Source organism: Chelon labrosus (assembly GCF_963514085.1).
Source record: "Chelon labrosus genome assembly, contig: SCAFFOLD_31, whole genome shotgun sequence".
Classification (NCBI taxonomy): Eukaryota; Metazoa; Chordata; class Actinopteri; order Mugiliformes; family Mugilidae; genus Chelon; species Chelon labrosus.
In genome coordinates, this window is record NW_028181545.1 from 13900 (window position 1) to 269034 (window position 255135).

At 42.5% G+C, this 255135-nt stretch overlaps 4 protein-coding genes across 6 annotated transcripts; 3 read left to right on the forward strand and 1 right to left on the reverse strand.

Annotated features, from left to right (window-relative positions):
- Positions 1 to 13823: 13823 nt before the first annotated feature.
- On the reverse strand, positions 13824 to 105334 carry LOC311509903 (protein NLRC3-like; the record flags this gene model as incomplete). The annotated part of the gene is made up of 10 exons (XM_084575343.1): positions 13824 to 17054; positions 17864 to 18037; positions 21142 to 21315; positions 22259 to 22432; positions 74312 to 74485; positions 76143 to 77958; positions 78128 to 78356; positions 78502 to 78580; positions 80135 to 80251; positions 105165 to 105334. The coding sequence occupies 10 exons, from the start codon at positions 105332 to 105334 to the stop codon at positions 17045 to 17047; spliced, it is 3117 nt and encodes a 1038-aa protein (XP_084431469.1). The 3' UTR covers positions 13824 to 17044.
- LOC311509909 (uncharacterized protein) lies at positions 41798 to 49461 on the forward strand. Its single transcript, XM_084575349.1, has 2 exons — positions 41798 to 47936; positions 48044 to 49461. Exon 1 carries the CDS (start codon positions 41937 to 41939, stop codon positions 47586 to 47588), a length of 5652 nt encoding a protein of 1883 aa, XP_084431475.1. The 5' UTR covers positions 41798 to 41936; the 3' UTR covers positions 47589 to 47936; positions 48044 to 49461.
- Positions 105335 to 109394: 4060 nt separating the features above from the next.
- LOC311509904 (CBY1-interacting BAR domain-containing protein 2-like) lies at positions 109395 to 112689 on the forward strand (the record flags this gene model as incomplete). The annotated part of the gene is made up of 7 exons (XM_084575344.1): positions 109395 to 109414; positions 109474 to 109699; positions 109771 to 109839; positions 110565 to 110670; positions 110864 to 110869; positions 110952 to 111061; positions 111148 to 112689. 7 exons carry the CDS (start codon positions 109395 to 109397, stop codon positions 111283 to 111285), a joined length of 675 nt encoding a protein of 224 aa, XP_084431470.1. The 3' UTR covers positions 111286 to 112689.
- Positions 112690 to 113520: 831 nt separating this feature from the next.
- LOC311509911 (uncharacterized protein) lies at positions 113521 to 179831 on the forward strand. Of its 3 annotated transcripts, XM_084575350.1 has the most exons (17): positions 113521 to 113546; positions 117996 to 118100; positions 118863 to 118982; positions 119819 to 119938; positions 120775 to 120894; positions 121985 to 122178; positions 123730 to 125524; positions 125659 to 125832; positions 135312 to 135485; positions 152497 to 152670; positions 152944 to 153117; positions 153409 to 153582; positions 170295 to 170468; positions 174224 to 174397; positions 174857 to 175030; positions 175313 to 175486; positions 176269 to 179831. In XM_084575350.1, the coding sequence occupies exons 2-17, from the start codon at positions 118015 to 118017 to the stop codon at positions 176285 to 176287; spliced, it is 4020 nt and encodes a 1339-aa protein (XP_084431476.1). In that variant the 5' UTR covers positions 113521 to 113546; positions 117996 to 118014; the 3' UTR covers positions 176288 to 179831. The 3 variants fall into 3 exon arrangements, 1 of the variants encoding a protein (XP_084431476.1); XR_014699875.1 differs by lacking the exons at positions 175313 to 175486; positions 176269 to 179831 and having other exon boundaries at positions 174224 to 174686; positions 174857 to 174976; XR_014699876.1 differs by lacking the exons at positions 170295 to 170468; positions 174224 to 174397; positions 174857 to 175030; positions 175313 to 175486; positions 176269 to 179831 and adding exons at positions 163783 to 163974; positions 164764 to 164997; positions 165616 to 165845.
- Positions 179832 to 255135: the final 75304 nt, after the last annotated feature.

Genomic DNA, 255135 nt, shown 5'->3' on the forward strand with positions numbered 1-255135 from the left:
TCTCACCTCTTCCTGAGTCAGAGGGAAAGTGCAAACCAGGATTTGCCCTTCGAACAAATGCTCATAAATCAAAAACTAGAAGTCCTATCGGGAAAACGAACACATCGTGAGCGTCAGCCGAGGGTTTTCTACAATTTAGTGTTGTTCCCACGCGCCTACTGCGAAAATTGTGGCCGTAGTCGTTTTAGAAAAAAAGTATGCGACGTGAAAAATCGTCGAAAAATCGCTCTCGCTTTCCACATACACACACATGGGGAAAAATTCGAAAACTGGTCGGCGCACTCCTCGCTCGGAGGAGCCTGCAGCCCAAACCGTACGTCCCACACAAATAAAACCCACACCATCTGAAAGCCAACAAAAATCCCTACGTTTTTACGTATTTTTTATCTCTGTACCTCAAAATCTGTGGCCACCACGTGAGATTGAACCTTTTTTTTTCAGAATATCACCGAAACTCTGAAGTTAGAGTGAGGCTCAGAGGGAGGGATTTTTAATTTTTTTCCCCAAATTTCACCAAACGTAAACTGCGACCCTGACCAAACCGTAAAAGGTATCGAAACGCCGTTTTCAGGAAGAGAAAGCTACACTTCCCGTGCCTCGTACAAACTTCCAAGCAAGTTTCTACTACAAAGCATGGCCGAGTAATCACTCGACAAAGCCAAGCTGTAAATTTTGGAATGTTGCCGCTTTTTTCGGGCTTCTCCATTCATTTCAATGGGAAATTTATCGCGTTTTTTTCGCGACGAACGGTATTTGAGTTGAAAAGTTTCGAAAAATCGGGTGTGGAAAAAGTTTAATAATAAGAAGAAAAACGTAGTGAAGAACAATAGTTTGCAGTGCTTCGCACTGCAAACTATTGACTCCCATAGCTTTGCTATGAGGGTCAATAGTTTGCATTGCGTAGCACTGCATCACTAACTAGACAATTCCCCTGCGGGAAATCGCGAGAGTGATGCAGTGGCCGCAGCAGTCTGCGATACCATGCTATATTGCTGTGACAGTACGATGCTACGATGCTATGATGATGCTACTATGCCGAGATGCTACTACAATGCTATGATGCTAAGATACTAAGATGCTATGATACTAAGATGCTACAAAGCTAAGATACTATGTTGCTACGATGCTAAGATGCTACAATGCAATTATACTAAGATGCTATGATGCTAAGATACTACAATGCTAAGATGCTTTAATGATGCTACAATGCTATGATGCTAAGATGCTACAATGCCAATTTGCTACAATGCTATCATGCTACCATGCTATGATGCTAAGATGCTTTAATGATGCTACCATGCTATGATGCTAAGATGCTACAATGCTATGATGCTAAGATGCTTTAATGATGCTACCATGCTATGATGCTTTAATGATGCTACAATGCTATGATGCTAAGATGCTTTAATCCACGTAGTCCTTTCAGTGATCTTTACAGCAGTTGGAGTGGTCAGAAGGACTTGGACTGGGCCATCCCGCCTTGGACTAGACAACGTCTTTGTCTTTAGGACTTTGATCAGCACTCAGTCTCCAGGTTTGACAGCTAGAGCCTCAGGACTCACAGGAGTGTCTGGAACAGAATTGTTGTTGGAGTTGTTGTTGCGGGAGTCTCGTTCAAAACCACAAAAGCACAAACTATGAGAGTGCACAACTGGACCATACACAGCCTTACAAATACTCACAATAACCCCAAAAGTAGAAATCCTGGAAGTATCTTCTGGAAATCCTGAAAAACAAAAGCAGAAAGTCAGAGAGTGCACAACTGGAGTATAAACAACCTTACAAATACTTACAATATACACAAAAGCAGAAATCCTGGGAGTATCTTTGGATATCCTGAAAAACAAAAGCAGAAACTATGAGAGTGCACAACTGGACGATACACAACCTTAGAAATACTTACAATTTCCCCAAAAGCAGAAATTCGGGGAGTACTTTCTGGAAATCCTGAAAAACAAAAGCAGAAAGTCTCAGAGTGCACAACTAGATGATACACAATCTCACAAATACTAAGAATAACCACCTACTTAAAAACTCTTGAGCTGAGCAGCGTAACTGGGATCAAAGACTCCTTTATGACGTCATTACAATGTCAGAAACTTCCCTACATTCTATATGCAAATGAGAGAACCCAGCTGATCTCTACCACGTGACACCAACGACTTTGATTTGGTTATTCTAAATAATTCCAATTATACTATTAATTATGCGTAACGTTTTAATCACTTAGAATGAATTCATGGTAGACATCGTCAATCCTTATTTTGAAGCAAAACGTGTTTCACCCAAACGACAGATTCAACTTTTGTTCTTTGAGTGTCATCTTGAGGGCTGGTGCTGAGACAACAACCTGGTGCTCAAGGCAGACAAAGCCAAGGAGGCAAACACCACCACAATCGTGAAACGGGCCCAGCAGAGAATGTACTTGGTGAGGAAACTAAAGCAGGCTGGAGTCTCCCTGGCTCCTGTTCAATAACTCTTCCAAAGTCAGTGCAGGAACGGAGCACGGAATATAATCAGAGACCCTCCTCATCCTCTCAGTCAACTCTTTCAACTGTTGCCATCAGACAAACGGTACCAGAACATTAAAAGCAGGACTAACAGACTGCTCAACAGTTTTCTCCCACAAGCTGTTAGACTGGTGAACTGCTGATCTGACCCGGGAAGGCCACCATGCACCTGGCACTTTGCACTCTACTTATTTTAGCTTAAGTTGTTAGCATTTTAACTCAGTCTTTTAACTTATTTGAACTGAGACTTTTACTTCTTTTGCAAAGTCTGCACAAAATAAAGCCTGAACTTGAAATTGTCAAGTGAGAAAGGCTTTATAGGTAATAAAATTGAACACATCCAATTATTAATATTTTTTTCATTCCATTTGATTTAAGTTTGCATTAAAGTGCTTCATAGTTTCCTTGATATTTCCATTTTCTTCCCTTCGTCTTCTCATGATGAAGGGAAGGTCTACCTGAAGTAGACTTTCCCTTCGTCACACAGACACTGTACAGAAGAAGGCCCAGCAGAGGTTGTACTTCCTGCGTCAGCTCTGGAAGTTCAGCCTGCCTCAGGTGCTGCTGATCATTTTCTACACTGCAATAATTCAGTCTGTCCTGACCACGTCCATCAAGGTCTGGTTCGGATCTGCCACCAGACATGACAGGGACAGACTGCAGAGAACAATCAGGTCTGCAGAGAAGATTACTGCTACTGACCTTCTCTCCATCCAGGACCTGTACCGGTCCAGGGTCAGGAAGCGGGCTGGTAAGATCTCCAGATGATTCTTCCCCCGGGCTGTTGCTCTGATGAACTCTGAGCAGTCACAGAGTATGAGACCATTCACATGAACAACAACAATAACTCTGCATTAATTGTATATACTCACTTTACAAACTCCTGGATCGTTGTATATATCTGCTCTTATCCTTTATTTTACATGTCGTCGACGTCCATGGGCGGACTGCCTGCAATTTAAAGAGCAAATAAACGTGGTCACAGGATGATTGCAGGGTGACATCACAGGCAAAATAAGTGTAGTCATGATGGCTGTAGGGTGACATCAAAGGCAAAGTAAATGCAGTCATGATGGTTGTAGGTTAACATCAAAGGCAAAGTAAATGCAGTCATGATGGTTGTAGGTTAACATCAAAGGCAAAGTAAATGCAGTCATGAGGGCTGTAGGTTGACATCAAAGGCAAAGTAAATGCAGTCATGATGGTTGTAGGTTGACATCAAAGGCAAAGTAAATGCAGTCATGATGGTTGTAGGTTGACATCAAAGGCAAAGTAAATGCAGTCATGATGGTTGTAGGTTGACATCAAAGGCAAAGTAAATGCAGTCATGATGGCTGTAGGTTAACATCAAAGGTAAAGTAAATGCAGTCATGATGGTTGTAGGTTAACATCAAAGGCAAAGTAAATGCAGTCATGATGGTTGTAGGTTGACATCAAAGGCAAAGTAAATGCAGTCATGATGGTTGTAGGTTAACATCAAAGGCAAAGTAAATGCAGTCATGATGGTTGTAGGTTGACATCAAAGGCAAAGTAAATGCAGTCATGATGGTTGTAGGGTAACATCAAAGACAAAATAAGTGTAGTCTTGATAGTTGTAGGGTGACATCAAAGGCAAAGTAAATGCAGTCATGATGGTTGTAGGTTAACATCAAAGGTAAAGTAAATGCAGTCATGATGGTTGTAGGTTAACATCAAAGGCAAAATAAGTGTAGTCTTGATAGTTGTAGGGTGACATCAAAGGTCAAGTAAATGCAGTCATGATGGTTGTAGGTTAACATCAAAGGCAAAGTAAATGCAGTCATGATGGTTGTAGGTTAACATCAAAGGCAAAGTAAATGCAGTCATGATGGTTGTAAGTTAACATCAAAGGCAAAGTAAATGCAGTCATGATGGCTGTAGGTTAACATCAAAGGCAAAGTAAATGCAGTCATGATGGTTGTAGGTTAACATCAAAGGCAAAGTAAATGCAGTCATGATGGTTGTAAGTTAACATCAAAGGGAACGTAAATGCAGTCATGATGGTTGTAGGTTGACATCAAAGGCAAAATAAATGCAGTCATGATGGTTGTAGGTTAACATCAAAGGCAAAGTAAATGCAGTCATGATGGTTGTAAGTTAACATCAAAGGCAAAGTAAATGCAGTCATGATGGCTGTAGGTTGACATCAAAGGCAAAGTAAATGCAGTCATGATGGCTGTAGGTTAACATCAAAGGCAAAGTAAATGCAGTCATGATGGTTGTAGGTTAACATCAAAGGCAAAGTAAATGCAGTCATGATGGTTGTAAGTTAACATCAAAGGCAAAGTAAATGCAGTCATGATGGCTGTAGGTTAACATCAAAGGCAAAGTAAATGCAGTCATGATGGTTGTAGGTTAACATCAAAGGCAAAGTAAATGCAGTCATGATGGTTGTAAGTTAACATCAAAGGCAACGTAAATGCAGTCATGATGGTTGTAGGTTGACATCAAAGGCAAAGTAAATGCAGTCATGATGGTTGTAGGTTAACATCAAAGGTAAAGTAAATGCAGTCATGATGGTTGTAAGTTAACATCAAAGGCAAAGTAAATGCAGTCATGATGGCTGTAGGTTGATATCAAAGGCAAAGTAAATGCAGTCATGATGGTTGTAGGTTGACATCAAAGGCAAAATAAGTGTAGTCTTGATGGTTGTAGGTTAACATCAAAGGCAAAGTAAATGCAGTCATGATGGTTGTAGGTTGACATCAAAGGCAAAATAAGTGTAGTCTTGATGGTTGTAGGTTAACATCAAAGGCAAAGTAAATGCAGTCATGATGGTTGTAGGTTGACATCAAAGGCAAAATAAGTGTAGTCTTGATGGTTGTAGGTTAACATCAAAGGCAAAGTAAATGCAGTCATGATGGTTGTAGGTTAACATCAAAGGCAACGTAAATGCAGTCATGATGGTTGTAGGTTAACATCAAAGGCAAAGTAAATGCAGTCATGATGGTTGTAGGTTGACATCAAAGGTAAAGTAAATGCAGTCATGATGGTTGTAGGTTGACATCAAAGGTAAAGTAAATGCAGTCATGATGGTTGTAGGTTAACATCAAAGGCAACGTAAATGCAGTCATGATGGTTGTAGGTTAACATCAAAGGCAAAGTAAATGCAGTCATGATGGTTGTAGGTTGACATCAAAGGTAAAGTAAATGCAGTCATGATGGTTGTAGGTTAACATCAAAGGCAAAGTAAATGCAGTCATGATGGTTGTAGGTTGACATCAAAGGTAAAGTAAATGCAGTCATGATGGTTGTAGGTTAACATCAAAGGCAAAGTAAATGCAGCCATGATGGTTGTAGGTTGACATCAAAGGCAAAGTAAATGCAGTCATGATGGTTGTAGGTTAACATCAAAGGCAAAGTAAATGCAGTCATGATGGTTGTAGGTTAACATCAAAGGCAAAGTAAATGCAGTCATGATGGTTGTAGGTTGACATCAAAGGCAAAGTAAATGCAGTCATGATGGTTGTAGGGTGACATCAAAGACAAAATAAGTGTAGTCTTGATAGTTGTAGGGTGACATCAAAGGCAAAGTAAATGCAGTCATGATGGTTGTAGGTTAACATCAAAGGTAAAGTAAATGCAGTCATGATGGTTGTAGGATGACATCAAAGGCAAAATAAGTGTAGTCTTGATAGTTGTAGGGTGACATCAAAGGTCAAGTAAATGCAGTCATGATGGTTGTAGGTTAACATCAAAGGCAAAGTAAATGCAGTCATGATGGTTGTAGGTTAACATCAAAGGCAAAGTAAATGCAGTCATGATGGTTGTAGGTTAACATCAAAGGCAAAGTAAATGCAGTCATGATGGTTGTAGGTTAACATCAAAGGCAAAGTAAATGCAGTCATGATGGTTGTAGGTTGACATCAAAGGCAAAGTAAATGCAGTCATGATGGTTGTAGGGTGACATCAAAGACAAAATAAGTGTAGTCTTGATAGTTGTAGGGTGACATCAAAGGCAAAGTAAATGCAGTCATGATGGTTGTAGGTTAACATCAAAGGTAAAGTAAATGCAGTCATGATGGTTGTAGGTTAACATCAAAGGCAAAATAAGTGTAGTCTTGATAGTTGTAGGGTGACATCAAAGGTCAAGTAAATGCAGTCATGATGGTTGTAGGTTAACATCAAAGGCAAAGTAAATGCAGTCATGATGGTTGTAAGTTAACATCAAAGGCAAAGTAAATGCAGTCATGATGGCTGTAGGTTAACATCAAAGGCAAAGTAAATGCAGTCATGATGGTTGTAGGTTAACATCAAAGGCAAAGTAAATGCAGTCATGATGGTTGTAAGTTAACATCAAAGGCAACGTAAATGCAGTCATGATGGTTGTAGGTTGACATCAAAGGCAAAGTAAATGCAGTCATGATGGTTGTAGGTTAACATCAAAGGCAAAGTAAATGCAGTCATGATGGTTGTAGGTTAACATCAAAGTAGGGATGTAACGATTACCGGTATGACGATAAACCGCGGTAAAATTCCCGACGGTTAGTACTACCGTTTCAAATGTTAATGATCGTGAAAACCGTGATTGATTACCGTAACTGATTACCGAAAAACTCAGTGATACTGCTCATTTCCTGAAACAGCGGCACCTGAACGGCACTCACAGATGCTCAGTTTGCACTGTCTGCAGCATTGCCAACGGCGACTTTCAAATCCTCTTGGCGAATTTTTCTTTTTTTTTTTCTTTTGTCAAAAGCGACTAGCGACAAATCTGGAGACTTCTGGTTCTTGGAGACTCTGATGTGAAAGCACATATCGGTTCAGTTACTGTCCTCAACAAGCAGCGGGTGCTGCCGTGAGCCCCTCCCCCGTGCCAAAGCACTCACAGGCGGTCAGTCTCACAGTAGCCCCGCCCCCGCGCAGCAGCGGTCAGAGCAGAGAGGAGACGCACGGCACTGCAAACGAATGGCGCATGCGCAAAGCTGCCGCTGATCGCGCCCTCGTTTACAGAGCGGGATGTAAATGTTTCTTCACTGTCACACTAAAATAAATAATAAAATAATAATACATTTAGATTGTTAATTTTCTCAAGTTAAAACCGTATACAAAAAATGTTAAAATTTTCTCCCCCGGAGTATAGATCTAGTCTTGAGCAGTGAATGTAAAGAAAAGTATTCTTTTTTTAAATAAAACTTGGTTAAAAGATTTCAGTGTGTGTTCAGTATTTTTTGAACACATCTAACAATACCGTGATAATATTGATAACCGTGATAATTTTGGTCACAATAATCGTGATACCAAATTTTCATATCGTTACATCTCTACATCAAAGGCAAAGTAAATGCAGTCATGATGGCTGTAAGTTAACATCAAAGACAAAATAAGTGTAGTCTTGATGGCTGTAGGGTGACATCAAAGGCAAAGTAAATGTAGTCATGATGGCTGTAGGGTGACATCAAATAACTAGACAATTCCCCTGCGGGAAATCGCGAGAGTGATGCAGTGGCCGCAGCAGTCTGCGATACCATGCTATATTGCTGTGATAGTACGATGCTACGATGCTACGATGATGCTACTATGCCAAGATGCTACTACAATGCTATGATGCTAAGATACTAAGATGCTATGATACTAAGATGCTAAAAAGCTAAGATACTATGTTGCTACGATGCTAAGATGCTACAATGTAATTATACTAAGATGCTATGATGCTTTAATGATCACCTGTTCATATAGTCATAATATAATCCTGGTGGAAATATTTGCGACTTACGTTGCAAATAATTTCATGTTTGACTACAAAAAGTAATGGTCAGGTCAAGACAGGTATGAAAGTATTCGCGACTTACGTCGCGAATGTCTTTACTAAGTAGCATGTCTTTACTACCATGAGCAGCAGCTGTAACAAAAAGCACAACTCAAATAGTCATTTAAGGCCTGGTTCCTTCTGACTGGATGGGTGTGAGTTTGATGTCATGCAGGGTACAACAAACCAAACAGGATGAGGAGGATGCAGTAGGCCTGGCTGAGAGAGAGAGACACTGAGAAGGGTCGTCCTTTATGCTTCGCCTTCTACAAACTGAAGGGCAGGTACAGGCAGCAGACCCCTCCCAGCTCCACCTGAAAGCCAGCATCAAATAAGGAAGAGAGTGGGAGGGATCTCACTAGGATCCCCAGACAAAGAACGAGCAAATCGTAACAATTGATTGTTAATCATAATAATTTTAACAATAAAACTCATTACTCCTACCTGAGCAATAGTTTAACAGTTTACGGCACAGTCTTACAGTTAGAAAAACATCAATATTAAACTTAACACATCCAGGCTGTAACAAGGAATCAGCGATGAAGTGAAGACCTTCAAATTGTCCTGCGAGTCCAGCTCTTTGTCTCATGTTGGACGTCACTGCAGTCTGTCTGGATCAGCTGGAGGAAAACTATAGGCAGACAAATAGACATGTCAAATAATGTTATGTAACATACTTAATATAACTCTTATGAGTGTTCAACAGCTCATTATTTATTTAATTAAAAACATCATATTATATTAAATTACTCCAATTATATATATATATATACTGTCATTAATGTTGTTGCAAGCCATAAATGTTTCCTACTTTATGTGGTGGAATAATATATTTTTCAGTTTGACACAGTTTAATTTAAAAATATCTTCCCTTTAAATTGTAAAACTTCAACATTATTACTGTGATAAGCACCCGCTAGCAACGCGGCGAATTAGCCGGCGTCTAACCCCACTAGCCTCCGCGTTAGCTCACGGCTAACTGCCGCGGCTAATTCGTGGTTAACTCCCGCGGGTCCGCGGTTAAATCCCGGTTAGCTCGCGGTTAGCTCGAGGCTAACTCCGCGGTTGAGTCCGCGGCGGTTAGTTAGCGGCTAGCTTGCTCCGTTAGCTCCGCTAGCTTGCTAACATACATGAGCTATGCTGGAAGGCTAGTCGTCGGCTATATCACCGGGCGGCTAGTAGTTAGCGTCTGTTAGCAGTTGAGCTATTCACTGACCTAATAAGATGAAGGAAACGGGTCAGGGATGTTGTGTCAGGAGTTTCAGCAAAGCAGCCAGATATAATTTGTGTTTAAAATAAAGGAAAAGGTTAAACATGACTGAGAAGTTGTCATTCAGTCAATGAGAAGAGCTATAGCTAAGAGGCCCAGCAGCTGTGTGAAAGCACCATGGGAGACAGTAGTGATGTGTCGGTCGCGAACGAGACGGCTCTAAGAGCCGGCTCTTTGAAGTGAACGACGGGAGCCGGCTCTTCATTGGGAGCCGATTTAGTTTTTTTCTTTCTTTTTTTTTTTTCCTCCGCTTGTTTTGGTGAAAGCCACACGGTGATTGGTCAAGATGTGTGGCGACAACTGCAGTGTCCAAACAAAGAGCAGTAGGGGTGGGGGAAAGGGAGGGTCAGAGAGAGAGGGAGAGAGAGAGAGAGAGAGAGAGAGAGAGGACAAAAGAGCAAGCAAGCGAGAGAGAGAGAGAGAGAACGACGAAGAAACGGTGAGAAAATGAGCGACAGCAGCAGGAAACGTAGTAAAATTTGGACCCATTTCAATGTTATAAGCAGCTCAAATGCGGAGTGTAACTTGTGCAAGGTAAAAATATCATATAGAGCAGGCTCCACAAATAACCTGCACAGGCACATGAGAACTCTTCACCCATCAGTGCAATGGATGGCCCTGGATGGGTCTTTGTTTTTTATAGCATACTTTATAGTTTATTTATTTTTTTATTATTTATATATTTTTTTTATTCTCTGTTAAAATTTTTTATTCTCTGTTCAAGTTTGAGTGTGTTCAGTTGCTAAATAAAACCATATAAATGATAAATATTTGATATAGTGTATGTTTTTTACATTAGTAATTCATTTTACGCATAGTTTTGCATTATTTTTGGTGATAAATATACTTTAAGCAACAGAAAATCTGAGGAGGCACTTGGGAGCTGAAAGAGCCGGCTCTTTTTAGTGAGCCGAGCCAAAAGAACTGGCTCTCCAAAAAGAGCCGGAATTCCCATCACTAGGAGACAGGGATGGTTTGGGGGGTTTTAATGTTTTGGCAGATCATGTTTTCCACTGAGAGCTCTTTTCCCGCCTCTCGTCCCCTGCACCTGCGTGTGTGAACGTGTGTAAGCTGGTTGGGGTCTGGTTGTCATGGCTACCAGGGTCAACTGCTCCTGTTCCAATGTCAGTTGGAAGACGGGGAGAGAGAGAGAAAATGCTGAAATATCGCCTCGAACAGGAAGGACTTGTGGCCAAACCGTATTTCCAATCATTGAACCGACTTAACTTTGGGCATCTTGAGGCTTTCCTGAACGTCTACATATGCAGTTTGTGGGTAAAATGAAGAAATGTGACCTATTTAAAGCGATTCAAAGAAAGGTTACTTCTGCTTTCCTCCAGAAATTTCCCTGCCTTTTTAACATGGCAGTCTATGGAGCTGTGGGTGGGTGTTGCTGGCGCATCTTTGTGTCTGACGCCAAAACTATAAGACTTACAGCTTTAGCAGACGAATTTGAGTGAGAAGACACATTTTCCTACGTTTCTATGTATAAATTATGTCTGTCGTGTGAAATTTGTGGCCACGGGAGCAGTTTGTGTGCAGTTTTTTGACTAACTTTCTTCTCCCCTCCTCACTCTAGCTGATGATGTCATCCACTCTAGCACAAACATTCCGCGCAATACACACCCATTATAAACCCTGAAATTTGAGTAAAAACCTACACAACTCTGAGGCTTCATAGTTTAAAAACGGTAAAAGTTGTCGATAAGTGAAGTGAATTTCTGAAGAGAAGGCAAGAGTCCCTACGTTTTAAAGTTTAAATGAAGTCTCTCGGTTAAAGTATGCCAGAGCAGTTCATTGTTGAAAATGTCTGTTGAATTTTTTTTTTTTTTCGGGCTTCTCCATTCATTTCAATTGGGAAATTTGTCGCAGTTTGGAAGAACTGTATAGAAGCATACCGAGTCCGATCAAGACGCACGTTTTGATGTATTTTGACCTGTGTGCGACGAACGGTATTTGAGTTGAAAAGTTTCGAAAATCGCGTAGGAAAAAGTTTAATAATAAGAAGAAAAACGTAGTGAAGAACAATAGTTTGCAGTGCGAAGCACTGCATCACTAATAAGTGAATGAAAACAACTTTAGGAATTCTGTTGTATTAAAATACTGTGTATGTGCACAGATAGATGGGGAGAAGAAATGAGAGAGATTAATGAGTTTTCATGTAAACTTAAGATCGTTAATTTCCAAAGAAAATAGCTGAAAGTCAACAGTGTGAGATGTTCACAGACACCACAGGGAATAGGGGCACCCTTAGAAAAGTAGGCAGTGAAAACTTAAAGTAGCCTACCCTATTACATGTTCATTTGAACTGCTGGCATTTTTTATTTCCACTGTTAACATAAATGAATGTGATTTAACATGGCTAAATTGGCATTACAGCTATCAATCAGTCAATTTGACTTTATTTAAGAGTCAAGAGAGTCTTTATTGTCATTATGCTGGATAACGAAATATTTGTTGGACCCGTGGCTTACATATAATAATATAATAAATAGAATAAAATAGAGGTACATGTTAAATAAAAAGTATTGCATATCAAGGCACACATTAAATAAAAATTGGACAAAATTATTTACACAGGTATGGATATAGGGTGGCTGGGGATGAGAAAATAAAGTGCAGTGTGTGTGTGTGTGTGTGTGTGTGTGTGTTAAACAACAAAAAATGGGCAGTAATAGAGAGTTTTTTTAAACCTTTTTGGATATGCAGTAATAGAGAGTTTCAAATGTTATTATTTATATTATTTATATTATTTTTCACAGATAAATTATAGCCATAGACTGTGCATCAAATGTCTGAGTAATAAACATATTAACAATCTAGGTAAATGCAAGTTACAACTGTAGAAAAAAAAAAAAAAGAACATTTCCAAAGAATGAGCAGGACAAGGGAATGTATTGGTGTGTGACATGATAACTTGTCTCTGTAGCAGCTGAAAATGTCCTGGAAAAGTCCTGGAAAATAATTTCCATCAACTCATTTTATTTCCTGTTGTCATCTTCAGGGTGAGCATAGCCAAAATAATAAACAAAACAACTGACCAACAGAAATTCTACCTGACTATCCAACGACAAATGAAAGAAAACACAAGAGTTCTTCCCTAACTCCCTAACCAGAAAACAGGAGAAAAGAAAGAAACAAAAACAGCTTCTCAGCCCTACTCGGCCAAACTGCAATAACGAAAACACTCAGATTATGAAGAGATGATCATTTAAGGTGTAGAGTGGTTCAATTCTGGAACGGGCCGCAGGAAAAGAGGAGAGCACCTGGCTTCTCCAACACAGACCTGGTTATCTTCATATCCAGCTATGCTGCCCTGGAGAGCTCAGCCTTCCATACATTAACTAAACCACTGTGGCCCCATAGATCCCTACTGGTTACCAGGAAATACATGATCACTAAGGTACTAATGGAAGGACACAGAACATTGATTTGTGACCAGATGTTGAATTTAATATCAAAAGAAGAAAATGTATTTTGAATAGATTCTTAATTCATTAGTGTATGGTACCAAACCATTGGAGCATGTTGGAGCCCATTTGGATCCAGTTGTCAGTGTCTTAACAGTACTCACAGTTCCTGTGATGCAGAGTGCTGTTAGATATAGTTTGGTAAACCCTCCTTCAGCAGTGTCCCGTCACTGTGGTGTAGAAACACGTCCTCAGGCTCCGTCCACGTTCAGAAGCATCCAGTAGGTTCTCAGCAGCTTGGTGCAGGAAGTGTTTCCCAACAACAAGTCTCTCATACTGTTAGCATGAGGAGCTAACTAGCATCAGTCCTCAGTGTGGTCATGGTTTAGCATCAATTAAGTAGAATTCCAGTTGAGTTACATTGCAAAATGGCACATAAAGAAATGATTTATTTATTTATTTACAGTTCATGTTGTTTTTTATTCCACTTCTAAAAGACTCCAGAGGAAACACTGATCACGCTGCACTGTTGGACGGATCTAAAACAGAAACTAAATCATCAACAACTATTTCAACAAGACATGATGAGTTCACCTTCTGCTTCATCGTACTGGTCTACCTTTGTTGGGAACGTTTGTTGGAATAAATTTGGACTTTTACCACATTAGTTTAGTTGAACCAATAAGATCAAAATGATCCACAGATTTTACACGACTAATATTAATATACAAAGGCTGAAAAGAGACATGGATGTAAACTGGACATTTTGTGGAGATCTCAGGGAAACACTGACTCACTGATCTTGGTCATGTGAGCTTCCAACATTTCTCTGCAGCAGACTGTCACATTACTATAGGGTAGTCTACACCTTTTAATTGTCTCGTTAGGGCACCACCTCCTGTTATCGTAGGAAGAACACGGTTTAAATCAATTTATCAGTCTCAGTTCAATAATTTGCATATCTGAAGGAGTGAATCCTTTACTACAATTTGTACCAGTCATTCTCTGCCGTAAAACAACATCACAAACAACTTCTTAAGTGTGAATAAATATTTATTTAATAAAGTGACAACTATGAATAAATGAGGGACTAATAGAATATAGGAGTGTAATCAAATGAACGAATATAATAAGGTATGAAATAATTTCTGGAGCGATGGTGAGAGATGGAGATGTTTAAGTCCTAAACTAAAGGGAATAGATTTGATATCTACTCTAATCAATCTTCTCTAAAAGATGTTAGTAGGGAGTTTCAAAGTAGTGACACCAACTCTTTGTCTTAAGCGGTAGGAACGATTCAGCCTACTTTTGTAGAGTCTTCTCGGCGTCGGTGATGGCGGAGCGTCGGTGTGACGAGATGATGGCGGAGCGTCGGTGTGACGGTCTGATGCAGGTCTCTCTTGGACCGGTAGACAGGACTTGTTGCTTGGTCTGCAACTCCAACACCCAGCTTTGCTTGAGAGCGCTGTAGGTGTTCAGTCAAAGGCAGATGACACTTGGCAATGTCTTTGTATTTGAAGAAAGAAACTGGATCGTCACGTCTTCTTGATGTCGTTGCTATGGCAACAGCTTCTTGATTTCTTGATCCGTCGAAGAGATTGGGTCTTTCTCTGATATCCCAGCTGACTACGCTGGCTAATTTATAAACGATGTTGGTTAGTACTTCGGTTCGTAGAGTATAAAAATGAATAAAGCTAGAAAAATATTGAAGTCACTATAAAAATCGTACGTTGGGGAAAACATCCGACGAGAAACAAACAGAGCTTGAAAAGGACCGTATTGTCAATATTCAAGTTGTTCTTAAAGTTACTAAGTATAAACGTGACTAAGTACGTAAAGAAGAAGACTAAGTAAAACGTAAACAGAAAGTGGAGAGTTGAAAGTGCGGAGAAAGTGCGGCGAAAAAGAGCGGAGGAAAGAGCGGAGAAATGGGTGCGTCTCTCTGGTTTTATGAGTTAATTATTCAGGGCGTGTTTGGATCGGGTTTCCATAATCTTCGCGCGGAAAGAGAAGGGAACGCCTTCTCCTTTGTTTCGAGATGTCTTATTGCCTGATCTTCTTAACCTATTTTATATTACTAAATTGAATCATTCCATCACTCATCATGACTCGTTAGCAATGTTTTTCGTATGCGACAACACTCAACATTACAACATGACAAGATGACGTATCAGAATGACTACATCAAAATAACTCAAAAGCATCAATAAATTAATAAACTCAAGTTCTCTTTACAGTGACGTTTTGCTAATAATAAAAGGCTGGGGTTTCTAGAATAACAATTCCAACAGCTATGATTTCAACAAATAGCTACTATTAGTATAAGAACATATCTAAGTTTCAACATTCTTTAACTTCAATGATTAAAAGAGAGAAAATACTTTTAAAGATAGCCACTTGATGGCAATGTTGATCCATCCTTACTGTGACAAATTATGTGAATTTGGGCTAGCTTTATCGTACAATGATCAAAATCGTCTCATTGTGATCGTAAGCACTTCCTGAACAATAATATATAACTTACCAGGTTATTACATTTTCAATAGTCATATTATAAAACTTAGGTGCTTTTCAGAGGAAAATGCATATCAGAGTCTGGTTCTGGGAAAGAAAGTTATTTATGACCGGCTTATCAGTGTTTCGCTCTCTTGGTCATTCCAAGAGAGGGGGCAAAACCTGTTAAAATGGTATGTTTGCATTCGTCTCTGAAAAAGAAAATTAGTACATCACAAGTTTAAAACATAATTGAACATCACATTAAGGCTTCTAGACTTTGTCCTTCGAATCCAAAAAGGTGAGTCTTTCATTAAGATCCCCCTTTAATTCCTGGGATCGTATTGATGTCTCCTCAAGTGAAAAGAGGAAGATTAGAAGAAGAAAGAGGGTGTGAAATTCCAGAGAACTGTAAATCTGTCCCCTTGTGGCTCAGATGACGTCCAGAGCATAAGGGAGGTCCGATAGCGCGGGCCTGTACCACGTTCGGACATGGCACATTTACGGCTAAGGTGTAAAAGGTTGATCTGTTAGAAGAGTTCTTCTGCAAAACAACTTCGTAAATTTAAATTCCAGAGAGGGGAAGAATTGAGAGGACGACTGGTTCCCCTACATTACATTATTGATTGGTTATATTCTGGTTTAGTTTTATGTTGGAGAAATGTACTACTTGGATTTATAGACTTTGACAGAAATCTCTCCTCACAATTCTATGTGATCAGTTTGTTTGTTATTTTAACCAAACTTTATATTCATCGATCCAAAGTTTTAAAAAAGAAACCAACAATCCTTGAACTAACAGCAAATGTCAAACTATACAACTCTTCAATATCTGACAGCACTAACCAAAAGGCAACTTATGATTTATTTAAACTTTACAGTATTTACATGGAGTTATTTACTTCTCTACTGCACTCTGTCGTTGTAATACCACATACGTTATCCTCCATTGTGATACTGTTGTACACACAGAACAACTGTCCCACCTCTAATATATATGATCATCTACAGTGATGTATTTGTGGATGTAACTGAAGAAGACTCATTCCAGCTCCAGCATGGATCTGATGGAGTCTCTGGTCTGACTGTGAGCTTTACAGTCGACAGCTTCATGTTTTATCTTCAGCTGCTTTTAAATCATCTTTTAGTCTCTAAACTCACCTGTTCCTACAGTTCACCACCAGTTCTACAAACAGGAAACACTCACCAACCAATAACCAATGACAGATAAAGCAGCTGCTGCTCGCTCCAACACAATAAACATGTGGATGAAACAGGAGTAAAAACATCTGGAATCTACTGTTTCTACAGAGACAAGAGAAGACATGGAACAAACATCTACACAACAACAGGAAGGACTGTTGATGCTGGCAGGTTGACATGTGTCTGAATCATTCATGAGGGACTGGACTTGATTTGTTGGAGCTCTGTGAAGAGTTGAAGTGCAGCTCTGTTGATGGTCTTAAATGGAGACCATGTGGATGAAGCTCTCCTCTCCACCTCCCAGTAACATGGTCCAGTCAGAGTCTGCTTCAACCTCTGGATCATCAGGACACAGCTCATCCTCTCACAACACACACCGTCCTGTTTACTGTTACCTCCACCTGTAGAGAGGAGGAGAAAGAAGAGAGGAGGTAAAGGAGTGTTTCCAGAGTCTCCCTTCATCATCACATCCAGTAGAAAGAGCAGCAGGGACTTCAGTCCTGTTCAGAGCAGCAGTGGAGCAGCTGTGGAGCTCAGCCAGCTTCCTTTCAGCTTCATGTTAACGTGTTGGAGTGAACACACACAGACCTGCAGAGACTTTTAGCATCAAGTCTGTTTCCTCTGCAGATTTGACTAATAAACTGCTGAGAGTCCTGAACGCTTCATTACTGCACCAACACTTTAGTGATGGATTTACTGCTGCTCCATTTAAACAAAGATCAGCTGACTAATAAACATGGAGGCTGTCATTGAAGAGATCTGATCAAACTAATGACACATGTGATGACTCTGCTCATGGTTACTAAATGTAATGCTGGTTCTGTGATGTGCAGGCTTCAGTCAGACTGATCTCAGAGCTGTGATCAGTTGTTGATCAGATCTGATGAATGACCACCACTGTCTCTATACATCTTGGAAGGCTGTCAGCTGGAATCCAGCTTTATTTCCTGGACACATCAACACAACAACAACAGTCGTCTTCACATCAACTCAAACACATGATCACAACAAGCTTCTGGCTCATCTGATTGGCTGACTATTGTCTCTCTCTCTCTGTCTTTCTGTCCAATCCTGAAGCCTGTCTCCATTCTCCTCTCACAGCTTCACTGAGAAGCTGCAGGTTTACAGGAAACACTGGATCTTTGATACTAACTGTGTTTAGGACAATACTGATGAAAGCAGCATGGACTGACTGGAACCCTCTACTCACATCAGAGTCTCCAGTTTATAGTCTGGACTCTTCACAAGATCAAGAAGCTGCTTCACTCCTGAATCCTTCAGGTTGTTTCTACTCAGGTTCAGATGTTTCAGATGGGAGGGGTTGGACTTCAGAGCTGAGACCAGAGAATCACAGCTGATCTCTGACAACCTGCAGCTGAACAATCTGAATAAAGAATAAAAGATGAAATGATTGATGATCAATCAGATGTGTTGAGGTTTTAAATGTCTCCTCATCAATGTGTGTGTTGACCAGGAATGAAGCTCAACATTATACAGTTATTTAAATGAGTTTGTATTTGTCTTCATTTTGAGGAACAATAAAGTTTTACATAAAATACATTAAATTCAGTTGGTGATTAAACATATCAGATAGGGCTGGGCGATATATCACATTAATAAATATATGGATATATGTTTTAATGTGATACGGTATTTAAACTATATCTGGTATATGGATATAGTTCAAATTAGCGCTGTGATCCTTGCTCCATCAAGCTGCTGACCCAGAGCTCTCTGCACTGCTCCCCCCGTCCCTCCTCTTTCATGCACAGAGGAGGAGCAACAACGTCTGCAGAGTGTGTGGAGGAGAAATTGGTTAGTAAAAGAAAAAGCAGTGGCTCAGTAATTTGGAGATGGTTCAGATTCAAAGTATCAGATGAGCAACAAAATGACGTTATATGCAGAGGTTGAGCTAGACTTTTTAGTTGTGCAAAAAACTGCAGTTCATCGAGTGACCGCTTGAGGCTGGAAAAAAAAGGGAGCAGATTTTCTTCAAAATTCGAAAAAAAATGGTTTCAATCTTACCGGGTGGCCACAGTTTTTGAGGTACACTGATATGAAATATATAAAAACGTAGGGATTTTTGTTGGCTTTCAGATGGTGTTGGTTTGATTTGTGTGAGACGTACGGTTTGGACTGTAGCTTCCTCCGAGTGAGGAGTGCGCCGACCAGTTTTCTCACCTTTCCCCATGTAACAACAACCCCCCACCTCCCCTCCCACTATAGCATTACAGACACAGACTGACAAAACATTAGGGACTCTGTGGTTTATTCGTCGGTGATGATGTGAAGATGATGAAGGAAAAGATCTCCGCTGACACCGTCTTCATTGTATATAAAAAGGTTTATTACAAAAGATTACAGCGTCTGATACAAGCATTTGCAACTGCTCGGAGAGCCCCTCTGCCAAATTGAGACTCTCCCGATCTCCGTCCTAAACCCACCTTATATAGGGGACATGTTTTTGACTTCAACTTAATGTATACCAGCTGGAACAGAGTTCACTTTTCACACATAATGCGCACCATACCTACTTCTCCTACATAGCGTGTAACCTTTAACCTTTAGGCCCCTCAATCTTTTTACTCCAGAGTTCAAGTCTGCTGAATCCTGACACTAACATAAACACTTGGCCCTCTGGCTAACCATTTGACTCCACATGAATGTTTTCTTTTAAAATATACCTCAACTCTCAGACCATTACATCGCTACAGTAGGTTGGCAGAACATCATATCTTAGAGTCCTCAGAGTAGACACCCTTTGCTCTGATTACTGCTTTACACACTCTCTTCTCTTCTGCTTGTTGTTTTTCCTTAGTGGTGGTTTTCTAGCAGCTGTTTGACCATAAAGGCCTGATTGGTGCAGTCTCCTCTGAACAGTTGATGTAGAGATGTGTCTGCTACTAGAACTCTGTGTGCCATTGATCTGGGCTCTAATCTGAGGAGATGTTAACTTGTGATTTCTGAGGCTGGTGACTGGATGAACTTATCCTCAGCAGCAGAGGTGACTTGGTCTTCCTTTCTTGGGGCGGTTTTTGTAAAGTTTTTGTAATTTTCTGGACTAACTGACCTTCAGTTCTTAAAGTTCTTAAAGTAAAAAGGAGCAGGAAGAAGAAAACTTATGATAGCGGCCCCTTTGTATAGTTTTAATTACATTTAATTGACTAATTGACATTTAATTGATTACAAAAATAATGGTTTGTTGCAGCCCTACATTAAAAGCAATGAAAATGATCATTAAAACTACCAGAACAATCAACATATACCTTCCAAAGGATGCTATGATGACACTAATACCAAGGCTTGGTGATGAGGGACTTTTAAGACTTTGGCTGGGCTCTACGTCTGCTTTAAGCTAAACAAGATTGTGTCCCACCATCTCTTTTAATAAAACGTGTCCAGCCTTATAACTGTGCAGGTACTGATGTGTCTCAGGGCTTTTTAGATTCTTCATTGCCTCCCTGACGCGGCAGAGTTAAGTAGCTAACTATGCCACTGTATGTTATTTTAGGCCACTTCATGTCATCCTCCCACCCCTCTATATTATTACGCAGCAGGACTGTAATGTCGCCTTGTTTGAGCTGTGACAGCTGGTGTTCCCACATGGTTTACGTCTCGTAGTAGTCGGAGAAAGTGGATTAGCGCTGACAGGTAGCATGTAAAAACGCCGCTTCCGGTTCGTACTGGAAGTCTCATCCATAATTCACACAAGGGCTCATGGAATAAGGTGGATAGCGTAACATTGTTTTAGGACGGTAAAAAGTGCAGGGGACATGTCCCCTGTGTCCCCTGAGGCTCCCCTGTGGCTTCAGTGGTATGGTAACTCTTTTATTTTGCACAATTTGCACCAAAACTCATCAGTCCTATCAACGTGCTTTCATCTGATTCCTCCATTCTGGTAGCCGTTAGCCACATAGACATAGACATATATACATATATATTGTATACATGTCTATGGTTAGCAGAGCTCTGACGTGTGCATCAGTATAATCGGTGTCCCAGGAAATCGTGCCCTGATAAAAGTTCCATGATGTTTGAAATGAAAACTGTGATTAGAGACAAGAGACGATTAATAACGTCACTCGCCACCAAGTGGTCAGGAGTGTGAACTGCAATCTGTCAAAATGACAGATGGCCTTCAGATTTTTCTGTCACAGGTTTAAAAAAACGGTCAATGATGGAAAATATTGGGCTAACGCGACCCCTGGTTATATGTAGATAGTGCCATGAACAAGATACAGCCAAGGGTGGAAGCACTTCAAATCTTTTTCACCACCTAAAACAGTGGCACAAACTGCAGTACGAAGAGAGTGTGAAACTGCACGCTGCAGAAGCCCCAGTCGTAAGCCATCCACAACCTGAAAAAGCTCCATATCAGGATATATATCGTATATCGATATTCAGCCTAAATATATCAGGATATGACTTTTGGTCCATATCACTCAGCCCTAATATCAGATCTACAACAGTAACAGACAGTGAACTCACATCAGTTTCTCCAGTCTACAGTCTGGACTCTCCAGAAAACCACACAGCTGCTTCACTCCTGAATCCTTCAGGTTGTTGTTACCCAGGTCCAGATGTTTCAGATGGGAGGGGTTGGACTTCAGAGCTGAGACCAGAGAATCACAGCTGATCTCTGACAAACTGCAGCTCCACAATCTGAATAAAGAATAAAAGATGAAATGATTGATGATCAATCAGATGTGTTGAGGTTTTAAATGTGTCCTCATCAATGTGTGTGTTGACCAGGAATGATTATCAGCAATGGAATCAGCAGCATTAGATACCGCCATCTATCCAAAACATTATCACAGAGTTTATAACAAAGTATTAGTTTGTATTATTTACATTTATATTTGATTTATAAACTCACTTCAGACCAACTAGTCGGGGGTCTCGGTACTGTCTGCGGTTGAGCACTAACCGCTTTTAGCCTGTACCAAAGACTTATTGGACCAAAGATGTTTAAATGTTTAAAATAATCTTAAATTAAAAATATATATTAATATCTACGTGGTCCTCTGTTGAGTTCAGTGTTGGAACTAAACGAGAAGTGAGTTATATCAGTAAAGATTCATTTTCCCTAAAGGAAAGATATAGCACACTTGGCCCAAAGCCCAGATTTCCCATTTTCCTGGCGACACTTAAAGGCACCATGCATTTGTGGATCTGTGGATCTGAGCAGCGTGAAAATAGTCTCAAAACTCCGTGTGCGTGCGCAGCCTGATCTGTCCGTATCTGCTGATCCGTATGCGTAGGCTTAGACACTCGTAAGACAGGAAGTCTTTTGAAAACGAAAAGGATGAGCTTTGTGAAGTTGAACCATCTGATTTGTGAATTTGCAAAACAATCACACACGTTCAGATAGCTAGGTACATATTAGTGAATGTCATGTTTCACGTGTGGATCATGGAACATGCATTTGTGAGACCATTTTGAGACTAATTTCACTCCATAAATGAAGCTCAACATTATACAGTTATTTAAATGAGTTTGTATTTGTCTTCACTTTGAGGAACAATAAAGTTTTATTTAAAATAAATTAGATTCAGTTGGTGATTAAACATATCAGATCTACAACAGTAACAGACAGTGAACTCACCCCAGAGTCTCCAGTCTACAGTCTGGACTCTCCAGAAAACCACACAGCTGCTTCACTCCTGAATCCTTCAGGTTGTTGTTACTCAGGTCCAGATGTTTCAGATGGGAGGGGTTGGACTTCAGAGCTGAGACCAGAGAATCACAGCTGATCTCTGACAACCTGCAGCTGTTCAATCTGAATAAAGAATAAAAGATGAAATGATTGATGATCAATCAGATGTGTTGAGGTCTGAAATGTGTCCTGATCAATGAGCTGTTCTCTAAAATGAGTAGAGTGACTTTGTCCTTGTGTTATTGTGGATCTTCATCATGTCAGCCTTCTACAGACATCATCCAAACGTCAGCACAACATTCAGACAACTATTCATGTCAACACAGATCAATAAGATGCTGCTGACCTCATTACAGGATCAATATCTCCTCCTCACACATGTTGGACTACAAACTGTTGATTAGTTCTTTGATTCCAGGACCTTCTTCTTCCTGGATTTGGTGTCTCAGGAGGTTTGTGTCATTCAAATGTTAAAGGACAAGTTGACATGTTCAAGTGTGTCTTCCAACAACAGTCACATGTCATATGGACATTACAGAGTTCTTCAGATTCCTGCTGTCCACACTGACTGTGAAGTGGTCTCTTCCTAACACAACTCCACTGTTCAGCTGACACTAATATGAAGCTTCAGCAGTCTGACTGACACTAATCAAAGTTCCTCTTTGAGTTCCTGTCCCTCCACTGCAGCTCAGCAGGAAACACTGTGGAAACACAAAGATACTGACTGGATGTGCTGAAGAACAAGATGAGATGAAGATCAACTTTACAATCATTCATCCACACAACAACACTGTGGATGTTGTCCTCCATCTTGTCTCATTGGAGTCAGACTAGAAGGGGACGTCTCCACAGACAACCCGCCTGAGACGACGTCCGACCGACAACTTGTCCCGGTACCGGCAGTGTTCCAGATAAATCCTCACGGTCCCGTGTAGAAACAGCAAGGCTCAGCCACAGAGTTAGCTGCTTTAGCTACGCAGCGGCTAATGCTCCATTCACTTAGCTAGCGAATGCTAATGACGCGAAGAAGCTAGCGAAACGTGCACAACTCCAAAGAAACTTGGAGCAGAAATGTCTCTAGTTGTCCCCAATCAGGCGTAGCTCAGCTGTCCAGGTCCAGAATGTGGAGCAGACAGTCCTCTAGATACTGAAACTACCACTTTATCTCATTACATTACATTACTGCCAGGTGACTCGTCGGCGCTCGTTCCCATCGTCTCTCGTTCTCGTTCATTCTCTAGTTAGTGATGCAGTGCTACGCAATGCAAACTATTGACCCCCTCATAGCAAAGCTATGGGGGCCAATAGTTTGCAGTGCGAAGCACTGCAAACTATTGTTCTACACTACGTTTTTTCTTTTTATTATTATTAGTGATGCAGTGCTACGCAATGCAAACTATTGACCCTCATAGCAAAGCTATGGGAGTCAATAGTTTGCAGTGCGAAGCACTGCAAACTATTGTTCTTCACTACGTTTTTCTTCTTATTATTAGTGATGCAGTGCTATGCAATGCAAACTATTGACCCTCATAGCAAAGCTATGGGAGTCAATAGTTTGCAGTGCGAAGCACTGCAAACTATTGTTCTTCACTACGTTTTTTCTTCTTATTAGTGAGGCAGTGCTACGCAATGCAAACTATTGACCCTCATAGCAAAGCTATGGGAGTCAATAGTTTGCAGTGCGAAGCACTGCAAACTATTGTTCTTCACTACGTTTTTCTTCTTATTATTATTATTAAACTTTTTCCTACGGCCGATTTTCGAAACCTTTCAACTCAAATACCGTTCGTCGCACACAGACACAAAATACATCAAAACGTGCGTCTCGATCGGACTCGGTGTGCTTCTATACAGTTCTTTCAAACAAGATTTTTTCGCGACGTAGTCGCGAAAAAAACGCGATCAATTTCCCATTGAAATGAATGGAGAAGCCCGAAAAAAGCGGCAACATTCCAAAATGTCCAGCTTGGCTTTGTCCAGCGATTACTCGGCCATGCTTTGTAGTAGAAACTTGCTTGGAAGTTTGTACGAGGCACGGGAAGTGTAGCTTTCTCTTCCTGAAAACGGCGTTTCAATACCTTTTACGGTTTGGTCAGGGTCGCAGTTTACGTTTGGTGAAATCTGGGGAAAAAAATTAAAAATCCCTCCCTCTGACCCCTCACTCTAACTTCAGAGTTTCGGTGATATTCTGAAAAAAAAAGGTTCAATCTCATGTGGTGGCCACAGTTTTTGAGGTAGAGAGATAAAAAATACATAAAAACGTAGGGATTTTTGTTGGCTTTAAGATGGTGTTGGTTTGATTTGTGTGGGACGTACGGTTTGGACTGGAGGCTCCTCTGAGCGAGGAGTGCGGCGACAGCTTTTCGAATTTTTCCCCATGTGTGTGTATGTGGAAATCGAGAGGGATTTCTCGACGATTTTCGTGTCGCATACTTTCTTTCCAAAACGACTACGGCCACAATTTTGGCAGTACGCGCGTGGCAACAACACTAAATTGTAGAAAACCCTTGGCTGACGCTCACGATGTGTTTGTTTTCTCGATAGCACTTGTAGTTTTTGAGATGCAAGCATTTGTTCGGAGGGCAAATCCTTGTCTGCACTTTCCCTCTGACTCAGGCAGAGGTGAGAGGGAGAAGGAGAAGGAACAGCAGTTGACCCTGGTAGCCATGACAACCAGACCCGAGGCAGGAAAACAGTTCTCAGTGGATAACAGTATCTGCCAAAACATTAAAACCCCCCAAACCATTACTGCAGTACTGTAGGGGGCCAGAACCTGACATTATGACCCCCCCACTCCAACCCCCCCACCCCCCTCCCACTATAGCATTACAGACACAGACTGCCAAAACATTATGACCCCTCAACCCATTACAGGACTATAGTAGGGTGGCAGAATCTGACACTATGACCCCCCCACTCCAACCCCCCCACCTCCCCTCCCACTATAGCATTACAGACACAGACTGAAAAAACATTAGGGACTCTCAGACTGTTACAATGGGGAGACAGAACACTCCATGACCCCCCCCCCCCCCCACCCCATCTCTCCCTCCTTCCCTCTCTCTCTCCCTCCCTCCTCTGTTGGTGCTATCACTTTATTAGGTAAGTGAATTTCTAGAATTATTTATATGTTAAGTGTTTGTGCCCAACATAGCTGAACTGTTAATAGAAGTTAACTACTCGCCGCCCAATGTTTTAGCCTTAGGCTAGCCTTCCAACATAGCTCATGTATGTTAGCGAGCTAGCGGAGCTAGCAGCTAGCTAACCGCCGCGGACTAAACCGCGGAGTTAGCCTCGAGCTAACCGCGAGCTAGCCTCGAGCTAACCGCGAGCTAACCGGGATTTAACCACGAGCTAACCGGGACTTAACCGCGAGCTAACCGGGATTTAACCGCGGACCCGCGGGACTTAACCGCGAGTTAGCCGCGGGAGTTAGCTGCGAGCTAACGCGGAGGCTAGTGGGGTTAGCCACTAAAACTGTGTCAAACTGAAAAATATATTATTCCATCACATAAAGTAGGAAACGTTTATGGCTTGTAACAACATTAATGACAGTATATATTTATAATTGGAGTCATTTAATATAATATGATATTTTTAATTAAATAAATAATAAGCTGTTGAACACTCATAAGAGTTATATTCAGTGTTACATAACATTATTTGACATGTCTATTTGTCTGTGTATAGTTTTCCTCCAGCTGATCCAGACAGACTGCAGTGACGTCCAACATGAGACAAAGAGCTGGACTAACAGGACATTTTGAAGGTCTTCACTTCATCGCTGATTCCTTGTTACAGCCTGGATGTGTTAAGTTTAATATTGATGTTTTTCTAACTGTAAGACTGTGCTGTAAACTGTTAAACTAATTGCTCAGGTAGGAGTAATGAGTTTTATTGTTAAAATTATTATGATTAACGATCAATTATTAGAATTTGCTCGTTCTTTGTCTGGGGATCCTAGTGAGGACAGCCCTCTTAAAGGTGGGGGTGTGACGATCCCTCCCACTCTCTTCCTTATTTGATGCTGGCTTTCAGGTGGAGCTGGGAGGGGTCTGCTGCCTGTACCTGCCCTGCAGTTTGTAGAAGGGCGTAAAGGACGACCCTTCTCAGTGTCTCTCTCTCTCAGCCAGGCCTACTGCATCCTCCTCATCCTGTTTGGTTTGTTGTACCCTGCATGACATCAAACTCACACCCATCCAGTCAGTAGGAACCAGGCCTTAAATGACTATTTGAATGCTATGATGCTAAGATGCTACAATGCTATGATGCTAAGATGCTTTAATGATGCTACCATGCTATAATGCTTTAATGATGCTACAATGCTATGATGCATTGTAGTATCTTAGCATCATAGCATCTTAGTATAATTGCATTGTAGCATCTTAGCATCGTAGCAACATAGTATCTTAGCTTTGTAGCATCTTAGTATCATAGCATCTTAGTATCTTAGCATCATAGCATTGTAGTAGCATCTTGGCATAGTAGCATCATCATAGCATCGTAGCATCGTACTGTCGCAGCAATATAGCATGGTATCGCAGACTGCTGCGGCCACTGCATCACTCTCGCGATTTCCCGCAGGGGAATTGTCTAGTTAGTGATGCAGTGCTACGCAATGCAAACTATTGACCCTCATAGCAAAGCTATGGGAGTCAATAGTTTGCAGTGCGAAGCACTGCAAACTATTGTTCTTCACTACGTTTTTCTTCTTATTATTAAACTTTTTCCACACCCGATTTTTCGAAACTTTTCAACTCAAATACCGTTCGTCGCACACAGACACAAAATACATCAAAACGTGCGTCTCGATCGGACTCGGTGTGCTTCTATACAGTTCTTTCAAACAAGATTTTTTCGCGAATTTATTCGCGAAAAACCGCGATAAATCTCCCATTGAAATGAATGGAGAAGCCCGAAAAAAGCGGCAACATTCCAAAATTTACAGCTTGGCTTTGTCGAGTGATTACTCGGCCATGCTTTGTAGTAGAAACTTGCTTGGAAGTTTGTACGAGGCACGGGAAGTGTATCTTTCTCTTCCTGAAAACGGCGTTTCGATACCTTTTACGGTTTGGTCAGGGTCGCAGTTTACGTTTTGGTGAAATTTGGGGAAAAAAATTAAAAATCAGCGTTTATAATGGGGCTCTATGGCCCACTCTAACCGACACTCTAACTTCAGAGTTTCGGTGATATTCTGAAAAAAAAAGGTTCAATCTCACGTGGTGGCCACAGTTTTTGAGGTACAGAGATAAAAAATATGTAAAAACGTAGGGATTTTTGTTGGCTTTCAGATGGTGTGGGTTTTATTTGTGTGGGACGTACGGTTTGGGCTGCAGGCTCCTCCGAGCGAGGAGTGCGCCGACCAGTTTTGGAATTTTTCCCCATGTGTGTGTATGTGGAAAGCGAGAGCGATTTTTCGACGATTTTTCACGTCGCATACTTTTTTTCTAAAACGACTACGGCCACAATTTTCGCAGTAGGCACGTGGGAACAACACTAAATTGTAGAAAACCCTCGGCTGACGCTCACGATGTGTTCGTTTTCCCGATAGGACTTGTAGTTTTTGATTTATGAGCATTTGTTCGGAGGGCAAATCCTAGTTTGCACTTTCCCTCTGACTCAGGCAGAGGTGAGAGGGAGAAGGAGAAGGAGCAGCAGTTGACCCTGGTAGCCATGACAACCAGACCAGAGGCGGGAAAACAGTTCTCAGTGGATAACAGTATCTGCCAAAACATTAAAACCCCCCAAACCATTACTGCAGTACTGTAGGGGGCCAGAACCTGACATTATGACCCCCCCCACTCCAACCCCCCCACCCCCCTCCCACTATAGCATTACAGACACAGACTGCCAAAACATTATGACCCCTCAACCCATTACAGGACTATAGTAGGGAGCCAGAACCTGACACTATGACCCCCCCCACTCCAACCCCCTCACCTCCCCTCCCACTATAGCATTACAGACACAGACTGACAAAACATTAGGGACTCTCAGACTGTTACAATGGGGAGACAGAACACTCCATGACCCCCCCCCCCCCCCCCCCTCCCTCCCTCCTCTGTTGGTGCTATCACTTTATTAGGTAATTGAATTTCTAGAATTATTTATATGTTAAATGTTTGTGCCCAACATAGCTGAACTGTTAATAGAAGTTAACTACTCGCCGCCCAATGTTTTAGCCTTAGGCTAGCCTTCCAGCATAGCTCATGTATGTTAGCGAGCTAGCGGAGCTAGCAGCTAGCTAACCGCCGCGGACTAAACCGCGGAGTTAGCCTCGAGCTAACCGCGAGCTAACCGCTAGCTAGCCTCGAGCTAACCGCAAGCTAACCGGGATTTAACCACGAGCTAACCGGGACTTAACCGCGAGCTAACCGGGATTTAACTGCGGACCAGCGGGACTTAACCGCGAGTTAGCCGCGGGAGTTAGCTGCGAGCTAACGCGGAGGCTAGTGGGGTTAGCCACTAAAACTGTGTCAAACTGAAAAATATATTATTCCATCACATAAAGTAGGAAACGTTTATGGCTTGTAACAACATTAATGACAGTATATATATATAATTGGAGTAATTTAATATAATATGATGTTTTTAATGAAATAAATAATGAGCTGTTGAACACTCATAAGAGTTATATTAAGTATGTTACATAACATTATTTGACATGTCTATTTGTCTGCCTATAGTTTTCCTCCAGCTGATCCAGACAGACTGCAGTGACGTCCAACATGAGACAAAGAGCTGGACTCGCAGGACAATTTGAAGGTCTTCACTTCATCGCTGATTCCTTGTTACAGCCTGGATGTGTTAAGTTTAATATTATTGTTTTTCTAACTGTAAGACTGTGCCGTAAACTGTTCAACTATTGCTCAGGTAGGAGTAATGAGTTTTATTGTTAAAATTATTATGATTAACGATCAATTGTTATGATTTGCTCGTTCTTTGTCTGGGGATCCTAGTGAGATCCCTCCCACTCTCTTCCTTATTTGATGCTGGCTTTCAGGTGGAGCTGGGAGGGCTCTGCTGCCTGTACCTGGCCTTCAGTTTGTAGAAGGGCGTAAAGGACGACCCTTCTCAGTGTCTCTCTCTCTCAGCCAGGCCTACTGCATCCTCCTCATCCTGTTTGGTTTGTTGTACCCTGCATGACATCAAACTCACACCCATCCAGTCAGAAGGAACCAGGCCTTAAATGACTATTTGAGTTGTGCTTTTTGTTATAGCTGCTGCTCATGGTAGTAAAGACATGCTACTTAGTAAAGACATTCGCGACGTAAGTCGCGAATACTTTCATACCTGTCTTGACCTGACCATTACTTTTTGTAGTCAAACATGAAATTATTTGCAACGTAAGTCGCAAATATTTTCACCAGGATTATTCATATATATGAACAGGTGATCATTAAAGCATCATAGCATCTTAGTATAATTGCATTGTAGCATCTTAGCATCGTAGCAACATAGTATCTTAGCTTTGTAGCATCTTAGTATCATAGCATCTTAGTATCTTAGCATCATAGCATTGTAGTAGCATCTCGGCATAGTAGCATCATCATAGCATCGTAGCATCGTACTGTCGCAGCAATATAGCATGGTATCGCAGACTGCTGCGGCCACTGCATCACTCTCGCGATTTCCCGCAGGGGAATTGTCTAGTTATTATTATTAAACTTTTTCCTACGCATTTTCGAAACCTTTCAACTCAAATACCGTTCGTCGCACACAGACACAAAATACATCAAAACGTGCGTCTCGATCGGACTCGGTGTGCTTCTATACAGTTCTTTCAAACAAGATTTTTTCGCGACGTAGTCGCGAAAAAACTGCGACAAATTTCCCAATTGAAATGAATGGAGAAGCCCGAAAAAAAAAAAAATTCAACAGACATTTTCAACAATGAACTGCTCTGGCATACTTTAACCGAGAGACTTCATTTCAACTTTAAAACGTAGGTACTCTTGCCTTCTCTTCAGAGATTCACTTCACTTGTCGACAACTTTTACCGTTTTTAAACTATGAAGCCTCAGAGTTGTGTAGGTTTTTACTCAAATTTCAGGGTTTATAATGGGTGTGTATTGCGCGGAATGTTTGTGCTAGAGTGGATGACATCATCAGCTAGAGTGAGGAGGGGAGAAGAAAGTTAGTCAAAAAACTGCACAGAAACTGCTCCTGTGGCCACAAATTTCACACGACAGACATAATTTATACATAGAAACGTAGGAAAATGTGTCTTCTCACTCAAATTCGTCTGCTAAAGCTGTAAGTCTTATAGTTTTGGCGTCAGACACAAAGATGCGCCAGCAACACCCATCCACAGCTCCATAGACTGCCATGTTAAAAAGGCAGGGAAATTTCTGGAGGAAAGCAGACGTAACCTTTCTTTGAATCGCTTAGAATAGGTCACATTTCTTCATTTTACCCACAAACTGCATATGTAGACGTTCAGGAAAGCCTCAAGATGCCCAAAGTTAAGTCGGTTCAATGATTGGAAATACGGTTTGGCCACAAGTCCTTCCTGTTCGAGGCGATATTTCAGCATTTTCTCTCTCTCTCTCCCCGTCTTCCAACTGACATTCTAACAGGAGCAGTTGACCCTGGTAGCCATGACAACCAGACCCCAACCAGCTTACACACGTTCACACACGCAGCTGCTGGGGACGAGAGGCGGGAAAAGAGCTCTCAGTGGAAAACATGATCTGCCAAAACATTAAAACCCCCCAAACCATTACTGCAGTACTGTAGGGGGCCAGAACCTGACATTATGACCTTTTCCTTTATTTTAAACACAAATTATATCTGGCTGCTTTGCTGAAACTCCTGACACAACATCCCTGACCCGTTTCCTTCATCTTATTAGGTCAGTGAATAGCTAAACTGCTAACAGACGCTAACGACTAGCCGCCCAGTGATTTAGCCGACGACTAGCCTTCCAGCATAGCTCATGTATGTTAGCAAGCTAGCGGAGCTAACGGAGCTAGCTAGCCGCTACCTTAACGCCGCGGACTCAACCGCGGAGTTAGCCTCGAGCTACCCGCTAGCTAACCGGGATTTAACCGCGGACCCGCGGGAGTTAAACACGAATTAGCCGCGGCAGTTCGCCGTGAGCTAACGCGGAGGCTAGTGGGGTTAGCCGCCGGCTAATTCGCCGCCTTGCTAGCGGGTGCTTATCACAGTAATAATGTTGAAGTTTTACAATTTAAAGGGAAGATATTTTTAAATTAAACTGTGTCAAACTGAAAAATATATTATTCCACCACATAAAGTAGGAAACATTTATGGCTTGCAACAACATTAATGACAGTATATATATAATTGGAGTAATTTAATATAATATGATGTTTTTAATGAAATAAATAATGAGCTGTTGAACACTCATAAGAGTTATATTAAGTATGTTACATAACATTATTTGACATGTCTATTTGTCTGCCTATAGTTTTCCTCCAGCTGATCCAGACAGACTGCAGTGACGTCCAACATGAGACAAAGAGCTGGACTCGCAGGACAATTTGAAGGTCTTCACTTCATCGCTGATTCCTTGTTACAGCCTGGATGTGTTAAGTTTAATATTATTGTTTATCTAACTGTAAGACTGTGCCGTAAACTGTTAAACTATTGCTCAGGTAGGAGTAATGAGTTTTATTGTTAAAATTATTATGATTAACGAGCAAATTGTAATAATTGATCATTAATCATAATAATTCACCTGTTCATATAGTCATAATATAATCCTGGTGGGGGTGTGACGATCCCTCCCACTCTCTTCCTTATTTGATGCTGGCTTTCAGGTGGAGCTGGGAGGGGTCTGCTGCCTGTACCTGCCCTTCAGTTTGTAGAAGGCGAAGCATAAAGGACGACCCTTCTCAGTGTCTCTCTCTCTCAGCCAGGCCTGCTGCATCCTCCTCATCCTGTTTGGTTTGTTGTACCCTGCATGACATCAAACTCACACCCATCCAGTCAGAAGGAACCAGGCCTTAAATGACTATTTGAGTTGTGCTTTTTGTTATAGCTGCTGCTCATGGTAGTAAAGACATGCTACTTAGTAAAGACATTCGCGACGTAAATCGCGAATACTTTCATACCTGTCTTGACCTGACCATTACTTTTTGTAGTCAAACATGAAATTATTTGCAACGTAAGTCGCAAATATTTTCACCAGGATTATATTATGACTATATGAACAGGTGATCATTAAAGCATCATAGCATGGTAGCATCATTAAAGCATCTTAGCATCATAGCATTGTAGCATCATTAAAGCATCTTAGCATTGTAGTATCTTAGCATCATAGCATCTTAGTATAAGGAAAACACACACTTTATGACAACTACAGATGTTTAACATGTGTCTGCTTTGTTATTAGCTTGTTGCTTACATTTACTTATAACATTTGAAAGACATTTCAATTTTTTTGCATTGTCTTTGATAGGATTAAAGGGTTCCTGTGCTTCGACAGCTGAGAGTGATCATCGTTGATTCATCGCCCTCATCCATCGCAGAGCAGTATCGCCACCTCACCCACACACATACATTCACCACACCTTCATCTACACAGATTTAATTTAAGTATAACATATTACATTAATTTGTCTTAGATTAGATTATTTTACATTAGGTAGTTAGAGTTTAGGTAAAGGTTAGGGTTTAGGTTAGTTTGATAGGTTTGATAGCCTGTTAAGCTTTGAAAAGTATTTTGTCTTGTTTTTTTTTTCTGTCTATTTTTTGTCAGCAGGATGCCTAGGAAGTCCAGACGTTCCATGGCGGTGAAGCAGCGCTGGAGGAGGCTCGACCTGGAGGAGCTGAGGTCCACCCCTTCCCCCCTGGAGGTATTTACACAGTAGATAAGCTTCTGTGCCACAATGACATCTGTCTGCGTGAAAATGGCTCTAGAAATCTATTGTTTTCTCCTTAACTGCTGAGTTCTGTATGTGTTTGGTCTTAATGTTTCATCAGACGTCCCCCCCGGCCGGAGAGGAGCCTTCCCACCGACCCTGCTCTCAAGCTCGTCCCCCCGTTCGTGCTCGTGAGTATCTCTCAATGATCAATAAATTCATTCATTCATTCAGCATTGTAGCATCTTGGCATAGCAGCATCATCGTAGCATCGTAGCATTGTACTATCACAGCAATATAGCATGGTATCGCAGACTGCTGCGGCCACTGCATCACTCTCGCGATTTCCCGCAGGGGAATTGTCTAGTTAGTGATGCAGTGCTACGCAATGCAAACTATTGACCCTCATAGCAAAGCTATGGGAGTCAATAGTTTGCAGTGCGAAGCACTGCAAACTATTGTTCTTCACTACGTTTTTCTTCTTATTATTATTATTATTATTATTATTATTAAACTTTTTCCTACGCATTTTCGAAACCTTTCAACTCAAATACCGTTCGTCGCACACAGACACAAAATACATCAAAACGTGCGTCTCGATCGGACTCGGTGTGCTTCTATACAGTTCTTTCAAACAAGATTTTTTCGCGACGTAGTCGCGAAAAAACTGCGACAAATTTCCCAATTGAAATGAATGGAGAAGCCCGAAAAAAAAAATAATTCAACAGACATTTTCAACAATGAACTGCTCTGGCATACTTTAACCGAGAGACTTCATTTAAACTTTAAAACGTAGGTACTCTTGCCTTCTCTTCAGAGATTCACTTCACTTAGCGACAACTTTTACCGTTTTTAAACTATGAAGCCTCAGAGTTGTGTAGGTTTTTACTCAAATTTCAGGGTTTATAATGGGTGTGTATTGCGCGGAATGTTTGTGCTAGAGTGGATGACATCATCAGCTAGAGTGAGGAGGGGAGAAGAAAGTTAGTCAAAAAACTGCACAGAAACTGCTCCCGTGGCCACAAATTTCACACGACAGACATAATTTATACATAGAAACGTAGGAAAATGTGTCTTCTCACTCAAATTCGTCTGCTAAAGCTGTAAGTCTTATAGTTTTGGCGTCAGACACAAAGATGCGCCAGCAACACCCATCCACAGCTCCATAGACTGCCATGTTAAAAAGGCAGGGAAATTTCTGGAGGAAAGCAGACGTAACCTTTCTTTGAATCGCTTTGAATAGGTCACATTTCTTCATTTTACCTACAAATTACACATCTAGACGTTCAGGAAAGCCTCAAGATGCCCAAAGTTAAGTCGGTTCAATGATTGGAAATACGGTTTGGCCACAAGTCCTTCCTGTTCGAGGCGATTTTTCAGCATTTTCTCTCTCTTTCCCCGTCTTCCAACTGACATTCTAACAGGAGCAGTTGACCCTGGTAGCCATGACAACCAGACCCCAACCAGCTTACACACGTTCACACACGCAGCTGCTGGGGACGAGAGGCGGGAAAAGAGCTCTCAGTGGAAAACATGATCTGCCAAAACATTAAAACCCCCCTTTCACACAGCTGCTGGGCCTCTTAGCTATAGCTCTTCTCATTGACTGAATGACAACTTCATGTTTGACCTTTTCCTTTATTTTAAACACAAATTATATCTGGCTGCTTTGCTGAAACTCCTGACACAACATCCCTGACCCGTTTCCTTCATCTTATTAGGTCAGTGAATAGCTAAACTGCTAACAGACGCTAACGACTAGCCGCCCAGTGATTTAGCCGACGACTAGCCTTCCAGCATAGCTCATGTATGTTAGCAAGCTAGCGGAGCTAACGGAGCTAGCTAGCCGCTACCTTAACGCCGCGGACTCAACCGCGGAGTTAGCCTCGAGCTAACCGCTAACTAACCGCTAGCTAACCGGGATTTAACCGCGGACCCGCGGGAGTTAAACACGAATTAGCCGTGGGAATTCGCGAGAGTGATGCAGTGGCCACAGCAGTCTGTGATATGATATGATGCTATGATATAACGATTTGATACTGCGATGCTAAGATGATATGATGATATGATGCTACAATAATCCTTTGCTTTAATGATATAATTTTAAAAAAAGGATAGTGTGAGTTAAAATAAATAGTATATATACTTATATATATATATATACACTAAATATGTATATATATATATTTACATGCATACATTTACACACACACACACACACACACATCTATCTATAACAGGATCATAGCGTAGCTCAGGAATCTAACCTGTGTCCATGAGAGAGACAGAGAGATCGTGAACGCGCATATGTGTGTGCGTGTCTGTGAATCTGTGAAGCCCGCGAAAAATTCATCCATCTGATTGGACAGTAGCAATGACGTGTTCACGGGGAGGACTCTGATTGGTCAGGTCCGTTACTACGGAGTTAAATACCCTCGTCTGATTCTGCTCCTCCCCTTTCTTCTCGGCAGAGGTAAGTGTACGTTTCATTCCTCTTTAGATAACAAATATTTTATTAAATTGTTAAAGAAAAGTGATATTATTGAAGCTAGATATTGTTCTGTCGTTATTCTGTAAATGTATTTAATTATTTATGTTCGGTGTGTTTATATTAAAGAATATTAAGCCGCGGTAAAAGCTCGGTAAAAGTGACTGTGCCTTTTCTATATAAAACATTAAACAAAGACAAAAGCAAACAGCTCTAACTGTGGTAATATGTATATATCTTTATCAAAAGAGAGATTATTAAAGCTAAATATTACTTTCTGGTGATTTTACGGTTGGTTTGTTTCAATACAAGAACATTAAACCGAGCTAAAAAGCTAACGGAGCTAACTGGCTATAGACAGAGCTAAGCTAGCGGCCTGTACCGCCGCCATTATGCTAATGAAGGGCTAACGAAGCTCACTGGCTGTAGACGGAGCTCCGGTAAAGGCCCGAAGGGCCGCTATTGTGTTAATGAAAAGCCTACAAAGCTAACTGGCTGTGGCGCGAACGGCAGCCATTATGCTAATGAAAAGCTAACGGGGCTAACTGGCTGTAGATAGAGCTTGGTTAAAATAGCTAGGCTAATATGTTAAACACTTTTACATCATACCTTCATTAAATAGAAAAGCATTTTGATACAAGACTATTTTTTTTTACTTTTGGTAATAAATGTTCATTCAGATGTTGATACAATCCTGTACATTTGCTGAAGTTGATGTTATCTTTGCTTGTGTGGAATATCTATTTGTCATAGTAATTATTTGTTTTTATGAAAAAAAAAAACTTATAATATGATACTGTTTAAAATAAATTAATATAGTAGTATAATTATCATCCATAGTTATTATAATATAGAAATATTGTGCCCAAAAACACACACTTTATGACAACTACAGATGTTTAACATGTGTTTGCTTTGTTATTAGCTTGTTGCTTACACTTACTTATAACAATTGAAAGACATTTCAATTTTTTTGCATTGTCTTTGATAGGATTAAAAGGTTCCTGTGCTTCGACAGCTGAGAGTTGATTCATCGCCCTCAACCATCGCAGAGTAGTATCGCCACCTCACCCACACACATACATTCACCACACCTTCATCTACACAGATTTAATTTAAATATAACATATTACATTAATTTGTCTTAGATTAGATTATTTTACATTAGGTAGTTAGAGTTTAGGTAAAGGCTAGGGTTTAGGTTAGTTTGATAGGTTTGATAGCCTGTTAAACTTTGAAAAGTATTTTGTCTTGTTTTTTTTTTCTGTCTATTTTTTGTCAGCAGGATGCCTAGGAAGTCCAGACGTTCCATGGCGGTGAAGCAGCGCTGGAGGAGGCTCGACCTGGAGGAGCTGAGGTCCACCCCTTCCCCCCTGGAGGTATTTACACAGTAGATAAGCTTCTGTGCCACAATGACATCTGTCTGCGTGAAAATGGCTCTAGAAATGTTACATCTATTGTTTTCTCCTTAACTGCTGAGTTCTGTATGTGTTTGGTCTTAATGTTTCATCAGACGTCCCCCCCGGCCGGAGAGGAGCCTTCCCACCGACCCTGCTCTCAAGCTCGTCCCCCCGTTCGTGCTCGTGAGTATCTCTCAATGATCAATAAATTAATTCAGCATCAGTATTTAACTTTCTAAACTGTTTTTTTCTGTCCTGTTGTACTCATATTAACAAATGATTGTTGACATTTCCTGGTTTGTTTTCAATTCAGTAACACCGTTATCTCGTGATGTGTTTTGTCGTTTACTAAACAGGCCGCGGTACCGGCTACCGCCATCGGGTCCTGCGGTGGCCAACTTCGTCGCTCACTGGACGGAGCCACAAGTTGGTCATCCCACCGGAGTCTCCTGACAAGAAGGTGATATTATTAGCCACTTTATGAAGAAAGTGATTGATGTTTAGAGGGATTAATGATTTTCATGCTAATTACATTTTCTTGGTTGTTACAGTTCATTCTGATTGTCGGGGACTCCCACCTGCGCTCCATCGCCGACGGATTCGCCGTGATGCCAGACACTAAGTATTCGTTCGGTATCATGTCGACCCCTGGGGCCCATGCCGCTCAGTTGCGGACTGAGGTCCTTAATGCTAATGTACCTCTCTCACCTGATGCTGTTTGTGTTCTTGCTCCTAGTAACAACCTGACAGCCAGCAGGACCATCGAGGAGGCGGCCGTCGACTACGCCCGTTTCCTCACTGCGGTGAGGAGCCGTTGGCCAGAGGTAAGTTTAATTTCATGTCTCACTTGTCCTGTATTTGTAGTAGTTTAACAAGACTCGAAGTTCATTGACTCTGCTTAAACGTATGAGATTTAAAAAAAGAGATTTAAAAAAATTAATGTGTATTTATTGTAACGTGTGTGATTTTGAAAGAAAATGTCAATTGGTAGCGAACATGTTTTGTTTTGGAAAATTTTGCTTTATTACAGGTCTTTGTGGTGGACTTCCCCCCCCGCCTGACGGAGGACCAGACGTACCAGGACCTTCTTCGCCAGGAGTACCACCGCGTGTCGGCTCGTATGGGTGTGTACAAATTATCATGTCAATAAAAACAAGGAAAAAGAACTTAAAAGTGTCTGTGATTCATGGTACATGTTGTAATTGCTTGTTGTTTTCTTTTGTGTATTTTCAGGTGTGAGGTTCTTCTCTGCGGCGGAGTACTTCCCCCTGACGCGCCTGGAGCTCTGGAGCAGAGACGGCGTAAGTAGAAAATCAATGTGTGATAGAAAAAGTCAAATTTGTTATAATGTCTTGTGTGTTGATATGAAACATTCAACACGAGCTACTGTTCTATACCTGAACTTTGTATGTGTCTTTGTGGGTTTGTGTTCATGTGTGCAGGTTCACCTGAGCGACCGTGAGGGGATGGCCATCCTGACCAGCCTGCTGTGGTCCGCGACGGAGCGGTACCTGGAGACACCACCTCCCCCCCCGGTGTCTCCTACTCCTCCACAGCCACTTAGGAAGGTTTCTCCTAAGCTGGTTGTGAGGGGAGAGGTACGTGCTCCGCTGGCTTCTGACCCCTTCCGTTGGAAGGTCGTTGGTCAGAGCAGCAAGGTTAGTAAAGTTTTACTGTTGTATCATCATGTGTGTTTACATGTGTTTGTGAACATGTTGGAGATCGGGTTCACAGTCTTAAAAAGCACCTATTTAATCAAATGTGATGTGAACTTTTCCAGGTTCCCTCCCCGGCCAGCGCGACTCAGCAGCAGGAGAAGGAGTCCTTCCTCCCACTGAACCCTGTTTGGTTCAGCAGCACGCTTCTTCGTGCTGTGGAGGAAGTGTCTCCTTCTCAGCTGTCTGGTGTCGTGGACCCCCCGTCTCCTCCAGCGCGGAAGAAGGTAAGTTGTCTGATTCTTCTCAGCTGTAAAGTTTCTCCTTGTTCCCTACAGTTACTGTTGCTATGTTCTATCTGACTGTGCAGGTGGCCTCCCCAGCAGCAGCCAGACGACGCAGGACCCCCCGCCCCCAGACTACAGTGACTAATGTACGTTTTTATCTGCCACAACACACACAATGTGACACAGAACACACAGTGTGTTCACTGAGTGAATTTTAACATGTCTATTCTCATGTGTCAACAGCTGGTTGGATCCCCTCCTACCAGGTTGGCCTGCAGTCTGGGATCTCCGGAGACCCCCACCTGTTCACCGGTGGCCAAGGTACATATTATTCCTATTGAATAAAGTTGATGATGTCATCAAAGTCTTCATTCTACTGAATTCTTGTTATGATTTGTTCTCAGGTGGCCAGGATCCAGACACCTTCCCCGGCTGGACCTTCCCTTTCCCTCACCGCTGTGGCCCGCTCCTCTCCTCGCCCAGCTAAGGTATTTAATCCACAACTGACACACACACAACGTTTACTGTAAATTCAGCTGTAACTACATTAACCTGGTTCATCTTCCTCTGCAGTTCATAAATGCAGAGAAAGTGAGTAATAAAAATACATTTAGAAAACTTTTCTCGTAACAACTTAGTGCTTGTTCTAATACTGGTCTTATGACTTGTCACAGACATTTAGAAAACTTTTCTCGTAACAACTTAGTGCTTGTTCTAATACTGGTCTTATGACTTGTCACAGACCCGGACACCGTTCCCCTCATCAACTTCCTGGCCCTGGATCATCGACGACGGACTGTCCACCTCCTCTGCTAATGAGGTAAGAACATTTACCTTCTGGTTTATCGTGGGCTCAATAAAGTGTTTGTTTGAGGGAGAGTGTAATTTCCTTTAAACTGTAATGTATAAAAAAAACTTGAGGAAATGAAGGAGAGATTTAATTTGTTTTTTGATCATTATTAATATCTTGGTAAACTTACCAAGATATTAATAATGATCAGAATACCAGTAATGTGTTCTAGTCAAGTGTGCTCATGATATGTGTGTAAGATTGTGTCAGCTTTTTATAGATGTTTAGTTGATCTGAAAAACTTGCTGGAATTGATGTTCTACAACAATGTAACTTGATTCATTACTACTTCTGCTATTAATACTAGTAATAATAATAAAGCTAACTATAATAATACTGATACTAATAATGTGTAGTAATTAATAGTATTTTAATACTAATAGACTAATAAAATTAATTATGACTAACCTACTAATAATTAACCATTGAACATCTTTACAGGCAAGCATAAAGGTAGGTACTCAGGTAAGTGGGGGTCAGGCTGTCACTGTTAGGGCTAGTCATAGTCAGAGGGACAGGAGGTACAGTAAGTTCTCTAGGAACAGTCAGTGTACCTGCATGTCCCTGACTTTTCTCGCTTTCGAGAATGAGGGTTGTAGCTTTAACACAGCTACCCTCGATAGAGTGCTGGCTCAGGGAGATTCACTCTACGTAGGAGTGAAACAACAGCTGATCCTGGAGCACAGGTATGAAAATGATCATCTCACCGTCGAGAAAATGCCTAAACAAGTCCTGACAGACACTGCAATGTACGATGTCCACATGTGCGAAGTTAAATGTGGAACCGTCAAAGCCTCCAGCGACGGAAACGGCAACTTAATTTCCCTTGCTGAAGAGCTGCAGTGTCTGTCAGGAGATGTGAGGCATGCGTTTATCATAGTAAATCCAGAATGCATTGCAGTGTTCCGTACCCAAACAGGGACGTATGGTGTGTTTGATTCACACACCAGAGATTCGGCAGGTTTTCCAAAATTCAACGGAACTGCAATCATGAAGACCTTCACTGAAATCAGTGACCTGGCTGAACACCTGCACAACCTCTTTGCTGATCGTGGACCTTCTGCCAGCTATGAGCTTGTGCCTGTGTCATTTGAAGCCGTCGGTTCCAGTGAAGGTCTTCAACAACCGACGGTAGAAGTAGATTTAGAAGTCTCCAGGACAGCTCTCCCTCCAGTCATAAAACTAGGTAAATTAGGTAAACAACGAAGACAAAAAGTTAAAAGGAGGGAAAGTGACAGCCATGTTATCAAATGTGAAAAAAACATTAATGAAAAAAATAGGTATGACAACTGCCCGGAATTTGGAATTAAAAAAATAGAAGCAAACAAAATAAAACATTCCCAAGACAGTAATCATAGGAAACAACGGTTACTGTCTTTCAGAAATTATTATTCAAAAGTTAAAAATACAAAAAAAATAAAACTTAATCAAAAATATAAGGAAGACCCAACATTCCGGAGCAGTAGAAAAAAACATTATACAGACAAATACAGGGCCGATCCTGCTTTCCAGAGCAGGAAGAAAAAATTTTTTACAGAGAAATATAACATGGATCCTGCCTTTCAAACTAGGCAAAAAAAATATATTAAAGAAAAGTATAAGGCAGACCCTGCCTTTCAAACTAGGCAAAAAAAATATATTAAAGAAAAGTATAAGGCAGACCCTGCCTTTCAAACTAGGCAAAAAAAATATATTAAAGAAAAGTATAAGGCAGACCCTGCCTTTCAAACTAGGCAAAAAAAATATATTAAAGAAAAGTATAAGGCAGACCCTGCCTTTCAAACTAGGCAAAAAAAATATATTAAAGAAAAGTATAAGGCAGACCCTGCCTTTCAAACTAGGCAAAAAAATTATATTAAAGAAAAGTATAAGGAGGATCCTGCCTTTCAAACTAGGCAAAAAAAATATATTAAAGAAAAGTATAAGGCAGACCCTGCCTTTCAAACTAGGCAAAAAAAATATATTAAAGAAAAGTATAAGGCAGACCCTGCCTTTCAAACTAGGCAAAAAAATTATATTAAAGAAAAGTATAAGGAGGATCCTGCCTTTCAGAGTAGGCACAAAAATTACATTAAACAGAAATATAGGGCAGATCCTGATTTTTGTACCAAAAAGAAAATGTACATGTTAACTAGGTACAAATCTAATCTTAGACTTAGACAAAAGAAAAAAGAAAGTTTAAATAGAAGGTATCACAATGATCCTGAGTTTAGGTTACGCTGTATCCAACGCAGAGTAACTAAACTCGCAACAAATGCTACTTTTTGCATCTTTAACAAGATGCAAAACGCATTAAGGATCAAACAAAAATATAGAAGGATCGTGCCCTATAACCCCCCCCAACCGCAGCCGTTAATAAATCCTGTGATGGAAGCCGCCATCACAGTGTTTCGTGAAACTATTCGACACGGGCCGACGTATGTCTGCACCGTGTGTAACAGAGCAATGTTTCCTAATCAGGTCAGATTGTGCAAAAGAGAAAAATATAGACAAAAACCTGCAGTGGCAGCATCCTGTTTAACAGGAAACTATGTCCACTTTTGTGACAACGACTGCGCTGCACATTGCTCTGTTACACACGAGCGACTAAAAGAGTGGATCTGTCACACGTGTGACAGCCACTTGAAGAGAGGACGGATGCCACCGGTTGCGACGGCGAACAACTTAGAGTTGTCGCCCATCCCCCCAGAGTTAGCGAGGCTCAACGTGCTCGAGAGGCAGCTAATTGCTAAAATACTGCCTTTTGCTAAGGTTGTCGCTCTGCCGAAAGGACAACAAAAAGCAGTCCATGGAGCTGTTGTCTGTGTTCCATCAGAGGTGGAAGCAACAGTCAACAGTCTCCCAAGACCCAGATCTGAGTCACAACTACTTCAGGTTAAATTAAAGAGGCGCATTAACTACAAGGGCTACCAGCACTTTTATACTGTTAATATGAGAAATGTATTAGCTAGTCTCGCCACACTTAAAAGGATACATTCTGAGTATCAGGATGTATCCATAGACGATAGTGTTGTTTTTGATGAGTCAGTCGACGATGACGACTCACAACTCAATGTTGCTGATGCTGCTCAGTCAGAGCAGCATCAGGGAGACATTGAGGCAGACGTGGACCTCGAGGAGGTCTTTAATAGGAAAAACGACCCAGACCAACCACAAAGGCAGCAGCCAGACCCAGACATGGACAAAGACTTAGAGGAAGTTTTTTCTAGTCAGAACGACCCAGACTCTAGTAGAAGTCAGCAGCCTCAGGGAGCTGACGACGAACAGGAGGAGCTGAGGCCTGGCCTGACTCTGGACACGTGTATGCAGCCGCCTGACATTGCACAGGAGAGTCTTTCGTATGGTGATGGAATATTTAGCATTGCCCCCGCCCAGGGCAACAGACCAGTAGGCTTCTTCACCATACCAAAGCTTGAAGCCATGGCTTTCCCTGTGCAATTCCCGACAGGAGAGAACACACTGGATGAACCCAGAACCTTCTCCCTGTCACCTAGCATGTATTTTAACTGCAGGTTGTTTGCTGTCGATACACGTTTCGCTAGCGACCAAAGCTACCTTTTCTTTGCGCAGTTTGTCACAGAAACCCACCTGGCGACAAACAGCATGTCAATTCAGATGCGCAAAGGAAAGTCCAGAGCTAGAGACGGCCGTCGTATTAACAACCTCATGCTCCTGGACCAAGACGAGGTGCAGCGGCTCATTATGAGCCAAGATGCAACTCGCTTCATGCAGCCTCTCAGAGGCACTCCAGCCTATTGGACCAAGACTCTGAAAGACGTCCACGCCATGGTGCGACAAATAGGCAAACCCACATTTTTTGTCACGTTCTCGGCTGCTGAGATGAGATGGCCTGAGGTCATAGAGGTCATCAAAGCTCAGCAGGGAGAACACGGGGACTTTTCAGAGCTCGACTGGAAATCAAAGTGCGACATTCTGCGGAGCAATCCGGTCACAGTAATGCGCATGTTTGAAAAGAGAGTCGACGCTCTGATGACCAACCTTCTCCTCTCACCAGCGCAGCCCATTGGCGAGGTGGAGGATTATTTTTATAGGGTTGAGTTCCAGGCTAGAGGAAGTCCCCACATCCACATGCTAATTTGGATTAAAAATGCACCTAAATTTGAAGAAGAGTCCGACCAGAAGGTCGCGGCTTTCATAGATAGGTACATAACATGCAAGATGCCTGATCCTGAGACAGACCTGGAGCTCCACAGAATTGTCTCAGAGGTTCAGGTTCACAGCAGGAAACATTCCAAGTCCTGCAAAAAAGGCAACGTTGCCTGTAGGTTTGGCTTCCCGAAGCAGCCCATGGATGATACATTCATCACTAGACCCCCCATTAGTGCTGGCACCTCAAAACCTTTAGATCAAGACCAGAACCAAGATGAGGTCGCCAGAATACTGGAGCAGAAGCGGGCACTCGCTAAGAAGCGAAAGGAAGCCAAAGTCAAACTTCAGCAAGTTAGAGACTTGCTCTTGGATGCAAACGCTTCATTCAGTAGTTTGACAGACTTGCTCGACCAGTGCGGCTTGACGTACACGGAATACCGAGCCCTTGTCCACCGCCTGGCGAGCAGCCATGTCGTGATCCTGAAGCGGCATCCAAACGATTGCTGGGTTAACGCCTATAACCCAGACCTGCTCCGAGCCTGGAACGCCAACATGGACATTCAGTACGTTGTGGACGATTATAGCTGCATAATGTACATGATGTCCTACGTGTCCAAGCCGGAGCACGAGATGACGCAATTCCTTAAGAACGTCATCGGAAATGTTAAACAGTCCAATGTTAACGAGCGTGACGAAATGAAGCAGATCATGCAGGCCTATGCTAAACATAGGGAAGTCAGCGCTCAAGAGGCTGTTGCTCGCACCTGCAGCTTACGGCTGAAGAGGTGCTCCCGGACCGTGGTGTTCCTTCAGACCGACGAGGACGGTCTGAGGATGAGTCACCCTATCGGTAGACTCCAACAGATGGAACCGGGTTCAGAGGAGGTGTGGATGTCCGGCCTGCCAGAAAAATACGTCAACAGACCTCGCGGTGCTGAGTTTGCGCGTATGTGCATGGCCGAGTTTGCGTCAGAGTACAGGGTGCTGTACGGTGAGCAAACTAAAAGTAAAAGCGCCATCCCCCTCCTGAATGAAATGGGCTTTATTCAGAAAAGAACTGCTGGAAAGCCGGCAATTATCAGATTTCCTCGGTTCTCAGAGAAGAAAGCTCCTGAGAAGTTTTATAGACGACTGCTCAAACTTTATCTCCCACACCGATCTGATGACGACCTGAGAGATGAAGCTAACCCCACTTATGAGCAGTTTTATACGTGTGGCGAGATCCCGGGTATGAGTGTTAGAGATCTCGTAACCCGTAACAAAAAACGCTACGAAGGTCAGGGTAAAAGGATCGACGAAGCGTTAGAACAGTATCAGGTGCTGGGCCCTATAGTTAATGAGTGGAACTGTTTTGCGCCTGAAGTAGAAGCTGAACGGTTAGAGTGTCTTGCAGAGCGACAACCTGCCGAGCACGAAGACCCAGGAGAGGTCCCAGAGTTTCAGGTCACTAGAGATAGGGGGAGCTCCATGCCGAGGATAGAAGCGCCGCAGTTGAGTCCAGACTTTGTTAGAAAAATGTATCAAAGTCTGAACGAAACGCAGGCTTCTATCTTCTACAGCATTCGTCAGTGGTGCTTTGAGCTGGTGTGGGGCCGCGATGTAGAGCCGTTTTATTACTTTTTGACAGGGGGAGCTGGCTGTGGTAAATCGCACGTAATCAAGTGCGTTCACCAGGAGGCAACGAGGATTCTGCGTGAGCTCCCCAGATTCAGGGACCAAGCAGACATGACGCAGCCTGCAGTGCTGCTGACTGCCTTCACTGGCACAGCAGCCTTCAACATTTCAGGCGTCACGTTGCACTCACTGCTCAAACTGCCGAGGTCCTTGAAGGCACCGTATCAAGGTCTCGGCAACGCCCTGGATGAGGTCCGAGCGACACTTTCCAACGCGGAGATTCTCATCATCGATGAGGTCTCCATGGTTTCCAAGGAGCTGTTTGCTTACGTCAACTGGCGTTTTCAACAGATCCGAGGAAACAGGAAGCCGTTCGGGGGGATTTCTGTCCTCGCTGTTGGTGACTTTTACCAACTGCCGCCTTTAGGCAGAGCCAAGCCACTGTGTGTGTATGAGGAGACTGAGTTTGATCTCTGGAAGGATCACTTCAAGATGGTCATCCTTACAGAGATCATGCGACAGAAGGACGATCGAGCTTTTGCTGAACTCTTGAACCGCCTCAGAGTGAAGCAAAAGCTGGATCCTTTGAGTGATGAGGACAGAGAGTTGCTCACACAGGCAGTGGCTGACGTCAAAGATTGTCCAGTAGATAGGCTACACATTTTTGCTACCAACAAAGAAGTTGACCGTCACAACTCTGGTACTGTAGCCTCCCTCCACGACGACGCTATCGACATCGCAGCTCGGGATTATAGGAAAATGCCTACGACCGGCTGCATGACGATAGTGTCGAACGTTAACGGCACCAAGCGAGATTTGCCTGACAACATAGTGGCTGCTCCAGGAGTACGCGTTATGTTGACCAGGAATCTCGACGTGGAGGACGGAATTGTTAATGGAACATTCGGAACCATCTCGCACATTGTAATGACGGACAGCGAGCCAAAGTCTGTTAAGTTAATTGGACTCGAGCTGGACAATCCCACAGCAGGACAGAGATTCCGCAAAAAGATCTTGGGTCCCTCAGACAATCTGGCCTACATTGAAAGATCTGAGGAGAGCCTGAGTAACACAAAAGGGGTCATTCGGCGCCAGTTCCCCATGAAGTTGGCTTTTGCGTGTACGGCCCACAAAGTTCAAGGTATGACGATGGCGTCAGCGGTTGTGTGTCTGAAGCGCGTGTTTGAACCGGGCATGGCTTATGTAGCGCTCAGCCGCACAACTTCGCTGGGAGGTCTCACTATCTGTGACTTCGACGAGAAAAAGATATATGCTGACCCCGAAATCAAGACAGCTCTGGAAAGTATGCCTCAAGCCTCTTTCCAGAGCTGTCGACCATTGTTAGCATTTTATAGATTGATGGAACAAACTCCAAAGACCTTGACAATCATCCACCACAATACTCAGGGACTTCCGTCCCACATTTCAGACCTGAAGGCTCATCACGAACTGCAACTAGCAGACGTGCTGTGCCTCACAGAGACACATTTGTCAGGGTCCTCTGTATCCCCAATTTTCGACCTGGAGGGATACACCATGTTCACACGCAGTAGGTTGCTGTCTTACAACAGCTGTGTGGACATGGCTCGAAAAGATGGAGGTGGAGTTGCAGTGTACTGTAGAGGCAACGTGCAAGCAGAGCCTCGCAGGTACATGCACCAGGTCACTGATTTGGAGTTTGTTGTCATCAAAATTGAGGCTCCAGTCAAACTACTTTTAGCGACTGTTTACAAACCACCAAATTTCCGATGGTCTATGTTCTTACAAAACTTGAGAAACCTCTTAGACTCATTGGACGTGATAAATCACCAGCCCATCATTGTTTGTGGCGACTTTAATGAGGATCTCCTCAGTAAAGGCAAAAAAAGTATAAAAGACTTGTTTCAGGCCAGAGGTTACACTCAACTAATTAGTGAATCCACCACTGAGAAGAACACTCTGATTGATCACATTTATATTTCACATCCTGATAAATGTCTTCAATCAGGTGTTCTCCAAACTTATTACAGTTACCACAGTCCAGTCTATTGTATTTTGACTGACTAAGTCTCTCCAGCCAACACATGGTCCATAGAAAAGTAAGTGTGACTTTAATCATGATGTTGTAATGGCATGTGTTGGCTGGAAATAGTTGAATCATGTATTGATGTAGTGTTTTTTTATATTTATTAATGTAACAAAGGGGTCAGCATTATCTTATCAAGCCGTTCTCATCATCTATTGAGATGATGAGAACGGCTTTCAATGTATAATGTTAAATATTTTGTAATTAGCTTAGCTAATGTAATTATTTAAATTACATTAGCTAACCTAAATAATGTAAATCATGTATTGTAAATTAAATCATGTAAGTTACAGGTCGACAATCTACGTGTCAACCAGGTCCATCAAAAGGTGAGTATCTCTCTTTAAAATGATTAATCACATTGAATATTTGAACTAACCTCCCTTCTCTTCTCCTGTCTGTCTGTTCTGTCTTTACTGTCATTCATGTTCAACAGAAGGAGACATCAAGAGGACCACAGCTGATCTCTCTCCAGTAGAGACAGCAAACCAACACCAAAAAAAAGGGAAGTAATATTTCACATTTTTTGATCAAATGTTTTAACTAATGTTTTGAGCCTTTAACTTATGTCTGTTTTTGTTTAAATTGTGTGAACTAGATCTAGGAAGAAGACGCCCAGATGACAGCAACACAACAACAATAAGGGAAGTAATATTTCACATTTTTTGATCAAATGTTTTAACTTAATGTTTTGAACCTTTAACTTATGTCTGTTTTTGTTTAAATTGTGTGAACTAGATCTAGGAAAAAGACGTCCAGATGACAGCAACACAACAACAATAAGGGAAGTAATATTTCACATTTTTTGATCAAATGTTTTAACTTAATGTTTTGAACCTTTAACTTATGTCTGTTTTTGTTTAAATTGTGTGAACTAGATCTAGGAAGAAGACGTCCAGAAGACAGCAACACAACAACAATAAGGGAAGTAATATTTCATTAAGTTTGTGATCAAATGTCTCCATGATGATTTGAAACCTCTAACTTATTGATCTTTTAAATCCAGGATCAAGGACCCAAGATCCAGGAAGAAGACGTCCAGAGGACTTTTTTTTTTCCTTTGTATCTTTAGTTTCGTGATGGGTTCGGTGGCCGTGTTTTTACAACTTTGTTTCTTGTTAGATTAACGTTTTTTACCGACTCATCAGATGTTTTCGTGTTCCTTGATTGTTTTGTTGAAAAATAAACTTAATTTCTGTTGCAAACTGTCTGTTTATGGCTGTTTTATCACTTATCTTATAGTTTCAGCTTAGTTAAAGGTATATTATAGCATTTTAGCATCTTAGCATTAAAGCATCATTTAAACATCTTAGCATTGTAGCATCATAGCATTGTAGCGAATTGGCATTGTAGCATCTTAGCATCATAGCATTTTAGCATCATGAAAGCATGTTAGCATCATAGTATGGTAGCATGATAGCATTGTAGCAAATTGGCATTGTAGCATCATAGCATCATAGCATGGTAGCATCATTAAAGCATCTTAGCATCATAGCATGGTAGCATCATTAAAGCATCTTAGCATCATAGCATTGTAGCATCATTAAAGCATCTTAGCATCATAGCATGGTAGCATGGTAGCATGATAGCATTGTGGCAAATTGGCATTGTAGCATCTTAGCATCATAGCATTGTAGCATCATTAAAGCATCTTAGCATTGTAGTATCTTAGCATCATAGCATCTTAGTATAATTGCATTGTAGCATCTTAGCATCATAGCAACATAGTATCTTAGCTTTGTAGCATCTTAGTATCATAGCATCTTAGCATCTTAGCATCTTGGCATAGTAGCATCATCGTAGCATCGTAGCATCGTACTATCACAGCAATATAGCATGGTATCGCAGACTGCTGCGGCCACTGCATCACTCTCGCGATTTCCCGCAGGGGAATTGTCTAGTTAGTGATGCAGTGCTACGCAATGCAAACTATTGACCCCCCTCATAGCAAAGCTATGGGGGTCAATAGTTTGCAGTGCGAAGCACTGCAAACTATTGTTCTTCACTACGTTTTTCTTCTTATTATTATTATTATTATTATTATTATTAAACTTTTTCCTACGCATTTTCGAAACCTTTCAACTCAAATACCGTTCGCCGCACACAGACACAAAATACATCAAAACGTGCGTCTCGATCGGACTCGGTGTGCTTCTATACAGTTCTTTCAAACAAGATTTTTTCGCGACGTAGTCGCGAAAAAACTGCGACAAATTTCCCTATTGAAATGAATGGAGAAGCCCGAAAAAAAAAAAAATTCAACAGACATTTTCAACAATGAACTGCTCTGGCATACTTTAACCGAGAGACTTCATTTAAACTTTAAAACGTAGGTACTCTTGCCTTCTCTTCAGAGATTCACTTCACTTAGCGACAACTTTTACCGTTTTTAAACTATGAAGCCTCAGAGTTGTGTAGGTTTTTACTCAAATTTCAGGGTTTATAATGGGTGTGTATTGCGCGGAATGTTTGTGCTAGAGTGGATGACATCATCAGCTAGAGTGAGGAGGGGAGAAGAAAGTTAGTCAAAAAACTGCACCGAAACTGCTCCCGTGGCCACAAATTTCACACGACAGACATAATTTATACATAGAAACGTAGGAAAATGTGTCTTCTCACTCAAATTCGTCTGCTAAAGCTGTAAGTCTTATAGTTTTGGCGTCAGACACAAAGATGCGCCAGCAACACCCACCCACAGCTCCATAGACTGCCATGTTAAAAAGGCAGGGAAATTTCTGGAGGAAAGCAGACGTAACCTTTCTTTGAATCGCTTTGAATAGGTCACATTTCTTCATTTTACCTACAAATTACACATCTAGACGTTCAGGAAAGCCTCAAGATGCCCAAAGTTAAGTCGGTTCAATGATTGGAAATACGGTTTGGCCACAAGTCCTTCCTGTTCGAGGCGATTTTTCAGCATTTTCTCTCTCTTTCCCCGTCTTCCAACTGACATTCTAACAGGAGCAGTTGACCCTGGTAGCCATGACAACCAGACCCCCACCAGCTTACACACGTTCACACACGCAGCTGCTGGGGACGAGAGGCGGGAAAAGAGCTCTCAGTGGAAAACATGATCTGCCAAAACATTAAAACCCCCCAAACCATTACTGCAGTACTGTAGGGGGCCAGAACCTGACATTATGACCTTTTTCTTTATTTTAAACACAAATTATATCTGGCTGCTTTGCTGAAACTCCTGACACAACATCCCTGACCCGTTTCCTTCATCTTATTAGGTCAGTGAATAGCTAAACTGCTAACAGACGCTAACGACTAGCCGCCCAGTGATTTAGCCGACGACTGGCCTTCCAGCATAGCTCATGTATGTTAGCAAGCTAGCGGAGCTAACGGAGCTAGCTAGCCGCTAGCTTAACGCCGCGGACTCAACCGCGGAGTTAGCCTCGAGCTAACCGCTAACTAACCGCTAGCTAACCGGGATTTAACCGCGGACCCGCGGGAGTTAAACACGAATTAGCCGCGGCAGTTCGCCGTGAGCTAACGCGGAGGCTAGTGGGGTTAGCCGCCGGCTAATTCGCCGCCTTGCTAGCGGGTGCTTATCACAGTAATAATGTTGAAGTTTTACAATTTAAAGGGAAGATATTTTTAAATTAAACTGTGTCAAACTGAAAAATATATTATTCCACCACATAAAGTAGGAAACATTTATGGCTTGCAACAACATTAATGACAGTATATATATAATTGGAGTAATTTAATATAATATGATGTTTTTAATTAAATAAATAATGAGCTGTTGAACACTCATAAGAGTTATATTAAGTATGTTACATAACATTATTTGACATGTCTGTTTGTCTGCCTATAGTTTTCCTCCAGCTGATCCAGACAGACTGCAGTGACGTCCAACATGAGACAAAGAGCTGGACTCGCAGGACAATTTGAAGGTCTTCACTTCATCGCTGATTCCTTGTTACAGCCTGGATGTGTTAAGTTTAATATTATTGTTTATCTAACTGTAAGACTGTGCCGTAAACTGTTAAACTATTGCTCAGGTAGGAGTAATGAGTTTTATTGTTAAAATTATTATGATTAACGATCAATTGTTACGATTTGCTCGTTCTTTGTCTGGGGATCCTAGTGAGATCCCTCCCACTCTCTTCCTTATTTGATGCTGGCTTTCAGGTGGAGCTGGGAGGGGTCTGCTGCCTGTACCTGCCCTTCAGTTTGTAGAAGGGCGTAAAGGACGACCCTTCTCAGTGTCTCTCTCTCTCAGCCAGGCCTACTGCATCCTCCTCATCCTGTTTGGTTTGTTGTACCCTGCATGACATCAAACTCACACCCATCCAGTCAGAAGGAACCAGGCCTTAAATGACTATTTGAGTTGTGCTTTTTGTTATAGCTGCTGCTCATGGTAGTAAAGACATGCTACTTAGTAAAGACATTCGCGACTTAAGTATACGAATACTTTCATACCTGTCTTGACCTGACCATTACTTTTTGTAGTCAAACATGAAATTATTTGCAACGTAAGTCGCAAATATTTTCACCAGGATTATATTATGACTATATGAATAGGTGATCATTAAAGCATCATAGCATCTTAGTATAATTGCATTGTAACATCTTAGCATCGTAGCAACATAGTATCTTAGCTTTGTAGCATCTTAGTATCATAGCATCTTAGTATCTTAGCATCATAGCATTGTAGTAGCATCTTGGCATAGTAGCATCATCGTAGCATCGTACTATCACAGCAATATAGCATGGTATCGCAGACTGCTGCGGCCACTGCATCACTCTCGCGATTTCCCGCAGGGGAATTGTCTAGTTATTATTATTATTATTATTATTAAACTTTTTCCTACGGCCGATTTTCGAAACCTTTCAACTCAAATACCGTTCGTCGCACACAGACACAAAATACGTCAAAACGTGCGTCTCGATCGGACTCGGTGTGCTTCTATACAGTTCTTTCAAACAAGATTTTTTCGCGACGTAGTCGCGAAAAAACTGCGACAAATTTCCCAATTGAAATGAATGGAGAAGCCCGAAAAAAAAAATATTTCAACAGACATTTTCAACAATGAACTGCTCTGGCATACTTTAACCGAGAGACTTCATTTAAACTTTAAAACGTAGGTACTCTTGCCTTCTCTTCAGAGATTCACTTCACTTGTCGACAACTTTTACCGTTTTTAAACTATGAAGCCTCAGAGTTGTGTAGGTTTTTACTCAAATTTCAGGGTTTATAATGGGTGTGTATTGCGCGGAATGTTTGTGCTAGAGTGGATGACATCATCAGCTAGAGTGAGGAGGGGAGAAGAAAGTTAGTCAAAAAACTGCACAGAAACTGCTCCCGTGGCCACAAATTTCACACGACAGACATAATTTATACATAGAAACGTAGGAAAATGTGTCTTCTCACTCAAATTCGTCTGCTAAAGCTGTAAGTCTTATAGTTTTGGCGTCAGACACAAAGATGCGCCAGCAACACCCACCCACAGCTCCATAGACTGCCATGTTAAAAAGGCAGGGAAATTTCTGGAGGAAAGCAGACGTAACCTTTCTTTGAATCGCTTAGAATAGGTCACATTTCTTCATTTTACCCACAAACTGCATATGTAGACGTTCAGGAAAGCCTCAAGATGCCCAAAGTTAAGTCGGTTCAATGATTGGAAATACGGTTTGGCCACAAGTCCTTCCTGTTCGAGGCGATTTTTCAGCATTTTCTCTCTCTTTCCCCGTCTTCCAACTGACATTCTAACAGGAGCAGTTGACCCTGGTAGCCATGACAACCAGACCCCAACCAGCTTACACACGTTCACACACGCAGCTGCTGGGGACGAGAGGCGGGAAAAGAGCTCTCAGTGGAAAACATGATCTGCCAAAACATTAAAACCCCCCAAACCATTACTGCAGTACTGTAGGGGGCCAGAACCTGACATTACGACCTTTTCCTTTATTTTAAACACAAATTATATTTGGCTGCTTTGCTGAAACTCCTGACACAACATCCCTGACCCGTTTCCTTCATCTTATTAGGTCAGTGAATAGCTAAACTGCTAACAGACGCTAACGACTAGCCGCCCAGTGATTTAGCCGACGACTAGCCTTCCAGCATAGCGCATGTATGTTAGCAAGCTAGCGGAGCTAACGGAGCTAGCTAGCCGCTACCTTAACGCCGCGGACTCAACCGCGGAGTTAGCCTCGAGCTAACCGCTAACTAACCGCTAGCTAACCGGGATTTAACCGCGGACCCGCGGGAGTTAAACACGAATTAGCCGCGGCAGTTCGCCGTGAGCTAACGCGGAGGCTAGTGGGGTTAGCCGCCGGCTAATTCGCCGCCTTGCTAGCGGGTGCTTATCACAGTAATAATGTTGAAGTTTTACAATTTAAAGGGAAGATATTTTTAAATGAAACTGTGTCAAACTGAAAAATATATTATTCCACCACATAAAGTAGGAAACATTTATGGCTTGCAACAACATTAATGACAGTATATATATATAATTGGAGTAATTTAATATAATATGATGTTTTTAATTAAATAAATAATGAGCTGTTGAACACTCATAAGAGTTATATTAAGTATGTTACATAACATTATTTGACATGTCTGTTTGTCTGCCTATAGTTTTCCTCCAGCTGATCCAGACAGACTGCAGTGACGTCCAACATGAGACAAAGAGCTGGACTCGCAGGACAATTTGAAGGTCTTCACTTCATCGCTGATTCCTTGTTACAGCCTGGATGTGTTAAGTTAATATTATTGTTTTTCTAACTGTAAGACTGTGCTGTAAACTGTTAAACTATTGCTCAGGTAGGAGTGATGAGTTTTATTGTTAAAATTATTATGATTAACGATCAATTGTTACGATTTGCTCGTTCTTTGTCTGGGGATCCTAGTGAGATCCCTCCCACTCTCTTCCTTATTTGATGCTGGCTTTCAGGTGGAGCTGGGAGGGGTCTGCTGCCTGTACCTGCCCTTCAGTTTGTAGAAGGGCGTAAAGGACGACCCTTCTCAGTGTCTCTCTCTCTCAGCCAGGCCTACTGCATCCTCCTCATCCTGTTTGGTTTGTTGTACCCTGCATGACATCAAACTCACACCCATCCAGTCAGAAGGAACCAGGCCTTAAATGACTATTTGAGTTGTGCTTTTTGTTATAGCTGCTGCTCATGGTAGTAAAGACATGCTACTTAGTAAAGACATTCGCGACGTAAGTCGCGAATACTTTCATACCTGTCTTGACTTGACCATTACTTTTTGTAGTCAAACATGAAATTATTTGCAACGTTAGTCGCAAATATTTTCACCAGGATTATATTATGACTATATGAACAGGTGATCATTAAAGCATCATAGCATCTTAGTATAATTGCATTGTAGCATCTTAGCATCGTAGCAACATGGTATCTTAGCTTTGTAGCATCTTAGTATCATAGCATCTTAGTATCTTAGCATCATAGGATTGTAGCATCTTGGCATAGTAGCATCATCATAGCATCGTAGCATCGTACTGTCACAGCAATATAGCATGGTATCGCAGACTGCTGCGGCCACTGCATCACTCTCGCGATTTCCCGCAGGGGAATTGTCTAGTTATTATTAAACTTTTTCCTACGCATTTTCGAAACCTTTCAACTCAAATACCGTTCGTCGCACACAGACACAAAATACATCAAAACGTGCGTCTCGATCGGACTCGGTGTGCTTCTATACAGTTCTTTCAAACAAGATTTTTTCGCGACGTAGTCGCGAAAAAACTGCGACAAATTTCCCTATTGAAATGAATGGAGAAGCCCGAAAAAAAAAAAAATTCAACAGACATTTTCAACAATGAACTGCTCTGGCATACTTTAACCGAGAGACTTCATTTAAACTTTAAAACGTAGGTACTCTTGCCTTCTCTTCAGAGATTCACTTCACTTGTCGACAACTTTTACCGTTTTTAAACTATGAAGCCTCAGAGTTGTGTAGGTTTTTACTCAAATTTCAGGGTTTATAATGGGTGTGTATTGCGCGGAATGTTTGTGCTAGAGTGGATGACATCATCAGCTAGAGTGAGGAGGGGAGAAGAAAGTTAGTCAAAAAACTGCACAGAAACTGCTCCCGTGGCCACAAATTTCACACGACAGACATAATTTATACATAGAAACGTAGGAAAATGTGTCTTCTCACTCAAATTCGTCTGCTAAAGCTGTAAGTCTTATAGTTTTGGCGTCAGACACAAAGATGCGCCAGCAACACCCACCCACAGCTCCATAGACTGCCATGTTAAAAAGGCAGGGAAATTTCTGGAGGAAAGCAGACGTAACCTTTCTTTGAATCGCTTTAATAGGTCACATTTCTTCATTTTACCCACAAACTGCATATGTAGACGTTCAGGAAAGCCTCAAGATGCCCAAAGTTAAGTCGGTTCAATGATTGGAAATACGGTTTGGCCACAAGTCCTTCCTGTTCGAGGCGATTTTTCAGCATTTTCTCTCTCTCTCCCCGTCTTCCAACTGACATTCGAACAGGAGCAGTTGACCCTGGTAGCCATGACAACCAGACCCCAACCAGCTTACACACGTTCACACACGCAGCTGCAGGGGACGAGAGGCGGGAAAAGAGCTCTCAGTGGAAAACATGATCTGCCAAAACATTAAAACCCCCCAAACCATCCATGTCTCCCTTGGTGCTTTCACACAGCTGCTGGGCCTCTTAGCTATAGCTCTTCTCATTGACTGAATGACAACTTCTCAGTCATTTTTGACCTTTTCCTTTATTTTAAACACAAATTATATCTGGCTGCTTTGCTGAAACTCCTGACACAACATCCCTGACCCGTTTCCTTCATCTTATTAGGTCAGTGAATAGCTCAACTGGTAACAGACGCTAACTACTAGCCGCCCAGTGATTTAGCCGACGACTAGCCTTCCAGCATAGCGCATGTATGTTAGCAAGCTAGCGGAGCTAACGGAGCTAGCTAGCCGCTACCTTAACGCCGCGGACTCAACCGCGGAGTTAGCCTCGAGCTAACCGCTAACTAACCGCTAGCTAACCGGGATTTAACCGCGGACCCGCGGGAGTTAAACACGAATTAGCCGCGGCAGTTAGCCGTGAGCTAACGCGGAGGCTAGTGGGGTTAGCCGCCGGCTAATTCGCCGCCTTGCTAGCGGGTGCTTATCACAGTAATAATGTTGAAGTTTTACAATTTAAAGGGAAGATATTTTTAAATTAAACTGTGTCAAACTGAAAAATATATTATTCCACCACATAAAGTAGGAAACATGTATGGCTTGCAACAACATTAATGACAGTATATATATAATTGGAGTAATTTAATATAATATGATGTTTTTAATTAAATAAATAATGAGCTGTTGAACACTCATAAGAGTTATATTAAGTATGTTACATAACATTATTTGACATGTCTGTTTGTCTGCCTATAGTTTTCCTCCAGCTGATCCAGACAGACTGCAGTGACGTCCAACATGAGACAAAGAGCTGGACTCGCAGGACAATTTGAAGGTCTTCACTTCATCGCTGATTCCTTGTTACAGCCTGGATGTGTTAAGTTTAATATTATTGTTTATCTAACTGTAAGACTGTGCCGTAAACTGTTAAACTATTGCTCAGGTAGGAGTAATGAGTTTTATTGTTAAAATTATTATGATTAACGATCAATTGTTACGATTTGCTCGTTCTTTGTCTGGGGATCCTAGTGAGATCCCTCCCACTCTCTTCCTTATTTGATGCTGGCTTTCAGGTGGAGCTGGGAGGGGTCTGCTGCCTGTACCTGCCCTTCAGTTTGTAGAAGGGCGTAAAGGACGACCATTTCTCAGTGTCTCTCTCTCTCAGCCAGGCCTACTGCATCCTCCTCATCCTGTTTGGTTTGTTGTACCCTGCATGACATCAAACTCACACCCATCCAGTCAGAAGGAACCAGGCCTTAAATGACTATTTGAGTTGTGCTTTTTGTTGTAGCTGCTGCTCATGGTAGTAAAGACATGCTACTTAGTAAAGACATTCGCGACGTAAGTATACGAATACTTTCATACCTGTCTTGACCTGACCATTACTTTTTGTAGTCAAACATGAAATTATTTGCAACGTAAGTCGCAAATATTTTCACCAGGATTATATTATGACTATATGAATAGGTGATCATTAAAGCCTCATAGCATCTTAGTATAATTGCATTGTAACATCTTAGCATCGTAGCAACATAGTATCTTAGCTTTGTAGCATCTTAGTATCATAGCATCTTAGTATCTTAGCATCATAGCATTGTAGTAGCATCTTGGCATAGTAGCATCATCGTAGCATCGTACTATCACAGCAATATAGCATGGTATCGCAGACTGCTGCGGCCACTGCATCACTCTCGCGATTTCCCGCAGGGGAATTGTCTAGTTATTATTAAACTTTTTCCTACGGCCGATTTTCGAAACCTTTCAACTCAAATACCGTTCGTCGCACACAGACACAAAATACATCAAAACGTGCGTCTCGATCGGACTCGGTGTGCTTCTATACAGTTCTTTCAAACAGGATTTTTTCGCGACGTAGTCGCGAAAAAACTGCGACAAATTTCCCAATTGAAATGAATGGAGAAGCCCGAAAAAAAAAAAAATTCAACAGACATTTTCAACAATGAACTGCTCTGGCATACTTTAACCGAGAGACTTCATTTAAACTTTAAAACGTAGGTACTCTTGCCTTCTCTTCAGAGATTCACTTCACTTGTCGACAACTTTTACCGTTTTTAAACTATGAAGCCTCAGAGTTGTGTAGGTTTTTACTCAAATTTCAGGGTTTATAATGGGTGTGTATTGCGCGGAATGTTTGTGCTAGAGTGGATGACATCATCAGCTAGAGTGAGGAGGGGAGAAGAAAGTTAGTCAAAAAACTGCACAGAAACTGCTCCCGTGGCCACAAATTTCACACGACAGACATAATTTATACATAGAAACGTAGCAAAATGTGTCTTCTCACTCAAATTCGTCTGCTAAAGCTGTAAGTCTTATAGTTTTGGCGTCAGACACAAAGATGCGCCAGCAACACCCACCCACAGCTCCATAGACTGCCATGTTAAAAAGGCAGGGAAATTTCTGGAGGAAAGCAGACGTAACCTTTCTTTGAATCGCTTAGAATAGGTCACATTTCGTCATTTTACCCACAAACTGCATATGTAGACGTTCAGGAAAGCCTCAAGATGCCCAAAGTTAAGTCGGTTCAATGATTGGAAATACGGTTTGGCCACAAGTCCTTCCTGTTCGAGGCGATTTTTCAGCATTTTCTCTCTCTTTCCCCGTCTTCCAACTGACATTCTAACAGGAGCAGTTGACCCTGGTAGCCATGACAACCAGACCCCAACCAGCTTACACACGTTCACACACGCAGCTGCTGGGGACGAGAGGCGGGAAAAGAGCTCTCAGTGGAAAACATGATCTGCCAAAACATTAAAACCCCCCAAACCATCCCTGTCTGCCATGGTGCTTTCACACAGCTGCTGGGCCTCTTAGCTATAGCTCTTCTCATTGACTGAATGACAATTTCTCAGTCATGTTTGACCTTTTCCTTTATTTTAAACACAAATTATATCTGGCTGCTTTGCTGAAACTCCTGACACAACATCCCGGACCCGTTTCCTTCATCTTATTAGGTCAGTGAATAGCTCAACTGCTAACAGACGCTAACGACTAGCCGCCCAGTGATTTAGCCGACGACTAGCCTTCCAGCATAGCGCATGTATGTTAGCAAGCTAGCGGAGCTAACGGAGCTAGCTAGCCGCTACCTTAACGCCGCGGACTCAACCGCGGAGTTAGCCTCGAGCTAACCGCTAGCTAACCGGGATTTAACCGCGGACCCGCGGGAGTTAAACACGAATTAGCCGCGGCAGTTAGCCGTGAGCTAACGCGGAGGCTAGTGGGGTTAGCCGCCGGCTAATTCGCCGCGTTGCAAGCCGTGGGCTTATCACAGTAATAATGTTGAAGTTTTACAATTTAAAGGGAAGATATTTTAAATTAAACTGTGTCAAACTGAGAAATATATTATTCCACCACATAAAGTAGGAAACATTTATGGCTTGCAACAACATTAATGACAGTATATATATAATTGGAGTAATTTAATATAATATGTTTTTAATTAAATAAATAATGAGCTGTTGAACACTCATAAGAGTTATATTAAGTATGTTACATAACATTATTTGACATGTCTATTTGTCTGCCTATAGTTTTCCTCCAGCTGATCCAGACAGACTGCAGTGACGTCCAACATGAGACAAAGAGCTGGACTCGCAGGACAATTTGAAGGTCTTCACTTCATCGCTGATTCCTTGTTACAGCCTGGATGTGTTAAGTTTAATATTATTGTTTATCTAACTGTAAGACTGTGCCGTAAACTGTTCAACTATTGCTCAGGTAGGAGTAATGAGTTTTATTGTTAAAATTATTATGATTAACGATCAATTGTTACGATTTGCTCGTTCTTTGTCTGGGGATCCTAGTGAGATCCCTCCCACTCTCTTCCTTATTTGATGCTGGCTTTCAGGTGGAGCTGGGAGGGCTCTGCTGCCTGTACCTGCCCTTCAGTTTGTAGAAGGCGAAGCATAAAGGACGACCCTTCTCAGTGTCTCTCTCTCTCAGCCAGGCCTACTGCATCCTCCTCATCCTGTTTGGTTTGTTGTACCCTGCATGACATCAAACTCACACCCATCCAGTCAGAAGGAACCAGGCCTTAAATGACTATTTGAGTTGTGCTTTTTGTTATAGCTGCTGCTCATGGTAGTAAAGACATGCTACTTAGTAAAGACATTCGCGACGTAAGTCGCGAATACTTTCATACCTGTCTTGACCTGACCATTACTTTTTGTAGTCAAACATGAAATTATTTGCAACGTTAGTCGCAAATATTTTCACCAGGATTATATTATGACTATATGAACAGGTGATCATTAAAGCATCATAGCATCTTAGTATAATTGCATTGTAGCATCTTAGCATCGTAGCAACATAGTATCTTAGCTTTGTAGCATCTTAGTATCATAGCATCTTAGTATCTTAGCATCATAGCATTGTAGTAGCATCTCGGCATAGTAGCATCATCATAGCATCGTAGCATCGTACTGTCGCAGCAATATAGCATGGTATCGCAGACTGCTGCGGCCACTGCATCACTCTCGCGATTTCCCGCAGGGGAATTGTCTAGTTATTATTATTAAACTTTTTCCTACGCATTTTCGAAACTTTTCAACTCAAATACCGTTCGTCGCACACAGGTCAAAATACATCAAAACGTGCGTCTCGATCGGACTCGGTGTGCTTCTATACAGTTCTTTCAAACAAGATTTTTTCGCGACGTAGTCGCGAAAAAACTGCGACAAATTTCCCAATTGAAATGAATGAAGAAGCCCGAAAAAAAAAAAAATTCAACAGACATTTTCAACAATGAACTGCTCTGGCATACTTTAACCGAGAGACTTCATTTAAACTTTAAAACGTAGGTACTCTTGCCTTCTCTTCAGAGATTCACTTCACTTGTCGACAACTTTTACCGTTTTTAAACTATGAAGCCTCAGAGTTGTGTAGGTTTTTACTCAAATTTCAGGGTTTATAATGGGTGTGTATTGCGCGGAATGTTTGTGCTAGAGTGGATGACATCATCAGCTAGAGTGAGGAGGGGAGAAGAAAGTTAGTCAAAAAACTGCACAGAAACTGCTCCCGTGGCCACAAATTTCACACGACAGACATAATTTATACATAGAAACGTAGGAAAATGTGTCTTCTCACTCAAATTCGTCTGCTAAAGCTGTAAGTCTTATAGTTTTGGCGTCAGACACAAAGATGCGCCAGCAACACCCATCCACAGCTCCATAGACTGCCATGTTAAAAAGGCAGGGAAATTTCTGGAGGAAAGCAGACGTAACCTTTCTTTGAATCGCTTGAAACAGGTCACATTTCTTCATTTTACCCACAAATTACATATCTAGACGTTCAGGAAAGCCTCAAGATGCCCAAAGTTAAGTCGGTTCAATGTTTGGAAATACGGTTTGGCCACAAGTCCTTCCTGTTCGAGGCGATATTTCAGCATTTTCTCTCTCTCTCCCCGTCTTCCAACTGACATTGTAACAGGAGCAGTTGACCCTGGTAGCCATGACAACCAGACCCCAACCAGCTTACACACGTTCACACACGCAGCTGCAGGGGACGAGAGGCGGGAAAAGAGCTCTCAGTGGAAAACATGATCTGCCAAAACATTAAAACCCCCCAAACCATTACTGCAGTACTGTAGGGGGTCAGAACCTGACATTATGACCTTTTCCTTTATTTTAAACACAAATTATATCTGGCTGCTTTGCTGAAACTCCTGACACAACATCCCTGACCCGTTTCCTTCATCTTATTAGGTCAGTGAATAGCTAAACTGCTAACAGACGCTAACGACTAGCCGCCCAGTGATTTAGCCGACGACTAGCCTTCCAGCATAGCTCATGTATGTTAGCAAGCTAGCGGAGCTAACGGAGCTAGCTAGCCGCTAGCTTAACGCCGCGGACTCAACCGCGGAGTTAGCCTCGAGCTAACCGCTAGCTAACCGCTAGCTAACCGGGATTTAACCGCGGACCCGCGGGAGTTAAACACGAATTAGCCGCGGCAGTTAGCCGTGAGCTAACGCGGAGGCTAGTGGGGTTAGCCGCCGGCTAATTCGCCGCCTTGCTAGCGGGTGCTTATCACAGTAATAATGTTGAAGTTTTACAATTTAAAGGGAAGATATTTTTAAATTAAACTGTGTCAAACTGAAAAATATATTATTCCACCACATAAAGTAGGAAACATTTATGGCTTGCAACAACATTAATGACAGTATATATATATAATTGGAGTAATTTAATATAATATGTTTTTAATTAAATAAATAATGAGCTGTTGAACACTCATAAGAGTTATATTAAGTATGTTACATAACATTATTTGACATGTCTATTTGTCTGCCTATAGTTTTCCTCCAGCTGATCCAGACAGACTGCAGTGACGTCCAACATGAGACAAAGAGCTGGACTCGCAGGACAATTTGAAGGTCTTCACTTCATCGCTGATTCCTTGTTACAGCCTGGATGTGTTAAGTTTAATATTATTGTTTTTCTAACTGTAAGACTGTGCTGTAAACTGTTAAACTATTGCTCAGGTAGGAGTAATGAGTTTTATTGTTAAAATTATTATGATTAACGATCAATTGTTACGATTTGCTCGTTCTTTGTCTGGGGATCCTAGTGAGATCCCTCCCACTCTCTTCCTTATTTGATGCTGGCTTTCAGGTGGAGCTGGGAGGGGTCTGCTGCCTGTACCTGCCCTTCAGTTTGTAGAAGGGCGTAAAGGACGACCCTTCTCAGTGTCTCTCTCTCTCAGCCAGGCCTACTGCATCCTCCTCATCCTGTTTGGTTTGTTGTACCCTGCATGACATCAAACTCACACCCATCCAGTCAGAAGGAACCAGGCCTTAAATGACTATTTGAGTTGTGCTTTTTGTTATAGCTGCTGCTCATGGTAGTAAAGACATGCTACTTAGTAAAGACATTCGCGACGTAAGTCGCGAATACTTTCATACCTGTCTTGACCTGACCATTACTTTTTGTAGTCAAACATGAAATTATTTGCAACGTAAGTCGCAAATATTTTCACCAGGATTATATTATGACTATATGAACAGGTGATCATTAAAGCATCATAGCATCTTAGTATAATTGCATTGTAGCATCTTAGCATCGTAGCAACATAGTATCTTAGCTTTGTAGCATCTTAGTATCATAGCATCTTAGTATCTTAGCATCATAGCATTGTAGCATCTTGGCATAGTAGCATCATCATAGCATCGTACTATCACAGCAATATAGCATGGTATCGCAGACTGCTGCGGCCACTGCATCACTCTCGCGATTTCCCGCAGGGGAATTGTCTAGTTAAACTTTTTCCACACCCGATTTTTCGAAACTTTTCAACTCAAATACCGTTCGTCGCACACAGACACAAAATACATCAAAACGTGCGTCTCGATCGGACTCGGTGTGCTTCTATACAGTTCTTTCAAACAAGATTTTTTCGCGACGTAGTCGCGAAAAAACCGCGATAAATTTCCCATTGAAATGAATGGAGAAGCCCGAAAAAAGCGGCAACATTCCAAAATTTACAGCTTGGCTTTGTCGAGTGATTACTCGGCCATGCTTTGTAGTAGAAACTTGCTTGGAAGTTTGTACGAGGCACGGGAAGTGTATCTTTCTCTTCCTGAAAACGGCGTTTCAATACCTTTTACGGTTTGGTCAGGGTCGCAGTTTACGTTTTGGTGAATTTTGGAAAAAAAAATTAAAAATCAGCGTTTATAATGGGGCTCTATGGGCCCACTCTGACCGACACTCTAACTTCAGAGTTTCGGTGATATTCTGAAAAAAAAAGGTTCAATCTCACGTGGTGGCCACAGATTTTGAGGTACAGAGATAAAAAATACGTAAAAACGTAGGGATTTTTGTTGGCTTTCAGATGGTGTGGGTTTTATTTGTGTGAGACGTACGGTTTGGGCTGCAGGCTCCTCCAAGCGAGGAGTGCGCCGACCAGTTTTCGAATTTTTCCCCATGTGTGTGTATGTGGAAAGCGAGAGCGATTTTTCGACGATTTTTCACGTCGCATACTTTTTTTCTAAAACGACTACGGCCACAATTTTCGCAGTAGGCGCGTGGGAACAACACTAAATTGTAGAAAACCCTCGGCTGACGCTCACGATGTGTTCGTTTTCCCGATAGGACTTGTAGTTTTTGATTTATGAGCATTTGTTCGGAGGGCAAATCCTAGTTTGCACTTTCCCTCTGACTCAGGCAGAGGTGAGAGAGAGAAGGAGACTTCAGCGTCAGTTGACCCTGGTAGCCGTGACAACCAGACCCCAACCAGCTTACACACGCAGCAGGAGGGGACGAGAGGCGGGAAAAGAGCTCTCAGTGGAAAACATGATCTGCCAAAACATTAAAACCCCCCAAACCACCCCTGTCTCCCTTGGTGCTTTCACACAGCTGCTGGGCCTCTTAGCTATAGCTCTTCTCATTGACTGACTGACAATTTCTCAGTCATGTTTGACCTTTTCCTTTATTTTAAACACAAATTATATCTGGCTGCTTTGCTGAAACTCCTGACACAACATCCCTGACCCGTTTCCTTCATCTTATTAGGTCAGTGAATAGCTTAACTGCTAACAGACGCTAACGACTAGCCGCCCAGTGATTTAGCCGACGACTAGCCTTCCAGCATAGCGCATGTATGTTAGCAAGCTAGCGGAGCTAACGGAGCTAGCTAGCCGCTACCTTAACGCCGCGGACTCAACCGCGGAGTTAGCCTCGAGCTAACCGCTAGCTAACCGCTAGCTAACCGGGATTTAACCGCGGACCCGCGGGAGTTAAACACGAATTAGCCGCGGCAGTTAGCCGTGAGCTAACGCGGAGGCTAGTGGGGTTAGCCGCCGGCTAATTCGCTGCGTTGCAAGCCGGGGGCTTATCACAGTAATAATGTTGAAGTTTTACAATTTAAAGGGAAGATATTTTTAAATTAAACTGTGTCAAACTGAAAAATATATTATTCCACCACATAAAGTAGGAAACATTTATGGCTTGCAACAACATTAATGACAGTATATATATAATTGGAGTAATTTAATATAATATGTTTTTAATTAAATAAATAATGAGCTGTTGAACACTCATAAGAGTTATATTAAGTATGTTACATAACATTATTTGACATGTCTATTTGTCTGCCTGTAGTTTTCCTCCAGCTGATCCAGACAGACTGCAGTGACGTCCAACATGAGACAAAGAGCTGGACTCGCAGGACAATTTGAAGGTCTTCACTTCATCGCTGATTCCTTGTTACAGCCTGGATGTGTTAAGTTTAATATTATTGTTTATCTAACTGTAAGACTGTGCCGTAAACTGTTAAACTATTGCTCAGGTAGGAGTAATGAGTTTTATTGTTAAAATTATTATGATTTACGATCAATTGTTACGATTTGCTCGTTCTTTGTCTGGGGATCCTAGTGAGATCCCTCCCACTCTCTTCCTTATTTGATGCTGGCTTTCAGGTGGAGCTGGGAGGGGTCTGCTGCCTGTACCTGCCCTTCAGTTTGTAGAAGGGCGTAAAGGACGACCCTTCTCAGTGTCTCTCTCTCTCAGCCAGGCCTACTGCATCCTCCTCATCCTGTTTGGTTTGTTGTACCCTGCATGACATCAAACTCACACCCATCCAGTCAGAAGGAACCAGGCCTTAAATGACTATTTGAGTTGTGCTTTTTGTTATAGCTGCTGCTCATGGTAGTAAAGACATGCTACTTAGTAAAGACATTCGCGACGTAAGTCGCGAATACTTTCATACCTGTCTTGACCTGACCATTACTTTTTGTAGTCAAACATGAAATTATTTGCAACGTTAGTCGCAAATATTTTCACCAGGATTATATTATGACTATATGAACAGGTGATCATTAAAGCATCATAGCATCTTAGTATAATTGCATTGTAGCATCTTAGCATCGTAGCAACATAGTATCTTAGCTTTGTAGCATCTTAGTATCATAGCATCTTAGTATCTTAGCATCATAGCATTGTAGTAGCATCTCGGCATAGTAGCATCATCATAGCATCCAGGGTTTCCGCGGAGTCTTAAAAAGTCTTAAAAAGTCTTAAATCTGATAATGCCAATTTAAGGCCTTAAAAAGTCTTAAATATGAGCATATTTTGCATCGTAGGTCTTAAATTACATTTCATCAAGTCTTAAATCCTGACGTGCATTTACCGCTTCATTCGCATTTCGTCCAGTGCGTCGGTGGCATTCACAGTTAGTTCCGTGTGTTCTGTGTAGTTCTTTATTAAATATAACTATTAGCAGTGCGCCGAAATTAAACTACAAATGAGACCTGGAAGTGGAATCCGGTGTTCAGCCCGGTTTGTGATGTGTTGCTGCACCGAGGATGGTCCGGTCGTACGGCGCAGGCGAAGCGGGGAGATTTTATCGTCGCGTAACGTTTGTTAGCGTTATGTATTTTTGCCTCCTTTTGGACTGGAGACTTCTTCTGTCACATGAACCTCGTTGTCAACTTGGGAAATAGAGAGAAGCTTATAGCCACGTTTGCTAGTAGTATGCTTGAACATGAAGTAACAGGCAGGAGACGAAGTGGAGGGATTTACGCACAATACATTTATTAAACAGAACCATATAAATCATATTACACGGCATATTACAAACTATAATAACAGATAATAAAACGTTCGTGGCGTGTACCCTTCACCTGCGTCCACATTACGGAGATTGAGAAAGTAAAAAACAAAGGAGACGGATTCAAGAGTGACACCTGCTGAACTAAGCGATGAAAACAAATGAGGCGCCATCGTGTGGCGTAAACTGGTACTGCTCCATGTAAAACTCGGCTGTTAGAGCTTGAACGAAATGATTTCGTTGTTTGGCTTAACTATGTGCTGAACAGTCCTTATAAGGAAATCACCACTGGCTCTATTAATTTTTCCTCAGAGGTTTCCTGCCAATATGGCGGTGTCAACCCAAAAAAAGTCACGTGACACCCGGAGTTCTATAGTGGTCTACAGCGATGTGTTTCAAAGCTGTTTAATTCCATTGAAATATTACAAAACCATTACAAAACTATTCATGGCACATTAGATGTAGGAGGTTGAGACATGTCTCAGTGCATGTTAAATCATGTCAAGAGGATAGTTGATTATTAAGTATTATTTTAAAAGTTATTCTGTGTCTCTGATTTTCCTAATTTTTCGTACTTCGAGTAGGTCTTAAATTTAACCTATAATGGTCTTAAAAAGGTCTTAAAAAGTCTTAAATTTCACTTGCTCAAACCTGCAGAAACCCTGAGCATCGTAGCATCGTACTGTCGCAGCAATATAGCATGGTATCGCAGACTGCTGCGGCCACTGCATCACTCTCGCGATTTCCCGCAGGGGAATTGTCTAGTTCATTTTTACACTCACTCTCTCTTCCGGTCTGACCCCACCAATCACACACCTGTGACCAATCAGGGACCAGTATTACCCTCTTTCTCCATTGGTACTTCCTCTCTCACCATGAGCTCTTTCAAAATAAAATGAAAGATTTAATAATGCACTTCTGTGTCTTTAAAAAAACATTTCAAACTTATTTATTACATTTTTAACCCATTCATCAAACTATTTTAACCTTCATGAAATGTTATTTTAACACTTTTAATAACAGTTTGAACTAAAACATATGTAACCCAGGTCCCATGTAGTTAAATATAAAGCTAGAGTGGTTAATACTATGAGACTGGGCCTGGGCTCCTTGTAGAAAGATACAACTATTTTATATGTCACTTTTATAACGTATGTAACTCTAATAATATAGGTTACTTTAATAAATGACCACAACTCTACTTTAAATGCAATAATCCTCCTCCTCAGGTATTTATTTACTAAATGAAATAAAATGTAAAGGTTTTGATTGTCCAGTAAAAATAAAATGCAATATGTAAATAAAGAGGTTTTCAAAATAAAATTCTCAGGTTCTCTTGCTTTCACACCTTTCCTTTAACTTCAAGACCAAACTATTTGTAAGATGCTCTTCAAACTAACTCTGATCTCTTTAGGATCTTCAAGTCACCTTTAAAACAGTGTGCTTTAATTCACAACTCTAAACTCAATATTAACCTGTGGCCCACACACATTCATTTATAAAACACACTCTATTAATGAGATTTGAACCGTTGCAGGCCTGTTGATGAAGCTTGTGTGCGGTGGGGCCTGAAAACTAGAACTCTAACCCTAACCCTTTACACTAGAACAGTTAGATATAGAACAAGATACAAGCAGACGCATCATATTCACCTCTTCAGGTCACACAGAAGTTTATATCAGGACCAACGAGTAGTCAACCTCCACCACTAAACTTAAATGCTCCCCACACCACCATGCCTCCGTCTTAGCTCTCTGGTCCATAGCGTCTGTCTCTCTTGTTGCATGCTCACTACACATCACACTAACCTGCACCATTAGTCCCTCACTTACACAATTCATTGACTCTGATGGGCTCATGACTTTGATAACCAATGACAACACAGGAATGAAATGATTGAGGTATGACAGCTAACAGGTTAGGTTACACACGTAAACCACCACCACATTGCAGTCTAATTCACAGACTGTTCATTTAGGTCTCATCAAGTAAGGCCAAAATGGCTTCCATGCCTTCTCCTAAAAAGTTGGTGCACTCCATCTGCTAAGGTGAATCTGTTCCATCCTAGAAACAAAAACCATTTCATGGAGCCACCTCTTAAAGCAAGGCGCTGATGGAGACTTCCAATGAAGTAAAATCAGTTCTTTGGCTGCTACCGTGCCCGTTTTGAGAACCTGCTCACAGTGGGAAGGGAGGGTTGATATCCTTCCAGAAGAACCAAAGATAGCCAGGTTACAGTCCGGTTGAATATTTATTTTATATTGCCTAGAGAACCAGTTAAATATGTCGCTCCAAAGGTTGTCCAGTGCTGGGCAGTACCAGAACAAATGTGAGAGTGAACCTTCAGCTCTGTTACATCTATGACACATGGAAGACACTGATCCACATATTCTATTAAGTTTAGTTTTGGAATAATGCAGTCTATGTATGACTTTAAACTGAATGAACTGATATCTGGAGTTCATAGAACACTTCTGTACATTGGATTAGTTGTTTAAAAAATGTAATGGTAAATAAACAGGGAGGTTTTGAAAGAGATACAAGAACCTTGGAAGTGCAACCATTTTAATGGCATTAATGCAGCCAATCATTGAGAGAGGGAGCAACTTCCAGTTTCTAATACTGGCTTTAAGTTCATCCACCATGTCCAAAGAATTCAATTCCAGTAAAAGTTTGGGGTTTCTGGAGATCTTAAGGCCAAGATAATTAATATGAGTAGTAGCTCATTTAAATGGCAAAGATTTCAAGAAAGTAGGACACATGTTAGTCAATGGCATGAACTCACACTTGTCCCAGTTAACTGTGTCCCAGACAATCTACTAAATGATTTTCTATAATCCAGGAGGTTGGGAACTGAGACCATTGGGTCTGATAAACAAATCAATAAATCATCAGCATACAGATTAACAAGGCTTTCAGCATCACCAAACTTTACACCATGAATACCTGGGTGACCTCTTATACCTATAGCAAGTGGTTCCAAGGTGATATCAGAAAGAAGAGGAGAAAGAGGGACGCCCTGCCTCACACCCCGCTGTAACTCAAAGGGCTGAGATGTGTCTGAATTAGTGAGAATAGAAGATACTGGTTTAAGGTCAATTATTTTCACCCATTCAATCAAAATTTCTCCAAATCCAAATTACTTCAGTGTCTTCAGCATGTACGGCCATTCGATCTGATCAAATGTCTTCTGGGCGTCAAGAGATAAAACAGCAGCCTGTGTACTTTATCCTACCACTGAGTAGTGTTGTTTTTGGCGGCCTGTTTTAATTTTAGTTTTAGTCTAGTCTTTGTGTCAAGCTGTCATTTTAGATTTTATTAGTTTTAGTCATGTTCATACTCTTTTTAGTCTAGTCAAGTTTCAGTCAACTAAAAGTCTGAGCATTTTTTTAGTCAGTCTTATTTTAGTCCATCCATGACTATTTTCGTCTAGTTTTAGTCAACGAAAACTGATGACATTTAGTCTACATTTAGTCAAGTGCAAAGGCTAGTCACATACGTTTGGCTCACTCATTTTCAGCTCCAGGCTAACGTTAAAATGAGACACATTCACCACAGCCTCATGAGTTGGCATGAGCTTTCTAAAATAGAAAGTAACGTTACGTTAATGTCTTGACTTACCTCAATTTCTTTATGTAATGCCTTGAGATGTCTCTTCAAGTTTGTTGTGTTCTTCCCTGCGATTTTGTGGCCGCACTTCTCCCTATCTTTCACCACAAGACATTCGGTTTTATTTTCCACTTCTATGTATTTAAAGTTTTTCCAAATGTCTTCTCTTCTTCTTCTACCAAAAAACCCCGGCTGGCCGGCCATCGTTCCCTTTCTCTGTCTCCCGCAGCATCCCCAGGGCCTCGGTGTATCCACGCTGCTGCTGCATCACATCGGGCGTGTAGTCCGGGAAAATAAGCACCTTGTTGCCTTTGTACTCCAGTTGTCGTTCCCTCCGGAGGCCAAGTATGAGCTCCTTCTCCCGATAGAAGTGGACCCTGGTGATGATGGCTTAGCGAGGCTCAGCTCCAGCTGTGGGCGGCGGCCGCAGGGTCCGGTGCGCCCGGTCGATAACCACCGGTGACCCAACGACGTCTTCTCTGAAAAGCTTCGTAATTAATGCCTCGATGAATTCTGTTGGTTTACCCCCTCTTCATGCTCAGGAATGCTGATAATCTTAATATTGTTGTGACGGGACCGGCCTTCAAGGTCATCCATTTTGAACTTGAGCGCGTTGTTCTCGTCCTTCAGGCCAGAGACCGTCTTCTCCAAGCAGGTTATGTGGTTCTCATGATCCAGAACTCGCTTCCACCGTTTCAACCTTCTCCAGTAGTTCTCTTTGAGAGCTCTGCACCACCTCTAGTGTTTGCTCTAATTTATCAAACCTGCCGTTGATATGTTCAAGGATCTTGACAGAAACTTTCTCCCAGATTAAAGGCAAATGTTCAGTGTCGCTGTCGCCTGAATCATGACCTAGCCGGCTACCGCTAGCACTGTTAGCATCAACGTTAGCAGAAGCTGAGGAAGGTCCAGGCCACTCGACGTTTTTGGGCGACTTCTTCGGCATGTCGTTGCATAAACATAACTGGTTAAGCCCCCAGTGTTCACAGTTTCTCCAGAGGCTGATGAAATTATGTATAAGACTGTCAAAATAATAATTTTACCACTGGCACGGAAGAGCCCCCTGAAAGCACATCTACTCCATGAGCTTCTCACCAGCGCCCCCGGTTTTTAAACCGAGAGCTAGCTAGCGATAGCTATAAACTATCAAAACGGTGTGTTCTCATAGCATTGCTAACGTTGTAAACTGGGGGGTCAGTATTAGTGTCTTTATTGATGCTTGAACGATACACAAGCCTCCAGTCACTAGGTGGCAGCAGAGCTCAAACTGATCAACAGCTGTGTTGCCAGATCTCGTGAGACAAATAAGCAACCAGGCCTGTGAAAACAAGCCCACGGTTCACAGTTTATTTATGTTTTCTCTCCCTGAGCTTCAGGAACTTTATATTTCTCCCAGTCTTTGATATATTTCTTCCCGTATTTCAACCACTTTGTCCCGGGCATTTGTTCCTCAAAACCTCTCCTAAAGCCCACCATCATCCACGTGTATTTTCAATTAAACGTCCTAACTAGAAACAAACAGATTGTCCTGCTCTGCCTCTGATTGGCTCGTACCAGTGGCGGCTGCTGGTCTTTCAAATAGGGGAAGCCCAGTTTTGTAAAATTGGCCAATTATTACATCATTAAATTTAACAGGGTTACTAATTAATTCTCCTTATATTGTATAGGCCTATGTATATAGTTATTATTAGTTAATTACGGAAGCCCTTAACAGCCATGCATTCATACATTTTATTTCCTCCGTTTTCCCGAGATAACGGGATCATTTTCTCGAGATCTCGTGATAATGAAGCTTTGTTTTCCCGAGATAACGATATAATTAATTCGAGATCTCGAGAAAACAAAACAATATTGTAGTAGGCTATATTAAATCATTGCAGGAAACATCATTCAGTGCAGCAATGTCAGAGGAGCAGGAGCATATTGATAACCGCGTCACATATCTTTTCAATCAAGGCCTGACACAGGCTGAAATAGCATTATGCCTTGCTATTACAGACAATAGACACCTATCACACTGTCATCATCTCCAGATCAAGAATTAATTATATCATTATCTCGGGAAAACAAATGAAGTTATCTCGTTTGTACTGCCCTCGCAGTGCGTATGCTTGTGCACAGCTAGACAGTCAGCTAACGAATGAAAGTCCTTCAATAAACAACAAGGCTGGACTTTTCTCGTCCTTTAATGAAGTCCTCTTTGTTATTTTTTCTCCCGTAAAACTGAAAATTATTACAGATAGAAACACAACTGTTAAACACTGAACAAGCAAAGCAATGTATAAGTACATTTCAATTAGCATCTCTAATCAAGACAAAATGAATGAGTTAGCATCTGCTGAAAGCTAGCAAAGTACGTTTTTCGCCAACATAAGAAATGAAGTCTCCATCAAACATTCCTCACAAAAATACACAAGCATTTAACAACTGCCTACATATACAGTAACACTTACAGATAATTATTTTCCAAGGCAAAAGCGTCGACAACACACAACAATAATGATTAGCGTCTGCTTTGCTCTTCTGAGCTAACTCGACTCAGCGGCGCATGCAGCAGGTAAACACAACACGGCACAACATAGCTGGAAATGAAATGAAAGAGCGCTCACACCAACGCGGTTTCTCTAAACCAAAGAAAGGAGCTCTCACTCTGACGCGGTTTCTCTAAACCAAGAAATATAGACTTTTTAGACTTTTAACCTGCTCAATTATTAACTTATTTAACTTAACATTTTAACATTTTAAGGCAGCACATCGTTATCTCGGGAAAACGGAGGAAATAAAATGTATGAATGCATGGCCGTTTAGGGCTTCCGTACATAATGAAAATATCTGCTTGACAATTTATTATGGATCTGGGAACAAGCCTAAATAAGCAACTACACTTTAGAAACAAGACCCAAAAAAAACACGACCTGTGACTACCAATATTTGTAAGAGACTTTACAGGAAAACAAGCCCAAAGTCACTTATAATAAGCTGACTTGGCAACGCTGTCAACAGGCTGCCTGTTCAACCCAGTAGAAGAAGAACACAGGAACACAGGTGTAGAGCTGATGGAGGGTATCAGAGGGTATTTATCTTTAGAACTGTGTTCATGTGCATAGATCACCTTTTTACTAAATATGAAGCGACTGGTCTAATTCTAGGCTCAGTTTGTCAGTCCCCTGTGAATTTCCATGGATTGATAACAGGCACCTTCAGCATCAGCATCAGGTCAACAGGTATCACCAACAGGCCGCTCATTTTATGAGCACATCATTGACTTTCCTTCTCTAGTCCGATGCTCTAGTCATGTCCCATCATGTCACGTCTTTTACGTCTTGTCATCCGAGGAGGTTAAAAAAGTAACGAGCCTGTTTTTACAATGTAAGGAGTAGAAAGTACAGATATTTGTGTACAAATGTAGTAAAAGTAAAAAGTCATCAGAAAAAGAAATACTCAAGTAAAGTACAGACACCTGAAAAATCTACTTAAGTACAGTAACAAAGTATTTGTACTTCGTTACTTCCCACCTCTGGTGATCACGTTATCACTTCCTGTTCAACCACAGGAACAAGCTGTTACAGCTGATGAATGAATGAATGAACACTTCTACTTTACCAGTTATGGGCTCATTGTATTGATGTAGACACAACAACAAAAAACAAAAAGGCACTCTCTCCAGAGGGGCAGCTCAGCTACTAAGGGCAAACGGGCTGTTTCCAGAGCAACAATAGCCCGTACCTGTGCACGTCTGATGACTGAGGAGATACCTGCTGATGTTCAGGAACATGATGCTCCTTCATTTAAACTCTTTGAGCTCCTTTTCTATCTGACAGTCCTGACAAGAGAACTCATCTAAACTGGATCTCCATTCTTCAGAAGCCTGAGAAGAAAATAAATGAAAACTCACATCAGAGTCTCCAGTTTACAGTTTGGACTCTCCAGTCCAGCAGACAGATGCTTCACTCCTGAATCCTCCAGGTTGTTTCCACTCAGGTCCAGATGTTTCAGATGGGAGGGGTTGGACTTCAGAGCTGAGGCCACGACTTCACAGTGACTCTCTGAGAGTCCACAGTTAGAAAGTCTGTCATGAGACAAATAAATAAAATCTGTTATAATGGAAGAAGACATTTCTATGAACATGATGGGTTTGATGAGTGGACAGTTGGACACATCCTGTTGGACATTTTGTCTCCACATCAGTGGTTCAGCTCATCTTCTCTGACTGTGTTTGACAGGAAACAATCATTCTCATCATCTCTCTCAGACCTTTGTTTAGTTGAATGTGCAGATGAACAGAATAAAACAGAAACCTGTCCTGCTGAACTTAAAACTGTATAAATTAATATAAAACAATAGAAAGCAGAACATTCCTCTTGTAATAGTACAATAAGAAAAGTGCAAACAGAAAGTGTGAGGAAAAGTTGTTGCTTTGTTGTCTTCTGGTATCTTCTTCACAAGCAACAGTACCTCGACCAATGAGATGAGAGGGATTCCTGCTGTCAGCTCATTGGTCACAGAGCAGGAGACGGCCTGGGAATAAGTTTACCGTAACTGTTCATATAAAGCGTCCTGTTATTCATTCATTCCATTGACATTTTACACTATTTTGGATTCTCACGGTAATACGGGACAAAGTGCGTCCTGTTTCAGCTCAATACGGAACGCGTACTTTTGTTTCTAAATACGGGACGATTCCGTTTTTCAAGGGACGGTTGGCAACCCTAATCTGATCCCATCATGAGGACATCTGGATGAGACAAACATCTGGACTGTCTTCACTGTTTAATGGACTCTGGATCTTTTGACTGAGTTCAGCTCAGTGAACAGTTCCAGTTGGAAAGATGATCTCTGCTGTCGACCTGCTGCCGTCAGCTTCAGTCCACAAGTGGAACATTTAGTCTTTAGTCCAACACAAATGAAACCCATCACTTGACAACCTCAGACATGGACATCATTCAGTATGAACATGGTGAAATATTTCCATGTGGAGGACACAGGACTGGCTCAACTTTAGTTGTTCAGCACAAACAGAATGAACAAACAATCAGGTTGAATTCTTTTCACCATCAAGTCATCACAAAGATGTTCTCAGGGTTTTATCTGTCAAACTAAACTCTGACCTTTGTGTGTTTCAGATCTCTTTAACAAGTCAGACTTCTACCGTTCTGCTCTTATATATTCAGACCTCTGAGCATTTCCTACTTCAACTCTTCTCTACAGCAACAAGACAGGAAACAAATAGAAAGAAAGACGTAAAAACAAGACCATGTGACTGGACTTCTCTCCTTAAAATGAAACGTTGAACTCAGTCAATAAAATGCTCCATTGATGGGTCAGTCTCTGTGTGGGATGATCAGTAGTTTACGGTGGCTCATGTTGATCTTAACAAGCTTTAGATAGATGTTGATGTGGAGCCACTTCACTGACTTCAGGATTATTCTGTACTCTAGAAACAGCCTTCAATATCCTCTCATCATTGTAACGTGAGGCCTCAGAGGCTGCTTCAGCTAAACTAACTTACTGATGGAGAGAATAAGAAGACAGAGAAATAGAAAGAAAAGAGTCAATAACTAGAAGAACAGCTTTAAACAGCTGGAGAACATCTGGGACTAAATACAACTGACTGTGAGTTTGCAGTCAACAAGTGGAACACTGTTTGAAGAAGAATGAGAACGTCTGAAGAACTAAACTACTAATCTCCACTGATTGATTCTGTTAATGATCACATCAGGACTCACTCGGCCTTTCTGCAGTTCCTCACAGCTGGGATCAGTCTCCGTCGTCCCTCCTCTGATGTGTTGTACTGATTCAGGTTCAACTCATCCAGAACCTCCTCTGACATCTGCAGCATGTAGGCCAGAGCTGAGCAGTGGATCTCAGAGAGTTCCTTCTCTGATCTGTTCTCTGACTTCAGGAACTCTTGGATCTCCTGATGAACTGAGAGGTCGTTCATCTCCATCAGACAGTGGAAGATGTTGATGCTTCTGTCAGGAGAGATTTTACCAGTGTTCATCTTCTTCAGGTTGTTGATGACTGGACTATTCTGTGTCTGACTCAGCAGATCTCCAAAGAGTCTCCAGAGAGACACTGTCTCACTCAGGAGTCCTCCTAAGAGTCTCTGGTTGGACTTCAGAGTCAGGCCATGAAGGAAGCGAACTAACAGGTCCAGGTGACCATTTTTACTCTTCAGGGATTTAATCATGACTCTGTTCAGAAATTCATCCAGAGGTGACTTATTGTAGTTTCTTCCCAGGAAGTCCTCCAGCACCTCTGTCTTCCTGTTGGTGTAACAGTGGATCATGTAGACTGCAGCCAGAAACTCCTGAATGCTCAGATGGACGAAGCAGAACACCTTGTCCTGGTACAGTCCTCTCTCCTCTTTAAAGATCTGTGTGAACACTCCTGAGTACACTGAGGCTGCTCTGATATCGATGCCACACTCTGTCAGGTCTGATTCATAGAAGATCAGGTTTCCTTTCAGCAGCTGATCAAAAGCCAGTTTTCCCAGAGACTCAATCATCTTCCTGCTCTCTGGACTCCAGTGTGGATCTGTCTCAGCTCCTCCATCATACTTGACCTTCTTCACTTTGGTCTGAACCACCAGGAAGTGGATGTACATCTCAGTCAGGGTCTTGGGCAGCTCTCCTCCCTCTCTGGTTTCCAACACATCCTCCAGAACTGTAGCAGTGATCCAGCAGAAGACTGGGATGTGACACATGATGTGGAGGCTTCGTGATGTCTTGATGTGGGAGATGATCCTGCTGGCCTGCTCCTCATCTCTGAATCTCTTCCTGAAGTACTCCTCCTTCTGGGGGTCAGTGAACCCTCTGACCTCTGTCACCATGTCAACACACTCAGGAGGGATCTGATTGGCTGCTGCAGGTCGTGTGGTTATCCAGAGGCGAGCAGGGGGAAGCAGTTTCCCCCTGATGAGGTTTGTCAGCAGCACATCCACTGAGGTGGACTCTGTAACATCAGTCAGGATCTCAGTGTTGTGGAAGTCCAGAGGAAGTCGACACTCATCCAGACCGTCAAAGATGAACACAACCTGGAACTCTTCAAAGCTGCAGATTCCTGCTTCTTTGGTTTCAGTAAAGAAGTGATGAACAAGTTCCACCAAGCTGAACTTTCTCTCTTTCAACACATTCAGCTCTCTGAAAGTCAATGGAAATATGAAGAGGATGTCCTGGTTGGCTTTGTCTTCAGCCCAGTCCAGAGTGAACTTCTGTGTTAAGACTGTTTTCCCAATGCCAGCCACTCCCTTTGTCATCACTCTTCTGATTGGTCCATGTCTTCCAGGTGAGGCTTTAAAGAGGTCTTCTTGTCTGATGGTTGTTTCTGGTCTGTGTGGTTTCCTGGATGCTGTTTCAATCTGTCTGACCTCATGTTCATCATTGACCTCTGCAGTCCCTCCCTCTGTGATGTAGAGCTCTGTGTAGATCTCATTCAGAAGGGTTGAGTTTCCTGCTTTAGCAATCCCCTCAAACACAGACTGGAACTTCTCCTTCAGAGCAGATTTAACTTTACGTCCACAAACTTGATGAGCAACAAGTCCTGAATGAAGAAAAAAGAAATAAGATGAATGAATAAACTCTCCAGTAAATATGCCAACATAGCTTTGCTCTAAAGGATGAGTGTGTGAATATATCTTGGTTCATCTCTGGAGACATTAGTAAATGTCCCATTTCTCCAGCAGCTTCAATGTTTAGAGAAATCCTCTTACTGCTCTGCAGACAGTCAGCCAGCTCCTCCTGCTTCATTCTCCTCAGGAAGTTCATTGTGATCTTCACAAATAAATCTCTGCTGCTCCTCCTCTGCTCTTCATCCTCACCCTCCAACACCTCCTCATCCTCCCTCTGACTCTCTGAGCATTCTGGGTAATCTGGACTCAGAACCTTGTGGATCTTCTTCAGCTGGTTCTTCACAAAAGTCATGATGTTGTCCTCCAGCAGCTGGAACAGAATACCATATGAATGACACAAGCAGACTGAAATCATGGAGACAAACATCAGATCCATGTTGGACACACTGACAATCCACTGGTCTACAAAGTGCAGCATGGAGATGATGGAAAATAGTTGTTGTACATGTACAGACCAGAAAGATGGAGTCCAGCTGTGTCTGATGCTGCTGGGCAGACTGACCACTGAGAACCTCTGAGCTCTGCTGGTGGACTCTGTGGACCAATCATCAACAATTAGCTCTCATCATGTCTGTCCACACAGAGACAAACACAAGGTAAATGTCCCTGGAGTGATATGTGGATGTGAAGAGTGAATCAGATGAGTCTCTGTAGTGGTAAAGGTTTACTAGTCCTGCTGATCCCACTGACCATCAACAGCTCAGTCTACAGCTGTTTCATAAAGCTTTGCCTCCCTGATGAATCAGCTGGAGAAGGAACCCAGAGCCAGAGACTGAAGACTGTAAAACGTCCACCAGTCCACAGTGAGTGACTGACAGGCCATTATCAGCCACACAGAAAACAAAGCAGACAGAAACATTAAGAAACCTCAGACTCTCTGACTGATCATGTTAGAGATGATAATCCTAGCGAGGCACATGTTCTTCACCTCAGAGCCATCAGCTGTTTCTTTGTCTCCTCAAACATATTTCACTATTTTAACTTTGGACACTTAGAAACAAAGTGTCTACACAAAATAGCCTGGATGTCCTTCTCCCCAACTCATCCTGAGTTTATCTTCTCTACGACTCAAACAAGGTCTTCAGGTCAGGTCTCAGCTGTCCACCTACACCTGAAGGACAAGGGACAACAATGTCCACATGTTCTGAACATCTGAGGAGACTCTGGACATTAATGGATCATCAGAGAACCACCAGGTTCATCAGAACAGGTTCCTCCAGGTCCAGGTCCAGGTGAGTATCAGGTCATTAACAGACTCTAGTCATGTGACCTTCAGGTGGTAAAAACCTAAACTCCCCACCAATCATTTAGAGCTGAACACTTGGAAGAAACGTCTTCTAGTCCAGACGTCTTTGTCTCAGATTAGTTTCTGGACATAACAATGTTCACTCTTCCAGGAATAAACCAAAGGTCACGAGTGTCCATGAAGACTAGAACGTAGATGAAGCAGGAGTTTTTATTCTCCAGCTCCACTTCCTCTGCAGCGTTACAGCTGATGAGTTTCATCTGAGTCTCTACCATGAAGAAGACCTGCAGGCCGAGGCCTCAGACGTGGAGCTGCTGACTCTCTTCCTCAGTGTTTCATACTAATGTGCAGACTGTGTCTATATGAACTCTGGTTAGCTTAGCATTAGTTTAGCTCCTCCTCTCCTCAGACACATCTCATCTTCTCTCTCTCTGGTCCACAGTCAAACACAATGAAGACTTGTCTCCATGGAAACAGACTGCACAGCTGATTAAAGACTGAAGACACTACTCTGCTTCAAAGATCAGTCTCTTATCTGTCTCCTCCTCTAAGGCCTGACACTTACCGTGTCGGCCATTTTAGAAGATCTTTGTAAAATAAGCAAGAATTCAGCAAGTTACTCAAACCATGTGACTTGTATAAAGTTAGTGATTGTTCTACTGTATATCTATATGTTGTCTATCTTCTTCTTCCAGTGTGTCTGTGCTGTTTTAGATCAACATCTGTTTATCTTCTGAGGAAACATCTACAACATCTAAGCAGCAGAGATGAAACAGACATGAGCAAGTCAACGTTTATTTATCCTCAGCTCCTCAAGTCAGACAGATTTACTGACACTTTACCTCTCTGGACCAGAACCACGTCCTCCTTTAAAATCAATATTAAAGTCCTTGGACCAGTCGCTCTTCAAGGACACACTGCTGGGTTCATGGTGACCAGACTCTGGTCTCTGACGGGTCCTGATAGAAAAACATCACTGATTAAATTAGATCAATTATTCAGGAAAATTGTCTTTGATTAAAATCCTTTAATTCTGATGAAATATTAATAACTTACCTTTGACTCTGTTTAAATTTTGTAATAATCTCCTTTGACCGGTCGCTCTTCAAGGACACAGAGCTGGCTCCAGATCCAGGTCCCGGTCCAGATCCAGGTCTAGATCCAGGTCCAGGTCCAGGTCCAGGTCCAGGTCCAGAACCAGGTCCAGGTCCAGGTCCAGGTCCAGGTCCCTCCAGTCTGTCCTCTCTCTGGTCCATGCTGCTGAAACACTAATCATTCATGTTGTAAACAGATCAGCTGATCCTCCACTCATTGGCTCTTATTCATCAGCTGCTGTACTTCTACTATCCGTCCACTAGATGAAGCCATGGAGGACACACATGATGCGTTCACTGACACTGAGACTTTCAACAAACTCAGGTCCATCATGATCAACGTATATATTTTATACTATCTTTCAGTTCATAGACTTTCTATATTTTATACAGACATTAAATATCTTGTATATATTTTTAGACACATTCTTCATATACTAGTAAACCTTCTGTTCATTTATTCCTTTTGTATTCTGTCTTGTAACATGTTGTGGTGTCTTGTCAGCAGATATGTAGCACAGTGGGACCAGGAGAAACACAATCTCACACTAATATGTTTTCATTCATATACTGAGGAGGTGACAAGAAACACCACTTGAGTCTTTAATAGATTTACCTTCTAGATAGAAAACTCTAGATATCAGACATAGATTCACATATGAACACAACATATCTCATGTCCATTCCATGTTTTAAACTCTTCTATATTCTAGATAGAAATGTGTCTATCATGTAGAAAGCGTCTCTATGTTGAACTGGAGTAAAAGTACTTAGTTACTTTCAGCGCTTCCCGTTAGAAAAGCAGATCAAACTTCTAGAGACAGATTTCAAATCAAAGACTGTGTCATGGATGGAAATAATCAAATAAGTTGAAATCATATTTAGGAAGCAGGTCTGGCGCTGATCACGCAGAGACTAGAAATGGAGGATCAGTTTCATACTAGTCCTCCTCCAGACTCTGCCCTTAGGAAAAAGTAGTATACTTGAAGTTTATTTTATTAAGTATACTTGAGTATAAGTATAAGTATAGTAAGTATACTACAGACCATGTACTTGTAGTGTACTAGAAAGTATACTAATTTAATACTTCTTCCGGCTAAATTGGAACGTTTTAAGTATATAAAAGTATACTTTAAGTTTACTTATAAAAGTATACTTGAAGTATACTTTTATGAACTAAAATGTAGACTAGAAGTATATACCTAGTACACTAGCAGTATATAGATGAGTGTACTTGTGGTATACTTAAAGTATACTTTTATAAACTAAAATGTGGACTAGAAGTACATACCTAGTACACTAGTAGTATTTAGATGAGTGTACTTGTGGTATACTTAAAGTGTACTTTTATAAACTTAATAATGTTCCAATTTAGTCTGAAGAAGTATTAAATTAGTATACTTTCTAGTACACTACAAGTACATGGTCTGTAGTATACTTGCTATACGTATACTTATATTCAAGCATACTTAATAAAATGACCTTAAAGTATACTACTTTTTGCTAAGGGTAAGTATGAACTTAGAATTACTAAAACTGAAACATTTTTTGGTATTTTACTAGTTTACTTGTCGTTATACTACAAGTATACTTGTAAGTTTGCTAAGCATATCACTTGTAGCATACTATTTATATACTTGAAATATACTTCTTAAAGTATTCTTAAAGTTAACCCATACTGTGTGTACACTAAACTGCAGTGTATTTACAAAATCACAAGACAGAATGTTGAGAACAAGTTTGATATATTTATAGAACATTGTATAACATACCACACAGTGTGTTTACAAATACCTGCTTAAATATGTGCATTTCAAAAACAAAGAGCTTCTATGAAATCAAGTCCTTCTTTGCTGTTCACATTTACACGTAAAAATGAAAAAACAAAAATGTCTCCAACTGAGAACTGAAGTCCTTCCTTGTCAAAAGAAAAAGGTAAAAGAAAAGTGCACATCTTTGGAACCAACAATAATAAATACCTTGACAGAAACAAAAACGTTACTTTTATAACTTCTTTTCAGCTGCTTGCTTGGCATAGCTTATGCTGTTGCATTTCTTTCTTCTGATTGGTCTCACATCTTGCATGGTGGTGTCAGGGAACTTGGCCTGGACATGGACTGTGAGGGAAAAACACAAAACATTACTTCAGTGTTATTTTTATTCACCATCCACAATTAACGCAATTGTTAAAGAGACATGAAGGATGGTGTATCGAGTACATTTCTGAACTTAAATGCAATCAGGGAAAAAAATAATTCTATAGAGGGAATGCACATACATCACACCTGAATCAGCTAGACCAGGGATGGGGAACATAAATGATGGAGGGGGCCACAATTTTTCATCTACACTACCAGAGGGCCACAACCATATATGATAAAACTGCCATTTTAAATATGTTTGTGTGTGTGTATATATATACATATATATATGTATATATATGTTTACTGAAGCAAACAAAAATAACCACTTAGTTATTTTATTTTTTTTAGTGCAAAGGGCTCATGAAAATAAAACATACATATCACCATCCTCTTCAAGGATGTCAGAAAGCTGCAGAACATTAGACAAACATTAATTGCAAGAACTAATTTGTGCATTTTTACACTAAGAAAGAGTTCAACATTTTCCCTGTATACCCACTCTACCTCACCACTACCAGCAGTGGTCACTGGTAAAAAGTCGCTGTTGTTTGCGTACTTTTGATTTAAGGCCCGCTACATAGCAGCCCTTGCTATGTGTTGTAGAGGCAACTTAGATTGGAATCTTTCATGGCAGATAACGTCTCTAAACAGACTATAAGCATATAGGTTTGCTTTTACATTCTGTGAACGGATAATCTTCTTCCCATTTCACCTGAAACACACACGATTTTCTCGATCAAGTTTTCTCTCTCCTCCGCTCTTAACCACGGCCCAATGTCTCTTCTTCACTGGTAGAGAAGACCCGGTGGAAGCGTGTACGAGGCGGCGTCTGCATTAGAGGCGCCATCTAGTGGCCAACTATGTCATTACAACTGATTCAGTGCCGCAGAGGACACATTTTTAGAATTATCAAAAATTAATCTAAAGGCCACTTCGAGTGAGGTCGCGGGCCGTGTGTGTCCCCGGGCCGCCAGTTGCCCATCCCTGAGCTAGACTGAATGACAGAGTGGTAACTGATGGAAAACAATGGGCAGCATGCCGGCGGTGACGTCACATGCAAACAACTGGGCTATGACAAAGTGACAGATTAAATCAATGCTATCAAGGTAACTGGGAAGAAATATAATGCAACAACTTACCACCAAACATTAAAACCTTTGCTGGGAAAAAGGCTGGACCGTCTGACTTTTCTCTGCCTTTAATGTTCCACTTCACCTCCATGTCGTTTTCTCCTTCTTTCCTTGTTGAGAACGGGACCGTTGGTTTTTCTTTGGAGAACAAGATCATTACCTGCAGCGGTGGACGCCAGTTTGAAATTAGGCTCCCATTGGCTGCCAGGTAGGGAGGCGGGAACATGGACCGGAAGTGCAAAGCGCGACCGTACAGTTTATGTGCGCGACACTGTGACAGCGAGAGGCGGAGAAGCTTCTGAATTAGGTCATTAGAGCTAACATGGAGAAACGTCGTAGACCTTATAAAAGACATTCGGAGGATTACACAGCAGAGACTTCAAGGACTACCAAGTACAGATGGAAAGTAAAAGTAAGTAACAGATAATGAATTAAGACTGCTATGATTTCATGATGTCTAAGATCAGAACACACACACAGAGCTCCTTCACACCTAGGCTTTTGGATACTGAATTTCAACAGGTAAATACACAATGACGCAGTTTGTCCAAGTTATTACACACATCCAATCTTGAAATATGTCAGGACATCTTCTGTTGCCAGGATACATTCCCCCATGTATCTGGGTAACTTTCTTATCCTGCTTGATTGAATTTTAAGAATCTTCCCTAAACTGTGCTGTCAGCTCCCCTGGTAGCTATAATCATTACCACATGTCATATGCCACGTCACTGATTTATATAATATTCATCAGAGGGCTTCCAGTGACACTCTCAAAAAGTGTCAACAGTGCACACATGTAGTTTACTGTACATGTAGTTAGAGGTTTGCTGTAATAGTTGAGTGCATTCATACCATCTAACAGACAGTTTATCTTAATTGTGGTACATTTTGACCTATCCTCTAGTCTAACCCAAGTGTAGATGAATGACAACATTGTCAGCACAAGGCAAAAGCTACAGCAAACCACCTGCACAATTTCAGTCATCGTTTTATGAACTACATTTTTCATTCTCTTTCCTTGGTTCACATGTAGAATGATAATAAAGATAACCTAATCAACACAGACGAACACTGGAGTAACACTTCCAACAGTGAAGATGAAGATGATGAACTCAACACTGAGAATCCTACCACAAGCAAAGTGGATGTGGACATTTCAGACTAAAGAAGAGATACAACAGTGCTGTATGCTTCAGAGATGATACATTTAGTTTAATTAATGACTTGGTTATTTTTAAACAAACATCTTGACATCAAATTTCTGCTTTTTGATTATGTGCCAAACTATGTTGTGTTTTAGTTGAGGTACTTACTGAATCAGACAGGCCTGTATGTAAAGATTCACAGTACAAAGTACTTTTTATATGAGAATAAAACAAAACAAAACTGTTAATGCTGTGTGGCCTGACATGAAACTAAATGTGTTCTTGTTGAAATAGATGATGCTGTGTACATAACACCATTGCCAAACTCTTATGAAAGGGACTAGAACTTGATCAATAAAGACAAGTCAATGTTTCTGTTGTTGTGTATGTTTTTAAGGTACATAAAGATAATGCTAGTGAACACACATACCATTTACTGTAAACTTTTAAAGTCCAGCACTATATGATCTTGAACATGTAAGTTTCTAACAGGGGTAATACCTCAAATTGTGTAGTGGAAAAAAATGTTATTCTGCTAAATTAAATATATGATCAAGTCAATGACTTGATCTTATTCTGTACTTGGACTAAGATATACTAAGTATTAGTACTTTGCGGCAGAAAGTAGTAAAAAGTATACCAAAGTACAAGTATAAGCTTTAGTCTTAAAGTATAAGTGTAAGTCTTAGTATACTTAGACTTTTCTTTATACTTTTCAGTACAAGCCAAGTATACTTCACTATACTATTCTTAAGTATATGAAATATAGTACATAAAAAGTAAACTTCAAGTATACTACCTCAATTTTAGTATAAAATAAGTATACTTGTAGTACACTTGAATAAACTTCATTTTGCTAAGGGTGGACTTTCAGCTCTGACTCAGATTAACGTGAATTTATGGAGCTGCAGATTTCTGCTGCTTCTGTTGGAGCTGAGCTGCTGACATCTGATGTTAACCAAGAAAACATTCAAAACTGCTTCATTACCTTCAGACGGAGTTTGACACGGAGAGAAAAATATCTGCGACACGATTCTGGTGAAGGAGAAACTAAACTGAAACCAGGAAACTACCTGCCAGGAATGTGTCTTACTATTTTTAGAATAAACCTGTATGGTGAAGAACCTGCCAAAGCTGCTTTTCCAGTCACTACTGCTCCAAAAGACGGTCTGGTCCTGGATTTGAACCTGGAACCTCTCCCACCAGAAGAGAAACCCTAAACTCCCACCAGTCATTTAGAGGAACGTTCCAAATCCTCTGGACAGCAGTCAGTTAACAACTTGTGTTTATGTACAGTTCTGTAGTGTTCTATTAGTTGACATTGTTACTGTGGTTGTAGAGAGTGACACTGATGGTCCAGTGTTTCACTGCCTGTGTTGTACCTCCAGAGATTAGACACTGTCTTTTACTCGGTCATCTTGGTGGAAGATGTAGACTCGGCTGCTGGTCTCCGTTAATGATGTGAGATGGTTCAGACGTGGTGCTTTTCTCTGTAGCTGTCCCTTGGAATCACTGAATGAGGCGGAGAGTCACGTACTGGTGCTTAAATGGCTTTTATTATCCAGCACCATGAAAACTAGAAAGAAGAAATACAAGAAAGGAGAAAACAATGAGTTCATGTACAAGCAAGTTGAACCAAAACTACAAACAAAACCTTTGAACAAACTCCCATTTGATTTCAGTCAAATCTTTTCTGTCCAATCATCAGACTTCAACTAGTTGATATAAAACACATTTATTCATTTCCATCCATTTAACTATAGGAGAGGTGATTGTTAAACTTCAACCAAACATTTCATCATCATACACGAGGGAATAAGCACTACGTACTAGAGATGTTATGCTCCAAGCAGACGCTCGACACAGTGTGGAGCTTTCAAAGCACAAGTATCACCACCAGATGTTTGGATGCCTGGCTTCATCAGTCCAAACATCACGTGACTCCCCAAATGAAGCTTCATCACGTCACACGCGTATCGGCCGTCATCAGCCACGTGTCACTCCAGGTTTGAATGCAGGGCGGGATTGTCAAACTCACAATGATTAGAAATGGACACGGTCCCTCAGATGGTTGTGGGTTTTTGAGAGGAGGAGAGTTTTTCATCCGTTACGTAGTTTCATTGATTTAGAACCAGGGAGAGTGAAGTTTAAGGTTTTAGTAGAACATTAGATGAACTTGGCACATAGGCATTCACACACTATACATTGATTTACATACCTGTATACATATTGATTTAGTTAGTTCATTAGTCAGTTGTGAAAGTGTGAGTGTAAAGCCAGTGTGAGAGCATTAAGTGTTTGTGTGATAGTCTGAGTGTTTGACAGTGAGGAAAGGAGAGATAGGGAGAATGGAGGAGAGGCCCCTAAAAGAAGCAGATCTTATGTGTGGGAGCACTTTGACATTATTACCCCAACAAAGGTCAAGTGTCTGATCTGTGCTCCAGAGCTGGCCTTTAATAACAACACCTCTTCAATGCTGAGGCACCTGCACTCAAGACACCCTGAGACTACACCCAATCCAGCTGCTCCTGCTGCTCCTGCTGCTCCTGGAGGAACTGGACATGGTTAGCCTATGGCAACTAGCATGGATATGTATTAAAAAGACAGAGCAAGATTAAAATGGAAAAGATACAAAACAACAATAATACATTTGAAAAAGTTCTGTGTCAATAACTATTTCCATTTTCTGCTTTAAAGGGCGACAAGCTGAACTGGATGAGGCCTTGGTAGACATGATGGTGCAGGACTGCCAGCCATTTTCTGTGCTTGAGGATAAAGGCTTTAAAGCCTTTGTTAACAAGCTTGAGCCAACATATGTCCTGCCCACAAGACAAGCACTGAGAGACATGGTGGAGACAAAGTAGAAAGAAGCCAAGGAGAAAGCTAGAGCAGAGCTGGAGAAGACTGTGGCAGTCAGCTGGACAGCAGACATGTGGACATCTGGAAATATGGACGCCTTCCTCGGGGTCACCTGTCATTATAGAAATGAGGAAGTGAAAGTGTCATGTGTTCTGTTAGGTGTCACTAAAGTCCCTCAGTCCCACACAGCTGAAAACCTAAAGAACGCCAAAGAACTCTGAACTGACGAATGGAGCCTTAAAAACAAGATCCACTGTCTGCTCACTGACAATGAGGCAAATATGGAGGCTAGTGCTAGGCTTCTTAGACTACACAACATACCTTGTTCTGGGCACAGTTTAAATTTGGAGGCAACAGCAGAACTAGCAGAGATCTGGATGTGAGCCAGAAAAGTTGTTTGTTTCTTCAAAACCAGCACAAGGGCCAAGGAGAAACTGACAGAGGTTCAAGTTGAAAAAGCAGCTCATCAGCTGATTGAAGAGGTTGAAACCTGGTGGAATTCCACTTTCCTCATGTTCCAACGTCTACATGAGCAGCGTGAGCCAGTGGGAGCAGCACTTGCATCACTAACAACAGATGTGGTGCCACTAAGCTGTGTGGACTACGAGGCTGTGGCTGAATGCCTTGAGGTTCTGGGGCCGCTGTCTCTGGCTACTACTGAGCTTTCAGTAGAGAAGAAGGTGTCAGCATCCAAGCTCATACCCATCATTCCTATCAAGTCCACATCCCTACTCCATCCATGCTCACAGCTACTGACACTAAATCTGCTGCACTTTTTATTGGCAAGGTGCAGTGTGGAAAACATTCAGGTCCTGTCAACGGCAACTGTTGTTGAGCCAAGGTTCAAAACAATAACATTTGTCAACCAGACCAATGCACAGGAGGCAGTTACCAGAGTCACAGCAGAATGTGCAGGACTGAGGAGATCAGAACATGTCACACCCTCAACATCACAGCTAATAGCTTTCTCTTTATTTGATCATTGCTTGTATATATGCTCTATCAAACAACTGGATGGATTTCCATTTGTTTTACAGTCCACAACAGAGGACGTCCCTGGTCCCTCAACACAAGAGGCTGACCCTGACAACCTGTGGGAACGTCTGGACTGCTGAGTTGCTTGGTTGCATTAGTCTGTAGAAAAACCTTCTTTGAGACAAAAACACATACAATGGATTTCACCTTCTTCTGTTCTGATTTCTTGCAGCTGCAACTCAGAGTCCAAAATGCTACGGCAGAAGCAACAGTGGAGGTTCAGTGGTATTTGTCTGAGTCCTACCTCTCCAGAGGAGAAGAGCCTTTAAAATACTGGCACTCTAGGGCGGCAGTTGATCCAAATCTTTACAAGCTTGACAAAGAAGATTTTCATATGCCTGCAACTTGTGTGCCGTGTGAAAGGGTCTTCTCCAAAGCTGGAGAGGTGATAACCAAGAAGAGGAACAGACTAAAGCCTAACTCAGCTCAAATGATCTGGTTTTTAAATCCTCTTCCCAGTTTCACAAGCATTTAGTACAACTACTGTCATCACAGTCCCTAGATGAACAAGCATTTCACTTTTTTATTTTGGAAATATATTTTTGTATTTCTATCAATCTCATAAAAGCATATATCTAAAACATACAGTATATATGATGGCAAACTCATACAAGTATATTATTATTTTCTATAAAATAAAAACAATCAATCATTTCCAGATGCACATACTGTAGATCCTTTATTGTTAAACAAACACAACAGTGTCTTTCTGTCTGACGACCCTTTGCCCTTTGTTTCATGTGAATGCTATGTATCATTTTATCCAGCAGATGTCGCCACATTTCATTTGATCAAATGCTTCCAAACACTTGCTTCAGATTGATTCAGTGGTTCAGAAAGCTTCAGTTCCTCCATCACTACTGCATACCTCTTTCTACACCAAGGGAGATCAATTACAGTTGCACCAGTGATATTACCTTCATACACACGTCTGCTTCCTAGCCAACCCAACAAACCAAGCATCAGATTAACATTGCTAAACACAGCGATGGTCAATAATATGCAGAACAGAACAGAATCACATCTAAACTTCCATCAGAATAAACCTGGAGATAGCCCAAACAAAGGAGACACTGCTGCACAAAGTAACGCCAGCCAGGAGTCTCCAGGAACAGTAGTGATGGACACATGTGCCCAGGTGTTAAGAACTGCATTGATTCCAGGCTTCAGGTTTTCCTCATCATGTGACTTCCTGGCTGACGCTAAAGTTGGCCGCTAGGTGGCAGCAAAGAATCTAACTGTCATTTACATACCTTAAAGAAGAAATGCACATTTTCTAGCAGTTTGTGGTGTCGTCTCCAGCTTTGAGTGAAGTGTGTTTGATGTCTAGATGAATTATTAAAGATAAAAATGAAAATGTTAAAGATGACTGGTTGTTTATTCAAAGACTAAACGTCTGCAAGTTTCATTTTCTCAGTCAGAGCGAGTAGAAACTGTAGAAATGTTTTGTCCAGGAAGCTGTAAAATGAGAAGTGATCACCTGTCATCACCTGTCAACCATCTTTTCTTCTATTTAATCAAACATAGATGTAGACTTTAAATCACTTTGTTTTCTTTAACATCTGAAGCGACACTGAGCAAAGTCAAACTCTGGACAACATCTCAGCTCCAGTCTGTCTCTCCACCCTGATGATCTGGTTCCTCATTACAACAACAGCCTCAACAACATTCTCAACTGTCTTGCCCCAGTGAAAACTGGCTCTGTTACCTTCTCACTAACTGCTCCCTGGTTTACCCCTGAACTCCGCTCCATGAAAGACAAAGGTCCACAACTGGAGCCACTCTACACAGAAACTGCTCTTACTATTCACAAAGAAATGCACAAAGCTCACATGTTACATTACAAGGACTCAACTTGTCAAAGCAAATCTGACGACTACTCTGGTCTAATCTGTTCTAATGAAGGGAACTCCAAGACACTGTTCTCCTTGCTCAACAAAACTCTCCAACCCCCAGACTCTCTACCCCCCCACATGGACTCAGCTGATACCTGGAACTCCCTGTTGCTGTTTTTCCAGAACCAGAAGCAGAAACTTCACAAACTCCAGCGTCATTTAAACTCCAACTCTTCTCTCCTCCTCTCAACTTCTCCCCCATTGTCAGCTATTCTCCAGTTTCCAACTCCCGTCTGCTTCAGAAATCACAGACCTCATCCAGAAATCCAAGTCCTCCACGTGTCAGCTCGACCCCCTCCCCACAACTCTGGTCAGATCCTGCCTCTCCTCTCTGCCCCCCCCTCATTACTGCCATCATCCACTCCTCACTTACCACTGGAATTGTTCCTCCACTCTTCAAAGTTGCAGCTGTCCCCCCTATACTGAACCAACCTGCTTCAGATCCTAACCACTACAACAAGCTCCGCCCCATCTCTAACCTACCTTTCATTTCCTGAATCCTTCAACAAACTGTTGCCACTCAGCTTCACTCCCACCTATCTCACACCTGCCTGTATGAACCATTCCAGTCTGGTTTCAGCCCCCACCACAGCACAGAACCTGCTCTCTTAAAGATCACTAATGACCTCCTCATGGCAGCTGATTCTGGTTTCCTCACCATCCTCCTCCTCCTTGATCTGACTGCAGCCTTTGACACCATCTCTCACTCTATCCTCCTCAGCAGATTATCCTCCATTGGCATCTCTCACACCCCCCTAGACTGGTTTCACTCATATCTCTCAGGCCGTACCCACTTCATTCAACTCAAGTCCTTCAGATCCCAGCCCTCTCCCGTTACTTCAGGTGTGCCCCAGGGCTCTGTGCTGGGGCCCCTCCTCTTCATCACTTAGCTCCTCCCCCTTGGTAATATCTTCTGCAGATTCAATATTCACTTCCACTGCTTCGTGGATGACACCCAGCTCTACCTATCCACCAAACCAACTCCCTCCCTCCCTCCCTCCCTCCCTCCTCCCTCATCACCTGTTTATCTGAAATAAAATCCTGGTTCACCTCAAACTTCCTAAAACTAAACCGTGATAAAACTGAACTCCTCCTCATGGAACTAAATCCACACTTTCCAAAGCTGACAGTTTTTCCCTCCTCCCAATCAACAGTTCCTTAGTCTCCCCCTCCCTCCCCCCAGGTTAAGAGTCTGGGTGTCATCCTTGACAGCTCATTATCATTTCATTCTCACATCAGTAACGTTACCTGGTCTGCATATTTCCACCTCCACAATATAAATGGTCCCCCCCCCCCCCCGTTCACAGCCTTGTCACCTCCTGCATTGATCACTGTAACTCTCTCCTCTTCAGCCTCCCTCACAAATCCCTCCATCAGCTTCAAATGGTCCAGAATTCAGCTGCTCACATCGTCACCAAAACCCCTTCATTTCACCACATCACCCCGTACTACAGCATCTCCACTGGCTCCCAGTCACATTCAGGATTGACTTCCAGATCCTTCTCCACACCTTCAAGGCCATCCATAACCTGGCCCCTCCTTCTCTGTGGGACGTCCCCCTCCCTCTCCCTCAGATCCTCCTCCTCTATCCACCTCTCTGTGCCCTCGGCCCGCCTCACTACCAACTCTGGAGCTCACTCCCACCAGACATCCGTCACATTGACTCTTTCCCTCTCTTCAAATCCAGACTCCAAACTCACCTGTTCCAGAAGCTTCTTCACTGTCGTTGCTCTGTTCCATTTTATTAGCTCTTGTTGTTTCTTTCTTTCTGTGTCTTATTGTTTTTGTTCAGTGTCCTTGTGTGTCTTGAAAGGCGCTTAGAAATAAAATGTATTATTATTATTATTCTTATTGTAAAGCCATGAGCTTCTAGAAGATGACCTACTATAATCTATGGTTTTTATATCATACTATACTAGGATGGTTTTCTATTTCCTCCTTTACATTTCAAACTAATAACTAATATAGAATGTTGTTTCTGAAGACATAGACACAGATTGCACATTATTATTGGACAACATTAATAGAGAACGTACAACATTGAACATATGTGTAGCGCCCTTAGCTTGACTAGAACAAACACACTACTGACAACTACACGCTTTCTAGGTTCACAAAGATGGACTCCTAAATTAGTCACATGAGAGAACATCAAGTTGAACGTTGACAATTTATTGATTCACAAAAGATGATTTTTGATGAAAGTGGATGAAAAATAAGAAAAGACTAAAGAATATAGAGTCTTTCTAAAAACACAAGGAAATAAAAGTGAAATAAAAATGTCCCTTCTCCTTTATTAGAAGCCCAACTGTAGAAAGTTGGTGACCTCTGACCTCTGCTCACTATGACCCTCAGCATCCTCTGACCTCTGACCTCTGCTCACTATGACCCTCAGCATCCTCTGACCTCTGACCTCTGCTCTGTCATGTTACGTGTCCTGACACTTTGTGGCTGAGTTGCTGTCGTTCCCAATCTCTTCCACTTGGTTCTAATCCCACTGACAGTTGACTGTGGAACATTTAGCAACGACTGGACTTGTTGCTCAGGTGTCGTCCTATCACAGCACCACGCTGGAATCCACTGAGCTCCTGAGAGCGACCCATTCTTTCACTAATGTTTGTAGAAGCAGTCTGAATGCCTAGCTGCTGGATTTATACACCTGTCAAACACCTGAACTCAATTATCTGGATGGGTGAGTGTGTACTTTAGGCCATATAGTGTACATCTACAGTACAAGTACTTTTACCATGACAACATTGGTTAATACACAGGATTAGATGTTACAATCCCTTTAGCCAAGATCCCAGGCCAAACATATGTAGAGGCCCTGTCCAACTGAGAAACTCTAACAAACCTCCAGTCATGAGATCTGACCATGAACCTACAATCTACATGAACTAAGTCAATGAGTGCTGGCTTGTATGGCCTGCTCAGCAGCTAACCAAACAAAGACATAGAGCTACCAATAGGCCTGTCACAATCATCAATCAATCAGTTCATCACCCGGCCTCCATATGCTGCCATGTGCATACGTGTTTGTTTTCCTCGTCTCTCTACCAAACAGGCTGGATGACAAGAGGGTTCACTCTGTGCATCGGTCTCAGCACCTGAACGCGTTGGTTCCACAGATAATGAACGGAGTGAACCCTCCTGTCAGTCATCCAGTCTTTGTCTCAGTGGGGGGAGGCGGGGCCACTAGCATCCACAGAGAGAGAGCAGCAGGTGAGCCTGGTGAGGAGTAGAGAGTAAGGTAACACCAGTAGAAACATGGAGGAATAAAAGAGATGATTTAAAAGAAGAACGCTGGCACAGCCCCAGTGTGGGAACATCTGGGATTTAAACCCAATCAACAAGGTGAGTCCATCAACACGGACGAGCCAGTACGTCGTGTTTGTTTGAAAGTAGCGGCGACGGAAAAAAGCTGATAGGAGCAACTTGTACGCACCTGAAACACAAGCATCCAGTCCAGTTTTCCAGCTGAGAATAAAAAGCTGCAGCTCTAGATTCAGAGGAGCCTTCACCCCGACAGTCAACTCTCACTGAGACGTTTGGTCGACAACGTGAACAGAAACCAAACACAGTCAAATGGTGTGTGCTCACAGAGAGTGGAGTTCACTACATTACGTTGGTTTGATTCATTTAGGAGATTTAAAAGTTCTTGACATTCCAGTTACAATGTCAAATAGTCCTGAGAAATAAAAGTTTAGTACTTCTGAAAGGGTGTACTTGCATTATTATGATATTATCATTACATTAGTGAAACAATGGTCTCAGAATAAAGTTGACAATAATATGGTTTATCAGCAATAAACTGTGGGACAATATATCGTCCAGCAAAATGTGTAGTGGTGACAGGCCTAGCTAGCAAGCAGCATGAAGACATCAGATACCTGGCCTAGTCAACAGCAGTATGCAGCATGTCATTGGGCTTTTCAAGTGGGCACCTCCCTTCACCCATGTTTGGTTCAGTTAGGCCCAGGACACCTCAAGAAGGCTGAACAGGGACGTCCAGCGTCCTGGAGTCCCCCCCCCTCCACGCTGCCACTGCACAACCCCGTTTATCTCACCATTCAGTGACTATCAACAACTAATCTGTCAATAATTAGCCTCGTCCTTTTATGGAGCAATCAAACGGACCTGATACGTTGATGCGGACTGAATCACCAAACAATGATTCATCACCAACTTAGATTTGAACATAAATGCACTTATTTATCTTCATAAAGTACTATTTATATTTTAAACAGCTCTATTAATCACCATTTATCTTTAGAACTGTAGCATAAACCTCTTTTTAACTCTTTTAACCAGAAATGAACAGTATTAAACTCCTCTTTTTAACCTTTAACATGAATATTTAAACAGCTTCAGTTCAATAAAACACATTCCGTTATTAATGATCACAACCTGGCATCATGTCAACACAAATATGGATCATATACCGTCTCTATCTCTCTCCTCAGTTACAGTAACGACACGTTAGCTTAGCCAGCTACACCGTTAGCACTCACGTTACATGCTACAAGTCATGCCTGAGCTAGCGTAGCGTTAGCCCTATGCTAACTCAGCTAGCGATCTTTTTAAAGTCAGTTTCTACGGTTCACAATGATACAAACAGAACCACGATGGGTTCAAACATTAGGAAACATTCCTATCGCTCCAACTGGTTTAAGAAAAGTATCTCAATGAAAGGCATTTTCACACAACAAGCTAACAACGAGGCCTAGCCTCTTAGCATGTAGCAACCACGCTTAGCGGAGTTTTCACGGAGGCTTCACGCGGTGAAACAGCTCCTCTCATCCAATATAATGCACAAGACTCGTTCCTAATCAGAGAAGGACTTATTAGACAGTGCTATGCAGTGATAAATCATCACTATTCCACCTTCACGTTGTCTTTCTCACCAACGTTCATCAGCTCACTCATTAATGGAGGACTCTCTAGTCATAGAGGGACCGCACTCGATGATCATGACCATGAGAAAATGGCTAGTGCGCCACCTTGTGGCATGCATGTGTTATGACCGGCCTAGGTGAAACCAGGACACAACACAAACGCTGACTCTCCCCTTCTCCCTGCTCCCAAACTAAATACACATCCACAAAAATTACACTCCATCAACTCATTTTATTTGCTGTTGTCATCTTCAGGGTGAGCATAGCCAAAACAATAAACAAAACAACTGACCAACATAAATTCTACCTGACTATCCAACGACAAATGAAATAAAATACAAGAGTTCTTCCCTAACTCCCTAACCAGAAAACAGGAGAAAAGAGACCAGAGCTGAGACCAGAGAATCACGGCTGATCTCTGACAAACTGCAGCTCCTCAACTTGAAACAAAAACAGCTTCTCAGCCCTACTCGGCTGTTACAAACTGCAATCTCAATCCTCCTGTTTGAAGGAGAACCAGGTGATGTGGGTGCCTCCCACTGATCCTCCCACTTTATAAATATAGGCCTTGTTCTGAAGACTGTATGACAGAGCAGGTGATTAAAGTGTATCTAGCCACTAGGGGCGCTGCCGCGCTCCATCAGGCAGAGTGCCGCTGAATGTGAGAGAGAGAGTAAGAGACTGACGACGGTGAGACGTTTGTATAGCGAGTGGATGACGTTGAGCTGCTACTTTGTATCGGTTGATCCGCTAGTTGTGTTTCAGTGTGCGTCCAGAGAAACGTAAGTTATATTGTTTATTTTACTGGATGCCTACATTGTTGTTATATTTTTCAGTTTACATCTGGTGCTACAGTGTGTAATTCTAGCAGTGTTAGCTATCACCGCTGATGGTTTAAACGGCCAATTTATGTTATATTTATTCCACTGACCTCTTTCTTTGTAGTCAGTTAAATATTTGATACTGAGTATGTTCATTCTGTATATGATGTTTAATATAATTTCATGCTAATGATAATTAGCTTATTATTTCGGATTGTGTGCTATAGACAAGCATATTGGGAGTTGTTTATTGATGGCTGTTGTTTTCATTTATTCCACACACACACACACACACACACACACCAGCACTCCACATCTGTAAGTGTTAGCAGTTTACACTGGATTAAAGTGCCATAAAAGGATCACCGGTTTCCTGCTTCATCCTTGTTTATTCAAGTCTTGGGGGACACTTATAAAGGGCGTTCTAACAGACGCACACTTCGCGATTACAAACCAGAGAAACCAGCCTAAAAGTGTTAAGCCTCCATCACAGGCCTGGATGAGGCCTTCCTTCTTTTTCTCCCTTTGTCTCAAGACTCTGCATGTGTTGGTGCTCAACAGAGTTTGTCATGTGTGTTTTGACTCGTTTCATTGTAAGTATCTTGACATATTTCAGTGCATTATTTTATAACCTGACCAAGTTTAGAGAGAAACTTTTGGTTTGGTTTACTTTATGGGTGATTCCTTCAGCAGTTTTGATTTAGAATATTAATTGTATTTTATTTGCTAGTATATTGTTGCATTTATCAAGCATGATTTACATTGCCCTTTTCTTTCTTTTAGAACCATGGCACTTGGTAGCATCAGCACTAAAGCGCGAGACAAATAAACTAAAGAAAAGCAACCTCTGTTTCCTGGTGGTTTGTGTGGCTCCAGTTTGAACCGTGATATCCACAACAAATTGGTCCTTCGAGCCGGATACTGAGCCACACTCCACATAATAACCTAATAACCTAAATGTCTGAATCAAAGATTGTTGAACTGATTACTGATGACGTGCAGACTTCTCCTGAGTTTATGGATGAGAACCAAGGTGGAAAAGATTTAACCCAGCCTAACATGGATGAGGCTCCTCCTGTACTGTATCAAACGTCACCTAGGCCATCCTCACCCGCTCACCACACAGAGCCTGCCCTTTCACCTGAATTATCAGTTCCCCCTTTGCCATCAGTTTCCTACGCAATCCCAGATAACCCTCTCACAAGGCCCATCAGCCAAAGGAGACCCACAAGGCAGAGGCGCCCCCCTGACTACTATGGAGTTCATGCACCGCAGCTAAGAACATCTACACAATCCCACAGCACACGCAGTGGTGCTCGTAGCAAGAAGACCGGTCCAAAATCAGCTTCCAGTCTTCCTTTAACCTCTCAAGTAAGTAGGCTTTCTAGAGGCAGTAATACCTCTGTCTTGAGTGATCTCCAAGTCAGCCTCCTTGAGGAAAAGAAGAGGAGAGATGAGCTGGAGGAGTTAAAAAGACAACAACAAGAGGATGAGGAGCTTGATACAGAATGTACGTTCATAGACAAGGAAGCCAGAGATGCTCAGCAAAGACAACAGGATGCACAAAGGAAGAGAGAGAACATCGTCAGACAACTTGCAACAAAGCGATGCATCCGCATTAAGGAGCAAGAACTGGAGGTAGCCCAGCTTGTTTCAAGTTTCATCAGAGAAAATCTCTCAGATGATCACCCTGCTGCAGCTTCTGCACCAATATCCTCATCTCTTCAAGATCATGCAGCTTCTGCCTCCTTTTATGATCTTCCTCCCTCCAGAATATTTACTCCTGCTCCCGTAAACATGAGATATGCTGAGTCCCAAGCTGATTCAACTCCCCCACTTTCACAAATTGCCTATCCCAGTGCCCCTCAGATTCATCCCATGCCTCAGCCATTACCGCAAACATTACCCTATGTCCAGGCTACCACCTCTACTGTCCAGTCATACATTCCCCCTCTGCCTGCTGATGCCATACTACCATCTCTCTCTAACCACCATGCACCTCTAACTTTAAGCTTAGACCAAGCCCCTAATCAATCCGAATCCACGCTTGACCCTGTGCAGCCCACCTTCATTGGGAGTTCACAACCTATGCAGACATTATCTCAGCCTCCACATTCTGTGCAATCACAACCCCACACTGTTATGGATCTGGTCCTGGCCTCTGCTTATGGAATACCAAAGCCCTCAATCCCTGTGTTTAAGAGTGGTCGAGAAAGTGATTTTGCTCTGTTGAAAATGGCCTTAGAGAACCTCCTTGACAACCACTCCCATCTTACTGAGCAATATAAATACCAGATCCTCTTAGAACATCTTCAACATCCAGGAGCTCACAAATTGGCTAGATCCTGCATGCATGACATGAGACCATATTCCACTGCCCTCCAAACGCTGCAGGAGAAGTATGGTTAACCAAGGCTGTTAGTTCAGAGTGAGATTGGAATGATATTGAATTCCCCTGTCATTCGTATTGGTGATGTTGAGGCCTTTGATGATTTCTCTCTCTCTATCCATGCTCTAGTGGGAATGCTGCTGTCACTAGAGGGCCCTACAGGGTCTGAATTAAAATGTGGCTCTCATGTGGATAAACTTCTCAGTAAACTCCCTGTACAGTATAGAGATGGATTTGTTGAACACTGCATTAACCGAGGCATTCTAACTGGACAGGCAACCAAAACTTATTCCCTCCTCGACCTTTCGACCTGGCTACAGTTGAAATCAAGAGCCAAACGCATATCAGAGAAGGCCGTGGAATTTCATAGACAAGAAAGACAGCAAACTGGAAAACGTCAGCCCTCCAGACAAGTCTCCTCTGTCTACTTGTCAACCTCTGATGAAAATGGCACATCGAAAACACACTTCAAGGAGAAGGTAAATGCTAATGCTACTATTAAACCTAAACCTTACTGCCCCTACTGTAACATTCGGGATCATTTCCTTGGCGCATGTGTAGAGTTTAAAAAACTTTCCATATCTGACATTGAGAAATGGATCAGTGAGAAAGGGAGATGCACTAAATGCGGGAGAACACATAAAATGGACAAATGCACTTTGAAAAGGCCATGTAATGTTTGTAAGGAGATTCACTTAACCATTCTCCATGATCTCCATATAACTAAATCGGCCACTGTGACATTTGCATCATCTCCCCCCTCTGAGCTCCTCTATGTTGACCAACCTAATCGCTCTTGTAAAGTAATGCTGAAGGTCGTTAATGTACTCATACACAACGGCGAGAAAACTCTTAAAACGCACGCAGTTCTTGATGATGGTGCAGACAGGTCTATCCTGCTCCCCCAAGCTGTACAACATTTGGGCCTCGCCACTCGACCTGAAACCATCTCCCTATGCACTGTAAGACAAGATATAGTGCAGTTGGATGGGGCATCTGTGTCCTTTGAAATTTCCCCTCTTGACCAGCCAAATGAAAGATATGTCATCAATCAAGCATTCACAGCAGAGAACCTTGGGCTGTCACAACACACATACCCTCTGAAGCAGCTACAAGAACAATATCACCATCTGAATGGTATACCATTACAGCCCATTGACCATGCATGTCCCCTTGTTCTTATTGGCTCAGACTACGCCCCTCTAATCACAGCCACGGAAGAGATACGGATGGGGCCCCCTGGTGGTCCACTGGCGGTACACACCAGGCTTGGATGGGCACTCCAGGGACCAGCCAATTTAATCCAAACCCAGCAAAATCTGTCCTTTACCTTTACTTGCTTCAAAAGTGAACTGCTCAGGAATGTTGAAAGACTTTGGCAAATCGACAATCTGCCCTATGTAAATGAAAAAACAGCCACAAGATCAAAACAGGATAAATTGGCCCTTGATCTACTTGATTCTAAGACAGTGAGAGTAAATATAGATGGTGTAATGCGCTATGCTACTCCATTACTTAGATCCCCTAATATGCCTGTCCTTAGAGCTCCAAAGGAAGCTGTCCTGCCCCGTCTCTGTGCCACAGAAAGACGCTTATCCAAGGATCCCAAACTGTCTGAAAGGTATCAAGAAGAACTGGATAAACTGGTGCAGTCTGGTTATGTTCAGCAAATTCCTAGTGAGCAGAAAGACCAACCTAAAGAAATCTGGTATTTCCCACATCATATTGTTGAACACAACAACAAGCACAGAGTTGTATTTGACTGCTCCTTTGAGTATATGGGACAAAATCTGAACAGATGTCTTCTGCCTGGTCCAATTCTTGGCCCTTCTCTGCTTGGGGTTCTCCTCAGATTCCGCCAACATCCCATTGCAATCTGTGGAGACATTAAAGCTATGTTCCATCAGGTGCACCTTCTGAATGAAGACAAGTCTTTACTACGTTTTATATGGAGAGGGATGCAGCTGGAGCAAGAGCCGAGCGTGTATGAATGGCAAGTCTTGCCTTTTGGAACAACCTGTAGCCCATGCTGCGCCATCTATGCAGTCAACAAACATGTCCAGGATCATTGTGATGGAAATGAGGAGGTTCTTCAATCTGTCAAACAATGTTTTTACGTTGATAACTGCCTCCAAAGTTTTCCATCCTCTCACCAAGCCAAGTCACTCATTGACAAGATGCGACCTCTGCTGGCTAAGGGTGGCTTTGACATTAGACAATGGGCTAGTAATGATCCAGTTGTCATACACCACCTTCCACCAGATGCAAAGTCCAAGACAAGTGAGTTGTGGCTCTCAGGGAATGGAGACCCTAAAGAACTGACATTAGGTCTCCAATGGAATTGTCTGACAGACGTACTGAGCTACAAAACTAAATCTATCACCTACCATCAACCTACAATGAGGAACATATACAGAGTGCTGGCAAGTCAATATGATCCTTTGGGCTATCTGACTCCCTTTACAACCCGAGCAAAGATCCTGGTACAAGACCTATGGAAACAGGAAAGAGGATGGGATAACATCATTAAAACGGATAGCTTGTTGAAGCAATGGCAAGCATGGGAGCTCGAACTGCAAAATCTCCCTGACATTCACTTCCCTCGCTGTTATCTACCCACCTGCATGAACTCAGCCACATCAGAATCCCACATGCATGTGTTCTGCGATGCTTCAGAGCGTGTCTATGGTGCAGTTGCTTACCTTTGGTTTAAGTACAAAGTTGAAAACATCCACGTCAACTTCATCATGGCCCGGTCTCGTATAGCCCCTAAACGCCAGCTTTCTATCCCTCGTCTTGAACTGTGTGCAGCTCTAGCAGGTGCTCAGCTGTCTCAGTTCTGAGCTCACTATTCCCCAACAGTCTGTGACATTATGGACTGATTCAACAACAGTTTTGTCGTGGTTGACCTCTGACTCCTGCCGTTACAAGGTGTTTGTTGGAACCAGAATAGCTGAGATTCAGACCCTGACTGACATAAGGAGCTGGAGGTACGTTGACTCAAAGAATAATCCAGCTGATGATCTAACACGGGACAAAACTCTCCTTGAGCTCTCTCAGCAAAACAGATGGAGTCAGGGCCCATCATTCCTCCTCTTAAATGCTAACTGCTGGCCGATCAGTCCACTTGTACCAGCTGAACCAGAACCAGTTGAGGAAATCAGGAAATCAATGTTCTGTGGAACAGTGATGTCAAATGGCTTAAACCTTCCTGATCTGAAGAAGTACAGCAACTGGGATGACTTAATAAAGGAAACAAAGACTATGATTTATGGGGCGGCGGATCACAGTTCAAATATAGCCCAACGTTACATAGACTCAGAGAAGCACCTTCTGCAAAGAGCTCAATCAGAGTGTTTCCCTGAGGAGATAAATGCCCTTAAAGGTGAAAAATCTATTCCAAGAAATAGCAAACTACTTCCCCTGTCTCCTGAATACGACCCTGAACTTGGCCTGATCCGAGTGGGAGGCCGACTTCGAAGAGCAGAGACCCTCGACCATGACACCATTCATCCAATTGTACTGGATCCAGGACATTATGTAACCAGACTCATTATCAAGCATTATGATGAGAAACTACTCCACCCAGGCCCTGAGCGCGTCCTGGGAGAAATAAGACGGAGGTACTGGATTCTGCGTGGTCGTCAAGCCATTCGCCAGCATCAACGACAATGTCAAGACTGTCAGAAGTGGAGAGCTAAACCAGTGATTCCCAAAATGGCAGACCTTCCTCCAGCTCGTCTTCGATTGTCAAAGCCCCCATTCTGGTCCACAGGCATGGACTGTTTCGGCCCTTTGAAAATTGGTCGCCGTACAGAGAAAAGATGGGGCATACTCTTTAAATGCTTAACAACACGCTGCGTACATCTTGAACTGCTTAACAGTATGGATGCAGATACATTTTTGATGGCCTTCAGAAGATTTGTCTCACGCAGAGGAAAACCCTTTGAACTTCTCTCTGATTGTGGAACAAATTTCAGAGCAGCAGAGACAGAGCTAAAAAACGCTTTCCAGGCTATGGCATCGGACTTGAAGGAGAAATTAGCCCATACACAGATGAGATTTCAATTCAATCCTCCATCTGCCCCACATTTTGGTGGAAGCTGGGAACGTGAAATAAAATCAGTTAAAATGGCCCTTTACGTTGCATTGGGAAAACAAACAACAACAGACACAGTCTTGCACACAGTACTGGTTGAAGTTGAAGGCATCCTTAATTCAAAGCCCCTTGGATATGTCTCTTCGGACCATGCCGATCCAGATCCTGTAACACCAAATATGCTGCTGATGGGGCGGCTTGACTCCTCACTTCCTCAGGCCATCTACTGCTCAAGTGAACTCCTTGGCAGAAGGACATGGCGTCACAGTCAGATCTTGGCAGACCATTTCTGGACAGCATTCATTCGCCATTATCTCCCAACTCTTCAAACCAGGCAAAAATGGAAATCTGACAAGGAAAACTTGGATTCAGGTCAGGTTGTAATGATTGTTGACTCCCAGTATCCTCGAGCATCATGGCCTATTGGAATGATAACCGAAGTATACCCAGGGAAGGATGGAAAGGTTCGTAGTGCTAAGGTCAGTATTCAGGGACGAGAATACGTACGACCTGTTGCCAGACTAATCCCACTTCCTGAGATCACAGATTAACGTAAATAAACGTATTTGCTGCACAAATCCGGGGGCGGCTGTTACAAACTGCAATCTCAATCCTCCTGTTTGAAGGAGAACCAGGTGATGTGGGTGCCTCCCACTGATCCTCCCACTTTATAAATATAGGCCTGGATGAGGCCTTCCTTCTTTTTCTCCCTTTGTCTCAAGACTCTGCATGTGTTGGTGCTCAACAGAGTTTGTCATGTGTGTTTTGACTCGTTTCATTGTAAGTATCTTGACATATTTCAGTGCATTATTTTATAACCTGACCAAGTTTAGAGAGAAACTTTTGGTTTGGTTTACTTTATGGGTGATTCCTTCAGCAGTTTTGATTTAGAATATTAATTGTATTTTATTTGCTAGTATATTGTTGCATTTATCAAGCATGATTTACATTGCCCTTTTCTTTCTTTTAGAACCATGGCACTTGGTAGCATCAGCACTAAAGCGCGAGACAAATAAACTAAAGAAAAGCAACCTCTGTTTCCTGGTGGTTTGTGTGGCTCCAGTTTGAACCGTGATATCCACAACACTACGCAAGGGCCAGACGCGCACCTCCCAAAAATCCTCGACGCGCGTCGAGGCGACGCAACAGCAACGCAGCAGCAACGCAGCAGCAACGCAGCAGCAACGCAGCAGCAACGCAGCGGCATTGGCTGTGATTGGTCCGCTAACTACATCCGCTGGAGACCGCTTTTCCGGTTTCCACTCATAAACATCATTGTCTCCTTTGTCGTGCCCTAATTTGCAATAGAAATATTTCTTCCTCTGCTTGAATAATTTGGAGCTCCAACGCCAGTCTCTCTGTCTCGGTGTCCATCGTACACTGTGACTACGGCAAAAGCCGGAAGGTAAATAACGAGGCGAGATACGTCACAAGAGTCTCGGTCGGTCGGTCATAAAAAACCATAGCGCCCTCTACCGGTGTGGCATGCATTTCGACACGTAAACCCCACGCAGAACCATCACGGTCTCACGACTGCGTCCGAGCAACTGCGTGGCCATTGCGTGACCATTGCGTGATCACTAGCGGAAGCATAATCTAACCTTAAGAGGGAAGGTGATGATGGAGGGGTTAATGAAATGGGTGATGACGGAGGAGGGGATGAAGATTCAGGGGATGAATGCATCGAGATGTAGCCGCTATCGTCTGTGAAATATATACATAATAACGGTTAAACATTTAATATTATTATTAATATTATTATTTCTTCTAGTTACGCACGCACACACACACTACCCACCAATCAGAAGAGGGTGTACCCCGGCGTCCAAGACACGAGAGGGTCCGCTGAACCACCCGCCAAATCGTCAAAAACAAGGCGTTTTCTAATACGCCGAAAAGTAAGGTTGATCTGGTCATTTTTGATGACTTGGTCAACCTCGCTAAACACATGCTGCAGAGCTGGCCAGTCGCACCACTGAATCGCAAACAAGTTTGTAAACCACGACATGTGTTCGTCGAAAGTGAGAGGATAAGGATGCATTAGCCAATCATCGAGACCTCTGGCAGCTATTGCACTTTCTCTATCCGCACAAACAGTGATAAAAATGTACTCGGACGCAGGCCGATCTAACCGATTTGCCTCAACCCGATACATTTCAGGACCCGTATGACTGATCCACTGCGCCTCATACAGAGGAGACGGGAAACCAGAACAGTTCAATTCGGGACAAATCACAGTGCGAAACACCACCCAGTCGTCAATAGACATAGTGTGTGATTCCCCCACAACCCAAGGATAAAACGGACTAGTGTACATACATATCCTAACCTTTCCATCACCGTATACTACATTATACACGTACCCATTCACGCCCGTGATAATTCTCTCAAACTCGGGAACAAGCTCGCTCTCAACACGCCTGTTTTTTTTTCTACGGGGTCCGTCCATGTCCACACAGGGCGTCACACTAGAGTCAGACATACCTAAAGACGGATCCATACTGGCGAGAACGATACGATCGGAGGCTGCCATGGTCGCTAGATTAGATGGACGCACGGATTACTTTCTTTAACTTATTTTAATTCTTTTTATTTTAATTCTTTTATTTTAATTCTTTTATTACTTTTATTTTCTTTACTTTTATTTAATTACGTTTATTTTCTTTAATTTCACTCAAAACTATTGCGCGTCACACCAGCGAGCACTGGGAGAAAAGGAGGAGCTCCCGACTTACTTTCTTTAATTCAATTCATTTATTTTAATTCTTTAATTACGTATTTAATTCTTTAATTACTTTTATTTTATTTTACTTTTCTTTAATTTCCCTTCAAACTAGTAGTTCACACAAGCGCTACCCCGAGGGGGAAAGGAGGGGGTCAAACTTTTGCGCGTAACACCCACATGCACGCGCATTTTCACGTGCACGTGCATTTTCACATGCACGCGCAAAGGTGTGTCCTATATACTACTCATGACAACCCAGAGTTCAGACCAGGAGGAGGAGTTGTAGTCTTCCACACTTCTCTGCTGCTTCTCTAGGACTGTCTCACACCCTAAACTCTCTAAACTCTAGATGTTCTGTCTGCTCCCAGATTATTTAAACCAAAAAACAACAACAGAGGAGTTACTCATTGGAACCTGATACAAATCAGAACAAGTTCATTGGTAGAACAGAAGAAGAGGAAAATGAAATGTGGTCTTTTAAATGTCAGATGTCTCTCATCTAAATCTCTTTTAGTGAATGATGTGATAACTGATCATCAGATTGATCTATTTAGTTTGACTGAAACGTGGCTACAGGATGATATCTACTACTAGTCATGCTATTCTCTTCTATTACTGTAGACAATGTTTACTGCTGTGTGTCTTTCTTCCGTCTGTACCCGGCTGGCCTCAGGCAGATGGTTCCTCCATATGAGCTGCTTCTGGTTCTGGTTCTGGTTCTGCTCCAGGTTTCTTCCTGTTAAAGGGAGTTTTTCCTGCCACCGTCTCCTTCAGGCTGCTCTGGAGGTTTCAGGTCTGGTTTTGTAAAGCGTCTTGAGACCATTTGTTTTGTTATTGACGCTATAGAAATAAAACTGAATTGAATTAAATTAGTAGAACATTAGATGAACTTGCATCCGCACATAGGCATTCACACACTATACATTGATTTCCATCCCTGTATACATACATAGAAGAGGAGCAGACTAAAGCCGGACTCAGCTGAAATGATCTTGTTTTTAATAAAAATCTCTGAACCAGTTTCACAAGCATTTAGTACAACTACTGTCATCACCGTCCCTACACTGTCAGAAAAAAGGGTACGACTGAGGTTCATTTTTGTTCTCTAAGGTACATCTGCTGAGGACGTACCCTCACAAGTTCCAAGTTGTTCCTCGTGGAACTTAAATGTACCCTTTTTGGGTCAAAAGGGTACATTTAAGTTCCAAAATGATCAAGGGTTTTTTCTCCACGGAGGAGCTCCTTCAAAAGCTGGAGGAAGCCGGACTAAGGTTGACAGAGGAGGAGGCCCAGAGATTCAGAGGGAAGTTCATTTATTATTTGATTGAGCTGGAAAGTTTATTTATTTTTCTGGTTTTATATATTCTATGCAGCCTTTTGGTCAAACTGAATAAACCGAGCTACTAAATTGCGTTAGCTAGCATTGACCTTATCTAGAAAATGACGTTTGCTTGCTGTCAGATATCAAACTTAAATCTAAAACAATAACAGGTTAACATGACCAAAGATGTGCTTTAGAGACGATCTCTTGTGCCTCGTAAAGTTACGTTTTATTGACGGGTTTTGTGTTGCTGGATGAAAATGATTTTGCTAATGCTAACTGTTAGGTGGCTAATGTTAGCTAAAAGTTGCTGACAGCATTGCCTGGCTAGTTAACATAGACGCAGGGACTAAAATGTCCCCTGAAGGTCCACATTTGTCCCTCTCTGTCTCAAAGGCCTTCTGACTGTCTGTTTTCCTAACGTTAAATGCTGGCTAACAGGAGATGTGAAGACCTGGAAGTAGCTGCTAAGTATAGGGGTGTAGGGAGACCAGACGTCCCCGATTTACGGGGACAGTCCCCATTTTGGATGACCTGTCCCCGGACAAAGCTGTCCCCGAAAATGTCCCCGATTTTAGCGTTTTATGAATGAGAAAAAAAAAAGCACAAGCATTTCACCTGTTTTGTAAATATATGTTTGTATTTCCATCAATCTTCTAAAAGCATATATTTAAAACATCCAGTATTATATGATGTCAAACTCATACAAGTCTATTATTTAATAGAAAAGAAAAGAAATGAAGCATCTGAAGATGCACATACGTAGTTGTTAATGTTGAGTCATGTTCTGTTTTATATTTCTTTCAAACACTTTTGCTAAAAAAAAGACTCAACAAAGGTGATTTTAATAAAGATCTACAGTCTGATATGTAATTATTTCTGTATTTGAATCTTTCTTCACCTTCCCTTGAACAGCTCTGTTGGTGTTTGTAAGCTTTAGTGATGAGGCTGCTGATGTTTACATGCTGTATCCTGTGAATAGCCCATGCTGCTGGGCCTTTCTGGAGCTTACTGGACTCTTTATGACTGAAAGGGGCTTTTCACTGTGTATTCCTCATGCAAGTATTGAAGAGATTGGCAAAATAAAAGATGTATATGAAGAATCCTGGATGAAGAAGCTTTGTCGTGTCTCCTGTGTGGAATGACCTGATGTCTGAGTGGTTGCAGATAAAAAAGAAGCTCTAGCTCTCAACAGTTTAGAGCTGAACTTTAAGTTTAATGTTCACCAGATATGACAGGGCTTCACGTGTGCATCCCCTCCCTTCTCTCTTTTTCTTTGCCAAGTTAAAAACATAAGGATCTGGATATTTTCACATAAGATACACGGGGAATGAAGATGTTGCTTCAATCGACCTAATCTCGTCTCATATTCATATAAATACATATGGACTGCAGCTAATTAGACACAGACAGGTCTCATTGCTCTGCAGCCGTCTCTTCAGATGGGACGTAACGGTCAAATTCTGTCAACATTGCTGATTGCTCTGTGTCTGGGATAAGGATGGTCCAGCCTCAGTCTCTCCTAGAATATATCAGATATGCTCTAGTCCTCCCACATCTCTGCTGGGTTTTCTATACAGACACTTCATAGTCCTACCTGGAGATAGCTGCCATCACCCTGAAGAGAGAAACTGAGAAAGTTAAAGATGTTGCAGAGTTTTTGCCGTCAACCTGAAATCACTTGCTGATAATTGAATGATATAGATGTTATAGATGCAGCCAGGGACTGAATTTACTGAAAATCTGAAGGAAGTCGCACTGAAGGGAGAGATGTGATGAAAAACAACTAAATCTAAAAGGAAAGACAACAAGACAAATGTGCAGATGCATGTAGTTTACATTTAATCAGATGGTTTGTTCAGTTTAAAACATGATGGTACGTATGAACTGGAGAAAGAACACGGTCTCTCTGTTAAATGATAGTAGAGGGTGGGAGTATAGTACATCTGGTACGTCGCTGTTGAAAGACTGGTGCAGAGAGTTGACATTTACAAGATGTTTGTCTTTCACGTCCACGTACACCCACGTAAATGAACCCCCACTGACACACACTAATTATTTCTGCATGAGAGCAGAAGAAAATAGTAATATGTGAAAAAGCAGCCTAAAGAAAGTAAACCTAAGAGTTCACTTTTTGTCATGAGTGCTTTTAACAAACTATTTGTCAGTGTGTGTGGAGGGAAGGGTGGAGGTTGATGCTGCTGCACCATCAGACTCTAATGACTCTGCTTTAAACACCGTTAATTCATGAAATAATCCAGAGAGCAGCAGAGAGGAGGCCTTGGTTTCTATTATTCTATTATTCTTTCAGTATAAAGAGTGAACTGACAGACGGTAGAAACATCCTTGTAATATGCACCACTCCTCTTAGTCTTTGACATGTTATGGAAACAGAGACTATTGGTGGCTAACACTCTGTCACCACCTAGTGGCAGAGAGCAGCACCTCCCTCTCAGGCCCTCCCACTATCTGTTGTTGGCGTTACCGTGGCAACAGTCTGGTGTTTCCTCTCACCAGTGAGAGCAGAGCGAGGGAGACAGCTCAGACATGAACAGCCTCTTCTCCAGGTAAGGCTTTTCTTCTCCAGGTTAGAACAGAGAGGTGCTTCCTCCAGCCATCTTTAAAGACTCCACGTGTCCCAGCAGGGACGTCCAGGTGAAGAGAGGTACCTGGGGGAGATCTGCTCTCTGCTGGCCTCCTACACCAGGAAAACAGCCAAGCTCAGAGACACGGCCGACCTGCTGGTCGCTCAGCTCTTCCACTTCTCCGGCACAGAGGACCGTGAGCTCCAGACGGGCCTGAAAAACCTGGCTGAAGACCTGGCCATGGTGCAGGACTACCGGCAGGCTCAGGTCAGGGGACTCTGGTTAGAATATGCATGGCCTGTGGGACTGTTGCTAAGAGGAGTGGTTTGTTGTTGCAGGTAGAGAGACTGGAGACCAGAGTGGTTGCTCCTTTAAAAGCCTACGGAGACATTGTCAAGAATAAAAGGGTGAGTTAAGAAACTATCATTAATAATAATGAGCCAGGTTTAAAAGAAACAGGTGGTTAGTGGAGACTCTGGACAAACTGTCTCATCGTCTCCAGCAGTCCTGTACATTCATCACTTCCTGGTTTCTTCATGTTAGAAGATGATGAACCAGGAGAAACAGACATAAAGCAGCTCATTCCTAGTTCTTCTTCTGGAACATTTTTCCACTTTTAAACTGTGATTCAGTCGAATAAATCAACAGAAATACAATTAAACACTCAGTTAATGTCTCCCTGCTCAGACACTAGTGACACTAGCTGAACATGTGAACAGGATCTATGTACTAGTTTGTGTGAAGTCAGCACTGCAGCCATGAAGAATGAGTTCAGAGATGATTCAGGTGAAGAGAAGAGTGATCTACCTGTCCACCACATGTCATCATTAACAGATGAACTGAAAACAACCACACAACACGTCCATGGTCTTGACTGTGTTAGACAATCACTGTGACCAGGATTAAAACCTTATGCAGAGACAAACAGCTTCAAGCCAGAGTTTAGAAAGTGTCCAGAGCCACAGATACACTCAGCACTCTCTAAATCACATGTTTAGGTTTTAACTGTGTTTCTTTTATTTATTTCCTGCTGCTAGAAAGGGAGACTTGACGTTTCACTGTGTGCTCTAAGCTGCTGTTTTTACTGTGCATGTGTTTCTTTTAATGAGCTGACAGTGTTTTTATCATTTAGACTGATCTAAAGAAGTTCAACACTGACCTGAACAGAGAACTGAAGGAGTTACAGAAGCTGGAGAAAATCCGTGTGAAGAACCCAGCGGACCGTCAGAGCATAGTATCCTGACAGACGTTTATTAGAGATCTGGCTCCGGTCACAGATTAGAAACAAGAAAACAAACACATGGTGGCGCTATAATGTCATACTCATGCTGCCTGACAGGGGATATTAATGACATGGTGTACTCTCTGTTATCTTTACATGTTTGCTACTAATATAATTACACTTTATGTTTTCTTGACCACACCTTTCAGTCTCAGGTAATGTAATGACTTCCTGGTTGTCTGGTGAATGCAGCTCCTGCAGACGAGGAGGTTTGTTCCTTCATGTTCTCCGCTCACTGACAGGCAGAGGTCAACGCTCAGAAGGCTTTCAACAACGCTCAGCGCAGCGTCAGGCTACTGGAGGAGAACATCACAGACTTCCAGAGACAGAAACTGGACGATATCAAAGTCAGCCTCACACGTCACACATGGCTCTACTATTTATTTATTTCTATTTGGGACTAACAGAGAAAAAGTTGTGTTTGTCTCTGCAGAAGGTTTTCACAGACTTCATCACGGTGGAGATGATCTTCCATGCTAAAGCCCTGGAGGTTTATTCACACACGTGCTACAACCTGGAGGCAATAAACTGTCAAAAGGATCTGGAGGTACCTGAGTCAGCCACTCTCTGAAACTGTTCATTAAAGCAGGATGTCAGTTTAAAATGATGCAAAACACTCACAAATGCCCCCGTCACTACACGCTCAACTGTGGAACTGAACATATTGAGGAAGTGACAATAAACACCACGTGAGTCTTGAGTCTTGACTTGTACTGACAGCCATCAGCAGCTCCTTCAGTCTCTGAGGGACGCCTCGTCTCTTTGAGTCTCTCTACTCTGTGCAGGTCCAGGTGTCTGAGTGATTCAGCTCTTGTTAGTGAGTGAAGGACACTGAAAAGCTTGAACCTCTGTCTCTGTCTCCTCAGCTGTTCAGCAGTCGGATCAAGGTGTCCGACTCTCTGTCTGGACCTCTGGACAGTCCTGTGAGCAGCCACACCTCTCCCGTTATAAACCACCACCTCAGTCCTCACCTGGCCTCCCCTAGACCACAACACCTCAGGTCAACGCTGGCCACGAGCACCGGCCAGAGCCACAGACACCAACACGGCCTGCACCCCGACAAAGCCAGGGGGGTGAGGCCTAAATGTCCTGGTTGCTATGGTGACAGAATGAGAATGCTTGTTGAGGATAAGGTCTCCAACTTTTTTATTTGCAGCCTCGTAGCACCTTGCAACGCCAGAGAGGCACTGATGAAGAGGAGGAGGAGGAGGAGGAGGAGGAGGAGGATGAGGAGGAGTATGCATCAGAGAGGGAGGAAGGTCTCCACGCCAGCAGACAGTCGTATGCTGCCCAGTATGCAGAGATGCACAGATGTCAGCAGTAACAGTGCTGTACTTTAATAGATGTCTGTGCTTGGTTATCAGCCACAGCTGCTTCATTAACATCATGAGTCATATTAACAAACACTGAGTTCTTCTATTTATTTATAGCGTCATCTCTGCTAGAAAGTAGCCAGATAAATGACATTTCATTTCTAAAAGGACATGTCTTGTAGACGTGGTGTGTTTCCTCTGGAGTTAGTTAGTTAGTGTGGATGCTGGGAGCTAAAGAAGAGGCTGGCTTTCAATCCTAGACAACGATGCACTTCTTAGAAGAACAACAACTAAAACCAAAGAGCACAAGTAGTTCTGAGTTCCTCTGACATCTAGAAAAGGTCAGAGGTCAGACAGGTGTCCCAGTTACTTCCTGGTCATGGTTTGCTGTATCTATGAGCAGTGAATGGTGGACGCGTCTCCTGTCTCTCCTGGACTGGAATTAAATCAGGTCTCAACAAATGAAAGAGCTGTCACGCCTCGTCACTCTGGCCTATTTCTCAGGTGTGTTTCAAGACGTGCTGCACAACAGCTCCAGCTGACACGTATGTAAACGGTGGACAGTAGAGTGGATGATGGATTAGCATTTAGCATGGAGCTAACACTGTCCATCAATGTAGTTCCTGGAATGAATCCTTCCTCTTTTCTCTGTAATGTCTGATCCAACCTTCTAAATGATCAATGACAGCACAGCAGCTGAGATCCAACTCTGGACAGAGATCTGTACAAGTCAACAAATAAATGAAGCTAGTTTTATGCTCAGGGCTAACGGGCTAAAACAGCTGTTTTCAGACGTGGACTCCCAGGTCACAGTGGGATTCTTCAGCATTCAGACGGAGAAAGCAGCACAGGACCAGAACCAGAACAGAACCAGACTCAGTCAAAAGAGACTGGTTAGCATCCAGCTGAGCAGCCTAGCGCTGCCTACCTGCACAGCTGACAACAGGTGAACGTCACGTTGGTAGTAAAGTGGCATCAGGTGCGTTTGTATCAGAGCTGTTTTCCAGATAGCAGCACAGTGTGGGACCCATGTCTGTGTTATCAGTTCATCAGTCATTGTGTCATGGAGCTAAACCTCCCTGTCTCCATGTCACATTTAATGTCAGTCTTATTCTTCACAAGTCAGCACCTGGAACAGATCATGTCTGCTCTGTGATACTGTTCCTTTCACTCCATTTAAAGCTTTGACTGTTTGTTCCATCATCACTCCATGAGTCTGAACTAAGTCACACTAACACGCTGCTATTAGACTCAAACAATCCACTTGATCTGAAAGATTCATTTACTAATCAGTCTTTTCTAGCTACACTTTCTAACTGATTTCTACAACCAGAGTAAAATACTGTTCTCTAATGCTGTCCTGGATTTACCTGCACAGTCTGATCCACACCCAGAGAGGAGGAGCTCACCTGAGCAGGTGATCAGGGGAGGAGCAGTGAAAGTGAAAGTGTTCATTCAGTTTTTTTCAGACTCCATTTTGATTCAGACAAGGAGGAGGAAAACTGAAGACTGAAACGAGGTGAGTGTTATTATCCCTTTTGGTGTTGTTGTTCTTCTTCTTCAGTTTGATTCAACCATTGAAACAAACTTGTGATCAATCAGTTCTGCTTTTATTAAACTAGTTTGTGTTTCACTTTTGTACTCAGTGCTGGGGGAGTCTCAGCTTAATGCGAGAGATTTGAGAGCCCACATTTTATTATATATTATTAAATACTTATTTTATTATTTATTTATTTGATAGGGCCAGTGCACATTAATCTATTCAGACAGCAATAGACGTAAATATGCCGGATTATAGCAACAATGCTCATTAGCATCCACAGTTCCTCCTGGGCAGGTAACACAAAAACATGATAAGACACTGGACAGGACAATAGATCACAGTGGGAGCACAACATAAGACAGTACATTACGTACATTTATCATAAAATAAAAGTCAGTGGTAACAGGACTGAGTTTTGAACGGTTGTAATGTGGGACACTCCTTTATGGAGAGTGGAAATACCTGTTTGTTTACTTCCATGTTCCTGACACATGACAGTAAAGGAAGATGGAACAGAAATGATAATTCTCTGTGTTTGTGTTAAATTATTGTGTTAGAGGTGAATGCGTTTAATGATTTCTCCTGTTTCTAAATGTTTGAGTTCATCTTTTAAATAAGTTAGCTAACTGCGTTGTTAGCAGACAAATGTAGCATTAGCATCAACTGTCACTTTGAAGACTGCAGAGGGACCGTTGATGCTAATGCTAATGCTAACGGTTTTCCTTCTTTGGTTTGTTTGTTGTTTCACTGAACTGAATGATTAATATACTTTATAGAATCATTTTACTCTTCTCTTCTTTCAGTTTGAAGCTAAACTAGAAAATTCCCGCGGAAATTTTTGAAGTGCCGAGTGGGCTGTTGCCGGGGTTGTGTATTGAAAAAGCACACCTCAAATAGTAATTTTTAACATGTATATTTACACACATGAGCCACTAATTCTACCATTAGCCACAATTGTTAGCAATTAGCATGTATTTACATGCAGTCAAGCATTAGCTGCTAATGTTAGCAATTAGCATGTCTTTACGACCATGAGCAGCTAGCACGCTGGCTGCTCTTGGTAGTAAAGCATTAGCCACTAATGTTAGCAATTAGCATGTCTTTACTAAGTAGCATGTCTTTACTACCATGAGCAGCAGCTATAACAAAAAGCACAACTCAAATAGTCATTTAAGGCCTGGTTCCTACTGACAGGATGGGTGTGAGTTTGATGTCATGCAGGGTACAACAAACCAAACAGGATGAGGAGGATGCAGTAGGTCTGGCTGAGAGACAGAGAGACACTGATAAGGGTCGTCCTTTATGCTTCGCCTTCTACAAACTGAAGGGCAGGTACAGGCAGCAGACCCCTCCCAGCTCCACCTGAAAGCCAGCATCAAATAAGGAAGAGAGCGGGACGGATCGTCACACCCCCACCTTTAAGAGGGCTGTCCTCACTAGGATCCCCAGACAAAGAACGAGCAAATCGTAATAATTGATCGTTAATCATAATAATTTTAACAATAATACTCATTACTCCTGCCTGAGCAATAGTTGAACAGTTTACGGCACAGTCTTACAGTTAGAAAAACATCAATATTAAACTTAACACATCCAGGCTGTAACAAGGAATCAGCGATGAAGTGATGACCTTCAAATTGTCCTGTGAGTCCAGCTCTTTGTCTCACGTTGGACATCACTGCAGTCTGTCTGGATCAGCTGGAGGAATACTATATGCAGACAAATAGACCTGTCAAATAATGTTATGTAACATACTTAATATAACTCTTATGAGTGTCCAACAGCTCATTATTTATTTAATTAAAAACATCATATATTAAATTACTCCAATTATATATATATACTGTCATTAATGTTGTTGCAAGCCATAAATGTTTCCTACTTTATGTGGTGGAATAATATATTTTTCAGTTTGACACAGTTTCATTTAAAAATATCTTCCCTTTAAATTGTAAAACTTCAACATTATTACTGTGATAAGCTCCTGCGAGCAACGCGGCGAATTAGCCGGCGGCTAACACCACTAGCCTCCGCGTTAGCTCACGGCTAACTGCCGCGGCTAATTCGTGTTTAACTCCCGCGGGTCCGCGGTTAAATCCCGGTTAGCTAGCGGTTAGCTAGCGGTTAGCTCGAGGCTAACTCCGCGGTTGAGTCCGCGGCGTTAAGGTAGCGGCTAGCTAGCTCCGTTAGCTCCGCTAGCTCGCTAACATACATGCGCTATGCTGGACGGCTAGTCGTTAGCGTCTGTTAGCAGTTTAGCTATTCACTGACCTAATAAGATGAAGGAAACGGGTCAGGGATGTTGTGTCAGGAGTTTCAGCAAAGCAGCCAGATATAATTTGTGTTTAAAATAAAGGAAAAGGTCAAACATGACTGAGAAGTTGTCATTCAGTCAATGAGAAGAGCTATAGCTAAGAGGCCCAGCAGATGTGTGACAGCACCAAGGGAGACAGGGATGGTTTGGGGGGTTTTAATGTTTTGGCAGATCCTGTTTTCCACTGGGAGCTTAAATAGTGGCTAGCGCTGACGCGCTAGCTGCTCTGCTTTCTCTGTCTGTCATTTTACACACGCATGTTCAAATTAAGTGCTAAGAACTACTAAAATGGCTGCCTAATGTTAGCATTAGGTTAATGCATGTCTTTAATTTTTAGTGGCAAGAAATTAGTGGCTAGCTATTCGCTAACATGCTAATGGTGCCACTAATGCTACCACCAATTTCTACCACTAAAAATTAGCATTAGCCGCTAATGGTAGCAATTAACATGACCCGCTAGCCACTAATTTTAACATTGGTTTAGTGTTAGCATGTCTTTTAAGCCACTAAAAATTAAATACATGCTAATTGCTAACATGCTAATTGCTAATATGCTATTCGCTAACATGCTAATGCTGCCACTAATGCTACCACCAATTTCTTGCCACTAAAAAGTAGCATTAGCCGCTAATGTTAGCAATTAACATGACGCGCTAGCCAATGACAGACAGACACCTGTCATTGTTCAACTTAGGTGCCAAAAGCCAAAATGGCTGCCCCACATACCAGTTACTTATGTCAGTTGGAAGTTTCCCGCCTCTTTCTGTGGAGACCCTCCTCTTCTGCTGCGTGTGAGCGTGTGTATGCCCGTTGGGGCCTTGTTGTCACGGTTACCAGTTTGAATTTCAGTTAGAAGATGGCTAGAGGGAGAGAAAATGCTGAAACAAACCTCCTCGAACAGGAAGGCCTTGTGGCCAAACCGTGTTTCCAATCATTGAACCGACTTCACTTTGGGCATCTTGAGTCTTTCCTGAACGTCTAGATATGCAGTTTTTGGGCAAAATGAAGAAATGTGAGCTATAAAGAGCGATTCAAAGAAAGGATTGCTTCTGCTTTGCTCCAGAAATTTAACATGGCAGTCTATGAAGCTGTGGATGGGAGTTGCTGGCGCATCTTTGCGTCTCACGCCAAAACTATAAGACTTTACAGCTTTAGCAGACGAATTTGAGCGAGAAGACAAATTTTCCTACGTTTCTATGTATAAATTATATCTGAGGTGTGAAATTTGTGGCCACGGGAGCAGTTTCTGTTTTATTTTTTGCCTAATTTTCTTCTCTCCTCCTCACTCTAGCTGATGATGTCATCCACTCTGGCACAAACATTCCGCGCAATACACACCCATTATAAACCCTGAAATTTGAGTAAAAACCTACACAACTCTGAGGCTTCATAGTTTAAAAACGGTAAAAGGAGTCGATAAGTGAAGTGAATCGCTGAAGAGAAGGCAAGAGTACCTACGTTTTAAAGTTTAAATGGAGTCTCTCGGTGAAAGTATGCCAGAGCAGTTGATTGTTGAAAATGTCTGTTGATTTTTTTTTTTTTTCGGGCTTCTCCATTCATTTCAATGGGAAATTTTCTGCGGTTTTTCGCGAATAAATTCGCGAAAAACTCGTCAATCCCTTATAAAAGTAATAGCACGGGATTCGGGATCAAAACACACGTTTTGATATATCATGTGTTGGGGTCCTCTCGCCGGTTCGGGCCGCATTAATCGGCGAAAAAGGGCGGAAAATGAATAATAAGTAAAAAAAAAAATAAAACTGCAAAGAAACACGCAGAAGATCAATAGTGGCCTCGTGCCTCTGTCATTAGTGGCACGAGGCCACTCCTCCCATAGCTTGCTATGGGAGGAGTGGCCTCGTGTCATAGGCACTCGGCACTAATTATCGAGTATTTTTACGCTAAGCTAACGGCTACTGACGCAGCTTTTTAAGCTAACTCTGTTCTAAAAGTCTGTCAGTTATGTTCCTGTGATTTTCTGACCACATTCTAACATAAACAAGTATTTATTTTAACTTAAAAACTACAGTTCCCATCAGTCTCTGATCAACCTGGAGTACTGTAACTGAAGTTGATGTAAACTCACTAAGTGTTTCTGGTTTACCTCTCAGACTGACTGAAGTCCAGAAGATGGAGGAAGAGGAGGACAGAGTCAGCAACAGTTCCAGAGAAAATTCTCCAGACTTCAGAGAAGAACCTGGACCCTCAGACACAAAGTAAGAGAACTACTACTAACTTATTCATGACTCATTTTAATCACTTCTGTCAGTTCCATTATATTTTTTGTGTCTGGTTGATTGAGTTTAACTGAAATGTATTTGTTATTCTAGCTGTTAACCAAAGTTTATTCAAGTTACAGTTATAAAATGAAGGTGGTCTTAAAGACTGCAGAGTCTCAGCTTTAATTTGAGAGTATTCACATCCAAACTGGAGGAAATCTGGAGGAATTAAAAAACATTTTAATACATAATCCTCTGTTTTCAGTGACTGAAGTCTGAGCCCATGCACATCATCACAGAACAGGTTTCCTCCTTTGTTCTGCTGAACCTGGTCTGGTGGCTCCTTTCACCATTAAACGCTCCAAATGACAGAACCGTAGCTGAATGATACCAGCTCTCAGACGCTCTACTAGACACGCTGAGAGAGAATGGAAGAAGGATCAAGTTTCCATTCTCAGAAACAGCCTACTGGAGTACCAGAGAGCCGTTAAAACTGCTAAAACACATTTTTTATCTAATCTTGTATCAAATAATAGCCACAACCCATCTTTTCAATGCTTTTAACGCTCTTAAAAATCCCTGTGACTCCACTGGTATTGTGCCTTCATCTAAGCTTTGTGAGGAATTTCTATGTTTCTTCTATGTTTCTGTAGTGGCATCAGTCATTCTGTATGAGTGGACATGGACAGGGAACTATCAGTAGAGCTACTTAAACTTTTATCAGTGATTGATGAGAATAAAACATATTTGTTTCTGTAGAGGTCAGTACCACAGACAGAGAGCAGAGTCTCCAGTATCCAGCTGTCTGTCTATGAAGAGTTACGACTCCAAAGATCAACCTCCAGGCTTCGGTGAAGAACCTGGACCCTCAGACACAAAGTAAGAGAACTACTACTAACTTGTTCATGACTCATTTTAATCACTTCTGTCTGTTCCAGTTTATTTTTTGTGTCTCTGATGGTTGATTCATTTTTACTAAAATACTGACTCAGACATAAATATTGAGTCCTGTCTTCCTCTCAGCTTCTCTGACAGCTGTCAGTCACCTAGAAAAGCTGTAATCTCATCTCAGAGGACTGTTACAAACATGAAACCATCTCATTATCTGCAGCAGCTGTAGTTTGTGTGTTTACTTTACTCATCTAAGCTTTGTGAGGAATTTCTTACATTTTTTAAAGACAATATTTCTGCTATCAGGTCCTTCTCCTCACCCTCTGCTTCAGATCCTGTTGATTCTCTTATAGACCTTGTTGTTTTTGAGAATTTTGAGCAGGCGTCCCTCTCCTTTTTTACTGCAACAGTTCAACAGTTGCAGCCATCTTACTACCTCCTAGGTAGCATCCCTACTCATCTCCTCAAGGATGTTTTTAATACCCTTGGGCCATGTATTGTAGATCTTATTAATTCATCCCTGATGTCTGGCTGTGTTCATTGAGCAAGTGGACTCTTATAAGTAAGTACTCTTATAAGCACCTTAGCACGAAGCTGGACTGGACTCATCACACTGAGCCACTCTACAAGAAGGGACAGAGCAGGCTATACCTTCTGAGGAAACTGAGGTCTTTTGGAGTGAAAGGGGCACTCCTGAAGACCTCCTATGTTTCTGTAGTGGCATCAGTCATTCTGTATGAGTGGACATGGACAGGGAACTATCAGTAGAGCTACTTAAACTTTTATCAGTGATTGATGAGAATAAAACATATTTGTTTCTGCAGAGGTCAGTACCACAGACAGAGAGCAGAGTCTCCAGTATCCAGCTGTCTGTCTATGAAGAGTTACGACTCCAAAGATCAACCTCCAGGCTTCGGTGAAGAACCTGGACCCTCAGACACAAAGTAAGAGAACTACTACTAACTTGTTCATGACTCATTTTAATCACTTCTGTCTGTTCCAGTTTATTTTTTGTGTCTCTGATGGTTGATTCATTTTTACTAAAATACTGACTCAGACATAAATATTGAGTCCTGTCTTCCTCTCAGCTTCTCTGACAGCTGTCAGTCACCTAGAAAAGCTGTAATCTCATCTCAGAGGACTGTTACAAACATGAAACCATCTCATTATCTGCAGCAGCTGTAGTTTGTGTGTTTACTTTACTCATCTAAGCTTTGTGAGGAATTTCTTACATTTTTTAAAGACAATATTTCTGCTATCAGGTCCTTCTCCTCACCCTCTGCTTCAGATCCTGTTGATTCTCTTATAGACCTTGTTGTTTTTGAGAATTTTGAGCAGGTGTCCCTCTCCTTTTTTACTGCAACAGTTCAACAGTTGCAGCCATCTTACTACCTCCTAGGTAGCATCCCTACTCATCTCCTCAAGGATGTTTTTAATACCCTTGGGCCATGTATTGTAGATCTTATTAATTCATCCCTGATGTCTGGCTGTGTTCATTGAGCAAGTGGACTCTTATAAGTAAGTACTCTTATAAGCACCTTAGCACAAAGCTGGACTGGACTCATCACACTGAGCCACTCTACAAGAAGGGACAGAGCAGGCTCTACCTTCTGAGGAAACTGAGGTCTTTTGGAGTGAAAGGGGCACTCCTGAAGACCTTCTATGTTTCTGTAGTGGCATCAGTCATTCTGTATGAGTGGACATGGACAGGGAACTATCAGTAGAGCTACTTAAACTTTTATTAGTGATTGATGAGAATAAAACATATTTGTTTCTGCAGAGGTCAGTACCACAGACAGAGAGCAGAGTCTCCAGTATCCAGCTGTCTGTCTATGAAGAGTTACGACTCCAAAGATCAACCTCCAGGCTTCGGTGAAGAACCTGGACCCTCAGACACAAAGTAAGAGAACTACTACTAACTTGTTCATGACTCATTTTAATCACTTCTGTCTGTTCCAGTTTATTTTCTGTCTCTGATGGTTGATTCATTTTTACTAAAATACTGACTCAGACATAAATATTGAGTCCTGTCTTCCTCTCAGCTTCTCTGACAGCTGTCAGTCACCTAGAAAAGCTGTAATCTCATCTCAGAGGACTGTTACAAACATGAAACCATCTCATTATCTGCAGCAGCTGTAGTTTATGTGTTTACTGCTACTGAAATGACTTTATCTCAGAGTTTATCAGTGATTGATGAGAATAAATTATATATTTGTTTCTGCAGAGGTCAGTACCTGGACCCTCAGACACAAAGTAAGAGACTGTTTCTACTGTAAACTGACCTGATGAAAGATGATAATTGTAGGATGAAGCAGAAATGTTCTGCTGAAAGATTTCTAGTCATGATGCAGATGTTTTAGTGCAGGTAGGTAAGATCCTAGTCTGGGTTTTAGAACCAGGAAGTACTGATGGTATTTCTGTGGTAAAACACCTGAGAACCTCCATTTCAGAAAGTCCACTCATCAATATTCAGATATATTTGTCCTAATGTTGAAGTGTGTAAAGATGTTCAGCTGGGCTACTAGTGGATGGATTGAACTGCAGTTTTCTCCTCCTCCCATAGTCAGTGTGTAGCAACTAGCCAGTATAGTAAGAATGTGATCTTTATCTGATCAATACTCCCTATCAGTCCAGTTCACTATCAGTAACACTTCTTAGACTCTTCTAAGCTCAGTTCAGACTGAACTAACTCAAGATAAAACAGTGAAGGACATAATCAGCTCTCTTTGATGGAAGGCTTTTACTGTGAAGTCTCTGCAGGAAGTGTTGAGTTTGTATTAACAGCAAACGGCAGGTAGATCACTCAGTGTTTAATAAGACAGCCAGATAGGAAAAGCAGTTGATTGGTGTTGATGAAAGCAGGAGAGTTGAAATCAAAGGAAGTCAGTTCAAACTTTTCCTGTTCTCTGTGAGCGTCTGAGCTTCTGGACAGTGATGTCAAATGTTGACAATCTGCAAATGATTTTAGTGATGAAGAAATGTGTTGACAGAGAGAGGAAGTGGAGTCATGTTTCTGTGGAGGAGCAGCTGTCCTGCTGTGCTTTGTGTCAGGACGTCCTGAAGGATCCAGTCTCTAGCAGCTGTGGACACTGGTTCTGCAGACAGTGCATCACCTCATACTGGGACCAGTCTGCTTCATCAGGAGACTCCTCCTGTCCCCAGTGTGGACCAAGATCCAGAACAAGTAAGACTGTACATCTGTCTGCTGATGGACTCTTGATAAAATCATTTATTAGTTTCCTACAATTTTATTTATTCTCTTTTCTTTCCCTGGTCTTCACATACCAGCCTTATTTTACTCATAACTGAGCTTTGTTAATTACTGCTGATATAAATGAATCTGTTCCTGTTGTGACCAGCCACTAAGAGGCTTTTATTGTGAAACAGCCAGAGGAAATGTTTGTCACCTGATTAGCAGTATTTTGTTGCAGTTAAAAACAAGAGATGAATATATTGCTCATCATTTTATTAGTGGATCAGTCTTAAATATTACAGAGAGGAAGGAACAACCACAGTGAGCTGTTAGATGAAGAGCTGCAGACGAGCTGCCTCTGCTGTCAATCAAACACTGACACGCCCCCTCAGAGGCTGATAGAACAAAGAACATTTCTAATGGTTCCTCTTAAAATGAAATTTTATGAGAAGAAAAAACTCTTTGCAAAAGATCTAAAGCAGTGGCGGCTGCTGGTCTTTCAAATAGGGGAAGCCCAGTTTTGTAAAATTGGCCAATTATTACATCATTAAATTTAACAGGGTTACTAATTGATTCTCCTTATATTGTATAGGCCTATGTTTATAGTTATTATTAGTTAATTACAGTGCATGAAAATGCCCTCTACTGTTATCAGAAGTGTTCTGTGTATTATTATTATCATTCTTCTAACCAAAATTCATTTAATTAATTCAGCTTGAATCGTTTAACGTAGAAACTTCATTCAACTTTTAAACTACAGTGGGTGCAGCTAGCTAGCTGACTGGCTAGTTTACCCCCTACAATTGCAAATAAACGAACTTTTTAAAACTGAAATTAAAACAAGTAGCAAACTCAATAATGCTATATATTCACGATTTTATTTTGACAGATAGTGCAAATAGTGCGATATATCACAACAGATAATCAGCAGTAGCTTAGTATTAACCTGGTATTACTGTAACTTCGTTCACTCGCCAAATATCCGCATGGGACTGACGTAAACTCCTTCGATGCAGAAGTATAGTTTTAAAGCGCTGTCAATCACCACGAGTTCCAGCCACGTTAACAGTTCATCCAATCATCATACAGAAGCTCGGCGTCCTGGTACATCCCACTGCCCATTCACTCCCTGAGACGCCCGGCTTCCCTGGAAGTGACGATTCTGGAGCGTTTGTCCAATCAATGTCTAGCTTTGTATCCCTGAGATCGGCCCATTCTGAAGCCCCATTGAAAGTCATTGAAGCCGAGCCTCAATGGGTTTTTAAACTGACCGTACCATTACAGCAATATGAGAAAAAAAATCACGATAGACAAACGGCTAAAACTTATTAACGATTGTGTTATTATAAGAAGTAGCCATGAAGTCGATCATGTTCTAGCACATTTTAGTTTGAGTAGTAATGTAAATTTGTAGTATTTGACGTATTTGAGTATTTGTAGTCTTAGAGCAATCGCCTCTGATTTGAAGTCAGTTTTCTGTTCTTTGTGACTTCAAACAGGGATGAGTGTTTTATTTCTGTCTCACGTTGTTATTCTTTCCAGCTGATGTTGGTCTGCAGGAGGTTTTAGATGAACATAAGATCAGTCTGCAGAGGAGATGTGAACGTGTGACTGAAGGAAGTGATGTAACAGGAAGTGGAACCCTCCTCAACAGGATCTACACTGAGCTCTACATCACAGAGGGACAGAGTGAAGAGGTTAATACCCAACATGAGGTGAAGCAGCTTGAGACAGCTTCCAAGATGAAGGCCCTCCGTGACACTCCAATCAAGTGCCACGACATCTTTAAAGCCTTACCTGACCAACAGAGATACATCAGAGTGATTCTGACCTACGGCATCGCTGGTGTTGGAAAAACCTTCTCAGTGCAGAAGTTCACTCTGGACTGGGCAGAGGGTTTGGAAAACCAAGATGTCAGTGTGGTGATTGTGCTTTCGTTCAGGGAGCTGAACTTGATCAAAGATGAGCAGTACAGTCTTCTCAGGCTGCTCCATGTTTTCCATCCAACATTACAGAAGGTCACAGCAGAGGAGCTGGCTGTCTGTAAACTTTTGTTCATCTTTGACGGCCTGGATGAAAGCAGACTTTCAATGGACTTCAACAGTAAGGTTGTGTCTGATGTCACACAGAAGGCATCAGTCAACATGCTGCTGACAAACCTCATCAAGGGGAAACTGCTTCCCTCGGCTCTGGTCTGGATCACTTCCCGACCTGCAGCAGCCAATCAGATCCCTTCGGCATGTGTTGACAGGGTAACAGAAGTACGAGGCTTCACTGACGCCCAGAAGGAGGAGTACTTCAGGAGGAGGTTCAGTGATGAAGAGGTGTCCAGCAGAATCATCTCCCACATCAAGACATCCAGGAGCCTCCACATCCTGTGTGGAGTCCCAGTCTTCTGCTGGATCACTGCTACAGTTCTGGAGCACATGTTGACTACAGAGCAGAGAGGGGAGCTGCCCAAGACCCTGACTGACATGTACTCACACTTTATGATGGTTCAGACAAAGAGAAAGAAGAACAAGTACCATGAGGGACATGAGACAAGTCCACAGGAGCTGATGGAGGCTGACAGGGAAGTTCTTCTGAAGCTGGGGAGGCTGGCGTTTGAACATCTGCAGAAAGGAAACATCATGTTCTACCAAGAAGACCTGGAGCTCTGTGGTCTTGATGTGACAGAGGCCTCAGTGTACTCAGGAGTTTGTACAGAGATCTTCAAAAGAGAGAGTGTGATCTTCCAGAAATCAGTCTACTGCTTTGTTCATCTGAGCGTTCAAGAGTTTCTGGCTGCAGTCTACATGTTCCACTGTTACAACAACAAGAAGACAGAGGTGCTGGAGGACTTCCTGGGGAAAGACCACCAGGTCTCCACTAAGTCTGTGGATGACTTCCTGAATGGAGCCATGGAGAAATCCCTGGAGAGTACAAATGGTCACCTGGACCTTTTAGTTCGCTTCCTTCATGGCCTCTCTCTGGAGTCCAACCACAGACTCTTAGGAGGTCTGCTGGGTCAGACAGAGAACAGTCCAGAAATCATCCAGAGAGCCATCAACAACCTGAAGGAGATGAACGCTTATGAAACGTCTCCTGACAGAAGCATCAACATCTTCCACTGTCTGATGGAGATGAAAGACCTCTCAGTTCATCAGGAGATCCAAGAGTTCTTGAAGTCAGAGAACAGATCAGAGAAGGAACTCTCTGAGTTCCATTGCTCAGCTCTGGCCTACATGCTGCAGATGTCAGAGGAGGTTCTGGATGAGTTGGACCTGAAGAAGTACAACACATCAGATGAGGGACGAGAGAGACTGATCCCAGCTGTGAGGAACTGCAGTAAGGCTCGGTGAGTCCTGATCATTAACAGAATCAATCGGATATTCATCAGATGACCACCTCACTCTGTTTCATACTCATTCAGTCTGGATCTAGAATGTAAATGATCTGATTTTACGACAGATTCATGTTTTCTAATCACAGATTTACTGAATGTGGACTCTCAGAGACTCACTGTGAAGTTGTGGCCTCAGCTCTGAAGTCCAACCCTTCCTATCTGACAGAGCTGGACATGAGTGTTAATGCTGTGGATGATTCAGGAGTGGAGCATCTGTCTGCTGGACTGGAGAGTCCAAACTGTAGACTGGAGACTCTGAGGTCAGTTCACTGACTGGAGCTGTTGTAGGTTTTCTTTATTTATTTAGTTCAAATATTTGACTGATTTGTTTAATGTTCTTTTGCTGATGAATGTTCAGTATTTCCATGAGCACAAATATGAAGAAGTTTCTTCTGTTTCTCAAATGTTCTGTTTTTCCAAATGGCTGAAGAACATTGACTCAGTCTTCTTATTTATTACAATTATTATTACAATGAGAGCATCTTGTGTGGGAGCATCACCACCTGGATGGGATATTGTACCAGGCAGGACTTTGTGGCCCTCATAAGGGTTTAACATTCAGCGGAGCGGACCATCAGAATAAAACTCCAATCTAAATAAACCTACAATCTAAATGAACTAAGAAATTCCTGCTGGCTTGTATGTTCCACTCAGCAACAGACAGTGGACAAGTCAAGCCTTGCGAGATATAAGCTAACTAAATGCTGCTGGCTTGTATGCTGGCTCAGCAGCTGAACAAACAAAGAAATTTCGCAACTAACCAACACGGAAGACATCAGATACCTGGCCTAGTCAACAGCAGTATGCAGCATGTCATTGCGGTTTTCAAGTGGGCATCTCCCTTTACCGATGATCCATTAAGGTAGGCCCACGACACCTCGAGAAGGCTTAAAAGTAAATTCCACCATCCTGGAGTCAACCCCTCCACACTGCCACTGCACAACCCCGCTTTTCTCACCATTCAGTGACTATTAACAACTAATCTTTCAATAAATTAGCCTAGCCCTTCTATGTAGCAATCAAACATAGCTGATATGTTGATGCGGACTGAATCACGACCCAATCAACAAAATCTATCATGAATCGCAAATACTAAAGTTACGCAGCCAGCCTTACCCTTAGTGAGCTCCCCAGCTAGCATGCCTCCTACGTGTCCAGAGCCAATCACTAGCTCTCTCTGCTGCCTGGGACATGTCGCATACTGCAGTTCCACGTATGCCCAGTAGGGGTGCACCGATCCGATATTGGGATCGGATATCGGCCCCGATATTGACAAAATAGCTGGATCGGGGATCGGTAAAATTAACCGATCCACGGGCCGATCCAGTTTTTCTTTTCTTTTTCCTCCGTCGCAGCAGATCCTATGTCATTCGTTAGCAGCACGTGAGTCGCATGCTGGAACGAGTTGGAGATCCTGTGTAGTAGTCCAGTAGGTGGTGGTATATGTCGTGAAGATATGATCCGCCATTAAACAGAAGAAGAAGAAGAAGAAGAACGAGTTGGAGCATTTAAGCAACATGGAGCCAGCCGAGTCGGCTGTGTGGAGATATTTCACGCTTGCCACACCAACTACCTTATTTTCCGAACTATAAGGCACACCTGAATAGAAGCTGCACCAGCTAAATTTTGGGGAAAAGGCAGATTGTTCCATATATAAGCCGCACCCGACTATAAACTGCTGGTGTTTTAATGTTTAATTACCGTAAGGGTTTCTTCTACCACGGAGGGGATTGTCAGGACAGAAATGACTGTTTGGAAACGCAAAGCGTCCCATTTATTTACATTCGACAGACATAAATCTTTCGATCAATCAAACTTTCACATCTTTGACATTACAAACAGCAGTGCACAAATAATACAACGGTGCGCTCCTAGTGCACTTCCTGCAGTCATAGTACCGTAGTAGTGCAGTATAACAAAAAACAAAGCTTACAACGCTTGACGAGGCAATAACGTTAAATGGCTAAATTTAATTTGTTTGTGAAAGTGCTTGCCTGTAACACGGCAGCAAACGTGCAGTAACCTGGCTGCTCAACTAAATAACCAGCATCTTTTTCGAAAACAGCCAACACAGCAGTAAAGGTGCAGTAACACGGTCGTTTACTGTATCAAAATAACCAGCCTACTATACCAGAAAAGTCAGTTCTTAATCCTTGTGTCATCGTCTATGACATGATAGTGCGCCCCTGGTGACCGTTAGCTGTAAAAATCCATCCGCTGTTGTATAAGCCGCAGGGTCCGAAGCAAGTGACAAAAGTAGCAGCTTATAGTCCGGAATTTATGGTAGTTCGACGGCTGTTTGCATTCAACAATGGTATCGGATCGGTATCGGGTATCGACAGATACACAAAGCCCAGGCATTTGTATCGGTATCGGGACTCCCTAATGCCCAGCTCGTTCAGAAGAGCTAGGTAAGTTCTATAAAATAGACTACCTTCTCGGGCTCAGACCACAACAACAGATCTGGCCATAGTCGGGTGCTAGCTATCTGGAATAACTAGCTGCTCATTTAAGTCTGCTCTCATCTCCCAGGCTCCTCCTACTCTTAGCTATCCCGTGTTATGACTGATGCATGCTAGTCTTAATACTGAGTCAGGAGTCGGGAAAACAAGATGGCGGCGCCCATGTTGGCTGCGGCTGCAGTGGCTCAAGATAGTACCGGCAAATTAATGAGAAACAACACGGTTAGTTCGCACATTTTCAATGTAAATCGGCAGCGGAGTAATTCCAGCATAGTGTACGACCGTCAGGAAGTACTAAACTACTAAAGTTTTGGACACATAGATGCGATCATACTGGAGCTTCTACGCAGCCTCGGGTTGATACGCCGATCACACACAGCGGCCTGTGATGCAGCGGAGCCTCGTACCAGCGGGATCCGCCAGCGGAGGAGACGGAGACGGTGCGACAGAAAGCGGAAGAGGGGGTGCCATGCGGAGCTAATAGCTAAGCTAAAAGCTAACCCGTTCAGAGCGCCGCTTCCCTCCGTCCTGCTTTCTAACGTTCGCTCCCTGGAGAACAAACTGGATTACCTAATCTTTCTAGCTGGACATAACAACTAAACGGGAGATGAGGGACTGCTGCTCTATTATTCTCACAGAGACCTGGCTGAATCCATGTGTACCAGATGACGCCGTTAGCCTGGAGGGGCTAACAATATTCAGGCAGGACAGAAGCAGTTCTTTGACTGGCAAATCCCGAGGTGGTTGTGTTTGCATATACATCAACAACAACTGGTGCAACAACGCAGAGGTGATATCTAGTCACTGCTCTCCTGATGTGGAGTTACTGACTGTGAAATGTAGACCTTTTTATCTACCTCGGGAATTCACTGTTATCATCATCACAGCAGTGTACATTCCCCCCAGTGCAAACACCAGAGAAGCCCTGAGTGTCCTCTATCACTCCATCAGTCACATTCAATCTGCACATCCAGACGGAGTTTTTACACCGTGTCCCAAAAGTTTATGCACCCCAAAGGGCAACATTTTTGTCTGTTTGTCTCCAAAATGGGTTGCACCTGGTCACCCAGGTGTTGTGAGGTTGTTTAATTAGTTCATCTGTTTGTGATAGGCCTATAAATTTCTTGGTTGACCATGAAGCATGTCATTGAGAGAACCTTTTTGGTAGTGTTGCCACAATGGCCAAACAAAAATCTGGAAAAGCTGCACTTTCACAGCCTCAAGTCCGTGCTCAAGCCATTGCCTTGTGCAGGGCAGGAAAAACTTGCAGGGAGGTAGCTCAGGACCTTGGCAGAAGCATACGATGGGTGAAGAAGTGGTGGCAGAGATACCAGAGTTGTGACTCCCTTGAAGACATGCCCCGTGCAGGTCGCCCTTCAGTTCTGAGTTCGAGGGCCAAGGACCTCATCCGCAAGGCCAAGGGAAAGAGACACCAATCCTGCCGCAGACTCAGTCGAGGACTGAAGAATCTTGGGGAAGCAGTCTCTAAGAGTACCATTCATCGTTTTCTGACTGAGAAACTGGGTCTGAGAGCATACAGAAGACAGCGGATTCCTCGCCTTACCAAACTGCAAAAGGAGAAGCGGCTTGCTTTTGCAAAGAGGTATCCTAAAATGACCCCAAGAGACTGGGAAAACTGGGTTTTCTCTGATGAGTGCCCTCTCTACTTATTTCCAACTCCCAACAGCCAAAACGACCGCATTTACACTGACAATCGAATGGAAGTACCACCTTCTGAACAGGTCAAGTTCAGTGCCCATTGCATGGTCTGGGGGGCGATGTCATCTTCAGGGCTCTCTGAGTTGCATGTTGTACCCCAGGGCACCACCATCAATGCTGAGTATTATGTTAAGAACATTCTCCAGCCAGTGCTACTTCCCATACTCACCAGAAAGAAGAGATCGGGCCCCGTCACAGCTAGGAAGATGTTCAACAGGCGTGCGGAAATGGTCTTTGTGCAAGATGGTGCTCCCGCACATACTGCTCGTACAACTCAGCAGTGGTGTTCTGAGCAGCTTCCTGGCTTTCTGCACAAGGAGGAATGGCCACCCAACTCCCCGGACCTCAACCCGATTGAGAACTGCTGGGGTATCCTGAACAGTCAGGTCTTCCACAGCCCACCGCCTACCACCATGAAGCAGCTCAATGCCAGGGCTGTGCGGGAGTGGGGCAACATTGAGCCTTCCGTTCTAAAGAACTTGGTGCATTCTATGCCCGACAGGCTGAGGGCAGTAATTAAGATGCGGGGAGGATACACTGGCTTTTGAATAAATGCATTTTGTTGAATATTCACAATCTGAGTTGATTTTTTTCTGTGGTACACGAACTTTTGGGACACGGTGTATGGTGGCAGGAGATTTTAATCAGGCCAACATGAGAACTGTGTTTCCTCACTTCCACCAATATGTGGATTTTGCCACAAGAGGTGCGAATACGCTGGACCTGATCTACACCAACATCAAGGAGGCATTCAAGGCAGCACCCGCCCCCACCTCGGCTCCTCAGACCATCTCTCTGTGATGCTAATTCCTGCATACAAACCTCTGCTGATCAGGAAAACACGTACTGTGAGGCAGGTGAGGGTTTGGCCTGCAGGAGCCATGGAAGCATTACAGGATTGTTTCGAGCGCACAGACTGGGACATGTTTAAGTCAGCTGCTGAGGACATTCAGGAATATGCCGAGTCTGTCTCTGGGTACATCCAGAAATGCATGGAGGATGTTAGTGTGGTCAAAAACATATCCACACGGGCCAACGAGAAACCCTGGATGACCAGTGACGTACGTGCTAAGCTGAAAGCACGGAACAATGCTTTCAAGTCCGGTGACATGGTGGCACTGAAAACAGCTAGAGCCAACCTGAACCGGGCCATAAGACTCGCAAAGCGCGCTCATGGTCAAAAAGTGCAGGACTTTTTCAACGACACAAAAAACACCAGACGAATGTGGCAGGGCATTCAAGTCATCACGGACTACAAAACCCCACCCCCCTCCTGTGAGAATGACATCAGCTTCCTCAACGAACTAAATAACTACTTTGGGAGGTTTGAGGCACTAAACACCACAGCAGGAATAAAATCGGTTCCTCGCCCAGACGAGCAGTCACTCTGCCTGGACCCAGCTGATGTCCGAAGAACCCTGAGGAAGGTCAACGTCCGGAAAGCAGCGGGTCCAGACAACATACCAGGAAAGGTGCTTAAGGAATGTGCTGACCAACTGACGGGGGTTCTCACAGACATTTTTAACACGTCACTGTACCAGGCTGTGGTACCAACCTGCTTCAAGACTGCCACAATTGTACCAATACCCAAAAAGAATACAACCTCCTCCCTTAATGATTACCGCCCAGTCGCACTCACCCCCATCATGATGAAGTGCTTTGAGAGGCTGGTAAAGGACCACATCACCTCCAGACTACCCTCAACATTCGACCCGTACCAGTTTGCTTATCGTCCCAACCGCTCCACAGAGGACGTCATCTCCTCTGCACTACATCGGAGCCTGGAGCATCTGGAGGGGAGAAACACACATGTGCGGATGCTGTTTCTGGACTTCAGCTCCGCGTTCAACACCATCATCCCACAGTACCTGATCAACAAACTGGCCCCCCTTGGATTCAGCACCCACCTGTGTAACTGGCTGCTGGACTTCCTCACCAACAGACCTCAGTGTGTGCAGGTGGGAAAAAAAACATCTCCAGTGTCATCTCCCTGAGCACCGGTTCCCCCCAGGGCTGCGTCCTGAGCGCACTGCTGTTCACACTGATGACCCACGACTGCTCTGCTAGGTTCACTCCTAATCACATCGTGAAGTTTGCAGATGACACGACGTAGTGGGCCTCATCAGTAATAACGACGGAAAAGTAAGTAAACAAACTTAATTGTGTGAAGTAGTGTGAAAATATTATATTTAAGTGAGCTGTACTTGTTTGAAGAGGATTACACTAAGATACCTCAAGTGAAGTATATTACAAATTTCAAGTAATGTCTGCTTGTTTTGGCAGAATATATTAAGTTAATGTGACACATAGTATTTGAGTTGCAACAACTTGATTTGAATTTAACTATACTGAAATACCTTAAGTTCTTACAACTTCAGAAACAAGTACAGCTCACTTAAATATAATAATTGACACTACTTCACACAATTAAGTTTGTTTACTTACTTTTCCCGAGGTAATCGGTTTCCTAAATTTCTTTAAGTAAACTCAACTTGACCGAAACTCAATAAAGATAAGTCACATTAACTTAATACACTGTGCCAAAGTAAGAGAGCAGTACTTTAAATAAATGCACTTAACATACCTTAGTTTAGCTAAGTTAAAACTAAGAATTCACAGAATGGCATTACAAACATGCTTTTTATTTCAGTATCTGTAAACAACAACAATAATAATCAACATGCTGTTCATTCGGAAACTTGTCTATAAAGAGATCATCAAAGGTAGAGTTTGGCTGAACAACGAGGGGGGGGGGGGGGGGGGTCAGAATATCTGTTTAGCACCACCCACATATACGAATGAAGTCACCATGAATTAGACTTAAAGACACAGTGACCTCCTATTGTAATGTCTAAGATTGAAGTATTTGGGATTAGCAACCTGCCCACTGAGATGTTACTAATTATTTATCATTGTTATTATTCGTCATCATATTTTATATTTAAATCCAGTGATAGAAGAGTTCTGTAGAGTCTGAATCTGTTGTGGAAACACCAAACTGTTGTCTATATAAGACAATACCAAAAAACATTTGTCACATTTATCATAATTTTTTTTACAAAGGTTTTTAATGTATTAATTTTGCAATGGTGAATCAAACTAAGACACAAAAATAAACATGAAATAAAAATGACTATGAGTGACAATACCATCTCGGAAGGATTTTGGTCCAGTCTACTGAGAAAGCTTCTTATCAACGAAGCAGCAGTGAGGGAGGAGGTGTAGTGGGACGAAAAGCTGCGGCTGCTGCTGAGTTGGTCTGGCTGGGTGAGACAGTTATCTGGTACCCTGGTGGTCAGTACAGTCTTGGTGACTGAGGGTACCTCTCTTCTAACTGCCACCAACTTCACTGTCACAGACACCACCTAAGGAAGGTTATATGGAAAACAAATTAAAAAAATGTGTTAAATCAGTATAATTTTAACAGTCATGTGTTACCACATCTCTCACACAGATTCGCTAATGTTGAACTGCTCTAACGTCTGCTCTGTGAACCTGCATAGACATACACAAGCTAACATGCTAACAGAAAGTCAGAGATATCAGCTTTCTTCGAACAACTCTCATTCCAAACAATAAATTATATTGACAAGATTACAAACAAAAGCTTTAAACTTACTGAAATCAACATTGAAGCCAGCCTTCGGTGAGAGTACTGGGTCCAGGTTCACGGCTTTGACCTCTTGTGTTTGAATGAGTAGATTCTACTACACTAGATGAGTAGTAGATGGAGGCTGTGAGTGTCCATTTTCGGTTAGCGCACATGCGCACTGGGGTGCACAGCTCTGTAACTTAAGTCTCATACCACAAACCATGCTACACACTCACAAAAACCAAGTTCATATAACTTAAAGAAACAAGTATGCGGGTAAAAAGTACGGAACCCGGGAGAGGTCACTTTAAGTGATATTTTTTCTGGCCGTGATAATTTGTGAGCACGTTTTCCTTTAATTGAGCCCTCGAATTAATACAACGTGAGCACGTTTTCCTTTAATTGATCCCTCGAATTAATAAAACGTGACCCCGTTGTAGGCCTAAATTTAGCTCTCGAAATATGTATTTCGTGCTCACATTAATAATTTCTGACATTTTCTCAGCGCTCACAGTCGCAACTTCGTCCCACATAGCAGAGACATGTGGGCCAGATCTGGCTTGAAGCCGGCACAGGTGGCGTTCACTCGGCACTGGCATACGGCATGTGAGCCGGACATGGCCCAGATGCGGCAAAGGCGGCACTGTCTTGACTCCGGCAGACAGATGTGGGCCACTTGTGGAGTGCCGAATTCGGCCCACATATCAGCTTAGACCTCTGGGCCACATATGTGAGGCCGGACTCATCCCACCCCTAAAGTTATTTTTCGTGTTAAGCTATTGACATTGGACTAATCAGGCTGGCTGTAACATTACAGTTCATATTGGTAAGTGCTGATAACCGTAGGCAGTTAATTAATTAAAGCCTTTTTAGTTTTCACCATTAGGTGGTGAGGTGAGGAGTTTATAGCGGACTTCCACTCTTTGTAGCAGGGTCACCTGTTTACATGTGTCAAGACAATATTGAGTGCACGTTTTACAAATTGTGGCCACGTTTAAGTAGATCGTGCGCACAATGTTCTATAACCATATTCACTAAATTGTGCTCTCGTTTTAGTAAATCGTGCGCTCGTTTTAGTAAATCATGCACTCGTTTTATAAATTGTGCGCTCATTTTAATAAATTGTGCCCTCGTTTTACTATGCTTAAAATGAGAGCTCGATTTAGTAAAATGAGTGCACACTATAGTAAAACGAGAGTACAATATAGTAAATTGTGCACACGATTTAGTAAAACGGGTGCACACGATTTAGTAAAACGGGTGCACGATTTAGTAAAACGAGTGCACAATTTAGTAAATTGTGCGCACAATTTAGTAAAACGAGAGCACAATTTAGTAAAACGAGCGCACAATTTAGTAAAACGAGCGCACAATATAGTAAAACGAGCGCACAATGTAGTAAAACGAGCGCACATTCTCTCAATGACACCTCTAGGGCTCCGTAAAAAAGTGCAGAAAACTCGGTGAGAGAAAGTAAACTTAAAAATCTAGTATGAATTAAGTTAAATGCACTAATTCATCATAAGTCAGGACATTGTTTGCATTTACAGTGAAGGAGGTTTCGCAGCCTATAGAGTAGAACAGTCAGGTTCAAAAACAGTTTCATCCCATATGCCATAAGACTGTTCAACACGTGACTATAAACAGTACCCCCCTCCACCCACTCCCATTACCCTGTAATTAAAAACGTGCAATAATATTTATCTACATCCAGGTTTCTTAGATATTTATAATTATTAAAAAAATATATTATATATAATATATAATATAATATATTTATTTATTTATTGTATATACGTTCTGAAAATTGTACATACTGTTTCTGTTAAATATTCCTGCTGTACTAGGAGCCATTGTACCGAAATTTCTTTTTGATGAAAATCAAAATGACAAATAAAGTCTGTCTAAGTCTAAGGATGAAACACATAATACATTTCATTGGAGCTCACTTTTATTCTTTATTCAGATTGAGTGGCTGCTGGTTGTCAGAGATCAGCTGTGATTCTCTGGGACCAGCTCTGAAGTCCAACCCCTCCCATCTGAAACATCTGGACCTGAGTAACAACAGCCTGAAGGATTCAGGAGTGAAGCAGCTGTGTGGTTTTCTGGAGAGTCCAGACTGTAGACTGGAGACTATACAGTGAGTTCACTGTCTGTTACTGTTGTAGATCTGATATGTTTAATCACCAACTGAATCTAATTCATGTTCATCCAGAACTTCATTGTTCCTTAAATTGAAGACAAATCCAGACTCATCTATATAAAAATAACATTAATAACTAAATGATCACAAGTGATCATAAAGGGGTCCATGCCGTGGCGAAGTCGTCCCCGAGCGGGACGCAGAGGCAGAAGTCACCAGTAGGGCCCTCTATAGACCATATTGCATGAAACTTGGTAGGCTTGTAAGGAGTCATCCACAGATTATTACTGTCAAATTTCAAGCAGTTTACTGCAGTGGTTTGTGATATACAAACTTTTAGTCATTGCTGTGCCCCCTACAGCCTGAATTTCACGAAACTTGGTATGCTTGTATGCAAGCATGTTATAATGATGGTTGCTAAGTTTCATAATGATTGGGTGAATACTTATGCCTTAAAGTCACATGGAATGTTTCCATGTCACCTGTAGCGCCCCTGTTGATGTAATGTCACACAAGTTGATGGGCGTCTACACAATACACTCCTGATCAAAATTTTAAGACCAGTTGAAAAATTGCAAGAATTTACATTTTGCACTGTTGGATCTTAAGAAGGTTCTAAGTAGTGCTTCAAAAAGCAAAAAGAAGAAATGGGAGTGAGACAAGAAAAAAATTTGAGTAAGCAATTTATTGCAAACAACCATTAAACTGAAATAGACTGTTCATCAGCTGATCAAAATTTTAAGACCACAGCCTTTAAAAGCCCAAATCTTTGCAAAAATGTGGATTCAGTGTCATTTTCTGTCAGGTACCCACACTGTCATGACCTCCTGATGGCAAAGACAAGGCATCAGCAAGGACTCTCGCAGCGTGCCATTGCTGCTGAGGTTGGACGCAGTAAGACAGTCATTTTAAACTTCTTAAAAGATCCTGAGGGTTATGTGAAAAAAAAGTCAAGTGGTAGACCCAAAAAAATTTCACCGGCCCTGAGCCAGGGGATCCAATTGGCTGTCCGTCAAGACACGGGACCTCGACCCAAATTAAGCTTGTCACTGGTGCCAACTGCAGTCCCATAAACATTAGACGACATCTTCGAGAGAAGGGTTTTAAGAACAAAAAACGTCTTCAAAGACCTTGTCTCCTTCAATGTCCTGGACATTGGAAGGTGGAAGAAAGTTTTATTTTCTGATGAGAAAAAAATTAACCTTGACGGTCCTGATGGCTTCCAACGTTACTGGCATGACAAGGAGATCCCACCTGAGATGTTTCGTACATGGCACAGTAGAGGGGGCGCCATCATGATCTGGGGGGCTTTTTCCTTCAATGGAACAATGGAGCTTCAGGTTGTGCAGAGGCGTCAAACGGCAGTTGGCTATGTGGAGATGTTGCAGGGGGCATCCCTCATGACTGAAGGCCATCGTCTGTGTGGTAATGACTGGGTTTTTCAACAGGACAATGATGCAGTTCACAATGCCCACCTGACAAAGGGCTTCTTCCAGAGAAATAACATCACTCTTTTGAACCATCCTGCGTGTTCCCCTGATCTAAATCCAATTGAGAACATTTGGGGTTGGATGGCAAGGGATGTTTACAAAAATGGACACCAGTTCCAGACAGTGGAACCATGAAGCCATCTTCACCACTTGGAGCAACATTCCCACTAGCCTCCTGGAAACACTAGCATCAAGCATGCCGAAACGAATTTTTGAGGTGATTAACACAAATGGCGCAGCTACTCATTACTGAGTCCTTCTTTGAAAATTGTATTTCTGTTTTTTTTTTTTTTTTTTTAGATGTGGTCTTAAACTTTTGACTTTTACTCAAATTTTTCCTTGTCTCACTCCCATTTCTTCTTTTTGCATTTTGACGCACTACTTAGAACCTTCTTAAGATCCAACAGTGCAAAATGTAAATTCTTGCAATTTTTCAGCTGGTCTTAAAATTTTGATCAGGAGTGTATGTTACAGATTGTGTATGCCAAATTTCATGAAGTTAGCTATTGCAGTTTTTGAGATATTGAAATGTTGCCTTTGTCGCACCCCCTAGAGACCAAGGGTCACAAAGGTTGGAGTGCTTGTACAGAATCATATTATTATCAATGATATGAAGTTTGATTAAGTTTGGGTATATACTTCACAAAATATTAGCTTTTGAGTTATACTGTTGCACGCCATAAAAATGAATTAGTCATTAACTTTGTAATCAATAATCCTGCGAAAGTTCTTTTGAGAACTTTTCATTATCTTTGTCCATAAATGATATATGCCAAGTTTGGTGAGAATTGGATGAACGGGCTAGGAGGAGTTGATTTTGCTTCGAGGTGCAAAATGGCGTGTTCGAAAGGCCACCCCTGTGCGCATGCACTAGTTACAGTAGAGCTCCAGTGCAACCTCCTACTTACTCATCAAGCCAAGAGCAAACCTACAGGTGTCCTAAGCCAACAATCCCGGACTTTGTCACGGAAGATCCTAGCGATTTCACACATCTGAAGATCACTCTTGACAACCTTTTGCCTCCTGATGCTACCGAGCTATTCAGATACCAAATACCCATGGATCACCTGAAACTCGAGGATGCACGCCTGGTAGCAGATTCATTTCTGAACTCCCCATTTCCCTACTCTGACACCATGGCTGCTTTGAATGAGAAATATGGTCAACCCCATAAGCTTGCTCTCAAGAAAATCGCCAGTGTGATGGACTCAGCAGACGTAAGAAGGGGAGATGCAGATGCATTTGAGAGATTTTGCTTTGCAGGTTAGGTCTATTGTTGGCATGCTTACCACTCTAGGTCCAGAAGGTGAAGCAGAGTTGCGATGTGGGTCCCATGTGGAGCGACTTTTGAGTAAATTACCAGCTGAGATGAGGTCAGAGTTCCACCTCCAGATGGGTCGTCGTCCTGGAACCGTGTACACTCTCACTGACTTGTCGGAGTGGCTTCATTATGAGGCATGGTGTCAAGGCTCTGAGCCACTGAATCCCAATAAGGGGCAGAAAGCAGTACAAAGAGCGTAAGCGAGAAGAAAAATTGGCTTGCTCAACCACAGTACTCCATGGAGCCAATGAAACATCCACAAATCCGCAATCTGACTCATCCCAGAAGAGAGCCACATCACAGGCCTTCTGTCCATACTGTAACAATAATGATCACTACCTTAGTCAGTGTACTCAAAGTGTGTTCAAAGTCTTTACTAATGATCAAATGGCCAATTGGATCAAAACTAACGACATCTGCAAAGGTAGACATCTTCAGATCCTACATGAGGTCAACTCCAAGGATGCCAGTTTTAAAGAGGATTTGATTCGGTCCATTTCAGCCACTGAAACCTTATACCTAGATGAGCCTACAGACAGTAAAAGAGTCCTCCTGAAGGTCGCCAGAGTTCTGATTCACTACCAAGGGAAAACTCTCGACACCTTTGCAGTGCTCGATAATGGATCAGAACGTGCCATCCTACTTGCTACTGCAGCGCTTAAGCTGGGCATACAAGGATCAGAAGAAAGTTTAACACTGAGAACAATCCGTCCTCTGTCTCCTTCGAGATATCTCAAGGGAGTCATCCCCAGAAGATCTTCCAAATTAAAGCGGCTTTTACTGCCGAACGCCTTGGATTCGCTGATCATTCCTATCCTGCGGCCATCCTGAGCAAGTATAAGTATCTTCAAAACCTACCTCTTCAGCCCTTCGAACACGCATCGCCCCTGCTACTCATCGGTGCAGATCACCCCCATCTAATAACACCCATCACACCTGTTCCTCTGGGACCACCAGGTGGGCCAGCTGCCGTAAAGACCCGGCTTTGATGGGTACTACAAGGACCCGCTCGTCTTCTTCGAACTCAGTTGCAGTCGCAAGAGTGCCTTCACCTTTCCCTGAGTCCTGCAGAGCTAGAACTCAAAAGAGATGTAGAAAGACTGTGGCAACTTGATGTCTTGCCTCATCGGTGTGAGAAACAGGTTACGGGGTCAAGAGAGGATCAAGAGGCCATTCGGTGTTTGGAGGCCAAGACAACTAGAGTAGAGGTGGACGAAGTTATGCGTTACGCCACACTATTGTTGCGCAAGGCCGACTTTCCCTGCTTCCAGGCCCCAAAGGAAGCTGTCATGCCTAGTGTGGCCATCAGTGACATGAGGAGAGATGACACCCCTGACATTTATGAGTGGCAAGTACTACCCTTCGGGACCACTTGCAGTCCTTGTTGTGCAACCTTTGCCCTGCAGAGACATGTCGCATCACACTCACACACACAATTGTCTACATGGTTTTACAACCAGTCAGGAAGCCCGTCATTTGCTGAACAAGTTAAGGGACCTTCTAGCATCTGGGGGATTCGACATCCGGCAGTGGGCCAGCAACCAGCCAGACGTTTTGAGTCACCTCCCAACTGATGCTAGATCTGCCAAGTTGGAGCTGTGGCTCTCGCAAGACAAAGTAGAAGTAAGAGAATCCACTTTGGGCTTGAGTTGGTTCTGTGACACTGACACCTTAGGCTTCAAACACAGACCTGTGTCATACAATTATTGTTATCTTATTGTTATCGTGGCGCTGTGAGAGACGGCAGCTATTCCAGTCGCTCCGTAGCACTGTTCCCGTTTTCCGAGTTTTTTTCGAGTTTTTCTCTTGTTTTCTCACTTTTTCATTTTATCTTCGGATTTGTTACTATGTATCCTATGGATATGGCGGTTTCTCACATTAGAGCCAGCTCTCTCGTTTATTCTAGAGAGGATTTGCTGGCTCTCAGGAAGACCACACACGGAGAAAGGCACAACATCCCAGCGAAGCTGCGGAGGAGGTACCGGGGCTGCAAAGCCGGGGCTAAGCTAAAGGCTAGGCTAACGGAAAATCGGAGGCGTTATAAACCATTGCTTCCCTCTGTGATTATGGGGAACGTCAACTCGCTGCCGAATAAGATGGACGAGCTGTCCGCTCTGGAGAACCAGCGGATTTACCGTGAGTGCAGCTTGCTCATTCTGACCGAGACATGGCTAACCGAGTACCGGATGCTAACGTGGATCTGCAGGGATTTACAGCAGTAAGAGCCGACAGGGACACGAAGGCGTGTGGGAAAAGCAAAGGTGGGGGACTCATCATCTACATCAACAACCGATGGTGTAACCCTGGCCATGTCACAGTCAAGACAGTGTGGTGTTGCCCTAATCTGGAGCTCTTTAGCCATTAGTCTGCGGCCATATGATCTCCATCTGTGTTTACATCCCTCCGAGGGCGGAAGTGTCAGGGTCTGACTGTGTCAATTCTTCTGATGTTGGGTTTTGAGTTCTTGTCTGATCACTTCCTGTTTTATTTTGAAGGACTGTGTGTTCCCTTGTCTCTGGTAGCTTAACTTCCCCTTGTTGATTGCACTCCCTGCCCTAATGTGTTTCACCTGTGTCTTATTATCCCCCTCTCACTCAGTATTTAAGCTCCACTCCCCTTTCCTCCCGTGCCAGATCGTCTTGTCCCCTGTGTGAGAGTTCCAGCCTGAATTTGTTTGTTTGATTCCCGGATATTGGACCCAGTATTGTTCCTCCGACCTCAGAGCTTTGACCCTGGACTGTAATAAACTCTGATTTTGCCTGAACATTGGATTCCTCAGTTGTGTCCTCCTGGCCTACCCATGACAGAACGATCTGGCCAAAACATGGACACATTGGAATCAGAACAGATCCGCTCAGCCCTGAGGGTACAAGCACAGAGACTGCACCAACAGGACCAGCAGTTTGCTCAGCTCCGCCATGAGCTAACAGACGTCACCACTCGGACTGAAACACACTGTGCTACGGTCTCAGCACAACTAGCACAGGTCATTGAGCAGCTCCAGAGCCCCACTCCCCCTGCTTCCTCCACTGCCACCGACCCCTCCGTTTCTCCAGCTGCTGTTCCTGACCAGTCAGACCTCCCTGAGCCCTGTTCCCTCAGACTATCAAGCCCAGAGCGCTTCTCAGGAGACTCTGGTGACTGCCGCCTGTTCCTTACCCAATGTGAGCTCCATTTTGAATTTCAGCCTAAGGCCTTTCCTTCTGATCAAGCTAAAATAGCATTCATCATGTCTTACCTCTCCGGAAGGGCCAAGGCCTGGGCCACATCTGAATTATGCGAATAGACCAGAGGCTCTGGGAATGCCAGCGCAGCCGGCTTCCTTCCCTGCTTTACCAACCACCGGCACCCCGCTCAGCTGGGCAACTTCCTCCCCCTGAGGACTCACCTGATATTACTACAACTTCAGAGCCAATGCAAATTGGGCGTGCCAGGCTGACCCCCGCCGAACGACAGTGCAGGATCCGTGAGGGACGGTGCATCTACTGTGCGCAGTTGGGCCACATGATAGCTGACTGCCCAGTCCGGGATTCCAACCCTGCCACAGCCTCCACGTCCCTGGTGAGTGCTGCACTGACAACTTCCCATACTCAACGTCAGCTCACAGCCTTAACTGTCATGACAGAATCTACCACCAGATCCATGAGAGCATTAGTAGACTCTGGGGCAGACTCCAACCTAATGAACCTAGAACTGGCAGACCAGCTGGGATTAGATACTGTTCCCCTCAAGATACCCCTCTCAGCTACTGCCCTTGACGGCAGACTTATGAACCAGGTCACACATGAAACTTCACCAGTTACACTCACCTTCCCTGACGGCCACTCTGAGAGAATGACTTTCCACCTGTTTCACTCCGCTACTCACCCCCTAATATTAGGATACCCATGGCTGAGAAAACACAACCCTCACATGGATTGGACATCTGGAGTTGTGTTGGACTGGGGACAGAACTGTAGGACTGACTGCTTTCCCTGTCTCACCACGACCCCCAGTCACCCACGTCCTCCAGCCATTACTCCACCCCGGACATTAGTCACGTGCCAGAGTGCTACCATGATTTAAGAGATGTTTTTAGCAAGTCTAAAGCCTTATCTCTTCCTCCCCACAGAGAAGGTGACTGCGCTATTGATCTCCTTCCCAGGGCTCCTATTCCCCGGGGCCGGCTGTACTCCTTGTCAGCTCATGAACGTACTGCTATGGAAGAGTACCTCACCACTTCCCTGCAAGCGGGTCTGATTCGCCCATCCTCATCACCAGCTGGTGCAGGGTTCTTTTTCGTTGAAAAGAAGGACAAAACTCTCAGACCCTGCACTGACTACACCCATCTCAATAATATCACAATTAAGAACAGGTACTGAACTTCCACTCATCACCTCTGCCTTTGACCTACTTCAAGGCTCCAAAATTTACACCAAATTAGACCTCCGGAATGCTTATCACTTGGTTCGGATCCGAGAGGGAGACTGCTTTCAACACCCCTATAGGTCACTATGAATACTTGGTCATGTCGTTTGGTCTTACGAACGCCCCAGCAGTTTTCCAGTCCCTGATTAACGATGTCCTCAGAGAATTCCTGAATAAAACTGTTTTTGTGTACTTGGATAATATCCTGATTTTTTCGCGCAATATTAATGAACATGTAACCACTGTCAGACAGGTTCTTGCTCGCCTTTTGGAGAATGGGCTATATGTAAAGGCTGAGAAGTGTGAGTTCCACAAGAGCCAGGTGACATTCTTAGGGTACATCATCTCTGAGGGTCAGATTAAAATGGATCCCGCTAAGGTGCAGGATGTGCTCAAATGGCCTCCTCCCACATCCCGTAAAGAGTTGCAACGTTTTCTGGGATTTGCAAATTTTTACAGGACGTTCATTAAGGGTTTTAGCTCCGTAGCTTCCCCCCTCCACGCTCTCACCTCTTCTAAGTCTATCTTTCAGTGGTCCCCAGCAGCAGAGGAGGCTTTTCTGCGCTTGAAGAAGGCCTTCGCGGAAGCTCCAGTCCTCACACTACCCGACCCTGTAGAACAATTTATCGTTGAGGTGGATGCCTCGGATATGGGGATTGGGGCTATCCTGTCCCAGAGGTCGGGTAAGGATGGAAAGGTTCATCCATGTGCTTACCTCTCTAGACGACTATCTCCTGCGGAAAGGAACTATGCTGTGGGGGACCGAGAGCTGCTAGCAGTCAAGGTGGCGTTGGAAGAATGGAGACACTGGCTGGAAGGGGCAGCCCACCTGATCCTGATCTGGACTGACCACAAGAACTTGCAATACTTCAAATCTGCCAAGAGGTTAAACCCACATCAAGCCAGGTGGGCAATGTTCTTTACCCGGTTTAACTTTGTCCTGTCTTACAGACCCGGCTCAAAGAATAAAAAACCAGACTCCCTCTCGAGAATTTTCTCTCCAGAAGATTCAGTTGAAAAAGAGACTCCCATCCTGCCGCCAGATCGTGTCCTGGGGGCCTTCACATGGGATGTGAAAACCAGAGTCATAGAAGCCAGTCGCGACATCCCTGCCCCTGCTTCTTTCCCACCAAACTGGCTGTTTGTCCCCCCAGACCTTAGGAGTGAAGTCATCCAATGGGGGCACTCTTCCCCATGGTCGTGCCATCCCGGGGTAAAGCGCACCTTGTTCCGACTGGCCGAAAGATTTTGGTGGCCAGAAATGAAGGCGGATGTTGGTGAATTTGTCTCTGCCTGTTCTGCCTGCTCCCAACAGAAAACATCCAACGCACCTCCAGCTGGTTTCCTTCACCCCCTGCCCATACCTCATCGCCCCTGGTCGGACGTCTCCATGGACTTTGTCACAGGCTTACCAGACTCTCAGGGTAACACAGTCATCCTCACCATTGTTGACAGGTTCTCCAAGATGGCTAAATTTATTCCTCTCCCTAAACTACCTTCTGCCAAAGAAACTGCTGAGGTTTTGTTATACTCAGTATTCAAAGATTACGGTTTACCTCAAACCATCCTGTCTGACCGGGGGCCCCAGTTCATAGCAAGGTTCTGGAGGGCTTTCTGTGAACTAATTGGCGCCAAACCCAATCTGACCTCCGGTTATCACCCCCAGAGCAACGGTCAAACCGAAAGGATGAACCAGGAGATGGATGTTGGGTTGCGTTGCCTCACCTCTCAAAACCCCTCCAACTGGTCCAAATCATTACCCTGGGTTGAGTTTGCGCACAACACCTTGCCCTCTTCCACCACAGGCTTAACCCCCTTCCAGGTTGTTTTTGGGTATCAACCCCCTCTCTTCCAGGCCTTGGAAAAAGACGTCTCGGTGCCGTCAGCCGCTGTCCAGGTCCGACGGTGTCGGGGCATGTGGGTCCGTGCCAGGAAGGCACTCCTGAAATCCTCCCAGGCCTACAAGAAGTCTGCGGACCGTCACTGTCGATCTGCTCCAGACTACACCCCAGGTCAGAAGGTTTGGCTCTCATCCCGTGACCTCCCGCTACGTGTTCAGTGCCGTAAGTTGGCTCCCAGATTTATTGGTCCTTTCTCCATCTCTAAGATCATTAACCATTCTGCAGTTAGACTCAAGCTTTCGGGGTCCTCCAGAATCCACTCCACCTTCCACGTCAGCCGCATCAAACCCGTCAAGGAGAGTCTTCTCGTCCCAGCCACCAGCGCCCCTCCGCCCCCCCGGATTATCGACGGGGGACACGTGTACTCTGTAAAGAAGCTGCTGGCGGTTAGGCGGCGGGGTCGGGGACTGCAGTATCTGGTGGACTGGGAGGGATATGGCCCAGAGGAGCGGTCCTGGGTACCCTCTCGCCATATCATGGACCCCCAGCTCATTCAGGACTTTAATAATTCGCAGGGTCCTGGGCCGCCAGGTGTCGGTCCTAGAGGGGGGGTACTGTCAGGGTCTGACTGTGTCAATTCTTCTGATGTTAGGTTTTGAGTTCTTGTCTGATCACTTCCTGTTTTATTTTTGAAGGACTGTGTGTTCCCTTGTCTCTGGTAGCTTAACTTCCCCTTCTTGATTGCACTCCTAATGTGTTTCACTTGTGTCTTATTATTATCCCCCTCTCACTAAGTATTTAACTCCCCTTTCCTCCCGTGCCAGATCGTCTTGTCCCCTGTGTGAGAGTTCCAGCCTGAATTTGTTTGTTTGATTCCCGGATATTGGACCCAGTATTGTTCCTCCGACCTCAGAGCTTTGCCTGCCGTTTTTGTACCTCTGCCCTTTTTCTCGTGTGACTTCTGGTTTTGACCCTAGATTCCTCAATTGTGTCCTCCTGGCCTACCCATGACAGGAAGCAGCCGCTGCCTGTGAGAAAATACACAGCGTCACAGCACGGCTGCAGATGCAACATTCTGATGCCTTCATAATAATTGCTGGAGACTTTAATCATGTCATCCTGGACTCCACCCTGGCTACCTTTCACCAGGTCGTGAACTGCCCCACCAGGAAGAACAGGACAATAGACTTACTGTATACCAACGTGAAGGAGGCATACAGAGTCACCGCCCTGCCCCCCCCTGGGCAAGTCAGATCACAACCTGGTGTACATTCAGCCCCAATACACACCCCTGGTCCATAGGCAGGCTGTCTCTACTTGTTCCATCAGGAGGTGGACTCCTGAAGCAGAGGAGGCCCTGAGAGACTGCTACAACACCACGGACTGGGATGCACTGCTGGGTGTACATGACGAGGACATAGAGGGGATGACTCACTGCATCACAGACTATCTCAACTTCTGTGCAGATGTGGTCGCCCCCACCAAGACTGTTCGGTGTTACCCAAACAACAAACCTTGGGTAACACAGGGAGTCAAGGCTGTCCTCAACCAGAAGAAGAAGGCCTTCAGGACCAAAGACAAGGAGGAGATGAAAGCAGCACAGAGGGAGGTGAAACGCTGCCTGAGGGAAGCAAAGGACTGCTACAGGAAGAAGGTGGAGCAGAAGAAGAGGGAGAACAACATGAGGGACGTCTGGGAAGGTGTCAGAACCATCGCAGGACACAAAGCAAGGACCAGCACAGAGGGGGGAAGTGTAGAGAGAGCCAACGACCTGAACATGTTTTTCAATAGGTTCAGTGAAAACACTCCACTCCCCACCGACACTGTAGCCTGCCCTCCCCCAACGCATCTTCACCCACAGACATCAGCAGCCCCCCCTCCTCTCCTCCCCCCCAGCTGCCACAGCCATCCCCCCACCTAGCCCTCCCACTCGCACCTCTCTTGCACAGAATCCCCCGACCCTCCCCTTCTCTTCCATAGAAGCTGGACAGCTCCCCAACCCACCCCCCCTCCTCTCAGCCCCCCCCCCCCCCCCCCCCCCCCCTTGCTTCACAGCTAATCAAGTGAGGGGTGAACTGAGGAAGGCAGCAGGACCGACATGGTGTGTCCACGGCTTCTGAAGACCTGCGCTGCTGAACTCGGGGAGCCGCTACAAGGCATCTTCAACCTGAGCCTGCAACTCGGGAGAGTGCCCACCCTCTGGAAGACTTCATGCATCGTTCCTGTCCCCAAGAGGAACCGGCCCAGCGAGCTGAATGACTTCAGACCGGTGGCACATCACACCTGATGAAGATGATGGAGCGGCTCTTCCTCCAGCTCCTCAGACCTCAGGTGCAGCACGCTGAGGACCCTCTACAGTTTGCCTACCGGGCAGAGGTTGGTGTAGAGGATGCCATCCTCTACCTCTTACACAGAGCCCACTCGCATCTGGACAAGGGAAAAGGCACTGTCAGGATTACCTTCCTGGACTTTTCGAGTGCCTTCAACACGATCCAGCCCCTTGTACTCCAGGAAAAACTCTCCAGAATGAGAGTGGACCCCTGCCTGGTTGCTTGGATTTCCAGCTACCTCACCGATAGACCACAGTACGTCAGACTGAAGGACATCATGTCTGACACTGTGGTCAGCAGCACTGGAGCTCCACAGGGGACTGTACTTTCCCCTATCCTCTTCACCCTGTACACCGCGGACTTCTGCTACATGTCACATACAGAAGTTTGCATATGACACGGCCATTGTGGGGTGTATCAGTGGCGACGAAGAGGAGGAGTACAGGAGCCTGGTGAGGGATTTTGTTGTCTGGAGCCACACAAACAATCTACAGCTCAACACCTCAAAGACTAAGGAACTGGTCATTGACTTTGGGAGGGACAGACCCAACCCCAGACCAGTTCTGATAGGAGCAGAGGAGGTGGAGGTCGTGCAGACCTACAAATATCTTGGGCTGTGGCTGGACAACAAACTGGACTGGACGAGCAACACGGGGCAGCTGTACAAGAAGACCCAGAGCAGGATGTACTTCTTGAGGAGGTTAAGATCCTTCAACATCTGCAAGAAGCTCCTGGGGATCTTCTACCAGTCTGTGGTCGCCAGCGTCCTGTCCTACGCTTTGGTTTGCTGGGGTGGGAGCACCTCCAAGGCAGACCTCTCCAGGTTGGAGAAACTAATCAGGCGGGCTGGCTCTGTGGTTGGCACGAGGCTGGACCCTCTGGCTACTGTAGCAGAGAGCAGGACACTTAAAAAACTAACAAGTATCCTGGACAATGCCAGTCACCCTCTGCACACGACCTTCAGCAGACAGAGAAGCACCTTCAGCAAGAGGCTGCTCCTCCCAAGGTGCAGGACAAATAGACACAGGAACTCTTTAGTCCCCCTTGCCATCAGACTGTACAACCACCACTCACTTGGGGGGAGGAGGATGAAAAGGAAAGGGCCTGAATGACTTTTTTTTAACTAACTGGCAAAAGTAAAGTGCAATAACAGTGTATGTACAGTCATGTACAGTCACAATATTTATTTCTCTATTTATGCAACAACCATGCATGTACAATCAATATTTATTTTGTATTACTATTACTATTGTATTACTATTTTTATTATTCTTCACTGGGTGTTTTGGTATTCTGGGCTTATTATACTGTTTCCTACATGTATGTCTGACAGTGCTGTATGCGATGGAGGAACCTCCCAAAGGGATCAATAAAGTCATCTATCTATCTATATCTATCTATCAATGCTCCTACCATGAGGAACATCTACCGTGTGTTGGCCACTCAATATAATCCTCTTGGACTCCTCCTACCCTTTACCACCCGGGAAAAGATTATTGTTCAACAGCTTTGGGATAAGCACAGAGATTGGGAGGACCCCTACTCCCTGAACACCTCTTGCAAGCCTGGATAGAGTGAAAAACAGAACTGAAGTACATGCCTCAAATGGTTTTGCCAAGGTGCTACCTGCCATCAGCATTGGACAATGCTCAGGTGACCCACATTTTTTGTGATGCCTCCGAGAAGGCATATGGATCTGTAGCTTACCTCCAGAGCACAGATGCAGGTGGCAATGTACATCTAGCCTTCCTCCTGGCAAGATCACGCGTAGCTCCAAACAAACAGCACTCAGTGCCACGGTTGGAGCTCTGTGCAGCACTCTCAGGCACCCAGCTGGCTACAAAGTCCTAAAAGAGCTTACACTGCCTATCCAAGAAGTCACCTACTGGACAGACTCTACCACTGTCCTCCATTGGTTGCACTCTGAGTCCTGCCACTTTAAGGTATTTGCAGGTACCTGAGTGGCAGAGATACAGGAATTGACCAACTTGAAATCATGGAGATATGTAGACTCTGCCAGGAATCCTGCAGATGATCTTACCAGAGGGAAGAGCTTGGAAGAGCTAACAGGACCTAACCGGTGGATCCATGGACCACAGTTTCTACTGCAGCCTCTGAGCGAATGGCCAGCTAATCCCTCACAACCAGCTGGGAGTGATGACACAGAACTAAGAAAGCCTGTCTTCTGTGGGCTAACCGTTACCTTACCACCTGCAACAGATGGATGCAAGCATACCAAGACTTGGTACAAGCAGTAGGAGAGGAGCTTCATCAGCTCCTACAGACAGGAAAACCAGTTCCCCCAAGCAGCCGATTACTCTGCCTCTTGCCTGAGTTTGACAAGACCACCCAGCTTATCAGAGTCGGAGGCCGATTAAGACATGTTAAAGGCCTTGAAGCAGACACAGTTCACTGTGTAGTCTTGGATCCCAACCATCAGAATACTCGCCTTCTCATAAAGGCTTATGACATCCAGTTGTGTCATCCAGGACCAGAGCGGCTGAGCTCCGCCGACAGTTCTGGATACTCAGAGGAAGGGAAGCAGTACGCAGACACCAGCAGACATGCCTAGAATGTCGATTCTGTTCAAACCAGCATTTCATTCTGCTGAAATGGACTGGTTCGGCCCATTCCTGATCAAGGTGGGGCACTGAAATGAGAAAAGGTGGGGCCTGATATTTAAATGCCTAACAACTAGGGCTGTGTATCGAGAGATCCTGACATCCGTCGACAGTGATTCGCTCTGAACTGAAACAACTCCTGGACAAGCGACAGATCAGCTTCCATTACAACCCTCCTGCCGGTCCACACTTTGGTGGGGCATGGGAGCGGGAGATCCGCTTGGTCAAGGCAGCTCTTTATTCCACACTGGGCTCAGAGACTGTTACAGAGGAAGTCCTTAGAACGGTCCTTACCGAGATCGAGGCCATAATGAACTCCAACGCCGCTCAGATATGTTTCCACAGACTTAGCAGATCCAGACCCAGTGACGCCCAGTTGCCTCCTCATGGGGCAGCCAGATAGCTCCCTACCTCAAGTTGGTTATCCAGAGTCCGAGCTGCTGAGCAAGAGGAGATGGAGACATTCCCAGGTGTTGGCAGAGAGATTTTGGTTAGCATTCATCAAGCATTACCTACTAGGACTACAGACCAGAAGGAAGTGGCAGAATCCTTCTCCAGATGTTGAAGTCAGCATGGTGGTGATGTTGATTGAACCCCAAGTACCACGGTCATCATGGCAGATAGGCAAAGTGACCAAGGTCTTTCCAGTCATGGATGGACAAGTGAGGATGGCTGAGGTGCAGATCCATGACCCTTATGACACTTATGAGACCTAATATTTGAGCTAAAAAATGGTAAGTTAGAAATTTCCAGATTGTCACAAAGTGTTTGCTCTATGTCCATCCATGTTTCATCTAATGTACTGGGTTTAAGCCATTTTGAGATATACTGTAACTTATTTGCTAGGAAATAGTGATTGAAGTTAGGTAAATCTAGTCCACCCCTGTCTTTAGTTTTCTGTAAAGTTTTCAAGCTGATTCGAGAGGGTTTATTCTTCCAGAGAAATTGGGAAATATGGGAATCTAGTGATCTAAACCACATATAAGAAGGTTTTGTAGGAACCATAGAGAATAGGTAGTTGATTTTAGGCAAGATCTTCATTTTTATGGTGGCAACTCTCCCCATGAGAGAAATGGGTAAGGATTTCCACCGAGCGAGATCGTCTCCAATGGTCTTCAGTAATTGGTTGTGATTTAACTTAATTAAATCTGACAATCTGGAAGAGATGTTTATACCAAGATATCTAATGTTACCCGACTGTAATGCCATATTGGGTGTCCCTTGAAAACTACAGTTAATTGGTAGGATTATACTTTTTGACCAATTAATAGAGTAGTCCGACAGAGATGAGAACTTATTGATTAATGAGAATGTTTTGGAAAGAGATGTACGTGAGTTCTGAAGGAATAATAAAATGTCATCGGCATAAAGACTTATCTTATGTTCTATCTTTTTAGACCCAATACCTTTAATATTCTGATTTTGTCTGATGGCCATTGCTAAAGGTTCAATAAAGATGGCAAAGAGTGATGGGGAAAGAGGACAACCCTGTCTGGTGTCTCTCTGTAGATTAAAGCTAGGCGACGTGTGATCATTTGTTCTGACTCTTGCATTAGGAGAGTCGTATAAGATTCTAATCCAGTTAATAAAGGATGGACCAAAACCAAATTTACTTAAAGTAGCTAGTAGAAATTTCCAGTTAACTCTGTCGAAGGCTTTTTCCGCGTCCAGAGATACTATAAATGTTTCTAGGTTATTAATGTTGGAATAGTCTATTAAATTGAGTAATCTGCGCATGTTAGTAGAGGAATTTCTGCCTTTTATAAAGCCTGTTTGGTCAGGGTGAATTATAAGAGGAGTTATTTTCTCTAACCTTCCAGCTAAAGCTTTACATATTATTTTGAGGTCAACATTTATCAGTGATATAGGGCGGTAACTAGATGGCAATGTGGGGTCTTTGCCTGGTTTTAACAGTACGATGATACTTGCAGAATTCATGGTTGGTGTTAGATAGTTTACTTCTTTAGATAGTTTACTTCTTTATGGCAGGACTTCTACCAAGTTACTGTCAGGAACACGTAGTGTTTGTTATTTTTTTAGTTCAGTTTTCTGTCCCTTTTTGTCACTTCCTGTTTTATTTTGTAGTGTGAGTCTCATGAAGTCTGTCTTTCTGTCTGGTTCTGTCTGATTGCTTTCCCAGCCCTCATGTGTTTCACCTGTGTCTCATTGTCTCCTTCTCCCTCGTGTATTTAAGCTGTGTTCCCAACTCCTTCTGTGTCAGATCGTCTTTTAGGTTTACCTGAAGCGTTTGAGCCCTTTTCTTCGAAGTATTTTCTAGTCGTGACCTTACCCTGTCATATTACCTGAGTTTTTGCCTGCTGGATAATTGTACCTTTGCCAGTATCCTCACTTCCTGGTTTTGACCCTGCCACTGAAATAAACGACCTCCGAGCTTGCCTGATCCCTGACTCCTCCATTTTGTCCACCTGGTCTGTACATGATAGTTACCAGGTTTGATGCCTTTCGCCCTTGCAGTTTGTCCTAGGCAGACATTTTTATTTAAGCAGAAAATGAAGGCAAATAATAATAAAAATTGGAAGAAAAACAATAGGTATCCTGCAACATTGTTGCATGGATCCCTAAATAAAGGAAACAGGACATCCATACAATGATTACATAAATATTCACTCCTATAGCTGAATATTTGCAAACAGAAAAGCAACTTACTTGTTAATGGATGCACACAGATTCCCACTGTTAATTCTGCAGTTATCAAACTGCCCCTGCACACTGTCTGAGCAACAGAAAAAAAGATCCAAACTACCATCTGCTACGAGCTACTAAAGAATCAGCTATTGAACCAATCAGAGCTCTAAGTCAGCGGGACTTAAAAATATGAAAAGCAGCTATGTAATTAAAGCAATTATATCCCGACAATACAACTGAGATAGAATAATGAACAAAACCTTCTTTACAGCTGAATCCATTATGTCCATGGACGGTTCTCACAAACACAGAAACTGTGTGTGTGTATCTATGTCTTTTATTCTTTATTCAGATTGAGTTACTGCAGTTTGTCAGAGATCAGCTGTGATTCTCTGGGACCAGCTCTGAAGTCCAACCCCTCCCATCTGAAACATCTGGACCTGAGTCTCAACAGTCTGAAGGATTCAGGAGTGAACCAGCTATGTGGTTTTCTGGAGAGTCCAGACTGTAGACTGGAGAAACTAGAGTAAGTTCACTGTCTGTTACTGTTGTAGATCTGTTTAATCACCAACTGAACCTTAATTCATGTTCATCCAGAACTTTTCTCCATAAATCTGTAAATGTCCTTTAGTTCAAGACGAGTGTTTGTAACAGAAACTGTAGAAAATGTCCACTATTAGTTGTTAAAGTCAATGAAGCTTAAAAGCTGTTAGGACACAGTTGAGCTGCACATTTAAAACCTGAACACATCTGATTGAATTATTCATCATTTAATCTACATATTTTATTCTTTATTCAGACTGAACAGAGGCAGGTTGTCAGAGATCAGCTGTGATTCTCTGGTTTTATCTCTGAAGTCCAACCCCTCCTATCTGAAACATCTGGACCTGAGTCTCAACAGTCTGAAGGATTCAGGAGTGAAGCAGCTGTGTGGTTTTCTGGAAAGTCCAGACTGTAGACTGGAGACTCTGAGGTCAGTTCACTGTCTGTTACTGTTGTAGATCTGATATGTTTAATCACCAACTGAATCTAATTCATGTTCATCCAGAACTTTCCTCCATAAATCTGTAAATGTCCGTTAGTTCAAGATGAGTGTTTGTATCAGAAACTGTAGAAAATGTCCACTGTTAGTTGTTAAAGTCAATGACGCTTAAAGGCTGTTAGGACCCAGTAACGTTGAGCTGCACATTTAAAACCTGAACACATCTGATTGAATTATTCAAGATTTTTACATATTTTCTTACATCTTTTATTCTTAATCCAGATTGAGTTACTGCAGTTTGTCAGAGATCAGCTGTGATTCTATGGTCTCAGCTCTGAAGTCCAACCCCTCCCATCTGAAACATCTGGACCTGAGTGACAACAACCTGAAGGATTCAGGAGTGATGCAGCTGTGTGGTTTTCTGGAGAGTCCGGACTGTAGACTGGAGACTCTGGAGTGAGTTCACTGTCTATTACTGTTGTAGATCTGATATGTTTAATTTATTTTCATATGTAACTTTATAACATTGGAGTGGCAGCTACTACAGGATGTTGGAGAAGACCGTGTACAATCCCTTTTTGACCTCGTCCCTAAGGGACGACACTGCACACTTCTATTTCTCAGTTTGAGTAATTTATTAAAAGCAACACAAAGAAATAAGCTTACCGAGCCAATCTTCCTGTCCCTGACAAACAACAAAGTCATATCAGTTCATGAAGTCTGACTACCTATATTTCCCTGACCAGTTTTAATACATTACTACAAAAAGTTGTGAAGGATGCAGGCGAACTTGGGTGTGTCGTCTTCTGGTTGGCTCGTAATCCTGCTACTCTTCACCTGCCACTCACACCCATAACATCTGACTCCATCCTCGTTCCATCTCCTCGAGTGAGTGCCTGCACACAACAACCTTAACAAAGAACACACTATTCTCCCTGATATGGACGTCCGGTTAGTCTAGCATTGGGTCATCTCGACCTGCTGCATCCCCTTCCTTTATCTGTTCCTGACATTTTTCTATTCCTGCACGGCCTGGAATATTCTGTGGTCAGTAAGATATATTAAGCAGAACACACTCTTAACTACTATACATTTATAAAGACCAGGTCCGAAACCTTGGCGTGCTGATAGACTCAGATCTGACCTTCAACAGTCATATCAAATCAATCACCAAAACAGCCTTTTATCAACTTAAGAACATATCCAGAATTAAGGGCTTTATGTCGCAAACAGATCAGGAGAAGCTGATTCATGCCTTCATTTCCAATAGACTCGACTACTGTAACAGTCTCATTTTGGGACTCCCCCAAAAATGTATCAAACAGCTGCAGCTCATCCAGAACGCTGCAGCTCAAGTTTTAACCAGAACAAAGAAATCAGAGCATATCACCCCAGTTCTTAAGTCTTTACATTGGCTCCCAGTCAGCTACAGAATAGATTTTAAAGTTCTGCTACTGGTTTACAAATCACTGAATGGTTTAGGTCCAGAATACATGAATGACATGTTAGCAATGTATAAACCCAGTCGAGCTCTGAGATCGACTGACTCAGGTCAGATAGTGGAGCACAGAGTTAAAACCAAACACGGTGAAGCAGCATTTAGCTGTTACGCTGCACACAAATGGAACAAACTACCAGCAGAGCTGAAATCAGCCCCAACTGTAAGCACTTTTAAATCCAGGTTAAAAACCTTTCTTTTTTCATGTGCATATGGCTGAGCCCTTTTAAATCATTTTAAATCGTAATCTTGGATTTACACTGTAAGTCCTCTTAATCGTAAGTCCTCTTAATATATATAAGGGATGTAACAAATTACCGATATGAATCGGAAATCGGTTTTGATTTAAAAGATGTGAGTGCATCGATACACAAGCCCCTGGACCGATCTAAATTTACCACGAACCGGTCGATGGGCCGATTACAAAGTTATCAATCGGTTTATCAGCAATACAGCTGGAAGCCCCGCTTGCTTATTCTCTTTCTCTCTCTCTTTCCGCAAAAATCTCTACACAGTAACGTAGACTAGCGTTCAGTTTACGAGGGAAAGACAAAATGTGCGACAGAGATACGATTTATGATGCACCGCCAAGTCTTAAATCCAAAGTTTGGAAGAGATTTTGATTTTATAAGAAGAACGGAACACTAGATAAAACCGTTTCAATATAAAGGAGTGTAAAACAGCACTGAAGTACAGGAGGCTCGCAAGCGTGACTATCCCGTTTTTAGGGGTGCTCAAACACCCCTAAACTTTGTCCCAGCCCCCCTAAAAATAAGAGTTGGAAAAAAGAAAATTTGGCTGTTTTATTTTAAAATGGTTTGTCTATGATGCGATGCCAAAACAAATAGCACAATCAAAGAAAACATGTCGTTTAAACTTAATATTTTAACGAGGGAATTAAGTCCCCCCGCCCCCAGTGGTATGATCCACCTCTCTCGTGTACCGCTCCTTCCCTCACGCAGCGCGCACACACCTTAAGTTTGGCTGACCACCTGAGGGGCGTGGCTCCTATAAGTTACCAAACGATCTATTTACTTTATCACTCAGCACCAACACATTCCAGTCATTAGCAACAGCCCTAACTTTTACTGTTGTTGTTATTGTTCAGTAGGAGTTTGGAGGAGTTGTTGTGGAGAATGAGGGCTTTGGGACATGATAAATTAGAGTAATAAACACAGTGACATGGTTCTGTATCCACATGTCAAAAACAACAAAAATACTTGTTTGCTAGTCTTTTATTAAACTTATCACTATGAAGGTAAACAATATCACATTTTTAGGATTGATTTAGGATCATTCATAATGTAAAATGTCTACTTTAACCAAGGAATATCGGATTACTCTCTAGGCAATTGAATCAGGTCAACTGGACTTTTTTTTGTCTGTGTCTGCGTCTGTGTCTGCGTATCATCGGATAACATCATATTGCACTGAATCGTACCGAATCGGATCGGATCAAGTCCTACCGAATCGAATCGTTTGTTTTTAAAATGTATCGTTCCTGAATCGTTTCGTACCCCGAATCGTCTTATATTGGAGAGATGCACACCCCTAATATATATATAATACACTTTTCTTTTTTCTTTTTTCTTTGTTCTTGCTTTTAACTGTGTGTTTTAATTTGTTCTGTTTTTATGTAAAGCACATTGAGTTGCCTCTTGGTATGAAATGCGCTATATAAATAAAAATGCCTTGCCTTGCCTTGCCTTTATCATACCACATTAAGAGTCAATATATGAGATGTGGATGTCAGTAAAGTCAGTGGTAATCAGTGTAGGAGACATGCAGATAACCTAAAGGCACACAACCAATGTGAATGTGAAGTGTCTGGGAAGAAGAGCAGAGAGAGACTGATTAGACAGACAGGACCTATGTAACCTTGGACAACACAGCTGCTCCAGATCACAACAATCAGCTACCTGCACAACAGACAAACAGAACTGTCTCACATTACATAAGAGTTTAAGAGGACACCAGGAGGGGGGAGGAGAGAGGGACTCACAGCTGTCAACATGCTAAACAGTATTAGCACACAATGAATGAGTAGTAATAGAGAAGAAATTAGAGCAGAGGTCTTCACGATCCCTAGGGGGTTCACGGAGGTACTGCAAGGGGGTTGCGAAAGTTTTGGTTGATTAGACATTTTGTTTTATATTTCCCCCCACAATTTTTTCCTTAAATTTAAATGTCTTTAAATACACATAAGTAGGTCCTGCTCTATCTCTCCATCAGTTTGGGGTCCTTGGCCTGGAAAACATTGAAGACCCCTGAATTAGAGCATAAGAGCTCAGTGCCAGAGTGAAGTGAGTAGAGGAGAAGAGCTCAGTGGATCATCCCCCAGCAGCCTAGGTCTATAGCAGCATAACTAAGGGATGGTTCAGTCAGCTTTATCGAAGAGGAAAGTCTTAAGCCTAGTTTTTAGCATCAGTCTGAGACAGATGTTCCTGCTGATGCAAGTGAAATAAGGCAGTCTTGCTCACTTTCTTTATATGAGAATTAAAGGACATATCCTGGTTGCCAAGGTGATGACATCCAAAGAAACTGAGTGATAAGATAATGAATCTCTGATATGTTTCTGTTGTTCCACTAAGAAACGTGCTATTTCTGTTGGAAATTAATAAGATTTTAAAGGTACAGTATGTAAGAAATGTATTTCAATTAATCATAAAATGGCCCTGATATGTCACTAGACATGAAGAAATCATGTTCATTTCAAATACTTATATCACTGACAACAGTGGTGCGGCCAGGATATTGTCATTTAAAAGTGAAAGTTGCAGCCCTCAACTGATGTTGATGTTGACATTTTGTGTTTTGGTCTGAGGCGCCACCCTCCAGCTATCTACTAATCACGAAGTCAGTAGAGTTTCGTCATCCGGGTTGCCAGCTCTGCTCTAGTCACCACAGCTGCAGCTACGAACATGTTGGATAAAACATGTATACTAAACCTAAAAGACCTCATTATGAATCCGAAATACGTCGTAACAAGTAACAAGTAACACATGCTGCAAGTTGACCTGTATGACCATTGCTAATGTTATTTAGTTACTCTCAATCTTTTCTGATGGGACTGAAAACAACCTTCCCACACAGCAAAAGGACACCGCGGGGTATCCGCCGCGGATGTATGGCTGCCTCCAGAACTGACCCGCGAAACGGACCCGTATCGGGGTCCAGATGCACTCAGGAACGGATCCGCTACGAAGGCGGATCACGGATCCGCCGTGGCTCCGCGCTGCATCCGCTCCGCATCCGCGATTAAAGCCTCACCTCCACGGCGGGTCCTTTTGGGACCCGCAAATTGATACATACATCCACCGCGGACCCGCAGCAGACTCATAAAGGCACGCATATAACAATTGTGATAGCCATTGGTAATTTGCCCCGCGTTATACTCGCTGTGGCAAATGTACTGGTTATTTGTTACCCTACTTATGACTGGCAACCTCGAGTCCGGGGGTACGGGGAGGGGATACACTGTTCTAAAGTATTTTGAAAGTGATTGCAGTACCAGTTTTGGCCAGTTTTCGCCACAATCCTACATACCGTTCCTTTAATTAATTGTTAGCGCTTTATAATACCACGTGCTTATTAACTTGGAACAGTGCATAACAAGCCGTTAACAATGCATAACTAACAGCTTGTTAACAGTTATTCCCCGTCAATAACTGCTTGTAAGCAGCTTATAAGCATATTTTTTAAGTTTACAAGCAGCTTGTTAACTGTTAAAAAGCAGCTTGTAAGCGCTAATAAGTTGATTTTAAGTTACTTACAAGCATATTATAAAGAGTTAACAAGCACCTTGTTAAGTGTTAAAAAGCAACTTGTAAGTAACTTAAAAACAGCTTATAAGTGCTAACAAGCTGCTTTTTAACAGTTAACAAGCAGATTTGCAGAGCCTGGATCTAAAGCGGAGACTACCTCCTATACTTTCACTACCTCAAACATTTATCCCTATATTTCACATGGCTCGTCTCTGAAAGTCACTTTCAAAAATCCAACTAGGATTTGGACCCAGGTCTCCCACATCTGAGTCTCAGTAGTTACCAAGCTATATACAGATGAAATAACTGTAACAGAAAATCAATATACTACTACTGTACTACTACTACTAGTACTACTAATAATAATAATAATAATAACAACAACAATTTTAGTTAGTTAGTTAGAGTTTTAAACATGCTGTAGTGACACCACTGATTAAAAAGCCCGGTTTAGACCCATCAGTACTTTCAAATTTTAGGCCAATCTCCAAACTCCCTTTCCTCTCTAAGATTCTGGAGAAAATTGTGTACTTCCAGTTGAAGTCTTTCTTAGATGAACACAACATTCTTGAGATCTTCCAGTCTGGGTTTAAAACCCACCACAGTACTGAGTCAGCACTGTTGAGAGTTTTTAATGATGTTCTTTTAGCCACCGACTCTGGTCACTGTGTTGTTTTGGTTCTGTTGGACCTAACAGCTGCCTTCGGCACAGTGGACCATCAGATCCTCCTGTCTCGCCTGGAGAACTGGGTGGGCATTCGTGGTCATGCCCTAGATTGGTTTAGGTCCTACCTAACCCAAAGAAGTTTTTGTGTCCATGTTGGAACAGCTGAGTCCAGTGTAGCGCCCCTTAGCTCAGGAGTGCCCCAAGGCTCTATTCTTGGCCCACTTCTGTTTTCCCTCTACTTGGATCCTCTTGGATCCATTCTAAGAAAACATGACATTGCATTCCACTTTTATGCTGATGATAGCCAAATGTATATGCCCCTCCGTCAAACAGACAACTACTCTGCAAATCAACTGCTAGAGTGCTTGGCAGAAATCAAAGCATGGCTGGTCGTAAATTTCTTGCACTTGAACAGTAACAAGACCGAGGTCATGCTGTTTGGGCCTAGTGATGCCTCCAAGGTCCATGCTGATTTGGGGCCTTTAAATCAGCATTTAACACAGACAGTAACTAACCTCGGTGTACGAGTTGACAGTGATCTGAAACTGGATGCACAGATTAAAACAGTGGTTAAGTCCAGTTTCTTCCAACTGAGACAACTGGCCAAAGTAAGATAATTTCTTTCTCTCCACCACTTCGAGATTTTAATCCATGTTTTTATCACAACTCGTTTAGACTACTGCAATGCACTTTATGTTGGGCTTAGCCAGACGTCACTGTCTTGACTACAGCTCATTCAAAACGCTGCTGCTCGACTTTTAACTGGTACCAAAAACACATTACCCCAATTTTAGCAGAAATTCATTGTCTCCCTGTCCGTTTCCAGATTGATTTTAAAATTCTTTTATTTGTATTCAAATGTATCCACGGCCTCGCTCCTCAGTATCTGTCCGAACTGCTCCAGCCGTACACTCCCTCAAGCTCTCTTAGGTCGGCAGATCAGTCACTGTTGGTTGTCCCAAAGACAAAGAGGAAGAAGAGAGGTGACCGGGCCTTTGCACTTGCTGGCCCCAAACTGTGGAACAACTTGCCATTGCACATCAGACAGGCCGACTGTCTTCCTCATTTTAAATCCTCCCTTAAAACACATTTTTTCTCTTTGGCTTTTAGCTCAGCATGAGATGTTAGTTCTTATTGTTTACGTGGTTTGATTGTTTTTTGTTTTAAACCCTGTTTTAATTTTTCTTTGTGTTTTTATATTCTCGTGTCTGTGTACAGCACTTTGGCCAACCTCGTTGTTTTTAAAGTGCTTTATAAATAAAGATTGATTGATTGATAATAATAATAATAACAAATAATATAATACACTTTCTCAAGCGTCTCTGCCCTAGGCTTAAGAAGGATTGCATTAACAATCGATTTATTGCAATTTATTCATTTTACTGGCAATGAATGACCAGATGATTTCAAAATGGTTATTGTTTTATTGTACAAAACAAATTAACAGGTAACATTACCATAGATATAACAACTAAACAAACCAATTCAACCCCCCCCCCCCCCCCCCCCCCACACACACACACACACACACACACACACACTCTGACGAGTGCAAACACACACACCAGGGCAGTTACCCACAGAACAGAACATGCCAGAAAATGCCTCCTGCTTAGACAGCTGTGTCATATCAATTTGCCTAAGCCGTAGGCCCTGTGAAAATCTACATCAACAGTAGTACATAAATGAATAATTAATTGTGTTGTTCTATTGTTCAAGTTCAAGTTCATGTCGGAAAATGATAAGTCAGTCAAAGTCAATTTATAATCAAAGTTCCCTTTGTCAATTTCACAGTAGCCAAATGAGTTGCGTGGATGAAATAGTACAACCTAATAGACTACTGAAGTAGCCCACCCTGGCTCCACCTCAGCATTGTTTATGGGAAAATAACATAGTGTAGCAATTTCCCCCCAAAAATCAACTATACATGAGTCTGTTTACACTTGTCATTAGAATGTGTCTTGAGCTATCCGATCACAAATGGCTCATTCTAAGTGTAGTGCTAAACAATCACCAAGACGCATTGGAATCCGATAAATCAAACCACCATTTAATTACACAAACAATTAGCCTACTGTATGTCTGAACTGGATCTAGGCCTTATGAGTGGCAGTATTATTGATGGTGAACAGTCAAGAGCGCAGTGAATTCTCGCATGACATGAAGTTGTGCCGACACGTCGGGTAGGCCTAGGCTATCCATTTGCACACAGCCTATGAATGAGGGACTGTCGCATTGCGTAGCGCCATGGGATATAAGTTTAGAATAGACTAGGCTACTTTATAGCCTATCAATAACTTGTTCACAGTGGCGTTATTTTCTAGTTTATCTGTTTCCTGTGTCCAGAGCCCGTTTCTCTCGCAGGCGACTTCACTTCCTCAAGCTCCACTCGCGGCATTATTTAAGATGTAGCTGCTCCAGTGAGTCTGCGACTCTGCGTGAGTACTGAGTAGCGAGAGAACTGTGAGTAGGCTACTCTACGGAGTATCGTGACAGAGAAAGGGAACGATGGCCGGCCAGCCGGGGGTCTTTGGTAGAAGAAGAGAAGACATTTCGAAAAACTTTAAATACATCAAAGTGGAAAATAAAACCGAATGTCTTGTGGTGAAAGAAAGGGAGAAGTGCTGCAAATAGTAAATAAATAGTAAAATAAATATGTTGTAAATTCAAATCAGCGTCTTCCGTGTCTGGAATGGATGTATTCTTGAGTCTATAAGGTAACAATAATATAATAAGAACCTTGTTTGAAATAGGTTTGGCTAAAAGAAAATTTTGGTTTTGTCTATAAGGTACTTATACTATATTGACTGGGTTAAACAGAATTTCATTACTAAAAAGAGACAAAAATACAATTTTCATTGACTAAAAGTAGACTAAATGTCATCAGTTTTCATTGACTAAAACTAGACGAAAATGTCATCAGTTTTCGTCGACTAAAACTAGACGAAAATAGTCATGGATAATTCTGACTAAAATAAGACTAAAATGCTCAGACTTTTAGTTGACTGAAACTTGACTAGACTAAAAGAGTATGAACATGACTAAAACTAATAAAAACTAAAATGACAGCTTGACACAAAGACTAGACTAAAACTAAAATTAAAACAGGCCGCCAAAAACAACACTAGTGCTCAGCTGGGACGCATGTGAACATAGGTGTAAACACATCTGCGTCTCGGCAGACCACTTGTGATCGGCTAGCTCAAGACACATTCTAATAAGTGTAAACAGGCTGTAGGCCTAAAAGTAGGACCTACAGTTTTTGAAAAATACTATAAATTGCTACCTACCAGATATAATGGTCATTGGTTCTCCATTTTTTTAGGGTCATTTTTTTGTGGCAGATGCTGCATTTAATTTTTCTCCTAAGGAGATGCTTTTTTTTTTGAAGCCATTTGATCAGCTTCAGGCTTTTTTTCTCGGAATTACCGCCGCCATATATGAGCTTATTCAACCTTCTTGGTATGGACATCTTCACTGTGGATGGTTGGATGCACAGCAAGGCTTTGGCTATTGTTTTCCCGCAGCTCTGCTTTGACACGTAAACCTGCTTAGTCATTGGCTAGATTTTGAACATGCATCCGTTGAATCAGCCAGCCAGATTCAACACTGCTAGAGCGGAGCATGACATTTAGTAGCTGCTACACCTAGTTCCCCCCCTGCAACATGTCAGGTAGTAAACGCACACGAACCCGACCTGCTGCCCTTGCAAACTTTGTGACAAAAACCAACTCAAAGAAAAAAACTTTGAAAAGGAAGCAAATGGAAGAAAATGAGGCGGGTGGTGCCACTGGTAAGTCTGTTTTAGCTAATGTTTTTCACTAGCCTACCCACATTAACACAGAAGCTAGTAGCTAGGCCTAATGTTCCTTGTGTACCGTACATTTTTAAACTCAAAAAACGGTCAAGTTACTCGTGCTATTTATGGTGATGCAACTTTGAAATGGGTAAATTCAGCGCTATCTCACACGCGCTACATTTGGATTTTGTTTTTTCACTCAGCACTACATTTGCTGTGTTTGTCTTACTTAGCTTGTTACATTTGGCCGTGTGGTAGCTTTTGTGCATTGAAGCTTCCTTTATGGCAGTCTTAGCTCACTACAGTTGTCAAGTAGCCCAACACTGGTTATTGGCTAAATTGATACTGAAATAATTTGCCAGCCAGCGTGACTAGCGCAGTCACTCCTCATTTTTCTCATGACACTACTTATCGTGCATGTATATCTTTCAAGTTTGGGGTCACCTGCTCATTTCTCCATTGAACTCCAGTCTGATGAAATGATGGTCTTGAATGCTCTATGAAAATCACTTAAGATGTGCTCAAGAAGCATGGGAACATTCTAGTTTTTAATGAAAACCATTTCAATCGTCTAATTAGAAATGATTAAGAGAATTCCAAGAGTGCCATATTCTGTGTAGACACAATAGAAGTTGGCTGTTTAAAAGAGCCTAAAATGAGCACCATGATGCATTGTTTTCTCTTGTGAAGTCTAGCACACTAAGTATGATTGCAATACAAGGCTTTGTTTTAAAAATGTTTATTTCTTTAGAAATGTATAATGAAGTTCAATGGAGAAATGAGGAGGTGACCCCTAATGCTTGAACAGTAGTGTGTGTACACATACACACACACTGTTGAAAGTTGTTTTATGACATGCCAGCTTTCACTAGGTTACTGCTAACTACATTCTGTATGTTAAAGACTCTTTCCTCTTGTTTCTTTTTAGTTGTACCAGATAGTCCTCCTGCGACCATGTCTACAACAGATGGAAACAGCTTTGTGTCTCCAACTGCAGCAATGAGTGCCAAGAAAATGCGTGAGGAGCTGAAGCTGGTCAAACAGAAGGTAGAACAGCAGGAGGAGATGATCCTAGAACTTTCAAAGGAAATGGATTCGCTCAAGGATCAATTGTCTGAATGTAAGTAATACACACACTGCCATATGTTAAAGGTGCTCTAAGTGATGCCACACGTTTTTTAGGCTAAAACATTTTTTGTCACTTACAGCAAACATCACCTCACCATCTGCTAGCTGCCTGTGTCCTGAATACACTGTAAAAAAAAAACACAATCTCTGTGGACAGCCCAGTCTCCAAAAGCGGCAACAAAAACAACCTGGGCAAACGTAGCCCATAAAAACATAACAAACTGTTCCAGCAAATCACAGACGAGATGCTCGTATAGGAGAGTTTCAATTGTACGGGAGGGAGGGGGAGGAAGTAACAAGCTAGCTCTCTGTTTTGTTTGAATGTCAACAGAAGTGACGTTACCCAGCATCGCTTAGAGCACCTTTAAAGCACAAGTTCTATTTTTAGACATTAAACGGGCTGTAAATTGATCCATAGCCCTGTTGTTCAAGGTCACCACATGCAGCCCATAGGAAAAAGAATGAGAACATTTGGGAAAGCATAGGCATACACACCAAGTTATCCATACCCAGTCACAGTTAAAACAGTACATAAATACTGTACATGCATGCATACATGCATACATACATAAAGTAGAGTCAATTGCCCAGTAGATATGTACTTATTATAAAGGAATGTTCCCAGAACTTGTGATTGTCAGATATATTACCCTGGACAGGTTATTCAGGGGATGAATAATGGACCTAATTAGCTCTGCCCAGAAAATGGAGGAGCAACAAGGTGTTGAATACATAGTACTGTACGTACTAAAGTGTATATTTCTGTATTTTCTTTGTTCAGCAGCCAGAAATGCTACTGTGGACTACATGGACGACCATGCTGGAAGACCTGCATCCAGCTGTGATTCCTCAGAGTCTTGGGACTCAAGTTCCTACACCTCTGACAACTCTGACTCAGCTGATAAGAAGAAAAAGAAGCGTATCCCCCCTGTGCATAATGCAAATGCTTTTGTTGTGGAGGTGAAGGATTAACAACAGGCAAAAACGATCTCCAAAGAATATATCTACTAACAAGGTAATGTTTCAAATTATCGTGAGATTTGGCGGGACGCCACTTTTGGAAGTTGCATGGCTGGTTTTCTCAGTAGGGACTCACTAGGTCTATGCTGTATAGCTATGCTAGGTGAACGATTCGCCTATTACAAGTTCGTTTACCATCAAATTGGCTTCATAAAGGTGAAAACCTTGCATAGTGTACCTTTAATCCTTCTGAACAGACGTTGGGAAGTCAGTGAAGTAGGCTGTAACTGTATAAAAGGTGACAGGTTCTTTGTGCTGTATCCATTGGGTTTACATGAGCTAAAATTCCGTTGGACAGGAATGTGATTCCTAACGATAGCTGACGTCACACTAGCCATGCCCATAGCAGCATAACTAAGGTATGGGTGAAAGGTAGTCAGCACCAGCTCAGATATAGTCAGTGGTCACCATGGCACACATGACTGGGGCGCCGCGCCAGTCACGCAAGGACACAGCAGAGGTGATCCATTCCAATAAAAAACACAGAGGTTTAAGTTCCACACTGCACCCTACCTAACTACAAGAAGCTCTAAGGAGAAATGTTTTAATTCTAGATTTAAAAAAAAAATAGGGAGCGCTAATAAATGACTTGTGTTCTGCTTACTTTTCTCAGCGCGTGGGCCAGAGGAGGTCGTAAAGAGGTACAAACGTGTACTAAACCTGTACACCACAAAAGGATACAGCTCCATCATTCCGGTGGGGGTGGACAGAAACACAGTTGTCAATAATGCTGCGATAGCAGAGTTGTACATTGCCTTGCGCGAAGATTACAACAGCCTGCTCCGAAACCCCGAGAGAAAAATAGGAGAGTTCTCCAAAAGATGTGAACAAGTCATTGAAAATGCTCCGGAACTAGCATTAAAAATCCTAGACATGAAAAAGGAGAGGAAACTCCTCCCTATTAAAATGAAACAATGATTTTTTATTTTTTAAAGAATGATTCTTTAAAAAAGAAGAATGACAATAAAACAATAACCATTTTGAAATCATCTGGTCATTCATTGCCAGTAAAATGAATAAATTGTAATTAATAGATTCTTCTTAACATCCTTCTTAAGCCTAGGGCAGAGACGCTTGAGAAAGTGTATTATATTATTTGTAATTATTATTATTGTTGTTATTATTATTATTATTATTAGTAGTAGTAGTAGTAGTAGTACAGTAGTAGTATATTGATTTTCTGTTATTTCATCTGTATATAGCTTGGTAACTACTGAGACTCAGATGTGGGAGACCTGGGTTCAAATCCTAGTTGGAGCAGTACTTTTGAAAGTGACTTTCAGACACGGGCCATGTGAAATATAGGGATAAATGTTTGAGGTAGTGAAAGTAAGCACTTATAAACTGCTTTTAAGTTACTTACAAGTTGCTTTTTAACACTTAACAAGCTGCTTGTTAACTCTTTATAATATGCTTGTAAGTATATAGTGTAACTTAAAATAAACTTATTAGTGCTTACAAGCTGCTTTTTAACAGTTAACAAGCTGCTTGTTAACAGTTAGTGACGGGGAATAACTGTTAACAAGCTGTTTAGTTATACATTGTTAACGGCTTATTATGCACTGTTCCGAGTTAATAAGCACATGGTATTATAAAGCGTTACCGATTAAAAAAACAAAAAGTAATAATTGAGTTTAATAATATCTTTACCACATGAAGGAGTCCATTGTCATGCGTGTTAAAAACTACAAACAGTGAGTTTTGAACAATATTTACTATTATTTTACATTTGCTCAAAATGTGTCCCACATATTCGTCACCACCGTCAGATATTTCTAAAAAGCAATAAAGTCAGGTCACTACATGGTCAACTACATTCTTGAGGAACACATTTTTAAATCTTCAGCTCTTTTGCATGCTTCCAGATCACTCAAGCTCCTGTAAGTTTGCTATTTTCTCTTAAATTTGTTCAAACTTTTGGGAACTGCTACTGTCGCAACCATAACATGTCAACACCATCACATTTGTATTAAAAATATTAGATTAGATTATGACATAAATGTATACTTTTTAGGAAGAGGTCTGAAGTAGCTAGCAACAGCTTTATAGGCCCTGTCCAACTGAGAAACGCTAACAAACCTACGGTCATGAGATATGACGATTGACCTACATCTCCCTACATCTAAATGAACTAACTAAACGCTGCTGGCTTTTATGGCCCTCTCAGCAGCTAACCAAACAAAGAAATACCGCTACCAACCAACATGAAGACATCAGATACCTGGCCTAGTCAACAGCAGTGTGCAACATGTCATTGGGATTTTCAGGTGGGCCCCTCCCTTCACAGATGTTTCATTAAGTTAGGCCCACGACACCTCGAGAAGGCTTAACAGTGAATTCCAGCATTCTGGAGTCACCCCCCTCCATGCTGCAAGTTAACCTAGTCCTTTTATGCAGCAATCAGAGCAAACAATCAAATGTACCTGAAACATTGATGCAGACTGAATCACGACATACACAAATCTACTGTGGTTCGCCCCATTGATGATGATATTGCTTAATTGAACTTTATTTTTCCAAACTTAAAACTCTTTTTATCCAAATACTCAAGAATCAGTGAAATTACATTTAATTCATTGGGACACACAGCAGTAAACATTCTATATAGTAATAGCACAGAATTGCATGACTAGTAGTAGATAGGAAATTAGAGGGCAAGAGCTCTGTGCCAGAGAAAAGAAAGTGGAGGATGAGAGAGAGGAGAGAGAAGAAAGAAGGAGGACATGTGTTTGGTGCATCGTCCCCCAGCAGCCTAGGCCTATAGCAGCATAACTAAGGGATGGTTTAGTCCAGCCCTAACTATCAGATTGATTAAAAAGGAAAGTCTTAAGCCTGACCTTAAAAATAGAGTGAGTGTCTGCCTCCTGAGCCCAAACTGGGAGCTGGTTCCACAGGAGAGGAGCCTGATAGCTGAAAGCTCTACCTCCCATTCTACTTTTTGAAATTCTAGGAACCACAAGTAGGCCTGCACTTTCAGACTGAAGTGATCTGTTGGAATGATATGGTACAATGAGGTCTTTAAGATACGATGGAGCTAGGCCTTTAAGGGCCTTCTATGTAAGGAAGAGGATTTTAAATTCTATTCTAGACTTTAAAGGGAGCCAATGAAGAGTAATATGATCTCTCTTGCTAATTCCTGTCAATGCTCTTGCTGAGGCTTTTTAAAGAGCTATATGGATAGCCAGACAGTAATGAATTACAGTAATCCAGTCTGGACGACACCAATGCATGAACTAGTTTTTCAGCATCTAGTCAAGTCTTAAATTCTTACGTCCATTTACCGCTTCATTCGCATTTCGTTCAATGCGTCGGTGGCACTCACAGTTAGTTCCGTGTGTTCTGTGTAGTACTTTATTAAATATAACTATTAGCAGTACGCCGAAATTAAACTACAAATGAGAAACACCATTTTCATTAGTTTAATATTTAGTACCCCAAAATTTAGACAATAACAAGGATAGCCCCAAATAACAAAAATTGACAATGTCAGTAGCAGGTGTTTCCACCATTTGCCGCAATGACAGCTTGACAGCGATGTCTCATGCTCCTCACTAGCCTCATGATGATGTTCTGAGGCAATGCGTTCCACTCTTCCACAAGTGCTACACGCAGTTCTGCCAGGTCAGGTGGGGGTGGGGTACGATCATCCAGTCTCTGCTTCAGCTGGTCCCAGACGTGCTCTATGGGGTTCAGCTCAGGGGACATTGCTGGCCATACCATATGAGGCACTCTGACTTCCTGAAGTCGAGCTGTGACAATTCTGGCACGATGTGGTGGAGCACTATCATCCATGAACAGAAAGTTGAGGGTGTGCTGGTGGAATTGGGGGATGATGATGGGTTCTATGATGTCTCTGAGGTAAGAATGTGCAGTGACTGAGCCATCTACAATAACCAAATCTGTTTTGCGCTGACTGGTGATGCCTGCCCAGACTGTTGCACCTCCTGTACCAAAGGGAACTGGGGACCATGTTGACCTCGGCGTCTCGCCTTCTCCAGCAACGCTGACGACCATCATTTCTGTGCAAGTTGACCCGACACTCATCAGTGAACAGGACGGTAGACCACTGCTGCATTATCCAGGTCACATGATCTTGTGCCCACTGCAAATGTTCACGGTGGTGTCTTGGTGTCAGTGGAATCACCTGCAACGGTCGTCTGGCATTCAAGTCAAAGCGGTGGAGTCGGTTGCGAATGGTTTGTCTGGAAACCCTAGTACCCCTCACATCTCGTAAACGGGCATGCAGCTGTGTGGCAGTTGCATAACAATGTCTGAGAGCATAGGTCCTTAGATACTGATCATCTTTGCAGTCTGTCACTCATGGGGCTCCACTCCTGGGTCTGTCACAAACTCTGCCAGTAGTCTGCTGATGACACTTTGAGACACTCCAAGTTCACAAGCAACATCTTACTGCCTGCCACCGACCTGAAGATGCAGTATGGCCAGGTGTCGCTGCTCGTCCGTTAAGTGACGTCGTGTGTTCATGGCTGTTTGAATGATGAACTTGGAATGACAATACCAGCTTTTTATACCTACAGAATGTTGAAACTGATGCCACATTGAAAAGGGTTGTCTTTCAGTATTTTTTGGTATTGGCCCCAAATGTAAGGCACACTGTACACAGTGAGACCATTACGTGGAAAACACAAAATGAGGTGTGTTTGTCACCCCAATACAATTGCCTCCCTATCCCAAAAATCTCTGAAGTGAAACAAACACCGTATGTATGACATCCACTGAGTCTCTAACAATATCCCTAACTTATTGTGAGTAGTATATGATCTGTTTAAAGTGTGCAGTAAATTCTGGCGGCCTGAAATCACTACTGGCTCTATTCATTTTTCCTCAGTTTTCCTGCCAATATGGCGGTGTCAACAGAAAAAGTCACGTGACGCCGTGAGTTCTATAGCGGTCTACAGCGATGTGTTTCAAAGCCATTTAATTCCATTGAAATACATTACAAAACTATGCATGGCACATGGGATGGAGGAAGTTGGGACATGTCTCAATGCATGTTAAATCACATCTAGAGAATAACTGATAGTTGAATGACAATACATTTTGTTATTTTGGGTCTCTGATTTTCTTTAAATTGTCCAGCTAGTTTGAGATCTGACTCAAATTAACCTACAATTCTTAAATTTAACCTACAGTATAATGGTCTTAAAAAAGTCTTCAATTCCACTTGCTCAAACCTTCAGAAACCATGAGATCCGCATTAACAGAAGGACAAAGTCAGACTGCTCATTTTAATACATGTCTGATTACATGTTATCTACATATTTTATTCAGACTGGAGAGCTGCAGGTTGACAGAGATCAGCTGTGATTCTCTGGTCTCAGCTCTGAAGTCCAATCCCTCCCATCTGAAACATCTGGACCTGAGTAACAACAACTTGAAGGATTCAGATGTGAAGCAGCTTTGTGATCTTGTGGCGAGTCCAGACTGTAGACTGGAGACTCTGAGGTCAGACTCCATGTTTTCTTTGGGTGCTGAGATGAATGTGATGGTAAAGTTGTGGTGACTCTAAGCTGCAGACATCAGGCTGATATTCTACTGTACACACTGAGGATCTTCATAAAGTCTGATTTCTTCTTCTGTGGTTTAGTCCATTGACTGTAGCAGAGCCATGTTGAGATTTCAAACCTTTATAGAAGAAATAAAATCCTCCATTGGATGATTGACTCTGAAACTCTGACACTATTGATTTCCTTAAAGTCTGTCCGACTTTTAAGACAGAACTAAAATAATTTCCACTTTATGATAACTAGACACTATGAAGAATTAGTAAAGCATTAAATGTTTATTCCTAATTCATAATAATCTCTAGAAACTGTTTAATAATTATATTTTTCAAACTTTACTAATGATTAGTTCACCTTTATAAATTAAATATTAAAGTGTTTACAAACCAGTTATATATATAGGAGTTATCAGTGGTTCATAGGAACATTTAGAAAGTGTCAGTAAATGATGAATAAACTATTTAAATGTACATTTATTCATTTTATTATTTACACATGTACTATATTATAATATTTACCGAGTGTGTTAATAGCTGTTTTAGAAACCTGTAATTCATGATTAATTCAGGTCGTTATTAAATATTTAGAGGCTGTTAATGAACTATTTGCGTGAGTTAATCTAAAGTGAGGTCTATCTATGACTAGCCCTCATACCTGATATGGACAAAAGTGTCCTTTTCAGGTGTTTTTTGATTACTCAGTGTTGGTTATGCTTGGTGCTATGATATTTGGTAAAGGTGTGTATTTTTGAACAAATTTTGATATTTCAAAAACAAATCTCATAATACTCTATTTATACACTGTGTAACCTAAATAGTTACATTGTTACCAGTAACAAAAGTGTCCTCTTTTAAAATGCCATAAAAATAGCATATGTTAATATTTTTTTCAGTTTTTTTTACATAAATCTTTTAATCTACTTCAGTCCTAATCATGAATACCAAATGTTTGATTATTTTCAATATTTTAACCCTTTATATGCCAGTGTTTATGATGGCATGAAAAATTTATTGTAAAAAAGATGAAATATTAAATATTTTCAATAATCTGAATGTAAAGGGGATTTTTCTTGGGCGGATTATTAGAGCCTTGGATATGTCAATGAACAGTAGCAAGATTGATTTTGATGGATTTTTAGTTTTTTTGTAGTGTCAGATTTACAAAAATAGTTACGTTGTTACCACTAAGGGACAAAAGTGTCCTCTTCAAAACTGCCATAAAAATGGCATATGTTAATATTTTTTTCTGCTTTTCTTTACACAGATCTTTTAATCTACTTCAGTCCTAATCATAAATACCAAATATTTGATTATTTTCAATATACACTTTATACACTTTATATGCCAGTGTTTGTGATGGCATCACAATGCATTTTGCAAATGTATTTTCCACAGTGGGCGGCACAGTGGAGAGGTGGTTAGCACTGATGCCTCACAGCAAGAAGGTCACCGGTTCGAATCCATGGGCCGGCTGGCCTTTCTGTGTGGAGTTTGCATGTTCTCCCTGTGTCTGCGTGGGTTCTCTCCGGGTACTCCGGCTTCCTCCCACCATCCAAAGACATGCTCATTAGGTTAATTGGTGATTCTAAATTGGCCGTAGGTGTGCATGTGAGTGTGAATGGTTGTCTGTCTCTCTGTGTGGCCCTGCGATGGACTGGCGACCTGTCCAGGGTGTTCCCCTGCCTCTCGCCCGATGACAGCTGGGATAGGCTCCAGCAGACCCCCGTGACCCTTAACAGGACTAAACGGGTATAGAAGATGAATGAATGAATGAATTTTCCACAGTTGCTGTGATTTGCAGCTCCCAAGTTTCTTATGATATAAAAGTGATGTTATTGGTCATGAGGAGAAAGGGATCTGTGTGTGTGTATGTTCAAGATTCAAAGAGTTTATTTGCATGTGCTCAGTGTAGAAACATGTACAGTGAAATTCTTCGTCGCCCGCCCAAATGTCTACCAATATAAAACAATCTTACAAATGGAATATAAAAAGATACATATAATCCAAAAATATAAGATAACTAGTGCAAATATCGTATCGAGTGAAGGTAGGAGGGAGCAGGAGATCGACAGGCGGATCGGAGCAGCATCTGCAGTGATGCGGATACTTAACCGGTCGGTCGTGGTGATGAGAGAGCTAAGCCGAAAGGCGAAGCTCTCAATTTACCGGTCGATCTACGTTCCAACCCTCACCTATGGTCACGAACTTTGGGTAATGACCGAAAGAACAAGATCGTGAATACAAGCGGCCGAAATGAGTTTCATTCGCAGGGTGGCCAGGCTCAGCCTTAGACATACTGGAGGAGCTCAGAGTAGAGCTGCTGCTCCTCCACATCGAGCGGAGTCAGTTGAAGTGGCTAGGGCATCTGGTAAGGATGCCTCCCGGACGCCTCCTGGGAGAGGTGTTTCGGGCATGTCCCACCGGTAGGAGACCTCGGGGCCGATCCAGGACACGATGGAGGGATTATATCTCTCGTTTGGCCTGGGAATGCCTGGGGGTTCCTCCAGAGGAGCTGGTGTAAGTGGCTGGGAAGAGGGCTGTCTGGGCTTCCCTGCTGAGGCTGCTGCCCCCGCGACCCGGACCCGGATAAGCAGGAGAAGACGAAGCGCAAATATTGATGTGCAAATGGGAATGAAAACAATGTACTGAAAAAATGTACATAGAAGCTGAAAGGTGAACATAGCATGAAGTAGTCCATGATTTTAGTCTGTGATTGTAGACTCCTGTCATCTCTTGAGGAGTCTGATGGCAGTGGGGAGGAAGAACAGTCTCGAGGTCGTATATTTCACAGTCCTGTATCTCCTTCCTGAAGGTAGGAGTGTGAACAGTCTGTGTTGGGGGCGGGTGGGTTACTTAGTTATGGAGGCAGCTCTCCTGCAGACTCTATGCTTGTAGATATTCTGCAGAGAGGGCAGTAGAGTCCTGGTGATCCTCTCTGCAGGCATTTGGGGTCCATGGCCGTAGTGCTGCCATACCACACAGCGATGCAGTGTGTGTCTAATTGAAGCGTTTGGTCTATAACATTTATCCTTTTGCTTCAAAGACGCACAGATGCAGGTGCAAAGTACAAAACTGAACGTTCATTGGATTTTAATGGGAGTTGTTTGTACACAGCACCAAAAACAATACTAATACTACTAATAATAATCCATCAAAATCAATCTTGCTACTGTTCATTGACATATCCAAAGCTCTAATAATCCCCCTAAGAAAAATCCACTTTGCATTCAGATTATTGAAAATATTTATTTTTTTGTGTGTTTTTGGCATTTTTGAAGAGGACACTTTTGTCCCTTAGTAGTAAAAACATAACTATTTTAAAATCAGGTATGAGGGCTACTGAAGCTTTGATTAAGGAGATTTAAAGGTTCAGTTACACCACCATCTAAAGTCATTACTTTATTAGCTTTTTATTTATTATTTCTGAAAATAAGTTGATCTACCCAACTGAAGAAGATCATTAATTATTCAGCACTATGACAAATGTTCTTTTATATCAGACTGTAGAGGTTTAGTTTAGTTTGACTTCAGTTAGGTTTTCTGGAAGTTTACAGAAATGTTATTTTATGAGATTACAGAAGTTTCTTCATTTTATATCAAGTGTACAGTCGAAATAAATATTTCTGTTTTGTATCACTCTGTGTTGTTGTTCTGTTCAAGCAGGAACTTTTGTAAACATCTTTTATTCTTTATTCAGACTGGAGGACTCCAGTGTGTCAGAGATCATCTGTAATTCTGTGTTCTCGGCTCTGAAGTCCAACCCCTCCCATCTGAAACATCTGGACCTGAGAGGAAACGACATGAAGGATTCAGATGTGAAGCATCTTCTTGATCTTGTGGAGAATTCAGACTATAAGCTGGAGACTTTCAGGTCAGACTCCATGTTTTCTTTATGTGCTGAGATGAATATGATGGTAAAGTTGTGGTGACTCTAAACTGCAGACATCAGGCCGATAGTCTACTGATCCACACTGAGGATCTTCATAAAGTCTGTTTTCTCCTTCTGTGGTTTAGTCCATTGACTGTAGCAGAGCCATGTTGAGCTCCAAATTTAAAACCTTCATAGAAGAAGAAAAATCCTCCGCTGGATGTTTGACTCGGAAACTCTAACACTCTTGATTTCCACCTTAAAGTTTTTCAAATTAAAAGCACGCCAGCAGGTAACAATTGCTTTATATTATATATTTTATATAGTGATTTATTTTATAAAATGGTAAAACATCTTGATACCACTCTCTCAGAGTTCAAGGTGATGTCTTCAAATGTCTTTGTTTGTCTCTGAACACACAAATTCAAGAAGGAACTTTCTAAACTTTTATTCTTTATTCAGATTCTGGAACATGAGTTTGTCAGAGATCAGCTGTTATTCTCTGGTCTCAGCTCTGAAGTCCAACCCCTCCCATCTGAAAGAACTGGACCTGTGTCTCAAGAACCTGAAGGATTCAGATGTGAAGCATCTCTGTGGTTTTCTGGAGAGTCCAGGCTGTAGACTGGAGACTCTGCTGTGAGTTCACTGTCTGTTACTGTTGTAGATCTGATATGTTTAATCACCAACTGAATCTAATTCATGTTCATCCAAAACTTTCCTCCATAAATCTGTAAATGTCCTTTAGTTCAAGACGAGTGTTTGTATCAGAAACTGTAGAAAATGTCCACTGTTAGTTGTTAAAGTCAATGAAGCTTAAAGGCTGTTAGGACACAGTAATGTTGAGCTGCACATTTAAAACCTGAATACATCTGATTGAATTATTCATCATTTAATCTACATCTTTTATTCTTTATTCAGACTGATGAACTGCAGTTTGTCAGAGATCAGCTGTGATTATCTGGTCTCAGCTCTGAAGTCCAACCCCTCCCATCTGAAACATCTGCGCCTGGATAACAACAACCTGAATGATTCAGATGTGAAGCAGCTTCTTGATCTTAAGGAGAGTCCAGACTATAAACTGGAGACTCTGAAGTGAGTAGAAGGTTCCAGTCAGTCCATGCTGCTTTCATCAGTATTGTCCTAAACACAGTTAGTATCAAAGATCCAGTGTTTCCTGTAAACCTGCAGCTTCTCAGTGAAGCTGTGAGAGGAGAATGGAGACAGGCTTCAGGATTGGACAGAAAGACAGAGAGAGAGAGACAACAGTCAGCCAATCAGATGAGCCAGAAGCTTGTTGTGATCATGTGTTTGAGTTGATGTGAAGACGACTGTTGTTGTTGTGTTGATGTGTCCAGGAAATAAAGCTGGATTCCAGCTGACAGCCTTCCAAGATGTATAGAGACAGTGGTGGTCATTCATCAGATCTAATCAACAACTGATCACAGCTCTGAGATCAGTCTGACTGAAGCCTGCACATCACAGAACCAGCATTACATTTAGTAACCATGAGCAGAGTCATCACATGTGTCATTAGTTTGATCAGATCTCTTCAATGACAGCCTCTCTATCACTCTATCACATCACTAAAGTGTTGGTGCAGTAATGAAGCGTTCAGGACTCTCAGCAGTTTATTAGTGAAATCTGCAGAGGAAACAGACTTGATGCTGATGTTCTGAAGTCTCTGCAGGTCTGTGTGTGTTCACTCCAACACGTTAACATGAAGCTGAAAGGAAGCTGGCTGAGCTCCACAGCTGCTCCACTGCTGCTCTGAACAGGACTGAAGTCCCTGCTGCTCTTTCTACTGGATGTGATGATGAAGGGAGATTCTGGAAACACTCCTTTACCTCCTCTCTTCTTTCTCCTCCTCTCTACAGGTGGAAGAGGGCATGGTGATAAATGGGATGGTGCGTGAGGTGAGAGGATGAGCTTTGTCCTGATGATCCAGAGGATGAACCAGCAGCAGCTTGTGTGGACAGAGACTCTGACTATAATATAATATTTACTCTGAGTCACAGACTGTATATATTATTATAATTAACTGCAGTTGATCTAGTGACCGCTAGAGGCTCCAAAGCGCGCTAATCCCCATAGACCTCCATGTTATTACCGTAAATCCTCTAATAGAGGCCTGTATTCAATTACTGGCCGGGTCTCCAATATTGGCCGGTCTCGCTGTCAGCGGAGGTAAATAAAGGCCGGTCTCTAATAGCGGCCGGGGGGCTATTATTAGAACCATCGTTTTTCTGGGCAGGCCTCAGCCTCACCATTATGCTTGATCCGTGGTGCAACGGATCACCATTGATCCGTGATCCGTTCGGATCAATGTCTTCGGTTCGGAACACACGTGATCCGCGGGATGATTTATAAAAAAAATAAATAAAAAAAAATTGTGCGCATGTTAAGTCCACACACAGCGTAGTCATGGCGAGCGGAGGAACGCTCGCCACGGGATTTAAATGACGTCCCGCGAACTGTACAATAATGAACTTGTTGTAGAGGCTGGCGCAAGTGATGAGGAGAATACAGGGAAAGATGAAGAGGAGGAGGAAACTGAGGAGGACGAGGAGTAAATTTTAATTATTTTTTTTTTGCTTTTTTTGTTTACAATGCACTACCGGTATGTTTGCTACGTTTTTGTTACCATATTTCTACACTGGAATTTAGCCTGAATTACCGGTATTTGTTGTTGTTAATGTTCTACCATGTTATGTAGCCACTGTACGTTTTCAATAAAGTAGTATTTTATAGGTTCAAATAGACACAAAATCTTGTTTTTATTCATTCTACTGGTAGTTCGTTTTGCTCAAACAGAAATAGAGGCCTGCCTCTAATTCTGGCCTCCTTCCAATAAAGGCCGGGGCCGCGATGCGCTTGAGTCAAATAAAGGCCCGGGCCTCTATTAGAGGATTTACGGTATATTAAACTGTTAAAATGTTTACAGCCTGGTACAAACAACGGTTTTAGTCTCAATAGTTTATTTCACTATTCAAATCAAATCAAGTTTATTTATATGGCACTTTTCATACCTTTTAAAAGCAATACAAAGTAAAAACAGCAAAAACAGAACAGAAAATCCAACCCCCCCCCCCCCCCCCACACACACACACACACACACACCCCACCCCCAACCCCCACCCCCAACACACATACACACACCCACACACACACCCCGCACAAGAGAGACATGGCCAGGCACCGAGACCTGGAGCAAGGAGAAAGCCACCTTTGGGGCCCAACCACACCAAGAGGGCCTCCAGCCCACGACTTCAGGGAGCACTGCCATAGAGAGACAGCCCCGACCCGGGTCGACAGGAGGCCCCACACCAAGGTGCAAAGCCCTCCAGCCACCAGGGCCAGAGCCGCCCATAGGACAGCACCCCCGTCAGTAGACCAGCAGCAACTCCCAGTGTGGTCGGCCCCCATGAGGAAACACTGGGGCTAAAAGCCAAGGACTAAAACTGTAAAATAGGACAAAATGACCAATGTAGATAAAATGCTTTTCAGCTCATAAAATTAAAACATGTATTTGTAACATATAATTAAAAAATAAAAATGGAAAAGAAAATGATAAAAAGTCTGATAAAAACTAGTAAAAGCTAAAAATTACTAAAAACTGAGGGACTAGAACTAAAACTGTAAAATGGGATAAAAATGTACAATATAGATAAAAACATGTAGCTAAAGCATATAGTTAAAATGTAAAAGTCTGATTAAAAGGAGGAAGATAATAATTTAGAGAGTCAATTAAAAGCCTGATTGAAAAGGTGGGTCTTGAGCCTCTTTTTAAAAACATCAACAGTCTCTGAGGCCCTGAGGTTCTCCGGCAGGCTGTTCCACAATCGGGGACCATAATAACTAAAAGCCGCCTCCCCGTGTGTTTTGGATCTAACTTTTGGCATGGTTAAAAGGCCAGTGCCGGAGGACCTCAGGGTCCGCGAGGGTTGATATGATAAAAGTAAGTCAGATAAATAAGAAGGCCCAAGACTGTTAAGACACTTAAAAACAAGTAAAAGAACCTTGAAATCAATCCTGAAGCGCACGGGAAGCCAATGCAGCGATTTTAAAACAGGTGTAATGTGCTCCCGCCCTCTGGTCCTCGTCAGCACTCGTGCAGCTGAGTTCTGTAATAGCTGGAGATTAGAGATACTTTTTTTGGGAAGACCAGAGAGCAGGGCATTACAATAATCTAAACGACAAGAGATAAAAGCATGCATCAGTACCTCCGTGCTGGCCTGAGAGAGAAATGGGCGAACTCTGACTATATTCTTAAGATGGTAAAAACCAATCTTTGTTATGTTTTTGATATGTGGGATAAATCCCAAGTTTTTTACAATTTGAGATGGTTTAAAATCTTGTAATTTTGTTAAAAGTTTCTCTCTCTGGCCTTCAGGACCAATGACTAAAACCTCTGTTTTGTCCTGGTTGAGCTGCAGGAAATTCGCTGTCATCCATGACTTGATATCTAAAATGCAATTAAAAAGGGCATCAATAGGCCCTGTGTCATCAGGAGACACGGCCACATACAGTTGTGTATCGTCAGCATAACTATGAAAGCTGATGCCGTGCCTCCTGATGACATCCCCAAGGGGAATCATGTATGGATTAAAAAGAATTGGACCTAAAATTGACCCCTGGGGAACCCCACACTTGATCTCATGGGTTCTTGAGTGTTACGTGCCAGACGGGGGCAGTGTGTTTTTCTTGGTTTTTTTCTGTCTCCCTCTCTCCCCCTCCCCTATGTGTTCAGGTGATTACTGGTGAGGCTGCAAGTGATTCCACCTGGGATGTCTGTCAGAGCCTGCTGATTGGGTGGTTGATCCAACTGCCACCACAGGACCTCCTTCATAAGGCTCCAGCTACAGGCTCCTCGCTCTTGACTTCCGCTGCACATGATTTGCTGCTGCATGCTAGTTGCTAGATTGCTTGTAGTTTGTTTTGAGAACCACATGGTTCTATGTCTGCCCTTAGCTTGTTGCTCGGCTCGATCGGTCTTTTGTTTTCTGTCCTACCGTGGCATTGAGACGTGTGGACCCTTTCTGTTTGATTTATTTCAGTTGTGGTGGAAGGTGCGGACCAGAGGTAAGATTGGGGTACCCTTTACACTCCACCACGTAGGATTCCTTTGTTATACACACTAGGATTATTGGTTGGTGCCACCTGTGTAGTTCTGATAACGTTCTTTTACTAGAAAAGATAGTTAGGCCCTTTTTGTTTGTTCTTTTCTATATGGCAGAGTGTTAGCCAGGCCTAGTTTTGTTTTATTGCTTTCATTTATTTGGCACAACCACGTGGTCCAAATCTTCCCCACTGTTTTTGTTTTTGAGGAGATTTTTGTTTAGTCATCTTTTGTATTTCAATAAATATTGTTAAACTTTTGTTACACCTGACTCCAGCATTGGTTGTATTGTGTTTGTCCCTGATTTTCCCCTGGACACACCTAGGGACGTAACATTGAGGAACATGTATCCATACTCACAAAAAAGTGGCGATCTGTGAGGTATGAGATGAACCAGTTGAAAACAGTACCAGAGAGGCCGACCAGGTTCTTCAATCTTAATAAGATGTGATGGTCTACTGTATCAAAGGCGGCGGTTAGATCCAGTAGTACCAAGACTGTAAGTTTATGTTTATCCAAATTGAACCTGATATCATTTAAAATTTTTAAAAGGGCTGTCTCAGTACTGTGGTTGTCCTAAAACCAGACTGATGCCTCTCTAAAATATTGTTTGACTTTAAAAAATAATTTAATTGGTTAAAAACCAGTTTTTCTAAAATTTTACTTAAAAATGGTAAGTTGGATACAGGCAGGTTGTGGGGTTTACCTGGGAGAAAACTCGACCAAGTGTCCTTGCATCAACCAGGGCAAAACTCTCCAGTGTTTCCTCAGGTAAAATCGAAGATCCAGGTGTGGCGACAGTTAAAATCTGTTGAGATAAAAGCCTGGATCTGATATCATCAATTTTACTTCTGAAGTGGTCTGCAAAGTCCTCACAGAGGGTATCTGATATTGTTTTGTGGGACCTGTTAAAATTACTGTTTGTTAAAAGGTCTATTGTGGAGAAAAGGAATTTAGGATTGTTTTTGTGGTCGGAAATGAGTTTTTTGAAATGAGAAATTCTTGCCTGCTTGATTGTGTTATTGTAGATTTTGAGTTTTTGGTGTAAGATTTCATAGTGAACCGTTAGTTTAGATTTTCTCCATCTTCTTTCAGCACTCCTGCAGCCTCTTTTCAATTTCTTTATCTCCTCAGTTCTCCATGGGGGTGTAGGTTTTGTCTTAATTGTTTTTGTTAAAAGAGGGGCCACTGAGTCCAGCGCTGATTTTAGATTTTTGTTAAAACTATTCACAATAAAATCACAGGGTGCTGGTAAAATCTCTGCAGGAGTGCTCTGTAAAATCTCTATAAAATTTGCAGCCACTTCAGAAGTAAGGTAGCGTTTCCTCACCGTTCTCACCGGGGCCTCCTGCTGGTTAAAACTGGTGATGTTAAAAAACACACAGTAGTGGTCAGACACAGCCAAGTCCACAACAGAGGACACACCCACGGACAGGTCATAGGTTATGACCAGGTCCAGGGTGCGCCCCCTGCTGTGGGTCGGCTGTGTGACATGCTGTTTTTAAATCCATACAGTTTAAAAGGTTTAAAAATTCCCCTGGACACAGAGTCCGAGGTGTTGTCTATGTGTAGATTAAAATCACCAGTTATTAAAATCCTATTATAGGTGGTGTGTATAATTGATAAAAAATCTGAAAATTCGCTGATAAAAGAGGTGGAGTACTGGGGTGGCCTGTAGACTATTATGCATATTATAGGAGGGCTGCTAAAAACAAAGGCATGGTGTTCGAATGAAGAGTAGCTGTTAAAAGGAACTTCATGTGAGGCCATCGCGGTTCTTGATATAGATGCCGTTCCTCCACCTTTTTTGCCCCCCCTAATAGAAAACAGAAAGTTAAAATCTGGTGGTGAAGCCTCAGTGAGAACAGCAGGTGCATCGGTGCCAAGCCATGTCTCTGTAAGGAGAATGCAGTCTAGGTCATTATCTACAATTAGATCATTTATGATAAAAGATTTGTTTATAAGAGAGCGCACATTCAGCACAGCCATTTTGATGTCTGTGCTGAACGTGCGCTCATCGTGGCATTTTACAGGGATGACAACTGACAACTGTATGGGGGATGAATTGTTTTAGCTAGCTGATGGTTTTACAGTCTGTGAACTCACCATAGACACTTGACTGGTGTCAACATCCAAACTAGGCCACCAGAAATATAATTTCCAAGGGTCCATGGTGTCTAAGGACGACCTGAGAATATACTGAGTCATGGACAGATAACCTGAGAGATCACCTGTTGGATCAGATGTGATGCCTCTCTGCAGCAGAGTGTTTCTTCTCAGTCTAGTGTGCTGTTAGAACAAAACCATGCTCTCCTGACATGAATTCAGACAGTTTACTGTTTGTAGTTACAACACATTCCCTGTGTGACAGCAGATATTTTGAAACTTATAGGAACAGGAACCTTCTTGCTGTGAGACATCAGTGTTAACCACCAAGCCACTGTGCCGCCCAACCAGAAAACAGCTGAATTGTATTATTATATTGCTTAATCAGCTTTTATAACTTGTTATATATAATATTATTTTAAGGATTCACAACAAGATAACAATAAAATCAATAATTATCATCAAATCTTATTCAGGCTGAGATCATTTCACGTCAGACACCTGTAGATTTTGTTTGGTGACTCTTAAATGACCTCTGACCTCTTGCTCCAGATGTTTCATTCTGTCGTCTGATCACAAACAGAAGCTGCAACTTGTCACCGTTTTGAAATGTTTATTTATGTTGGGATCTGAACCTGGTGGTGAGCTATGGAAGCTCACCATGCATAACCAAGTTAACCACATGTCTTGGAAACAAAGGGAAGCACCAGAACTCTAAGTCCCACAATCCTCCAGGTGTGAAAACTGGCCAAGCAGTTCACTGGCCGACAGTGGCATGTGACCTCTGAGGTCATCAGGTCATATAAAATGCGCTGCCAGGCCTTTGTTCTCTCTCTTATCCTCTTACCCTCTTCTCCTCCACTCCACACCTCCCCGGTGGAGACCCCCAGCTGCTCAGCTGCAGCTGGCTGCCAGGTAGTCTGCTAACAAAGAGCAGCTACTTGCAGGCCTGTTCTCCATACAGCAGCGAAGCGAGTTCCTGCTGAGGAATCTACACCAGCTCTTTTAGCCAACAAACAGAAGGTTTGCAGGCTAAACTCCCAAACAACAGGAGCCACACGGCTAGTTAGCACCGAGCTGCTAACAAGCCACTTCAAAGGACCTCAAGGAGCAGCCAGTTTCCCTCCAACGTCTGCCATCTGGGACACACAGCAAGGACTTCAACTTTTCCCAGCTCGGCCCTTCCATCAGCCAGCTTAAGGAGGAACACACCAGAAATGGACTTTCCACCAACTGGTAGTATGACCTGGGCCTAGTCAAGCTCAGCTAAGCTAAGCTATGCATAGAACTTTCATTTGATGTGATATTTGTTTTTATTGAGTTGTTTGAGTATTGTGATTTGATGTTAGTTTAGATTATGCAACACATAGACTCAGGGTCTTGCATGCTAAACTAACCATCCTTCCTCTAACCTAGCACCTCATAAAACTCTTATCACATTCCACATATCTACTGGCCAGCACATGGTCTGAGTGCCCCCACTCAGCAGCCATTGTTTCCTTTGTGTTCAAGACCTCAAGGCCCAAGCGGCCATCTTGGCACGCCCACAACCGGCGGCCATCTTGACACACCCACAACCAGCGGCCATTTTGGCACGCACATACACACACCCCCACACACTCACACACCTGTATAGAGTAGACTGTAGTTAGATTGTATGTTTGCTTTTATTCTTGTTAATAAATGTCTTTTAAACAAACCTGTCTGTTTAATATTGCACATGAGTGAATGTTGCCAACCTCTACACTGCCAAGAACTCCAAATTCCTTCACCTTGACTAGTTGTTAACGTGGTAATTTTTGGTTATAGTTAAGTTAATTATTAATCCGAAATCCAAATTGACAATTTAGTACAATTTATGAGACTGATTTGATTGATTGGCTATCTTTTCCCTTCCTAGAAGGGTGGTACCCCGAGGTGATCTGGTAATCCGGATCCAATTATTTAATAATAAATAATTATTTTTGATAATTATTAATTATTCATGATAGCCAAACCCCAATATTGAGTGCCTTGATACCCAGGCCCAACATATATTTACAGTATACAGGACATTCATTCATTTACAAACCTGTTCCTATGGTAACAGAGCTTAACGTCCAGACCTCGTGGAAGTACGGAGCGCTTGACAACGTCATCGTCCGCACAAACAAAGCTGGAAATGAAAGGGGACTGAAGCCTCTAGGAGGAATATGTGACATGGCTCTTTAAAACAGCAACGGTCAACACAAATTATAGTAAAAGAAAAACTGCAAGAGCTAAAAATCATCAAATATTTTCCTCATGGCACCAGATACAAAAAACAAAGGAAAAAAATACAAACACTTAAAAGAGTTAAGAGCTTGTTCTGTTCAGAGGAAATGGAGAAGAAGAGTTTGTTTCTGCTCAGATGCTAATCAGTCTCTCCAGTCGTTAGTTCACATTCAGATCCTTTAAATGAGGACTGGAGCCGCTGTACACTCTGAACCAAACTCAGAATTAACTCTGTGGCGTCAGGATGTCGTTAGTAGACTCTGTGTTTGGAAAACTGTGACGGGTGTTTTTTGGGAACATGGAGCTGCCAGACTTTTAACCAGAACCAGAACCTCCACCACAGACTGTAAAAATAAATAAAATAAAATAAAATGGACGCCATGTCACTTCCTCCCACTGGTCAAACTGAGGCTCGTATCCCAGGGATACGTGCGGCGCCATCTTGTTTCAGTTTGGATCCAGAGTCTGATCAGAGCCACGTTCCTCCTCTAGACTCACTGGTGTTTTGTTTTTTCATGCACTTATTTTATTTTAATTTACGGGACAGCTTCACAGAGGAGCTTTAGAGTCTATGTTGTCCACTGGCTCCCAGTACGTTTTAGAATACCATTTTAAGCTCATACTGATTAATTTTGAAATTCTTGGCGACCAGAGGCCCGGCTGAAATCAAAAGGGGACAGGGTGTTCACAGGGTGTTTTCCGATTTTCTGTTTTTAAAATTGCAGATTTCTATGTTTCTGTGAAGCTCTTAGTAAATTTGCAAAGTGCTAAGTAAATAAAGATTATTCTTACTGACAGATGTTATGTATTAGTGAATGTTCAGATGGGTCGACAGGTTATTTATGGTGTCTAATATATGAACATGTTTTAACCTCTTCTTCGTGGTGACAAATTTATTTCAGTTCTCTAAAATCCATTTTTACCCCTGCTCTGATAATACCTGCTTTTACAAGACTGTACACGCTCTGAAGTCCTGAGGGTTCATATTTAGACCGACGTCTTCCTCTGCTTTTAAAACCAAATGTTCAAATTAAATCTTCATTTACAGAGCAGCAGACTTTACAACCTACAGGTCCTGGGACGTCTAGAGAGGCTGAGGCTGAAGCTCTACGGATCTAACATAAATAATAATAATAATAATTAGAAACTATTTAGATATACTGTATTATACACATATTTGCTGTTGACGTTACACAGTTCACTGAGTTGTCATGGAATTAAAGGTAAATGGTCCGTGTACATTCTGGTATTTAGTTTTATTTTCTGGTATAAAATAAAAAATAAATAGTGAGCGTTTATTAGATTTTTTTAATTTAAATTCCACAGAAAAACTAAACAGGACTACTTCCTGGACCAAGGACTTGTTGAACTTCTATTTTTTTGAAAGAAAATTAAGCCAAAGATTGACTTGATTATTTTTTCAGGTTAAAAACAAAAACAAATTTGAAATAACAACAAAAAAAAATAAAAATGCATGGATCAGATTTTTTTTGTTTTTTCTTTTTAAATTTAAAAATAAACTCTCATTTATTTGTTTTCTATTTTACTTGAAATACCAAAAAGTACACGGACCGGTGTATGAACTGATTTACGAGTCTTTATGGGTCTTCATATTGCACTCAACTCAAACTCTTAATAAATGTGGATTTTCTTCAGAGAAACTCAGAGAGAATTGTGACATAGATGACAGTAGTGGAGCTGTTAATGAGTCGTATGTGAGAAGATCCTTTAAAAGCCAACTACTTAAATATCAACAGCATGTGATCACACACTGACTGAGTAGAAATGGAGGGTGTATTTTATAATCAGGAGCTTAATGTCGTTACTGTGACAACACTAACTTGTCCTCCTTTAGAGGCTGGTGCAGGGGGGGCTGGGAGGGGTCAGTAGATGAACTCTCCAGGGACCTCCTGCAGGGCGCTGAAGGACTCCTCGAACTTGAAGCGTTTGGAGACGGCCTTCTGCTCGGCAGCCAGGGCCTCCTTCTCTGAGGTGGAGCTGGACGACTGGCGGCACTGGCCCAGGGTGTAGGCAGCCACGACTATCAGCTCCTCCGTCACCAGGCCACCCACCTCCTCTGCCTCCTCCTCCTCCTCCCCGGCCATGCTGGACCTGCTGGGGGGTTCGGGGCTGCTGGCAGAGCTGCTGCTGACCTCCTGGTCCTCTGCTGGAACAATCTCCTCCACCGTCTGGGTGTCCTGAGGCTCTGAGGGCTAGAGCCAGGGGTGTTTGAGGCACTGCTCCGCTGTGGCCCGGTCCCAGATGACACTAAAGTGATGCCTCATGTATTCCTAGACATAGTACAGTATATTTTTTTTAGCATGGGCGCCGCCATCTTGTCATACTATGTCCCGTGACGTCAGTGAGTTGGTTGTCGTGGCAATATGTCCTGGTTGCTATGGTGACAGAATGAGAATGCTTGTTGAGGATAAGGTCTCCAACTCATCAGAGAGGGACGAAGGTCTGCACGCCAGCAGACAGTCGTATGCTGCCCAGTATGCAGAGATGCACAGATGTCAGCAGTAACAGTGCTGTACTTTAATAGATGTCTGTGCTTGGTTATCAGCCACAGCTGCTTCATTAACATCATGAGTCATATTAACAAACACTGAGTTCTTCTATTTATTTATAGCGTCATCTCTGCTAGAAAGTAGCCAGATAAATGACATTTCATTTCTAAAAGGACATGTCTTGTAGACGTGGTGTGTTTCCTCTGGAGTTAGTTAGTTAGTGTGGATGCTGGGAGCTAAAGAAGAGGCTGGCTTTCAATCCTAGACAACGATGCACTTCTTAGAAGAACAACAACTAAAACCAAAGAGCACAAGTAGTTCTGAGTTCCTCTGACATCTAGAAAAGGTCAGAGGTCAGACAGGTGTCCCAGTTACTTCCTGGTCATGGTTTGCTGTATCTATGAGCAGTGAATGGTGGACGCGTCTCCTGTCTCTCCTGGACTGGAATTAAATCAGGTCTCAACAAATGAAAGAGCTGTCACGCCTCGTCACTCTGGCCTATTTCTCAGGTGTGTTTCAAGACGTGCTGCACAACAGCTCCAGCTGACACGGATGTAAACAGTGGACAGTAGAGTGGATGATGGATTAGCATTTAGCATGGAGCTAACACTGTCCATCAATGTAGTTCCTGGAATGAATCCTTCCTCTTTTCTCTGTAATGTCTGATCCAACCTTCTAAATGATCAATGACAGCACAGCAGCTGAGATCCAACTCTGGACAGAGATCTGTACAAGTCAACAAATAAATGAAGCTAGTTTTATGCTCAGGGCTAACGGGCTAAAACAGCTGTTGACGTGGACTCCCAGGTCACAGTGGGATTCTTCAGCATTCAGACGGAGAAAGCAGCACAGGACCAGAACCAGAACAGAACCAGACTCAGTCAAAAGAGACTGGTTAGCATCCAGCTGAGCAGCCTAGCGCTGCCTACCTGCACAGCTGACAACAGGTGAACGTCACGTTGGTAGTAAAGTGGCATCAGGTGCGTTTGTATCAGAGCTGTTTTCCAGATAGCAGCACAGTGTGGGACCCATGTCTGTGTTATCAGTTCATCAGTCATTGTGTCATGGAGCTAAACCTCCCTGTCTCCATGTCACATTTAATGTCAGTCTTATTCTTCACAAGTCAGCACCTGGAACAGATCATGTCTGCTCTGTGATACTGTTCCTTTCACTCCAGTTAAAGCTTTGACTGTTTGTTCCATCATCACTCCATGAGTCTGAACTAAGTCACACTAACACGCTGCTATTAGACTCAAACAATCCACTTGATCTGAAAGATTCATTTACTAATCAGTCTTTTCTAGCTACACTTTCTAACTGATTTCTACAACCAGAGTAAAATACTGTTCTCTAATGCTGTCCTGGATTTACCTGCACAGTCTGATCCACACCCAGAGAGGAGGAGCTCACCTGAGCAGGTGATCAAGTTTCATGAGAACAGGGAGGGAACTCTGAGGTGAACAAAACAAACCCACAGACATAAATGTGTGTGTAGAGTTTTCTTGGTGGTTTTGGAGTGTGTCTCTTTAAAGACTTGTTGGTCCTGGTTCATCTCTCAGACTGACTCCATTAGAGGAGGACGACAAGGACCACACGTCATTCTAGAGGCTGAGATGAAAGATTGTTCACCTGAACACACAGAAACATCCACATCCATTTTATTGCGTGCGCACACACACACACACACACACACACAGCAGTGAAAGTGAAAGTGTTCAGGAAGTTTGTTTAGACTCCATTTTGATGCAGAGTAGGAGGAAAACGGAAAACTGAAGACTGGAGCGAAGTGTGTGTTAATATTCTTCTTCTTCTTCTTCTTCTTCTTCTTCTTCATGTGGACTGTAGAGGGAAGAAGAGTCAGAATTTAACAGTTTGATTCAACCATTGAAACAAACTAGTGATTAATCAGTTGTAGTTCTGCTGCTTTTATTAAACTGTGTGTTTGTGTTTCACTTCCTGTTCTCAAAGTGACACTGCTATTATTCATTCATTCATTCATCTTGTAACCGCTTGCCCTGTAGCCTACACCCTGGATAGGTCTCCTGGATAGTCTGTCGCAGGGCTATTATACCCACTAAACATTAGACGTCTGATTGACGTGCAGATCATGTCTATATTGCGTCCGTCGGTCCATGACCAATTCTGAACGTCTACACGACGTGCAAACTAGGTCCGCTATTTCGACGTCTAACCATGATCCCATTTAGACGTCAATATGCCGTTCAACATTTGATCGTCAGACGTGATAACTTTTCTGGAGGTCATATGGACGTCTAAGACAGGTGCAGGAAATTGACAAATGTTTTTTTTTTTTTAAAGATAAATAACAAACTTGTTGTTATCAACATGATTAATCAATATGAATGATTAATAATTTATATTCATATTCATTGTTGATTTGAGATTAAAAAATATTTATTATTTATTTATTGTACATGCTATTTTGTTATTTTACATTTTCGTGTTTTTCCTACTGGTTTGTTTAAGGGTCTCTGGACCGTAGTTTGTGCAACCAATCCGGTCTGGCTAAATTTAACTGAGTTCGGCGCCTCAGTCATCGGGCAAAATATGTGCGAATTCGCGACTCTAACTGGCTGAAGCTTAGGATTACATATTATATTATATTATATTATATTATATTATATTATATTATATTTGACCATTAATGGTTTGTTTCGGTACTGAACACGTGTTTGTGTTCTTCCGTGTATTTCCTGATACTGCTTTTATTTTGTATTTCCTGTGAACTGTATTTATTATTTCCTGTGAAGTTTATTTTGATGTGATAACCACGGAAGATGGAACAGAAACAATAATTATCAGTGTTTGTGTTAAATTAAATTATTTTGTTAGAGGTGAATGACTTTAATGATTTCTCCTGTTTCTAAGTGTTTTGAGTTCATCTTTTAAATAAGTTAGCTAACTGCGTTGTTAGCAGACAAATGTAGCATTAGCAGGGCCGGCGCTAGCCATTTGGGTGCCCTAAGCACAAATGCTTGGTGGTGCCCCCCCCCCCCCCCCCCCCCCAAACAACCAACCACCCACCCACCACCAAAGGAATAACAACCATTCAGAATTTCTTAGTTAGGTTCTCTTTACTTCCAAAATAACTGGTGCAAATAAATAATTTTACATTAACAATGGCACCAAACATGAAAAGAAATAAATATATAATATATATATATTCTACTGAAATGCATTTTTGATTGAACCATCATACAAAAGTATTGCATACATTAGTCTTTTATATAGGCCTATGTGTCACTGGAACATTTAAAATTCAGAACTCTATTTTACCTTTAAAAGAGGTCTGATGAGGCACAATATAATAATTCTGTACATAATTTGACAACTCTGTGAATATGAAAATATACAAACACTGAGATTGTGGGTTTTTTTCTTCTAATTGCAGTTTCACCAACAGATGTCGCCCTTGGCCTATGAACCTCTTGAAAATGACCGCATAGAACAACAACGAAACTTTATCTAAAGTCTAATTTGGCAAAATCACATCACGTTCAGTTGCAGGGTTTTTCTAAAGTTCACCTTACCAAGAGCCGTCTCCCACTCATCATTTCATTACGTTGTGAAAGTACCACTTGTAGTGTTACCTTTTCACTACACATCGTTTGATCATAACTGATAACAAACGCCAAAAAAGCGTCCTGAAATGCAAAGCAAACTAGGCTAATAGGCTAACGTTACTTACCTGACTATATCTCTGATGGCTAAAAGAAATAGCAAACCCAGTTTAAGCATAATCAATATAGCATTGCTAGCTGACTAACTTATAAGTCTACCGTGCAAAATGCAACACAGGTTCTTTTTTATTTATTTATTTATTTATTTGTGATCGTACAGTAGATAGTAACGTTACAGTATAGCCCACACAGCACCACAGGTTCGCGTGGCCGTCGTCAGATTTGGAAGTCGCTGAAAAGGCTCTTTCGAGGTTGTAGCTTCGAGTCGACTTCAGTGAGGCGCCTTCAGTGAGGCGCGGTGCTTTATGGGATGAGTAGTTCCTTCTCTCGGAAATGAAAATATGTACACGTCTTGTACCTTTGACTTTTTTTGGACTTTCTCTTCGTTTTTTCACTCAAAATGATATGTTATATGTTTATGAGTTCAGCCGTAGCTGGTTATCCTAAGACATGCTCTAAAACTCTTTAGACACACACCGTGAGTCACCACCGCTCTCTTTGGCTGTGGGCGGGACTGTGACGCTCTATTGAGGCATAATCGAACAGACCACTGGGAGGTGGGGAAGGGGGGCACCAGAGGGAGACTGGAGAGAGGGCCGCACAGGAGATTCACCTTTTTCTCGACTAATTTGGTCTAGGCCTATATTACTTTTGTATATTAACATGCTTTAGACATATTTTATTTGTTATTTATACTAGTAGCCTATTGTGATGATTTTTCACGACCCAGATTATTTGGTGCCCCCCAGGCACTTGGTGCCCTACGCGCAGCGCGTGATGTGCGTGTGCGGAGCGCCGGCACTGAGCATTAGCATCAACTGTCACTTTGAAGACTGCAGAGTAAGGTTGTCAACCGTCCCTTGAAAAACAGAATCGTCCCGTATTTAGAAACAAAAGTAATCGTCCCGTATTGAGCTGAAACAGGACACACTTTGTCCCGTATTACCGTGAGAATCAAAAATAGTGAGTAAAATGTCAATGGAATTAATGATTTACAAGAGAAGAAAATAAATTGTTGAATCATAATTTGTTTTCCATGTGTTCCTATCACTCAAACATATGCACCTAATTCAATTCATGTTTGAGTCAAATAGTTAAAAAATCTTTTCACATACACAATAAGGGCTAAAAAAATAAAAAAAATAAAAAAATCACCAGGCTGCGAAGGGTGAAGGCAATCTGGGTCTCCCGGCCCTACCAATGAGGTGTCCCTTTTTTATTATTCAGGGAGTTGGCAACCCTACTCGAGGCAGGGACTGTTGATGCTAATGCTAATGCTAACGGTTTTCCTTCTTTAGTTTGTTGGACTTTTCTGTTACTTTGTTAAAGTTTCACTGAACTGAATGATTAATATACATTAATATACATATACAGAATCATTTTACTCTTCTCTTCCTTCAGTTTGAAGCTAAATTATAAATTATTTTTCTGCTAAACGGCTACTGACTCAGTTTTTAAGCTAACTCTGTTCTAAAGCTTAAACACGATCCTGTGGTTTTCTGACCATATTCTAACATGAACAAGTATTTATTTTAACTTTAATAAAATCTGCATCAGTCTCTGATCAACCTGGAGTACTGTAACTGAAGTTGATGTAAACTCACTGCATACCTGACAACTTTTTAAAAAACCTTGGAGTGAGATTTTGTCGTGGGTGACCAAAATTATGCCGTGCACGCAGTCACACAAATTGGTGGCTCAGATATAAGATAATTGGAATTAATTTGATGTTGTACCCATGTTGTACCCTGCATTCTGGTGGTTTGTGGGGAGGTCCAAAGCTGTTGATAGGGGCAGCCCACGGAAAATGGACAATACTGGTTACATTCTGTGAAGCAGACATAGCTGAAGGTCCACCCCCAGGAGATTTTGGATTAAGTAGATGTGGTTTCTAGCATTCTAGTGGATTTTTGGGCGGTCTGCTAAAGATGTGCGATACCTGAACTTATTCTGATTCATGTTCGGCATCATGACTTGTAGGTCTTAGTCTGTAGACTTGAGCTTAACATTCAACCAGAAAACTATCGGTGTGCGTAAATGACAATAAAGCCTTATTCATAGATCAGTGTTTAAGATTTGACCTAGGTAGGCTGATTGATATTTTGATTAAAATGGTATTAAACTAATTCTTAACTAAAACCTAACCTATGTTGTGAATAATTGGATTCTTAAGAGCACTTAATGATTTATGTTCAGCCAAAAACGACACAAGATTAGTTAGGGAGGGACATTATTCTTCATTCAAAGTCTCCCACCACATGGTCCATCAGAGACAAATAAAGTGCTTAAACAGTACAACTTTTTCAAGCAATAAAACAGATGAATGCATTACAAAAATAACAAAATGAGGCATAATCAGTATCAGATGCAGATCAGAAGCTGGGTAAAGTCCTTGTCTATGATCTGTGTGCATGGTTATACTGGCCTAGTCAGTAGTCAGTAGTTTTACTTTTACTTAAGTACATATTAGTTTTACTTTTACTTAAGTACATATTATTGGAAATAATTTACTTCACTACATTTTAAATAGCTTCCGTTACAAAGTAAAAAAATAAAATAAATAAAATAAAAAATAAAAATAGATGAACTTGCACTGCGTCTGCGCCACTAATCTGATTGGCTCTGGACAACTGCAGCGCCAGAAGATCAGAAACGTCGAGACGTGGGCGACACAGAGGAGCTAGCTAAAAGATGATGGAGACGAGTGTTGATGGAGAAGGGTTGAATTAGGGACAGAGAGACACGCACGGAGAACGTGAGGCCAATCCCTGGCCATACTTAAGGGACATCTTTGAGTTCAAGTCCGCGAATGACGACGAGACGCAGCTATCCACCTACAAAAACTCTGTTTCCAACCTGCGCAAGCATGTACAGGTAAGATAACCTCACGTGAAGCTAAATAACGGTACATGTAATTAATCATGGATACATGCAATTAATAACTTCATTAACTTCATCAATCATGCTATGCTAACGTCAGTGTAGCAGCAAGCTTTATAGTGCTAGGTAACGTTAGCTAACTTGGTAAGCTAGTAAGCTTCATTTTAAACAATCAAATTTGACTCATTCCTTAATTTCACACAAAATGATGGTACTATTGCTATGAATGGGTTGAAAATTGCCTATGAGTGTATTAACACATTGAAAAATGCACCAAAAAGTTATTAAGTTTTGGCTAAAATCTTCTATAGGCTAGTGACAAATGGTCAAAAGGGGCTTTAGTTTTTGAGATACCCCTACCGGAGGTAGAACCAAACCCAACAATGTTTTTTGTCATCTCTAAGGTCTCCCATATATGAAATGGATTCTTAGCTAAAAATATTTTACTGCTAAGATTGTTAAATTAACATATATTGTTATGCACCCAAAACCAAAAAAGGACTAAAATATAGCCTGTCCGTATGGAAGTTATGGCATAAAAAGTAATGCAGATCAATCATACAAGCTCTGAGAGCTTTGAAATTTGCCAGGTTTGTGGTCAGGACGTTACTCTACCTACTAGAAAAGACTGCATGTGAATATATTGATGTATAGAATAAATAGAGACCTATAAACACATACCTAAAATAGGCGGACATGCAAAAAATCGATATTTATACAAAATGTTTTCATTTACTTTGTGGTTGCTTTGTCAGGGACTATCATAGAAACACATATGATGGCTTGTTGGAAAGGTGGGGTTGTGCTGAATCCAGCAATACCACATATGGAAACATTACATGACATATCAGGGTGTTCTTTCACTCAATGTATGAGGTGTCCAAAATGAAAGGAATCGGAACACTGACAAAATAGAGTCTTAATTCCAAATCACATTATCAGTGGTTAGAAGAATGTTGACAAATGCATTCTTACTGCAAAATAAGTTACATAAGAAGTGCTGATATATACTCATGTTTATATCTTCATCATATTTATGATGATAATAATGACAATTTTCATAGGGAAACCAGGCGTCAGGATTGCAGCTTGACCTTAATTCATTTTTTAATAAAACTATAACTTAATTTCAGACAATACAAATTAAATTTAAGGTCTTAAATCAAACAAATGCAATCTAACAAAACAAACACTCTGAGGGGGAATGACCCCTCACTGAAACTCCAGCTCTTCTCAGGCTTTTTTTTTTTTCTAGCAGCAATCATTTGAAACATGAACTGCTTTGGTATAGCCATTCTGGGGGTTATCTCTAGTGGCCACTTTGGGGAGGTCAGCCACAACTGCAACATAACACTGTTACTCTTCCACATTGTCATCGGTGACAAAATGAGTCATATTTGGACAGTCTGGGAAAGGGCAAGAGCAAAACTCTGTGCAGGTCAAGCCCACTAATAGACACTGGCATTTGGTGGCATCGTTGCAGCTTCCATCTTTACAGTAGAGGTGGGTGAGGTCTCTTACTTCTTTAGGTGCTGGTGCCTTCTGGAACATCACAGGTTCAATGCACCCATCTTCTCTGAGCCTCCATCCTTTACCAACTGGGTTCCAGAGAAGAGGTTTGGCCAGGTGGCTGTGACGCCACACTGCTGTTTGGTACAAGGCTCTCAGTACGTGTTGCTGGAAGGCATCTTCCGTTGGAGGTAGATTTGCTGCTGACAAATCTGTGGTAGATGCTAGTGTGTACCTCAGCTCATCCAGATTGGTGCAAGGATGCCCATCCACCTTTTTCTTTTGCCCATACAGGAGGAGGGCATACTTTCTTGCCACAGGCAAAGCCTCTTCCAGACTACCAGACAGTCCAAATTTGGCCATTTCCTGTAACTCACAAAGATGGGTCTTCAGTTTTGTGAGGGCAGTGGCCTTCCCAATTCTGTACAAACTGCTTGTGGTGTCACATCCCGTGAGGGCGTGGCATGCAGGTAAACACTCACAAAGCACTGCTCCAAGCTTCTGAGCGATCAAACAGACAGGGATGAATCTTTCCTTATGGCCATGTCCAGAGTGCATAAACACATCTGAGGATCCAAACATCCCTTTACTTGAATAGTACAGAAGCAAAACTAGTACATCTGTATCATCACATTTGACTATTAGACAAGAATGTGACTGTGCAAGATGTATTGCATGTAACACCAGCCTCGTGTCAGCCTCCTCCTGGTCACTGTAAAGATCTGTCAAGCAATCAATGCCTGACCTGCTAACACTCTTAACCTCCTGACCATTTTCAAAGCCACCTGCCAAGATGACAGTGTTCCCCGAAGAAAGTCTCATTGGTCCAGTACTTGCGATGTAGGTGCTGACAAAGTCACATAGAGCAGCCTTGTTTCCACTGATCCTGAGGTATTTTCTATAGTTTGGAACACTTGTTTGTCCTGTGATTATATGTGTTCGTCTGCTTGTTTGAATGGTGCCTCTTCTTTGTCTCTCAAGGTCTTTGACTGAGTGCTGGTGGTCATATCTATCAAACACTATAACGACACAGCTGTTACCTTCTTTTCCCATTAAAGTTGTGACCTTTTTCCAAACGCACTCACCCAGGTCATTGAATGTTTGAAAGGCTGAATCATTGAGACTCTGTAGAAGAGCCATGCCATCGATGGTGTATGCTGATTGTTCTTCAACATTTGGAAGTTGCTGTGTCTCTTCAACAACAGCCTCGAGTTTCTTGGCCAGGTCAGCTTTTGTTGTCTTCCTCATGCTTCCATCATCATAAAATAAAGAGGGCGGGACAGCTGCGAGTTCGTGAGACATCACAGTCTCCATGGACACCTCTCTTTGCTTGGAGACAGCCAGTAGTCTTCGAAAGAGCACATCTGAGTCCATGTGAACCTTTCTAGATATGCTGACTCCAACTGATGCTTTCATGTCCTTGAAGGTTGCACACTGCTTTCTTTTCTCTGGCTCCCAGAAGCTCTTTGTTCTCTTTGATTTTGCAAGACGTTGTTCAATGAAAATGGCATTCTGCTTCGCACCATCTTGGAGGAAACTTGAGAGCTCTTTTGCAACTTTCTCAGATGCAACCTGACCACTTGCAATGTTGATCAGTTCCTCTGGAATGGTATCAAGATCAAAAGGATTCTGCCTCTGCTCCACAGCTTCCATTATCTTCTGTATGTCCCTTTCGTCTCTGTCCATTCTTGATGCTCCATGCTCCTTGTGTGCTTTTGGGCTCTGATCATCAGTATCACAAAGCTCTTTCATGGCATCCACATAAGCCGTGGTCACATGTCTGGTCATCAACCATCTTGTGAGAGCTCCTTTTCGTAATGTGAAGCCAACAACTCCACCCTGACTCTTGCCTTCTCGATTAATGGTTTGCTCCAGTGCCTGATCAGTAGCCACACAGTTGAAGCTTCGATGCTCAGACCGGCGAACAACAAACCCACCTTGCTGCATGAAATTATATGCTTCTGGTTGTTCATGTTCAAGTGCTTTCATTTCTGCAACATAGACTGTCATGTACTTGCTATAGTTGGTCCTGCCAGCAGCTCTGAACCAAGGCATGACTTCACACATGCAATTCAGGTGAAGTTGAAAGTCAGCTTCACGCTCCGAACGAAGAATCCTTAGCAATAGATCAGCACCATTAAGGAACATTAACCAGTATTCAAAGGTTGCTGATTGCTTAACTCCCTCATTTGTGAACATCTGGATTCTCTTCTGGATCTCATGAAGTTCAGCCTCCACCTCACTGATGAGCTGTTGTGCAGTGGCCTTGTCGTTACCATGAAATGCATGCTGTACATCTCGTAGGATTTGCTCTTGTGCTTTGGTCATTGCACATTGGCCTTGTTTTTCAAGCCATGATTGCATGGCTTGCCAAAAGAGCCTGAACAGAGCTTCGGAAGCTAGCTTTATGCTTCTTACTCCTCTTGCCAGCTGTTTCCCTTGAAGCAGCTGTCGAGCTGTTCCCTCTGCATATACATCTGACTCAGTTAGTATGTCAAAGAGTCCACCATCACCATAGAGCTTTCCGATGCTTGCTAGGTAAGCCATCGTGATATGCATACCTCCCAGTCTCATTGTGATCTTTACTTGTAAGGGCGATGGTTTGCTCCACAAGATCTGTTGTGCTTTACTATAAATAGCAAGGTCTGCTGTCACAAGAATATGGTGCTGTCCCAGTTCTGCAGCAAGCTGTACAAGTCGTATCATGGATGTATAGATGGTGGACAATTCTGAGGGTGATTCTCTTAAGAAGGGCAGGTAGAGTACACTGGCTAATGAACAAGCAGTGTCTGATGTGAAGGCATTAAATGCAGACCAAGCAGGGACATGCTGCTGATTCTCAATTACATTTCGGGACAGCTTCCATACTAGATCTCTGGCTTCAGCTGCTTTAGAGATTGTTGTGTTTGTGTGCAATAACTCAGGTTGGGCAAGTTCGGGTGGTTCAGGTCGCTTTGTAGATTGGATGTATCTGTAATCACAATTGAATGAGAGGATATGTAAGCTTAGGATCTTATGCATTGAATATCAAATCAACCTCACAACATACATACATATTGAACATTAATTTGTATTAATCTTTAGCAAATCGTGTGACTGAGTGAATACCATAACATGACAACAAAAACCACATACAAATATATTTCAGAGAAAAAAAGAATGGACAAAATGTACCTGTAAAGTTTATCTCCATTCATATCAAACATGTTTAAGGTGGTGAGGGACCTCTGTGGAACCCGTGCAAGGCATTTATCTGCTGTGGAGACTTGGCCTCTTCGGAACACAACAGACGCCATAGCATGAGTTGTAAGCTTCCCATCCAGGGTGTCTTCATTTTGGTCAAAGTTGTCGATGGCAGCATCAACAATTCCATGTTCAGCGACTCCAGTGAGGCCAGTTGGGATGTAGACACCACTCTCTGTCCTTGATGTCTGGTCTGCTGCCACAGATGTGAGGAAGTGTCTAACCTCTGTATAGGAAACACAGTGCCCCAATGCACTGAGCTCATTGATGAGTGTCTTACTACCAAACTCATGATGTATTAAAATGGCAAGTCCCAGTGTGATTGGTGTATGGATGTGACAGCTCTGTCCAATGAGATCATGACAAAGTGCGATAACACAAAGATTGTCCTTTGAAGTTGGGTCATCATCACATGTTTGGCAATCTCTGTGGGCATGTGAATCAACACACCAGTTCATAAAGTCATACAGGATGTTGGGTACATACTTGCTGCATTGGAGACGAGATACATGGTCACTGCTAACATATGACTGACTGTCATGCTCTACCTGCTCCATGCTTTTCCTCAATATGTCTGCAGCCCTGTGTAATATTTGGATTTCAGAAAGCCCCAGAGTCTGTGGAAGTGTTATTTCACAGTCCACTGTTCTTTCTGTGAGTTTAGCAGCTTCCCTCAGTGCACAACCTATGGTCATACTATCTGAGCAGATCAGATCTGACTGTCCTGGACGTGGAACAAATACAAGCCTGTCTTTGTAATGCTGTATCAGCTTTTCCTTTAGTTTCCAGGATCTATATGTCTTGTGTTGAACTATGGACGCACCTTCTTCCTCAGCAATGGTCTTTAGTATGTTGTCATAGCTTTCAGTCAAAGAGTTGAGAGTCCTTACTTTCATATCTTTGGACAATACTGTTTCATCAATGTCTTCAGTGAGCTTAATAAAGGCTTTGTCATAGATATTGGTCTGCTTTTCTGATACTTTTCTTCGTCTGGCAGCTGCTATATTTCGTTCAGAGATGTAGTGTGCAAGGCACATTTTATGGTATTTGGCATCATATGCAAAGAGATCTGGGCATGAAAGAATTCGAAGATGTACATCTTCATCAAGCCTTTCAGAAGCTGCACGAAGGACCTTGTCTCTGGTACTTGAGCCTGTACCAGTCGAAATGGCTGTCAGAGGTTCTGGTCTAGAGCTGTCCTTCCCACAAATGAAACAATCTCTCCGTATTTTAAATGATGTATCAGCCCTACTCAGCCTTCTTGGTGCAGCTGTCCTCTCACTCTCAACATCTGCAACTTGCTGCTGCTCACTGACTTTTGCCTTAATGCAGTAGATTGCTCTACATGATACATGATATGAAACTTTGATTTTGGAGGACAGTATGTCATCTGTATATGGAGCCAGAGTTTTATGGACATCATCATCTCTCTGCTGAGCAAGGGTAAGTATGCGTTGGAGGCCATCTACTGTGGGGTTTTGGACATAGGGATCTTTTTTCTTGCCCTTTTCAAAATGTTTCCCACAAAAGATGCAAAGCTTTGGATCCAATGTCTGTAAGACATTCTCCATAATTCAAGAGACTAGTGAAAAGGAAAAATGATACACATTTCAGAATTTTCAGTGAAATGCAAATCAAGTTGAATTACACTTGCAACATTAATCAGAGGTAGAGTGCTACTTTCTTAGCTAGGCTAAGTAGATTTGCAACTAGCTATTTAGTAGGAGTGTGCATCTCTCCAATATAAGACGATTCGATACGTATCTAGATACATGGGGTATGAAACGATTCAGGAACGATACATTTTAAAAACAAACGATTCGATTCGATAGGATTTGATCCGATCCGATCCGATTCGGTACGATTCAGTGCAATATGATGTTATCCGATGAGTCTGTGCAAATTCTCATTTGTCCAGGTCAAAGGCATCTCTAGGCAATTGATTTAGGTCAACTGGACTTGGTTTTTGTCTGTGAAGACGTTTCGCTCCTTATCCAAGTGGCTTCATATATATATATATATATATATATATATATATATATATATGCACAAACCAAATCTTTATATAAACTGTGGACAGTGGTTGATTGACAACCTGCACTATTAGCTTACCAGAGAGAGAAACACGTCAGCTAGTAAACTCCTACTGAACAATAACAACAACAGTAAAAGTTAGGTGCTGTTGCTAATGACTGTAATGTGTTGGTGCTGAGTGATGAAGTAAATAGATCGTTTGGTAACTTATAGGAGCCACGCCCCTCAGGTGGTCAGACAAACCTGAGGTGTGTGCGCGCTGCGTGAGGGAAGGAGTGGTAAACGAGAGAGGTGGATCATACCACTGGGGGCGGGGGGACTTAATTCCCTCGTTAAAATATTAAGTTTAAACCACATGTTTTCTTTGATTGTGCTATTTTTTTTGGCATCGCATCATAGACAAACCATTTTAAAATAAAACAGCCAAATTTTCTTTTTGGGACAAAGTTTAGGGGTGTTTGAGCACCCCTAAAAACGGGATAGTCACGCTTGCGAGCCTCCCGTACTTCAGTGCTGTTTTACACTCCGTGCATATTGCAACGTTTTATCTAGTGTTCCGTTCTTCTTATAAAATCCAAATCTCTTCCACACTTTGGATTTAAGACTTGGCGGTGCATCATAAATCGTATCTGTGTCGCACATTTTGTCTTTCCCTCGTAAATTGAACGCTAGTCTACGTTACTGTGTAGAGATTTTTGCGGGAAAGAGAGAGAGAAAGAGAAGCAAGCGAGGCTTCCAGCTGTAGGCTATTGCTGATAAACCGATTGATAACTTTGTAATCGGGCCATCGACCGGTGCGTGGTAAATTTAGATCGGTCCAGGAGCTTGTGTATCGATGCACTCACATCTTTTAAATCAAAACCGATTTCCGATTCATATCGGTAATTTGTTACACCCCTACTATTTAGCTACTTGCTACTTGCTAGGGTAGGTCAGACTTTTCATATGACATAATATTTGTAATGATTTACCTGTCTGGTTAGGAAGATATCAATAAAGACAATCAAGTAACTGGCTACAGCTAGATCCAACAATTAGCATAACAGATCACAATACTCTAATCAAATGAAATATATCTTATTCTTATCTAATCAAAGATCACACAAATGGGCTTATGCTCTCTACTGCCCACTGCTGGTCTGGACAGACAAAAACTAATATTATTATTTTCCATTATTCAGTAATAACTTGACCAAAACAAATCTCAAGTGGATATAAATACTTTAATAACGGTGTTCCATTCCAATGTTAAACTGATTTAATTGGATCTCTTTCATATGAACTTCCTCTATGGACAGCAACCTGGAGTTTACCGTATCGCTGAGTTGAGTTAACTGCTCATTCATCTCGGCAGCAACTCGATTAAGTTGACGAGATAATCCACTGACAGCAACCAGCAGTTTCTTCTCGTCAGTCTGCGGACTGCCTGGAAGTTGTTGATCGCGTCCAAGAGGAGTTGAAGGCGAGTTGAACGCGAGACGCCGTCCAGCCATTGGTCAGGAAGCGACAGCCTTTATTCACCAACAATTATGACATAAACTGTACATTTATTGCTAAATTCCCCAATAGCTGTGCTAACCAGTCTCGCTGTTACTTCCATTCACCGGCGCTCTCGCTCTACCACCCACACACACACACACGTTACAGTCACACATGCGCACTGTACTACCCCCTTAAAGGAGCCACGCTACTCTTATAACAATATAATGAAACAAAGTTACGCACAAGCTCCACTTTTAAGAGCAAAGAGAACGAGGACAGGCTCAGAGGCAGAAAGCAGATCAGTTGGGGGAAATATGGATAATATTTTCACCCGAATTGAACAAAAATTGCAGCAACTGTAAATGACCGCGGAGCTAACACAACGACGTCATCATAACAGCGGTTTTGGAAATAAAATTAGAACGCCAGTAATTTTAACTAAATTGTAATAAAGTTACACAAGACCCACAACATAAATAACAAAGAGCACAGGCTCAGGAACAGATATAGTTGTGCATATACGGTGCGTAGAAGAAGACAACTTCTTCTACGCCATATTGCATTTTTCATCTTGCGCACCCCCTAAGTAAGACCAAAGAAAAGGTCACTGTAGTCATGCCACTATGCACAGTGATTGAGATCTAGGAGACTGATCTCTGCAGACCTCATTCTGATTCTAATGTTGTTTGCATGGAATGCACATTTTACCTTTGTGGCAAAGGCTGATTGAAACTAATTGTTCAAATAAATTCTGTTGTGTATCATTTTCTTTTTTCTGTTGTGTAACATTTGCCATTGCTAATGACATATACAGTAATCTAGCATACTTTCATTAAATAAATAAATTTAAGCTAAAATTTAAGAGACTATAATTAGGCTATACTGAGCCTGATCTATTTGTACCAGAGATTTTCTTACCTTTTAGAAAAATGTCACCTGGGGTAAAACTCCCCCGCAACCCTGATTTGCATTTGAATTGGCCTCCCCTAGAATTAGGAGGAGGGGGGTCATGGGGGATGACTGCCAAGCAGGGCCCACGTCAATTTCCGACCATTCACGGCAGTTTTTGGCATTGCCTGCAAATTGCTGTGAACTGCCGTTAACCTGAAGTTTCACGACAATCTACAGTGCCACATACTGACGAAAATCCCACTTTTCATGCAGTGAACAAGCCATCATATGTGTTTCTATGATAGTCCCTGACAAAGCAACCACAAAGTAAACTAGAAAATTCCTGCGGAAATTTTGACTGTGCCGATGATGCTGACGTCCAGTTTCAAGTGTGCGTGGTCTAAAGGCCTGGCTGCTAGGCTCAAAGTGACTGGATGGGTGTGAGTTTGATGTCATGCAGGGTACAACAAACCAAACAGGATGAGGAGGATGCAGTAGGCCTGGCTGAGAGAGAGAGATACACTGAGAAGGGTCGTCCTTTATGACCTTCTACAAACCGAGTCCACAAGGGCAGGTACATGCAGCAGACCCGTCCCAGCTCCACCTGAAAGCCAGCATCAAATAAAGAAGAGAGTGGGAGGGATCGTCACACCCCCATATATTAAATTACTCCAATTATATATATATACTGTCATTAATGTTGTTACAAGCCATAAATGTTTCCTACTTTATGTGGTGGAATAATATATTTTTCAGTTTGACACAGTTTTATTTTAAAATATCTTCCCTTTAAATTGTAAAACTTCAATATTATGTGTTAACTTCAGTGCCGGTTTGATGACTGTGATAAGCTCCCGCTAGCAACGCGGCGAATTAGCCGGCGGCTAACCCCACTAGCCTCCGCGTTAGCTCGCGGCTAACTCCCGCGGCTAACTCGCGGTTAAGTCCCGCGGGTCCGCGGTTAAATCCGGCTTAGCTCGCGGTTAATACCCGGTTAGCTCGCGGTTAACTCGAGGCTAGCTCGCGGTTAGCTCGAGGCTAACTCCGCGGTTGAGTCCGCTGCGGTTAGCTAGCGGCTAGCACCGCTAGCTCGCTAACATACATGAGCTATGCTGGAAGGCTAGCCTAAGGCTAAAACATTGGGCGGCTAGTAGTTAACTTCTATTAACAGTTCAGCTATGTTGGGCACAAACACTTAACATATAAATAATTCTAGAGATTCACTTACCTAATAAAGTGATAGCACCAACAGAGGAGGGAGAGAGAAAGAGAGAGAAGGGAGGAGGAGAGGGGCGTCAAGGGGGTGTTCTGTCTCCCTACTGTAGTGAATGTAATGTAATGGCTACCAGGCCTAGCAGCTGTGTGAAAGCACCAACAGAGGAGGGAGGGAGGGAGAGAGAGAGGGAGAGAGGGAAGGAGGGCGAGAGAGGGGGAAGGAGGGAGAGGGAGAGAGAGAGGGAAGGAGGGAGAGAGAGGGGGAGAGAGAGAGGGAAGGAGGGAGAGGGGGGGGGGCATGGAGTGTTCTGCCGCCCCATTGTAACAGTCTGAGAGTCCCTAATGTTTTGTCAGTCTTGTGTCTGTAATGCTATAGTGGCAGGGGAGGTGGGGGGGTTGGAGTGTGGGGGTCACAGTGTCAGGTTCTGGCCCCTACACTACAAATGCTTATTTCTCAAAAACTAAAAGTCCTATAGGGAAAACGAACACATTGTGAGCGTCAGCCGAGGGTTTTCTACAATTTAGTGTTGTTCCCACGCGCGTACTGCGAAAATTGTGTCCGTAGTCGTTTTAGAAAAAAAAGTATGCGACGAGAAAAATCGTCGAAAAATCCCCCTCGCTTTTCACATACACACACATGGGGAAAAATCCGAAAACTGATCGGCGCACTCCTCGCTCGGAGGAACCTACAGACCAAACCGTACGTCCCACACAAATAAAAACCACACCATCTGAAAGCCAACAAAAACCCCTACGTTTTTCTATATTTTTTATCTCTCTACCTCAAAAACTGTGGCCACCCCGTAAGATTGAACCTTTTCTTTTTCAGAATTTCGACGAAACTCTGAAGTTAGAGTGAGCGCAGAGTGCGTCCATAGAGATCCATTATAAACGATGATTTTTTCAGATTTTTCCAAAATTTCCCCAAAACGTAAACTGCGACCCTGACCAAACCGTAAAAGGTATCGAAACGCCGTTTTCAGGACTAAAAAGCTACACTTCCCGTGCCTCGTACAAACTTCCAAGCAATTTTCTACTCCGAAGCACGGCCGAGTAATCGCTGGACAAAGCGAAGGAGTGCATTTTGGAATGTTGCCGCTTTTTTCGGGCTTCTCCATTCATTTCAATGGGCCAAAACGCCCGGTTTTTGCCCGATTATTCTCGCCCCGTTGGAAGAATCGCTTAGAAAAGTCATAGCACACTTGTCCCGATTAAGGCGCACGTCTGGATATGCAATTTATCTACTTTGCTCCAAAACTCTGGGAGGAGTAGCGAACCGAAAAATTACGGAAGATAAATAAGAATAATAAACGCGAGCAATAGTAATATATGTGCCATGCACAGGCAGGCGCAGTGGGAGCCTGCAATGGGAGCTAGTGCATCGGCACAGATAACTAGAAAATTCCTGCGGAAATTTTGACTGTGCCGATGATGCTGACGTCCAGTTTCAAGTGTGCGTGGTCGAAAGGCCTGGCTACTAGGCTCAAAATGAGTGGATGGGTGTGAGTTTTCTGTTAACTCACGGCGACTCCTGTGGATTAGACCGTTAGGTCACAGCTAGCTCCGCGGTGTAGTCCGTTAGTTTGCGGCTAGCTCCGCGGTTTAGCCTGCAACGAGGGTTAGCTCGTGGTTAGTCTGCTAGCTTGCTAACATACATGAGCTATGCTGGAAGGCTAGCCGCCGGCTATGTCATTGGTCGGCTAATAGTTAACATATATTAGCAGTGCAACTATGTTGGGCACAAACACTTAACACATAGATAATTCTAGAAATCCCAACTGAGGGGGGAAAGAGAGGGGTGGGGGGGGGGGCTCATGGAGTCGTGTTCTGCCATCCTACTATAGTCCTGTAATGGGTTAAGTGATCATAATGTTTTGGCAGTCTATTACTGTAATGCTAAAATGGAGTGGGTGGGGGGGGTGGGGGGGGGTCATAGTGTCAGATTCTGCAGCCCAACTATACTCCTGCAATGGGTTAAGTGGTCATAATGTTTTGGCAGTCTCTTACTGTAATGCTAAAATGGAGTGGGGGGGGGGGGGGGCGCAGTGTCATAGTGTCAGGTTCTGTAGACATACTATACTCCTGTAATGGGTTGAGGGGTCATAATGTTTTGGCAGTCTGTGTCTGTAATGCTATAGTGGGAGGGGGGTGGGGGGGGTTGGAGTGGGGGGGTCATAGTGTCAGGTTCTGGCCCCCTACAGTACTGCAGTAATGGTTTGAGGGGTTTTAATGTTGTGGCAGAACCTGTTATCCACTCAGAACCCTTTTCCCTCCACTTTCTGTGTGCACCTGTGCTGAGTCTGCTCGTCAGGGCCCGTTGCCACGACTACACGCCGCACATGATATTCTATATGTTATACTCCCTTCTCTCCTGCACCCTAGGATTTGCCCTCCGAACAAATGCTCATAAATCAAAAACTACAAGTCCTATCGAGAAAACGAACACATTGTGAGCGTCACCCGAGGGTTTTCTACAATTTAGTGTTGTTCCCACGCGCGTACTGCGAAAATTGTGGCCGTAGTCGTTTTAGAAAAAAAGGTATGCGACGAGAAAAATCGTCGAAAAATCCCCCTCGCTTTTCACATACACACACATGGGGAAAAATCCGAAAACTGATCGGCGCACTCCTCGCTCGGAGGAGCCTGCAGACCAAACCGTACGTCCCACACAAATAAAACCCACACCATCTGAAAGCCAACAAACGTATTTTTTATCTCTCTACCTCAAAAACTGTGGCCTCCCCGTAAGATTGAACCTTTTTTTTTTCAGAATTTCGACGAAACTCTGAAGCTAGAGTGACAGTTAGAGTGTGCCCATAGAGATCCATTATAAACGATGATTTTTTAATTTTTTTCCAAAATTTCCCCAAAACGTAAACTGCGACCCTGACCAAACCGTAAAAGGTATCGAAACGCCGTTTTCAGGACTAAAAAGCCACACTTCCCGTGCCTCGTACAAACTTTCAAGCAATTTTCTACCCCGAAGCACGGCAGAGTCATCGCTGGACAAAGCGAAGGTGTCCATTTTGGAATGTTGGCGATTTTTTCGGGCTTCTCCATTCATTTCAATGGGCCAAGGTGGACTTTTTCGCCCAAGTTTTTTTTTTTCGGCCCGGTCTTTTAAAACAACAAAACAGAAACTCTTCTAGCACGTGTATTTACCCGTGTCAGCTGTGTTGTCCATGCCTCGAGAGAAAAGAAAGTGCAGAGCGCGAAAGCACCAAAGCAGTGACTGAAGGATTACCGTAAAGCAGTATCTGTGGTCGTCGTACGATGTGTATGACGTCATTGACCTTTTAAAATACTTTTTAAAGCAAATAAGTGACTCTAAAAAATCTAACACCCAGCAATGTGTAATTTCTTTGCATCTCCTTTCAAATACAATATTCAAACTAGAAAATTCCCGCAGGAAATTTTGAGAGTGACTCGAGGGCTGCTGCCGGGTTATTAAAAAAAGAAAAGGAAAAAGATGTTAGCATTACCATTACTAATGTTGGCATTACCATTTGCCACGCTAACGCGCGACGCTGACGCACTAAACTAGGCTAAGGCTAGAGATTAGCACAGTCACGCACACACACAATAGAAAACATTCAGCTCAGATGTACACACAGAGCAAGCAGAGTGACAGTCACCTCAAAAAATGTCTTGCTTTACCTCTCTGTTACTGCCTGTCTGTCTTTTACCCTCTCTCTGTCTCTTTCTTTGTTATTTACTTAAATAAACTGAAATTAACTGCCAAGGACTACAAAAGTGGCTGCAGCTGTGGCCCTGGCCTGAGGCTGCCATGGTGACTTTGCTGGTTGCCATGACTACTCACAGACACAGGGGAGGAGAAGGAAGAAATTTTGATTTTTTGCCCTCTGACAGTCCTCGCATTTGGGCTCACTGAGGCAAAACCAAAGCTCACATCAGAAAAAAAAACAGACAGTGATTGGCAGGAGAAGTTCCCAAACACACTGATGTAATTTTGGTGTCTCTGGAGTAAATATTGTGGAAACTGTGGCGAGTATAAGAAGAGGGTGGATTCAGCTTTCCTCAAAAATCAGCTTCAAATTTTGAATGGGAGTTCAGTGGCAGTTGGAGCGGGACACTCCTCACTCTGGGGCACGCCATTCAAATTCAGAAAATGTCTCGTCTTAGGCGAGCACATTGTATGAATCAGGACAAGTTCCTCTACAAAAGTGGAAAAAATCTAATGTCTACGATGTAAGAGGACAAATTTACCTACATTTTAAATTTTAAATGAAGTCTCTATGTGAAATTTTGCGGGAGGAGTTAGCTTTTGAAAATGCCCCTCAAAAGTGTCAGTTTTTCCTTTTTTTTTTTCGTTTTTTCGCAGTTTCCCATTCATTTCAATGGGACAATTTTCGCGAAAAATTCGTGGATTCCTTATAAAAGTAATAGCACACCGATCCTGATAAAGGCGCACGTTTTGATGTAATTTTTGTCGGTGTCGCCCCAAAATTGCGGGGTGAGTTTGAAATCGAAAAAAGGCACGGAAGATGAATAATAATATAGAAGAAACACGCAGAAGAGACCGGTGTCACCTATTGTGGCCAATCTCTACATGGAGGAGGTCGAGACCAGAGCCCTGAACTCTTTCACAGGAAACACCCCCACACACTGGTTCAGGTACGTGGACAACACTTGGGTTAAAATCAAGACGCAGGAAGTGGAATCTTTCACACAGCACATCAATGCAGTGGACAGCAACATCAAGTTCACTCGGGAGGACATCAGCGGAGGCAGTCTGGCTTTCCTGGACTGTCTGGTGCATGTGGAAGAAGACCGAAGCCTCAACATTGAAGTGTATAGAAAACCCACCCACACTGATCAGCACTTATTATTTGATTCCCACCACCCTCTGGAGCACAAACTAGGGGTCATCAGAACGCTCCAGCACAGAGCACAGACTGTACCCACAAGACCGGATGGCAAGGAGAAGGAGCAAAAGCACATTAAACGGGCACTTAAGTCATGTGGATATCCCAACTGGGCCTTCCTAAAAGGCTCAAAAAGATACCCCAAAAGGGACAGAGAGGAGGAGAACAACAAAAGGAAAAACATCGTCATCCCCTACGTGGCTGGAGTGTCCGAGAAACTCAGGAGAATTTTCAGAAATCACCGTATTCCAGTTTATTTCAAACCAGGAAACACACTTAGGCAAAGACTGGTCCACCCAAAAGACAAAACACCCAGGCAAAAACAGAGTAATGTGGTGTACGCGGTTCAGTGCAGTGAGGAGTGTACAGACTTATACATTGGGGAAACCAAACAACCCATCCATAAACGCATATACCAGCACAGGAGAGCCAGCTCATCAGGAAACGATTCAGCGGTCCACCTACACCTGAAGGACAAAGGACACTCCTTTGAAGATAACAACGTCCAAATCTTAGCCAGAGAAGACCGATGGTTTGAAAGAGAAGTAAAGGAAGCCATCTATGTCAAACTGGAAAAACCTTCACTAAACAGAAGAGGTGAACTGAGATTTAACCTGCCATCTATTTACAATACAGTTTTAACTTCTGTCCCCAAGAAGTTTCAGTCTCATTCACACCTTGACACTGGAGCCTCTGACGGACAAGAGTCGTTAGAGAACCATTCATAGGAAAGAGGACAGGGACAAAACAGTCCCTCCTCAACTGCAGGTAAGTACCCAGTCGTTAAGGGAAATTAGCTGCACCAGTTTCTGGTTATTAGCATAACAAGCAAGTTTTTCAGGAGGAGTTCCTATTTAAACCTCAGACTTCCCACCAGTCCACCAGAACTGAAGAAGCTACTCGGATGAGTGGTGAAACGTCTTCTGAAAAAAACTCTACAAGTCCAGTTGCCTTTTTTGAACCTTTTTGGATAAGTAAAGCATTAACCACAAATGATAGCAATTAGCATGATGCGCTAGCCACTAATTTTAGCATTGGCTTAGTGTGGTATAGCTTCACAATACCCTCAAATAGTAATTTTTAACATGTATATTTACACACATGAGCCACTAATTCTAGCATTAGCTGCTAATGTTAGCAATTAGCATGTCTTTACTACCACGAGCGGCTAGCACGCTAGCTACTCATGGCAGTAAAGCATTAACCACAAATGTTAGCAATTAGCATGATGCGCTAGCCACTAATTTTAGGGAGAGAGGGAGGGAGGGGTGTTCATGGGGTGTTCTGCCTCCCTACTGTAGTGAATGTAATGCTGTGAGAGTCCCTAATGTTTTGTCAGTCTGTGTCTGTAATGCTATAGTGGGAGGGGAGGTGGGAGGTTGTCATGGCTACCAGGGTCAACTGCCGCTTTCTCCCTCTCACCTCTGCCTGAGTCAGAGGGAAAGTGCACCCCAGGATTTGCCCTCCGAACAAATGCTTATATCTCAAAAACTACAAGTGCTATCGAGAAAACAAACACATCGTGAGCGTCAGCCAAGGGTTTTCTACAATTTAGTGTTGTTGCCACGCGCGTACTGCCAAAATTGTGGCCGTAGTCATTTTGGAAAGAAAGTATGCGACACGAAAAATCGTCGAGAAATCCCTCTCGATTTCCACATACACACACATGGGGAAAAATTCAAAAAGCTGTCGCCGCACTCCTCGCTCAGAGGAGCCTCCAGTCCAAACCGTACGTCCCACACAAACCAACACCATCTTAAAGCCAACAAAAATCCCTACATTTTTATATTTTTTTTATCTCTGTACCTCAAAAACTGTGGCCACAGGATCAGACAGAAACTTTTTTTTTTAGAATTTCAAAGAAAATCTGAAGTTAGAGTGACGGTTAGAGTGGGCCATAGAACCCCATTATAAATGCTGATTTTTCATTTTTTTCCCAAAATTTCACCAAAACGTAAACTGCGACCCTGACCAAACCGTAAAAGGTATCGAAACGCTGTTTTCAGGAAGAGAAAGCTACACTTCCCGTGCCTCGTACAAACTTCCAAGCAAGTTTCTACTAAAAAGCATGGCCGAGTAATCGCTCGACAAAGCCAAGCTGGACATTTTGGAATGTTGCCGCTTTTTTCGGGCTTCTCCATTCATTTCAATGGGACGATTTTCGCAGTTTTTCGCGAATAAATTCGCGAAAAATTCGTGGATTCCTTATAAAAGTAATAGCACACCGATCCCGATAAAGGCGCACGTTTTGATGTAATTTTTGTCGGTGTCGCCCCAAAATTGCGGGGCGAGTTTGAAATCGAAAAAAGGTACGGAAGATGAATAATATAGAAGAAACACGCAGAAGAACAATAGTCGTATAAGAAACACGCATAGAACAATAGTCGTGTCTCGTGCGTAGCCTCGAGTCACTAATAACTATAGAAAACACAAAACTTGTAGGCCTACGCCTAAAATATTAAACAATGTTTTGTAAACTGTTGTACTCCTGCTGTCAATCCAATTTACGAACCTGAGAATTTTTTTGCTTCAAACTGCATGAAACTACCAAGATGTCCTGTATTTTCTAAATGTAGTCGTAATAATGTCTAAAAGTGAGTGTTATGTTCATTTAAAGGCAGGCAGTACCTCCCAAATAACATACTATGACACTGAAATAACAAAACATCTGTAACAAGCAGATATGTATAAAATGCTGAATTTTCTCTGGGATAAACTAGTTCAGACACTTTAAGCATCAGCAGGGATTCGAACCTCGGCTGTTCGGGCCGAGTGCATATGAGTTAACCACTGAACCACCTGGCGGTTTACGAAAAGTTGCGTTCCATGTCGCCTACTTATATTCTTTGTCTGAAGCAGTTGTGCTTCATGGTCAAAATGTGATGTTAGCAAAACAGGCCACTAGATGTCACCATGGAGTTACGTGTGTCGGATTGTTTCGAAGCCTCGACACAATTCCGGCGCAATTGCTTCGAACGTTTCGTTGTTTCACAAAGCCTCGTTCTGCCCATCCCTACTCAACGACAATCGGGTGAAAGAGACACATTTAGCCGTTTAGCTCCATAGAGTCCCATTCATGTTGCACTCATGGCGATCGCCCCCAGTGGAAATCTGGTGGAACTGCAACCAAAATTCGTTACAATGGGACTTAATAGAGAGTGGGAAGGCTCTCCGTAGACGGGCTCTGGGGGTGCACTGCAGGTGTAGCGCAGCGCAAAGGTTCAGGGGCGCTCATCAGCGCCATCTACCGTCGTGGAGTTTGAAACGGATTTTTTTTTTTTTGCGTGAGAAATGGGATGTGTGGCGTGAGTGCGTGTGAAAACAGGCAAAACCGTATGTCGGCGAAAGCGCGAGAGTTGGCAGCTCTGTCACTGAGTGTTTCTGGTTTACCTCTCAGACTGACTGAAGTCCAGAAGATGGAGGAAGAGGAGGACAGAGTCAGCTGTCTATGAAGAGTGACTCGTCCAGAGAGAAACCTCCAGACTTAAGAGAAGAACCTGGACCCTCAGACACAAAGTAAGAGAACTACTACTAACAGAGCTGCCAACTCTCACGCTTTCGCCGTGTGACACACGGTTTTGCCTGTTTTCACACACACTCACGCCACACATCCAATTTCTCACGCAAAAAAAAAAAAAAAAAATCCGATCTTGGTCCGAGACTCTTCCGTTCCTTTTCAAACTCCACGACGGTAGATGGCGCTGATGAGCGCACCTGAACCTTTGCGCTGCGCTACACCTGCAGTGCACCCCTTTACTATCTATGCCTGCACCCCGAAGTAGACAGAAGAAGAGATACAGAGACCAACAAGACAGCAGGAGAAAACAGAAACTACTTTGAGAAGTCTGATAAAGAAGAGAATCTGAGCTGAGACTAGGCCAGTAACCATGCACACAGATCATAGACAAGGACTTTACCCAGCTTCTGATCTGCATCTGATACTGATTATGCCTCATTTTAGCTATTTTTAATGCATTCATCTGTTTTATTGCTTGAAAAAGTTGTACTGTTTAAGCACTTTATTTGTTGCACTTTATTTGTCTCTGATGGACCATGTGGTGGGAGACTTTGAATGAAGAATAATGTCCCTCCCTAACTAATCTTGTGTCGTTTTTGGCTGAACATAAATTATTAAGTGCTCTTAAGAATACAATTGTTCACAACATAGGTTAGGTTTTAGTTAAGAATGAGTTTAATACCAGTGTAATCAAATTATCAATCAACCTACCTAGGTCAAATCTTAAACACTGATCTATGAATAAGGCTTTATTGTCATTTAGGCACACCGATAGTTTCCTGGTCAAATGTTCAGCTCAAGTCTACAGACTAAGACCTACAAGTCATGATGCCGAACATGAATCACAATAAGTTCAGGTATTGCACATCTTTAGCAGACCGCCCAAAAATCCACTAGAATGCTGGAAACCACATCTACTTAATCCAGAATCTCCTGGGGGTGGACCTTCAGCTATGTCTGCTTCACAGAATGTAACCAATATTGTCCATCTTCAGTGGGCTGCCCCTATCAACAGCTTTGGACCTCCCCACAAACCACCAGAATGCAGGGTACAACATGGGTACAACATCAAATTCATTACTGTTATCTTATATCTGAGCCACCAATTTGTGTGACTGCGTGCACGGCATAATGTTGGTCACCCACGACAAAATCTCACTCCAAGGTTTTTTGAAAAGTTGGCAGGTATGTACTAACTTGTTCATGACTCATTTTAATCACTTCTGTCAGTTCCAGTTTATTTTCTGTCTCTGATGGTTGATTCATTTTTACTAAAATACTCTGAAAAGGTTTTTGTGACTCAACATAAATAATGAGTCCTGTCTTCCTCTCAGCTTCTCTGACAGCTGTCAGTCACCTAGAAAAGCTGTAATCTAATCTCAGAGGACTGTTACAAACATGACACCATCTCATTATCTGCAGCAACTGTAGTTTGTGTGTTTACTGCTACTGAAATGACTTTATCTCAGAGTTTATCAGTGATTGATGAGAATAAAACATATTTGTTTCTGCAGAGGTCAGTACCACAGACAGAGACCAGAGTCTACAGTATCCAGATGTCTGTCTATGAAGAGTGACTGGTCCATAGATTCAGGCTTCAGTGAAGAACCTGGATCCTCAGACACAAAGTAAGAGACTGTTTCTACTGTAAACTGACCTGATGGAAGATGATGATTTTAGGATGAAGTAGAAATGTTCTGCTGAAAGATTTCTAGTCATGATGTAGATGTTTTAGTGCAGGTAGGTAAGATCCTAGTCTGGGTTTTAGAACCAGGAAGTACTGATGGTATTTCTGTAGTAAAACACCTGAGAACCTCCATTTCAGAACTTCCACTCATCAATATTCAGATATATTTGTCCTAATGTTGAAGTGTGTAAAGATTTTCAGCTGGGCTACTAGTGGATGGATTGTACTGCAGTTTTCTCCTCCTCCCATAGTCAGTGTGTATGGAGAGCCATCTCAGTCAAAATGAAATAAATAAATAAAAATGGAAATAAATAAATAAAAACTGAAATAAATAAATATACCTCTGAAATAAATAAATAAAATTATTTTTTAATGACACTTTTATTTTTTTAAAGACACTTTTTTTTTTATTTCAGGACACTTTTATTTCCAAACGCCACATTAATTTATTTCAGGGCACTTTTATTTCCAAGCGCCACATTTATTTATTTCCAGAGACCTTTATTTTGTTAGGCCACATTTATTTATTTCCGGAGACTTTTAATTTGAAACGCCACATTTATTTCCGATCGCCACATTTATTTCCGAAGGCCACATTTATTTCCAGGCTCTTTATATTTCCAATCCTTGTATGTAAATGAGGGGGCGTGGCTAACCATAGAGCCAGACCGAAGTACAGAAGCTAACCTGTCGATCGCGCTCACTGAGGGACCGCGTTCGCGGTATATGTATGTTCGAGAGATATGAAGGTATGTTTCAGACCTTTTCATTTGGGTGAGTGTTTTGATTGTTTACTATTGGTCATGTATTAGCGCAAAATGCGATTTTACTTCATAATCATTGCTACCAAGACAGCCAGTTAGCCAGCTGGCTAACAAACTAACTGAGATAACTAGCTAACTAGCTGGCTAACTGGCTGTCTCCAGTTGGCTAGTTAGCCAGCTGGTAGATGAGTAGATCGATAGACATTCACTTTTCTGTTATTTGCGGATATTTTGAGTTTTGATATATGTCGTTTTACCACAGGTAACCCAGCATATGAAATGAATGAGTCACACCCCGACAGGGCTCCATCCCTGCGCCTGGGTTACCCCGGAATTCTACAGGATGTGTGTGCGTTGTGTCTGCGCTCCGGAACGGCAGCGGAGCCGATACGTTTCAGTTCTAGTCAATGTGTGTGCAGGCGCTCCGGAGCCTCCACAGCAGATACGCAGAACTTGGATTTTTGCTGGACGCCGGACTAGAGGTGTGCGATACCGCTATATTTGGTATCGATCCGATACCAAGTAAATACTGGGCCAGTATCGCCGATACCGATACCGATATCGATACTTTTTAAAAATTAAGGTGGATGCACCATCAATCTGAATCAATCTAAATCTGAATTAATTCTCATGACATTTTAAGTGTTTTCGTGATTTGCCTTTTGGATTATTAATCAATTAAAGTTCAGTACAGAATTTGGTTTATAAGTAAATAGAAAATACTTTATCACAATAAAAGTTTTTGTTCAGAAACAACACAAAATGATCACTTGACAAATAAAAACAAATTTTTTTCAGGCATGTTCAGAAACTACAATAAAAACTTAATCTCTCCCTTCACTGAACTTCTTTCTGGATTTTATTTTCTTAAATAAACAAAGTGTAGAAAATTATCACTCCACAACAAATATTATAAATAATGTAAGGACGTGTTTAGGAAGGACAATACAATACAAAAATAAGACAACATTTCTCCCCTTTAGTGCACTTTTTTTCGTCGTAGCTATCAGCGAACTGTAGGGGCCAAGTGGGCGGGGATTTTAAAAAATGTCTATATGCTTTTACAAGTTTGTTGCGTTACCACTGTATCTTACAGCCTTTTTACAAATAGCACAACTTGCTATCGTTTCATTTTCGGCCCGAAAATATAACCAAACAGCTCTATTCTTTCTCTCGTTGTGTGTAATGCGTTGCTGCTGGCCGAGCCTGGCTGGTAGCGGTGGGCGGTGTTCGGTCACCCTGCGCTGCGGAGTCACATGATGGTACAACAAACACACGAGGGGGAGGAGGAGCAAAACGAGCCTGATCTGCTCTGTGACAGCAGCGGCATCTAGACAAACAGAGTCGGGTCGCTTCTTTAATGAAACGAGAGAAACTGAAACTTAAGTATCGATCTCATTACATGGGTATCGATCAATCTCGATACCAACGTTGGTATCGATATTATCGATATTTGGATCGATCCGCCCACCTCTACGCCGGACCACAACGCAGCAATTCAGCACAGAGCAGATCGCGCGGGACAGGGAGTCGTGCGCAACATAACATAACAATAAAACATCCGGTTAATTTTCAAAATAAAATACGCCGTGTTCACGGCGGACCATATTTCGCTGCACTTCACCTTGAAAACATAATGAGCGGAGGCAGGCCTGAATTCAACAGGTCAGAGGTTTTTGTGGTTCTCGTTATAGGAACTATATCCTGCTATATAACTGATTTCGCGAGATCTCGTGGGTCCTCATGCAAGCGCAGCCGGTGGGTGTTGACGGACGGCGGTGCACGAAGCGGTGGTTAGCTCCACAGGGTTTTGCGCGCACATCATTGGGCTTATCCATACCCTGGATGCTGGATATATACCGACAGTATAGCCTGCCGATACCGAAAATATGAGACGCCTGCGTTAAAGTCAATGGAGGCTGTGAAAAAGTGTCGGGCCCCTGTGGGAGCTCTCTTGGCTATGATTGGTCAATCGACATTCTAGGGCGGGGCTTAGCCAAAGGTCAATTCCGGGGTTACTCTGATGTTACTCAGTCGGACCGGTACTCATGCAGATAAGAGCGACTTAAAGGAAGAAAAGACCAGGCAAACACACATATGGCAGAAAATGAGCAAGATGGAGACAACGCAGAGGCCCTTACCTGTATGCAACACATATATCTGTATATCTTTGTGTACTTATGTTTTTGTAATTGTTGCTGTTATACCATTGTGTTATTTACACCTAATACAAAACAAATGTTTCTTAGCTGTATAAGTGTATATAAGTGGTGTAATACCTTGACAATAAATGTAATTCTGATTTTGATGGTCTGACTGTCTTTTATTAGAAATGCCATTGTAATTGTGCAATTGTTTGGGTGCATGTATAACAAGTATTACAGAACAAATAATGCAAAGAATTGTGCTAAAGAATAATGCAATGCAATCAAAATGTGAAGCCCTTTCAGGTAAACAATTCACAAACTACTACTTGCATTAAAAAAATGTGCAAAAGTTGACATAAGTAAATACACCGATCAGCTATTACGTTGTGACCATTTGTACAATATAATGTGATCCAATACAACAGCTGTGCCATAAATTTTGCCTTTGCAAAGATAATGTTCAGTTTTTGATTGACATGGGCAGAGAATATTAGACTACATGGTGATTACTGAAGTTGTATTTTGAACTGGAACAGAGCATTAACATGAGAGCAGGTCTCCGCAGCTCCGGCCGAACAGGTGCAGTGGCTTTGAGGGCGTACATAAGTACATAGTACATAAAAGTACATAAAAACAGGAAATGAAAAGAATGAGCACAGAATGAACAAGTGATGTATTCTCATTAAACACTAACTAGCTAAGCATGCTAAAGTAAAGGTAATAAGTTAAGGCTATTTACATACCTTTCATCACTGACGATGTTCCCGCAGTTCGCCAGTTTATAAATCTCCAAGTCTTGAACCCATCCATTGATAAATTGAACGTAGACTTCCAACAACTTATAAGAGAGAAACTGCTCGCCGGTGTAAGCACTCACAACACAGACAAAATACCCGTACAAGTCTGGGAAGGTACTGTAGCTGTTTACCTTGAGAAGCAGCTAGCGTTCGTAATCGACAGGTTAGCTTCTGTTGCTTCGGTCTGGCTCTATGGTTAGCCACGCCCCCTCATTTACATACAAGGATTGGAAATAAAAAGAGCCTGGAAATAAATGTGGCCTTCGGAAATAAATGTGGCGATCGGAAATAAGTGTGGCGTTTCAAATTAAAAGTCTCCGGAAATAAATAAATGTGGCCTAACAAAATAAAGGTCTCTGGAAATAAATAAATGTGGCGCTTGGAAATAAAAGTGCCCTGAAATAAATAAATGTGGCGTTTGGAAATAAAAGTGTCCTGAAATAAAAAAAAGTGTCTTTAAAAAAATAAAAGTGTCATTAAAAAATAATTGTATTTATTTATTTCAGGGGTATATTTATTTATTTCAGAGGTATATTTATTTATTTCAGTTTTTATTTATTTATTTCCGTTTTTATTTATTTATTTCATTTTGACTGAGATGGTTCTCCATACTCAACCACTGGTCAAGGTAATACAAAATTAAAGGCCTGCATAAAGGTAGGAGGTAGGTAGGAGGACATTCAAGACAAAATCAACCACAATAAGTGATAATATTAAAGTAAAAATCTAAAATAAAACATATACATTATTCCTCTTGAAACCATGTATCATATAATTCTTTCTTTTTTTATAGAGTTAGCACACCTCAAAGCTTTGATGTATTCTTCAAATTCACATGTAAATCATATGAAGCAGGGTGTTAATTTGGCTGCTCTACTTTTGTGCAGATGAAATTTTCCACACAAAATCAACCAACAAGTTGACAGCAAATTCAATCTGGTCTTTGATGTGATGATATTTTTACATTCAAATTTCAAATTAGGGCGGCACAGTGGCAAGGTGGTTAGCACTGTTACCTCACAGCGAGAAGGTCCCCGGTTCCAACCCATGGGTCGGTTGGGCCTTTCTGTGTGAAGTTTGCATGTTCTTCTTTGCATGTTGTGTGTGTGGGTTCCCTCCGGGTACTCTGGCTTCCTCTCACCGTCCAAAGACATGCTCATTAGTTTTGATTCTAAATTGGCCGTAGGTGTGACTGTGAATGGTTGTCTGTCTCTGTGCGACCTGTCCAGGGTGTACCCCTGCCTCTCGCCCGATGACAGCTGGGATAGGCTCCAGCAGACCCCCACGACCCTTAACAGGAATAACCGGGTATAGAAAATGAATGAATGAATGAATGAATTTCACATTACATTCAGTTTTGCACATTATATATTCTTCCAGTCGAGTCCAAAAACTAATCAAATAGATACAATAGTAAAATAAATGTGTCAATGATTCTGGTTAATTTTTACAAAAATTACAATTGTATATTTAAGTATATATTGTGCAAAACCTTTGACGCCCTGCAGGGTTGCCAGGTGTGGAAGGAAACTTTAAGTATAGCAGCTTCAATCCAAAAGTGGGTTATGTTATTGACCCTGTGGTATTGACATCGTATTAACATCTCCGATAAAGAATTCTCATTTATTTTTTTTATTTTTTTCAATAGGTTAAAAGTCTTTGTCTGTTGAGTTTTAAAACAGTGATTAAAAGCTTCATATCCAGAGGCATTAAACAGTATTAAACAGTGTGAGTCCAAAGTATAGACTTCATATTCCTCTGAAAATTACCAAAAAAATGTGAAGATGGAAAAACTGGAACGCAGTAGGTTATTCAATTACTTTCTTTTCACAGCATTGTAACATACCATTGTTTATATGCTTTTGTTCATGTGGTTTTGAAATAAAATCATAAATGGAAATGAAATGAACAAACTTATTAATACATTTTAAGTATTGAGAGATTAATCAAGGAAACCTTGCAAAGCTACCTCTAGCTAATTCAACTTTAACAATTGTTAACATTCATAAACTAAACATCTCAATAGCAGCCTTCCGAAACAGCTTCATCAGCCGTGGCACCTCCCCCAAACAGCGACATCAGCCCGTGGCATTTGTGGCACTTGTAACCCACTCCTGGTAACAGCTGTGATAATCATACAACAAAGTACAAAGTAAATGAAGCTGAAAGTGATAATCTACACACAATGTGTAACACTTGAATGAAAATGGAAATAAATCCTTTTTTGAAGACAATTGAAAATGAATTGGTTTACCACTATTCTTGTCTGTGTCAACAACGGGTCCAGTTTCTCCCCCACCCTGACACTGGATGTAACAATGAGAGAGGAGAACTAGCAGAGGCTGTACTGCAGTATATCAGACTTTGGTCTGGGGCAGAATGCTCCAAGTTCGATGACCTGGATACCCCAGGAAGTATGTCCGGACCCCAGGAAGAATAGCTGCAGTTCTGCTGCAGCTAATGGGGATCCAAATAAACAATAAACAATAAATAAACAATAAACCTGCAGAAAGAAGACACCTGGGAGTCAAGTTCAAATTCTCCAAAATCGAAGACATGTGGATGATTTGTGAGAAGATTTGTGACAGACAAGGATATTTGGCATATTGCCAATGTCAAATCGAGCACAAATGTTCAATAAAAGCTTAGCTGTAGCAGCTAACAACCATTCCACTTTTTATATCCAAAGGACTGAAAGAGAACATTGTATTTTTTTGTTCTTTGTGCTTTCGTTGTATTTTGATGTCACCATGTTGTTCCACCAACTTATATCCAGAGCAGTTTCTGGTTCCAGTTCTACACATGTTTCTGCATGTATAGTTTTTGATATTTTGAATTGAAATTTCTGTAAAGTAGATTTTTGTAGATTGTAATACAATATGTGTTCATTGCCTTTATGAAACCATTTATATTGTACAATTTCTACGTATACTCAGTGTGTTTTATTTCAATACAGTATTCAAATCATCAATAAATGTAACATTAAAAAAGGAAAAAGAATGAATATGTGTCATTTTGTGTTTTTGTGTTTTCATTTTTTTTATTTATTTATTTTTGGTTTGTTTTGGTTGTTTGTTTTTTCTTAAGTGAGCACCTAATAATAATTTATTTTCATTATACCATTAAGAATACAGGTAAGTTGGTCCTTTTTAGGAAAATAAATACAGTTTTAACTATTCCTCCCTCCACACATGCTAACATTGTTATTTCAGCATAAATCAACATGTATTCTGCAAAATAAATATCCAAAAAAGGTTCAAAAAAGGCAACTGGACTTGTAGAGTTTTTTCAGAAGACGTTTCACCAGTCATCCGAGTAGCTTCTTCAGTTCTGGTGGACTGGTGGGAAGTCTGGGGTTTAAATAGGAACTCCTCCTGAAAAGACTTGCTTGTTATGCTAATAACCAGAAACTGGTGCAGCTAATTTCCCTTAACGACTGGGTACTTACCTGCAATTGAGGGGGGGACTGTGTTGTCCCTGTCCCCTTTCCTATGAATGGTTCTCTAACGACTCTTGTCCGTCAGAGGCTCCAGTGTCAAGGTGTGAATGAGACTGAAACTTCTTGGGGACAGAAGTTAAAACTGTATTGTAAATAGATGGCAGATTAAATCTCAGTCCACCTCCTCTGTTTAGTGAAGGTTTTTTCAGTCTGACATAGATGGCTTCCTTTACTCCTCTTTCAAACCATCGGTCTTCTCTGGCTAAGATTTGGACGTTGTTATCTTCAAAGGAGTGTCCTTTGTCCTTCAGGTGTAGGTGGACCGCTGAATCGTTTCCTGATGAGCTGGCTCTCCTGTGTTGGTACATGCGTTTATGGATGGGTTGTTTGGTTTCCCCAATAATCTGGGGGAATCCAAATTCTGACACAAGTTTCTGCAGTACATTATATTTCTGATGTTAGAAGCATTATGAGTAATGTTATACTGCAAATTGAAAACATGACATGTTTGTACCTTGTGTGCCTGCCACATAGTATGTACGTTGTGTACATGCATACTGTGTTACATAATGCACTTTTTTTTATCTAACTTGGCTACACTAACTTATCGCGTCTTCCTATATCTTCAGATATAGGCTGTTGCATACAAAAACAGAATGTGGATCATTTTACCAGGTAGCCTATTGCAAAATGCCTGTGTAGCAGTATAGAGGACTGTGGGTTTTAATTGACATTAATACAGCCAACCACCGGGGGCGCACAGACCTATAAAAGGGGCGATCCCCCGCCGCCAGTTCTCTCTCTGTTCCCATTTCCGGTTCGGAACTTCTTCCTCGGGCAGAGCGTCTGATTGGGTGCCTCCTGTACTCAGCTAATTATCATATGATCACAGGTAGATGCCGGTAGCTGTGCAGCACGCTCTTGTCCTCTCTACCCAACCCTGCTAACTGGTAGCCCCTTGACCTTTCCCACTTTGGTACACCTATGGTAGTGAGGTATATTTTAAAAGAAAACATTCTTATGGAGTTAACCAGTTCCCCGTACGGGCCAAGAGTTATGTTAGTGTCTAAAGTCAGCAGACTTGAAGTCTGGAGTAAAAAGATTGAGGGGCCTAAAGGTTAAAGGTTACACGCTATGTAGGAGAAGTAGGTATGGTGCGCATTATGTGTGAAAAGTGAACTCTGTTCCAGCTGGTATACATTAAGTTGAAGTCAAAAACAAGTCCCCCTATATATAGGTGGATGTCGGCAGAGATCGGCAGAGTCTCAATTTGGCAGAGGGGCTCTCCAAGCAATCCTGGATGCTTGTATCAGACGCTGTAATAAACCTTTTTATATACAAGAAAGACGGTGTCAGCGGAGATCTTTTCCTTCATCATCTTCACATCATCAACGGCGAATAAACAACACTAGCTATCATTAACCGATTTATTGGGTCCCCAGATCCGGGGAACGGGTGACGTCAGCATCAGCTGACAGGGCCGTGTGACGCTAATCATGCTACACATCGTTACGAGCTACGGGGGACCGCTGCTGTTTTGCTTTGCTGCTTTACTATTGTTAGCTTGATGCTGTGCTTTATGCGTTGCATCATTTTCGCTGCTTTTATATTGTCTCTCCTGGTGTTTAGCTGCCCGTTGGACGGCTCGGGCGTAGATCGTTTCAAGGAGATTCACATTTAATGGTTGATTGATTCGTGGGGTGAACTCCCCTTTATGTTCGATTATTTTGTTTTCTTTCTATAGTGTACTCAGTTTATTCCGCCTGTTTATTGGATTTGTTATTTTTCTTTATTTTTGATATTCTGTTTGGTGGATTCCTTTGTATTTTTCATTATTCCTTTCTAGACCTGGCAATTGGCCGTTTGTATTTTTGTTTTGTTTGTTGATTGATATTGTTTGCCAACTGCCTGTTTGATTAGAGTTTGGGTTTTTTTGTTATGTTTGTGTTTGCAACCCCACTGATTTCCCTGTTTTTCTTCTTTAGTGTCTGAGGTCCAGTGGTGGTGCTGGTGGTCTGGTGGTGGGATCCCCCCGTTTGGTGTGCTGTACTCCCCTCGGTTCTTGGTCTCTTCACTGATTTTGTGTGTGCATGTGTGGGCGACTGGCACGAGTGTCTGGGTGCTTATTGTTTTAGTTGGGTGTCTCCGCCCCAGCTCTTCACTCCAACACACCGGTAAGCCTCAGCATCCATTTTTTCCCATTAGTTTCCCCTGAGTGAATGGTGTTTTTACTGTGTGTTTTAGACCATTTTTGTAATAAAGTATATACATAATTCCTTCACAAGTGAAATGTGTCTCTTGCCTTGAGAAAAACGAACCCGTGTGTCCTTAAGGTTACTTAATACTGTCTATCTATCTGTCTTGCAGTGGGACAAAGTGGAAAAACTCCTGGGAGCCAAAAGACAACATTCAAAGCTAACATCCTGAAATAGACTGTTACTGTGTCATATTGATTTTGTTATTGTTACTACCTCATCATTTTTATAAATGATGAGGTGCCTTTCCTGTATTGGAAAGGCATTCTGGAGCTCCCAGTTACCAGCCTAACAGAGGAGTTTAAGTGCGCTAAAGTTAGACTGGAAATGACACTTACTCAGTCGAAGGATCCAGTGGTTAGGAGTGTAGCGCCTACTGTTAAGACAGGGAGGAAGTGGAAGGCAAAAGAGGCAGTGCAGCAAGCACAGGCAGCTCTTAAACATAGGGATATCATAGGTCATGTACAGCAAGGGCGTGGAGGCCTGGGGCTGTGTGCACGGAAACCTCTGTGGAACAAGGCATCAGCAGTGGAAAGGAGAAAGATGGTAGTGGAAGAAGTACAGAAGCAAGAGGAAGCAGTTAGATGCTCGAAGGCAGTGTCGCAGGCTAAGCAGGGTCAGTGGGTGAACTGGGAGAATGTGGAGAAAAGGAAGTTGAAGTGGAGAGAGCTTTGGAGCATGGAGGCTAGCAGGATTAGATTTATGTTAGGCGCTACTTATGATGTGCTGCCAACTCCCCAGAACCTAAACCAGTGGGTAGGTGAGGATGCTGCCTGCCCACTGTGCACTTGTGTCTGCACGCTTAGACATATTCTGACAGGTTGTAAGATTAGTCTTTCCCAAGGACGTTACACCTGGTGTCACAATCAGGTACTGAAATGTTTAGCAGCTGCAATTGAGGAAAAACGGGTGAATGTAAATTCCATGGCCGTTAACAGAGAGAATATTTTAATTCTGTGCATTTAATGACCTTAATACGTTACAACTTAACATTTCAGATGATCTGTGATGCTGAGTCTTTCAGGCTAGTCCAATTTACGAGTGGCTTTCACAAGGTAAGCCACACATTTTTTTTTATTTGTACTGTAAGCACCTTGGACATCGTGTGTGTAACTCTGCTGTGTTTTCTAAATGATATCTTGTATTGTCAGGCGAATTCTCTGGTGTGCTGCTGGGAGACAAAGGATACGCCTGCGAGTCATTCCTCTTGACTCCCTTTGCGGACCCCCAAACCCCACCACAGCAGGCATTCGACCTTCTGAAATCTTGGTTTCAGTGCCTGCACTACCTGAGGGTTCCCCCGGACACGGCCTGTGACGTTATGGCTGCATGTGTAGTACTGCATAACATTGCAGGCCCCCCGAGTGGCTGTTGATGTTGACTGGGGAAATGCTCCCATCTTCCCAGACAACACTAATGGCAGACTCGTGAGGGAGCAATATATTGCAAGTTTTTTCACTTAATTTTTGGATTTAGCCTCTTTAGTTAATAAAAGATCTTAAATGTCACTTTTTGTTGTGTGCATTTTGCTTAGCATTGGTGGTTCTCTTTTAAATTCTACTTTACATTCATGAAAGAGGGAGGACACCACAATGTTTTCTAGTTTTTTAAAAAAAACAAAAACAAATTATTGATTGATTTATTGATTTGATTTTGTTCCATGTGCAGTAGTGCTACAATATGTACCTTGTATGAAGCGGACAGCTTCTGTGGCTGGGACAGAGTCGGTTACTGTCCCTCCCTGATCCCCTCCATCACTGGCCTCCCTTTATTTAAAGTCACTTACCAGCCTGCAAAATGTTCTTATATTTAATTTTAACTTCCTGCCAGGCCCTTTTATGGCCAGACAAGTTTGTTCTTTATTAAAGATAAAATAGATAAAAACGTAACATGAGAAAAATAGATTAAACACACACATTGTGGATACTTGTTTGCACTTAATCATACTCTACATTTCCTGAGTAACTTGAAAAGTAACTCCTTTAGTCCTTTTTAATTGTAGCCTAATTATGACGGTTCCAATGGAGCACTGTTTATTAATTGTACAGTTTTGGACTACTTACGCATATCCCGATTTCTGAATTCGGGATATGGTGTTTACATGGACAAACACGAAATACAAATTCGGGATACTAAAGACCATGTACGCAGATATTAAGTCATTGAATCAACATCGAATTCTGATGTTGATTCAACATCATTTTGCACCCTGTTTTAATAGTGAAACAACGTTGAAATCCTGTCCATAGATCAACGGAATTTCAATGGTATTTCAATTATCAGGAATATTGAAACAATATTGAAATTTCAACTAAACTAAGGATCAACGTGATTTCAATGGAAATTTTAATGTTATTAAGCCATAGAAAATGATTGCTATGCATACGAAAATAGGCTTATGCCCTAAATTAAATAGACTCTAATAAATATCCTGCTTTATCTACAGCCAGGATGTTAAAAAGGAACATTTTAAAGCGTGTAGCTTATCCTAGCCTAAAACACCACACCACACTGTTTCAGGTAAAAACAAATGAATTTATTAGCCTCTTATTTCATTGTTTGTAGGCTTAGGCTATCTAGCCTATTTACAGTTCATGGTCCTCTGATGTCTGACTGGTTTGTCGTCCAGTCCCTCCTGCCCGGTCTGGCGCATAGCGCAGCCACTTTTGTACAGCCTGGGCGAAAGTAAATTGGGTGACGGCGGATGTCCCCATCTAAAACAGAAAATACAAGCAGTGCAAACAATTAGCAATTAACTCCCACACGTGCACATTTAGAAACAAATTCAGCCCCGGCCTAGGATTTTTCAGCAAGGCAATTTGTCTAGGCTAGTCTGTTTTCCTTACATTCAAAGTAGGCCTACGTTTCCAAAATTATCCATAGACGTGCTACGCGCATAGCGCTCTATGATCTTTGGGTTAAACTATGACGGCCTAGCAAGATAGCAACACAGATCGCTGTTGCCATGATACAGACAACTGACCATGATGCCAGAGCCCCTGACACCGACAGCTGACGAGACAGCTGATGCCGGTCCGGTCGACAGGATTACTTCACCGTTGACATATCTGGCTACCAACCAAAAATCCTGAGGTAAGTACCGTTAATATACCGTTATCATAGATAGGTGTGTAGATTTGAACAAAAGTTTTGGTTCTTAAATACAAGCTTCGGTGTGTTGCATAGACCATAGACATATACAGTATAGTAAAGCTCCGCTTTAACCCTCATAGACATTGCCATCGTCATGTCCACCGGTCTGTGATTGGTTCATTCTGCATTCTGAAGCGAAAATCGGAAATCTGCCTAGCAGCGCCACTGAAATCACACACACTGTGATTTCATTGGCGCTTCTACGCAGATATCCGATTTTCGCTTCTGAGGTGAGGTCGCGAATGTGTTGCAGGTGTAGAAAAATACGGCTACCATTTGAACAGTTACAGCGTTGAAGTGGTAGGCTAAGCAATTAAATCAGCACTGAATTAGGTATCGGTTAATAGAACGTATAAAAATGGGAAAAAGTTAGGGATGTGATGTGACATGCTTATAGCTGTTAACATAACTGACTAGCGCTGGGTGTAGGCTATGGTATTATGAGAACTCATAACCTTATATTTTAACCGATATATTTCAGAAAGATATGCATTTTGAGACAATCAGCCATTCACGCCATTCTAAAGTGAATGTAGGTTATGATAGGCTAGCCTTTTGTGTGCACTGGGTGATAGTGACGTGAGCCGACCAGGAGTGATGTCTGTCACAGGTGAGATTTAAGTACTTGAAACTTTGAGAATTCAATATTCGATATATATATATATATATAAAATATATATATATAAAACGTTGTGTAAATTAGCATAGCAATGTACCAACGTGTTGTCTTCGAATGTCGTGAACGTTAACAATAATAGACTGTTAATTAACAAATACAATACAAATCACTGAATGCTAAGGCTTCTGTATTATCGTGTTAACTTCGTGTTAAGATTCCTGGTGATGTGTGGGGTGAGGCGGGTTATTAGGCCTTATGGCTTGCAGCCTATAGAATTGATCACGGTGATTGAAAATGTAGCAGGACTTACCAAACATACATCGGCAGAGTGCCAACTCTTTAAAGGGCCGTTTTTGTTTGGATGGCTCCTTGTTCTTCTTTCCGGCCCAGTTCAGTCCTGAAGCCAGTTCATTCGATAACATATGTGCCATCATACGGCGGACCCTCATCTCTAGGGTAGTCCCTCCAATAATGGCGAGACGGGCAGTCTGGCAAAGTAATAACAAATTTGCAGGGTTAACACACACAAACTGGAATCGCATGGTCATGCCAACATATTCATGGGTTTCATCAGGTCCCTTTCCACAGGTGTTTTAATCAAGCACCATGCAGTCTACATTCATAATCTAGGTGCTTGATTTTAAACACCTGTGGAAAGGGACCTGGTGAAACCCATGAATAGTTTCCAGCGGGGTTACTTTCAGGAGAGCGCCACCATATTTCTCACCAATCTCGTATATTTTAGCAGTGCGTGAACACAAGGTATTTGAAAGAGAGAGAAAGAGAGAGAGAGAGAGAGAGAGATTGGGGGTAGCCAATTTAGCCTACAGAATTATCTCTTTTTTTCAGTCTGAATATAACTGGGATTGATAAAGGTGTACTGAAACAACAGCAGTTTTTAGGAGATATTGAAGTCTGAAATGCTGACTGAGACTTTTGGCATCTTAATGTGGAATGACTGCGACTAAGGTTCAACACAAATTACCTCGTGTGTACTGTCATCATAACTGTTTAAGGTAGTTGTGCATATCAATGAAGTTTTCTAACAGAAGAATGATGTTACTATTAAACAACAACTACCATTGTTTTGCGGTTTGTTCCATTCTGTAGTGTCTCCTCCGCACGGTCCAGGTCCTCCATGGTGTTGAGGGGCAGCTCCAAGGGCTCCGCGAGTCCAACAGTGTCAGACTGCCCACACCTGCAGGAGTGGCGGAATTGCCGGAATTCCTCCCGCAGGTCCTTCACCTCCTTGGATAACTCCGTCACCGCAGTGAGAAGTTTCTGCATAGCCTCTATTGACAGAGAAAATATTAACATTTGAATGCAAAAGCTGACCCTTTTAAAATCAGAGGGAGTTGAACAAAGAACTACTTATAGCAGTCAGTGTAATGTTTAATGTTTTTAATGTTCTTTTATCATTGACATACACTAATTTTCAAAGGTTTGGGATTACCACTAATTTTTCCAGTGGGCTTCATTATAGTAAGCATGTATGGGACGACTCATAGGACTGTTGTAAAACCATTCCCAGTGTCTAAGTGTATTTATTCCAGGTAACTATTTCATGAGGCTGGTTATAATGAAGCCAAATGGTAAAATGAATGATGATTACAAACTTTTGAATAGTTGTGTATATTTAAGCAATGTCTCCTTCCATTGGTTTAAGCTAATAGTTTATTGGTGGTAAATAATGATTCAAAGCATTGAGGAAAGATAAGGCAGGGCCCCTAGCACATATATTAATGGAATCCTATGATAGCCTTAGAACTTAACATTCCTGTACTTGCCTTTTAATGCCAGCCTGGCAGTGCCTGTAGAATCTGTAACAGGTATGAAGAGAGAAAGTACACCATTTGACTGGCTATACTGCATTTGGTTTGAATTTTGAATCTTTGAATTTACATGAAGACTTCTTTTTAAAAACATACCTTCAGGAGATGGCCTCTGGAGCAGATGGACCGGGGTGAGTGGAGAGAAGGCCAGTTCATCTCCAGCGAACGACACTGGGAAAGGGACATTGGGGTAAGGGAACTTAGGGGAATTTGGGCGTTGGAGGGTCTGATAAGTCTTTGGAGGTGATCCTTGGCTGGCTTGTTGGGTTGCTGGTTTGTTTAAAGAAAAAAAGAGTGTGGGGGGGACAGGAAAGGTGCGTAATAATGAGTAATTAGATTCTCTATTCTCTGCATAAGCTTACTTTGTTATGTACACACACACACACACACACAACACAATGTGGCTAACTATACCTGGAAATAGCACTTTGGGGGCTTGGGCAAATCTACGCACAACCTGGGGCTCCTCGTCTGATTCATAAATTGGATTGGGTCTAAAAAGGTAAACAAGCCAGTGACAGTCACGGTGCGTCTGTGAATGGAGGTGCATCTTTGCATGTATACGTCAGTGTCCATTGAGCATTAGACCCTCTGCCCAACATAGCTGCAGGTGCCAGTGACAATGGTTATGGTTATGGTTATGCTATTTGGCAGACGCCTTTGTCCAAAGCGAATCATGATGATAGTGTCCGTAATTGACACGGTACAAACAGCAGGGCTAGTAAAAATAGGGCTCTGGAGAACTACAAAGTCACCCGCGATAGGAACGGATTTGACCATGCTACTTTATAGTAGAGTTGCATGGTTTGTGGTTATAGTATTAGTTTACTATTGTTGGTTTAGATGTGACTGTTTTCCTGTTTGTTTATTATGAGGGTGAAATGACAAAAAAAAAAACCCAAAGTAATACTGCTGAAATATGTTCAACAACCAGTATTTACTGAAAAGTGCATAATGTGATGTGGTTGTCATCCAGTGATGTCATAATATGCCAATTAAATGAGTAAATTCACCCCCTTCATAAACTTTGTTCATACTCAAAGATTTTTACATTTACAGTTGAACTTGATCTCTGACCACTTTCAAGCCATGGCCTTTTGAAATTTTTATGTAAAAATCCAATATTGTTGTTTTTTTAGTTTAAAAAAAAACACTGGCGCCCAAAGGTAAACTGCTTATATGTTTGCTTTGGACAAAAGTATCTACCAAATATAAACAAATATGTGGAACTGGAAATTGAACATTCATTATTACCTTCTTTTTCTTTTTAGGCCATGGTGGCTCTCCTCTTCAGACTGGATGTCTGTGGTGTCGCAGTCTTGATTGATGTACCGGTCCAGGCTCCTCGCCGCCTCATCATGACTATCTACAAACACAGAATAACAGTACAGTACAGTCAGATAAATATTGTCAGATGGGTATGTTCAGATTCTTATTATCAAAAGAAAATTAGAGAACACCCACCTCGAGTAATGGGGAGACGGATCGGCTGGTACGTGTGCCATCCATGTCCAGGTTGTTCCCTGTTAAGGACGGCTGCATTCAGCCTATTGGAATCCTTAGGAGGATATGGGGGGCCAGAAAACCTTTTCGCCTTCGACCCATGTGTTTGGGACAATTTCAGTTGCACCACTGCTGAACTGAACAACGCACCACGCCATTTTTTTTTTTTTTTTTTTTTTTTTAAGGCAGGAGATTTTCAAAAAACTGTAGAAAACAAGATACACCAACATGAACTTAGAAACTGATGAACTAATATGGATGAAATGATTATATGAACTGATTTGGACATTTTGGACATTTTAATTGGTGTGAATGATAGGAATGGCAATGAACTGTGTTTTGGTAACTGTGTCAGGGTAAAGAATGTATTTTTTGCCAATGTGTTGAAGCCTTGCCACAGAGACATCCTTTGTCAACCCCCAAACTGCATATATCCCAATGTTTGCCGATGGAAAGGGATACTGGCCATAGGACTCTTTCTTCGTAAACTTCCTAAAAATTATATAAGTCTCCTGATTAATCCTGACAATGTTCTCAACAACAGCAATGTCATCTGCAATTTGAAAACAGTTATCCCCAGACCTAGATGACAGCGTGTACTGTTCTGTAACTAGCTTACGGTACTGATCTCCACAACTTAGTGAAGAAATCAACGGACCGTCATAATGAGGATGCATAAATTTTTGTCCTTTCTTCATAGTGTCTGAGGTCAGTACAGGTGATTCTGACAGCCTTTTTACAACTTGCTGTAAAGGCAATTGAGGCTTGCGCAATAGGCGCTTCAGTTGTGCTAAATAATTTTCATAAGGAAATGCAGATATGTTGTCCAAAGGACCAAACAGACGGTATTCGGATGCCAAGTGTGTCAGCTGATGTACATTGTAGGTAATTTCACCTTTCCCATACAGCTGCCCAAAGTGAGTAACAAACGAATTCAACAATCCCTGAGCACAGTTAATCATTTCTTCTGATGTCCCAGGAGACAACAGCAGATGCATGGCCACAGAAAATAACATAAAGTTCTCATACAGTTCAAGTGCAATGATATTTCTCAAGACTACTGGGCCAGCATACAGCATGAAATACCGAAGCTCTGTAGCCTTCCACCGATCAGTTTCAGAAAGGTGCCTGGGTTTCCGGCTGAACTCAGAAGGAGTGTAAGGTCCTAGTCCCTTCAGTTTAACTGAGATGTGTTCAATTAATTTACTGGACAACCTAGTTGCCAGTGATTTGCCCCTCATCCAGATGTATAGCAACTTTCTGGTTACTCCAAGACAGCTTGTGCATATAATCCAATGGGAACATTGTCACCATTTTCACCAGACTAGCTAGAGGGGACAGTGTTTGATTTAGGTGGTGTTCATCATCAATCATAGAGTTAAAGTCTATGTCTGTCCTCAATCTAGCATTTATTTCCGGATAAGTCATCTTGTTCTGCCACTGACCCACCTGAAAACACTTGTCGCAGCCCGAATAGCCATTGTGGCTTTTTGTATTTTTAACAAAGGCTCGTGCTGGGGCATCGCAGATAAACGAGCACACCTCTGCCATTATCTGCTGCCCATTGTAACAAATGACATTTTTTTAAATGCCACTAAGGTCCTCAATAAAGGGGCCCAAAAACTCAAAGACACTCTTTGGTTTGGTAAAGCCACAGAAAAGGCCGACGAGAAATGGCGATCTACTGTAATCGGCATTAATGGTCGCCAGAACGGGCCAGAATTGAGTTCTGCTGCTTCGAAATAGTGGTAAGCCATCTATACTAAACTGCAGCTTAATTTTGGTCAAATTAGCAGGCAGCTTCAAAGAATTCAGTTTTGCTGTCAATCCTGTGGTTAGGCCAAAGTGGTAATATTCCCCACCCTCCATTTTCTTCGTTTTTACTTCACCTTGTGTTTTGAGAATGGTTCGCGCATCTCTCGGCAACTCTGGGTGAAACACCCGCAAAATGCTCAAGAGTGCAGTCAACGCTGCTAGTGAGACAGAAAAGGAAGAGGCCCAAAATCGCAGACTCGTGACTAACTCTAATATTGGAGCTTCAGTATCATCAGAATCCTCTGAATCTGAGTCCACAGGCCTAGCTGATAGACCGTCATGAACAGTGTCCAATGGCACATGGGTCTCACTGAATGCTGACCTCTGCTCATGTTCCCCTATACCTGGTTGGTCCGCAACTAAGTGGCTAGAGACTGAAACGCCTGACTCCAATGCTACACTTGGGCATTTAACATGTTCCAGTTCTCCGACACAGTTGCCTTGCATATCAGTATCGGGATCAGTAAAGGTTTTCTCAAACTGCTGCAGGATTTCTGACTCTGTGGCCCTAAGCATTGATTTAATTTTCCGCCTCTTGGACCAGTGTGATGTCATTGTGCAAGTGCAAGTGGTGCAAGTTGTTTGTAGAAATGAAATAAAAATATATTGTTTTGCTTACTTGGTGTGCAATAGTGATCTGTAAGAGAATACTGTAAAAGAAAATACAAAAGTCAGTGTTAAAAAACAGCAATCTAAATACAGTGTGATTGTGTTTTATATATATTTACTTAGATAACCAAAAGGTTTCCTCTAATATCCCCCCAATATTTGTATCTGCTCTATTTTGCATAATTAAGAATAATTATAAATAAGTTGTATATATTTTCCTTTATTGTTATTATATTTAGATTGTGGTACAAAACCAATGGTCAAATCTAAGTGATCCACATGTGATTAAGTAGTAACATAGGGAGTAAACAGATCTGTGTTTTGACTGATACAGTTAGGTATGATCTGTGTTGTGTTGTCTATTAGGCCATGAGCTGGAGGGCATTATGGTGCGTTCTATTTGTCTTGTAAGCGCGACTTGCAACTCGGGAGTGACGTCACATCCGTGTCGGAAAACAAGTTACAGCGGGTTTTTGCGTTCTGTTTTGTACACAACACGACAGGTCGGAGAAAAGATGTTTATAGTGTTTATCTCGTTTACAGTGCAACCACGGCGGATTTCACATGTTCATTACATATTACACAGTTAGATATCTGAATATTCCGTTTTGATTCACGTTAACGTTTGATTCCGCTCAAGACTCGGCATTGTTGTCATAGCAACATGGAGCGTCTCTAGCCAATTTAAACTGCACAAGCTACAAAATAACTTATTAAGCGGTATTTAGCTGTAGCGACATGCCTATTAGGTAACCGTATACACTGCTATGTGTACGACTTCTACATTTGGTTACAACAAAGACAAACGTGCTTAAAATAGTAGAAAACCACAATGTTTACTACGTGTGACGCTCGTGGTAGCCATCTTGGAAACTGAACTCGGGGTCCCCTGAGCCTCGACGAGTTGACGACTTGTATATACGACCTCGGGGGCGTCCTATTTGCAACTTCCGGTTCGTAACTCGGGAAAACGACTCGGAAAACGAGTTCGGTGGACAAATAGAACGCACCATTACAATGCCCCCCACCACCACACACACACACACACACACACACACACACACACACACACACACCTCCCAACCAACCGCTCGCGCGCCGTTATGTGAGACAGAAGAAAGCTGCCATTCAGTTCGTCGCGACACATGTGCATGTAGTTGTCTGCGTTTGCGCTCTTGGTGATGCTAAGATAAATGTGCTCGAAGGATTAATCATTTGGATTTGTATTACGATGACATGGTCTAATCCAGTGGCCCCCAACCTTTTTTGCGCCACGGACCGGTTTAATGTCGGACAGTATTTTCACGGACCGGAAGGTGTAGCAGATAAAAACAAAATAAAATGATAAGACCGGCATAAGAACTGTAGTGTTTTCTCTATGAAATAATAATATTAATAAACGTAAATCCACTGTGTATTCATGTGCAACTTGAAGCAGCGTCCTCATAACGTCACAACAACAACAGAACATGACACGAGCAACATCGTCTCTGCCGCAACGCTCTCTGGTCGCTATGGTAACGTTAAAACATGCCTTCAAAATAAGACACACCACAAAAACAAAAAATGCATGAAAATACTAGCTACTCACAATAGCACTGAATCAGTGGGAGCCCTGCGCTTGTTTCGCTGCAACAAGACAATGAAACCCGAAGTGTTGCTTATGACCAGTCTGTTCCGTAATTTTGTAATGGTTGCTAATCGCTGACACTGCAGAAAACCCTGCTTCACACACATAAGATGTCGGAAATGGCAACAGCGTTTTCAGTGCTATTGTGGCGATCTCGGGGTATTTTGCCATGACTTTAATCCAGAACACCGGCAGAGTTGTTGTTTCGAACAGACGTTTAAGGCCCCCGTCATTTGCGATCGGGACGTATCACGTGATCCATGGTCTCGAGGCCTTGACATGCGTCAAGAGTGGGTCATAAACGGATGTAATGAAGAGAATCCGGTCGTTTTTCAAAATAAAACATCATTCCGACTCAGATAATAAATCAAACGGAAATGATTTAAGTTATTTATTATTTCTGTGCGGCCCGGTACCAAATGACCCACGGACCGGTACCGGTCCGCGGCCCGGGGGTTGGGGATCACTGGTCTAATCGACATTTCCAGTTACAATCCGAGACAGGTAAAGGTAAGTCATGTTTTCAGTGTAATTCTGGCCCGCCGCAGTCACATCTGCGATGCTAGTGTTAGCCTTACTGCCTTCAATTTGATAGACTAGCCTAGCGGCTCAAATTCCAGATGGCCGACGTTCTTGGTGTTTTAATTTACTTTTGCGGTGTTTATTATTGTCAGGAATTTTAGCTTGGTATTTTATAGATGAGACCACTTACATTATTTGCTGCTGTCCATCTGGGTTAATTTTGGATATCGGTGAAATTGAATTTAGTCTGGCTGGTACGTTGCCATTTGTATCAAATACAAACATTCTGAAATCTACGAAAAGTGGCTAGGCAGGCTGCACTATGCGTTGGTGCCGGTGTCCACTGGCGATCAGAAGAAATAGCAGTGCTGTTTTAATAGATTTCATCTACATCCTCCCCTAATGTATCTGCCTAGCAATTGGTTTAATAGTACAAACATGTATTTCGAGCTAGCTATCACAAAAATAGACTTGACGTGGAGGTTTTGCTAACTTTGTAACATGTCGGAAGCGAACCACGATAGCCATCACTAAGTTTAAGTTTAAGTGACCTTAAATAGTCTCCTCCCCTACCTGGGCACAAATTATATTCAAGTGCTCAACAGGCCAGGGGAGGAGTCACCAGGAGGAGGCGGGAGAGCAGCCGCACGTAACATCCCCACCCTTAAGATGTTGATTATGTGCATCTAGAGAAAACGGGGAGAGAGAAAAATAAATAATAAATCACGTAATCAACATTAAAACTCATAATTTAACATCGCGACAACGCATCCGCGATTACGTTCTCGGTACCGCGAATACGACGTATTTAGATGTTAAATGATTGAATCACAAGGGCCCAGCGCATGATTCTTTGATTGGTGTTTCTCATTTGATTAAGAAACACCAGTGGATTGTGATCAGTGAAAACAACAACGGGATGAACAGCAGAGCCGACATAAACCTCGAAGTGTTTTAGAGCCAAAACAAGCGCAAGTGCCTCTTTTTCGATTGTGGAATAAACTCGCTGATGACGGTTGAATTTTTTTGAAAAGTAGGATACTGGGTGCTCGATTCCATCAGCACCATCCTGAAGAAGGACAGCACCCGCACCTGAATCACTGGCGTCTACAGCAAGTTTGAAGGGATGGTCGAAACTAGGCGCAGCCAACACTGGAGCATTTGTCAACACTGCTTTAATTCCTTCGAATGCCTGTTGACAACTGTCCGACCAACGGAACCGGACCTTGGGACTGAGCAGGTCAGTGAGCGGAGCCGCCACAGCAGAGAAGTTTCTACAGAAACTCCTGTAGTATCCCGCCATCCCCAAAAAGCGGCGCAGCTCACGCCGAGTAGATGGAGCAGGGAATGACAAGATGGCTTCGATTTTTCCAAGCACAGGCTTGACTTGCCCACGACCCACGACTTTACCCAAATAGGTCACCGTGGCTTGGCCAAACTCACACTTAGCCAGATTTAACGTGAGATTTGCATCTCTCAGCCATGTGAAAACTTCTTTAAGTTGATCAATGTGATTGTCCCACGACCCTGAATGTACCACAATGTCGTCCAGGTACGCCTCACAACCAGATACGCCTGCTAGCACCGTATTAACCAGGCGCTGGAAAGTAGCAGGAGCATTTCGCACACCGAACGGCATAACCGTATATTGCAGGAAAGCATCCGGTGTCACAAACGCTGAAATCTCCTTAGCACGGTGTGAAAGCGGTACTTGCCAGTATCCCTTTAACAGATCTAGTTTTGACACATAGGTCGCGTTGCCAACATGATCAACACAGTCATCAACACGGGGCAGAGGAAAGCAATCCGGTTTAGTGACGCCATTAACTTTACGGAAATCCGTACAAAAACGATCCGACCCATCAGACTTCACCGACAGGAGACATGGTGAGCTCCATGCGCTAGAGCTTGGTTCCGCAATCCCGTTTTCTAGCATGTAATCAACTTGATGTTGTAAACGAGCACGTTTGTCGGGATTCACTCTGTACGCATGTTGTTTAATAGGAGGCGAAGTCCCCACATCGATATCATGTTCGAGGACATGAGTTTTAGTCGGCACATCGGAAAACAGCTCTAAGTTTGACATAATTAAACTGATCAAATCTTCGCGCTGAGCCCCATTTAAGTAGTTAAGACAGTGATCAAGATCCGATAGCATTTCAGAATTTTGAAGGCGGCCTTGCACGACAGCAAGAGACGGAGAGACGACATCATCGGGCGCGTCTTCTAGCGCGTCTGGCATGTCAGCACTGGACAGTTCCGTTGTTACCTGAGGCCCTGCAGCGGCTTCAGCACCAGACAGCGCCAAAACGGTCTTACTTTCGCCACCTAAATGACATAGGGAATCAGTGTTTCTGTCAACATAAGGCTTTAACATGTTCACATGACACAGCCTGCTCCGCCACCTACGTTCTGGCGTGGCCACAATGTAATCCCGATCACTGACTTTTTCTTTTATTTCGTACGGACCAGTGAACCGCACTTGCAAAGCTGATCCGAGAATAGGCAGTAAAACTAGAACCTTATCCCCTGGCGTGAAGCTGCGACTTTTGGCGTCTTTATCAAACCACTTTTTCATTTTTGTTTGTGTCGCAGACAGATTTTGTTTTGCCAATTGGCAAGCACGATGCAGTTTAAAACGGAAATTACTCACATAGTCACAGAGGTTTTGTTCTTTACATTCATTCAGCCACTTATCTTGTAGCAGAGACAGTGGACCTCGCACAGTATGCGCAAACACCAGCTCGGCTGGACTGAAACCCAGGGATTCCTGAACCACCTCACGGGCTGCAAAAAGAAGGAGATGGACACCCTCGTCCCAGTCGTTATTAGTTTCAAAACAGTATGCACGGAGCATCGATTTCAATGTGGCATGGAAACGTTCCAACGCCCCCTGACTCTCGGGATGGTATGGGCTGGAGTAGCAGTGGGAAACGTTAAGTTGTTTCATTACCTGTGCAAAAATCCGCGACATAGAATTTGTGCCGTGATCGATTTGTATTATTTTAGGTAGGCCGAAGACGGAAAAAAATTTCACCAAGGCTTTCACAACCGTAGCTGTGGTGATTTTGCGTAAAGGAATAGCCTCGGGAAACGAGTTGCTGCACACATGATGGTCAGGAGGAATTTGTTACCGGCTTTTGTGCGAGGTAAGGGACCAACACAGTCAACGATAACACGTTCGAACGGTTCGCCCACTACTGGGATTGGATACAGCGGGTACTGTGAAATTGTCTCGTTTGGTTTTCCACAGACCTGACAAACATGACACGATCTACAGTGCTGTCTAACGTCCCGTTTTAATCCTGGCCAAAAGAAACAACGCAATACACGATCGTAGGTTTTATTCACCCCGAGATGACCTGAAAACGGGTCATCGTGTGCAAGCTTCAGAATTTCCTCTCGAAAAGGCGTAAGAACAACAATTTGGGTCACGACGTTCCAGTCATCAACTGTGGAGGCGTGTGGCGGCGCCCATCTACGCACAAGCACACCATCCTTCACAACGTAACCCCTGGAAACATTGTCCACGTCATTCTCCGTCACAACCGCATCGAAGAGTGCTGCAAGAGACAAGTCATGCTTCTGTTCTTTAATAAGGTCCTCTCGTGACATGCAATTTCTGAAGTCCCAATTTTCGTCGTGAGAACTAGCAAATGGCGTTGCAGCTACAACAGGCGGAGTGGGTGGAGGGGGAGCAGAGACAACTAACGTGGCTGAACTATTATCATCAGCAATGAAGCTATCAGCTAAATCCACCACATCATCATCAGGTGCCTGTTTTTCCTCACTGGCTGCCATTGCGCGAGTGACAGCGCACACTGAAAATACCTGAGGAAACTTTTGTTCCAGTTCATCCGGACGTTCAAGTCTAGGAACTGTTATAACCTCGGGATTTAAAAGGATTTTACCTCCCGCCAAGTCATTACCAAGGATAAACGAAATCCCCTCCACAGGTAGTTCTGACCTCACCCCAACAACCACACGTCCCTTCACAAGGTCCGACTCGAGGCACACAGTATGGAGCGGGACTCCTATGAACTTCATCCCAAATCCTCGGACTAGTGCACTAGCCTCTACTGAGGATTTGTCCGTCAAAGGCAGCACCCCCTCTAACAAAATGGACTGTGTCGCTGCACTGTCTCGCAGGATGGTAACGGGAACTTTAGGACCCTGTTCAGAGGCAAGGCAAGGCAAGGCAACATTTATTTATATAGCACATTTCATGCCATGGCAGTTCAAAGTGCTTTACATAAAAGAGAGATGTCACATCAAAATAAAATCAATTGGGTAGTTAATAAAAATACATACATATCATATCCATAAAAAGGCAGAAAATTTAAAAGATAAATAAATAAACAGATGGAAATAAGGAAATGGGAAATCAAATAAGATAAAATTATGGAAAGGCAAGAGAGAAGAAGTAAGTTTTTAATTTAGTTTTAAAACAATCTGTTGAGGGTGCGGTCTTGATGTGTTCAGGAAGCTGGTTCCAGAGTTTGACTGCATATGAGCTAAATGCGGCTTCACCACATTTAGTTCTGGTAGTTGGTGGAACCAGGAGTAGTCTCTGTTGCGACCTGAGTGACCTTGGGGGTGCGTAGTGGTGGAGCAAGTCTTTCAGATAAATGGGGCTACTACCATTCAAAGTTTTAAAAACAAGAAGCAGTATTTTAAAATCGATTCTGTGATTCACAGGGAGCCAATGTAGGCGTTTGAGTAGTGGTGTGATGTGATCTGTTCTTTTAGCTCTCATTAGGATCCTTGCTGCTGCATTCTGGATTAATTGTAGTTGTTTGATGATTTTCTTGGGGAGGCCTGAGAAGAGGCTATTACAATAATCAAGTCTGCTTGATATGAAAGCATGAATTAGTTTTTCAAGGTCTGTTTGTGTCATTAAGTCCCTAAGTTTGGCTATGTTTTTTAAATGATAGAAAGCTGATTTCGTAACTGTTTTAATGTGACTGCTGAAGGAGAGGTCGCTATCAATTTGGACACCCAGGTTTTTTACCGTTGTTTTTACTTTAAAACCTTTGGTGTTGAGAAAAGAGGAGATGTTAAACCTCGTGTCTTTATTTCCAAAAACAATCACTTCAGTTTTTTCTTTATTCAACTGGAGAAAATTCTGACTCATCCAGTTGTTAAGATCACTAATGCAGCTGAGCAATGTTTCAAGCGGGCTAATGTCATTAGGTGAGAGAGCAAGATAGAGCTGAGTGTCATCAGCGTAGCTATGGTAGGAGATCTGGTGTTTCTGTATGACCTTTCCAAGGGGAAGCATATAAAGGTTGAATAATAGAGGGCCCAGGATGGATCCCTGGGGGACACCACAGCACAGGGGAGTGATAGAAGAGGTCCAGTTACCTATCGAGACAGAAAAGTTTCTATCTTTAAGGTAGGAGCTGAGCCAGCTAAGTACAGTGCCGGAGAGCCCAACCCAGTGCTCTAGTCTATTTAAAAGTATGGTATGATCTACCGTATCAAATGCAGCACTGAGGTCCAGTAGGACCAGAGAGGGAAACAAAACCTTTCATCAGGAATGGAGCATACATTTCAAGAATTTGTTCAGCTTCAGGAGTGAGTGTAGGGGACTGTACATTAGGTAAGCCTTCAGTTTTTACTAAGTTTACCGTTTTGGGTACCTTGGTTTTCTTGTTCAAAGCAAAACATTGTTGTATGGTGTGACCAGGCTTTTTGCAGTAAAAACAAACTTTCCCTTTAAAGTTTGCGTGTTCCTTGTTTTTGTCCTCACCCTGAAACTGTGTCTTCGATTGAAACATTAAAGGTTTTGGCGCAGGAGCGCTACGCTCACTTTCCCGATGCGTCAGAATATATCCGTCAGCAAGAATAGCTGCATCAGCTTCTAAGAGAATTAAGTCCCTTAACTCCGCAAAATTATGCACATTTGTGGATTGGCACCAACGATCAAAAAGGGCTTCTTTGTCTCGACCAAATTCACAGAAAGTCTGGCTGTCGGTCTTCCTAAGTCTACGAAATTTTTGCGGATAAGCCTCAGGCACCAATTCGTAGGCACGCAGCACAGATGACTTTACTTGGTCATAATCAAGGCAAGCTTCCGGTGTCATGGATGCATAAGCGTCTTGAGCTTTCCCAGTTAACACTGACTGCAAAAGTAAAGGCCATACATCTTTGGGCCAATTCAGAGTATTTGCTACACGTTCAAACATTACAAAGTAGCAGTCAGCTTCCTTCTCATTAAACGGCGGAACTAGCCGAATCCCTTTATTCAAATCAAAACCTCCGTTACCGGAGCGCAAAGCAAATGCAGAAGAGGCATGTTTAGTTTCAAACTCTCTCAACTTTAATTCTTTTTCAACCTCCATTTTCCGACAGTCCAATTCAAAAAGCATTTGCTTTTCTTTTAGTTCCTTTTCATTATTTAGTTCTATTTCTTTCAGCTCTAAACGGCGCATTTCCACCTCTAATTCCTTTAAACGGAGCAGATCGTCCGAGTTTTGCACCACACTGGAACTAGTAGTGGTCTCGCGAGGCAAAATTCCCTTTTCATTTAAAGCTAGTAGTATCTGAGATTTAATTATGTGTTTCTTTGCCTGTTTTGTTACAGATATTTTAAAGTGATCAGCAATATGATTTAGTTCCTGTTTTGTAAACGAATGGAATTTATCGAGGCTAGGCTTGGCTTCAAAATCCCAGATGAAATCCATTTTTGTTATATTTTTAACAGATGCTAATATGATCACAATCACTCCAAGTCAGAGCTACCGAACAAGGGAATCCACACAAAGAGAACACCGTAGAACCCAGATGGCACGCCCACACACACACGCAAACACAAAAGACCTCCGGGAAAAAAAACGCGGAAGAACCGGAAAACCCGGTGGCGTCCCAACTCACGCACACAAAGTGCAACATACAAAGTGTTGGCTATAAAGACACAAATAACCGTGTCGGGTAGCACACAAATAAGGTAGCGATAATCAAACGCTATCGACACGTTGTGTAGGCTACCCAAAATGAACAAAGCACAAAGCAGTAACACTGCTGAGGCAAAGACAAATCACAAAAAGCCAACAGCGCAAGCACAAATCACTGCATTCCAACGAAGCCAAACACAGAATCGCGATCTCAAAACCCAGACTCAAACATCCAAAAAAAAATATCCAAAAATTTATTTTTGGACGAGCCCCCAAAATATGTTACGGTCTCTAAGGCTCAACAGAAACATAACATATTAAGGGACGCCAGACAACAATCGGAGGGTGTACAAAATGTGTGTTTTATTTAAATTCAAAACCAAGAGCAGGGGATAAACAAACTCAACCAAAAAGGACTGTAGGTGCCGGCCAAAAGGAACAAAAGAGAGATTCGGACCCGAGGCCAGCCCACATAGGGCCGTAGGACCCCGACCTCATCCCAACTAACTTAAAGTGCTTAAAGTAAACCTAACAACATGAACAAAAACCGAAAACAGGACTACCGGTCACCTACAATCCAAACTAAAATAATAAAGAAACAAACCCCCTGCTAAAGGGACAAAGAAACATGAATACTACCAGCACCCGGCGCTGTCGCGATGTGCGCTAGCGATGGTGAGTGGTGCCAGAATGAGTGAGTGCGAGCGAGCGACGAGAGAGAGAGACAGCCACCTCCCTCGCCTCCTTAAATAGTCTCCTCCCCTACCTGGGCACAAATTATATTCAAGTGCTCAACAGGCCAGGGGAGGAGTCACCAGGAGGAGACGGGAGAGCAGCCGCACGTAACAGTGGGCTTTTTACGTTTTTTAGAGAGGTGTGTTTTACGCGCATGTCCGCACGGCGGCCCTTTTCTGGGCCTCCTCGTATACACGACCACACCGCTTCCCTCCTGTTTGCCACCCACGGTGGATCTCGCGATATTTGACACCACGTCTCCGGCGATGTTCGCCACAGCCGTTTTCAAATGAGGCTTGGCTATACTGAAACCTCTTTTAAACAGCGGGACAGCCATTCTAAACAGGCTGCGAAATATGCCTCCCAGTCCGTTACCGTACTGCGTGCTGGCTCCGATGAACCCCGGCAACTCTCCACCGGCCTGGTTCATGTAATAGGCCATGTACCTGGCGTCATCGCGTTGGTACGGTGTGCGCGGCATTTTGAGCTTCTTTTTAAAAATACTGCTTCACGGGTCTGAAGTGCAGTTTCACCACCACTTTTCCGTATATGAAGGGTATGTGCTGGTTTTGGTCGTTTCTCAGGGATATCTCAATGTCGTCCACCACAGATTTTGAGAGAGATGTGTAGTGCGGCTTGTCGAAAAGCAGAGTGGGCATGTGACGGGTCTCGTCACAGACATTTATACAGCGCAGGAGAGGCACATAGCTGTCACCCACCAGCTGATAATCCACAATGTCGCTGTAAATAAATATATTATATCTCCCTCCGTGAATGTCTGCCGGGTGTGGCGCCGCCGTTTGTTTTTTAAAGACGGTCGTGCTCGGGATCTCAAACGGTACCCCGGGGTCAAATCCAAGTATTTCACCCAGCCGCCCTTTGAACGTTAAAGTTGTTCCTTCCGCCCCGCTTGCATAAACACGGTTAGTAATGTTGTTGTACTGCAAGTTTATGCGGGTCGTGACCTGGTGATAGATGCATTTTGAATTGAATTCTTTTAAGACCCTCGGTACAGAATCGTAACGACAGCCAAGTCCACAGATACCGTCTGCTTTGATTTAGAGTCGTACACGGACACTTTGGCGTCAGACTCAGGAAAACTTGTCCATATCCGCGGGTACTGGAGCTCTATTACCCCCACTTCATAAGGCTCGTCCAAAACTATAGGCCTCACCAGTTTTGTCCTGTACCGCCATATTTTGTTATTGGGGTAAACGTGGGATGATGCATTACTGGGCAGCGTCACACAGAATCCGTTTTTCTTGTTCATCTTTCACTCGCGTCGTTTCTAAAGTGAATTTACATGCTGCGCGCACGTAGCTTTTATTCCAAGTCCACCAAGTCCTTCTCTGAAACCCACGAGTTAAACTTCTCAGGCCATCCCAGCCACTTCACCAGGACTAGCTTTTTACGCCCCGATTTTCTTTTTCCCAGTATTTTTTCCACTTTAAAAATCTTGTTCTTATCGATGATGACTCGCTGCATCTCTGGCTCGTAAAAGGTCCCTTTCACCGCCTCGCCCGCCAAATCAACTAGTCTGTACACGGGAGGGTCTCTGGCTACCCGCTCCTTGATGGTGAAAAACTCGTCTGTGTAGCTCTGTTCATAGCCCTTTCTAAAGACTCCACGCCATTTTGATATTCTCACTGTGTCCCCCTCTTTAAATTTAAAAAACGCCGTCTTCCGACCTTTCCCTTTGAATAACGTCTCAAAGAGAGTCCTCTCATTTCCCTTGTTTACCTGCGCAGGTGCCATCTTTATCGAGCTGTGAAACGCTTTGTTGTATGCATCCACAAGGTCCTGGACAACACCGATATATATATCGGCGCGAATTTACAGACGTTAAATACCGCCACATCCGGGTCTTGAAGGTTCTGTTAAAGCGCTCTACCACACTCGCTTTGGTCTCGTTAGACGTGGAGAAATGCGTGATTTTATACTCGGCCAAGAGATTCTGAAAATGCTTATTGTAAAACTCTGTTCCTGCATCCGTTTGAAGTTTCACCGGCACACGGCCCTCACTCAGAATGTCCTTAAAGGCCTGTGTGACAGAAGCTCCGGACTTGGTCTGAAGACATCTCACCCATGCATATTTAGAAAACACGTCGATACACGTCAGCAAGTATCTCACGTTATCATTGTCGGCAGAGTATTCACTCATATCGACCAAATCGGCCTGGAATTGTTTGTCAATACCGCTAACTAGAACTCTGTTCCGGGGGAAATGTTAAGCTGCTTTGGCATGGAGCGTATACGCATCCTGCTTCAAGAGAAAACTCTTTACATCAGATAAAGAAGGCGCCACTCCGGTAGACTTCTTCACGGCGCTGCGAAGCTTATTTACACCCCCCAGACTGCCGGGGTTAGCCGGATCATAATAAATCTTATGCAGAGTACCTTCCATGATACGACCACAGATACAAATGATTCAGCTGTCTTTGGAATACACCTTTTTATTATATTTCACACATGCTATTACAAAAACAACAGTTTGTTATAAAAGTGTTTTATAAAAACACTTGAGTAGCTAATAATATAAACACACACACGCTATTACAAAAAAAAAAGTATTTATAAAAAAAAAAGTAGATAATACAAAACTGATTTGTTTTTTCGATCTGATCACTCGCTACCCCAGGCCTGTGACAGCATGCGTAAATGAGCCACTTTGATAAACTCGTCATCCACCAGCTCATCATAGGTTTGGGTGATTTTCTCAGGAATGTTGTCGGCCTCTTTCAGCTCTTGCAAAATTGTCAAAATTGCAGCTCCTCGGATGGTAAATGGTAAATGGCCTTGTTTTTATATAGCGCTTTTCTACCTATTGGTACTCAAAGTGCTTTACAGTTACAGACACATCTGCCCATTCGTTCACACAAGCACACACACATTCACACACCAGTGCCACGCACTGGGAGCAACTGGGGGTTCAGTGTCTTGCTCAAGGACACTTCGGCATGTAGCACATTCCAGGGATCGAACCGCTAACCCTCTGGTTCGTGGACAACCCGCTCTACCTACTGAGCCACAGCCGCCCCCAAGCACGGAGGTAGCGGTCCACGGCCGGCAGGAAGCGGTCAGTCCAGACCCTCTTTACGAGGTTGTCGTAATGGTTGCAGAAATAGTATCCGGGGATTTCCAGCATACACTCGTGCTGCCTCTGACTGGGGTGATTGATCCGACATCCGTTGCATTGCTCAGTCCAATATTTGTGCAGCACGTCGTTCAGTAAATGGATGATGGCCATTTTAACGCACTCCACAAACTTTTTAGAGAGCCACTCCTGGGGATGGACCGATGCCTCGTCGTCAGACCAGTTTTCAGGCACTCCGTCAATAGGGATCGGAGAAACGCACGGGGTCAGACCCACCGCAGATGAGCGAGGCGGTGACGCTTTCACGTCTAAGGCCGAAATTATGCTTCCGCGTTGACACAGCGCGTCCGTGCGTACGGACCTATTACGGACCTATTGCGTCCTTGCGGACCCCCGTGCGTCCTACATGTTACAAACTGCAATCTCAATCCTCCTGTTTGAAGGAGAACCAGGTGATGTGGGTGCCTCCCACTGATCCTCCCACTTTATAAATATAGGCCTGGATGAGGCCTTCCTTCTTTTTCTCCCTTTGTCTCAAGACTCTGCATGTGTTGGTGCTCAACAGAGTTTGTCATGTGTGTTTTGACTCGTTTCATTGTAAGTATCTTGACATATTTCAGTGCATTATTTTATAACCTGACCAAGTTTAGAGAGAAACTTTTGGTTTGGTTTACTTTATGGGTGATTCCTTCAGCAGTTTTGATTTAGAATATTAATTGTATTTTATTTGCTAGTATATTGTTGCATTTATCAAGCATGATTTACATTGCCCTTTTCTTTCTTTTAGAACCATGGCACTTGGTAGCATCAGCACTAAAGCGCGAGACAGATAAACTAAAGAAAAGCAACCTCTGTTTCCTGGTGGTTTGTGTGGATCCAGTTTGAACCGTGATATCCACAACACTACGCAAGGGCCAGACGCGCACCTCCCAAAAATCCTCGACGCGCGTCGAGGCGACGCAACAGCAACGCAGCAGCAACGCAGCAGCAACGCAGCGGCATTGGCTGTGATTGGTCCGCTAACTACATCCGCTGGAGACCGCTTTTCCGGTTTCCACTCATAAACATCATTGTCTCCTTTGTCGTGCCCTAATTTGCAATAGAAATATTTCTTCCTCTGCTTGAATAATTTGGAGCTCCAACGCCAGCCTCTCTGTCTCGATGTCCATCGTACACTGTGACTACGGCAAAAGCCGGAAGGTAAATAACGAGGCGAGATATGTCACAAGAGTCTCGGTCGGTCGGTCATGAAAAAAACCATAGCGCCCTCTACCGGTGTGGCATGCATTTCGACACGTAAACCCCACGCAGAACCATCACGGTCTCACGACTGCGTCCGAGCAACTGCGTGGCCATTGCGTGACCATTGCGTGATCACTAGCGGAAGCATAATCTAACCTTAAGAGGGAAGGTGATGATGGAGGGGTTAATGAAATGGGTGATGACGGAGGAGGGGATGAAGATTCAGGGGATGAATGCATCGAGATGTAGCCGCTATCGTCTGTGAAATATATACATAATAACGGTTAAACATTTAATATTATTATTAATATTATTATTTCTTCTAGTTACGCACGCACACACACACTACCCACCAATCAGAAGAGGGTGTACCCCGGCGTCCAAGACACGAGAGGGTCCGCTGAACCACCCGCCAAATCGTCAAAAACAAGGCGTTTTCTAATACGCCGAAAAGTAAGGTTGATCTGGTCATTTTTGATGACTTGGTCAACCTCGCTAAACACATGCTGCAGAGCTGGCCAGTCGCACCACTGAATCGCAAACAAGTTTGTAAACCACGACATGTGTTCGTCGAAAGTGAGAGGATAAGGATGCATTAGCCAATCATCGAGACCTCTGGCAGCTATTGCACTTTCTCTATCCGCACAAACAGTGATAAAAATGTACTCGGACGCAGGCCGATCTAACCGATTTGCCTCAACCCGATACATTTCAGGACCCGTATGACTGATCCACTGCGCCTCATACAGAGGAGACGGGAAACCAGAACAGTTCAATTCGGGACAAATCACAGTGCGAAACACCACCCAGTCGTCAATAGACATAGTGTGTGATTCCCCCACAACCCAAGGATAAAACGGACTAGTGTACATACATATCCTAACCTTTCCATCACCGTATACTACATTATACACGTACCCATTCACGCCCGTGATAATTCTCTCAAACTCGGGAACAAGCTCGCTCTCAACACGCCTGGTTTTTTTTCTACGGGGTCCGTCCATGTCCACACAGGGCGTCACACTAGAGTCAGACATACCTAAAGACGGATCCATACTGGCGAGAACGATACGATCGGAGGCTGCCATGGTCGCTAGATTAGATGGACGCACGGATTACTTTCTTTAATTTATTTTAATTCTTTTTATTTTAATTCTTTTATTTTAATTATTTTATTACTTTTATTTTCTTTACTTTTATTTAATTACGTTTATTTTCATTAATTTCACTCAAAACTATTGCGCGTCACACCAGCAAGCACTGGGAGAAAAGGAGGAGCTCCCGACTTACTTTCTTTAATTCAATTCATTTATTTTAATTCTTTAATTACGTATTTAATTCTTTAATTACTTTTATTTTCTTTTACTTTTCTTTAATTTCCCTTCAAACTAGTAGTTCACACAAGCGCTACCCCGAGGGGGAAAGGAGGGGGTCAAACTTTTGCGCGTAACACCCACATGCACGCGCATTTTCACGTGCACGTGCATTTTCACATGCACGCGCAAAGGTGTGTCCTATATACTACTCATGACAACCCAGAGTTCAGACCAGGAGGAGGAGTTGTAGTCTTCCACACTTCTCTGCTGCTTCTCTAGGACTGTCTCACACCCTAAACTCTCTAAACTCTAGATGTTCTGTCTGCTCCCAGATTATTTAAACCAAAGAACAACAACAGAGGAGTTACTCATTGGAACCTGATACAAATCAGAACAAGTTCATTGGTAGAACAGAAGAAGAGGAAAATGAAATGTGGTCTTTTAAATGTCAGATCTCTCTCATCTAAATGTCTTTTAGTGAATGATCTGATAACTGATCATCAGATTGATCTATTTAGTTTGACTGAAACGTGGCTACAGGATGATATCTACTACTAGTCATGCTATTCTCTTCTATTACTGTAGACAATGTTTACTGCTGTGTGTCTTTCTTCTGTCTGTACCCGGCTGGCCTCAGGCAGATGGTTCCTCCATATGAGCTGCTTCTGGTTCTGGTTCTGGTTCTGCTCCAGGTTTCTTCCTGTTAAAGGGAGTTTTTCCTGCCACCGTCTCCTTCAGGCTGCTCTGGAGGTTTCAGGTCTGGTTTTGTAAAGCGTCTTGAGACCATTTGTTTTGTTATTGACGCTATAGAAATAAAACTGAATTGAATTAAATTAGTATAACATTAGATGAACTTGCATCCGCACATAGGCATTCACACACTATACGTTGATTTCCATCCCTGTATACATACATAGAAGAGGAGCAGACTAAAGCCTGACTCAGCTGAAATGATCTTGTTTTTAATAAAAATCTCTGAACCAGTTTCACAAGCATTTAGTACAACTACTGTCATCACCGTCCCTACACTGTCAGAAAAAAGGGTACGACTGAGGTTCATTTTTGTTCTCTAAGGTACATCTGCTGAGGACGTACCCTCACAAGTTCCAAGTTGTTCCTCGTGGAACTTAAATGTACCCTTTTTGGGTCAAAAGGGTACATTTTTGTTCCAAAATGATCAAGGGTCCACATCTGTACCATTTTTTCCACAAACAGGGGAACAATGACAATGTGAGGCTGTGTGTGACTGATACAGTTGGGGGATGGTATGGTTTGTGCATCAGAATTGGGAAATTCAGTTCATTTACGCTCTTATTCTTAATCCCAAGTTTCCAATATGTTCCTCAGAGAACACGGCAGTGATTTAAAAATGTAGGTGATAAAGTAGGACTAAACTTAATATTACAAGTGACACAAAAATATTTATGAATAATTAAGTATAACTATTTCTATTATCGTCACACATAAAGCTTTTATACAGCATATAGGTATTGTAGCCTATTGGTCTGCACTTTTAAGTGAATCAGAAAGAAATCAGTGTAATCACACATCACTAATATTAAAGAAAAAAAATATTAAGATTTTACAGTAAAAAGCCTAATTTCAAAAGTGTATCCTTGAGATAACGTTGAATCACAATGATGAAGGGCCTCCATGACCCAGAATGGCGCACACACGCGCGCTCCTTATGCAGCTGCGTACGCATGCGCACTAACGGCAGGTCTCAACCGTCGATACTGACAGTCAGCGGCAGTTGGCGCTCAAAGTCAAAGATGGAGCTCTCCACGGAGGAGCTCCTTCAAAAGCTGGAGGAAGCCGGACTAAGGTTGACAGAGGAGGAGGCCCAGAGATTCAGAGGGAAGTTCATTTATTATTTGATTGAGCTGGAAAGTTGATTTATTTTTCTGGTTTTATATATTCTATGCAGCCTTTTGGTCAAACTGAATAAACCGAGCTACTAAATTGCGTTAGCTAGCATTGACCTTATCTAGAAAATGACGTTTGCTTGCTGTCAGATATCAAACTTAAATCTAAAACAATAACAGGTTAACATGACCAAAGATGTGCTTTAGAGACGATCTCTTGTGCCTCGTAAAGTTACGTTTTATTGACGGGTTTTGTGTTGCTGGATGAAAATGATTTTGCTAATGCTAACTGTTAGGTGGCTAATGTTAGCTAAAAGTTGCTGACAGCATTGCCTGGCTAGTTAACATAGACGCAGGGACTAAAATGTCCCCTGAAGGTCCACATTTGTCCCTCTCTGTCTCAAAGGCCTTCTGACTGTCCGTTTTCCTAACGTTAAATGCTGGCTAACAGGAGATGTGAAAACCTGGAAGTAGCTGCTAAGTATAGGGGTGTAGGGAGACCAGACGTCCCCGATTTACGGGGACAGTCCCCATTTTGGATGACCTGTCCCCGGACAAAGCTGTCCCCGAAAATGTCCCCGATTTTAGCGTTTTATGAATGAGAAAAAAAAATGCACAAGCATTTCACCTGTTTTGTAAATATATGTTTGTATTTCTATCAATCTTCTAAAAGCATATATTTAAAACATCCAGTATTATATGATGTCAAACTCATACAAGTCTATTATTTTATAGAAAAGAAAAGAAATGAAGCATCTGAAGATGCACATACGTAGTTGTTAATGTTGAGTCATGTTCTGTTTTATATTTCTTTCAAACACTTTTGCTAAAAAAAAGACTCAACAAAGGTGATTTTAATACAGATCTACAGTCTGATATGTAATTATTTCTGTATTTGAATCTTTCTTCACCTTCCCTTGAACAGCTCTGTTGGTGTTTGTATGCTTTAGTGATGAGGCTGCTGATGTTTACATGCTGTATCCTGTGAATAGCCCATGCTGCTGGGCCTTTCTGGAGCTTACTGGACTCTTTATGACTGAAAGGGGCTTTTCACTGTGTATTCCTCATGCAAGTATTGAAGAGATTGGCAAAATAAAAGATGTATATGAAGAATCCTGGATGAAGAAGCTTTGTCGTGTCTCCTGTGTGGAATGACCTGATGTCTGAGTGGTTGCAGATAAAAAAGAAGCTCTAGCTCTCAACAGTTTAGAGCTGAACTTTAAGTTTAATGTTCACCAGATATGACAGGGCTTCACGTGTGCATCCCCTCCCTTCTCTCTTTTTCTTTGCCAAGTTAAAAACATAAGGATCTGGATATTTTCACATAAGATACACGGGGAATGAAGATGTTGCTTCAATCGACCTAATCTCGTCTCATATTCATATAAATACATATGGACTGCAGCTAATTAGACACAGACAGGTCTCATTGCTCTGCAGCCGTCTCTTCAGATGGGACGTAACGGTCAAATTCTGTCAACATTGCTGATTGCTCTGTGTCTGGGATAAGGATGGTCCAGCCTCAGTCTCTCCTAGAATATATCAGATATGCTCTAGTCCTCCCACATCTCTGCTGGGTTTTCTATACAGACACTTCATAGTCCTACCTGGAGATAGCTGTCATCACCCTGAAGAGAGAAACTGAGAAAGTTAAAGATGTTGCAGAGTTGTTGCCGTCAACCTGAAATCACTTGCTGATAATTGAATGATATAGATGTTATAGATGCAGCCAGGGACTGAATTTACTGAAAATCTGAAGGAAGTCGCACTGAAGGGAGAGATGTGATGAAAAACAACTAAATCTAAAAGGAAAGACAACAAGACAAATGTGCAGATGCATGTAGTTTACATTTAATCAGGTGGTTTGTTCAGTTTAAAACATGATGGTACGTATGAACTGGAGAAAGAACACGGTCTCTCTGTTAAATGATAGTAGAGGGTGGGAGTATAGTACATCTGGTACGTCGCTGTTGAAAGACTGGTGCAGAGAGTTGACATTTACAAGATGTTTGTCTTTCACGTCCACGTACACCCACGTAAATGAACCCCCACTGACACACACTAATTATTTCTGCATGAGAGCAGAAGAAAATAGTAATATGTGAAAAAGCAGCCTAAAGAAAGTAAACCTAAGAGTTCACTTTTTGTCATGAGTGCTTTTAACAAATTATTTGTCAGTGTGTGTGGAGGGAAGGGTGGAGGTTGATGCTGCTGCACCATCAGACTCTAATGACTCTGCTTTAAACACCGTTAATTCATGAAATAATCCAGAGAGCAGCAGAGAGGAGGCCTTGGTTTCTATTATTCTATTATTCTATTATTCTTTCAGTATAAAGAGTGAACTGACAGACGGTAGAAACATCCTTGTAATATGCACCACTCCTCTTAGTCTTTGACATGTTATGGAAACAGAGACTATTGGTGGCTAACACTCTGTCACCACCTAGTGGCAGAGAGCAGCACCTCCCTCTCAGGCCCTCCCACTACCTGTTGTTGGCGTTACCGTGGCAACAGTCTGGTGTTTCCTCTCACAAGTGAGAGCAGAGCGAGGGAGACAGCTCAGACATGAACAGCCTCTTCTCCAGGTAAGGCTTTTCTTCTCCAGGTTAGAACAGAGAGGTGCTTCCTCCAGCCATCTTTAAAGACTCCACGTGTCCCAGCAGGGACGTCCAGGTGAAGAGAGGTACCTGGGGGAGATCTGCTCTCTGCTGGCCTCCTACACCAGGAAAACAGCCAAGCTCAGAGACACGGCCGACCTGCTGGTCGCTCAGCTCTTCCACTTCTCCGGCACAGAGGACCGTGAGCTCCAGACGGGCCTGAAAAACCTGGCTGAAGACCTGGCCATGGTGCAGGACTACCGGCAGGCTCAGGTCAGGGGACTCTGGTTAGAATATGCATGGCCTGTGGGACTGTTGCTAAGAGGAGTGGTTTGTTGTTGCAGGTAGAGAGACTGGAGACCAGAGTGGTTGCTCCTTTAAAAGCCTACGGAGACATTGTCAAGAATAAAAGGGTGAGTTAAGAAACTATCATTAATAATAATGAGCCAGGTTTAAAAGAAACAGGTGGTTAGTGGAGACTCTGGACAAACTGTCTCATCGTCTCCAGCAGTCCTGTACATTCATCACTTCCTGGTTTCTTCATGTTAGAAGATGATGAACCAGGAGAAACAGACATAAAGCAGCTCATTCCTAGTTCTTCTTCTGGAACATTTTTCCACTTTTAAACTGTGATTCAGTCAAATAAATCAACAGAAATACAATTAAACACTCAGTTAATGTCTCCCTGCTCAGACACTAGTGACACTAGCTGAACATGTGAACAGGATCTATGTACTAGTTTGTGTGAAGTCAGCACTGCAGCCATGAAGAATGAGTTCAGAGATGATTCAGGTGAAGAGAAGAGTGATCTACCTGTCCACCACATGTCATCATTAACAGATGAACTGAAAACAACCACACAACACGTCCATGGTCTTGACTGTGTTAGACAATCACTGTGACCAGGATTAAAACCTTATGCAGAGACAAACAGCTTCAAGCCAGAGTTTAGAAAGTGTCCAGAGCCACAGATACACTCAGCACTCTCTAAATCACATGTTTAGGTTTTAAATGTGTTTCTTTTATTTATTTCCTGCTGCTAGAAAGGGAGACTTGACGTTTCACTGTGTGCTCTAAGCTGCTGTTTTTACTGTGCATGTGTTTCTTTTAATGAGCTGACAGTGTTTTTATCATTTAGACTGATCTAAAGAAGTTCAACACTGACCTGAACAGAGAACTGAAGGAGTTACAGAAGCTGGAGAACATCCGTGTGAAGAACCCAGCGGACCGTCAGAGCATAGTATCCTGACAGACGTTTATTAGAGATCTGGCTCCGGTCACAGATTAGAAACAAGAAAACAAACACATGGTGGCGCTATAATGTCATACTCATGCTGCCTGACAGGGGATATTAATGACATGGTGTACTCTCTGTTATCTTTACATGTTTGCTACTAATATAATTACACTTTATGTTTTCTTGACCACACCTTTCAGTCTCAGGTAATGTAATGACTTCCTGGTTGTCTGGTGAATGCAGCTCCTGCAGACGAGGAGGTTTGTTCCTTCATGTTCTCCGCTCACTGACAGGCAGAGGTCAACGCTCAGAAGGCTTTCAACAACGCTCAGCGCAGCGTCAGGCTACTGGAGGAGAACATCACAGACTTCCAGAGACAGAAACTGGACCATATCAAAGTCAGCCTCACACGTCACACATGGCTCTACTATTTATTTATTTCTATTTGGGACTAACAGAGAAAAAGTTGTGTTTGTCTCTGCAGAAGGTTTTCACAGACTTCATCACGGTGGAGATGATCTTCCATGCTAAAGCCCTGGAGGTTTATTCACACACGTGCTACAACCTGGAGGCAATAAACTGTCAAAAGGATCTGGAGGTACCTGAGTCAGCCACTCTCTGAAACTGTTCATTAAAGCATGATGTCAGTTTAAAATGATGCAAAACACTCACAAATGCCCCCGTCACTACACGCTCAACTGTGGAACTGAACATATTGAGGAAGTGACAATAAACACCACGTGAGTCTTGAGTCTTGACTTGTACTGACAGCCATCAGCAGCTCCTTCAGTCTCTGAGGGACGCCTCGTCTCTTTGAGTCTCTCTACTCTGTGCAGGTCCAGGTGTCTGAGTGATTCAGCTCTTGTTAGTGAGTGGAGGACACTGAAAAGCTTGAACCTCTGTCTCTGTCTCCTCAGCTGTTCAGCAGTCGGATCAAGATGTCCGACTCTCTGTCTGGACCTCTGGACAGTCCTGTGAGCAGCCACACCTCTCCCGTTATAAACCACCACCTCAGTCCTCACCTGGCCTCCCCTAGACCACAACACCTCAGGTCAACGCTGGCCACGAGCACCGGCCAGAGCCACAGACACCAACACGGCCTGCACCCCGACAAAGCCAGGGGGGTGAGGCCTGAACGTCCTGGTTGCTATGGTGACAGAATGAGAATGCTTGTTGAGGATAAGGTCTCCAACTTTTTTATTTGCAGCCTCGTAGCTCCTTGCAACGCCAGAGAGGCATGGATGAAGAGGAGGAGGATGAGGAGGAGGAGGAGGAGGAGGAGGAGGAGGAGGAGGAGGATGAGGAGGAGGAGGAGGAAGAGGAGGAGGAGGAAGAGGAGGAGGAAGAGGAGGAGGAGGAGGAAGAGGAGGAAGAGGAGGAGGAAGAGGAGGAGGAGGAGGAAGAGGAGGAAGAGGAGGAGGAAGAGGAGGAAGAGGAGGAGGAAGAGGAGGAAGAGGAGGAAGAGGAGGAGGAAGAGGAGGAGGAGGAGGAAGAGGAGGAAGAGGAGGAGGAAGAGGAGGAAGAGGAGGAGGAAGAGGAGGAGGAGGAGGAAGAGGAGGAAGAGGAGGAGGAAGAGGAGGAAGAGGAGGAGGAAGAGGAGGAAGAGGAGGAAGAGGAGGAAGAGGAGGATGAGGAGGAGTATGC

What these genes read in the sequence shown, in the direction of transcription:
- LOC311509911 (XM_084575350.1), top strand. Translation starts at nt 118,015, where the DNA reads ATGGAGGAAGAGGAGGACAGAGTCAGCAACAGTTCCAGAGAAAATTCT. An exon ending in CCTGGACCCTCAGACACAAA is followed by an intron (nt 120,895 to 121,984) that starts GTAAGAGAACTA and finishes ATGTGTTGACAG; the next exon opens with AGAGAGGAAGTGGAGTCATG. An exon ending in TGTAGACTGGAGACTCTGGA is followed by an intron (nt 153,583 to 170,294) that starts GTGAGTTCACTG and finishes TATTTTATTCAG; the next exon opens with ACTGGAGAGCTGCAGGTTGA.
- LOC311509909 (XM_084575349.1), top strand. Translation starts at nt 41,937, where the DNA reads ATGTACATGTTAACTAGGTACAAATCTAATCTTAGACTTAGACAAAAG.